The sequence below is a fragment of the Pollicipes pollicipes genome, unplaced genomic scaffold (genome assembly GCF_011947565.3).
Source record: "Pollicipes pollicipes isolate AB1234 unplaced genomic scaffold, Ppol_2.1 Scaffold_3087;HRSCAF=3621_pilon_pilon_pilon, whole genome shotgun sequence".
Lineage (NCBI taxonomy): Eukaryota > Metazoa > Arthropoda > Thecostraca > Pollicipedomorpha > Pollicipedidae > Pollicipes > Pollicipes pollicipes.
In genome coordinates this window covers 32,985,802-33,270,479 of record NW_023596225.1, presented here as the reverse complement: position 1 = coordinate 33,270,479, position 284,678 = coordinate 32,985,802, and the positions used below count along the sequence as shown (strand labels likewise).

Below are 284,678 nucleotides of genomic sequence, written 5' to 3'. Positions count from 1 at the left end.
TATATACGATCCCCGTTGGTAACTCTCGAAAGTTAAGCGCACATGTTGCAGACTTCGCTGATACGGTGTCTATTACTCACGAAGGCTCGAGGTGGCACTCAATTCAACAATCAGGCCCGCAAAAAAGAACATTGGTGCGCATAGTATCACTGCGTTTACTTTTTTAAAGCGAACGCAACGCCTGTCATCACGCCCGTTTTCGGAGCGCTAGCGACTATATTAACTATATTGGCTTTCGGGGCCATTGCACAACCAGGATTCGAACCCGGGCCCCCACGTCGCAATCCGTCGCGCTAACCACTCAGCCAACACGCTCCCAACTTGCCACGTGTGAGCACATTCCCGGCTCTGAGCCTCTCAGCAGTTGCTCACGACAAAATGAGTCAATCCGTTTGAAGCGCCCGCCGGCTGAGTCACACGCCACCGCGAGTCAGTCTGAGTCACGAGTCACGAGCCCAAAGCCACTGAGCTCCGGCTCAACGGCCACACCGCCACCGGGCCACCTGGTCCGGACGGGCCCTGTGGTTTGCTGAGCCTGTGCCCGTGGCGTGAGCTCCTGGTGCTCTTCCCCAGAGACGAGGACGGGGGTCTCCCGCGCGGGACGCGCGTACAGTCGCCGCGGCGTTCTCCCACACGTGGCGCCGCCACGCTGCTGACTCTGCTGACTCACTGCTGTGCGTGCAGGTCGTGATGGTGATGACCTGGCACGAATTGGAAGCCCAAACAGCGGCGCTGCGGACTGCGCCGGCAGGCCAGCCGAGGAAAGATTGAGTGTACAACTTGTGGTGCAGCATTTACATGCCTTCTTGCGGCGCGGTTTGTGCTTGGCATACAGCGCAGCGGGTCGGAACGAGCATTTCACAATTGTCCGGCATTGGGTAGGGTTGATATTTGATTTTTGGTGCCTTTGTCTTTTTGTTCCAAAGGCATTAAATGCAAATACTTCCAGTAGAGCCAATCCATAACTTAAATGGGGGCTGCCGAAAGAAGTTTCTAGTTACGAAGTATGTGGCACATTGAGGCATTTCCTTGCTTACGTGATCTCATTATTTTGTGTCAGCTGTTATTTTTCCTTCGCAGGTCGTTCAGAAAGTTTTGGCTTTTACACGGAACGAATACCGGTTAATGCAATTACTGTATCATTGGGCACAAACTTCCCACTCCCTAGCAGACAAACACTAGTTTTCAGACGAAATGCAACGGCAAGCATGGGTGCCACTCTGATCTGGTGATGTGATGATCTGATCTGATCTGGTGATGATCTGATCTGGTGCCACTTACATTTTTTAGATTGGAGGGAATGACGTTGGAGCGGTCAAGGAATTGGAAACTGACAGGACATCCTGACCGGAAAATTACATATTAAATGCAATAACGCAAACAACGGGCATCATATGGACAAAATTTGAGTGCGCGTATGTGTGTGTGTGGATGGGTGCAACGATATCCCATTGTTGGAAAATTGGGCACGACAGGTACCCTCAGTCCACCCAGTGGTTTTATCCATAACAGAAATAGCAAACAGCTGGTAAAATAAAAACCCTGAAAATTGTTTCTCCGCCAAGAGACTCTTTTCGCGGAATTACTGCTTTCGGAAGTTAAGAAAGACAGGTTCCTAAGAGCAGATACGAACGCGCCCGCCGCCAGACGCGTCACTTCCTATGCAGATGAGCGGCTGTGGTCTCCCGCAGTAATCCACCCAGACCCACACCCGCCGGCCTGCGGCTGAGATTCCCTCGGCTTTGACTGCGAGACAAGGAAGTCCGCCAAGAAATCCGCTTTGCAGGTGGGGCCGGTCACATACCGTTCACCCAGCCCCTCAGCTGACCATATTAGGCGATGGCAAACTCTTGAGATCAGGTCGCGCCTTATCTCCGTCGGCCTGGTAGTTGGGCAGTTGCGCCTTGACCCAGACCTGGTATTGCGATACGGACCACCAAATACGTGCTTGGTGATGGATATTTTATGTATCCATGTACGTTTTGAGAGCGAGTGCAGGCTCGCGCGCGCCAAAAAGACGTCAAAAAGCAATTTCTCCGTAATAACAGGTGCATTATGGCCACAGAGCGGTCGATCGGCATTTTACAGCACTCGTGATAAGTGTTGCGCGTGACATGATACAAGGATCGTCGGAACGGGAAACTGTGTGGCTCTTGCTAAAGACTTGTGCGTGACTGAAGACATGCAACAAAGGTGACTGTGGAGCCCACCTTTTCATGTAGAAAATTGCGCAACTCCTGATATAGGCATGAGCGTCATCTGAGAACGATGATGTTTCGGCAAATACAGTTTCTCCATTTTAGTAACAGCGGTTTGACTGAGGTGTGCTTTGCCGTAACTCGACGCAGTAAAGATGGGGCCTACGACGAAGTCTAAATGTGAACGCAGTTTCTCTTCCATTTCCAGGGGTATTTGTTTTCTATTCAGTTGGGGGCCATTAGGCCCCAGCTTTCAGGAAAAATGTGAGTAGAATGCAGGAATCAGCAATTTTTCAGCATTTTGAGGGAAGGTTTCATTTTCCTAGTTCCGCCTCGCCCTAACTCATTTCGCAGAACTACACTTCTGCCGGTTTTTTCTATGCATTGCCGCAGGGTCATTGTTGAATTCTGCTGAAAATGGAGAAACAGCCGTTGTTCAAGACACCCCATCATTGAATCTGCACCTCTTACTGCATTGCTTCCCTGCTACTGAGGAAGAACCAAGTTCATGAATTAAAAACCAATTTTTAGCGGGATAAGACTCACAATGCTATCTTATTTTCAGCACGGTCAGGATCCCAGTCAGAAGTCTTTCGAAGCCGGCAAATTGAAATGCCCTTCAGCGGAAGTGTCACAACTTTTGCCACAAGCGATTTCATGTCAATCTGAGCCATTAGAGCGTAAGTTCTGCAGAGGTCGGGCGAGGGAAAGGGATCCGAACATTAGGGAAGATGCTAAGCTGATGAGCTTATGCTGTAACTTGTCACTCGTTTATGTCAAAGCTTCTTTTTGGCAAGCGTTTAATATGCGCTCCCAGTTCGTGTATGATAAATAAATCATAATTCGGAGCTGGTTACGTATTGACAAATCTGGTGTCACAATGGAGAGAAGGGCATTCCGTATCTGCCACTTAAGGAGTCGTTGCTAAATGCGTGTTGCTGCGGGTAAACGATGATGGTTTTTTACCTTAAGGTAATGTAGTCATAAAGTCCATTTCGAACTATCGCATGCGACTTCGACGGCTCATCACAAACGCGCTATTTGTTTGACTCAAACGTTAAACTAAGCTAATCCAGTTGTCCGAGGTGCGACGTACGCTCTTCATCTTGACAACACTTCGTATCCCATTTCTTCGCCAATGAAACAATGTAAGTAAAGTTCCGTGCCGCAGCTCTTAAAAGCTCAGGCCCTTATACTTAAGCCTCATTATCGCTGTCTGAGTATTTCTGTCTGCTTAAGTTTGAGTATCGTTTGTTGAGCTACCACGCATAAAATGTAACACTTAAGTGCTGTAGCAACAGACACAAAGAACAGGCATTGGCAACGGCATATCTATATTAGTTTTAAATGCGGAGATGTGAGACCCCGTCAGAAGAACCACACTCCGTGGTATTTTTTTTTTCACGTGGCACACCTAGCTTAGCAGCCACCTCGCTGGTTCCCAGCCACCAAACCAGTGAAAGATTGTCAATTTAAGTCGATGCCATCAGTGCGCTGCACGGAAAAGCCACCTCGCACAAATTTTCCTCGTTATGTGATGGTAGGATTTCCAAGAGTGTCTCGAAGCTTCGCTTGTGACTGCGTGACTTCAAATGTCGCGCAATAAATGAATGACGCACTCCAAAAATCGACACGAACAATTCCACGAAGAAGACATGACGTACTTGACTGGAATTCACGCTCAGATAAGCCGCGTCATGCTTAGTAAGCGCACAGGTGGCGTGTGGTTTTCATGTTGACAGAAACGAGCGGCCGCTGTGTGACACCACGTGCGCTACCCGATATATTTGAAAACTACTCGTGTGATACCTGTCTTGCGCACATTTGAGCCCTTCAGCACAATAATCGGCAACGAAAGGGATGTGTGTGGGGCGAAGTGAGATAACAACTGCGTGAACGAAGAGGTGGGTTACGAACAATTGTGCGCATGACGAAATGCAGCATGAGGCAATGCTAATGTAAAGCAGCAAGACGCTGGGATTTGAGTTCACGAATAAGTGTCACAGAAATTGGTTTCAAGGATAACTCCATGCACAAGAGAACGCCTTTCGAAAAAATGGCATACGAAGACGCGCATACACGAAGAAGTACGATGCGAAGAACTGAATGTGTGCAGTTTTTAATGGTGTGCCCAGTATGACATATACGATAATTTGTGGCACGAAGATCGCTGGCATTTACGAGGATTTGCGCTTACGGAGATTCGTGAACGATGTAGTGATATGCAGAGATATGTGTTGCAAGGTTTGGCGTACAAAGAAAGGCGATACGAAGTTTTTGTCCTGGAATCGCTTTTCATATCCGCTTATTCGCATAAAGCGACAGAGAAGAGGTCACAGACTCCCGTTACCGGACGACCGGCATCAGCCCCACAACTGGGACGTGCGAAAATCTCTATGCTCCAGTGATTTGATTGGATGTGAAGAGGACGGCCGCGGACTCTCCGGTTTGGGCGTACACCATCTGGCAGACATTTGGCACCGAGCCGTCGCAAGCCCGATGAGTTCCGCCAGTCACGAGGACCCAGCGGCCCTCCTCCGCAGTGGCCCGGCGCCAGGAGGGCGCGGGACCGTCCCGGCCGGGCGTCAGCCGGGCGAGCGCCACCTCCGAGCAACACGTACCAATGCACCCTGCAGCATTGCAAAATGGCGGCTGACGCGGCGCGGCCGACCGGCTCCGCTTACTGCAGGGGATGGAGGCGGGGGGGGGGGGGGGGGGCTGGGGCCGTGCACGGGAAATCGTAGAGATGCTGTGGGACGCTGCTGCGCCCTAGTCGGTTCGGGTTGACTGGCCCTAGCTTAAGGCCCTAGCTTAAGCCCGTGGCGATCCAGCTAAATGGTCGTGGCGGTTTTCCTCATGTCGGCCACCGTAGATGTCGGGGGGGGGGGGGGCAGCGCAGCTTGGTCGCGATTCGCGAGGAGGGACGGGAGCCAGGCGCTTCTGATGAACTTCTGCTGTGCCCCCTGACAGTCTCTGGTATTAGGAACTCTGCTTGGACGCTTTTCGGGGTTGAAGCCCAGCGCAGTTTTGCAGGGACGCAAAAAGGTCCCAAAGAAAAGCAGGGCTACCTTTTTTGGAGCTGATGTTTCAACGCATCGCCGTGGGTTGTACGTCGGCACGCTTGGCTCACCAAGCCCGGTTTCATCGCAGAGGCTGACCTTAATCCATCAGCGGACATTTCTACTGATTCTGCTGCAACGCTGGTCTTACGACGATCTCTTGATCAATGGTTCTTGGACATGCTTAACGATCTGGTTTCAAACACGTCATGCAGGCGGGCACGAACGCATGGCTCGTGGTGGACGCGGTCACACATACCTAACCATCATGGCATCTGGTGCCTTGACACCTTATGGGCGACTGCTGGAAACCATGCCCCCTGGGACGACGCTTTCCTTTTGATCTCGTTCCTGCGATTGAAGCGGCTTTGCAAGAGGACCACGGAAAAGTCTGCGGCTGTCTTCATTTCAAACACAGTCGATACGTTACCCCTGAAGCCGCCAGTTTGAGGGATTAGGTCGCATCAAAACGTTGCTTAGCTTAATTTTTAAGAACGAAGAAACGGAATAACGTTTTCGGCGAAGTCGCTCATGGCACGCGCAGTGTCACGTGAAGGAACACGAAATGGGTGAAGGGGCTGATTTCACTGCCCGACCAGTGTTATGGTGCTAGTGATTTCCATATTCTTGATGAAATTCATTGCTGCCAAGTGCGTGAATACTGGCAATACTAGGGGCACCGTTGGGTTGTTTGAGCAATGTCGGTACAGATGACAATGATAACATGTTTTGGAACCGTTTGACAAAGACTCTAGAAAGATAACGTACTACAGATGAGAATCTCGTGATCAGGCATTCTTGCAAATGCCTGATCACAAAATTTTCACATTTGGTACCAAGTCAAACTTATCAGGCGGGGCAAAACATATTCCGCTATTCTTGCCATTTGATACAGCGGGGAAGCTTTCCATTATTCCTTGCCGTTTAGAATAACTGGCGACGGTTTTCCGCATATCAAGTACAACGTCGAGCTGTAGCCTGCGGGCCAGCTATTCTCTGTCGTATCGAAATGGGTTAGCCATCTGCAATGTATCGAAATGCCGTCCAGAACGACCAAGCTTAAACGACTGGCGTACCGAAATGATATGCTTCAACTGCTATGCTAAATATCAAAATGCTGATGAGCAGTTAGAACAGTTAGAACTGTTTGAACTGTTGCTCGAACTATGGAACTGCTGTTGTTGTAGCAGTTTGCAAGAAAAGAAAAGCTCCTCCGTCGTATGCGCAGTAATAACCTTTTTCAAAGACGTAATCCGTTGACTTATTATGATTACAGAATGTCATCACGTGTAAATGACACCATGTGCCTTCATTGACACCATCTTCGTTTGCACTTATGCCGTGACAATCATAAACCACATGTATTCACTCTTGAAAATTCCTCGCTGCCGGGGACGGCTACATCGTGGTATTGCGGCTCAATCTGTCGCGTTGCGGAAGCAGATTGCATGAATACATTTCCTGATCACTGATCGTCGCGATTCAGTCCCACCTGAAGTCGTCCAGAGACTACGGTTAAAAATGTTTGGCTCTTTTTAGCTGTTTATTCTTTCGACCGCATCACATTAACCCCGTATATCACCATCTGGGAGGCTACATTGAACACCGATGTTATCTTCGTTCCAGACGTTGCAGTTTGCATTCTGAGATTTAGGAACTTACCCCAAAATTGACATCACATGTCAAAATATGGGTTCCTACGTCATCTCAAGATGGACACGTAGTCAAGGGCACTGCTGCGAAGACCATAATTCATTTGCGGTAAGAGGTTTGCACCAGATACTGGCCGACTTGAGGGAATTCGCTTCAAATTCACAGACATTCTGACAAAAGTTGACCTTTGTGGCTTTTGCAATTTTACATTGATGCATGCAAATCCAGGAACAGCTTTAGAGAGGCATGCCAGAAGTGATCACTGTATGTTCGCGGCGAGTGCGGCGTCCACGGTTTTGTATCATATTTTCCCAATGCTTGACGGAAATGCGTTGCGATACGGTCCTTTGTATGAAGGCCACTCACATTTAGGTAATACGGGATTTATACGAACTACCAGGGGCGGATCCAGGAGCAGCAAGAAAGGTGCTTAGGAGCTTATCTGTCCACATGAACCAGGCTAAATGAAATATGAAAACAACGTAACCGCCAGTGGCTAACCGGAGACAAAAGGGAAAGGAGAGTACTTGCTGTCCAATGGGTCAGACTAAATGACGTATGAAAACAATATAATCTTACCAGTGGAGGTTATCAAAAGCTTGAAATCGTGAAATATTTGCTGTTATCTCATCACACGTACATAAATAGCAGAACTGCATGTGCAGAGGCGGCACCAAGAAAATAGATTAGGGGGGCCAAATAAAGCGGTAACCATTTTTAGCTCCAACGTTAAACAATCAAGTTGTGTCCTTTCTTTTCTGGGTACCGGGATCACGTTTGAACATCGAAAATGACACTATTTTAGAGGCCTCTATACATGGAATCACAAGGTCAATGGTGGTGTCGGGAAATACAAATGGGAGGAAGATACTACGATATCCCATTTTTGCCGCTATTCTAGTGTCTTCCATGGCCACCGTTCATCAACAAATTATTTTGTGCGCTGTGAAGACATTAATCGGCTAATGAAGGAAAGGTGATGTGTCGAATGCTTCAAGGAACCCGCCTCATAAATAACTTTATAAATCATCGTAGCCTTGCTAGCGTCGCCTTATAGGGAGCGTCTCTCTTTGGAGCATATTTCAGAAAACATACTAAAGTGAAACCGCAGTACTAGCTACGTCTGATGATAACCCTGGGTGGTGCCACTGCAACACCGTCAAAACGTAATGAGGGTCTCAACTTCAATTAATTTCGGGTCCAAATTACGCTGTCAACGCTTTGTAACAACACTACGCCTCTTCCCTGCAGTCGCGACCACCGCCATCATGACAACTACCATATGCATCTATGCTGGTGCAAAAAGAACAAACTGGTGCGAAACTGGTACGAACTGATGCAAACAAAAGGACGTCCGTGATTGGCTCAGCGAGCAAAAGCCTGTTACTGAGGAGCACCATGGTTCAAGCTTGAACCATTGTGTCACAAGGATCATGTGATGCTCCCATTCCCAAAGCCAAAGAGCGTATCGAAAAAATCTACAGTGGTTACCGCCATATGGGGGAGAAATCAAAGCCACAGTGTAATGTTTCATTGAATTTGCGGCATAATACGCTCATGATCGCATAGCTTTTTGTTTAAACAGTGTTTCAAGCTTTGGTAGTATTTTTTACACAGACAATTTGATGCAGTGGTGAGTAGCAAATATTACAAAACACACACGTTGTGAAAAGCAAGGCAAATCGGATGTATTACTGTCATAATAGCAAGCATGGAGTGGAATGTGATTTCTCCCGTAATGGCCTGCTACTTCAAATCGAAATTCTGACCTTCTCAAAAGGATTTCGAAAAACGGTATTACTCATCAAATCGTTGTAACAATAAGTGAAAAGTACAAAAGTGTGGGATACTCCTTTTAATAAGGCCAAGAAGCTTGCGATTTTGATCCCATACTCACAAAGCTTAGTCCGTCCTTGCCGTCATTGCTTTTCCGAAAAGCTGCATTCGTACATACTGCATTCAAGACTGCAATTGTACTCACAGCCATCTCAAAGAAGATTTAGTTGGGTGGTTTGAGAAGCGTCAATCGGAGATTGGTTTGAGAAGCGTCAATCGGAGATTGGTTTGAGAGGCGTCAGTCGGAGATTGGTTTGAGAAGCGCCAAGCGGAGATTTGTTTGAGAAGCGTCAATAGGAGATTGGTTTGAGAAACTTCAAGCGTTGCACTCCCATACTGTGTATTCCAGCACTTACCACATACACATACAGCTTAAGAGCATCATGTCAGGCTCCTTATTGGTACTCGAATCTATTGTTTTGGGTAACATGTCATTGCTAAAACTGGGCCCGCAGCCAAGCCAAGCTCCCAGAGGGTGCACCAATGACCCAACAAATAGGGGATCACGATGCAAACGCAATTCATAATTTTGTTGCTGGGACAACCATATTTTAGCTTAACTTTCCAATTTTTGGCAGACCACAACACAAAACTGGTTCCATTCAAGCTTTTTGAAAACAGCATAGTTCAAGCACAATATCTGCAAAGAGCGAGGCTGGAGCTACACCCTAGATCCCAGAGGATGCATGGGCACCCAGTGCACCCGCTTGACTACGAGCATGATTGGAACCCAGTTGTGATAGAAAATGTCACATCAGGATCCAGGAACCACGCCGCAAAACAAAATATGTTTTACCACACTTTTCACCTTGATTGCCAAAACGAAAAAATCGAACCTTTCATACGTCGAAACACGGGCAACACTCCAAAATTTTAGCTTTCAAAGGGCAAAATCAGCCAGGCAGATTTTGAAGTCTCGATGAGTTGACATTATCTTCCGTAAATAGTCCAAACGAAATAAATGGAAAAATGATTAAGTTTGCAGTTTATCACCACCAATCTGATTCGATGCATCTGCTACCCAAGCATTTCATGACGATGACAATGCTTACCGATAGCGTGGTTTCATACTAAGTCACCCAGTATGTTGATGCATTTTCTTTTGTAATCGGGACGGCGCTAGCAAATAAACCTCACCATCGGCACCTCATAGCTGTTATCCACCATTGCTCCCTTGACACATAAATCGGTTGCATGCCTTTGCCACTCAAAAGTGGCAAAAGCATGTAAGTGAATAAAATCATTGAAACGAATTTACATGGTTTAAATGAGCTCAAGTTTGAATTCATTTCAATTTAAGAGAATCTATGTTTACCGAATTAATTTTAAATTGATTTTAGCCTAATTAAAATGAGGCTTGGCTTAGTTGAATTTCATAAGAATAGAAGCATAGATTAATTGAAGTTTGAATGAATTGAAAATAACACATATTGAAGTATAAATGAATCGAAGTTAAAAATAGTTGAAGTTGAAATGAGCTAAAGTTTGGATGAATCAGAACTTAAATTATTTTCAGTTTGTCCTTTAAATCAATTCACCCGAATCTTACCTCACTTATACGCTGGCTTAATTTTGCGCCCATACTGAATGTAAATAGAATTATAATATTGCACTGAATACCAAGCAATGCAAGGGAAGATGTGTCGAAAAGTATTGATCATCATTTTTCAGCATTTTTATTTTGCTGGGTGCTTTGGCCGACAGTTTTGTCAACCTCTTGGTAAGCGTATGCTACCGTTTGGTCCCAACAGAACGCATGCCAGGTAACATCTGCCAGCTTCATCATCGCCAAAGTCGATTACCGGCACTCAGAAGAGGCGTGAAACTTTGGGTATGTTACAGTGATGTAGGCGCATGGAGCAAACGCACCGCGCAGCTGGTTTGCGGCTTGGACCCGCGCTAGAGGGACTTCCAGCACATGTTTAGCTGAGGTACCGTTTTCGCCGCAAAAGAAATGATGCTCCTCGCACACAGTGTCCCAAATTAGGTGAGCGAGGAATGCCCGATGTTGTCGCAACATCCATGCCATCATGGCATGCTGCTCTAATTAATTTAGTGGTTGTTAATTAACTCATCCCATCGCAACATCATAGTTACAGTTTGCAGGTGGCTGCGGGGAGGGTGCAATATGGAACATTGAGCACAAATCTCTTCTCATTTAGGAGCTCTAAAAAACAAGATTCATACGCTGTTCTGTCGAAACTCATTTCGTTGAAGCATCCAAACGTACATAAACATTTTTTGGCATAAGCACGTTACCCGGTGCATTTAGCTAGCTTATTTTCAGTCTACAACATGGATGACGTTGCGACATTCCAGGGCGCAGTGATCTTCTTTTTGCGGTGCATCGGCCAGTACCATTTTGTTTGCACAACGAGTGCGTTCCCGTGTCCAATGGTGTGTGCCTTTGGTCCCACCGACGTGCATTCGAGGTGCAGTTTTCAACACTAATATGCCCGGCTGGTTGCGTTCGTACGGAAGGAGTTGCTTCGAACTTCAGCATGATTTGTAGCCGAACTGGTTGCCACAGCATGAAACTAGACAGATCGTATTTCCACTGGTGTATCCAGGGGGCCTGACGCCCCTCACCCTTCTAAGCATATGCAAATTGTGGCACCCTCTCGTCTGATTAAGTTGCTTCTCTTACGAGGGGCGAAATATGGGGATCACAAAACCAAAGCAGAACGACGCCTCCACGGAAGGGCGGTTCTAAGCCTAGACGGAGGGGCGCCCTAAAGCCGTATCGAAGGCGCCCCAAGGGTGGGTAGATGGGCGCCGTCCAATGTCAGGTAAAGATACGCCGTGCGCTTGGATGGAGAAGACCCCACGGGCGACGAAACTACCCAGGTGTATGACAGGTCCCGGGTGGGGCGGTCCTGCAACCCGGGGACAGTGGTGCTCCCGGCTATTCTTCTGAAGGATCGCTCCAGCACCTGAGCAGAGGGCCGCCGCAGGCCGAAGTGGAGGGACGCCCAATGTCTATAGCCTATAGGAGGCCTCAGATCCAAGTGGAGGGACGCCAAACGCCTTTAGCCTATAGGAGTCCTCAGGCCCAAGTGGAGGGACGCCCAATGCCTATAGCCTATGCCTATATATATATATATATATATATATATATATATATATATATATATATATATATAGCCTAGGGAGGGGGCCTTAGGCAAAATACCAGCGGTGGCGTACGCCACAGTCTAAGTAGAGGGACGTCAACAAATGCGGATAGAGAAGATGCCAAAAAATGAAGGCGCCTGGATTGTTGATTGTTCCACTGATTACACTGGACTGAAATGGACCATAGATCAAACACGTGCTACGGATGAAACGCTTAAGTAACTGACCAACACAGACAAAATGAAACGGGTTAAAGACTGCCTAAGAATGCCATTCTAAAAAACATTCTTTCTGCGTATGCATCATGTGTATGTTACGTTGAGTTAGAACGAGATTTCATGAATTTCCTGGCTTCCACGTATGGTACGCTTCCCTGCAATAAGGCACACACAATGTATCTTATTGACATACGAAGACAATAGCGACAGTAAGAGCGTGATGTACCTACTGGTGAGACTATAGCCACATTTCCATCAATAAGGTAGGCACGAGTGTGCTATTGACGCACGAAGTCAACAGCCTCAGCAAAAGTATGTTATACCAGCTGGTGGGACTTGCCACGGGGTCGGACATTTAGCCGGTTTTCACTGAAGAAAGAATGATTTTAAGAGTGACGCTTAAAATGTTACGCGTTTTAGTATTTCCAGAGCAACAGCCAGATGTTCGTTCATGTGTTGACAGAAATCATATGCCCGACGTCATGGAATCCTTCGGAAGCCGAGTGGACGGCGTCATTCAACTGTTTGGATAGGAACATTAGATGCGTCGCGAGGGAATTGCATTTTTGCAGGAGAAGTCTTCGGTCCGGGTCCAATTCATGTTGGGACCTATTGTAAGCACATGCAACGGAAATTGCTTATCTTTATTATGGATATTGATCAGCTATGTTTAATCTTCACAACGGCATCCCATTCCATTTCATTCCAGTGATGTTCCATGCTCCATATGGCCCAATACCGTTTGCTGTTTTCACCAATGAACCTAACTAACTCCGGCTTAATATCAAAAGGTTCTTCGGATGTCACGGATAAGGCCACCAAAAAGACCGTCGATGGTTGCTGTAATAACGCAAAACAAATGATAAAATTTGATTATGACGTCAATGGCAAATATTTTGAATTCTCGCCATCATTGTGTGATTGCGTAATTATTTAACCGCCCAATTATTTCAAAAATGCTGCAACTATGCTGAGTAAGTTGTCAAAGGCTTTTGCATGCTTTAACTCCAGCTTTGGCGGGACAGCATTCCTCGGCCGCTTTGCAGCTTAGCGATATTGCTCGCTAGATGATAAAAACAGACCGATGCAAACAGAGAGATATATAACTAAAAAATAAAACCTTTGCTGACTGAAGCTGTTATGATGCCACATCGCAATAAGCCAGCGGTGTGGCCGCGCGCATCGAAGCCGTTACAAAACGCAACGCTGAGAATATGGAGACGTACAAAATGCCAGCGCAGATTACAGCATCATTTGAACGGCGGCCAAATGATTCATGCAGTTATCATCCAAAATAGATTCAAATGTTGGGATTAACCCTGCTGGAATCATCCCAATACGTGCACTGCATATCCACCTCACAACTGTCCAGTGTTTCAGTGCGAGAACACTTCTTGAAACCGTTCGACCGAAACCGTTGTTATCAGGCGTGCGTAAAACGCCTTCACTTGCGCAAGGCGACATAATACGCGTATGAATATACTATACCGCAATGCGTTTTATTTTGAGAACTAAATTCAAACTATCTAAGAATTTCAAAGCAGCTTGCGAATCCCTGTTTTCACGACTTCAAACCAGATCCGGTCCAACCCGGCACAGCAAAATGTTTTCCGGAATTATCCGCATCGGTTCGCCACATAGAAGCCCATTTCAACGCCGAAGTCAAAAGTGGTAGATTTAGGCCCATTGCTGTTTCAAAAGATGACAGTTAACTTCTCAATACGTTGCAATATATTTTGGCCTGGTGATTGTTAAATCAATCCAGTCTTAATCGTCATTAAATCCTTCATCATTCCAGACAACCCAGTCTCACTTATCATCTACGTTTTCTGATCTAGTTCAGTCCAATCTATTGATTCATCACAGAATAATATCAGTATCATTGATCCATACAACTCCTGAAGAGACTTTAAAAGTATTGAGGAGTCAACTCCCAAGTGGACAGAAGTCAGGTTGGGCATTAGCTAGAGCAAACAAGCATTTCCTCCACAGCTTTGGGCGTGTTTCTCAAACGAGGATTTAGCGCACCCATGATGGCAGAATGCCCAGTGTCGAAGTTGGATTACTTTTCATCACTTGATCGTCGTCTCCATACACACTGTTGTTGATTAAAGGGAAATAGCGGTAAAATGATTTCCCAGCCGTAATGCCTTTGTATCATTCTGTATGCCAAGACAGCCACCGTTGTATTTTTGTAGCGAAGCATTCCCGAGCGCACTCCGTGCTTTGAAAGCCGCAGGTAAGATTGATTAGAAGTGACACCAGTAACACTGTAAGCGGAATTGGCGTTTCAGGTTATAGTCAGGTCCTCACTCCTTCATCATACAAAGGCAAGTAAATGAGTTAACCGTGATGACCTTTCGAAAAAGTATGCGTCACAAAAATACCGGGCAATGTCCCCGATTCCTGATCTGCTTGCTACAAAAAGCAATTAACGCTTAGTTCTAGGTTTAAGGTTGTCAAGGTTTAAGGTTATGTTCCACGTTTGGAGACATCGAAGCAAGCATCAGGTATGATGAAATAAACGCGCTTATAATTATTGACATACTTTTATGTGAGAAAGACTGCTCTAGGCAGCACAGTTTCTCTGTGCAGTAAATATGCTCTCCACTACGGTATTCGTTGATAACGCCATTGTGTCTTGCACAATATTGGTTGTGAGCCAATTGACGGCTGTTATATCTGCAAATCGTGTTCACGAACGTCAGATATGAGCGACTTGACCATTCTCTTTCTCTTGGAGTTGATCACCGGATGGCAAATGGAATGCCAGGATTCAAATGACGTTGTTATGGCGTCATGGATGCCTGGGCAATATTGAAATAGTCTCCCCGAAATAGTCAGCACAGCTTCGCGAGTGCGAAGCTCACAAGCTACAGAGTTTAGGTCTCGAGAGGGGCAGGGCTGTGAACTGCACAGAATGATCTTCAAAATGGTTATATCTGTTCAAAACCCTATGCAACTGTGGAGCATGCTCTTAAATTGCAGAAAGAACTACAGACACCTTCGCCACTGACATACGTGGTTTTGGTAGAGCACCAATTGATACGCAGAAACCAAAATGGACGCCATCTCGAATCCATAACTGTTAATCGTTTTTAAGAGCTATGTAACAATAAAAGCCTTTTCTGTAGTCCGAAATCAGGCCTTCAGACCACTTCGCGTAGCTCTGAGCTGGACGAGTGGAACATTAATTGGGGGCCTGAGTGGGCCCCTTGGCGTTGCTCCCCGCCAAAATAGCCGGACCTGTCGCGATTCAACATGAATACGGAGTCAGTGTTTTTGTTGTCGGTATGGTTCAATGAATAAGTTGTCAATCTAAAAGATATAATGTGAGTTATCACTCATTTTCGAATGGAAATAATGGGCATCTTTACGAGGCTGCTTGCGCCAAATTATCCGAGACGAAATTCGCAGCCAGACAAAGGTTGAACTCGTATGTTTGTTCTGGCTTGCCATTCAAATTTTCTAAGCTCATATTGCCTTGCCTCACTGCATGCATACCTTGCCCGCTTTCTCCGGCCGTAAAATCGTACGTAACTGTGCGAAAGCACATGTCTGGAAATGGCCTACACGGTCTAGAAACGTAGCTCTAATCCGGCCGTTTTAGGCCATTTCAGGCCATGTCCATCATTTCCCCATCTGCCAAATTCCCCAGACAGTTGGCGCCTTCCCTGGACCAAACGTCCTTGCCCGGAGCTCTCCCCCCCCCCCCTCCCGCCCCCTTTGTACCGTCCCCTCCTTCCCTCCCCGTTGGCGGAACGGCTCAGTTTGGCCCAGATTGACGAAAGTGAACGGGGCCGGAGCGACCCGCGGAGTCGCCCGAGTTTTCCTTCCTGCGCGGCCTTCCGTCGTCATGGCAACCACGGTCCCACCGCTCCAGGGCAATGGGCGCTAGCGGTGGGTGTACACGCGGCTAGGACGGATGTCTCCACCCTCACAAACAGCAGCCGCAGCCTTCAAGCAATACTGCGGACGAGCGCCCCACTACCCCAGCCTCTCCGACGACGGAGACAACAGGCCTGCACCCGGGTGGGCGCTTGCCACTCCGAGCCGGAGGAAACCAGATCGAGCAGTCGGGCGGCTGGCGCGGCCGTGCGCAGCTCTAGATCACGGGCTGGCCGACACGGACGGCCTTGACCGGCGGCGGAGGCTGGTTGTAAGGTGGACGGTGTAAAAACAGGACGGCCGGAATGTCCAAACGGAGGTGGTCGGCAATCCCCGCCCGGTCGGCGAGGGGGCCCGGCCGCTAGGTCGGTGTAACCGGGCAGGAGCGAGCCGAGTGTCGCCGGTAGGTGGCGCCAGCGTGTGGGCCGGCGCCCCTCCCCTTCCCCTTCCCGATCGCACGATCTCCGCGCTAGCCAGCTTTGCGGTGAGGGAACAGTCGAACCTTGTAGATGTAGATAAATCTTCGGCGGGGGGGGGGGCTGTCCCGGGGGAACAGCGGCGGGAACGGAGAGCACCTTGGGCGAAGGGGCGTTAAAATTCCGTGCGCAGCGTGCAGTTATCTGGGAGGCTCGAGTCCAAGAAGCGCGGGTGACCGCGGTTTCCAGAAGAGCATATTGGCCGGACGGGGGGGGGGAGGGGGGGGGGGGGGCGGCGATGGCTGAGTTGACAGACCTCGCCACAGTCACGTGGCCAACTTCAGGCCACCCTACAGGTGCGGGGCTGAGCACGGCAAGTCTTCGAACTACAGGTAGTTACGTTCTTCAAAGCGCTTTATCGAATGTCAGGCTGTTCGTCGCATCATGCAAATGACAAGTAGGTATGTTTGTTAACGTTGCCAGCGTTAATTTCAACCACGGCCAGTAAAAGTTGCTGCGGCAGGAACTGAATTTCGGAACTATTAACCCGTAACCAGACCCAATCAGACCCAAAATCAGACCCAAAGGAGAAAATACACATCCTCGCTTTTATTCCATGAACGGTGTGCAGTGACGTTCAGACGTTATATATGAACAATATCACAAAAAACAGCCCAAACCAATAGCGGCTAGAACGAGATACAAGGAATGCAGGTAAATTTCATAGAAAGCTGAGGAGGGTTTATTATTTGTTTCATCGCAAGTCACAAGCGCCCGCAGTGCAGGCCTCCTGTCACCAAATTTATCAAGTATTTATCAAGTCACTAGGTGTCCATGGTATCGCGAAAGCACTTATACCATCATACACTATGCTCAAGTACGCAACCGGGAGAAAATTGGCCTCTTTCTCTGGGTCAACTTAAATACTTATATACCCCAAATGTTATTTTCCCCTTTTGAAATGTGCCTGACACTCTTTCGAGATTTGTTGTAATCGTTCCTCCTCTTGACAAATGGATTTGGGCCGCTTAACGTTTTCACTTGCGTGTCACTCAACTATAGGTGCATAATTTGTTTGTTTTTGACCGTGCCTCTCAGATTTTTCATGAGCTTGGTATTGAGCGTAACAAGGCTCTTTGTTAGGCTGGGAGGGCCAGTCTGCGAACTGGGAAGGAAGGGCGCTTGACCCCGCCCCAACTGAGTTCCATGCTACGCTGCTGCATATTCCTTTCCATTTTAGCCGTGTCTTTCCCCCTACCCGCTGGCCACGCGCTCGTGAGACATTCAAACCCCAGCAAGGGAAATACTTATCTGTAATATTCGCATCAATGTTTGTTGTGAGCGCCTTGCTCCATAAAAGCGGTTACACCATGACGTGATTAGTATTTACGGTGCATGGCAAACGCGCCCTTCAGCAAACGACGACCATGCTGAAAACAAAGTACCTCTTAAAGAGAATGCTTAACGTTTGCATGCCATTACGAACTGGAACCGCCAGATTGTGACACGCAAGGAGATAGTTCACAAAGTTAATTAACCTCATTAAGGCATAAGTCAGCTCCAGTTCCTGAGCATGAATGTCGTCAGCTTATTCCAAATCAGACTGTTTGCCCCGGTCGCGTGATCATGAACAACGGCACCGACAGCTGTCGACCGTCGCCGTCGGGCTCAGGAACGACGGCACCGACAGCTGTCGACCGTAGCCGTCGGACTTCCATGGGTCGAATGTAATGTCATGCGCATTATGACGTAGCGGGATAAAACATTTCAGCCTGCCAACGTATGATACCACCTTTTTTGTAATAACGTACGGCGAGGGCATTGGGTAAGTTGGGAGTATAGCCATGTCTCGTCGTTTTTTCGATAGCGCCAATAAGTAAGAGATTCAGTTTATGGGGTCCGGTCGTGCCAAAAAGGTTTCTAATTCTAATATTTTTGAACGGGAGCAAAAACATATTTGGTTTCAAGTAGCTCCGCAACCCCAAGAAATACCAAGCACCTAACGTACTATTTTCACCTCCATAAATTCGCTCTGGTGCTGTCCATGGCTTTCGTGACTCACATTTTGGTATTCTTAACTGCTCCTCCCCTTTTTACGCACTGCTTACGCTAGACAAATGGCCCCCTCACTTGGTTGCGCTAAGCTAAGCGTAACATCCAAACATAAAACAATCGTTTGGATCAGGCTTCCTTTCTTACGATGCGCACTGAAGGTAAGGCGAAGGTAAGGTCAAACCTTGTGAATTTTCATTGCCGACCTACTAGCATCATGTCGCTCTAAGACTTCAACATAATTTGCAACCGCGCCTGCGCGGCACGTTGCACTGACAAAAATATCTCCCTTGTTGAGATTAGGATAAGCCACATCGAAAACCCCTAACCTCCATGCGTACCGTAAGTTACAGCCGGTCCTCTACGCAGCAATTAGGGATGTAGTTTCCTATCCAATTGGGATGACTTCAGCCCCCAACTTTGATAAGAAATTGGGCCAAATCCGCGGAGAAACCCGCTTGTAAGCTATTTTGGAAGTGGATTACGTCATTTTCCTTGCTCAGCCCCAACCCGTTTCGCAAAACTACGCACCTGGCAGCACATTTTTTCATCGCATATTTTCTCAATTGCCTCCTTGCCATAGACATATTCATGGAATGTTGTGGTACAGCGCACAGCGTCGATTTTGCATTAAGACATGATCACGGCCTGCATTTCTTGGGATTAAACTGCTACTTTTGGAATCGAGAAGTTCTCCCCATTAGGCATCGCTGTGTTCTTCGAAATCATTGCAATGGAAAACATTACGGAGGGCTAAATCCTTCAGACCACCCAACTGTCGTCGGAGGTGCCTCCAAAATACAATTTCTTCACCCAATATTCCCATGCATATAGGCTTTCACTCACTCCCGTCCAAAAAAAGTTTTCATTTCAGGCTCATCTAAGGTTCCAAGTTCACATCCCAATCCTGATTTGTCCCTGCAATCTCCCAGAAATGGCCATCACACCCACGGCAGGGGTGCCTCCGCCGACCGGGTGCGTCCAGCCGCCGTCAGCGGCGTCACCGCTCTGACCGACCCAGTGCACGTGCCTGAGTGCGGCCCTGTCGAAACACGGCCTTCGGCGGGCGGTTGGCCAGCCTCCTCCGCGGAATGTGCGCAGCGTTGACGTCCACGCACAAGTATGCGCCGCGCGGCCGGCGGCCCGCATACCCGACCGTTCGTTGTGCAACCGGATGGGGCGCGAGGTCGCTTTCTCCGAAGCGGGCGCGACTCGCTTCTGCGTTCTTCTGCGCGCCGAGTGCAGGCGCTCGCGACTCGGTCCTGCGCTCTTCTGCGCGCCGAGTGCGGGCGCTCGCGGCTCGGTCTTGCGTTCTTCTGCGCGCCGAGTGCGGGCGCTCGCGACTCGGTCTTGCGATCTTCTGCGCGCCAAACGCAGGCACTCGCGACTCGGTCCTGCGCTCTTCTGCGTGTCGAGCGCGGGTGCTCGCGACGTGTTCGGCGTCGGCGCCGCGACGGTCGCCGCCGCCGCCTCGGGACGCAGGCGTTCGGGGCGAGGCGGGAGGGGTCTCGGTATGACCGGTTGCGGCGCCGCGTGTCGGTCACGTGCGGCCCATCACGTGCGCTGTGTCGCCACGGGCCGGAAGCGGCCATCCCCGGCGGCAGGAAATGCCGTGGGGTCTGAAATGAGGTCGTCTGCGCAAAAAGGAGCGCCGCGCGATTTATGACGGCTGCGATGAAGAAAAAGCCTTCAAACAGACGGGCCATCTCCGATCGAGAGAGCTTGCGCCGCCCAGGTGCTGATGATAACATCGCTGCGCCGCAAAAACCGGGACATCAACATTTTCTCTTCGGGCTGCGCACAAACGGCATTCCTGGACGGAGTTTTGCAGCGCACAAGCTCGGCAGTTTAAATAACGCGAGAGGAGTGACGAAAGTGCGCACTGCACAGCCGCTGCACCAGGGGGACCGCAGATGTTCCGCCATCTCCCGTCGAAGTTCAGCACTGACGCGTGGCAATACATGATTAGAGTTGACTTCTGGTTTGGGCCCGCCCACTTGTCGGACTTTACTACGCCCTTGATCATAAGCAAACTTCTGGTGGCTGTTCTTCGGCTGAATGTTGTCCGGCCATTTTTCGTGTACGCTTCAAACGTACAATCGTGCCATCTGTCTGGTCTCGGAGCCTTTCGACCACGAGGAAGGATAGTAGAGATCAACAAAGGAACTTTTGGAACACTTACGGCAACCAAATAGCGCGCACATTCCATTGACGTCATTGTGGGACAAGAGCGACGTGTTTAATGGGTGAGCAACACTTCAGCCGGTCCAGGATAGGCCGGATAAAAGATTACAAAACTTGAGCGGAGCACCACGGACGGGACGCCTCCACTTCAGTTCCAATATTTAACTACTGTAAAAAGTACTGTGAAAAATTACTATAAAAACCAACTCACCTTCTGTAACTACTTTACTACTTTGTTACTTAACTACTTTTACTACTATAAAAAAACTTTGACACTACTGTAAAATATCACCCCGCATTCGTGGGCACTCCGTGTCGCTTATTAATCTTCGAAGGCACCAGCCAGTTAGAGACTAAACTGAAAGTACTTGAGCAAGGATAGTTGAGCCATATAAGCACCACAGTTGAAACACGAATGATATTGGTACTCAATAAGAGTTGCTCGAGCGCATGAAACATGATGCAAACTTAAGACGCGCCCGGGTGGCCGGCTGGATACCTTTCGCCCCAGTGGAGAGGGGAGGGGGGTCGATTTGGCCCATCTGAGATCTCGGGAACTAAGAAAGCTAGACAAACCAAATTTACAGGGTGTTTTGATTTGCACGTGAACTCACTAGGTCAAATTTTGAAGTTCCTTGGTCATGACCTTCGGATCAAATAAGTTCAAACAACGTCAATGTCCAGGTTGGTCTCCAAAGTGCACCCAAAACCTAGATAACTGTTCCTAAGCAAAAAGGCATATGCTCATTTAAGGTAAGTGACCTTCTTTGACCTTTTGAAGGTTAAGGTAACCAGACTGCTTTGAGTTTTGCCCCTGAATAAGCGACAAAGAATACGCTAGGCAGCACGTTCCTAAAAACAACGTATTGACCTGGGTGATTTTAGGTCAATGACCTAAAAGCCGCACAAAATTTGGCCCGGCTACACTGCGCCGTTCGGAAACCATTCTGGAAAAACCTCGGGGGAGGGTCAATTTGATCCCCCCCCCAAGCGCCTGATAATTGTCGAACCATCCGACAAATGCAAAGGTTTTTTCTTTTAAACAAAGCAGACCATTCGGAAAAGTTCACGAAAATCACTCATGAGTACCAGAATCACTAATGAGTACGAGAATAGCCTGCTATGGCAGCTGAACATCTAAACTTTGAAACGTACGTTATCTTCAAAGAAGCCCTGAGCCCGAAGCTTCCAAAAGAAACTGTGGCTGCTTTTTCCTGCATTCATATCGCACGGCAGAGAGAGAGAGAGAGAGAGAGAGAGAGAGAGAGAGAGAGAGAGAGAGAGAGAGAGAGAGAGAGAGAGAGAGAGAGAGAGAGAGAGAGAGAGAGAGAGAGAGAGAGAGAGAGAGAGAGAGAGTCTTCCCAGAAATCAGTCTCTCTCTCTCTCTCACTTTCTCTCCCTCTCTCTCTCTTTCTCGTCAAAATCCTGGTTTCTGAACAAGAGGTTCGACCTCTAATCCCGGCTGACGTTTTTCACACCAAGTCGTGTCTAAAGAGAACAAAGGGCATGCTTCCGCCTGAGATCACCCAGGAAGTACGTCTTCACCATAAATGTAATAAATCTGTTTGTCAAAAATCCATTCAAAAGGTAAAGATTCGGTAATAAACAATTGCTGGAAACCTGGATAAGATATGCCTGGTTGCCATCAACGCGGTTCACTGTGCAAAAGTACTAACTCACGTACATATGACTGGCATGCTAACCTAGCACACTAGATGGTTGTTGAATATAGTTACCGATAACCTAGTGCGCGTCAGGAAATCCCGGCGCAAGCAAACGAAAGGCGTGGCGATCAGCAACCCGTGTGCATCATTTCAGGATCTAAGCGTGGATTTATCCAACATCAAACGGATGCAAGAATTAGAGTTTCATATACATGAATGCTCCAGTACTGCTGCTAGTCGGGACCAAACATCGGTGGTAGAAGCTAAGCCATAGTATTTAGAGAGGCAGTGGAAGGATAATGACAACGTATGTAAAGCTAAGACTATTTAGCGCCCTAATTTAAGACGCCCGCTAACAGCTGGTTCAGTCGTCAGACACGGACCGTTGGTCCTACGCACACGGTCATCGACACGGACAGGTGACATCGACAGGTCATCGACAGGTCATCGACAGGTCATCGACAGGACAGGTGACATCGACAGGTCATCGACAGGTCATCGACACGCACACGGTGATGGACAGGCACTCCTCGAAATGCGCTGAGCCGTCACGACACCAAGTAAAACAAAAATACCTAGCGATTGTTATATGTTTCAGTCCCGTTACCAGTTAGAGAGAAGTGACAAACATTGCAACATCGATAGTGACAATCTGCGGGTAAACGTAGCATTCATTTTCGTTAGTAATTGAATGTCACAGCACTTTTAGTACCCGGCCATAGACGGAGGAGCTACTTATCTGTCTCAAAGATACCAATGTTGCCGTTATCTCATCAAGGATGGTTTCGGAGAACGCTCGTCTCTCATGATATTTCCTACAATATATCTTATATCTTACTACAATGCGGTATATATGTTATCCTTGCTCTAGTAAAAGTACATCTGTACTCTGATAAAGTATGCATGTATATATACATAAAATCGAAATAAAATTATATTTACATGAGATCAACTCCCTCCAGCCCTAAACAAACAAATTCTTGCACAACCCTTGAACTATGATGTGGTGGGTGATGAGCACCATTGATGTGATGTAGCAATATGCACTGTGCATTTAACATACACATAAAATACAGTGCAATATGCACCGTGCACTGTATTTTATGAGTGTATTTCGTATGTATCAAAGTAAAAATAGGATTCTGTCTCACTAAAATTCTCCATGATTCATTTGTGTTCTCCGTACCAGAAGATGCCTTCCAATAGTAGTGCACAATCTTTATCATTTCAACCTCAAAACTTTTTCTTGCGCCATTCAGACTTCTCCAACGATGAGATGGGGTCTCAAAACGTAAGAATGTAAACAGCGATGAAAATATGAATGATTTTGAGCGAATCATCTTTAATCTTAACGATTATTCGCATCAAAAAGCTAGTCAATGCTGAGTCAGCAGTCATTTTTAATCAAACCTGTGTATATTTCTATACATTCCATACAATACCCAAAACAGGATGCAAAGTAAAGGAAAGTCATTGAAATAACATCACAGCAACCTTCTGGTAGTATTGAAGAGAGAATGACTAAATCGATATCACTGAAACCGGGGCACGCATTGAACCCGTATTCATCCACGATGAACCATGAAAGGAGCGTTTAAATGGAAACCAAATAGTCACGACGGCTGTACCTATAACACATTGGTGTAGCGGTACCCACAAACAAGTCCGGCAAAGGTCTGATCCCTGGGAAAGGCGCCCGACTTTTCGTGGCCGGGGGCAGGGGAGCAGACACTTCTGAGGGATATCGTGCGAGGCATGAAATAAATAGGCGTGAGGGGCATGAAGGCATGAGGGCAGGAGATGAGGTGTGGAGGACATGAGACATGCGGCGTAACTTTAGCATCGGGTGAGGTATAAGATATAGGGTATATATGAAATTTCCATAGGGATTCTAATTTCCTTTGTCCTTTCGCACAAAGGCCTCTTTTAAATGTCAACGCGAGGCCGTAAGTTTGCTTCGCTTCATTCTAGGTTAAAATAGCACGTTGCGCTTGGCAAAATAAAAATCAGAAATGGAGGAGGTAGTGCAAGGCACCTTAAGTCCAAATGGGGCGCCTTTTCTGACGAAACAGAAACAGTGTTGAATCCCGTTCAGCGAGGAAGGTAAAAACTGGTATTTTGTTACCAAAAATTACGAACGCCAATTCCTGACCGATTGTAGTTGAACTGACCGGTGCGTTGGTGCCAGAGCGTCCGGCCGCTTCGCTACAGCACGGCGCCAGGATAACCCCACCCTGACGCCGGGACATTTGTAGAATTGAACGCGACGTCTAATGGATGGAAATCCGCCGAAATTAAACTTTGACTCGCAGCTTAAAATGGAAAGGACCACCAAAAGACCTCTGTTTTCTCAAAGTTCTCATCAGTAACAAAAATCTTCAGGTTCGATGGCTTTGCTCTTTACACCTCCCCTTCTTTCATCTATCCATCTCTCTTCATCCTTAACCATGACATCCATATTTCATACTTTATAGCAGACATGTTCGTAGATTTCCAGGCGAGTTCCAGAAACTGGGACCCGGCCCCTAGCGATAAAAGATCTCACACCACTCAGAAACCACCTGAAAACTTTTTCACATATGACTGCTTTTCAGCAGACGTTTCGCAGCGCCTGAAGACGCTTCTCTACATCTCAACTTAAGGTTTTTCAATAACAGATGTGGGCACCAGGAGAATTGGCAGTCCTGACAGCTGGATGATGAGAAGTGGCGTGCTCCGCATCCTAAGTATGTCCATCTTATCCATCCTTTTTAAACCTAAGATCGTCATTTAGCGGTTCGCAGTTGACTAAGCCTTCGATCTTTATTCCCAAGTTTTTGGGCCGCTCTGAAATTAGGACTGTGAACGACCGCTTAAATTGTAAGATTAAGACACCTTTGTTTGGAAACCGCGTCTCGAGCTGCTGTCTGCCGTAAGTGTTTGAAGGGTCTCGCTCCTCTACCCAAGCCTCCCCTCTACTCAGGCCTGAATATTCCCGAGACACTTCAGTTGCCTGGCTTGGGCAACATCTTAACATCGGATGTGGACTCATTCTGCCTGGCTTAGCAGTTGGCGGTACCTTCTCTTTAGGCTTGGGGCTGAAGCCGCTTCTTTAATAAGCTTGAAATGCTCTCCTACCTGAAGTTGAGAGCAGTCTCCCCCCCCCTTCCCGGGATGGACATCGTGATGGATTTAGAGGCGCAATCAAATTTTAATTTTTCATCCTTACAGACTTGGTGGTAGCCACTTACCAAATCTTTTGGCACAGATGCCTTATAATCACACCCATCCATAAAGGGCCTAAGGTTCTCCCCACAGTTCAGACTTGAGAGCGCCTCTCAACCGGGACTTGGGGGGGGGGGAGGAGTTCCCTTAACCTGAACTGGGGACACCCAGCCTGGCGGGCTTTTAAGTTTGCCGGAATTTGAACTCGGCTGCCGCCCTCGCAAATTCGATGGCACGTTTTTGCCAGCACTTTAAAGGGCGATCATTTATACGGAAACAGAAGTTTATCAAGAGCTTTGGGGTCGTTTCTCTGCCTTTGCTTGACAGCGCTCCTTCACCTGGATTGGAAACTACCCCTCTACATTGATGCAGGTGTCCGTCTTCCTGGCATTTTTATTTTGATGGGAGCCAGAGCCCGGGCATGGCGTGCCACGGCCACGAGCTTGAGTGCACTTGTGCAGTAGCTCCTTCTATGTGCTCCTTCGCGGGCTAGGAGTTCGGGCCCCCAATCTTGGCCCAAAAGGGCTAAGCTCCACCGATCAACGCTAGAGCTTGTAGTTGGCCGGCAACAATGCTGATCTCCCAGTACCAAAACGGACGCGGCCAGCTTGCCAGGAGCTCCAATAAACCGGGCTGGATGAGAAGCGTCGATAGACGCAATCCGCCGGACCGCCAGGAGCGGCTCAGGATAGCCGCTTCGCCAGGTCTCCCTGGTCTTCGCGAGGGCCTCACGCCGCTCGCGGCGGGCGCCATCCGCCGGACCGCCAGGAGATGCTCAGGATAGCCGCTTCGCCAGGTCTCCCTCGTCTTTGCGAGGGCTTCGCCGCTCACGGCGGGCGCCATCCGCCGGACCGCCAGGAGATGCTCAGGATAGCCGCTTCGCCAGGTCTCCCTGGTCTTCGCGAGGGCCTCACGCCGCTCACGGCGGGCGCCATCCACCGGACCGCCAGGAGATGCTCAGGATAGCCGCTTCGCCAGGTCTCCCTGGTCTTCGCGAGGGCCTCACGCCGCTCGCGGCGGGCGCCATCCGCCGGACCGCCAGGAGCGGCTAAGGATGACCGCTTCGCCAGGTCTCCCTCGTCTTCGCGAGGACCTCACGCCGCCCGCGGCGGGCGCGCGGAGTGAACGGGCTGACCGCGGAACGCGGCGCGTCCGTCTGGGGTGGGTGTAGCCTCAGCACACGGATGGTGGCTGAACGCGTGACACGGTCGTGCCATGCGTTCAGCGCCTTCCACCGGGCAAATGCTTAAGGCACCAGCGGCCCATGAGACTCTAGCCTCCAGCCCGCAACGCACGACCAGCCTCTCCCGATTCCAAAAAGTACCCGTTGGCAGGGGCACGGGAAATAAGGGGCCAACATGCTGAGCTCTTCAAACAGCTTTCTTAACATTTCACATTGGCCCAGATACGCAGACCGAAAAAAAATCACCAACGGCCATCGACCCCCCCCCCCCCCCCCCCGGCACCTGTCAAGTTTTCCGTTCCCCTGGTCGTTGTATGTACAAGGAGGGACGTGGTCCGCAAAGAACACATTCGACAGCCCCTTCTCTTTCGAACGGCAAGCTGTATTCGCGTTGTTGTTCTGACCGGGACTATGGCTGTAGAGGCGTGCAGGCGAGAACTGGAAGACGTCGGCTGCGGCCGCGCAATGGGCACGTCCGCTCGCCTCCGCACAGCGGCGGCGCTGGCTGGAGCCGACCGAGCTGACGCCTGGACGCTGGGCGAGATGACCTGGACGTGACCGGCGGCTCGCGACACTCTGGGGACACGCTACGGGAGCCCACTAGCTGGCACGAGCCGAGGGCGTCCTCCCACCAGCCGCAGCTCTCGCCAGCGGTGGTTCGTGCCGACGGAGCACCTCCTCCACGTGCCGGCGGGGCACCTCCTCCTCCGCGAGCCAGCAGAACCATGTCGCGGCTGACCCTGGGACCTGCAGCTGGCTGCCGCTGGTGATACACCGGTGCGCAGAGTCCGGAGCAGGAGCCAGATGAAGGGCGCGTGCACGCGTCCAGTCAAGATGGCCACGTCGGCGACAGCCAGCGGCACGTGTCCACCGCTGGCGCCGCACGTGCAGACCCCGCAGACCGGGTCAGCGGACCGCTGGCACTGACGCTGACTCCCGCTTCAGGTCGTCATGGTCAGAGCCAGGAGATGACCAGCACCGGACCAACGCCAGCGCTTCGGGGTCAGCACCATCTCCTCCTCACCGCCAGCCCGTCACACATGCTCGTTTCGCCGGTCACACACTCTCCGTCCACCAGTGACGAATCCTCCGTCCACCACTCAAACGCCCTTGATCCACCACTCACACGCCCTACTTCCACCACGCAAGCGCCCTTCCTCCACCACTCACACGCCCTTCCTCCACCACGCAAGCGCCCTTGATCCACCACTCACTACGCCCTTCCTCCACCACGCAAACGCCCTTCCTCCACCACGCACACGCCCTTCCTCCACCACTCACACGCCCTTCCTCCACCACTCACACGCCGTCGGCCAGCGCTCGGCGGCCAGGCGACGGCTGCTGTTTACCAGCGGGCGCACGCAGGCGCGCTGCGTGCCGCCTGCAGCTCGACACCCTCCCACACGCACCGAATACGAGCCGACAGCTCCCGCGCGCAGCAGCACGCGCGGCTCCCTCGGCGCGGCGCGCGGCCGAGCGGCGCGCGTTAGCGCCTGCTCTCCTGTGACGAGGCGAGCTCAGGGGCGCGCGAGGGCCGGTGGAAGGCGCGTGCAGGCGGTTTTTCGGCGCGCTGTGATTGATTTCGGGCAGCGCGCGTCTTTGTTTAAAGCTGACGGCTGAATGCACGGCGATAGCCTGACGCGTGATTAATTTGCGAACGAAATGAAGGTAAAAAGCGTTGATGAATGGTAATGACGTGCGCCGCTACGCAGCGTCTTAATGGTGGCTCGTCGCGCATAGGCATAGGTGCTTGGCGAGCGCGCCACTGGCGCCCGCTGCGAGGCCACGATGAACTTACGGCATGGGCTGGGAGGATGGTCGAAGGAACTCTCAATGTTGCGACTAATGCACTTAAATTTCGTTATGTGCGGCCGGTGAGCTAACATTGGTTTTTGTTTTAGTTGGAATATCTTAAAGCTCCAAGTTACCCGCGCCAGTGCATTCACAGCCGTAGAAGCATACTTACGATAAAACATGCCTTAGAAGAGGCCTATGCAATGGAATAGGAAATTTCCTGTGTCACTCACGGTGTGGTAGTGCGTAAATGAACAGGGAATTTCACCTGGATACATCCCCTTTACCGAAAATAGCATGCTTAAACGTTTAAATTAAATTCACTGGAACGCCCATTGTTGCATTTGGCGCTGGGGCTGCCTCGCAATTTTCAAGGAAAACGGCTTTAGAGTCAGCTGGTCAGCCACATCACCCGGCCCGTTTTCTGTAGCGTTTATCAGTCCCGTTCTGATGCCCCAGCAAGCAGCGCGTCTCCGTGGATTCACTAACAAAACGAGTGCATGGTGTGTATGTACGTACGCCGCTCACCGTGACGGATACAGCGGACTGCTCAGAGCAGAGAGCTGGTGCAAAGTCTCACTGAATTTTCTATTAGATAAGTGTGGAGTCATGAAGAAGAGAGAATGTCTTGGAAAGGGGGGGAGTGTCAAGACTGATTTAAAAGAGGTTCTTTCCATGCGTCGCCAGAACGCTGCTGTAAAGGGAATGCTTTACATTTCAAGATATTGCAGCATCAGATATGACGAAACAAGCTCACTTATAACCATTGGTGTGCTTTTTAAGCGGAAAGGCTGCCCTAGGCATCACAATTCTCTGCTAAGTAAATATGTTCCTCAATGCGTCATGATTCGATTGCGTCATCGTACCTTGCACAGCCTTGATTGAGAGCCAATTGACTTCCGTTATATTTGGAACTCGTGATCACGAACGCCATATATGAACGCCCCGACATTAAAATTTCTCTAGGCCTTGATCGCCGCATGGCTTATGGAATGGCAGGATTTGAATGACGTTTACGTAATGACGTTAACGTCATGAATGGCAAGGTGACTTTAAAAACTTGCTGAAAACTTGAAGGTGCTCCCCGAAGTACTCTCCCCATTTTCGCGGGTGTATAGCTCAGAAAGTAGAGGGACTTAGGTGTTAAGAAGGGCGGGGTTGTGAACAACACCGACAGGTGTTCAAGTTATCTATTTTAGTTTAAAACCCCATATGAATGTGGAACACCCGCTTTCAGCATTCTCTGAAAGTGGGAGTACCACTGTATCCACCGTTGCACCATATTGCTCCATAGGATTCCCGTTCATGGAGTAAAAATTTACCTGTGTGTGAAAAAGCTTTAAGTGCTTTGAACAGTTACCAGGCTTTAGCGTAAATTTCTTGTCGTTTCTGGAAAACGAGCAGACATTTTCGCTGAAAAGATAACTAACCAGTCCTGACAAATCTGGAACAACTGGAATTTTGTGAAATTTGCGCTTTATTATCGATTAGAACGCTCTAGTCCAGAACATTGCAATCATTACCATGGAGAAAGGGTCCCGGTGGCTGGTAAAAGTGAATTAAATGGGTGACACAGAAGAACTTTGGTCTTTGGGACGTTCTTTCATCTCCAATCTCAATTAAGTATTTCCTAAAACGCTCCTTCATTGTAGAGTCCTTTTTCAAGCAGGAAAAAGGACTCTAGGAAACTAAAAAAAAAGAAAAGGGCCTGAAGACTCCTGCCGGAGTCTTCAGACGGGAAAAGCTAGCCAGACGACATTTCGGATAAAAAATGCTTGCTTTAGTTAAAAATCTTAATACTGGCACACAATTAGTGATAAATCGTTTTTAGTAGTCGCCACGGGTAATATAAGCCTATGGTTCTCTTATAAGCATAACAGTGATGCATTCCATGTCTATAAACTTATATGTGTTCGGTTGCGCTCTCAATGGTTCGTGTGTCGGACGCCACCGAGGAGCCAGGTGTGGTGATCCAGTTTACATCAATGCGGGATGCTGTGTACGATTTACATGTACTGACTCGTTTTGTGATATCTGACTCATTTTTTAGGTTCATGTTCTATGATGTTCACAATCTATTTCTCCCCCCCGCCTCTCTCTCTCTCTCTCTCTTCTCTCTCTCTCTCTCTCTCTCTCTCTCTCTCTCTCTCTCTCTCTCTCTCTCTCTCTCTCTCTCTCTCTCTCTCTCTCTCTCTCTCTCTCTCTCTCTCTCTCTCTCTCTCTCTCTCTCTCTCTCTCTCTCTCTCTCTCTCTCTCTTTCTTTCTCCCTTTTGCCACGTTCGCGCCACCCGAAATGAAAACAGGCTTGTTTTGTGTTGCAAACACGATTAGGTGAGATCTGGGGGAAAACGAAAGGACGCATTCCCAGGGACCTAGCTGGTTTACAAAGCCCTGCAGGTCATAACTTACCCCATTAAAATGATAAGGCCATCTGCGCATTATTAGCACCACGGTGCCTTTTTGCGTCTGACATCCGCGTCCATGCGTGAGAACGAAACATCTCCATTCTCTGAAGCACCAGTCGTTCGTTCACGAATCGTTAATGCATCGGACGAGCAAATTTTAGAGAGCGAAAATATGCACGAAAGAAAGCTTTGGTTATTCCTTATTTCAAAAGATGGCTTGTAGACTTGTATCTAATTCATAGCCCTGCATTTTGACAGGTTAGTCTACCTGGGCTGCAGGGAATTTATTTAAAAATAGAGTTAAGCCTCGCCATTTGCAACGAACATTGTCATTCCTTTCGTCATTCGCGGCCATCAGCGATTGCAACTGTCATTCCTGGATTCCTTACTGACACAGCTGGATTCAGATTCGAGCGAAGTTGATGCTAATTCAACTTATTCGAGCAACAAGAATCACATCAAATTTTATTCTGAACCGCATCAAATCTTGGGATTTAAAAATCAAGCCTTAATGCATGGAAAATTTGGTTGTTTCTGACGCGGCCCAAACTCCGAATCAAGTCAAGCGCAAGCACAGTTGTCATCCTGACTGTTCACACGTCAAAGCATTGAACATGCCTGTCACTCGTGTTCCGCCGACGCGACGCAGGGGCGGCGCAGACGGGGTTCACTCGCGGCGCGATCGCGGCATTGTTAGTGCGCCGCGGCGTTTTTCTGCTAGACGCGCAGGAGGCGGGGTGAGGGGGGGGGGGCGACGGCCTCCCCCTGCAGCCGACGTATTTACTACTCCCCACCGGAGCCCGGGGACGGCCGGACCTCTGCCGGTATGTGACCTTGATACGCGCCGAGGGTGAACGCCCTGGGAGCCCGCGGCGCGCGCGCGCGGGCCGGGCGGCGGCGTGGGGCAGGCAGGCGGGCGGCCGCCGCGCCGCCGCGCTAGCCCGGCCGTACCCGACGGAATGCCGCGCCAGCCCGGCCGCGGCATTCCGTCGGGTACGGCCGGTGCCCCAGGCCGCGCCATGTTGCTAGGAGAAGCGGCGCCGAATCGGGAGCCTGCTCGGCGGCGAACGCGCCGCGCGGCGACGGTTGGTCGCCTCTGGAGACGCACCTTGTCGACCCGCAAACCCGCCCATTCCTAAACCGATGGTGGCCCGCGGCCTCTTGGCGGGGTTATGGGTCACACTTGGCGGGCTTTTGCGGTTCTCAAATCGAAGCAAGCAAAATAATGTACTTCTGCGATTCCTTAATTCTGAGGGTGCCGCCAAACAAAACTATCATGACGTAAGCATTTCTATTTTCCTACAGCAAGAGCACTACTGGCAGAGAACTCATAACCGTTATGACACACCAGAAAACCAGGTTACACAAATTGAACAGCTTGAGAGGGAATGTTTCGCATTTGAAGATGTTGAAGCAGGCGTCCGATGTGACGAAACAGGCTCACTTCTACTATTGGTATGCTTTTCCAGTGTAAAAGGCTGCCCTAGACAGCACGATTCTCTGTTAAGTAAAGATGCTCCCTAATGAGTCACGTTTGAGCTTATGTACACTGCAATGCGTTGAAGAAACTTCACATAACTTGAAACATTTAATGCTTTTATACTACGTTAGTGCAAACCTACCAGTTGATGCACGCAATTTTGAAGAAATGGCCCGTGGTCTATTGAGAAGAGGTAGAAGGTAAACCTGTTGTACATTGTGGTGAAAGGCGAATTTAATTTTCACTCTCTTCCTTCTCATTTGTAGTTGAAAACCGCCATCACAGAGTTAAATATCTACTCTGATGCGTTATAAATTGGATCGTACAGGTAACTGGATAGCCGCTCGTTGAGCAACATCACTGATGAAAGCAAAACAGTGATGTATCAGATGACACTTACGTGCCATTTTATGCACACCAAGACTTAAGTCTAAAATCAAGGTGAAATGATACAACGCATATTTCAACATCTTAGTAATTACGGGTTAATTGGCAGGTCAGCATTATCGCACAAGGGTTTTTGCGGCTGGGTCACTAGCTGCGAACCTGGGCTGCGGGCCGATATTTCGCAGAAAGCTGCGTCTCTAGTCGCTACCTGTGACGGCTGACGGCACCGGTGTTTGCAGAGAGGGTGACCCCGCCGGGGTCAAAGGTCGCTGGCCCGGAACGCGTTGCTATCTTATCGCGGTGTGAGTATTGGCGGTAACTCACGGCTGCCGGTGGTCAAAGAGCACCGACACGGTGAACCGTATATACGGCGGTCGGTCACATTCCATTAACGCGCGTGGCGAGGCATTCGAGACTTCGCTGGGCCCTTGGCGTATGTCGCGCGAGTTCGCACCGGAGATATACACGTGCTTGCTTTGGAGGGCGGCAGGTGCAGTGGCGTGGACGACAGGGACGTCGTTCCTGAACGAGACAGGCGACAGGGTGACATGTGGAGCACTCAGCTGGGATTCAGGGCAAATGCCAGCACTACGGAGGACAAATGTCGCGTTCTTCTGACGGCAGGTGACGAGCATTGGTTGCCTGGATTACTCCCGAGTCGGGGCGCTGCCAGTGGTGTTACCGTTTGATAGCACGGGCGAGCAAAACAGAAGGAACTGCCAAGAGACGCCGGGCCGCGCCTGGGCCATCACTCTTCAGCAACAACACGCCGGAGTGCGAATGGGCTTTCTGTCCCAGCGCAAAGATATGGATGCCGTTTTCCTGCAGACACGTCAGCGCATTTTTATCTCTGAGTCGCCATCGGGCTGCAGTTGCCTCTCCCACAACATCCAGCCGACGGGCGGCGGCTCCATGACACCGATTTATACCGGCTTGAGCAGATGCACGTGACTGAAGCGCACACGGATATCGTTGTTTTGTGGTTCGTGTTCCTTGACTTTCTCATCTGTCGAGCGTGGATGATGGTTTCATTTTGGATTTTGAATTACATTGAAAACTAGCGATGCATAATGCCAACAGCAGTGATGATAGATGACGGACAGCCGCGGAACCCTAAATGTTTACTTACCAACGTTTACGATACTTCACAGAGCGGAAACCCAAACCACAAAAATGTCACGTTTTGAGATATGGAAGGTGTCGAGGTTTCCTGGAGATTAGCTATGGCGTAGTGTAGCAAACAGTAGGTGAAGAAGACCAAAATTGACACCTGACATCCGATCTGTGGAACATGACAATATTTTGAATGGGAAACAGTACAACAGACAAGAACAAAGCTGAGAACAGACTCCACCTCAGATGTTTTAGTGGGGCCCGAGCGCTTGGAACATAGCATGTGCTGTGCTGCATATAGTGGACTTAGTTGCACAATTATGCGTGACGTCCTATGTCATGACCGCACTTTTTTTAGTTTTCAATGGAAGTAATTTGGGACTGGAGGCATCCACGATATCACGTCGTTTTCGAGTCGAAATGTGTTTTTGAGCATTGAAGCCCATGCAGACGGCTATAAAAGACCAATCCATACCTGCAGGCCGGTGGCATACGGTAGTTCTCAGGCTCTAACACAAATATTAGTTATGAATTATCTCCACCATTAGGCCGGCGCAGCAGCCAAACAGACGTTTGAACGCTTACAAATGCTGAGATTGTACAATTTCGAACAACCTGGCTCGGACGCTGCCGGGTGTCTTACTTCCCGCAGGGAGGTAGGGGAGGGAGGAATGCCTGCGTTTATGCTTAATTTTCCCACGCCTACACACCTGCCATCGAGGGAGATGCGACCACGCCGCGACCGGAAGTGAACGGAATTCAAAAACGTCACCGCCGGCGCCGCCGCCGGAAGTCGTTCCGATCGCGTCCCACGGTCCGCCGGTACTGGCCACATCCGGCGTCGGCGGCCACCAATTAGTGGGAATGCTTCGCAGCTGCGTGGGGTTTGAACTGAGACAGACAGTTTGTCCATAAAAGGCATCTACACAGCCTAAACGGCTCACACAAAGATGTTCACGACAATGATCTTATTAAGGGGATCCCACCTTTTTGAACTTTTTACTTGTTGTTACATCAGACGCACACGATTTGATCAGTAATGCCAGTTTTCTCGAAATTCTTCTGAATAGCTCAAAAGTGTAATTTGAAATAGCCGACTGTGCGGGAGAAGTGTCATTTGACTCCCTGCCCACCACTATGAGAGAAGCACATTTCATTTCCCTTGCTTTTAGGAACGCGTGTGTTCTGAGGTGCTTGCAACACATAGTGGTGGGTATGGAGTCAATTGAGACTTCTCTCGCAGGGTCCGCTGCTTCGAATCGAAGTTCTGAGCTATTCAGGGTTTCGAGAAAACTGGTTTATTGAGCAATCTGCACGCGTCTGATGCACCAATAAGTGAAAAGTAGAGACGGTAGGATGCTTCCTTTAAGCCTTGCACATTCCCTTTACTCCCTCTTAGTGCCGCATGCTATTTCCTCTGACTAGCATAGCCTCTTAGGAAAATCTCATAGGAACTTACTCGTGCCCAGGGCGTTGGCTAGTTTGACGCGCGGTTTGTGTGCCGTCTCTGTACAGCATGGATACGTGCTCGTAAGCCATATCGCGCATGCCAGCGCTCGAGACATCGTTGTAAGGATCCAACAATTGCCTTCAAGTACGAGTGCCCCGAGTCATGACACGTTCCATGCATTTACTGGTGCTCACAGCCGCAGTAAAGGGATGTGTAGAACTATTCGCAGGCCAGTACGTATTCTGATTAGCGCCATGTCAATTGGTACATACCATCCACGCCCTAGTGTGGGCTGCTCAGTTAAGGAGAACGCGAATGAGTGTCCGCATTAAGGTATGTTTGCTTGCATTGCTAAATATTCTCACGAATTAGATGCCCGTTAGGTGAAGTGAGGAGGCCTGGGGGTCACGTCAGAACTTCAACCACCGGTGAAACTTTTGTTTCTGGACGATGTTTCGACATGCCATTATATCCAGCACCACCCAAAGATATAATCCAAAGAGTTGTATGTGTTCGCCCGGATGAACTGGGCCTGGATGACTCTCTTAGCCCCACTTCAAAACTTCAGGTTCAACTCTCACATGCTGAGTCATTCCTAAGGATTTTTTATTCCGGGTGTTACATATCTTACCATGGCCCGCTTGTTCCCTCACATTGCCATTGCCATGGCACGCCAAAGAAGACGGCTCGGTTTTTAAGTGTTAACGCGATTGGACTAGATGCGCAGCACAAATGACGCGATAATCTGCAAGGGAGCTTCCCTGATAGCTGCTGATCACTAAACCCTGTAAGTAATACATTTTCACATACAGGAGCTGTTTGAGGACTAAGACACGACACTCCAAAAGCGGCAAGTCTTTACACCTTGCCCTGCCTGTTTTAAAGAATGCTTGGTCGTGCTAAGGGGAATTGTCCCATCGTTTGCGATATGTTGGTGCACTTTCCATAAATATTTCCGAAGTGAAGCATCAGACCAAACTACGGTGTCTAACCATGGCATCTTAAAAGGACAGAGCATGTATAACTATTCTTAGCGAGGCGACTATAGAACCGGTCGTAGTTTACGCAGGGCGTAGAGTTGCCATGCAATTTTGAAGTAACTCATGGAATTTCTATAGTCAGCCTTGGTCTTCTTGATGTAAATGATAGACATAACATAAATTATAGATAAACGACAAACATAACTGAAAACGCACTGTCACCTTAGCTGTGTGAGGACCTAACGAGCCCCGCTCGTGACATGTGCGAAATGCTTAACCGTTTCTTATTTTGAGGACAGCAGGTGTAGTGCCGCCGCACCTGCCGTACTGTGCTCTTCAAGCATGCGCATTGCCCCGTATGAAAAGGTGCAAATAAACGAGGTGAACGGGGGCCATGCTTCCGTGCTCTTTGTGGGAGAAAAATTTTCTTGCGGGGCATGCGGCAGGGCCCACAAAGGGGTGACCCAGAGGGCCTGCCCCACCCTTAGAGAATGCGGGATCGCTGGACAGTGGGGAGGAGCACCAAACAGGAGTGCCTGAAGGGCCCGCGAGCTCAATTCGCTCCTCTCAAGACACCAAGTGTACCATCGCAAGATCAGGCAGCCCCAAAAAGGCAAGAAACATGGAAAAATTTGCACATCTGCTGTCCAGGATGAGGACTCCTGCCGGGCTCCAGCAGGAGGCCCTGACGCGGTGGGACAGGAGGATCTGCTGTCCGGGATGAGGACTCCTGCCGGGCTCCGGCAGGGGGCCCTGACGTGGTGGGACAGGAGGATCTGCTGTCCAGGCCGAGGGCTCCTGTCGGGCTCCAGCAGGAGGCCCTGACGTGGTGGGACAGGAGGATCTGCTGTCCAGGATGAGGACTTCTGCCGGGCTCCGGTAGGGGTCTCTGACGCGGTGGGACAGGAGGATCTGCTGTCCAGGATGAGGGCTCCTGTCGGCGCTCACTCGAAGCTGGAAACAGTCCTCACGCAAATTTTTCACGCAGCCCTGGACGCGTGCGATTAGAGTATGGTCCACATTTGAAAATATTGATGCAAGCATCAGATATATGCTCGCTATAGATATATGATGATATCCCTATAGATGGTGCATGCATCAGATATATAATTATGCTCACTTATAACTACTGGTATATCTTTAGGTTGAAAAGGCTGCTCTAAACAACACAACTTCTCTTTTAGAAAATATGCTGCTCAATACGTCATTGTTTGATTGCGTCCTCTTACCTTACACATCAATGATTGTGAGCCAGTTAACGGCCGTTACATCTAGAAATCGTGCTCACGTACACCACATATGAACGACTCGACCAATTTGATTATCGTCACATGGCCAATGGAATGACATAATTTTCATGATGTTATTATGACGTCATCGATGTCTCAGTGACCATGAAATAGCGTCCCGCAGAAGTCTGCACATCTTCACGGGCGTGTAGCCCAAAAACTAAGAGGGTTTATGTCTCGAGAAGGGTGGGACTGTGAACTGCTCCGAATGACCTCTGTTAGCAGCGATGATGGGTAGGGCCAACAACGAAATCAAGAGGATCCAGATATTTAGAGGAGGCCCATGACCCAGGAGAGAGCAGTCGGAACTGAGAGGAGGCGCTGTCGGTGATCGAAAGTCATTTGCTATAAGAATAAGTCGTGAGTTGGAATTATTGGGTACTGGCATTGTGTCATAGGACCACACGCGGATGATTGTGTTTTCACATTAATCTCCAAAAATGACGTTGGTTTACCTCGTGCCTTTGATAGGTGATCGACTAACTTCGCCACGGTGGGTACTCCTATCAGGGTCTAGTTTCTCACTCAATTTGAGGGAAGGGCTTCAGCCCCCTATCACTTAGGCCTGCCCCCACCATTGGAAAGTATGTGAGGGAAATCCGGGTGGAAACCTGCTTGTTGGCATATTTTGAAGGCAAGCTGGGCCATTTTCACTGCTCTGTCCCCCAACTGATTTTGCGAAACTATGCCCCTGAATCCTAGGAAATCCGCGTACCTGCGCATTTAGGCTTTGCATTATGAATCAGTGACGGGTACACTCCAACCCATAGGCCGAGATGCCCCATCCGGAGGAAGCCCCGTCACGGAGACTTCCATGCGAACGCTGACCTGCTCTTCTCTCCAAAAATTCGTACCCCACCCCTGTTTGAATGAGGCCTGACCATTCAGCCGCTTGGAAGACTATTTACCCTAACGCCGCACATCCGATGTTGAACGAAAGTGAGAACATGGATCTCAAACTCGAAACATGACTTTGCGATGTACCCTCGGCGGATGAGCGTCGGAACGGGGAAGGCAAGGGATGCAGGTCTACCTTTCCAGACCCACCCAGCTTCGAGAAAACCAAATATTGCGCCGCCGTAAGCGTGCAGTGAAACAGAAAAAAACACTCCTGACCCCACACAGCTGTGGCGGCCTCCTGCGCCGGCGCCTCAGCCCTACCTCCTCCCCCCCCCCTTCTCCCAAACTGTTCATGGTGGTGCGCGCGGCGGTGGGACGACTGCGGCGCGGGCTCCATCGTTCCCACCGTCGAGTCCGCCGGCGGTCGACGGACTAGGCGGGTCAACGCCCCGTCGCTGGAGGGTCGACGGCCGCGGCGGAGGCGCGCGCCGGCACGCAGCCCCCCAGCCCCTCCCCCCGCGCTCGACCACGTGTGAGCGAGCGGGCGACCGCGCGCCGCGCTGGAAGCAAGCGACGCCTCGTGCGCGCGAACGACCGCCCTGGCGCAGCAGAGCCATCTAGTTTTGGATGGCACAAGAAACATGTTCAAAGATGGCCGCCCCGGCCTCCCGAGAATTGATCAGTTTCCCAGAAGCGGAAGAGGGCACACTCGGCACCTCTCAACCTGGCGTTGTGTTGTTATCAAAGGCACTTTGCGATCGCTATGTTTGTGGAGGTAGATAGCAACGACGGCTGTTGGATACGCTATCGTAGTTTTGAACGAAAACCGTTGCGTATTTGCTGACCGGAAACCGTCATCACTTAAATCCGGGCATGTGCTGACATCTAGTGTCACATCTGTAGGCTATGATCGGTACTGATTTCCCGCTGGGCCTTAAGGGTTCGCAACTGTGCAGTATACTGCCATCTAGGAACAGAATATAAAAGCTGTAGGTGACGTTATCGCCTTACAGCCCAGAGCCGTGCTCCCGTCAGGTCTAAAGTTGCCGGTCAAACGTCACGAATGTGGTGGAATGGGATAATAAGAGCGTCTGGGGAGAACCTGGAAGGACCCTTCCGACAAAACCATATTCGATAAGAGGGAGCATGGGGCCCTGGGAGGGGGGGGGGAGAGAGAAGGGCTGCGGGATATTTTTTCTATAGGGGATCCCTGATACTGAAGTCATGCAGAAAATAGTCCTAAACTTTTCAGGATTCCAAGGACAGTCAGCAATTGGGTTCTTTTAAAAAGGAAAGGGGCGTAAATTTTTACAGATTTTCCTTCTTTCTTGTGGTTGTGTGACGATACCTAGGGACCCTTCTAGTGATCCACAGAGTCCACCACAAGGGGCGTTCTGAGGTAACCTGGAGTGGCCCCTACACACAATGTCTTGGTAATGAAGGGTCCCAGGCCCTCCTCCCTGGCGTCTGAGGGGTCATGTTTATGGAAAGGGTCTCTCGGGCAGACAATGTGACCAAACGCTGGAAATGGGAGCTCAAATAAAGCACAAAGTTGCAAAGTGGCACAAAGTCCCTTTTGCCACAGAGACTCCAGTATAGCTTCTAGGCAGCCTTTCTCAAGACAGGCTTCCGTCTGATTACGACTGATCAGGATCCACGTAAGTGTACCCAATAATTAGTCACTCGTGCTCATCGCGAACCTGGACCGGCCGCTGCCAGCTGACCACCAGCATCCCTGTCCGCAGTACACCTAGGGTATGTCCAAGCCTGTAACGATACGCAGGGGCGCAGCCAGAGATTTGGCAAGAGGGAGGCACATGGTTGATAAATGGTCCTCTGATGGCGAAAGCCCCCTCCCCCCAAAAAATATATATATTGCTGGATTGGCCCACTGCATTTCGAGGGGGACTATTGTGTTCGGTGAGGTTCTATTTTTAATTTCCTTAGTTGGAACAAAAGCCGGAAAAGCTATCAGAAGCTAATACAATGCTGATTGTATTTTTGAAGGCAGTTAACTGAAGGAAGCAAGTGCCAAGTGACCATTTGAAATGACAACCAGCGCTCTCAATTTTGCAATGGTTGAGAATTAACTCTCCATCCTCTTTGAAAGCCGATAGAACCCAGAGGCTTCGCCAAAATGTTTTCTGGGCTCTACAGATATATCGAGGACACCATGAACGATGACTGCATCAAAATGGGGCCAACAGTTTGTGTCAGCATGGCTAAACCGTGCTCATCTGGGAATTCCAGTCCTGGAACACAATCGATCAGTGAAGAAATAATGTAACACAATTTTCAACATGCGCACTCGCAAATCCTCCGACGCCAGGCGTTGCAGTCTCCGCAGGCCGCGCGTCGTCAGCTTTGCTGTCAATACTAGGTGGCCGCCAACCGGCGGACAAAAATGATGACGCATGTGAAAGAAGTACCTCTTAAACGCTTTAGAACATCAGTTCGGTCACCAAGCAAATAGCGACGGCGGATATTTTCCCTGTGCGATTTGAAGTCATGTCATGCATTTACTACGAAACGTTCCATAAGCATGGGTTAATGTTTTATTCAAGTCAATGAGTTACAAGTCATGCGATAAAGACGGAGATGCGGCGATAATGGAAACATGTCGAGAGCTTCAGAAGATCTACAGTAGTTGAACGAAGCTCTCTGAAGATTGATAATAAGAACGGTTTGGCATTTACAGCCAAACTAGTCTTGACAACTGGAGGTGGAGCTGAGAGAGCATTGAGGTGAACTAGGCCCCAAGATCTAATCTTTAAACGGTGCGAACAGCTCTCAAAAGACTTTCGGAATCATTATTTCGCGGTGGTCGTTCTCGCTCACCAGGCGCTAGGGCCTGGTGTTATGTGCAGCGGCCAGCGCCGTTCGGCTTTATAGAAGCTGCGGACCCGGCCATAGCTGTTCTTGCCCCTAAGATTGCTAGCGCGCAGGCACAAAACTTGTAATGCACTACGCTTCAAAAGTTGATTTTGTAAGGGACGGATGTTCCCAGGAAGATGTGAGCTGGCCTTGTTCATTTCTCACCTCATTTCAATCTACCCTATTGAACACTAATTTAATAAAATGAAATATATACAACATATAATAAAAAAGACCCTTTAAGTTTTACAGGCAGGGGGCCCCCTGTGTAGAACACGAGGGGCACATTATTGCCTCTGCTCAGGGGCCGAAGAGCCATTCCGTCCAAGCGTGGGGTGCCTACTGGCTGACATTCTGGGGACACGGGGGAGGGGAGGGATAATCTGTCTAACCAGGAGGTCATCGGAGGAATAGTCATACATTGATCCCCTCTCTGACGCGGGGAGCCCTCTGACCCGGGCATTTTGCCCCAGATCGATGCAGGAACCCTCATTAACGCAACAAGATCTCCTATCACCGCAGGTGGTCCAAAAATTGGCGCAGAAACTCAAGTTCAGCTTTGTGAGCGTTTAACTGAAATGGAATAGGGGGCCCCTATTGGGCACTGAAGACCCTGAATGACACAGATCCCTTTCATTGCCTCATTGTGCACTCTCATCATAAGTTCTCATACCTCCTTTTATTTTCAGGTCCCCGACCTACGCAAGAGACCCTTTGGCATTCTGTGTCCAGTCCGTGTCTATTTTCAGCAAAAGTTATCCTGGCCGACTCTAGACCTCTCGCCGATAAAGCACCCGCCGCCTCCCTCTCCCTCAGGCACTGTAGGTGCCTGAGTGACACCGGCCCCTTATTTTTACAACGGCCGGACCAATGCAGATCTTTGGCCCCGACCTCGTTCCTGCTCAGAAAATGGCCTCCCAGCGCACAGACCGACAAGGAGCCAACTGTTCGGTATTGGTAGTCTCTGGTCGAAACAGCGGCTCCTCAAGCCCCCCCCCCCCCCCCCCTCTCCTCAGTAACAGGTGCTTGACCCAGTCTCAAGCGGCGCGCGGGGAAAGGAGAGGGACAGTTACCAGAAAGAAGCGTGCCAGGAATGAGATAAATCACACTCGGGGGCCCTGTTTACTTCAGCTACATACACAGGGCAGGGACATTGGGGCGAGCGTGCTTCGCAAGGGAAACGAAGCGATGCTTGGCTGGATGTTCCATTCTAATAACCAAGCTGAATATCATAGGCGTCTCTGTCAGTTGAAGTAAATGGAGCCGGGAGGCGAAAGCGGAATAACCAAAATGAAGTACTCCTTCATCGGTCACAGGGCTTTCCATTAAATAAATTCATGCACAAGCGTATAGGAAAATCGACTGAGGACCAGTGATGTGCTGTCCTGACACAAAGACGAGGCGTCGTAAAAGTGTGACGCATGTGATATGCTTACAACACAAGCGAAAGCTACTGGTGCAGCATAACAACCGCAGCGGTGATGAGGTTTGCCGATCCGGTTCACCGAGAGCGCCAGGAACAAAAATAATCCACAGCGAATTTAGCGGTTCGTCAGGAAACCACAAGCTGCACGGTGTTCTGGAAGTGGGGGATGTCCTATGCGGATCTTGCAGGACTACGGTGCTGACTAGTGTCAGCTGCAGTCATCAATAAACCGCAAACTGCCCAATCTTCTGGAAAAGGGGGATGTCCTATGCACATTTTGCAGGACTGCGGTGCCAATGAGTACCATCTGCATTCGTTCAGATACCACAAGCTGTACGGTCTGCTAAAAGTGAGTAAAATCCCTCGGCATGCGTTGCAGGAAACTTGATACTGCGGAGTTCCATTGGTTTGGACGGCCACCAATGATGCTGCCAGATGACAGCCAGCCGTTGACCAGCTCGACACATGCAGCGCAATCTGGGCTAAAGTTGGGCTAAAGTAGAGAAGCACCAGCGACGCGTGCCAACCACTGTGCACTTTGTTCAACAGCTGAACACAGAGATAGCAAACCTGACCAAGCATCACTCGATTCTAACACGTAAAACGTTTACTCAGCAGGCTTGGAAGCATCTTTGAAGGAGGAAAAGCTGAATTTGTGGGGGTATTGCTTGGAAAATAAGTTGCTTTGGGGTCAAAACCCCCTGCAAGACTCCATTGGTATGCAAAGCTAACACCAGTGCATCTGTTCGTCGCGTGCAAGAAGATGAAAGACGCTGATGAAGTGGCGGTCCAGAGCGTTTCAGTGGTAATCAATTGCACGCGGCACAAGACCCAAACGGCATACACATTCCAAGTTGGCGACAACGCCAATCTTCGGACAGGATGACATCTTACTATGAGACATTCAGTACCTACTTCACTTGCGGATCAGGTACCCAACGGACAAATGAGTATAGCTTTCTGAACAGGTGCCTTCGCTGAAGCGAATTTCACTTTGACTGTACCTGGTACTTCTTCGCTACATTCCACGGCCGTTCTATAGCCTTTTGCGGTGGGTTAGGTGGAACAGCGTGGAGGCTCAACGCGCGAGTCAATCTTCGAGGGCCGACGGACAGCCTGATCATCACATCAGGAGCCTCATCACAACCAGGAGATCACAGCCTCAGGAGCCTGCCTGACTGATTCTCTGCCTCTGTGAATGCTTCGTAGGTTTTTCTCAGCAGTGGTGAAATAGTATCCCGGGGCGCATCTCGCGTTCGGTATAGTAGGGCGGCCGAAGCATTTACCGAAACATTTAAGCCGACTGCGATAATTCTACGTTTGGTTCCGACCTTGCCACATAGCAGGTAGCAGGACTGTGAACCAAAATGACCGAGTGTGAAACAACGGCTGACTCCCCGCCTTCCCTCGGCGCCACCTCAGACCGCGTCAGAAATCCGACGCTTTGGGGGGGTGGGGTGGGGTGGGGGGGGGGGGGGGGGCGTTTGGGGAGCAGCGTCTGACCGCAGCTCACCGGTGGAACGGTTGGGTGCTCGTTGGACGAGTCTACAGGGGAATAACCATTGCGCTTTTCGTTGAAGATGAGGAGAAATGTGTGCGCAATTGAAAGCATGCACTCAACATCTCAAGTCTTATCACTGGATTTAAATGTGTTTTTAACGCATCGGTGCATGAAATGTAGTCAGTCAGCACCTTTTCTTGAATAATTGGTCTGTGTTTAACAGCTGCCTAGGTGCCATCGTTTTAGAAGTACCTTTTTCAGAATGAAAAGTTTACAAAATTTGTAACTTCCAATGGTAGCTACAATAGGTGTAACTGCTTTTTGTGTTAAGGATAGATGATACCCTATGGGCAAAGTTTTTCTTAAGTACCACCGTGTCTAGTGTTATTGGTTGAGTTGGCAAAGAAATAAATTGTTTGTTGTTGAAAATTTGGAGTTCCTATTATTTCAAAAGAGTTGACAGCGATGGAGGACCAAGTCCCAAGGTGTGGGGTCCAGCCCCAACATTGAGGGCCATGGTCACCGTTTAGAGATACAAAGCTCCAGAGCGCGAGGACCGGCCCTAACAATGCAGGCCATGACCTCTGGTAAGAGGTCGCGACCTCTGCCAAGAGGTCGTGACCCGCACAACGTTCTACAGTACGGGGACCAGCCCTAACATTGAGTGTCAAGACCTCCGTTAGGAGATACAAAATTCCAGCGCTGCAGAACAATTGTCGAGATGCGTGGGACAGGCGCCGAGCAACCGAAGTGAAGAGACACGGTGCACGGTTTACGCTGTGAGGTGCTACCTGTTGAGACGTTCGCGCGTGTGCGTTCGGTGCGCCACTTTCAGGGACGTTGCAAGAGTCGTATCAGGTGCATTTAGCGTGATGTGTGAGATTTTTGTTTGTAACTCATCATTCACTCGATATTCATTCGCGACATCATTCGCTCGATGTTTCCGGGCCTACCTGTGTTTGTGATGAACTATCCCCACGCCATAAAAGTTGTGGGGGGGGGGAGGGAGGGGGGGGGCGTCCCCGCGTCGTCCACGGTGTCGCTGCCCCTGGTGATGACAATGTGTATAAAGACGATGAAGAACGTGTTAAGATCTCAATATACGTTTGTGTATTGCCAGATCCCTTTTTGCAAGATGCACCGGGATAACACAGCAGTTCTGTACCACAGGGTCGCACAGACCACCTGTTGCGCGGCCGCAGGGCACGAAAGGCCTACAACCGCGACCGGCCCAGTGCCCGGAATTCTCAGGGAGGGGGCCGAGGAGCTAGCTGTCCCGTCAGAAATACTATTGCAGATTTTCTTATCTCGGTAGCCTTCCCGCGATGCCAAAGTAAGCAACTATCATACCGGTACACAACAAGGGGTCCAAAAAGATTTCCTTTTAAGTACGTCCTTAAAAGCATTTATTAAAAACTTCAGGACGAAAGTCTGTTACAGGCTTGTGTGCCCGCCCTACCCTCATCCCAGGGGCGATTCTTTAAAAAACATACTTGCATCACAAGCCCTCACACCCACTTGAACACTGCTGGATATCCATCACAACAAAAACGCAAACAGGTGCAACCCGCACCGATCATTCTTCAGCATTTACCAGCGTCAATCACCTGCTGTCACACAAGCTCCCCATTTTTCCTAAATCGCCGGCTGCAGTTACATCTGGCTGGACTCTGCGCCTGCGCAATCGTTCACAACGATTGGTGCTACACGGGACACAGTCCAACTGGATTCCAGTGCAGTCTGGTGTCCCGGACGGCAGCGTCCTGGTAGTGCTGCTTTTGCCTGCTTTCTGGCCGATGTTTCCGACCATATTAAGGGTGAGTGCCTCATGCAAGTTGATGTGAAAATGAGTCGACAACACAGCGGATTATTTCACACTTCAGAGGCCTTGGATCGGCTCCGTGAATGACCCAAAACCAGGGGCTCGAAATCGAAGCCAGCTAAGAGCAAAGCCATTTTATGCACGCTCCGTACGTTACATGTTCACTTTGCATGTACGCTAGACAGTCACCGCTTGGATAGCTGCCAGTAAATTCGCGACTTCAGCGCAGTCCTGGACACCAGGCACTTCCGTTTATCACGTAGACGCTCAAGTCCAAAAGAACAAACTGGATTAAGGATTCTGAATTTGTTTTTCCATGCAAAGCGTGCAACTGCCATCGCAACCACATTAAGCGTAAGTCAACCACGAGGTTTCGCCGCATGCGTCCAACGCTCACTTGAAATCTTTGGTTAGGAATACTATGCTCTGCTTAGCTTGTGCCGTCAGCGTCGCCCGTTCCTTCGTGACAGACCGGCACCGCCGGCGGGGAGTCGGACACACACAGAGAAGCGATGTGAAGTACAACATGACGCGATCGGTTTCTTGTCAGGCAGTGGTTTTCGTGTCCTGCGCGCTGTTATCCCGCGCCGTAAAGGCTACCATGAACGATACGGAGAAGCGAGAGCGGGAGCATGGTCGCTCCCCCGGCGACAGGAACGACTCACATTGACCCTAGAGCGGCGGATGGCGCTACACTTTCGTGCAGTTGTCGCCCTGGCCACCCCGTTTGTACCGTGTTTCACATCGGTTCTCGACCAGCGCGGCAGCAGCGAGCGCGCGCACTCCAAGACTGCGCTCCATGCAGTCTCCACAGGTCGCGCGACGGCGGCCCCACATCTTACACTCGGCGGCGGCCAGTGCGTGGGGGACATTGATGATGCATACGAAAGGGATACATCTGAATCCTTTAGGACATAGATTCGGACCTTCAGGAGGCATTCCCCGGGACATTTCACTGGTGCGGTTTTTATATTGATCATAGGAACGCGATGGCAGTTGCAGCGCCGCGAACTTGAAGCTGGAATCTGGTGGTGGAGGTGGAGGAGTGTAAAGATGAAATATTTTCTCGATCTTATCTTTGAATGGTGTGAACTGATCTTGAAAGGATTTCGGACGCATCATTTTGTGACGGCCGTTTTCACTTAAACGCCGCTACCGCCTGGTGTTATCTGCAGAGGCCGACGTCGTTCAGTTTTAAGGAAGCTGCAGCCCCGGTCAAAGTTACAGAAACGGCACCCTATCAACCGCTGTTCTTACTCGTAGATTTGCTGGCGCACAAGCGCGAACATAATTGCTCTGCAAGTCGATTCTGCAGTTCTCACTTCGAACGCGCGTTCCGAAGATCCTGCCATCTGACTTCTCTGCGCTGACAAGTCCGTAGCACGGGCGTCAGTCCGGAGGGTAGCGCCATCTATAACCATTACAGCCGCGACCGCAGCGCTCCCTACCAAGGTAGGTACCAACCCACGGGGGAGGGGTGGCGTCCCTATCAGCCCTCTATCACACGGAGACCTACCGACGTGGTCCAGCGACGCGGATCCGTCGGAGGCGACCCGAGCGTCTCACACAGCCACTATTAAGGTCTGCTTACCACGAGTCCTCGGCAGTGCCGACACGCTGCGGGAGATGGCCGGTGGCCCGATGGGGATCAAGCTTCGCGCTGCCGCAGCTCCGACTCTCACTGCGGCCCGGCCTATCCCGTGCGCCTGGAGGACGGATATCAAATCCCAGCTTGGTGACATTCCGGCACGTGGCCCCACAGCACCGGTGGGTTACCCGGCCGAGCGGTGCCTTCCGTTTGGTGCCCGTCACAAAGCGTCCAGCCGGAGTTCGTCTGCTCGGACACCGGATTCGGCTCAACCGCTGTATGAAGCGGCCCGCCTACCCGGCCAGACTACACGACGCCGTGCCCAGCATCGCAGCCGTCATTCGCTGGCCGATGACGCCGGATTCAGCACTGGGACTCTTTCAGGCCTACATCGCCCAACCGGATGTAGCGATGCCAAGACCTGGTATGTTGTATCACGCCGCGGGGTCAGAGGAAGAAGACCCTGGGAGCGCTCATGAGACTCACTTCGCCGCGCGCCGAATACAATCCGTGCGATGGCGGAGCTCGCGGCGACATCACCGACACCGTCAACAGCATGTATGGCCTGACGTGCAACGCCACTTACCGGAACCATCTCGTGCATGTCATCGCCGTCGTACAGCGGGGTGTCGAACGCAGAAGCCGGCAGGCCAGGTTGAACTTAAGCGGGGTTGCAGTTTTGTCTGCCACGACTTTGTGCACGCGCCAGTTCATAAAACAGCTCTACGGGCAGTGGCATGTTGTGCGTATCTCAGCGGATGGAGGAGATGCGCGCTTGATTGCTCCCCCCCCCCCCCCCCCCAGACAGTGGCACTGCGAAACTCTCGCGCCACCTGTGTCGTTTTACTTGCAGTGATCGGCAGGTGCAGTCTTTAATATCGCCCACCTGCTTCTGCGCAACTAATACAGTCGTGCATATCCATCTGCGCTGCCGTTTGCGGATGTCCAGAAACTGGGAGTGGATCGCTTCTGAGCATTCTGATTTCCCTATCAATCCAAAGTCGTTTGTCAATCAACGGCGACAACTTGGATAGTGGGGGGTTCACTGGGGGGGGGGGGGGGGTGAGGGCAAGATGACCGGTTACCCCCAGCCACTTCCGCCCGCTGTCGCCGCTTGAAGACCGGCGGCACCCCAGTCATAAGCTCACCGCGCTCTCAGGGAGTGCCCGTGACCACTTGCGACAAGGCGATGCCAGGGTTCACCGTCGACCCTTCCACTGCGCCCAGACCAGCGTCCACAACACCGTCCTCGCAGCCCGAGCTGGCGCCAGAGCCTCCCAGAGTCGCTTCATGTCGGCGGCTTGCTCCTGGCTCCTTCAGCACCGACGCAGCACAAGCGTTCCACTGGAAGTGGCTTCCGTCGGTTTGACCGTCCCCCCCCCCTCCCCACACACACGAGCATCTCAGACCCTCCACTGCCGAGCCTGACCGACGGGCAAGTCTGGCGGCCGCCGGCGACTACCGCCAGGCGCCGCCTGCGGAGCGGAGGACGCCGCCGCAGCAGTCACACGGTTCTCTCAAACGGCAGCACAAGAGGCGGACGAGCTGATTAACGTATATATTGTTATGCTCAAAATATATATAGGGTGAGCGGCGCAGCGAAGATTTAAAACACGAATACTCGACGAAACAGTCACCTTTGTTAAGGCTATGACAAGACAATTCCTCGCGAAACAATGAGTGTTAAAGGGCTTAACGGCACAGCGTATCTGAAGACGCCATACGTTCACGCGGCTGGAAAACGTAGATTAGGCAGTTGATTCCACAAGACTTTCAGGCGGCTCTTTTTCAGCTTTTTTCTGCTTTTAACACGATAAAATCTACCCGCATCAATACCAAATAAGACAATGTCGCGACCACCCAATGGCACCGGCATTAAAACTCGCGTCATCAAGAAATTGAAGCATGCCCATCCTTCACCTTGCGCACACAGGCCAAGGGCTTCAGTGATCTCTGATGATAAAGAACGGAACGGACCAAAGAACGAACTTCCCGACATCACACATTCTATACAAATGCCTCCGCCCAGCTAAAACATGAAATACCAGCACTATCTTGTAGTCATTCTGTTCAGGTAATAGTGCACGAAGTGAACACCAGGAAGCTACATGAATCCTGTTATTTTTATCTACTGTGTGCTGCCCGGAGCGCGACTGCTTTGACGGCGGAGGGATGGGTTTTAAATCATGACCACAACGGACAGTCTCCCCAGCTCTCGCAGCTTCTTGGACACCCCTTTGTGCACCTACACTCTGTCCGTAAGCAAGACGTGCATGCTTCACGGCGCTCTCCCGTCTGGATCGTGGTGCGGCCGCCAGTGCAGGAGGGCGGGATGTCTCTCTGTACAGCGCCGACTTCGCACGGTCGCGCGTCACACGCTCCCGTCGCCCACCAGCCCCGAGTCGGCCGGCCGGGCCGGGGCCGAGCCGGCGCGCGGGGGGTCGCTCCTCTCCGGCGCCTCGCTGCCGTCCAGGCCCGAGTCACAGCTGCCCGCGGCGCCGAGGCCGGAGTCACAGCTGCCCGCGGCGCCGAGGCCCGAGTCGAGACTCCCCAGCCAGGCGACAGGGCCTTGACCGCGGCCGGGAGTGGCCGGCGAGCTGGCCCCGCCCGGCGGCGCCTCTGTCCCGTCCAGAGTGGGAGCGGCCGCGCCGAGAGTGCGCGGGTCCGCCGCCGCCGGCGCCGACCAGACAACGCAGGAGGCAGCCGCCTCCATGTCCGGCTCCACGGGCAGGGTGTCGGCTCGCTTCAGCACGTCCGAGCGTGCCAGCCCCCACTCCAGCGACTCCGCCGTGTCCGAGAAGGAGGGCGCCGCGTTCACCTCCTGCCAGACGTCGGACTCGGGCGCGGTGCCCGGCGTCGCCGCAGCTCGCGCCTGCGCCAGACCAGTCTCCGCCGTCTGCCGGACCACCCCGCCGTCTTCGTCACCTCCACACGGAGCCAACGCCTCCCGACACCGCCCGGCGCCCTCCGCCGCCGCGGACGCCGCGCCGCGTTCGCCGCCCGCCGCAGCCAGCCGCCGCCGACCGTCCGGCGTTGCCTCCTCCGGCACGGACGGCATGGCCTGCGCGGCCGGCTCGGAGCGCGTTCTGTCGTTCGCCGGCGGGGCGGCGCCGCCGCGATCCGTCCAGTCGACGCCGCGGTCGGCCAGGATGCGGCGCCGGCCCGTCGGCTTCAGAATGTGTTGGCCGAACTGCAACGGAGAAGCGCCGACGGCGGTCAGTCACGCGCCGGCTCCGGGGCAGCCGCACACAGACCGATACGTACCGGACAGCGACGGCGTCAAAACGGGGCTGCCGGAATGCGACAGACACAGAACGGAGGGTTAACACGCGCGAAGAGTGACAGGGTTAGAACTGGAGGGGGAGAGAGAGTCACAAAGAGGCTAAGCTGGCGAGACGCCATCGATGCGAACAGTTGAAACGAAAACACCCGGCATACAGGTCACGTGAGTTATTTCACAAGGCCAGAAGCTAGCTCACGTACGTTATTTGACAAGGACAGAGGCTTACACCAATTCAATCGTAAAAAAATGTGCAGGTGAGGATCGTGGCAGCAGGTTGCAAGACAGGGACCGACCAGGGGGCCCAACACGGTATCCCGGACACTTCACCTGCCCCACACTCGTGCTCATATTGGTGAACGGGCCGTTCTCCAGCGGCACTTCACCTGCCCACACTCGTGCTCATATTGGTGAGCGGGCCGCTCCCTGGCGGCACTTCACCTGCCCCACACCCACGCTCATGTCAGTGGGCGTGCCGCTCTTCGGCCGCGGCGGACCGACCCACCATCGGACCGCTCTTCGGCCCCGGTGGACCGACCCACCATCGGACCGCTCTTCGGCCGCGGTGGACTGACCCACCATCGGACCGCTCTCCGGCCGCGGCGGACCGATCCACCATTGGACCGCTCTTCGGCCGCGGCGGATCGACCCACCATCGGACCGCTCTTCGGCCGCGGCGGATCGACCCACCATCGGACCGCTCTCCGGCCGCGGCAGACCGACCCACAATCGGACCGTTCTTCGGCCACGGCGGACCGACCCACCATCGGATCCCTCTCCGACCGCGGTGGACCGACCCGCCATCGGGCCGCTCTTCGGCCGCGGCAGACTGACCCACCATCGGACCCCTCTCCGGCCGCGGTGGACCGACCCACCATCCGAGGTCTGGCGCGCAGGCGGGGCTCGTCACTGAAGCTGTCCGAGTCTGCGGAGGTGGCGGACGCGCCCTGGAAGGAGTGGGACGACACTGGACGCAGGCACGGACCGAGGAGCGATAGGAGGCGCCGCCTCACGGGAACGACAGGGGACGTGGGCGGCGCTTCGGACAGGCCGTATTTGGGGAATCCTTCAAACGCGTCAATATTTAAACGGAGACGGTAGGATGGTGTGAGGTGGAAGAAAAGTTATTGAGTCTGGAGCCAAGCAAGCAGCGCTGAGGCCGGTAACACTGTTGGAGCAGCAGTCCCCCGCCCCAGCAGTCGCTATCCCTCCTCTGCGTGCTGGTCAGCGTGATGGCATAAGGGCGATTGGGCCGTAATGAAGCCCACAAGAACCTACGTAAGAAGCAAGGACAGCACCCAGGGATATTGATGTCACGGGTCGGCTCCTCGTTATTTTATACATAACTAGTTTCCGCAGTTTGGCACCAAATGTGGTTCCGATGAAAAGTAAATAATACAGATAGACGGATAGGAGGCAATGGGCAACATCTGGACGAAATCATTGATGTGATACGTATGAAACGGCACATCAGCATTTCATGACATGTTGAAATGACACAAATGGCACAAACAGCACCTAATTATGTTCTCTGAGCTCTCAACAGCAGGACGGCCTAACCATGTCCTCTCAACTCTCACCAGCGTGGTATCCTGACCATGCTCTCTCAAATCTCACCAGCGGGGTGGCCTGACCATACCCTCTCGGTTCTCACCAGCGGGGTGGTCCAACCATCTCCTTTCAGCTCTCACCAGCGGGGTGACCTTGACCTTGCCCTTTCGGTTCTCACCAGCAGGGTACCCTGGCCACGCCCTCCCAGCTCTCACCACTGGGGTGACCTTGTCCTCTCAGTTCTCACCAGCGGGGTGGCCTGGCCGGGCCGGCCGGAGACTGGCGATGGCTCGTCACCCTCCTGGTCGGGGCTGTCCTGGATGTGCGCGAAGCGGCGACGCAGCGCGGCCGCCAGCAGCGTGGCCGGGTCCAGGGGGTCGGCCGGCCGCGGCGCCACGCGCAGCGGCGTGCCGCCCGGCGACCTGGCCGGACGAGGCGGGGCGGGTCAGGTCACGGGGTCAGCCCACCACCGAGGTTAATGTGAGTTACAGTGCTGTAGAGGTCGGGTCGGGTACCCACCCCGAGATCCCGAAGTGCCATGGTCGGGAGAGTTCAGTGAACGCTAGGACACTGACACCAGGAGCAGCCTCACGGGCAGCGAGCCGTCGAGGTTTCGTCGACAAAAACCGCGTCCAAAACCCTCCAACCCATTAAAATCACCTTCATCGTCTACCCAACTGTGCGACAGCCAAAAGGTTTTGCCGTCCAAAACGTCCACTTAAATATTACTACAATACCAAAGTTCACTTAGGTGGCAGCCAAAAGGCTACAATTCCACTTCATCGGCGACGAACAGAGCCCAACAGAAAACAGGAAGCCATCGATCAGCAGACTTCTGGCCTCGGGAACCTCTGCGCTCTCCTCGCCACGGACCGCCGCCCCGCAGCTGCGAGCGCTAACTGTCCCTCACCTGGCGACTCTCTTGAGCTGGACAGAGCCCATGCCGCGCAGCACGTCTGTCATGGAGGGCACCGAGAGCCGGCCGGCCGGCGCCGGGGTCCCGCCGGCCGCCGCTCGGTTCCGCGCGATCTGCTGACGCAGGCTCGCCGCCGCCGAGAAGCCCGCGCCCGGCAGCGGCGGCGGCGGCGGAGGGGGTGGTGGAGGGGGTGGTGGAGGCGGAGGCGGAGGCGGCGCTCCGGCGCCGGGAGCCGCCGGCGGCGTCGGCGGGCAGACGGCGCCCACACGGGTGGAAGACAGCAGCGGGCTCTCCAGCCGGGAGGCGCCCACACGGTTGAGGCCTGCGGCAGACGGCGGTGGTGCGGCACTCAGGGCGACGCCGGTGCCGTGTGGCTCGGGTTCACGGGTCGGCGCCAGGTCAGTTGTCAGTGCATAGTTACAGCTCACCGTCGAGCCGACCAAACTGGGCAAATTTACAGAACGCCTCTCAGACAGACGCCACGCACCGGCAGACCGTGCTTCTCGCAAATTCCGTGTCCGTAATGGGTCTGGCACCATCTGTGTCTGACCTGGTCGCATGCGTTCTGCCAGCGTAAGACGTGAGTGCGTCGCTCACCATCTGCACACTCCTCCTGGGCACCTGTGCCTGACCCGATACCAGACCCCAGTCTGTGTCGAGCACACGTCACTCACCGTCGGCACACTCGCGCTCCAGGACGATGGCAGCCACCTGCGCCCGCAGCCGAGCCAGCTCCTCCTCCAGGCTCTGCAGCTTGCTCACGTCCATCGGCGGCTGGCGGCGCGCGCACGGCCGTCGGGGAGGGGAGGCGACAGGCGGGAGTGGACCACATGGCGCACGAAGGAGCATCACATGGGGAGCAGGACAGCACACAGGGCACGAGGTGGGGCGTAGGGACAGAATTCCCGGAGCTCATCACTCACTCTTCCTTAATTGACGCAACGTCCCAGACTCGGTACAATGCAGTTAACAGCATGCCTTGAATTCCGGAACATTCCTAAAATGCCTGTCTAGCCGGTCACCAGGTCCCCTCACCCAAAAGCCGTGGGGCGTTCATATTATTTACTGGACATGAGGCGCTCCTCTGCCAGAACATTGCCCTACGGCCTCGATTTAAATAGACGAATCCGCTCTCCTGAACACAGCATTCCCCTTGGACATCTCTCGCCCGGCTCACGGCACCCCCTCTCGCACAAGATATGACGTCTCTGTACCTCTCCTTCCAAAACCGGCGAGACTCCAATCACGCCAGTGACGCCATTACGACCCTCCCACCTCCAGGAGCCAGCCCTCGACCCAGCCCTGCAGCGCTTCTGGCAGACCACTCTCCGCACTGCCGCCCCACCTGCTCCCCGGCCGGCGCCACCGACCTCCGCCCGCCGCGCCTCACCTCCGTCGCGTCGCCGAGCAGGCTGCGCCGGTCGAGCGGGCTGCTGGGCCGCGGCGACTCGCCGTCGCACAGCTCCGGCCGCGCCGACAGCGGCGGGCCCAGCGCCGCCTCCTCGACGCTGGCCAGGCTGGCCACGCTGGCGCAGCTGGTCATGCTCAGTTGGCTCTCGGAGCGCACCAGGCACACGTGCGGCCGCTGTACCGGCGGCAGCGGCAGCAGCCAGCCGACCGTGCGCACCAGCGAGCGGTGCCGGCCGCGCCGCCGCCACAGCAGCGCACGCAGCTGGGGGTACAGGCGCACAGTCACAGGCGGCCCTCGGACGCGGGGCGGAGACGGGGCGCCGCGCCGAACACGGGACGCCAGATTGGCGGCGTGGGTCATGGGTTTCAGTGCGCGTGCGGCTGTGCGCTTACAGTACAGTGGTGTGTATGAATGCAATGAATAGCGCCCGGCAGACAAGCATCATGCGTTTATCGCACTATTGAATGTGAACAAGTTGGAAATGCTGTGATTACCAAGAAGTGGTTCAATAATTAGATCAAGATGCTGTGGTAAAGCAAAGTGTGGATATCAGCATTGTGGTCAAGCGGAGACGACAGGTGGAAAGGGGAGGGGGACAAAGTGCTGTGGTCATGAGGAAACAGGATAGGAAAGTTAAAATAAAACACACACATACACACACAGCCATGGAGCTCCCCAACACAACCAACTTCCAGGCTCTGAACTGCACGCAACTTTACCTCAGTGACCAGAGCATGGAGTGTGGTCTCCAGTCCTGTCTGTGTCAGCACCAGCCACAGCACCTCCTCCAGGTCGGTGCGGAGCTCCTGCGCCACTCCCTGCACCAGTTCCAGAGCCCCAGCAGCAGCCATCACTGCGCTCGCACCACTGGTGGCTAAAAACAGGCAAAGGTTAGAGCTGCTGCTTGAAGTTCAGATGTGCTGTCATACAATTGTGCCCACCATTGTCTATACAACAGTATGCACACAACATTCACCACACCATTGTGTGCAGCCAGACTGATTTGATGGGTGCCCATAAAAATATTCTCAACAGCTTAACTTTTTGCTGGGGAGGGGTCCTACTTCTTACTGACATCTCCAACTATAATGATAGAAATGGAGAGCACAATTTTAAAAAATGTGCCTAGCAGTATTCTGCCACTTTGTGTGCTAATTTGTAAGCTTACCTTATGCCACTGACCTGAAATACTGATCCAACAAATTTCAGAACACCTCTGGTACAAGAAGCATCTGCTGGATGTCATGAATCAATTTCAAGCTAATCTAAACAAATCACAACATGTTAGCTAACACACTACATGTGGCAGAACACAGCTTCACAAAACATATCTGCCATGTTGGAAACCAAGTGAGCTAGAAGCATCCAAAAGCCTGGTGCACATTTATGTTGAACTTGGTGCTGCCCAAAACGCTCTAAATTTTCATGCATCCATCACATTTCAGTCAGATTTGCTTGTTTGCACCATTACAGCATAATTGCTCTGGTGTCTTGTCTCTCCAGTCTCCATGCAATGAAATCAGTGGTCACCTGTGCCATGCTGAAAAATATTTTCCTGACAAAATTTTCATAACCACTCTATAAAACACATTTTAAATGGTATGGTGGCACACAGATTATGCTCCCATGCATCTTTCAACTATGAAATTAAATGGGGCAGAAAAATATGTTTTACTCCACCTCTCCAACTGTTCACCAACTGCATACTTAACCGCAGGCTAAAAACATCTAGGCTCATAACGGGACACAAAGTTTCCCAATGAGCAGTGAGCACCACGTTTCATTGCAGGATTGAATCAACCCCGATACTATTGACACAAAAACAACTATACGCAGTTGGTTTCGAGGACAAATTTCATGTCCATCTTACCTTGTCAAAAGCGGACCATACGGGGTAAGGCGAGAATACCCAGACACAATTATTCACTCGAGACTCGCCTACAAAGAATGCATGTAATATCATCACTCATTCAAAACTCGCGGCGGCATATTGCAACGCGGGTCTCATTGTGGCGCGCAGACCTCCTGTTGCGGAGAGCTGCTGCTACCAAATTGTTCCGATATTACCGTCTTGGAGCTTATCATCATGTTGCGTATTTCACGGATGTTAGGCCATCTGGTTTTTTTGAGTGACATGAAGGGGGTAGTTTTGAAAAGTGGGTTGGGTGACTGCTGCACAGTAATGCAAATAGAGGGGGGGGGGCAGAGGGCATGTGCCCCCCTTAGGTTTCAAAAGGGTCCGAATGACCCGTCAGGACCTGCGACTAAGGGCCCGATTTGAGTTCCCGAAGGACCGGAAAGACTAGTCGGAGACCGTATTTAAGGGCAACGGTCCACAGGGCCGGGTACTTAAATAACAGTCAGTGGGCCCTGCGCGCTGATCAAGGCCCCTGAGTTGATAAGCGCCTAAATGTCGGCCAGACACCACTAGTAACGCACGGTCTACTTCGTGGCGGCATGGGCCTGGCGGTCCATATCTCAAGAAGGAACAAAGGCGGGGCCAGCGATTTACATTGGTCAGGGTCCTAACGTCTGTCAGGGCCCCACAGCGCCTAACTGGGGCCCTGTGCTGGCAAAGGCCCCGCGACGGCCCAAGACAGTGTTCGAGCAGGCCTGAAGAGCCTGGAGGGCACACAACGTTCGACGATCAAGGGCCAGATTACAGGGTCTAAGGGCACGAGGGGCTGGTCGGAGTCTTACTCAAGGGCCCTGACATGAGAAAAAAGACCTTCAAGTGATAGTCAGATGCCCTTTGCGTCGATCGGGACTACCTGAATCGATATGAGCCTAAATGTCGGGCAGGCACCGCCAGTGCCGTACAGTCGGCTCCGTGTCGGTATTGGCCTGCCGGCCCACTTCCGAATCAACTACAAAGCCGAGGCCAGTGATTTACACTGGTGGAGTCCCCCGGATCTGTCAGAGGCCCACAGCGTCTAACAGAGGGTCCTCTGCTCGCAAGGGCCCCGAGCCAACCAGGGGAAGTGTTCGCTCGGGCCCGAAAATGGGCCCGGGCGGCCCACTGGAAACGACGATCAAAGGCCCGGCTTGAGGGCATAAGGTCCCGAAGGACTGACTGTAGGTTACATAGATAAGCACAGATCGTAGGATCAAGACCTGAAATATCAGTCAGCGGTCTTATTGCACCGTTTAAGGAGCCCTTGAGGCGATGCGGGTGTCTAAGTCGACCGGAGACCACGAACACCGAGCAGTCGGCTCCATGTTCGTCTGAGCCCTCGAGACCCATTTCCCAAGGAGAAGCAAGGCTGCAGGACGCAGTTTGCATTGGTTTTGGTCCCTAAAAACATGGTTTCAGGGACAGAAACCCGAAACCCTGTGCCGGTCAGGGACAACAGTTCCTAACAAGAGTGATTTGTCGGCTGATGGCCCCCAGTCGGTCACGGGCTTTGTTCGAGGAGATCCGAAGAGGAACGAAAGATCAAAGGCCTGAATGACCTCGGTCCCGACCCCCTTCGTAATTTCCTGACCTGACATGCCAGTCAGAGGGCTCCTATCAGGGACCTTTTATTAGGGTTATATGCCCCTGTTATAAAAAGCCTCGGCACGGAACCAAACAGACCTAATCTAGCCTAACCTAACGTAACCTAACCTTACCTAACCTAACCTAAACTAACCTAACCTAACCTAGCCTAACCTAACCTAACCTAACCTAGCCTAGCTTAGTCTAAACTAACCTAACCTCATCTAATCTAACCTCACCTCACCTAAGCTAAGTTAACCTAACCTAACCTAACCTAGCCCAACCTAGCCCAACCTAACCTAACCTCACCTGGCCTAGCCCAAGACGGCTCTATGTCCGTTTGAACCCTTAAGACCCATTGTCCAAGCGGGAATCAGGCTGGTGCCCGCGATTTGCAATGTTCGTGGTTCCTGGCACAATGAACGGCTCCTGTGTCGGAAAGGGGCCACATTGCTTAACAGGGATCGTATGGCGGCAAGTGGCCCTGAGTCGGCCAGTGGCGATGTTTGGGAGGGCCCAGAAAGGGGCCAATGGGTCTCTCAAAACGAAAGATCAAGGGCCCCATTGGAAGGCTGAAGGGCCCGAAGGGCTGGCGGCCGGTCACATTTAAGACCCCGTCCGCAGGACCGGGATGTAAAATGTCTATAAGGGGGCCTCTTGCACCGACTGGGGACCCCTGGGACAGGGCATTACTCTAGTTGGCCAGAGACCACCAACACCTAACAGCGGGCTCTATGCTAGGTTGAGTTCTGGGGGCCCATTTTCCAAGCAGAGACAAGGGCGGCCCCGTGATTCACATCGATTGGAGCCCCTGCAACAATGCGGGGTTCCTGCATCGCTCGGAGGCCCACAGTGCCTAACAAGATTTAGCGGGGTCTTACAGGGGCCTACAGTGTCATTCTGTCAGCAGAGAGCTTCGAGACGGCCAGAGGAATATTTGCTTTAGAACGGCGGGGACGGGACCCCGAATAACAGACGATTTCGGGTGTTGGTCGGGCCCCCTGACAATAAAAGAACACATTAGGCGCCGAAAGAACACCGGGTCACCACCCAAAATATGCCAGCAAACAGGTTTCTCCCCGGATTTTACGTACACCCAAAACCTGGAGCGACTGAAGTCCAAGTTGAGAAGGAGGGGGGGGGGGGGGTTGAAGCCCCCTTCTCCCAACTGAATAGAAAACTATACCCCTGATTTACACACCAATGAGCAGTGATGCCGACCCACAAGCATGCAGCAAAGCAGTCATACGATCATTTACAGTGAGTCACGCGGGGACAACCGGGCCAGGGCATTAGCCGCCGACGGCGAATGGGATCTGGGAACATGGTCTGACAATTTTATCACATTGTTTCGGCAGTTGGCGGGCTGGACCGCTTTCCCCTTCTGAATAGGAAAATACACCCCTGGGTTCAGTATTGTTTGCGGCCACATCGTAGATGTGAGGACTGGAGTATTTTGCCCCAGGGCGAATTCAAAACACCATCTGAGGGGATTAACGCCGGCTTGTGAGCAAAAACGTCAAACGGCGTCCGGATTTATCACTACTTTTTCGTTATTCGTGGAATTTCGCTTCTCGAATGTTTGAGTGTTCAACGAATTTCAACGAATGTTCCAGAACAGCCGTTGGTAGAAGTTGCTACGCTTTCTTCGATGTTTAGGCGTGAAAGATAGCATTTCCTGCGGGACTTTGATCATCTTGGAGGCATGGCCCGGCTGCCCTCTCTCCCCTGGATTCGCCTTTGATTTCGTCTCATGGAAATTACGAGTTGCGAAACAACACGCCAAACACCAGAATCTCGATGTAGAGTCAAACGGTATGCAGCGGAAGTTGGCCCACATTCAACGCAGATTTAGCCCAGCTTAGATTTGGAAGATACAGAAATCATGCACAGGCGAGCCAGTACCTAAGGATTCCCTGTAATTGAAAGAAAACGGTGCAGAGGAAATCTGCCTTTTTTGTCTAGGGAAAAAGTTAAACGTGATCGAATGAACATGTCTATAGGACAGCCCCTACAACTCTCTTCAAAATTGTCTCATCGAACCATAAACCGCTGATCACCGATCTGGTTGAAGAAACACTATGAGTAATTGGTATCTAAGGTGTTAAAATCACAAAGGAAAAATAGATAACGGATTTTTGTTTTGCTTGCTGACCGGCAAAAATATGCCGAGTTGCACATCGTATGAAAGCGTTTGTCAACCAAAATACGGGAATGCAAATATGAATTGCCTGTCTGGTCTAGGGGGAGAATCAGACGCGATCCAAAAAATCATGCCGATGAGGCAACCCCCATGATTTTCTTCGAAATTGCCTCTGAGTAATTGCCAGAATTGTATGAGCTCAAGAATGACACTCTTATGCATAACCATCATATTGCCACAGAGCACTTTGCCTTGGCCCAGGGCATAAGCTACTTTTATTGACGCCTTCTGCAAAACATATGTTGCGCTTAAAATGAGAGTTTTAGTGCATAGTTTTGGACACATAATTCGAGAGCTTCACTGAGAACACGTTGTGCTATAATTCTAGCGCATAATGGGGTCGCAGTAGGCCATGTGAGAGCAGGCAAGGTCATATGAGGTCATACAAGGTCAATAATCTATGTTGCCAGTAGCGCAGAGGCTAGATAAACGAGTGCGACGCGTGTAACCACCTCCTTGTCGTGTTTGTGAAGCTGATAGCGCATTATTTCATAATCAACGTGCCTGTTTTCAGTTTGTTACATCTACATTGCCGAGTATCGAAGGGACTATGCATATAATTTAGACATGGGCTTTATGATCTCGAGTGCCCCTAGATGTACAGCGCACTTGTTTTGACCACAGAAAAGCATTGTACTGGACGCATAGACCCGGTTAACACCTAAAATTTGTTTTTGGCTTATTATAAATGTGGCCTAAGTTGAAATCAGGCGACCTCTAGATCAGCCTAAAATGGTATTTTTGTGTTTGGAATACTGTTGCTCCACAGCTGCACCTAATAAGACAAACTAAGAAGCATATTGCGAAGAAGTATCGTTCTTGTAGGGCACTGGTAGTCCAATTTTGAACGGTGACCTGATCTAACCTGACTCTTGTGGGAGATCATAAGGAGTCGGAATGGACTATCCACCGTCTTAACGCCTACTTCCATTCCATCAATACTCATCTTGACGCCTTGGCGTGGGTTTTAACTGTATCTATGGGAACGACCGTATTTGGCCTTTCGTAACCTCTGGTGACCTCACATTTGACCAATGGTCAACAATTTGGTGTCCGGCCGGGCACGGTTGTCTCAGACCCCCGGCCGGGCGCATGTTACACTGTTGAGAAAGCATGTGGGCTTGCATGTAAATATAGGTGGCATTTCAGGGAAAGGCCGCATTTAACCTCCGTCCTGTTTAAGGAGAAGTCGATGCGTCCCTCCTGTGTATTCCATTATCGCTGGCATGTACCTGCATGTCTAGCCTGAATTTACCCCCATATTATACAAGCACCGTTAAAGTAATTAGATCTATGCTTAATGATCCATCTTGAATGGTTGCAGCGTCCCAAAGTGAGCACAATTAGTCACAGACACAGTTCACGTCCCGCTAAAGCCAGAGAACGCAGCGCTCGAGAGGCCGATCTCGATAATCCGCACAGTGGCTGACTTGGGTGTGGCTGTTTACCCCCTTTACGCATGCGCATAACCCAGCTGGCGCAGATGGGGCTCCTGATGTGGCACTCCCTGTCGCCTGGCTAGCATTCCCGGCCGCCCGGCCGCCGGGCCTCGGCTCCAGCTCCGACGCACCCACAGGCAACGTGATCGTTGTCTGGGGCCAGGCATCCGACCTTACCCCCAATGGTGCCATGCCGCGCCACTCAGGTAAAACGTCGGCCAAGACCCGTCCCGCGATTCCGCACCGCGGGGCGACGCCCACACCGCGGCCGCGAAATATCTGACGCTTGTGCAGAGACGCGGCCGACATTTCACCAGGGCACACAACTCAAACAGGCTCACTGAAAACCATGTTAAGTGCGCCCGCAGATTCTCGCGTATCTAAAAACCATGCTGCACGCTCTCGATCTTCTCGTTTGCGGACGCACATGCTGTTTTAAACTTTTAACATTTTGTTTCGTGCGCATTAATACACGCCCTAAATTTGGTAGCTGGGGGGTGGGGGTGGGGGGGGGGGGGGGGGTACAGGTGCATATGCGGGTTACTACTCAAACCCAATGCTTATCTCGGAGTAGTGCCCGAATACGAATTTGATTGTTCATAGTTGTAAACGTTATTCCGCTGGCCCCCAAACTGAATCCACCAGGCTGCCGACCTCGGCGACGGGGAGGCCAGCCCCTTCAGGAGGTCGCGGGACAATGCCGGGTCAGACGGTCTGACATATGCCTCCTCTTTTCAGGGAGAAAAAGCGCTTTATCTTTGTGTATCTAGTTTTGAATGTAGCTCACTTCTGCTGACGCGCAAACAAAATCACTGGTGCAAAATGTGATATTAGAGTTACTGGAAGGGAAGAGCCATATGCATTGCTTGTTGATGCGTGTTTGCGAAGCCAGGGTTCAATGTGCTCTGGAATATGCGTCCTGGAATTCATGTTGGGCCTGTCTTTATCTGTTCACTGGAGAAGGGCAGTTCGAGAGATGTGTGTGATTACCGTGTGGTATGTGGTTTTGTTAGCATGGTGGTGAGGTCCAGCGGCATTTTTCTCATTCCAATCAGCATTTATTCGCGCGTTTCCGGCCTTGCGGCCGGTGGAGAGAAGTAGCCACTGCCGTTGTTTGCTCGTCTTGACCCAGCCTGACAAGATACCCCTGGTGGCCATACCCATCCTGCCTCACCGCTGGAGCCTGGAGATGAGGACGATGACTCTGTCTGTTTTATCGCTCCAGGCCGCTGGCAACGCTGGTGGAGCGGCGCGAGGTGCTTCTGGCGCCATGCCCAAGCTGCCGGCCGGCCACATCAGCCCCGCAGCTGCTGACCGTGGCGGAGACGCCGCACCACGCGAGCCAGCCGGGCGGCGGCGGCGATGCACCGGTGGTCAGGGGCCCGGGCACCTGGTAACCGACGGCACGGCGTGCGGCGCCGGGCGCCGATTGCCGCCGACCCCGCGCTTCGGATCGAGAAGCCGAGCCCACGCGGGCCTCGCCGGAACTGCATGGCGTGAAGGTCGTACTCGCCAGCCGACCCGTCCCCAATCATGTACTCCTCGTCCTGGACACTCGAGAACCACGGCTCGGCACAGGAGAAAGGTGTCAGCTGTCCCAAGCTGGTCAGCAGGGTTGGGCAACTTGCCCCCTGGGCTAGTGGTGATATCGCTGTCAAGACGGTCTTTTTTGCTCTCTGACCGCTAACGGTTGACATAACACCACTCACACATCAGTATAGCGCGAATGGGTCTCAACAGTCAAAGTGCTGTTAAAAATTTCAAATCTTCATCACTAGGTGAATATCATGCAAATACGTTGTGGAGCATTCGATAATCATAAAAAACGTAACAATCAAAAAGGAGTTAGAAACGGCACATTCAAACTTCGCTTATCACCAGGTGACAAATAATAATTGGTACTTCAGTATGAAAAGAAGACGCAGAGCGTGACGTGGTAAGACCAGACCCTTTACATTGCCCAGCGGCTCATAACAAGACAGCGCCCGGCGCCGTCCTCCCCACGCAGCTGGAGCGTCGCGCATACCGCCCATCTCCAGGCGGTCGGTGCGCCGCCGCCCGCCTTCTGCGGCATGGAGGTGTTGCTGGGCGAGTCGTCAGTCGGCGGCCCCAGCGTCACACGGTAGCCGCCGTCTTTGATCAACGCCACCACCTGGTCGTGGTGCATGCCCGCTATGGGCGTATCGTGCACGGCCAGCACGCGGTCGCCGACGGGGAGATGGCCGCAGCGGTCTGCCGGGCTGCCCTCCAGCGCGCGGCCGATGGTGGCGCCCGAGCGGCCGGCCGACGAGATGATGACGAAGCCGAAGCCGAGGCCCTCGCCCTGGCGGCGCGTGACGGCCATTTGGCGCGGGAAGGTGAGGTGGGCCGGCCCGGCGGCGACAGCAAACGACGCACGTTCAGCTGCCGACGGGGGAGGGGGCATTAGTTCAGCTGCCGACGGGGGAGGGGGCCTTAGTCAGTCGGAGGTGCTCAGGGAACTGAATGCGCACCTAGTAACAATGCATCTCACTTCGAAATATGATGATGGACATCAATAAACACATCGGTCTGAGGAACGCCAGGGGACTAAATGTACGCTAAGGAAACAGGCATCTCGCTACGAATATGATAATGTAAATTGATCAACTCTTATTAAAAGGTGATAGCCTAGGATATCAGGCACTAGTTCCATGAGGAGCCTGTGTGAGATATTTGTGCATCTCACAATCAGCCAGTGGCACCCACAGTCCACACGCATTGTCTGGAACAGGTGGCGGCGTGCTAAACACCGTGTCCATGAAAGCCCTGTGCTGAGGGCAGGTCCGCTCCGCTGGGGACACCGTGTCCATGGGGGCTCTGCGCTGAGGGCAGGCCCGCTCCCCTGGGGACGCCGTGTCCATGGGAGCCCTGCGCTGAGGGTAGGCCCGCTCCGCCGTCGACCGCTGACCTGGACCCGGCCGTTGCTGGCCGCCTGGTTGACCAGATGGACGGCGTGGTGGTGGGAAGAGCCGACCACTAGCTGGCCGTCCTCCGAGACGATCTCGTCGCCCGTCCGCGGCCGGCCGTCCAGGTCGGCCGCACCGCCCGGGAGTAGGCGACCAGATCTTAACGCACGGGGCTCATCATAGCCGTCCACTACTTCTAACTCACATACAATCATTGTTTGATATGTTCATTTACATGTGCCGAAAATGAAATTCAACCAAAAGGATCGTGTGGTGCTTTTGTAATGTAACACACACTTCGCACATCTGCGATTTGAAGATAACCCATTTTCACACTTGTTTCAAGTTCCAGATCATTCAGCGTTTCTGTATGGACTTACTTCAGTAATGTCATAAGAGTCCAAATCAGCGGCAACGAGTGTGGTCATTTGGCATTTGTGTGGTGCTGGGGCTAGCTGTGCTTACCAGAGGCACCGTTTTCTAGAAATAATTACCCACAGTCCAATCCGAAGTCCAAGGATGGGTCAGCTGTCCGTCCAAAATGCTCCCAAAAAATCAGAATGTCAAAAAATCATAATTTTTAAGGTACAATAACTACTCACCGCAGCCCGTAACATCTACTCACTACTCACCTCGCTGCACTCTCTCACACGAATTAAATAAAGCAAAACAAAATGTTCATGGGTAAGTAACGTGCATCGCAGGTCTCCGTGAAGACGTCCACAATTCGCATTGATGTCCGCTAAGTTCAGCTGTCAGTGGGGTCGACGGCGGCAGCTTACTCGGATGGTGAGTGACAACGAGTCGTAACTTGAAAAGTGATGAGCATCTCAGGCTCTCTTTACGGCAGCAACATCAATGTCATTTCTACTCATGCCATTCATCATGGAAACTGTACTTCCCGTGTTTCTGGGGGAGGTTTCTTCTAGGGTGCTCTACCCTGTTCATTTTCCAGAATGGAATCATTTTAAAGACGAGTGGTATCAAATAAGATGAAAGGTATAGGAATTTACGGCACAATATAAGCTGTCAGTAAAATTCAAAGATTTCTGCCCCGTCTGTCAAATTTCCAAACTGAGCTGAACATTGTTGGAATGTTGAAATCATGAAATTCAATCGACACGTTAAGTGCCGATCCCATTTTTAATAACCATACCTATGACTTTCAGAATCAACCTGCTGAGCAGCCCTGTACAACACATTTTAGGGCGATCGACATGCCCCTCAATACCAAACTGGCACGTTCCGCGCCTTTTAACTCGGAAGGCACGCACATCCAGCCTCAAAACCTATAACTTTCGGGATCTGCATGATGAAAAAGCCCTACACACCAACTGTTAAAGGAATCACGACGTCCCACGCCATCAAACTGGCATGTTTTATGTCTTACAATTTGCAAGCTCCGTAAAATCCTACCTCAGCATGCAGTGATTTTCGGTATCAGCTTGTCACGCACACCAAAATTCGAAGCGATCGATGTATGTGCGTGTGCGTATACGTAAACGTGTGTCTGTGTGCGTGTGTCAATGAGCTTTACATGCACTCAGCTGCTGAGGCTATATGGTATTGCCTGCCACCCTGGTAGGAAGAGCGGGCACTGCGGGGGACCCCCTACTTCTGGTTCCCAAGACGCGCAACGGTCAACGCAGACGCGTTAACCACACTCTCGAAACAATCTAGACGCTCCGCAATGTCCAGTTGCATTACACATGTATGTTCCCATGCATGTAACCAGCTGGGCCGAATTTGGGCCGAATATGGGCCAACTTTTGGTATATTCAATCACTGCCGTTTAAATGTAGCATTTCTAGAGATATTTCTTGTCACAAATTTCTCTAGAGTAGAGCCCGTTTTCGTCGTCAGCAAGTTTCGGTATGACCATTTCAGATACTCATACGGCGCCGTATTACACAGCATTGCACGTAGTAAACAGTTGATGGTTTGAGGGGGTTCGTCGTGGAAAGGTTTAGGAATAATACATTCGTTGTGGGTTAACATGTCTCGAGTGGTGCGCATTCGCAAGCCAACAAGGACTTGTTTTGTGCCAGATTGCACCAATTCGTTAGTGAGCACCCCACATAAGAGGTTTTTTGCTGTACCGCGCGACCTCGAGATTCGAAGGAGATGGGCCAGGGCCGCTAGGAGGTCAGATGCTGCAGATCTTACTTCTAGGGGTAGATGGCACTGCTGTGAAGACCATTTTAAGGTGGGTTGCCACAAAGCTGTTGGATTTCGTTAGTTGGGCTCCTGGGTAGTGCCAATACAGGCCTCACCAGAATTTCTGAATGCATTTAACACCTCCATGTTCTCCATGTGTCAAAGAACATCACTAAAGGACATTTGCCCTTACACCTCATACCTGCTTAGATCACAACAACCAACACAAATGTGGTAAGTGACTGTTAATGGTTTAAAGAGTGATTACTAGCCCCAGGCCTGCATCTTAACTCTGAGATGATAGTGGACCAGATCAATTGGGTAGCCTGTTCCTTCGAAATTTGTGAATAGGTTTTGTTATTTTTCACTGCTTGGGCACAAGGAGTGAAAGTGCTTCCCACCTCATTTTGTGAAACTATGCTGATGATAGATATGATGGACAAGATTATTACTTTGTCAATAGTTGCATCATTGGCTGCACAGCTGTGGGGATCAGACATCATAACATGGGACAATGAAGAATTGGTGACAACATGTTGCACAAGATGACCTAAAATAACCATTACATTCACAAGAGGCATTGTGTTATGGTGCAGGACATAAATAGATATGAAAATATCAGCCCCTGGTGACTATCTATCTGTTGCTGCACTGTAATTTGATTGTCATACATTCTGAAACTCCTGTAATGATCAGGCCTTTATATCCACATGGCATATGAGAAGGATGACTGCAAATATGTTAACATCATATTTCACATTTCAGGAAGAGGACTACTCAAATCTCATGATGATCCAGCTGATGGGACTGACTCAAAGGCTGAATCTCAAGAAAGGAGCCATCCCAAGCAAGTTTGAATGTCAGGACTCACAGCTGCAACAGCAACACTTGCCTCTGAGGAAACAACAAATACCCTTAGTGGAACATGCTGTTGAAGATCATGTGGGTCTAGTATGTTCCATTATCTCATGCTAGAATGGAAACATTGATCACCACCAACTGAAGTACCTACTGGCTACCACCCACTGCTTCTACTGATCCTTTTCATACTGATACTGTAGCTGACATTGGCTGCCTTACATGTGCAACCTACTTATCCTGACTAACAGTAAGAGGTGAAACCAATTTTGTACCCCCACATTATAAAACAGGGCTATTGGTATATTGTTGATATAATATTTTGACATGAAATTGTCACCATCAAACCATAAACACACAACAGGTCCTCTTGCCTCCTCTGCCTCTGGAAAGGTACTATGGATGCTTCCTGAACACTGGATGTACATTGTTAGAAAGTACACACAGAGGTTGAATTTGTTACCCATTTTGTGTTTTTCCAAGAGAAAGAAAAAATCAGTATGTATTCCATTGTGCCAATTCTGATGTATTGTTCATACTAGCATTTTTAATCTGAAAGTTTCCTGCATGCATATGTGTGGCATGTTGAGCAAGACATCTATAAAAGCAATCTTTTTCACAGATCATTAAAGCTGACAGTCCTACTGCTTCTACCCAAGCCAGCAATGAGGGTGCTGTGCCCATGGCATGGGACATCAAAGGCAGTGATAGACATGCTGATTTCTCTGATGAACATACTGACAACAATGAGCCAGCTGATGCTGATATGGATGATACAGGTGATGGGGGCTGTGGTGAGGGGTGGGCACTGCTAGTTCAGAGTGTTTGGGATGATGTCTGTTTCAAGACATTGTTAAGTGGACTGGACTTTTCCAGTCAGTGATGAAGTCTACCATCAGACCAACCACTTTGTCAGAGGCCTAAATGGCATTGATGTGTGTGTGCATGTGTGTGTTGTGCACACCTGGTGCATGTGTGGAGGTGTGCCAAAGTGAGCTCAGAATATTGTTACAAAGCTTCAAATGGGAATGTTTGCCCTGAATTATCATTGCAGCATCCAGCTTTAGTATTGAGACATATAGCTAGATGTGCTGACATTGTTGGCCTAATTTTACCATGTCATACATGCTCAGTGCAAGGCATGTCTTCAGCCTGGCATGCAAGTTGTGTGTGTGTATGTGCGTGCGTGCGTGCGTGCGTGCGTGCGTGCGTGCGTGCGTGCGTGCGTGCGTGCGTGCGTGTGTGTGTGATGCATGCAAGGGCAAGTCAGTTATGGTTACATATGTCGCTGCAATAATCCGGGTTGAGTGTGATGTGTTTTGCATTTACTTTTTTGGCTCTCTTACAACGCCGTTAAAATGTTCCCCTCTTTCAGTCTCATTCTCAGCTGAAGGCCATCCCAGACTGAAAACCGAATACTGCGAGTCGGTCTCCCAGGAACGTTTCGAGGATATGCCGGACTTCGTACTTCCTGGTCAGTTATTTCAAAGCCCAGCGAAAGACTTTTCTGCTCTTGAAATGTATCCTAACGTATAGTTTTGCACATTCCTGGTTACATTGCCTGGTGTGGACGAAACGTGCTTTGCCTCTCCATGTTATGTTGCCATGGAAATCTGCGGCACTTTTGCTTTGACCTGAACTATTTCTTCGAACTTTCGAGTGGAAAGGAAACCCGATGAGATCCACCTTTTCACCCATAAGTGTTCGCAGTGAATAATGTGGTGTGGCGTAAATGGGGGGGGGGGGGGGGGGAAGGGTTCGATGCGTTTGGAACATAATAGTGCTAAATGCATTTGTATTGTTGTGCATCTTTCTTTTGGACATTAAGAACTAAGTTTTAAAAGATTCGAAAAGGTGATACAGACGTAATTTAGTAAGAAATCTAGCTGATGTATGGGTGAGTATGCACCATGCGCAGCTTAAAGAACCACTGAAGGCTACAGGGCAAACCTAGTTTTGAAACCCAGTTTCAGAGCTCGAACGAAATCGTTACGACAGAGTACAGACGTGACGGGAATGGTTGATGAGAGTTGATTGAAATGCGGCGTTTTTTTCCTGCTTGACAAGTTTACCGCTCGTTTATCAGAGAAGCAGGTCGTCACTATCTCAGGTTGCGGGATACGTAGTGATCTTAATGCATTTGGAGATCGGGTGTGATTTTTCCATGTTTCTGTGCTGTGTTTTCATCGGCAAGCGACCGCGTGAAATGGCCGACAGGACCGCAGTCTGTGACCAGAGTAAATATGATCTGAATTTCAGATGACCCTCTCGCAATCAAATCTGAGCCCGCGGACCCATTGGCAACAGATTGGCCCGACCGCGATGTCGCCTCCGTCTCGGAGACTGCCGGTTAGTGTACTTTGCTGACATGTGCTTATGCCATATGCTTCCTCGTGCCGTTTACGACGTGACGTTGTGACGTTTACGACGATATCAGGTAATATTCGTCGTATTGAACGAAGGATATTGGGTGGGTTCCATGAGCATATCACGGCACGCGAAGAAACATCCAGAAAGAAACGGCAGAACGCTTTCTCCGCCCGGAATTCCCCAGATAGCATCGCGTGAAAGCGAGAGAGTGCTCAAGGTTGCGAACTTGTTGGGTGTTACGTGGTACTTAACGACGGCGCCGAACACTTCAAACCTTCTTTCGCCGTGCATTACAGATATGCTGGCTGCATTGCCTCCGATGCATTACTGCTGGCGTCTTGGGCTGTGTGTACGTTTCTGTTATGTTTTAATCGTTTTGATTTTAGTTTTAGCCGTTAACGTTTTCAGGGAATGGTGTCTTTTAAAAACTTAACCTCAGTAAAGTCTGCGTCGTCGTGTTTTTGTTGCAGGTGCGCTCCAAAATGACCCAGAACTAAAAGAAAACGTTAAGCGATGTGCGGTTCTTCGATTTTACTCCGATAGAGATCTTGCTGGAGCATTGCCGAATTGCTGGTCAGGGACTATTGCGGGCATTTGTGTACCATTGTTTGGAAAGTTTTTTGATCCAGTCGTTCTGTTTTGCATATTCGCCAGCTGCCTATCTGATAATCCAGTCTTTTACGCCCCATTTGCAGCGGTGTAGCGGTGTGAGACATGGAAACTGGCAGCTTCATTTCCGTAACCACTGTTTGATTCACAGAGGAACCAGCAAATATGAAGTGTGAATGGCCTGAGCCGTCTATATCGGTGAAAATTGAGCCGTCGGAGGATGAGGACTCTTGTGCGGAAGGTATGCTCGGTGAGGCCGCTGTTCTGCCCGCCAGTCATGTGGTATTTGGTTTGTTTTGTTGAGCTCTAAGTTGTCTCTTTTGTCGAGCGTTTGTTAAGCCCTGTTGCCAGCTCTAGGGTGGTCACTCGGGGGCTATATGGGAAGGAAATAGAATCACGTTCATTGTGGTGGCTCTTGTATCGGCCATGCCTGGTGTGTACCTATTTTGGGTAGGCGTTGCCCAGTCACATCTGCGCACGCCAGTGAGAAGCGTGTCTCCGGTGGATTACACTGTCGCTTACTGAGGCGATGGAGTTGGCACTGACGGGCAAAAGGGCTCGGAGGGCCCGCAAGCCACGACGCTGACTTGGGGTCTGTTTCAGGTGGTTTGACGTCGGACCGGGACCCCCTGGTCCACGCGAAATCCGAGCAAGCGCCGCTGGTGGACACCGTCAAACACGAACCCGCCTGTGTCGCTGAGGGCAAGACATTCGTGTGCATGTGGGACAAGACGTCCGTCATCCGTTCAGGGCACCCCTGTCCGCAGTGCTCGAACCAGAGCGAGCGGGGGCCGTTCACGTGCGGCGAGTGCGGCAGGGTGTTCCAGAGACGAGTTTGTCGGGACGTCCACGCCCTGATCCACCCGGGAAAGCCGAGCGAGACCGTTTGTGGACAGACGTTCAGCCGCGGGATCCACCGGGTGAAGCACGTGCGCGCCCACATGGCTGCCAGGGCTGCGAGCTGTGAGATGTGCCGCACCGATACGGGCACTGGCGCGGACTACTCCCACCAGTGCGAGTGCTGTGAGGAGTCGTTAAACATTCTGAGGGGTCCGATCGAGGGCGCCCCGGCTCTTCCGGATCCAAGCATGCGCTCGTTGAGCATCAAAGATATGGGTGATGAAGACAGCCTGAGATGTCCGATTCCAAAGCGGGCTGCAGGAGTGTACGGGGCATCGCACGCGTGCAATATATGCGGGATGAAACACTTCGACCGCAAACCGCTAGCCGCTCACATCCGGAGACACTACTGGGAGACGCCGTACGGCTGCGCGCCCTGCCTGTGGCTGTTCCCGACCCTCCAAGACCTGCGGCGGCACTTCGGCACACGCACCACCGTGAATAAGGCGCTGTGCGTCATCTGCGGGAAGAGGCTGGGGGACGTGGGCGCGCTGGAGCGCCACGTGCAGCAGCACCGTGACGCCCGGTTGGCCAGCGAGGCGTGCTCTCGCGAGGCGGGCTCCCTCGAGACGGGCCCCCGCGAGGCGAGCTCCCGCGCAGTCTGCTTGGCGTGCGGCGAGGAGTTCCCGCGGTCTGTTGGCCTGGACCGCCACGTGCGCGTGGCCAGCGGCGAGACGGCGTTCACGTGCGAGGGCTGCGGGCGGTCGTTCGCGGATCGAAGCGGCCTGTACGATCACTACTGGGCGCACCTGGGCCGCGCGCGGCTTCACTGCGGCGGGTGCGCGGCGTCGTTCGCGAGAGCCGGCGGGCTGACCGGCCACGTGCGACGCCACGTGCGCCAGACGCCCTTTACGTGCGTCAAGTGCGGGAAGGCGTGCGCCGACCAGCGCCAGCTGGCGCATCACGTGCTGATACACAGGGGCACCAAGCCGTTCGAGTGCTCGCTCTGCGGACTGGCGTTTAAGTTCCGCAGCAACATGGAAGCACACAGCTTGTCCCATGGCGACCAGAAGGTGCAGTGCGGCATCTGCGGCATGAGCTTCGCCGACGGGAAGAGGCTCGCCATGCACGTCCGCGCGCACAAGACTAGGCCGAAGCGCTGGGCGTGTGACAAGTGCGGCACCAAGTTCACCAGCAGCACGTTGCTGGACAGCCACCTGCAGCGGGCCGCCGCCAATGAGGCGCTGCACAAGTGCCGCAAGTGCGCAAGGCCGTTTTGCACTCGGCGGGCCTTGGCCGACCATGCCGAGGTCCACAGGGGCGGACGGGGGGAGTTCAAGTGTCAGGTGTGCGGACTGGTGTGCCGTGGGAAAGGGGGGCTTGCCAAGCACACACGGACCCATGAAGCGAACGCTTCGCTCGGAGGGAACGCCGATGGTAACGGGGGTCATCGGAACGTTCGCCACAGGAAGCGCGCGGTAGGCTTGTCATTAACGCATGTGTGATATCGCGGACTTGCGCCGGCGTATAGGAACGTGGGGCGGGTGGGCGATTTTTTTTCGTGCGCCTTTTTATTATCCAGACTACAGACTGATTCGATGTATGGCTCCTACGTTTGCCACCACTGATGTGTGATGTTCTTCTATTGGTGGATGTGCATCGTTGTTTCTGGCTTTAGTCATCGACGTGTCTTCGTTCTGTATCATCCATGTAAATGCATGCATTAACTTAATGAAAACAAATTAGGTCAATCCGACCAAGGGTAAAGAACGAAATGCCATGTTTCTGAAAACTACCCTGAATAGAATAAGGTGTATGAGTCTTTGTGCTTGAGATGATGTCTGAACAAAAAGTCGAAAAGGAAATAGTCGAACAATAAGTTGACAAGGATGAGGGTCAAATTGGAAGGAGTCGAAGGACAAGTTCAAAGAGATATAAGTCGACGATGAGAAAGCCGAATCAGGAAAGTCGAATTACAAGAAGCCGGCAGGACTAAAACTTGAATCGCAAAAAAGTTGAGTGGTACAAAAGCTGACGGATCGCAGATTGAGTCATTTGGCAGTGAAAACTGAAACACCTGTGGGAACCATGAACCTGGGGCCGGTGTTTGTAAAGCAACTGATGACTTGGGAACCAGGGTCTGGTGTTGTTGAAAGCCGGCGTGCATCCAATAACTCGGTTGTGGTGTTGGTGAGGGAGCCGGTGGGAGCTAGCAACCCATATTTGTACTTGCAAAAGAAACGGTGGGGACAGTGAGAACAGTACTGTGTTTGCCAAACAAGCGGTGCGATCCAGGAGCCAGGGGATGGTGTTTGTGAAATATCAGGCCGAGGCAATGGTCCAGGGTCATGTTTTTAGAACGGGTATATTCGAACCAGGAAGCAACAGTGGGAGCAGGGAGAGAACCAGGAAGCACGCGTCTGTCCAACACCAGGGTTACCGGAAAACTACTACCGACAGGGGCCGCCACGTGCGCCTCTTCGGGTGCTTGGGTTGTTCGCGAATGTCCAGACGATATTCCAGCGGAAATTTTTCTGAGCATCGGCGGGACACTCCCACCCATGGCAGATCGAGCACCTGATAGCCCTAGGGTGCGTTCCGTTCGGTCGCAAAGACTCGAATGCTGGCGTCCTGCCAGCAGCGTTCGCCGAACGAGCGCGGGCGGGCCCAAATTAAATGGATGCGACCCAAGCCCTGGAATGCGATGCAGTGAAGTCCACTGCATCCGTTAGTACATCCGAGTGCAGTCGGCAACATTCCCTTTCATGCAATCTCTCCTGTTCTTAATCCTGTCGACTGCCTGCTTGCTTGCTGTCATGAATCGACGTTTATCTCTGCCAGATTCACCTTCGTTAAATCATTTTGTTATTCGACATTTGTTCCTGCCGACTTTTATCGCTTGTCACGTTTCCAATTAGAACTTTACGTCTGTCGGCTGTCTGTCATTTGGTGGGTGTTTTAATATTTTATCACCACCGGTATTTATGCGTCGCGAATATTTTCTGATAACTATTATCCTTGCCAAATATAATTCCTGTTGCCTTTTCCACTTGATGGTTATCTCTGTCAATTTTTATCCGCTTCGACTTTCTGTCTTTCAATCTTTTTCCATTCGACTCCGACACCGTTCGACCATATGTACTTTCGACTTTTTCTGTCCGGCTTTTGCATTCGGCCTTTCATCTGGAAACCGCTGAAGACTACCGATTTCAATGTACCAGAAGGTGCTGGTTAAACGACGATATCAGTCCATGTTTGGGATGCAATAGGACAATGCTCAATGCTTCAAGACGGTGTTCACTGTCGTAACTGAATGAGTGTAGACAAACAACATTGTGCGAGATCCTCGAAGTGCGTGAGAGACTAGAGCTCCCGGGGGTGATGGGCGTGGGAATTTCTGCCAGGCCCACCCGTATGCGCCGTATTCGACATTTAGTCTCCAAATTCGCCACGCTGGGAGGGAGGGAAGCAGTTCATGCTGTCGGTCACCACGTCGCGCACCGAGCTGGCTACTGGGACAACCGCTAAGCAAGGCTGGTGGTGCCGCTTTTGCTAGCAAAGGCACACCCTTAGCGGGACTCGTGTTTACCAGTGCCTAGACTCGGGAGCACACTGCTGAACCCGAGACATAACCTGACGCTGCGTACACATCAATTGGCGATTGGGCGCACCGTGAGCGTTGGACGCGGCGCCCTGTGCTGTCTGCTGTGCCGTACAGTTGGCTGACGCCACCTGTACGCTGGGCCTGCTGGGCCACCAGGTGGTTGACGCCGCCCTCGTCGGTGGCCACAGGGCCGTCTCCGACCTGCCGCACAGCTGCCCCTGCGCGCGGGCGGCGTCCTCGCCGTGCCGACCGCTGCCGCGCGTCTGACGCCGCCTCTGCCGGTGGCGGGTCACCTGCCGGCAGGTCACCGCGCGCTGCACGACGCGCGCCGGCCGCTCGGGCAGCAGCCACCCCAGGCTGGTGCAGATCTCAGATGGTGCTGATGGTGCGATGGTGGTCCCATGTTTCCGAAATTCCTGCTCAATTCTAGACGATCTGTCGACTAGGTTGTCGCCAGGTTGTCGTGGTCCCCTTGCCATACCATACAGAAGAGACATCCCCGGTGAGGCATGTGCTGGACGGACCATCCAGCCGAATCGAGAGCTGAGCCAGCTGTACCGTGCTGGCGGACGCAGTCTAGCATTTCTCTCTGCTTCGGACAAGGTGCCTCGATTTACGCATTTGCCTTGCGCCTTCGTGACTTATGTTCACGTGTCATGGCATGCGTTGTTTAATAAACATGATGGCAATGAATATGATGCACGGGGGCGTACACAGAATTTCACTATGCGAGAAGAGGCGGGAGCGCAATAAAAAGTTATCTTCAAAAACCGAGTTTAGCGCGCTGCTTCTTGCGTGTCATAAGCGGAATCACGTGTTCGCGATCGTCTAATTTTTACGTGACCATCTGCATTTTTTAACTCAACGTTTAGCCTCGCGTGTGGTAATATATTCCATAGCTTTGATAAAGGGGCAGGGACACGTACCATTCGGCGTTGCTACGTGCGCACGTCCCTACGCATGGAACAGTTTACCAAGAAGGTTATTTGAATCCCACTGGTCTAAATAACAAAATGATGAATGTTTCCGCCCCACCCTTCTTCCACGCGCGTCAACAGAACTTCAAACTGCCAGTGTTTTAGGCGACCTAGATCCGTTGCAGACAGTGTTTTCCATGCCGGTTAGACATCAAATCCACGCATGCCTCCACAATTCACCCTAGTTCGTGCGGCGCGCCCGTAAACCACTGTCGCGTCGGCGTGGGGCCGCCGTGCCGCGTATGCGCCGCAGTCACCCGAGCCCCTGCGCCGCGTGGGTCGCAGCTGACCCGCTGACCTCCCACGGCCCCCGCCCCTCGGGCACGCGCTCTCGGCAGTCCGGCCTGCGGTTGCAAGGCTACAGGAAATGTGGCCGCCGTCCGCCGGAGCGTCTCGCCCGTCCGTCCCGTCTCGTCTCGTCCCGCCTGCCTGCAGTCGGGCGCCGGGTCGGAAGCGGGCGGTATCTCCGTTGCCGGCGGCGCGCGGCCGCCCAGTCACGTGGCTGGAGCGGCCACCGTCGGCGTCCGTCGGCGGCGGTGTCCACCTGTTCGACGCGCGTCGGGTCGCGCGTGCGCCGCCCGCGACGGCCGGCCGACGCGACGACGTCGACGCAGTGCAGGAGCAGCGTCGAGGAGGAGGGCGCACGCGACTGGCGCTGATCGGTGAGGAGTGGCGAGTAGCGGCGGCGCCGGGCATGGTATAACCAGATGATGTGAGAGTATAGGAAACGGGGAGATGTGAAGGAGGCATGTTGGCTGGGTGATGTGAAGCCGTTTTTGCTGAGCGCTCTGTGAGTGAGCACGGTTCGGTTTGTCGTGAGCATGTGTATGTGTAGTTGTGTTTGACGGGATTGGGCCTAACAAATATTTTGTTCTACCTAGTGTGGGCCTTGCGAAGACCTATTATCAGACTCCTTTGGTAGGTGTTTGTCTTTTTCCGGAGTTCCCTGTCTACACCGTAGCAATTCCGCACAGTTTTGGACATAGGTGGGTACTACGGAAAGCATGTGCGCGATTGTTCTACTCCGATCACGAGAGCGTTGTAGCTCATAGCGTTGCTGCCGAGGGCGACGCGGAAAACTCAGTACTTTGTCGGTTTAAATTTGCAGGCGCTCACAAACTTCTTTTCAGAATCATAGTTTTCAGTTTGTTCTGAAAAAGTCAAAGCGTTCTTCTGTTACTCCTAATGTCGATACTGGTGGATATCAGAGAGATCCCTGCATTGTGTCTAGCGCCCTACAATAATTTCATGTTGGCCTCAATGGTGAGCCGCATGATTCAATGTTCACTTCGTATTTCCCTGGTGCATGTTGCAGTGTGCATTTATACTACAATGCCGTTTTAAGTGTTAATTGAGTAGGTTGGGAAATTTTGGTCTCAGCATCAAACAAGAACGGCGTCTGCGCAGTCGCGCAGGCCTAGAATATGTGTTCAGGTGGCCCGAATGGAATATATATATATATATATATATATATATATATATATATATATATATATATATATATATTTAAATGGCAATGGTAATGGCAGGGTCCTTGCGTTTTTGGGGGCACCATTCAAAGATTCCTGTTTGGTTGCTTGTTGGCTACTCGCTAATCAAAACACCCCACTTACCTCCTCGAGCTACGGGAGGATTAAAGCTGGCTTGGACGATGAAAACAAAACAGATTTTGCCAATCAAGTCAACTAATTGCTTCAAAACCGCCCCCCCCCCGTTTTCATCGTGCACAGAATTGTAAACATGAGCGAGAACCAGGCATAATGATCTACATGCTCGGCGTAGTCATGGGTTATCGCCTCAGAGCACGCATTGCAGACAGCTTCAACGGTAAGTTCGCCGTTGCTGCCGACAGTAGGTCTCCTGTTCTTAAGCTGTTGGTGTTGACAGCATGATATCAAGTTACGAGCTGTATAGCATCGAGGCTGCATTGCCTTGATGTAACGCCGATCGTTGGCTCCTCTAAAGCTAAAATATTTGCGTCTGGCCTGGATGTTGACCGCATAAGTCCATCCATAGGAAAATATTTTCATATAATGATGCCGGATTTTAAAATAATGAATGCCGAAAATCAAAACCAGTTCAATACTACGTTTTTGTAAACACTAATCCGCCTACGCTCCGACCCTTTCGCAATATTAAATCCCGCCCAATTCGATTCAGGACGTCAATAATGTTTTAAATAATCGTTTTCAGTTGCCTGCATTTCGTCCGAATTCTGCCCATAGCAAATGAAGCATGCATGAACAGCTTTCCGTTCTTAAATTGGCATTGTTAGACGTCTTTCTGTTCGTTGGAAATCGTTCGAGCGGACTCATTTCTCAAAGTTTCATAACTTTCCTTCCATAAGGTCTCGTTTGAAATAGTTCAGTCTGGACAATTTCTTAATGCTTCTTTGTTCTTCATTGCACGAAGTCCTCATTCACAACAGCAGAACAGAAAAGGCCGCTATCCGCTCATTCGTACGATTACACAGAGATCTATAATAAACACCCATATAATAAACACCCACCCATGGCCCAACACGGCCACGTGGCTTGTCGCCGTGTTGGGCCATTCTAAGCAGCAATTATCCGCTAATAGAGACGTCTTGTTGCTGACACACACGACCGCTGTGCATGTCGAGTCCATGTATTTCCAAACATAAACACTCCGATGTCCGCTTATTTTGCTTCGGGTACCCAACCCGTTAAATCGATACTCCTTTTCCCCTGGTTGGAGGGCTCCGATGTTTCGGCCCTCCACGGCAATTTTCCTAAAGCTTAATGAGGAAATACACTTCTCTGCGTTCTTCCTACGAGCGGAGCTCCCCTCTACATGGGCTGAATACTTCATCCTTTCCTTCTTACCTCTACACCATCCTCTTGGTCACTGCTTTACCCGCCTGTTCTTCGCTACTCACTCCTCTCTTCAACTTTTTTGCTTCAAAGGGTCCCTTCGCCTGATCTTTGGGGCATCCCTCCATCTACCGTTAAGCCGTGGGGCGTTCCGGTCACATTTGTTAATAGATATTGTGACATTCGTTTATCAAATAACCAAATGATCAGGCTTGAGCGCCACTCAACGGGCTTAAAAGGGCTCCGCTGGCTGAGCTTGGGATGCCTCTTTTACCTGCCTTGGATCGCTCTTCTGTGTTTATGTTTTGTTTGTGGACTGCACCTCTACCCAGACCTGGGGCACCGCCTACACGAAGTTTACCAGTGCCCCTTCCCATGCTGCTGTCGTGCCTAATCTTAACCTTGACCTTGCCGCTCACGTTGAAGCGCCTCTGTATTTGAATTCGGTGAGACCCTATGCACTGCCGTGGGGCTTCCTATCTGTTTGAGGACCACGAAGGCTTACCAGGTTTAGTGTAACCGTTAACATGCATGGTCTTTAATCCCATTCGCCTGGGCTTGATGGTACCTTTACTTGCTCTCCACCTGGGTTTGTTGGCGTTTGCCCGCTTTGAACAGTGGACGCGCTTCTCATGACGTCTGGGGTGCTCCTCTGTCTTCCTTTCCGGGCGTCGATCTACCGGGATTCGGGTGTGCCACTTTTGTGGGGCTTGGGGTACCTGCAGTTGAGCTTGGGGTATCCCATTTGCCTGCAGACTTGGCGCACGACTCTACTTTGGATTGCGGTGCTCCTCCACGTGCGCTTCCGGGTGCCCTTCTACCTAAATTTAGAGGCGCCCGTCTTTTAAGGCTAGGTGCATGTACTCTCCACAAAAATCACGCACACAACCAAAGCTCGGTCAACGACAGTTAGATCCATAACGACGCTAACCCCCAGACGCCGGACGCAACGCCAGAACCACACCGAGCTGTACGTATTTGCAACGAGCCTGTCATCGGCAGCGACATTGTGAACTTGCCTTTTTCTACTTTCGAGACCCGTGCCCATGACATTATTGAAAGTACCTGACATTTTTAACCTTTTGTCTATGTCCCTTCGCGCCGTGTTATGCTTGCACCTCGTGATTGCCGATATACCTGTTAACGAAGGTCCGGAAATAGCCCAATAATGCGGAATGACCTTATGAAGTGCAGCACAATATAATACATCAATTGGCCGGGCAACGACCAATGCCTCGTCTCTCGAAAACAATGTCGAGTATAACACACTGGTGCCAAATCGAACAAGATGAGGTTATGCGAATGGATGCATAGGAAAAGCTCAACTCACAGCGACCAATGCCAACCCAAAATATTTGTGTAAGTCCTAACATCTTCCTCGCAATGTTGAACAGGACGAATGCTTACAAAACATTAGTATACCAGCTCCAAATAAACTAAAACTGAAAATAAACTGCTTAAAGGCCACAAAAATGATTTGGGAGTAATCAAGCACAACATTATTAGACTACTGGCTATGAAGTACCCCCGAACTAGAGGATGACTAAACCCTGTTCCGGTCGGGTTCCTCGCCATCCTCAATCCGGGCGACGGAGGGGGTGGGGTGGGGGTGGGGGGGAGGGCCTTCCGCCTTCTCCTGAGATGTCAGGCACTGTTAGGACGATTTTGAGATAAACCCGCACGTCATCTCTTGACGAGATCCACGTTTGTAAAAAACCTACTATCCAAAGATTTCTAGTAAGGGCCGACAGATGTGCAAAAATAAGTTTTAGGCATTTTCTGTCCGATAGTTTTCACGCCTATCAACCAATTGTGACCCACCCGATGCCGGTTCGTTGGTAACAATTTCTTGATTGAACTTGAATATTCATGGAACTTGAATGTTCATGGACGTATCCAGGAGACGTAAGCATGGTGGTAACACAAATTGTCTTAATTGCTTTTCAATGAGTGTGTCACAGCAAATGGCATCACATTTTGCTTTTATAAAAAAAACAAGTAAAACCCAAAGCTGGGGCATAGGCGATTTATTTTGGAGCGATTTAAAGGGAAGGCTGAGTGATAAGGAAATCTTTTTGTCAGCCACAATGCTGTTATGTGTTGTAAATTAAGTACTGCGCCCACATATTATGCATGAATAGGTATCAGAGTCGTGTTCAGTTTTCCAAACAGTGCGGGAGGGACACGTGATTGGTCACGTTGCCGTAGCCGTCAGCTGCCGGCCTGCTGCTGGTGGCCGCCATCTTCGTGTGCTGCAATGCCACTGTTCCCTTTTATCCTTCCTGGGTTCGCCCCTGTCGTCACTTTTGAAGATGTTTTGAGTGCAGACATGAAAGGCGGATGAGTTCATGACATTCTAGGCCATCACGTTCCAGATGACATGAGCTAGCCCACATTTTTCAAAACGTTGGGGGAAGCGCTGCCCCCCCCCCCCCCTAGTTTAATAGGAAACTACACTCCGGGATATGAGCCCAGTTACTTTTATTTCTGGATGTGAATCCGCTTTATTCAGCTGTATTGTCTTCCTCAAACTTCATGCAGAAGAATATTTCGCTACGTCATACATTACATTTAATCATACATACATATACATTCATATCACCGTGGCGTTGGCACAGGTCCTGATTTCAAGTTATATTCCTTTGGTTTTGAAAGCATGTTCTCTCGCACCGTCTTTCGCAAAACCCAAATGGGCCTTCATCACCGTCCACGCAGATCTTTGTGTAATTATTTTGTGAATTGTAAAGCCTCGCATCCATAAACCAAACAACATTACCCGCATATCTGCATTGACAACCTGTGGTTCACCTCGTATCGCTTGGAAACTCCCCATTTTTTTAGTCACGAAATCGCCTCTGCCCTTCTACGTCTACCATATTTAAAAACAACTGTATATTTAAATCTTTTCAGAATGCCTTTTTCACGGGAAGCATCAGCTTCCTCTGTGAACCCAAGGCAGAGCATATAATCTGGGGAGATCGTCATGCTGCCATTATCGCCAAATTTCACTGGAGGTCCCCTCCACTACCGGCTTCTAGAACCAACTCTGCGCATGCGATGTACCGCAGTCTTCGACGCAATATGCAAAACACATTTAGAAAAATCCACAAAATTTCCACAAGCTGCGGCATACCGTTTCGGAAAGGCCAGCCAAAATCCGGGGGGGGGGGTGATATCCGCCTCCTCCCACGCCGGGAAACAGTAAAAATTTAACGCAGGAAGCGATTTAGCAAAGGAGCGATTCTGGCTCCATTAGAGAAATTATCGCATGCCATTCTCTGATAACGTTTGCTTTCCTTGGTGATTCTTGTGCACGTTTTTGAATAAAGCTAGATAGATTCAAATTAGCAGTCATATTTCTTAAGGCGCAGCACTTCATGTATCAATATACTTAACGTATACCCAAAAACATAGAAATATAAAATAAATGCACATAAACGTGATGGTGTGCATGGTTTAGTAATCATTGATAGCTGTGTTAATTATCTTTGGAATTGAGGAGGAGAAAGAAATTCATGATACAATTTTGCTCTCAAGTTGTGAAGCACTGGCGAGGATAACTTATTGACAAAGTATGGTGTATCACCTACATTTGCCAAATGCTTCATGTTCGACGCAGTTGCGACAAAATTAAGTGCAAATAAACATTCGTCGGCAAGGTCAAGGGCCGGGTAGTCTAATCCCGTGTCATCACGGCTGCGTCATAGTTGATTGTGAAGTCATAGGAGCTTAAAAAAACGAGAAACACAGGTCCTGGTCACAAGCAATGCCTAGAAAAGTGGGTCTGGGAGCCGCGAATTTTTCAGTCAACCTTATTCGGCCCATAAAGGAACCTCAAGCGGGTAAGGAAAGCCTACACTACCCGTCATATGTTTCTCCGGGAACGGATCCAGGACGCCGCCTTAGGGAGGGGGCAATGCCGGCTTGGGATTGCAACACTGGCTGGGGGTTGCAATGCTGGCTTGGAGGGCATGGGCTCACTTAGAAAAGACGCCATGATTTTCCAGAACTCGTCGAATTCTGCCTTCTTTTACCACAAGGAGTAGTACAAACTTCCGTTAGTAAAAGGCATAAGTTTTCTTCGAAGTCCACAAATATGTCATTTTTCGCGCATATTTGTCAATCTTTGGGAGGGGGCTGGCGTCATTGGATCCTTGAATGGTTTCATGGATCCCGCCGTCTGTCTTTCCGCCTCTTGTTGTCAATGCATGCCACTACAACTAGGTGCTGTCTGGCGGAAAAACCGGACTAAGACTGTCCACACATTGTGAGCATCAGCTGACAACGGGGTTGTTGCTGGGAGGGGGGGGGGCGGGGCGTGGGGGCCATAGGTCCATACAGGCTTGCTTGATTCCCAACGATAGCGATGACCTCACTATTTTAATGGTTTGGACCGTTAAATCCTCCAAGCCCCCCCCCCCCCCTCTTCTCCCACAGATGATTGGTTGAAGCCATGGACGCAACCACGCTGCTGCAATCCATTTCTGTCTTTGTGTCATTGTATGTGGTCAAAACACAATAATCAAATATGGTCAAAAGTTAACCGCGGACCTCACGGGCCCGAGCCCCATCCCATTAGTGGTTAAGCCCATGGTATGTACGTGGGCTCGGTTACAGAGGAGGGGAGAACGTCCCCCCCCCCCCCTAAACATACTGCATCTGGTGAGCATGGCGCTGCATGGGAAAAGCTGTCTTCGAAAAATCGCAATGTCCTCCCTCAACGTTTGACCGGCATCGAAGCCAATACAGGGGCTCCAACAGATGGTGACGGGAATGGAGCACTCGCCCCAACTTTTCCACCGTTAAGTGTCGCCCCCCATAGCGTTGCGCGGAAAGAACTGCACGAGGCCTCCGACGTCTCCCTCTTCCTTCCAACCTTTGACCCGATGTGAAGCCAATGCCTACTCATGATGTGACAAAGCCTAGTGAGTGTCCAGAAATGTGCCAAATCTTGATGACGCCTCTGGCTGAGGATGGCATGTGGCAAGCCCTGGCGTTGAGAGTAACATCTTAGAACCGTTCCACAGCATATGATCGGCAAGCAAGCCTCAAATATGGCGTCACGATGTCACCGAATGTCTGGAAAACCTTCGACTTTGACCATTGACCGTTCAAAATGTAAATCTGCGTGTTTCGGATGTGTAAGGCCACGGTGTCGAATTTGGGGGTCATTAAACTTATCAGGGTCAAACTTTTCGGGGGTCATCCATTGCAACCCCGTATTGTACCGGCGTCTTAAAGCATGCCACATTATCGGAGGGTAGTGGTAGTAGTAGTTGGGTTTATGAATGCGTCAACTGGAGCGTTTATTTGACCCATTAACATAATGGATTACAGCTATAAGTCACAAGGTTTAGGAAACCGTAGGGAACGCGAGTGATGTGTTTGTCTAATCCTATAAATTCCCTTTTGACCTCGAGATTGTGTGCCCACTTAAAATTGTAGACAAAGAAACTGTCTCAAATACTTGAATTTGCGTATAAACTGCTGCTCATCTTATTTTACATTCACCTAAGCAGCTGAGCTGGGGTATGTTTCTGTTGCATTTTGTCGCGATGGTCAAGGACGTTGGTCCTGTAAGGTTTGACAAAGTACTTTATACAAACGCTGGCCGAATGGTACACGACATAGACATCACATGCAACCATCTGCCCATCTGAGCATCATGAACAAATAAAATATAAAGTATGATTGTATCCTGAAGAATCTGAGCTGTATTGAAGAGGTACTACATTATTCCATTTCAACGATGCTCAGCTTGTGCGAATCAAGAGTTGCGTTCCCATACAACAAACACTTCCATCCCTTTAAAGTGTTAGTATCATCCCTATGTTTAAAGTTAACATAATACGTCATTCAGCTATTCCTTTAGCTTCATGCAACGTCAGATGCCGGACGTTGAATTCTAACCCGAGCAGGGACCACTGGCCGGTCCAATTAAATGAACGGGACAATGACTTCCCCAAGCCGTCGAAGAGCAACCATTTTCTCTATGGGATGTGCCGCTGCACCTGCAACGTCCCGTTGCCTTTTCATCCGTGATGTTTGACCTGCATTAGCACGGAATTCAGCCTTGTTCCCCCGTCCCCGAGATTCGATGATGGATCAACGTCAGGTCAGGTCAGGTATACCCAGGTCAGGGCGCAGCTACCCCTGACATCCTGATCAGGGGCGTAGCCGAGGGAATGACCGGGGCCTTACATCCCCCCCCCCCCCTCTCTCCGCTGAGCCAAGATGTAATACTAGGTACTGATCGGTTTCGCGGACTTTCGGTCCAAATTCACATAATTGGGAGAAATGCGACATTTGGCCTCCGCTGAAAATTTTGGCCAGCTGCCTCATCTTGATCTACTGCCCGCAGCTCCCGTAATTATCTTGTACTTGAGTTGCGATCTGCCTCTCTGCGCAGCCCGGCGCGCTTGCCATTGTTATGCAGAATTCGTTCCGAGTAGCAAGGATCTCGGGATGATTAGCAAGTTTGAGAAGAGTGAGCGTGCTGCTGTGCCGCGCGATGTATTTCCACCTCTTTGAGTCCCTGTGTGTCCAGTTCTTTGTTTCCGGAGGTGTCTTCAAGGTGTGTGATGCAGTTTTAAATAATGCGCCTCACCGTGACCCTGCGCGCTCTTTGAAGCTGGGAAGTTCGAAGCAAAGCAAATTGTCACCATGGTTATGTCTGCCAAACGCTTCAAGCCCCGAAAGACTCGTGGACTCGCTCTTCTCTGACGGGAGATTTCTTGTTACTGCCAATGCACACGTCAAAATTGCCTATGCCTTTTCCCCATTTCCATTTGTGCTTTTGTACTTGGCCGTCCGCCAAAGAGACTGCCGCCACGGGTGCCTGACTCCATTCTCAACAGAGCACCAGCCCACGGTCAAGTCACGACCGCGTCTCTTTGGCTGGCAGCCGTCAGCCATGGTGGCTCGGAAAAGCGTCCTGGCTAATGTTTTAATCGATACCTTCCGAGGAAGCGAGTCCATTAGGATTGGAAGGTGCCTCTGGCCATAACGGCTGCGGCTGGGTGACGGATGGTAATGCCATCTGGTTCTTTTGTGCCGCCACGACAAAGAAATACGTACTAATGCCGTCATTGTTATTTTCGCTACCGCATGAAAAGCGAGCATAGGCCGGCTATCATCGCCTCTGTTATGCTTGGGTTATGTCCGCTGTGACGCGTGTTGTATGTTCTCTCCATTGCTCCAGTTTTGTGCGCTGAGTGTTCGTACCTGCGCTGCTGCATCGCCGATAAACTTTTTCGCCGCCACAGAACACTCCTCGCCATTCAGGAGTGTTTTGAGTCGCCGTGGCTTCGCGCTCGCACAGCGTTCGGACTGCTGCAGCTGCAGCTTCGAACACGGGACTCTGATCGCCCCGGCGGCGCCCGAGGCGGGGCGGGGCGGCGTGCGCGGGCGGCACCACAGCGTGCGCTCGGCGACGCGACGGCCGCCGATCGGGACCTCGGGTCGGCGCCCGGTGCCGGTTCCGGCTCGTGTTCTGGACCGGCAGGCCACAGTGTGGCTTGTGGCTGGCAGGACCTGGACCACTATTATGCAACGAAATGTCACCACTAACGTCATTCTCCCCATCGATTTAAGAGCGTTTTGCGCGATAAACGACACGCTAGACGAATGTACTCTAGGATATTTAGAGATTATACCCTATCCTTGTGATTTAGGGCGATGAACTACGGTGTATCGTTTGAAAACAAGACAGACAGCGGCGTTTTGTTAGGTGCCATGCTGTATCGCGCTGCATCGTGCTGCCTTGGGCTGCTATGGCAGCATGCTGCAAGCGCCAATTAGCTGCGCTACATGCGGACAGGTGCGATGAATACCCGTAGCCTTCCTTCTATTTCTGTTAACTGACTCACATCGCTGTAGCAATCGGTTTAATGACACTGGATAACTCTGATGCATTTTGTTGTACATTTTTTCTTGAAGAGAATTGACATGTAACAGTGGACTGAGCCAGTCTTTTTGGCATTATGAGTTCAAAGGTCTTACGCTCATATTTATCGACATTCTTCATATGAGGAGGTACTTGTCAAACGACGTTGTCAGGCAAAGATTGGTGATATTGTCAAACTCAATGTTTCAAGTTATGCTTATGATCACGGGTTAACAAGGTGACCAAACAAAAAGTTGCATTTAACCAAGATGTGAATACAGACAATTTTGCGAATCTGTGCAGACACTGCCACTTAAGATGTGTGAAAATAATGCATCATTCGAGCTCCCACATCCGGTAGGTGGTCCTACACTAAGGACGGCACGAGACGCAGGCGGTCAAGCCGGAATGTTACGATGACCCATACCAAGCATTGGGTCAGAAACTTACCACGAACAGCAGGCTCCACGAACATGGCACGAACCTCACAAACTGTTGGCGTAATAACCGTGAAGTCATCATGCCGGAAAACTAGGAGCTCAAGCTCTTTCTAGTTAAAGTATTTTCTAAGTTGAACACGTAGGTCTTTTCGATCATTCTAAAACCAAGCCGTTGCAAAAATGAGTAGTTTGAAGCAACATCAGTTTTTTTTTCAAACGGCATCAGGCGGCAAACAACATCAATTTTTTCTTAGAGCGATGCATGATTTGGATTCCGAGGAGCATTTTCAACCCGAACAAACACATCAAAAGTAATATCACTTTCTCTCTTTTTGCTTCGTCATAATGGCTAAGAACAGGTCTGCCAATCGTAAACATGGGGAGCACAGATAGCATAAAATGCAGCAGATTCGCATCAAAATCAACAAAAGGTGAAGCAAGCACACTTGGATTCAAAGTATCACCAAAAACAGCTACAAGACTGCGAAAGACGAGATGCCTGCTTATCAGGGATCAGTGACCAGAAAGTTACGCGCGATCCCAGCGGCACGACATCACATGCCTTAGACACCAACCACTTATCTCTTAAGATGCGGCATGTCTGACCGCATCAGCTCTGGAGACAGCTGGTTGGAGTTGCGTAATATGTGTGCGAGTCACCTTTTGCCCGAGCTGGATTTTGATCGCAAGCGTATGGTAAAGCAGGCGAAAGCGTATTTACCCTCACGGTAATTCTGGTAAGTGGCCGCTACATGCCTTCCAACGTTTTATATTACACCAGGGGTTCCGAGATTGGCAAACACATATATAGCAATCATACCGGAATTACCTCATTAGGAATTGATACATTGCTTGATGGAATTCGAAAGCATACTTTCGGGTGACGATTTTTAGTAACATATGGGATGTCATGACAACGCATCGTAACAGGTATTGCAGTGCTGCTCCGGAATGTATTACTATGACGGGTGGCGCTGAAGAGCTGCCACCCGTCACAACGCACCCGTGCCAGTTGACGCCATCCCACTCAAGTTGCTGTAGATGTCACCCACGGACGTCTTCCCCACGAACGGGACCACAAGGCATCTATCCGCCAGGCTGACGTGCGTGATGTGCTCCGGGTCGGGTGGCGGGACCCCGAGCCACCTAACCGCGGCGTGCCCCGGGTCGGGTGGCGGGACCTCGGGCCACCTAACCGCGGCGTGCTCCGGGTCAGGTGGCGGGACCCCGGGCCGCCTAACGGCGAGGGGTGCGAGCCGAGTCTTTGTCGCCGGAAACACGGAGCGACTCGAGCTGTGACGTCTGGGACCGGACCTGACCTGACCTGACCTGACCTGACCTGTTTCAGGCGGCTCCATGGACGCGGCCGGGATGTGACCACAGCTGAGCCACCCGGACTATGAGGCAAATCGACCTCTCATTCGGTGAGTCAGTGCTTCAGTAGCGGTCTGGTGGATCCCTGCGGCTCTTGAACGACGCGTGGTCTGCTCGGTTAGCGGCGCGTCACACTCCTCCTTCCCAATTGTGGCAGGAGACCGGAACGCGGCTGGTAGTACCCAACTTGTACACCCTTCAAGCCAGTACGCCGAATCAAGGCGCTGGTGGACGGTTTCGAGGGGATGCATCAGCTGTTTGTAAGTTTGTGTGACGTGGGTGGTAAACATGCGACTTCATGGGGCTCCCACATGGTCCAAGTGCATACTTTCAGTGCCAGTACCGGGGTTTTAGCTCCAGTGGTGTTGAATTGCGTACTGTGGGCGAGGAAACTCCGTCGCCCGGTCGCGGTTCTTATGCTTTTCATGGAGACAGATGTGGGCAGCTGCCGCTAATCGCGTCGGTTTCACCTGTCGGATCATACCGCCGGCTTTTTCTCACACTTGCCCGCATGCCCTCGCGGAACTTGGAAGAGGTCGGGAGGGAAGCAAAGTGGCACATCTGCCCGACAGCGTTTCAAACTGTAGGCTGACACTATTCATCACTGCTGTCATTATGCACGTCACATTTTCCGCTCAGGGGTCTTCAACGCGCGTGAAATAAATCGTTGGCACCATTCATCTTGATGACGTTCCGCACGCCCCAACATTGGGCTCACGGCTGGGCAGAAGTCAGCATCGCTCGCAGATCGCTCGCAAGGAAAACAGGGAGGCTTGGCGTGCCCACGTAAGCCGATAGCATTAAGCGGCCGCCGTTTCCCGCGTTGCCGGCGCCAATACGAGGCGGCCAGCTGCAGGCGCCGCCGACCTGCCACGTGGCAGCGGTCGCGCAGAGGAGAGCGAGACGGCTCGAGCGACGGCGAACCTCAGGGCGCTGGACCCGCGCCTCGGATCAATCTCCGATCGGCAGCGGCGGCCAGACGGCATCGATTTCGCGGCGGCGCTCGCGGCCAGCGGCTTCGCGGCGGAGTTCGGTCACCCCCCCCCCCCCTTCCCCGTCCCCTGCCGGCGAGGGATCTGCGGGCTGGGCGGGGCACGGCGCTGTCCTGAGGGTCGGGGCGGGACGAGACGGGGACTGCGGCAGGCGGGAGGCCCGGCTGGCTCGGATGCGCCGCCCGCAGTCCTCGCGCGTCTGAGATTCTGAGATCGGAGGATTGCGCCAGCGGCTGGGACCCGTCCCAACTGCTGATGAATCTACAGTGGAGCGCTGGCGGAGGGAGGGAGCAGTGAGATCAAACTCGAGGCGTGTATTTCGATGGAACCTCGCTGCCTTCATTTGTCGACTTGCCATGACCACCGCCGCCACATTTTTATATTTGCTTTGGAAACGGCCATCAGGGAAATGGACTGCTCTCGTGACAGGAACGCCACTTGGCCAGACGTTAAAAACGTCATTGCATTAACGTTATTATGACGGCGTGAGTCGCAACAAACGCTGCTATTTTAGGACAAATTTTGCCACTTTGTAAAACGAGCATGTCTGCAGTCTCCGCGCGATGCCAATGAAATATGATTCATCGTAATTAAACATCATCATGCTCTGGTAATGTGTTGTTATTGTCGGTAGGCGTCTTATAACATCTTGTCTCAATGCATGACTTATCTCATGCACGCCTGCCTTTAGCAATGCGACATACTAGAGAAAAAAACACACATTTGACTCTTGAAATTAGTGTCCGGTCATTACATGCTATGATACCGCGCTCTATCATCCTCTCCGATTTACCCCTAAGTCTGCCGACGTTGTTTGCCTCAGCCGCGTCCAACGTAGAGCGGTCATCGGACGCTCAGTTTGCGCCTGGAAGCTCCCACAGGCCTCCTCACTGCGTCAGCGGAACAGCTGGGCGGCGTCGGTGGCAGCTCCCACAGACCTCCCCACTGCGTCAGCGGAACAGCTGGGCGGCGTCGGTGGCAGCTCCCACAGACCTCCTCACTGCGTCAGCGGAACAGCTGGGCGACGTCGGTGGCAGCTCCCACAGACCTCCTCACTGCGTCAGCGGAACAGCTGGGCGTCGTTAGCAGCTCCTACAGGCCTTCTCACTGCGTCAGCGGAACAGTTGGACGGCGTCGGTGACAGCTCCCACAGATCCCCTCACTGCGTCAGAGGAACAGCTGGGCGGCGTCGGCGGCAGCTCCACGGGCCCCCTCACCTCCTCAGCGAAACAGTCTAGCGACCTCTGTCTGCCACGCCGGCGCCTCTGTCTCGCGGCGGCGCCTCTGTCTGCCAAGACGGCGCCTCTTCCACGCCCGGCCGCCGCCGTCTGTCGCCGCGCTGGCACGCGCCACGGCCGCCCGCTGCCCAGTTGGCTGGCGGCGCGTCGGCACCGACAGTCCGGCGTCGATTCCGACGGGGCAGGGGAAGGGCGGACGCAGTGTCGCTGGTACCTGCGGGACAGCGTTGGGCTATGGTTGGGCCGGGCCGCCAGGATGAGCGATAATAGCCTACGAACTTCTTGTGAGCACATGAATACGGCGTAGACTAGCATTAACGGTGGGGAACGGTTCGCGTGTACATGGGAATGGATGCGATATGAAAGCTTGCTTAAGTGCAGGGCTGATACCATAGATGGAACTTGGCTGTCGTGCTCGGGGTTAAGGAATGTCCCACATTTGCATGGGGGTCTTGCACTGAAATAGCCATCGTGAATATCATTCAGTGCGGTTCACAGCCCTGCCCTTCTTAAGGCACTAATCCCCTTTAGTTTCTGAGGTACACACCCGCGAAGATATGCAGCCTATTTCGGGGAGGCTATTTTAAGGTCACCCAGGCATCCATGACGCCATAATAACGTCATTGCATTCCTGCCATTCCATCAGCCATGCGGCGATGAAGGCAAACAATATATTGTCGAATTGTTCGTATCTGGTGTTCGTGAGTACGATTTCCAGATGTAATGGCCGTCAATTGGCTTTCAACCAATGTTGGTCAAGGTACGGTGACGTAATCGATCCACGCTCAAGTATACCAACAGTCATAAGCGAACTTATTTCAATATGTCAGATGCCGGCTTCAGTGTCTTAGCATGAAACACTCCATTTAACGATCGCCAAATGAAACATAGCAGAAGTACGGAATAGAGGCTCATCACGAACATTGAATGACGTTACGATAAACACCATGGGAGCTTGCCAATAATTAAGGACCTGTCAGGTGCAGCTGAACGTATATTGCAAGATAGCACGCCATATTTGTGACCGTAACTTGAGCGGCACAGCCCTGAAAAGTTGTCCGTGAATGCCGGCTCATTGCAGCCGTCAGTGGTGATTCATCACGTCGTCGGCAGACGCCCGAGACGCGGTCAGCTGTGGGACTCTGCACGACTGACACGTGTTATCTGGCGTTGGCGAAAGGCTGTCAAGCCGTACGCTACCGACACGGCAGTGATTTGTGGCAGACGCCTGCAGGAAAGCCATGTTGTCCACCGCGGCAGGCTGTTTAGCATTTGGACCACTTCTGCTGCCTATGCCGTCCACCTCTGTTACGCCGACCACCGCTGCAGACCGCAAAGCCATTCTGTCCCCTGCGACAGAAAATGCTGTCCGCCGCACCACGCCGGGTGGCTTCAGCAGTCCATGTACTGACAAGCGACACCCTGCTGACGTCCGTTCTCCACTCGTAAAAGCGGAGCCCACCACGAGGCGCCCGGCGGTTCCCGAGGTATCGCTCCATTTGGCGCCGAGGAACAATCAATGCCGGGCCTGATATGGACACGGAGCCCGGTGGCTGAGGCCGCCACCTTCGCCGAACACCACCGAGGTCAATACGGGTAACACGGCGGCAGCGTGCCGTGCAGGACGGCCCGCGCCGAGCATTGCGGCACGTGAAACTTTCGCCACCAAATTCTGCCGTTGACCTGGAATGTCCCGGTCAGTTGGAAGGAGTCGGTGCTCACACAACAAGCACTGCTAGCGTGAGCTCTCGTTGCAGAAGCTTTCCATAAAACGTTCAGGCTGAATCTTTAAAAAGCGTGTGGATTTAGCACAGCTCCTCAAAGAAGGGCTGTTTATGGGCTACAATGCATAATTCTTTATGGGGAGAATGACATGGTCTCGTATGTATGTCTTAGTATGCGGCATGCAGCATGACATATCATGTACAACCCACCGCCATATCCGCATAACATATATCCCGCATAGACCGCAGTACAGCATCGCACTTTGTTTGGCAAGAGAAGGGTGGGCTTCAGCCAGCATGCCACCACCGTCTCATGACGCAAACAGGCCGAAGTCCTCCACGCTCTCGCGAAATTTTGTCTCGGTTCAGGTGGCTGTCAGCCTCCTGTCGGCCGATCGCTCGACGAGCGGACGGACCGGCCGCCGAGCCGTGCGCGGTCTGCTGGCGGCGCCTGCCCGCTGCCGGTGGGTTCGGGAGCAGCGCCGCGTCTCTCGGCGACGGCGACCGAAGCCTTCCGCAGGCGCGGTCGGACGTGCGGAGCGGCCGCGCCGGACCCCGTGACGTCATCCTTGACCCCAGAGTCGCCATCGTTCGCCAGCTTATCGGGAGTGGCCGGCGTACGTCGCGATTAGCCCAGGACTGCCGCCAGTCTGGCTGATAGCGCGTCGAGCGGTGTCTTATCGGCGATAGGAGCCGGGGGGGGGGGGGGGGGGGGGCACCTGCGTCCGTCTAGGAAGGTTATCGGAACCGCTCTCCGCTCAGCAGTGCACGTGTGGGCGGCGGTGGCGCCGCCGACGATGTCAGCGACGCTGGTGACACCCGCAGCACCAGCACGTGCCAAAAGTAGGTGCAGTGCTCTGGCGCCCACTTCTGTGCAGTGGGGCGGAGGCGGGAGGTCGGTGTGAGCCCTGGAGGCCGTTTGTGACGCAGTGCGGCTGACGCGGTCCCCGGCGCCACCGACTGCGGGGTTTACGAGACGTACACGCCACGGCAGTGCGACTGACTTGGCCCCGGCGCCACCACCGACTGCTGGGTTTGCGAGATGTGCACGCCACGACAGTGCGACTGACGTGGCCCCGGCGCCACCACCGACTGCTGGGTTTGCGAGATGTGCACGCCACGACAGTGCGACAGACGTGGCCTCGGCGCCGCCAACCGTGGGTTTGTGAGGCGTACACGCCACGGCAGTGCTACTGGCGCGGGCCCGGCGCCGCCGACTGCTGGGTTTGCGAGACGTACACGCCACGACAGTGTGATTGACGTGGCCTCGGCGCCGCCAACCGTGGGTTTGCGAGACGTACACGCGACGACAGTGCGACTGACGTGGCTGCGGCGCCACCAACCGCTGGGTTTGTGAGGCGTACACGCCACGACAGTGCGACTGACGTGGCTGCGGCGCCACCAACCGCTGGGATTGCGAGACGCGCATGCCACGACAGGGCGGCCGCGGCTTGGGCAGGGGCTGGGGTCTAGGGCAGCTACGCCTTATTATGTAAGAAGTGGCGTCGTGCGTTGCTTAAAGTTGTCTGCGCGACCGCGGCGTTCGGCGGTTGTTTTTCCGCTGTCGGTGGCTGGTGGCGCTTGTTTTCTTTCCTCCGCTACTTTTTGAGCCATTAGCACGCACATCTTTTGGAGTTTCCGTTTAAACTGTGGTGTATTCTAGCTATGCTGATGAGATCAAACTAGCTGTTTCCAATTGCTCATAGAGCTTTTTGTGGAGGAGCGGGGGGGGGGGGGGAGCAGCTCTTGCCGATAAATTTTGCACTCAAAGTATCGAGGTCATCAACCATGCGGAAGTGCCGCTGAAAGCACCTGCGCCGCTCCTGCATGCGTACGCGTGGTAGTATATACGCCGCTTCAGTCGACTGTTGCAGTCATTTGGGTGCTCCTAGCTGGACAGTTATTTCTCCTCAGCAATGGTTGACTTCGACTCTGTCGGGTGTGAACTGCTGCCCTGTCGTGTGCTTTGGGGATAAAGTAAGACATTTCGCTTTAATCAATTGCTAGTTCTACCAAATGATATGCGTGACTGCCCCCGTGATGACGCTAATAGGCCACTAATCAATAATCGGAACACTGACGGCACATCATCGTCAGAACTTCGTAATCCGTTGGGACAGGAATTTTAGACGTGTGTTTTGTCGTTGTCTGGGCAACCATTTCGTTGGAGGAACGGAGCAGGTCATTAACGTCTAGTTATTTCTAATAACAGCTCCCACTTCCTTCTGCTTCGGTTGCCTGCTACCACAAGTCCTCGCAGGTGCTCGTTGCTTTTGCAGAAGTTGTTAACCATATGCTGGTGTTTCGTGCAGCACGTGCTATTTTCTTCCCGTTACACAATCAGCTTTCACGTGTAGGCGGCTGGACTAATCGAAGTGTGGCAGAATGACAGCCGCCAGGCTACATGATTCGGAATTGGAAACTAAGTTCCGCGTCAAAACAGGTTGATAAGGGCGCGTCTCAAATGTCCTCCGACAAGCTTTTACGGTGCCAGCTTGTTGAAGGGTATGACGTATTTTACAATGATCTGAAGTGGAGTTTCCGTAGACGTAACCCTTGCTCCACTTGCGCTCACTTATCTTGGGTGCATCATGCTCTTCGACGCCGCGTCGGCGACTCTATCCGATGTCGACTCGACGCGATCATACGGCAGGTATCACAGTCGGGATGTTTCTCCAGGACGTGAACTCAAAAACGCTGGCTGGGTTCGTGCTCAAAAGGATCTGCGAGGCAGTGTGTCTGTAATGACCCACATAATGACCCTGGTATCTGCTCACTTAGGCATTCCACTCCAGGGAGATTCCGAATTCGGAGACCGTCCTTTGTAACGGTCTTTAACGGTCATTTAACATTAATTAACATTAACGGTAACGGTAACGGTCAATTAACATTAACGGTAACGGTCATTATTACGTCCCTTGCATAGCACGCGTAACCCTCCCTTTCGGAGAGATGCTGGTGACAGAGACCTATCCATGATAGAAAAACAAGACGCGTGCGAATTATTGCTTAGAGGACCACATAAGCTATCTAGCTGCCGCCGTTCAACTAGATCATTTGTGGTGGTATGACAATGTGTGCAAGTTCATAACCCTCCGCAGTCTTTGCAAATATATTCACTCTCATATGTGTTGTTCTTAATACGTAATGCAATAGCGTGACTGACATTGGGCATCACGGCAAATCGATGTGTTAGATCAAATGAAAAGCAGGGCATTAAACCGATTGATGCGATTGGAGTCCCATTTGTTTAATAGATTGTTTTTTATTGATAGCTGCACCTGAAGCACATATTAACGTACATAAATTTCCTGCACAGCTGTGCTTGGTTCTCTGTACTTGAAATGCGCCATTTCCTCACGTCCTTGTCACGCGAGCAATATTTCATGAGGTCATCTGGTGGGGGCCGGAAGTCTTGGACCTTCGTCTTTCCTGTCCCCACGGCGAGGACGTAATCATCCAAACGGCCCGCGGCAATGGGTAAGAAGTCACGTCCACGCAACGGCATCAGCACATCGGCGTGTTTGGCTGGCTTGTGGGCTGTTCACCGTGCGGCCTGTTTTCATTAGTTGGCCGCCGGTCATGTAGCGTCTGGCGGAGCGGTCGCACGCCACCACCGCGGCGGTACCCGCGTATTGACTCCTGCCGGCCGTGCCCTGGGTCGGCGTGGTGCTTACCACACCGCTGAGTAACGCAGGCCAGTCCTGGAGCCGGTGCGGGACTTGTGCGGTGCGTTTTGTGAGGCGTGGTCTGCTCCGCGGGCTTCGTCGCGACCGCTCGCGCTCGGGTTGCCGGGCTGGGGGATCGCGTCTGGAGCTCATTACGGCGCCCGGGCAGCCGCCTTCGGGCTTGGCTGATCTCCTGATGGAAGCAGGCTCGGCGGACGCCACTGGTGGTGCCAGCAATCCCCTGTTCAGTGCCAGGGGCACAGGAGCGCCTTGAAATGGGCGAGTCGAAACCCTTTTTTCTTGGAAGTTCTTGCCATGAGTTACCGTAAATGGGCGTTAATTGTTACGAAAAACGCGCGGGCTCCAGACCCAGCAGCCCACTCCCTCGCGCTCTGTTCTTACGCTGGTGAAGTGCACGGGCGGGGTTCCGTGGATACAGTGCTGAGCTACTTAAGACAAAATCAGCTTGCTTCTCTCATCAGCTTTTGATGTAAGGCTGCGTAAGGGAGCGTGACAGCAGGCGTCGGACCAGGCTCGGCCGGCCCATGAGACCGCCGGCCGTGGACAGCGACACCAGCTCGGTGACCCGCCGACCCGCGGCCGTTAACCCTGCCGCCGGCTCACCTCCCCGTGCTGCCGCGGCGGGACGGCTGCCCTGCGGGCGGCGCCGCTCCCCACCGCGACGGCCGGCTGGCCTGCGCTGCTGCGCTGACCCGACAGCCCCCGGGGTAGACTCCGGGCCGCCGCCGCCCGCCGGCCGTGCACTGGTCGGGTCAGCGCGGGCGGCTTATCACGGCGTGCGCTATTTGTGTCACGGTGTGTGCTATCTCGGGCAGCTGGTCACGCTTGGTGTGGCTTCTGCATTGCTGACGGAAAAATGCGCACAGCCACACAAAACCGGAGAATCGGCAGTGACGCCCGTGATTCCCCGCAAGCTATGCGTATAAGAGGGTTACTCACAATTCCTAATGGAGAACATTCTCGCTCGCATGTCTCACGTCATGGCTATCTGCGATATGTATCACTTAGCACGGCGGCGGCTTAGTGAGATAGGACGCCAATGACGTTCGCATCTTGATGCACCGTTGAGCGATTAGAGTACTTCAGATGACGCACCGTTGAGCGTGAGCGTGATGACGTTGAGCGTGATGATGACGCACCGTTGAGCGATGACGCACCGTTGAGTGCTTCAGAACCATATCGTGTAATTGAGTTACCTAAGATAAGACTAATGTTACCTTAGTCTAAGGTCACGCCCAGGGTCGCATGTGCTCAGGTGCGTCCCGACATCCTAGCCGACTCGGAGGTGATACCGCCCCTGTCGAACTCGGCTCAGTTCCGCTCGGCCTCTCGTCTCCCCCCCCCCCTCCCCACACTTCTCTCGCTTCCCCCAGTTTCACTCAACTCAGCCGGGCTCCACTGGGCTCCGTTTGGTTTCGCTCAGCTCCGCTCAGCTCATCTGAGCCATTCTAAATTTCGTTCGCGCTCAGCTGATTTAGGCTCCCGTCAGCTCCTCAAGCTCCTCTCGGCTCCTTTTAGCTCATCTTAGCTTCTGTCAGCTTCTCTTGGTACCTGTCGGTTTTCTTGGTTCCTGATAGGTCCTGTCAGCTCCTCTCAGTCCCCCTCAGCTCCGTTTTGATCCGATTTTATCGTGATTTGAAAGACATCACAGAGCACTCTCCTGCGCGCAGATAAAAACTCACATGTGCGCGAACCCACGCGCGAAACAGGTGGCTTCTGTGTGCTGATTGGCCGTAGACGGGTGAGCGGCGCCCTCGCACACTGCTCACTGCAGGGCGCCGGTGGCGTGTGGCTCGGACACTACCGTGGCACCGGTGACGTGTAGCTCGGACACTACCGTGGCGCCGGTGGCGTGTGGCTCGCGACACTGCTGTGGCACAGGTGGCGTGTAGCTCGCGACACTACCGCGGCGCCGGTGGCGTGTGGCTCGGACACTACCGTGGCGCCGGTGGCGTGTAGCTCGGACACTACCGTGGCACCGGTGGCGTGTAGCTCAGACACTACTGTGACACCGGCGGCGTGTAGCTCGCGGCACACTACCGTGGCGCCGGTGGCGTGTAGCTCAGACACTACTGTGACACCGGCGGCGTGTAGCTCGCGACACTGCCCTGGCGCCAGTGGCGTGCAGCTCGGATACTACCGTGGCACCAGTGGCGTGTAGCTCGCGGCACACTACCGTAGCGCCGGTGGCGTGTAGCTCGGACACTACCTGCGGCACCGGTGGCGTGTAGCTCGGACACTACTGCGGCACCAGTGGCGTGTAGCCCGGACACTACCGTGGCGCCGGTGACGTGTGGCTCGGACGCTACCGTGACACCGGTGACGTGTAGCTCGGACACTACCGTGACGCCGGTGGCGTGTGGCTCGCGACACACTACCGTGATGGCGGTGACGCTTGGCTCGGACGCTACGGTAGCGCCTTGGACGCGTAGCGCCGCCGGTGACACCACCGCGCAACTGACCCGCGGTCAAGGTCACGGGCCGCTCAGTATGCACCGCGCCCTCGGCGGTGCGGACGCGCGTCTGAGCGATGTTCGCGATGGCCTGGGCCGTCTGCGGCAGGACATGACGGCGGGAAAGCTAGGCGTCGGTACAGGTGAGCAGGGGCCGACGCTCGGTGACGGGCTGGTGCTGCGTCTGGCTCGGTCGTCACGCGGGCGCTGCTCCAATTCCTGACCACAGAGAAGGGAGGCTTTAGGTCATCGACTGTCTGCGTCACGGGATGCCGGGTTGTCTTGGATCGCGTCCAGTGTGCTCTAATTACATTTTTATTGCCGCCGTTGTCATAATATCATCCAGGTAATGACGGATGGGGAGTGCTCGTGGCTGCTGGAGTGTTGAAAGCCTCAACCTCGTTGGCAAGCGACGGCGACCTTGGATCTCTTATGATAACAACTAAAGACGAGTGAACCACAGATGTTTGCCGATGCCACGCACGGTGACAGTGTAATAAATACCAAGTATACATATATATATATATATATATATATATATATATATATATATATATATATATATATATAGACATAAATAGACAGATCGCCGCGCGACTCGACGTGCAGCACGGAGTTCCCTGGCCGTACTCGCCAATCCCGCCGCGCTGCTCGCCGTCGGCCGTGAGAGGGGAAGGGGGCGGGGCGACATGCGGGGCTCGGGTTACAGCGAGCCTGTCGGGCTCCGTGAGCCGCCCGGTCACAGCGCACCGGGCCCCGTAAGCCGAAACGGCCCGGGCGGAGCTGGCCGCCGCCGGTGCCGCCCATAGCCGCTCGGTGACACGCAGACCCGCGCCGGGCCGCCCAGTGCTGCTCGGCCACCAGCCAGTGCGATTTTGTGCCGTTCAGCGCCGCGTGCTACGACCAGGCGGGGGCCTGGTTTTGAAAAATGAGCTGGTTGGGCGGAGGTGGCAGTTAAAAAGCTTGCTAACTTCCCCAAAAAACCAACGATCGGGTTTTCCCAAAATGTAGCCCACCTTCTCCCCAACTGAAAAGGAAACTACACCCCTGCACCCAGTGCAACCTGACAATGCCTGTGCTCAGAATCTATCCTCGGCGCCACTCGACGCAAGACGGCACCGTTGCATTATTTTGAGTTGATCAGTCGTCGCATGTCCTTTTCAGGCCTACAACTAGGCCTACGTCCAGCGCGGACCAACACCTGGGCAACCGTCGTCGGCACTGAACTATAGTTATATGAACCTCGATGACACGTCCGATTGCTGAGCGTGTGTCGCGCATGTGTCTCATCCTGGCAGGAGGGGTGTACACCGCGGGGAATCGAACCCCGTGCCTCTGGCTTCCCAGACACACCGTGCAGCCAATGGTCTTGAACCCCCACCGACAGCCGCATCCGTCAGGTGCGAGCGACAGTCGGTGCCGATCAGCTGCGGCCAGCGGCGGAGCATTCACGAGCGCCCTCTGTCTGTCTCGAACTGGTACAGGTCCGGGTCGGTCTGGTATGGGTCCGAGCGGGTGGCTCGCGCGGCACGCACTCGTGGTGACGTCACATCCGATCGGCTCGCACTCGTGGTGACGTCTCGTCCGATCGGCTCGCACTCGTGGTGACGTCACATCCGATCGGAAGCCCGTCAGGCGGACCCGGCGGTCTGGCAGCCAACGCAGGCACCTGTGGCTGGCTGTCAGCCTGTTGAGCTGTGCCGGGAGTGAGCTGCGCCGGCGATCAATGTCCCGTTTAATTGTCCGGTCCGATAGCGCTTGGCCGTCGTTAACAATGCAGCTCGCGTGCACTGCAGTGAAGTGCGCTGCAGTCAATTGCTGTGGGTGCGCTGAATTTAAGGCAGCACTGCCTTGAAAATCGTTCCCGTTGGATGTGGTTGATGTCGAAAGGGAAGGAATGATTCGGCCCCCACATGCCACTGGGTTGTCCCTGGTAGAGACGGGTTTTCAGTGTCATCAGGGGCTATGTTAATGGCATGTCCCTGCTGGTGTGCATAGCAACGATGGCTTCTTGCAATAGGCAGAACATCAAATAGCATGAGCGTGTTGGCGGAGGTGGGTTGCGCCTTGCTCTTCAAATTCTTAAGAAGAGTTTGCTCATGACCTTTTCGGGTCGCCTTCCTAGCACAGGCGAGCTTTGTGTGGCAACGCTGAATACGTCAAAATCAAATATCAAAAACGTTTTAACACCTTACAGCACGTTATCTCCCACGTTCCCGTCGCGCCGCACGAGCGACAAAAATCGAGGAGATCTGCACCAAGGAGTGTCGTCGTGGGCGGAGCTCAAAGGCCAGAAGCAGACGTGGTTTCACACGGAGATGTGGCGCCGGTCCCCGTGGCGACAGACGTCCGGGCACGTGTCGGCCCGCTCCGCACGTGACACGTGCTGACACGCGCCCCGTGTTTGCAGTGTGGCTGGTCAACAAGACGCTGGTGCTGACTCTCTGCGTGGGCATCACCTTCGGCTTCAGCTTCGCCTACATGGTCCTCAGCCTGGCTCAGTATGGACCGCAGGAGAGCTACTACTCCCGCCTGCTGGACACGTGAGTGACGGCCCACTGAGCGCACCACTGACAGCTTCAATCGGTCTCGGTCGACATCACGTGTTCACATGACACGCTGGGCGTCCACGGACATGATAATGATGTCCGTTGCGTGTTCGGCAGCAGGTGACCCCCTGGCTTTTCAATGTGCCGCGGGCTTAAATTGCGAGTCGTCTGGTAGCACGACTTTGATTCGGTGTGTTCTGTTTGCTTGAATGGTGAACAGACCCTTAAACATCGGCCTGTGAACACACGCAAGGTTGTTTGAGAGCGCATTTGAAATCCATTCCGGGCGTTTAAGAACGTAAGGTCGATTCCAGCTATTCTCCCATAGTCAGGCGGCTCACTGCCAAGTCTGGCAAAGTCGGTGGGTGGTACCGCTAGCCCCTGCCTCTGCCCCGGTTTAATGCCGCTGGCCCCTGCCTCTGCCCCGGTTTAATGCCGCTGGCCCCTGCCTCTGCCCCGGTTTAATACAGCTGGTCCCGGACTCTACCCGGTTCATGGGCGCAAGCTCTGGGCAGACGTCAGCTGTGCCGTACCCTTGACTGTACTGACGCACCAGCTGTGCCGACCGGCCGCTGAGACATGGTATCTGTCCACCTAATAGCCAGCTGTCCGACCGGCCACTGACCCTTGGTATCTGTCCACCTAACCAGCCATCCGACCGGCCACTGAGACGCGGTGTCTGTCCACCCAACCAGCCGTCCGACCGGCCACTGACTCTTGGTATCTGTCCACCTAACCAGCCGACCGAACGGCCACTGACTCTTGGTATCTGTCCACCTATCGAGCCGTCGGAATGGCCACTGACTCTTGGTATCTGTCCACCTAACGAGCCGTCCGAACGGCCACTGACCCTTGGTATCTGTCCACCTAACCAGCCGTCCGACCGGCCACTGACTTTTGGTGTCTGTCCACCTAACGAGCCGTCCGAACGGCCACTGACCCTTGGTATCTGTCCACCTAACCAGCCGTCCGACCGGCCACTGACTCTTGGTATCTGTTCACCTAACCAACCGTCCGACCGGCCACTGACTCTTGGTATCTGTCCACCCAACAAGCCGTCCGACCGGCCACTGACTCTTGGTATCTGTTCACCTAACCAGCCGTCCGACCGGCCACTGACTCTTGGTATCTGTTCACCTAACCAGCCGTCCGACCGGCCACTGACTCTTGGTTTCTGTCCACCTAACCAGCCGTCCGACCGGCCGCTGACCCGCGCTATCTGTCCACCTAATCAGCCGTCCACGAGGACGTGCCAGGGAATGGGCGGGGGGGGGGGGGGGTACGTCCCGGTAATGTTGGAATGAAGCACCACGCGTTTGCCGTTACCTTAAATAAACAAGCGGACCTTGAGCATGCCGAGTCCTCCATGCTGGGTATAGTCCATATGTCAGCCGACGGTGACGGCATTGCAATTGGGGCCGGCATCGAACCGTGGCTTAGCGCAGAGTGGCGGACTCAGGTATGCGTGGTCGACCGGCCGTGTCGCGTCTAGCATCGACCAAAAGGCCTGCTGAGGCTGAAAACGCCCACGTGCCTGCCACCCTGTCCCCGAACATCGGAGCAGCTGGAGACTCGAGTGGGCCTCAGTTGTGGTATGGGGCGCGGCCGGCGAGTGTCACAGCCATGCCCTGGCCTGATGGTCTTTGTTCGTCGTCACGACATTAATACTACGACAACGACTCCTACAGTCAGGAGTTCTATGTCATGGCTTGTATGCGGCATCGTTACTGCTACAGAAGCTAAACAGACTTTACTTATTCTTGACACTGCTTCCGTTGCAAATACTTAGACACGACACGAGTGCTTACCCGACAAAACTTGTTCTGCAAAAAGCTCTACATGGCGTGGCTACTACAGCAAAAACTTATGCGGTCTACCTAAATGGGATATTACGTTACTTCTATGACAAAGAATTAAAGGTGAGTTATAGGTGAGTTTTAGAGAGTTATTATGAATGGGTTCTGGTGCAAAGAGCTGTATGTGACATTCATGCCAAGAACTTTTGCCTGAAAAGCTTATGCTTAAAAAGATGGTACCCATCATTATGTCCACTGCAAAAACGTTTTAAGTCTTTAATTTGAGCGGTATTACCTCCAATGCCCCTAACGATATGTGGCATCTGCGCCATGCGACACAGGCCACACTCCAGAAATTATACCCGTCAGTACGCATACTCAGGTTAAGCATCACTACTGAACGGAGGGGGCAAACGTATGGTAGCACCTGGACGGGGTGAATCAGACCAGTGTTGTCCACTCCATGGTATCGATATATTACCGCGGCTCAAACATTCCGATCGTCGGAGTCCCACGGCAGCGGTGCTACGCGACGTTGCCGTTACTGAAAAACGTATTGTGCAAAGTCGTAGTGTTGCAAAGCAAAGTCGGGAGGTAAGCGTGGCAAAATGGCCAAACTCCTAAAAAAGAGATAAACGTCTGGTCTGCCCCAAATGATGCGATCACAGATGAGTGGATGGAGGCTTCGGCTGAAAATTAAGTACATCCCTGGTCTGGTGTTCATCAAACTGGGACATTCCCTCTTCTGCACTCGGCTTTAGCGCTAAATGATAAAACTTTTCAAAAAAACTATGCCGTCATTGAGAATATTCTACCAAAACAACAGCCTTTGCTCATGCGCCATGCACAGTAAATGGACAAAAATGCAACCTAATGAATAGCCGATTTGTTTTACCCGCATCTCGAAATTTTAATGGCGGTGTGGCCCAGCTCCAAACCGGCAAACTTCTCCGCCGTGTCCCCGAACATATTTGCAGTATCGCTCATTTAAGGTTTCCTCCAGACTTCCATGTTGTTCCCACATCCCCGCTAGGTGCCCGCGTCTTTTGCACTCCACAGCTAAGTTTTGGCGGTAGAAGTAATGTCGCGTTGACATATAGACTGGGTAAGTGCTGCAGTGGAAGTTATGGCGGGCATAAGTTTTTGAAGCACACTTTTGTCGTGTGACACTAATGTCGCGCAGAAGTCATTGCAGCAGAAGAAATGTCGTAGATTAGTAATAATTGCATACGTTTTGCAGCATGAGTTATGTCGGAAAATTGTTGATGCATAATCTTTGTTACATAGCACCAATGCTGCGTACCAGTCTTTGCAGCAGAAGTAATGTCATATAAGAAATGACTATAACTGTTTGCAGTAAAATAATGACTGCTATGAATTTTGAAGCATAAGTTTTGTCGCGTGGCTCAAATATTACGCATAAGTATGGGCAGCAGAATTAATGCCATAGCACTGTTGTCGGTATGCTGCAACGCCGATGTGGAACCCCCTCGTTCTGCCCTTGGATTAAGGAGCTGCCAGTACTGCAGCCAAGTAGGGGAGGGGGTGGGGGAAGCGTGCTCCAGGCACGAGCTGCCGAGCTTCGTGCACGTCGTGTTGTCCCTCTTGTGATTGGGGTGCCATTAAACTAATCCAGGTTTATGGCTTGAAGTTCTGTTGTCTTATGACTGCGAGAGACAACATATGCTCGGAGAGTGGAGACTTACGTAACGTAACACGCGCTCCTTCTGGAGACTGGTTCGAGTCTGCCTGTGCAGTAGATACCATTGGAAACTACCAATGTTTTTGGCACTGGTGCACATTAATATTTCAACGTTGACACGCAGGCCACTTTTTAATCCAAGACTGTTATTACTAGAAGGGCCCATGCCGGCCATAAGGGCGCCGGGAGCGCTAGAATGATGTTTGTGCGCCAGTGTTGGGCGCCTTGGAAGTTGCGCAGTTTTTTTTTGGTCGTTTTCCTCATGTAATTTTCCATTCATACGACATAAGGTGAGTGGCCAGAATGATTGGCTACTGCATAGTGTATAGCCTTAGCACAGGAAGCAGCAACAGCTGCCGTTCGTTTAGCTCTGTTATGGTGTCGAACAGTTGCTCATAACACGTGGCCGACGGCGGGTTAATAACCCAAAATTAGCGATTATGTGACTCATCTTATAGAAGCCCCCAGGGGCGGGGCCAAGGATTTTGAGCCAGGGGAAATTTTCCAGTAGACCTCTAAGACAAAATGGGGCCTCCTCACGGGTGTCTTCCCGAGCAAAACCTGTCAATGGGTATCCTTGGTTAAGACAGGGAGAGGGCGAGTGGGCCCACAGCAACCTTCTCCTAATCTGGAAAACTATATTTACCGTGCATCACCAACTTGGAGAAAATCAAGCTTGTCCCTCTCAGAGTTACTTTGAAGTCCAGGGTAGCGAAGGAAGACACAGTTTTCGGATCCCGAAGAATAATGGGAAGATTTCTCAAGGACTGACTTGATACAAATGCCACCAACGGTTGAATCTTTACCCTATTTAATAATCCTTTTCGTTTATTAAACACGCTTGCATTTTGAGAAACAGCAGGGTTGCTTTTTTGAAGTGCTTTAGGTTGTAAATAGTCGCTGAGTAGCCGGACGTTAGTTACCTATGAGTAAAGGTACTGGGCGCTTAACCCACCTGGTCCACACCAGACACGTCTCTTACAGAGGGAGGAGCCCGTAAGTACGCCGGCTTACATCCGCACTGCGTAACGGGCATAACGCGATGCTAAATATATCATCAAGAAAAAACACGGCGCGGCTGTGCCTTGGATACAGAAGAAATTATGCTAATCAAACTCAAGTTCCCATGAAAATTCAAGCAGCTTATGCCAGTCTGGCGGGCATCATTCTAGGATCCGAACCCCAAACGGTTACAATTCAATTTTGTGTGGCGTGGTCGCCTGCGCCCAACTGATAGGGCATGCGGAGGAAGGGAGAGGGAACCTTTGCATCACAGCGCATCGCTGAAACGATCTGTCAGGGCTGCTGATCATACCAAAAGTGGAGCGGTCGGGAGGTTCTTTGTGTGTTATGGGACCTCCCAATCCAGCAAAAGAACCCCATTATCCGAAAACAGGGCCTCCTGATCTGGGACCACCCTCCTCGTCCCCGCTCTCCCTTCCGACCCTTCTTTCTGTCTGCAGACATCCTCCCAGACACATAGGTCACCCTGGAAGCCCTTTGTTCCCCTCACACGTTCCGTTCCCGTTATATTTCCGCTATAGACCCTCCTTTCCGGCATCAAGTCTGGCTTTCTGTGCAGAATCCATTTCCTTCCCAGATCCCGCTCTCCCTGGTACCCTCCATTGCTCCCATTGCCTACCCACGGCTCCCTGGAGGGAGCATAGCTACTTACCCACTGTTCCCTGCTCCCTAGGAGAGCAGTGGAACGGCAGAGACCTAGGTCTACAGAGCACAGTTTGCACCGTTTGCGGATCCTTCCCAGCTCCCGCTCGATGCTTCGTCCCCTCTCCGAGGCTTTCTGTTGAGTCAGCGGACTCTTTGAGTCATCTGCAGACCCTCCGCGGACCCTGTGTTCCCTCTCGAGGTTCTTCATCCCCTCGGCAGACGCCCTGCCCTCCGCAGACTCTCCGTCCCCCCCCCCCCCTCCCCCCGCCTCGCCTCCTTAGCCGTGGCCCGTGAGGCCGGCCACGCCTGGGCGGGAGCATGCTGCGCCGCCGCACGCCTATCCGGCGGGCTGGCGGGCGTCGCAGGCGGCGGCGGCGGCGGCGGCGGCGCGCCGGCCGCCTCAGGTCCGCGCGCCATCGAGCGGAGGCGCGGTAATGGGACGTCGAGAAGGGGGACCTTTCGTGGGCCATCGGTGACCTTCAGGCCTCCTTAGTGGACACTAAGTGCGCTATCGACGCTTCGGGCAGGCTCGGACAGTGGTCGCGTGCTGCATGGACGTGCCATCGTGAGCTTAAATCTGGTCTTCCTTGTGCGCCGCAAGCCATGTGAGAGACCGTGAAGCTTTCAGTTGAATAATACGGTGACTATTTGACAATATGAGTTTCAGCAGGGGTTCATAGTTAAAGGTGATCTAATTCCTTTTGTTAATGTAACCCACGTGATTTCCCGAGTACTGGCAAACCATACTTTACCACGACAAGCAGTGTCCTGGGTAAGTTCTGAGTGATCCAGCACTGACGGATATGTCTGCCTCTGCGGCCCTCGCCGGTGGCAGTCCACACAGAGGAGGCTGCGTCTCGGGGACGGGACCGAATCTTGCCGGAGCCCAAGCCCGAGCCCGAGCCCGAGCCCGAGCTCAAGCCCGAGCCCGAGCCCGAGCCCGAGCCCGAGTCCGAGACCGAGACCGAGACCGAGACCGAGACCGAGACCGAGCCCGAGCCCGAGCCCGAGCCCGAGACCGAGACCGAGCCCGAGACCGAGACCGAGACCGAGCCCGAGCCCGAGCCCGAGACCGAGACCGAGCCCGAGCCCAAGCCCAAGCCCGAGCCCGAACCCGAGCCGAGCCCGAGACCGAGACCGAGACCGAGACCGAGACCGAGACCGAGCCCGAGCCCGAGCCCAAGCCCGAGCCCGAGCCCGAGCCCGAGCCCGAGACCGAGACCGAGACCGAGACCGAGCCCGAGCCCGAGACCGAGACCGAGACCGAGACCGAGCCCGAGCCCGAGGTCGGCCGTCCGCTCGGCCGCTGCTCCCGCGCGGGTCGATGGCACTGGCGGCGGCCGGCGCCGCGGGCTGCCGAGCCGTCGACACCACATCGGCGCTCCGGTGAGCGCCGGTGTGGGAGGTGGCGTCGCCGCCGGCCGCGCCTCAGGTCCGGTCCAATCCAGTCCAGTCCAGCCCAGCTCAGCTGCAGCCGCCGGCCGGCGCCTGTCCTCTGTCGCTGCCGGCCACGGAGGCGGCCTCGGCAGGAATTCCATGCAATGCCTGCCTAGCGTGGCGGCGCTGTGCCGGTGTCAGGGGACGGGCCGCGTGCGCCACTCGTGAGGCTCTGTCCGCTCGGGTGTCTGGTCCAGTCCCGCGTGGGTGGCGTCCCGCACCGTTCTCTGCTTTCGTGCCCCGCCTGGTCGCCTCCCACCGGCTCGGGGTATCAGGGTGTGCACGTGTGACCCCGCGATGGTGCGGTGCGCTATAGCTGACCGCGACGCCATGTCCGGGACCCGTCGACAGTGTGAATGTGCGGCCAGCCTGGCAGTCATTCATCCCCATGCTATTTGTGGCCGGCCAGGCCGACCTCGCTGCCGGTGACGGAAATGGAGTGGCTCGTGCCACGGTCAATACGGGTGCCTCGGTCAAGGTAGCTGCGTCAGAGGCGCGCTAACTCATAAAGTGCGCGGGCCGGGTGCACTCGCTTCGTAATAGTCGGCGAGGGGCCGCCCTAAATGGTGTGGCACTCACGCGTCATAGCCGGCATGCACTTGCGTGTCATAGCCTACAGGCGTAGCCGCATGCACTTACGGTATGATCAGCGCGGCGAAATTTGTTCGGTGCCACTGGCGGGCTCGATTTAGCAGCTGACAAACGACGCTCGTGGCACGCAAGCTCCCGGCAAAGCTTTTTCATTTGGCGTTGGACTTTCATTCACCTGTGCGGACTTCACAGACCACGTGACGCGCATGCCGCGTTCACGGGGTGCGATTCCGCACGCCGCTTGGGAGTCCGCGAACAGACCCCCGCGCCTTGCTGGCTAAGTGACTGATGATCGCAGCAGCCGGCGTGCACTGTTGCGACGCCAACGACACTGACAGAACGGTCACATGCCTCGTTGGACAGCCTGAGACCATGACCACCCGTTGAAACTCTGGAGCGTGGGGCGCCGGCCGCCCGTCTCCGGGGTGAGCGCGCCGCCGCTGTTTCAGAGCCATGCTGGACACGGTGCTGCAGTCGAGCCCGCATGGCCTGTCCCAGCCCACCAATCGGCACCAGCTGGACGGCGTGCTGCAGGGCCACCGGCCCGACGAGCCGGCGCACCTCGGTGAGTACGCAGGGAACGGGCCGACCGGGCCCGATCCGATTCGGGCCGAGCCGAGCCGAGCCGAGCCGAGCCGAGCCGAGCCGAGCCGAGCCGAGCCGAGCCGAGCCGAGCCGAGCCGAGCCGAGCCGAGCCGAGCCGAGCCGAGCCGAGCCGAACCGAGCCGAGCCGAACCGAGCCGAGCCGACCCGACTCGACCCGACTCAACCTGACCTGACCTGACCTGACCTTGGTCAGGCTGGGTTTGATGGCGCTTGGTGGGGGGGGGGGGGGTCTTCTGTGGCGCTGTTAGTCAGTTGTTCGTTGTTCGTCGTTCGTTGTTCATTGTTCGTTGTTTGTTGTTCATTGTTCTGTCGGTATGACGGTCGGCTTGCATGCCGTGCTGTTAGCTTGTCGGCGTTGGCTCGGTGACGCTGGGGGTATTATTCAGCCGGCTGGCCGGACCGTTCTGTCTGGTTTGACCGCTCCCGTAACGGCTGTCGGGTCGTTCTCCGACGGCCCGCCCAAAGCCACTGGGCCCGCCTCAGTCGGTGCTGTCCGCCCACCTGTCGGCGTTACCGTCTGAAAGGCTGACCCGCCCGCCGGTGCTGGTCTGTGTGTACAGTCAGACCTGTTTGTCTGCACTTATGTCGCCGCATGCTCGTAGTTCGTCGCATTGCAACTGCAGGACAGCCACGCTGGTGAATTGCAGACCGCGCCGCGAAACATGTCACGTGCCCTGAATGTCCCGGAATAGGCCGGGCAGTGTGCGTCCTAGGCCAGGTCCCAGATCGCCTATTTGCCAGCCGCGTGCGTACTTCTAGCAGCCACCTCGTGCGGTGCCCCTGCTCGAATGCCGCCCAGGCTTAGCCACACGCCACTTCAAAACACGCCGCCTCCATTAGCGCTGACTGTCTTGGCGGTGGTCGGCTCCAGGAAAGCGGCCTCGTTGCCGAGGCGCCGCCCGGTGTTGGACCGCCGTCCGCGCGTGACACGACACGGAGCCGCCGCGGAGCCGCGCGCCCCGTCCCCGGCCCCGGCCCCGGCCCCGGCCCCGGCCCCGGCCCCGGCCCCGGCCCCGGCCCCGGCCCCGGCCCCGGCCCCGGCCCCGGCCCGGCCCGGCCCCGGCCCCGGCCCCGGCCCCAGCCCTGGCCCCGGCCCCGGCCCAGGCCCCGGCCCCGGCCCCGGCCCGGCCCCGGCCCCATCCCCGGCCCCGGCCCCGGCCCCGGCCCCGGCCCGGCTCCGGCCCCGGCCCCGGCCCCGGCCCCGGCCCACGGCCCCGGCCCCCGGCCCCGGCCCGGCTCCGGCCCCGGCCCCCGGCCCCGGCCCCGGCCCCAGTTCGGACCTGCCCCTCCCCCGTCCCCGGCCCCGGTCCGGACCCGCCGCCGGTGTGGGTCGCCTGACCTGGCGTCGTAGCTCCCGCGACACGCGCCGTGCCGCGCCTCCCCCTGTTGCCGCTGCACTTCACGCCGTGCCGCGGCTGAATAGGTCGGGCAGAGGGGGCTCAAACGAAGCCGACACGGCGCGCGGTGGACAATTAGAAGTTTGGCAGCCGAGCCAGTGAGGCGTGCTGAAAAGGCTTGTTGACGAATGGGGCTATTGATGTGGCCTGGGGCGGCGACGTCTGTGCTGAGAACTGTGTCATGGAACATGTTTGCTGTGCAGGCCGGCGGGCTCGTGCGGCAGAATGGCCCTGTGGGCGACCTTTTTGAACAGGAATCTGGCTGCATTGCCAGGCTTTGTGGTTTTAACAGCTTTGAGCTGTGTCCAGATTTGGACACTCGGTTAAGTGTGAAGGCATTGTAAGCCGCTTTAGAGCCTTTTATTGCCACCGTTATTTTTCACAAAAGGAACGCAGCGCTCGCCGTCGGGCACCACTCTATAGAGCGGCAGCGACTGCAGAGGTCATATTAGCGCTCATGGGCTTCGAAGCTGTCCCGGTCGCCCCGCGAGGACGCCCCGAGCCCGCCTCGGCCGCCCGGTGGGGCACCTCGAGCCCGCCCCGGCCGCCCGGCGGGGACGCCTCGAGCCCGCCCCGGCCGCCCGGCGGGGACGCCTCGAGCCCGCCCCGGCCGCCCGGTGGGGACACCTCGAGCCCGCCCCGGCCGCCCGGCGGGGACGTCTCGGCCCCGCCGCGGCTGCCCGGTGAGGACACCCCGACCCCGCCCCGGCCGCCCAGTGGGGACACCTCGAGCCCGCCCCGGCCGTCCGGCGGGGCGCCTCGAGCCCGCCCCGGCCGCCCGGTGGGGACGTCTCGGCCCCGCCGCGGCTACCCGGTAGGGACACCCCGGCCCCGCCCCGGCCGCCCGGCGGGGACGCCCCGACCCCGCCCCGGCCGCCCGCCGGGGACACCTCGACCCCGCCCCGGCCGCGGCCGCCGGTTACGCGATAAGGGCGGGACCCGATCGCCGTCTTGGCCAAGTGTAATTGGGGGCTATCGCGGCCGAACGGGACGGCCGGGCCGACCCGGTTACGAGTAAGGGGAGGGATTGCGTGCCGCGCCCGTGTTAGCCTGCGGCGAGGAGCGGCGCGCGGCGCGGCCGGTGCGCCGAACGGACGGCCCCTTGTGCAGTTTGGTCAATTTTGACGACCGCTGTCAACTGCCGAGGGCGGTCCTGTGATGGGAAATGATGCAGTTCGTCGAATCCCGTTGTCGCGCTGTCGAGCGCGTCATGAGGATTCTGGATTAAGGTCGTATGATGGATAAATACAATGGTTAGGCCTGATTAGTGCCAGGCTGTGTAACGCGAGATATTTTATTTATTTCCTGCGCACGCCTGCAAACACAAACATGAAAGAAAGGATCGCTTCATCCAAGGTATCAGATGCGCCTTCCTTTTTATTTATGATCATTTCCCTTCACTGGCGGTTCGTGTAACGTCCTGGAAAGACTTCTCTGTTGCACAGGTGGTGACAGGGAAGCTCTGGAGCTGTCGAAACGGGTGCGCGTGCTCTGCTGGGTTATGACCCAACCGGCCAACCACGAAAAGAAGGCCAGACACGTCAAGGCCACCTGGGGGCATCGCTGCAACAAACTGATCTTCATGAGCTCCAAAACCGGTGAGGCTCTTGACAAGGTGTGTGTTGCGTTTAACACAGCACGGCCTGGCGCAGTATTTTCTCCTGCCTAGCTCGCCCTTCTCGCTCTTCTCGCCCTTCTAGCTCGCTCTCTTTCTCTCTCTCTCTCTCTTTCTCTCTCTCTCTCTCTCTTTCTCTCTCTCTCTTTCTCTCTCTCTCTTTCTCTCTCTCTCTTTCTCTCTCTCTCTTCCTCTCTCTCCCTCCCTCCCTCCCACGTCATCTTCTTACCTCTACGTTCCAATTTTCGATCACGTGCTGTTTCCTCCCGGCCTGTACATCTGTCTCAACGTCATCCGCCTGTTTCCTCGTCCCGCGCTTCTCTCTTTCAAGGACCTAGTATGACTGAAGCCCTGGTCCTGTCGTCGTGCCCTCGCCGCGCCTGTGTGGACCTAGTACGACCGACGCCCTGGTCCTGTCGTCGTGCCCTCGCCGCGCCTGTGTGGACCTAGTATGACTGACGCCCTGGTCCTGTCGTCGTGCCCTCGCCGCGCCTGTGCGCTCTGGCCAGATCCAGTGTCGCCTCCGCTCCTGATCCCCCTGGCGCGCGAGCCGCGCGGGCGCGCCCCGCCGGGCCACCCAATGCTGGCCAATCTCCCCCATTAGCCCCAGCCGGCGCCAGTCACGTGACCCCCGACGCCGGCACGTGACACGGATCGGGTCGTTATCGGCCCTCCGGTGGCGCTCCCCCGCGGGAGGCGGTGGCGACGGTGCCGCTGTTGGTGACCCGCTGACCCGCCCCGGGCGGTGGCGGTCAGCGGTTACCTGGGCGGTGGCCGGCGAGCCACGTCGCCATGGCAACGGCGTATCGACTGGGCCGGCAGCCGACACTCATCTGCCCCGCTTCGCCATCTCGCTGGCGGGGGAGCCGTGGTGCGGCGCAAGGGCGGAGCGGCCGGGTGAGAAGGGACCCAGGCGGTGCGCTGGCTGCCGCAGGGAACTACACGCAAGCGCAGGCGAACTCACAAACACCTGTGTAGTGGACGTGATTCACGGGTGACGCGCCTGCTTCGCACCCGCCCACTGCGGGATTATCTGTGTCGATGACAGCGGCATGCGTTTCGCCACAGCTGTGAACGGCGGCGCAAATGATCCGACCACCGATTTGGGCCGCCGTAGGCGCTGTCCCCAGCCCCGGTCTGCGGTGTTTGCCGGGCGCCGGCCCGCGCCGCGCCCGCCGCAGCCCACCGCCGACGCGCCAGCCTGCTGACCGGGCGGTGTTGTGGCTCGGCCGGGCGCCGTGTCGGTGTCACGCGATAGGTCACGTTGCGCTATCGCCGCGCATAAAATAGAAATCAGCCGCAGCATGGCGTACCACACCGGTCAGCCATAACACGGAGGCGGCCTTGTCACGTGGTGAACGGGCGAAAGAGGCGGGCAGCGGTCAGGGGTGTTTCACTCCGGAATGAGCTGCTGTCTGCGGAACGACGCGTGTTCTGTCACCTGACATGTGGCCTAGTGGCTGGCGCTCTGCTGTAACCTCTGGCTTATTTGCATTGGATTGGATTGTGATCAGAGATTTGTTTCATCAGATGACGTTTGTTGGCATGCGATGACATGTGAGCTGACGTGACCTCTCGGGTGATCATCATTTGGCTGGCCTACGACGTGACCTGCGACCTGATGGAACCTCAGCGATGATCTGACCCGTGGCATAGCATTTGACCTGACCTTTGACATGGAATTGGATCTGACTTGGGGCTTGACATTTGGTCTGACCTGCGAGCCGCTCTTGGTCAGACCTATAAAACAAACTGCGCCCTTACCTGCGGCCTTGCATAACTTAGCCTGTGTCATTATCTGTGCTGTGACCTTCATCCTGATCTATGCCTTGAACTGCGCCCTGACCTTACCCGGTCTGTGACCTGACCTACGCCCTGACCTACCCACTGGCTCGTGTGTTGACCTGAGGTCGCCTGCCCCCAGACACGACACTGCCGACGGTGGCGCTGAACGTGCAGGAGGGGCGCAACTTCCTCTGGGCCAAGACCAAGGAGGCGTTCCGCTATGTGTACGAACACCACCGGGACGAGGCCGACTGGTTCTACAAGGCCGACGACGACACGTGAGTGTGCGATGTCACGTGACGTGACGTCACCGTGACCGACGGTGAGGAGGGGAAGGAATCTCGTTCAGGGAGTCGCCCTCCGTTGGCCGATCAGAGTAAAGGCACGATACCGGCGAACATGTTCAAACAATGTCGTGGTGGAAGTGCTGCCAGAGGCGAATATAAATCGCCGATCGGACGACATGGCCTTTTTCCGTTTGGGCAGTGCACTGCCGACTGTGGCCAGACCCGGCCGGTAGCGTGTTGGCCAGAATAGGGTGGCCTTGTAAAATTACTTTGGGCGCACGCAAGGCCAACCACTGTGTCTTTTCATTAGCATTGTTTTGCAGATATCAGGTGCCAGTGTCACGGCTTTGTTTGATGACGTCATTGATATTTCCCCGTCGATGTTCCAACGGCGTATTCACTCAGTGCGGCGAGCAGGCTAATTCTAAGGTTACGGAAGGCAATATAACATATTCTCATGCATGTGCGGCGGGTGCAACCACGCCCAAACAATGTTATGAGGCAACTATCAGAAGCCAGTATAAATCGCCGATCGGATGACATGGCACATGAGCATGAGGCATCGCGGCCGGAACTGACTGTGCCGGCTCTGGCTCCAATGTCGGTGGCTTCTTTATTTTATACAGCCTTACAGGTAGATGACACACTAATATGTGACGTACATCAGCAGTGGCACTTGGTCAGAGATAGCTGATGGTTGCATAAATGCGATCGCACGGGTTTGCGGGCCGCATTTATAGACTCATTTGTGTTGTGGTCCGATAGATCAACGTCTTCTGGTCCGTGGATCCCTCCTGCCTGATTTTCTTTCGTCCCCCTTCTTTTCTCTCTCTTAGTTGTTTGTACTTGATTGCCGGTTTTGCTCTGCTTGCCTGTACTTTGAATCCGCGACACGTTTTGCGCAATGTCTGTAGGTTTAACAGCCAGTTCTGCAGGCATGGTCGACTTGGTTAGATGGCGAGGGCGGGTTGACATCTTGAAATCCAGAAATACGCTGTCGGAAAGAAATACGCTGCTCCTTGTTGTTCCTAAAATCCTATTTCATGACTTACTTTGCCACCTGCTAGTGAAAAATGACGACCTTTACATGTCGGGAACATGGACGAACATGTGTCTAATCCCAACCGGCTGCTCCCCCTAGGTACTCGGACGAAACATTCGGTTAGAGCTAATTGCTATGCATCACACAGCTCTGTATAAATACATTTCAACTGCAACATCGCCCAAATCTTGCCGGTAATTAAGCTCATGAAGATGGACACGGGCAGGCTGGTGCGTGACACGAAGGTGCGCGAGAGGCGACGTTTCAAAATGTGTTGGGCTCAAATAAGACTGTAGTAATGGCCTTATTCCTCAGAGAAAAACCAGGATAGTGGAAATATAGAGATGTACATGTATACCATATGTATTATTTTCATATTTTTTCTCCCCGAGGAATAAGGCTATTGCTAATGTCTTTATCTATGTGAACGATGTACCTCGCAGATGCACTAAACAACTTATGTGTTGAACTTGCCCAAACTGGAGGCCGCCAGTGTTTTCAATATCTTAACCTACAATTTCTTATCAGCTAAAAAACGGGCTAGGTAACTGTTTGTAGCTACCAAGATCCGCTAAGACAGGTCGGCTAATTAGTAGAGCACATGTCCAGGATATTTTAGATCATGCGTATTTTGCACCACCTGCTGTGGAAAACCCTTGCAAAAGTATGGAATATATAATATAATTATTCAATAGAAGAAATGAATTCCGCCTGGAGGTTATTTTCCTCTGACACGTGACAGCAGTTACGTCCTCGGACACCTGCTGACAGTTTCGACGGCAGGTGTGGTGGCTCATAATCCGTCGGATTTGGAAGCACTTCGGTCGCTTCGTCGCAAAACACATCACGTTACGCGATGTAGCGCCCAGCTGGTTCATTCCCATTTATGAGCCGTCCGCTGCGAACGGACTATCTTTTATGCACCATTTGTTTTCGTGTGGGCTGGCAGGATTGATGTTCGCTGGTCCGCCCTCTTCCACGTTCCTGCACGGTGAGCCGTTGCGAGCCCTTCGATCGTAATATGTCGACTGAATGTGTGTCAATTATGGGTGAGTCAGTTTCCGCGCATAGCTGAAACACATCGTCGATAAGGCTGAGGGCCGTCGGCTTCGGCCCAGCGAGCTCCGATGCGACGGCGAGCCATTCAGCCGTGGCAGCGTCCTCTCGCGTTCCACCCAACGACGGCCCACTGACAGACGGGCGAGCTGACGACCGGCATCCCATCGGCTACGCAGTCGGGCGACAGCGCTGTCTGGGAAGGCCGCTCACGCTGGGGTGCGTCTGCTCGATCAGGGCTGGCATTGATCTAAGCCGCGTCGCGCGTCAGCTGTCCCCGAGCGCGTCTCGCCGGGCTCGGGGCGCGTCACAGGGGACGCTCGACGGCGGTCTGTTTGTGGTCTGTTTGCGGCGGTCCTCCCGGCAGTGGCCCGTGCTGTCGTCCGCTCCGTCGGCCGTCCGTTCGGCCACCTGGTCGTGCTCCGGCGGTCTTCCGTTCCACCTGTCGTTCGCTCGGCGGCGTCCGTGGTCGCCGCCGTCGCTGTTGTTGGCCGTTGTCAGCGTCCGCTCCTTCGGTCATCCGTCCCTCGGCGGTGTTCCGTCCGTCCGTTCGGCCGGCCGTTCGGTGGCGGTGCTCCGTCCATTTGGCCGGCCGTCCCCCGGCGGTGTTCCGTCCGTTCGGCCGGCCGTCCTCCGGCGGTGTTCTGTCCGTTCGGCTGGCCGTCCCCCGGCGGTGTTCCGTCCGTTCGGCCGGCCGCCCTCCGGTGGTGTTCCGTCCGTTCGGCCGGCCGTTCGGTGGCCCTGCTGTCCGGCCGTTCTCGCTGGTCGGGGCGGCGCCCGCTATTGATCGGCGTCGCCGCCGCGCCCTTAAACGACCGGCCGTCTCCGCTAGCTCAGCACGCGCGCACGTGGCGGCGGGGCGGCCGGCCCGTCCCTCGTCGCCGGGCTCGTCGCGGCCCGTCAGCGGGGCGCGTCGCGTCGGGCGGCCGCCGACGCCGACGCCGCCGACGGTCGGTGGCGCCTCCTCCACGGCGGCGCCGGTCGGTCGGTCGGTTGGCCGGTCGGTCGGTCGGTCGCGCTATTGACCGCCTCGATCACTCCGCACGGCCGGCGGTGTGGCGGCGAGCTGGTGTTGACACGGCCCGTGCTGTGCTGAGCTGCCTGGCGAACGCTGTCACTAGCTGGCGAGGTGCGGCTCACGGTCGCTGGCGGTGAGCTAGTGTTGGCACAGCCCGTGCTGTACTGAGCTGAGCTGGCCGGCCAGCGCTGCCAGCAGCTGGCGAGGCGTGGCTCACGGTCGCTGGCGGCGCTGCCGCGGGGAGGCCGAGCAGAGCTGGGATGGGGGTGGGGGAGAGACAGCCGGTAGTGGTGTCGGTTTCGGAGCACCACGCGAAAGGCAGCCGGGAGTTGGGCGCAGAGATGGCGACTGGAAGCCGGCGGTGGGCGGACCACGATCCCGACTGGGAGGCACTTGATGGCCTGGCCTGGGTGCGGTGCCGAACGCGGACAAGACACCGCGGACTAGCCACGCACCTCCCCTGTCTGTCCACATTATTGCTATGTCGAATGGTTCTTTGTAAAGCATCGTGAATGATTCCACTGGCCAAACAAGTGTGACCTCAACTATGAGGAGGTTTCGACCTGAACGGCCTGGACCGGCCGTCACGCGTCCGTAAGCTTTCACGTACGGGTAAACCAATGCCTTGAAAAGTAAGACGCTATTCAGGAATCATTGGATATGCCAAAACCTAAGCTGGTGGCGGTCGCTAGAAAAGGTTCGAAGTACCATATTTGTCTACTTGTCCGCATGTGTATCTAAGCTTGTCGTTGTTATCACTGGGATTTAACGACGCACTCAGTGGCGGAGATAACATGGCATCTCCTGCCTTTGATCCTGGCAGCAAGGGCGGGCACCGTCAGGAATTAAGCTCCGTAACTCTGGCTTCCCAGACGCGCAGCTTCACTGCATCTGAGCTTCCGAGCGTCTGAGCGTGCCGACGGGACGCGACTCGAGTGGCGCCATCTGGTGGTGCTCCCGCTCCGTAGACGGGCTCTGGTGCCCGGCTCGAACAGATCAGTGGCGCGTGGCACGTGCCGTGTGCCGTCAGTCGGACCTCCGCAGAACCCGCGTATCGGGGGCTCAGGTCAAACGGAGGGTGTGCCGGTGACCTCAGGCCGGGTGGCAGCATGCCGGGTGCAGCTCCATTACCGGGTGCGCACTCTGGTAGTCGGCAGCCGTGTGCGGTCAACAACGTGAACGACATTTGACAGCTGCACTCGGGGTTCTATAAGCGCCGCAGGCGGCGAGCGAGCCGACTGAACTTCGGTGGGAGGTCAGACTGACATCAGGGCTATCGAACAATAGTTCTCAGCTCTGGGCGCTCGATGCCACGTTGCCGGCGCGCCGTGCGTGCTCAGCGCTTGCACCCAGTTTTCATGTGACCCAAATTGCAGGGGTTCGGATGATGTGGCGATGGGGGTGGTGCCAGATGATGATGTGGCGATGGGAGTGGTGCCAGATGTGTGGCTGAGTGATCGGCTTCGATTGGATCGCGCCGATAAGGGGCTGCACCTTGTACGTGAGGCGACGCCAAACTTGGCATCGGTGCCGATAATCCCGGAACTAATTCGCAGTACCCGGATCCCGGATTTTGATAAGCTCAATCTGTTCCATTACACATATGGCGAGAATTTAGGAGTTTCATGCCATCTCTCGCACTCATTCTGGCTAGGATGGCATCCAGGTCGCGGTCCGTTTTAGACAGGTAGCACCAATTCAGGGTACTAATCCCTTTCAGAGGCTGTGCCGTAGGCGTGGAACTCTCAACCTGACCTTCACTGGACTCTTCCTGAGGTGTTGGGAGCGGAGAGGTATCTGGACTCTTCCTTAGGTGTCTCCCGGGAGCGGATGGTCCAGCAACACTCACACGACCATGCTTACTCTTGTGGAGGGGCGTAGAGTCTTTTCGTGCAATCTCCGGATATTTCCAATACCTTTTTGACTGCTCCAGCGCTTTCCCTGTGCTGTCATCGTGACTTCTTAGAAAATTTCGACACTGCGATTCCTTTCAATTCCATAAACTCGGGTATATTTAGGTGCGTTGGCTTCCCAAACAAAGCACATCAGTCACCGAGGATGTCTCAGGACTCCTGGCCAGCCTCATGGGTCATCAGCCACGAGGCACTAGTAGTAACGGCTCCTCAGGACACGCTCGCTCACAAACGCGACCCCGGCCTGCTCCGATGCGAAGGTCGGCATCGCATGCCCTCAGGTACGGTGACCCGTTGCGCTGCGTGCGTGACGAGAGGGCGCGCGAGAGACGAGCTCGAGCTCGGAGTCGTGACACCGTGTGAAACGATGCCGAGCTTAGTTCATACTCGCAGAACGCGGCTGGCTTTTACAAGAATTCACAAGATGCAATCATTTTTTTGTATAAAACCGCGTATCTTTTCCATTTATACGCACCAAACATGGTTTCCTTCTTTTCCGCGTTCCATATATTACCAGCGACACTTTTTAAACACTGTTTTGTATGGGAAAACACAATAGGGATCCCGGAATCGCGAGAGCTTTTTGATTCCGGGATCCGGAATTAATACACTCCCGGGATACATGGCCCGGGATTATCCGTCCTATTTAGCACCTCTCTGCCAATATCGCTAACCTGCAACAGGCAAGATGGTAGGATTGGTAGGCAAGGTCGCGTTATAGCATGTCAGTCAATGAACAGCTGTTGTGTGACCCGATGGTTTTAACCTACGGTGCACGGGAGGCTCGCACATACTGCCGCGTCACGTCCCTCGAGTTGCGGCTCTCTACTATGGGGTTTCTGGCTGCGTGCCCCAAGTGTTACGAATATCTTTTAACTCCGATGCTGCCTACACACAAGATTAAGGTGCTCATTGCCAAGGTGTGGCCTTGCGCGCGTGCCACATGTTGGACTGGGGTCCTCGAGACACCATTACCCAGAGACAAGATTTTGGGGGACAAAGAGATTGTCGCACGACTTTTCCAATTGCGCCCGTTCGACTCTCTAAGTGTGAAAGGTGCACGTTCGGTGCACGCGACTGTCTTTATAGTCGTCTCTCAGAGATTGATGGCGGTACTATCATGGATCACCTATCTGATCCTACCTAAATCCCAATGCAATGCTTTTTCACAAGTCCTGATCAAATACATCAACTGCTACCTATTGTACTATCTTGCACGAGTTTTTTTTAAGCCGCATTCCAGGGTCATTTAAGCTTCGCGTCACATGGTCGCCCTTCTTTAGCACTACTTGTCAGTTCTTTCTTGGTGAACGTGAATGCCGGAATGTATTTCCAAACCATTGGTTCATCATTGCAAATTGTCCATACCGTCGTTCGTAGGTACCTTGACTCTATGCATATTTCCTCGCCCAAGCCCTTTGAGCTTCCGAAGCTGTAAGTAGTTGTCAATAACTGTACCTCGGTTCAGGCACTGAGAGACTTAGACATTAGTTGGCTGGCATATTCCCGAAGTTTTATCCATTTTTAGATTCAAGAATTGCTTTGGCGAATTCTTGCTCAGCACATACCTTCTTTAAACATAAGGATACCAGGGGGAACACGAGTGCCCAAATGTTGTCAATCAACTGCAGCTTACGGTTCCGAATTCTGTTGCGTCTCCTATGGGGCATCATTCAAAGATTACACGCTTCGGAACTTGCAAAGTCGCGTTCAGCAGCATCTAGGCGGATCCGTCTGGACGGGATGATTTATCGCTGAAGGTGGGCTGGCTGCGGTGCAGGTGGCGTGGGTGTGCCGCAGCTCTGACCTGCGGCCCGGACTAGGGCGTCGGGTGGAGCGCGGTCCACCCGCGGTCTCCCGTCCACCCGCTCCCAGCTGCCCGTCTCCGCGGGTGATCCGCGCGGCGCCCGACGCGCCGCGGGCCTCCGCGTGGTGGGATCGAGGAGGCTCCCCTCCCCTGGTGCATTGTCTGGTCGGCTGCGCTGGCCTGGTCGTTATTGCCCCAGCTGGTCATACCACTGCTGGGTGCTCCCTGTTACGCTAGAATTCGTCTGCGGTAGACCTCGGGCCTAAAGAGACTGGTCATTCCGAGCAGGTGGACATACCAGAAGCGGAGCATGCAGAAACCACACGCTATTTCTACGCGTGAAGATGAAGCCTTTCCTCGCGCGTTCTTTCGTTAACCTTCCACGGTCCCCGACCGCCACTGCCCTTGAACAGTCAAGACCCTGTTCTCAAGTCACGCCGACCCGTCAGTAATGCGCGCGTGCCCTGGGGGGCGTTCCCCATTACCAACAGCCGTCCACAAGCTGCAACCTATAATGTCAGAGGTAAGTGCGTCGCAACAGCTCCTGCGGCTTGGAGGTTGGTCGCTTATACATGGCGTAGGTACTTGCGACGTCATAGGTAGCAACTCAAGTAGGTACTTTGCCAATGCGCACGTGACCTGGTGTTGGCAGGTACGCCATCATGGAGAACATGCGCTTCATGCTGGAGCCGTACTCGCCCAACGACGCGCTGTACTTCGGGTGCAAGTTTAAGCCGTTCACCAAACAGGGATACATGAGCGGCGGTGCAGGTTGGTCTCCCCCTCCTCCTCCCCCCCCCCCCCCCCCCCCCCCGGCGGCCGGCGATCCTTATGTCCGATGTCTGTTGTCCAGTGTGCGCTTCTTCATGTCCGAAATCCGACGGGAGGGGTTTGATGCCCGGACTCGGTATCCGATGTTTGTCTTCGGCGTTCCAGACCTGATGTCCCACGTCCGACATCCGAAGTCCGATGCGCGATGTCGCACGCGCTCATGTCCGATGTCCCTCCGCCGATGTCGAATAACGTCCCGGAGCGGCGGCGGTCGCACACCGCCCGACGACGAACCTCCGTTTTCGCCAGTTTATCGGCTGTCTGCACGCCTGGCGCGGATGTGACGGGTGATGTGATGTGCCTTGACAGGATGTAACGGAGACGTGACGCGTGCCGTCCCTCCTTTAACCGCCGCCGGGCCGCGTGCTGCTCTGTGCTTTCCTGCACGCTATCAGCTGGTTATCCTGCAGCGGGCCTCCGCCGCCGGTAGCTGTGGACACCCGTTCCTGCATGCTTTGAATGTACTGTCCGATCCGACAGTTGAGGATCGACGTACCGGTCGCAAGGTTCGTTGAAAACGAACAAAATACTTAGAGTATACCACCTGCAAGTTCAAGTATACGGACTAAACAAGACAGCATGGCTTGGGAAACTTCTGATTTATTGCCTTATGATTGTGGTCCCCTTCATCGCTTGCGTGGGAAACAGGGATCAGGTTCGTGCGGTGATCATCCGGTTCTTCTAAGGTAAATCGATTAAGTCCGAGGGCTCGGTAACTGTTATTGGAAGTTGGTGTAGCCGAGTTGGGAAGGCTTTCACACCAGAGCTGAGAGGATTTCAGTTTCCGATAGTCTCAGGTGGCCAACCTATGAGGCTCGTTCTCAGGGGACCGCACTGCGAAGAGACGGGAAGTGGGCTGCCCGCTGGGCTGTACCATAGATTTTCGGTGCTGATAAAGTTCAGCTTAATCCAGTCAGAACTTGAGCATCGCTGAGAACAATGTCACCGGCCTTCCGCACATTTCGCAAGCGTGCGCCGGGTCGCGCGTCGAACGGCGAGCTGTGGTGGCCGCGCCGGGCTGCGCGTCGAGCGGCGAACGGTGGTGGCCGCGCCGGGCAGCGCGTCGAGCGGCGAGCTGTGGTGGCCGCGCCGGGCAGCGCGTCGAGCGGCGAGCTGTGGTGGCCGCGCCGGGCCGCGCGTCGAGCGGCGAGCGGTGGTGGCCGCGCCACGCCGCGCGTCGAGCGGCGAGCTGTGGTGGCCGCGCCGCGCCACGCGTCGAGCGGCGAGCGGGGGTGGCCGCGCCACGCCGCGCGTCGAGCGACGAGCGGGGGTGGCCGCGCCGCGCCGCGCATCGAGCGGCGAGCGGTGGTGGCCGCGCCGCGCCGCGCCGCGCGCCGGCCAAGGTCAGGTCCGCCGCTCTGTTGACGCGGGAGGCGGTCCGGTCCGCCCGCAGCAGCCGCACGCCGTTGGCTTATCGACAGGCCGGGCCAGAGCGACGCTGCGCGGCTCAGGCCGTCGGCGGGGGTACGTCAGCCCGCGTTACGCTCCGCAGCTCGGCCGTGTTCCGTGACGGTTGGCTGCAGCGTCGGCGCCGCTCCAGTCCGACGCTGCGCGACCCCGGCCGTCGGTGGGGTGGCACGTCAGTCCGCGTCACGCCCCTCAGCGCGGCCGCGTTCCGTGACGGTGGGCTGCAGCGTCGGCACCGCTCCAGTCCGACGATAGCGGCCCGCTCATCTCGCCGCCCGCAGCCGCTCCGTGTGGCCGCCTCTGCCCCGCCCCCCCCCCCCCTCTCTCACCCCTGACCGCTTCCTATGACTGCTCTGCGCGATTTGTCTTTGCAGCCGTTCTTTATGACCGTCCATGTCACCAAACCCTGCTATCGACGCTGTCTCGATTTGACACTCCTCGTGGGCGCTATCTATTGCAATTGCTTCCTGTGACTGCCCCTGTGGTCGTCGCCCGGTGACCGCCTCCCGTGACTGCTCCCCGTAACAATCTCCGTGACCGCTCTCCGTGGCCGCCCGCCTTGAACGCTTCTCGAAACCACACCCGCGGCCGCTCGACCGGCCGTGACCACCCCGTGAGCGCTCCCCGTAACCACCCCGTGACACTGTCACCGCTCCCCGTAACCACCCCGTGACACTGTCACCGCTCCCCGTAACCACCCCGTGACACTGTCACCGCTCCCCGTAACCACCCCGTGACCGGTCCCCGTAACCATCCCGCGACCGCTCCCCGTGACTTCCCTCCTCCTCGCAACCGGCCTCCATAACGCCCCGCGACCGCCCCCCGTAACCGTCCCCATAACCACCCCGTGACGGATCCTCATAACCACCTCGTGACGGGTCCCCAACCACCCCGTGACGGGTCCCCATAACCACCCCGTGACGGATCCCCACAACCACCTCGTGACGGGTCCCCATAACCACCCCATGACGGGTCCCCGTAACACCCCGTGACGGGTCCCCATAACCACCCCGTGACGGATCCCCATAACCACCTCGTGACGGGTCCCCATAACCACCCCATGACGGGTCCCCATAACCACCCCGTGACCGGTCCCCATAACCACCCCGTGACGGGTCCCCATAACCACCTCGTGACGGGTCCCCATAACCACCCCGTGACGGGTCCCCATAACCACCCCGTGACGGATCCCCATAACCACCTCGTGACGGGTCCCCATAACCACCCCATGACGGGTCCCCGTAACCACCCCGTGACGGGTCCCCATAACCACCCCGTGACGGGTCCCCATAACCACCCCGTGACCGGTCCCCATAACCACCCCGTGACGGGTCCCCATAACCACCCCGTGACGGGTCCCCATAACCACCCCGTGACGGGTCCCCGTAACCACCCTGTGACCGGTCCCCATAACCACCCCGTGACGGGTCCCCATAACCACCCCGTGACGGGTCCCCGTAACCACCCCGTGACGGGTCCCCGTAACCATCCCTGCGACCGCTCCCCGTGACTTCCCTCCTCCTCGTGACCGCCGCCGGTGACGGCACCCCGTGACCGCCGCCCGTGACGACACCCCGTGACCGCCGCCCGTGACGGCACCCCGTGACCGCTGCCCGTGACGGCACCCCGTGACCGCAGGGTACGTGCTGAGCCGGGAGGCGCTGCGGCGCTTCGTCACGATTGGCCTGAATGACCCGACCAAGTGCAAGAAAGAGCACGGCGGTGCCGAGGACGTGGAAATGGGTGAGCTGGAGAACGGACTGCTGTGGGCAGAGGGAGGGGCGCCGGCTGATGGCTACTCCGTACTTTTGCAAAAGCAAGGCGTTCAGCCCCCAGCTTTGTCGCCTTTTGACTGCTGCAAAAGTCGTATTGGTACTTGTTGAATTGCGTGTTGAAGAAGACAACATTGCGTGTTGTGTGAGAGAACTTCTAAAAGTCGCTGTTCTTTTTTATCTTGGGAGATGCGTTCCTCCGCTATTGAGAGCAAAATCTGTGGGGCGCGGGGGTGCTGGCTCAACGAAGACGGGCTGCTTTGTATCCAACGACCGTCATCACCTCATCCCCTCTCACGTGTATTTCAACTTGTTTTCCTATTCGACGGGCTTACCTTGACTCGCCTGTATAAAGACACTTGTTTCACGCCATATGTTGCCAAGCATTTTGAACTAACGCTGAAAGAGCTCTTCAGCACAGGTACCTGCATGCGCCGTCGGCTTCAAGTGTTTTCGTTTTCACGGCGGCAGTGAAATGAAATGAAATGATCGTGTGCGAGAAATGTAATCCAACCTGTCGCCAGGGATAAACGCTGATTTCAACACGGCCCGCCGGCTGTTGATGTCATGCACTTGAAATAGGCTTAAAAAGGCGCCAAGGTGAAGACCGATGTATCATTCAAGCGATAGATCATAAACCGTTATCGCCCCTTGACTGGCGCGTTCTGTTGTGACCTTTCCTTTTTGACCTTTTGATGACCTTTTTGTCGTGACGTCACGGTCGTGCGGCCCGGCAGGCAAGTGTATGGAGCGTCTGAACGTGACGGCCGCCGACAGCCGAGACAACGAGGGCCGCTACCGCTTCTTCCCCTTCACGCCCGAGAGCCACCTGGTGGCCGAGAAGTTCCCCAAGAGCTTTTGGTACTGGAAGTACATCTACTACCCACAGAAGAAGGTGAGCGGGTGCAGCGGAAGAGCGAAGGGGGGGGGGGGTGAAGTTATGCCACGTATCCTGCCTGTTGGGTCTGGGCGTCGTCCCCGTTTGCAGAGGCGTCACGTCTGATTGTGAATTGAAGCGCGTGCGGTATGTCCTGTTACGGACGTCGTGACATTTGAGCTGTCATCTGTTGATACATCTCTTAACATGTGAAGCGTCAGTTGTTAGTGTGAGTTGCGCACTGTGGGGCCTGCACGGAGATGACGCTGTTTGTATTGAAGGGACCTTACGTCCGTTACAATACCTATCAACCGAAGTAATAGGATAACGTTCTTTCGGCAACGTGCGCGGGTCATGGATCCATCCATGTTAGGGCGTTTTTAACGACTAATATCGAATACAAACTATCAGGGCAGCTAGAGACATGAAACAGGTTGTACGGCTGAGGCCAATGGCGCCGTCAACAAATTACTGAGTGGTCTCAACGCTGACGATCGCCAAGCGCGCAATGGCAGACCGGCGCGGTCAATGCTACCTCACAAACTACCAATGCTACCAGTGACGGCGCGGTCAATGCTGCCTCTTCGGGAGCTGGCCACAGAAACAACACCTTGTGACATGGACCGAATTCCATTGGGTCGTAAACAGGCTTGTAGGTCGGTTAGTGTCAACATTAGCCGTCTGAAACATAAACGTTTCCCAATAAATTCGTCAAAGTCACTTGAAGCGTAAACTGTCCAAGTTTAATGACCTCGTCGTTTAAATTTGTCAGGTCTTGGTAGACTCAAAACCTGCCAATGGCTACGTCACCTTACCTTGACCAGCAATGCCGTTTTACAGTCCGTGAATCCGCGCAAATTTGTGTTAATTGTGAATCTGTACACAAACGCTAAACACCGGTTTATTGGTCACGACCGAACGCTAAACAAACCAGTTAAACGTCGCGGAACGCTACTAAACTGTGCGACGTTTGGCGCAGTGTGCACATATGTCGGCTGAGTTCATGAAAAAGTATCTTTCCAGTGTATTGACAAATCCCATTCGTATTGGCTCCCAAGAGCCAACCGACTGCATTCGGTGGCGTGGCAGACGAAGGAGCGGGGGGGGGGGGGGGGGGAGGAGGGGCAAGAGCACGTCTATTATCACCTCGCTTGTCGCTCGCTCCAAACGACTCACTGGCGTTGTGCCTGTGCCGCTGGTCTGCGTGTTGAGCTAAATTTGTTTTGACCGTCTACTTGCTGTGGATAGGGTCCACTTATTGCGGTTTGGGGACGCGGGAGAGTGCTAAACAGCTTTATGGCCACTAATTATGCCCACTTCGTGTTATCGGCGCTTTATGACGCTATAATTAGGCGCACGCAGTCCCTGTGCAAGGTTTTTCCATCAAAGTCTGGTTGGACGCTGTCAGCGAATGTGCAATTCGTATAGGACGGGACTGGCACAGAATGAAATCCGTCTACGACCAAGATTCTGTAATAACACAGTACTGATAGCCTTAGATAGAATTCTACGTATCATGACCAGGAGAGTGGAACGATCCATGCATTGATATTTCGGCTTTTCCAGCTATCTTTCCATGCTCCTGGCTATTATATGAGGAATAAGGCTATTAGGACGGTCTTATCCCATGTGTTCCTCGCAAATGCACTTCACAGCTTACGCAAGACTCTGTGACGGCGTGTTTTGAATCGGACGCGACGGCTTGCGGAAGTGAGCGGCAGTTTCCTAAACGCGTACCTTACGGCACCGATCGGCTCGGGAGCTTGACCGAAGCCGGTAGCCGACGACAGCGCGCAGAGAAGCGCGACGGATGCTCATCCGTTCACCCGCGGCTCGAGCTGCCCGATAGCTTGTGTACGGTGCGAGGCCCCTGTGCCATGGTACCCACCCGATCGGCCCACCATGCAGGGCCTCTGGTCGGCCGGGCTCGGGACAGGTGCCCAGCAGTCATCAGCGGCAGGCAGGCGGCGCTGTCAGCGGTGTCTCCGCCGCCAGCGGACTCAGAGAACATCCCGACACCAACGCCCTGCCCACGTAGCGGAGGTTTCCGTCCGCCTGCTTACGCATTAGGCTCGGCTTTGTTTCACTACCGTGCGCGATGTTAGCGCCCTCTGCGTTAGGAGCCTGCGTGGCTCGTGACTGGTTTGCGTGACCAGGCCGGACAGTGGCGCGGGGTTCAGACGCCTGGTGGTGGGATGGTGAGGTGAGCAGATGGTGAGGTGGGCAGATGATGTGGTAAACAGATGTTGAGATGAACAGATAGTGAGGTGAGCAAACGGTGACGTGGGCAGATGGTGAGGCGATCAGATGGTGAAGTGGGCAGAAGGTGAGATGGGCAGGTGGTCAGGAGAGCAGATAATGAGGTTGGTAGGTGGTGAGGTAAACAGATGCTGAGATGAACAGATAGTGAGGTGAGCAAATGGTGAGGTGATCAGATGTTGAGGTGACCAGATAGTGAGGTGAACAGATGGTGAGGTAAGCAGATGTTCAGGTGAGCAAACGCTGCGCTGGTTGAGTGGCCTGGTGGTCAACACAGAGGAGTTGGCAGGTCCGTCCTGGTGGGACGTTCCGGCAATACACATCCGACGGCGGGCCACCGTGGCGGGGCGCGCGATCTGAAAATACTTCACGCATATATGCGTGTAGACAGATCAACGAGCGAGCAGATCTATCCACACGTGTTTCTCCTGCACACCATGTATAGAACATGTTAAGAAGTAGCTTGTACGCGTCCGTGTAACAGCACTCTTCTGAACTCCACCTGTATCGTTCCAGGGCATGGGGTGCTGCTCCGACTCGGCCATCAGCTTCCACTACGTGCCGCCCAACCTGATGTACACCATCGAATACCTGGTGTACCACCTGAAGCCGTACGGCGTGCGAACGCAGCTGGTACCCGGCCCGCCGCCTGACCGCGCCGTCATCCCCGCCGGCGCCAACTTCTCACAGCAGGCGCTGGCGGCGCTGCCGACCGACACGCCGTCTGGCGGCCGGACGCCGGCGCTGACCGCGCCCGCCGCCTCGACGCGGAGACTGGCGACGTCGCCAGTGAGGCGCGCCACGGCGCGGGCCGGTGCGGCCACGCCGGCGACGCGGGCCAAGCGGTCGGTGGGCCCGTCCGCGGCCGGTGCGTCGGTCCCGGCGGCGCAGCCCGGCGCCGCCCCGTCCGACGGCGCCCGCTCCCCAGCTGCGAGTCGGCGCCGGGCGGCCGGCGAGGCGACCTCGGCAGCGGCCCGCACCGCGCCGAACGGAGCCTGTCTCTCCGCCCCGGCCGGCGCCAGCGGAGGCGCCCGCCGCCACCGCGCGGCCCGTGGGGAGAAGGTGGACACCCAGCGGCGCGCCAGACGCGGCGCGAACTCCCCGGTCGCGAGCGCCGACCCGGGCCTCGGGGCGGCCTCCTCGAAGCGGGACGCCCGAGATCCCCCGCAGTGCACCGGCGGCGACTCACACCGCTCGTGCATCACTGTCTAATCATACTGAGTCAGGGCGGCGGCCCGCACAAGTAGCGCAGTTTGGTCAGAGCAAGTCAGGGCCGCTGTCCGGTCGGACGGAGCCAGTGTCATTGTCTCGTCAGACCAAGACTTCGCCACTCGCAAGTCAGACCAGGTCAGGGCAGGTGTCTGGTCAGACCAAGTCAGGGACGCCGTTTGGTCAGACCGAATCAGGGTCGCCGTCTAGTCGGAAGCAGCCTGCGACGCCGGCGCAGATGGGTGTCCAGGCCGAGTCTGGGCAGACGTCTGGCCAGCCGGAGACGAGGCGAAGGCCTACAAAGCGCGCTTGAGTGGCGCGTGGTCCTACCGCTCGCTACGCCGGTGGTAGACGCGGTCCCTCTCCGAAATGGTTTCATCGGGGGCGCTCCTGGACGCGTAGGTCGCAGTAGGTCGTCATAGGTGGAGCGGCAGACGGTAGCGAAAGTGCGGGTGTGGTATTCACATGGACCGGAGTCGGAGATGAAGGTGGTGGCGGTCACCGATGTGGCGTCATGGCGTAACTGGGAAGTCATTATGCCGCCGACGCCGGCGGCAGTGGTCGCAACCGGCGACCCGCTTTTCACCCAGGGAGCTCTTCACGGTGAGTCACGCGCACACGTGCAATGAGGTGGAGCACCGTTTTCGTGATGCTGAGTGCTGTGTTTGTCTAGTTACCCTCAACATTCCAGCGTGACGGTCGTGTTAACATCACCAGTGTTCTGGTGTTTCCGTTGTGTTCTAGCTTGCGTTGTTTGCGTGAAGAGACGCGCTGTTTCACCTGGCGAGAACGGCTCGTGGTGTGTTCTGCCCTGCTCGCTCGGGCGGGGGGTGTTACAAATAATCTGTGCCAATGATGCGCCGGTCGTTGCGCGCGCCCGTGTGCCGTGTGTGACGTGAGCCCGGCGAGCTGTGCCGGCGCCGCCCGCTCGGTGCGTCGCAACGCTTAACAGCCGGCTGGGCCCCGCCGGCGCGTGCGGCGGGCGGTAGGCTCGGCGACCGCCAGCCGGGTACCTGGCGAGGCCGGCAGAGGCGTCGGTGACGGCGGCGGCGTGGTGTGACGGGCGCCGGGCGGCATCAGGGTGGGCCAGGCGATCGGGCCTGGCGCCACTGAGGCCCCGAAACTCGGCCCAGGCAGCAGGCCGCTCTGGCTATGGCTGTGGCCCCGTGCTTGTGCGGCGTTGAAATGTGACTTGTCCACATATCAATAAATTGACGGTTTGTAGCCTGTTCTTTTCGCTGCTCCCGTTAGGTTCAACAAGGGGGAGCTCACTGGCCGTGGAACTGAAACACGGCTCGAGCTGTTCCGTTGGTTTAACTCGCGACCTCGAGTCAGGAGTCCCCATGCCCCGCGGACGCGGATCATGTGCCCGTGCCCACGCCCGTGAATCAGCGCTTTACATCAAAGCCAGGCGGGCGTCTTCATGCATCCTTTCTGGCCCTCGGCGTTATTCCCTCCGCTGTTGGTCGCATCCACGCGGACCAAGTCAGCACACGGCGGTCTACTGTCTCCGCCCACGCGGACCGGGTCAGCACATGATGGTCTACTGTCTCCGCCCACGCGGACCGGGTCAGCACACGGCGGTCTACTGTCTCCGCCCACGCGGACCGGGTCAGCACACGGCGGTCTACTGTCTCCGCCCACGCGGCCTGGGGTCAGCACATGATGGTCTACTGTCTCCGCCCACGCGGGCCGGGGGTCGGCACATGATGGTCTACTGTCCCCGTCCATGCGGGCCGGGGGTCAGCACACGGCGGTCTACTGTCTCCGCCCACGCGGCCTGGGGTCAGCACATGATGGTCTACTGTCCCCGTCCATGCGGGCCGGGTCAGCACACAGCGGTCTACTGTCTCCGCCCACGCGGCCTGGGGTCAGCACATGATGGTCTACTGTCTCCGTCCATGCGGGCCGGGTCAGCACACAGCGGTCTACTGTCTCCGCCCACGCGGCCTGGGGTCAGCACATGATGGTCTACTGCCTCCGTCCATGCGGGCCGGGTCAGCACACAGCGGTCTACTGTCTCCGCCCACGCGGCCTGGGGTCAGCACATGATGGTCTACTGTCCCCGTCCATGCGGGCCGGGCCAGCACACAGCGGTCTACTGTCTCCGTCCACGCGGCCTGGGGTCAGCACATGATGGTCTACTGCCTCCGTCCACGTGGCCTGGGGTCAGCACACGGCGGTCTGCTGTCTCCGGAGCGGGTCTCGGAGCGTACCAGGCGCAGTCGGAGCTGAATCAGGGGGCACCGATCCTATCCTGCCCAGAGCTGTCCCGCGACCCCAGCCCCGGCGAGGGGAGGAGGTCAGCTCCGCGACCCCAGCCCCGGCGAAGGGAGGGGGCCAGCTTCGCGACCCCAGCCCCGGCGAAGGGAGGCCAGCTCCGCGACCCCAGCCCCGGCGAAGGGAGGGGGCCAGCTTCGCGACCCCAGCCCCGGCGAAGGGAGGGGGCCAGCTCCGCGACCCCAGCCCCGGCGAAGGGAGGCCAGCTCCTCGTCACGGGCTCCAGGCGGTGGGGAGGAGGCCAGCCCCGCGTCACGGGCTCCAGGCGGCGGGGAGGGGGCCAGCTCCTCGTCACGGCTCCAGGCGGCGGGGAGGGGGCCAGTCCCGCGTCACGGGCTCCGGTTGGCGGGGAGGGGGCCGGCCCCGTGTCACGGCTCCAGGCGGCGGGGAGGGGGCCAGCTCCTCGTCACGGCTCCAGGCGGCGGGGAGGGGGCCGGCCCCGTGTCACGGCTCCAGGCGGCGGGGAGGGGGCCAGCCCCGCGTCACGGCTCCAGGCGGCGGGGAGGGGGCCAGCTCCTCGTCACGGCTCCAGGCGGCGGGGAGGGGGCCGGCCCCGTGTCACGGCTCCAGGCGGTGGGGAGGGGGCCAGCCCCGCGTCACGGCCTCCAGGCGGCGGGGAGGGGGCCAGCTCCTCGTCACGGCTCCAGGCGGCGGGGAGGGGGCCGGCCCCGTGTCACGGCTCCAGGCGGCGGGGAGGGGCCAGCTCCTCGTCACGGGCTCCAGGCGGCGGGGAGGGGGCCGGCCCCGTGTCACGGCTCCAGGCGGCGGGGAGGGGGCCGGCCCCGCGTCACGGCTCCAGGCGGCGGAGAGGGGGCCAGCCCCGCGCCACGGCTCCAAGCAGCGGGGATGGGGCCAGTCCCGCGTCACGGGCTGCGGTTGGCGGGCGGGGACCAGCTCCACGTCACGGACCCCGAGCCGCGAAACCCAGAGAACGCGGCCGGCACCGGCGAGCGTGACGGCGCATCGAGCTGGCTATCAGACGTGGTGACATCGCCCGCCGGCGAGGAGAGACAGCATCGACGTCAGCTTCGACGTGGCTCGGTGGCGTGGACGCCGACGTCTGCAGCAGCATGGCGTCCCGCCACCACGGACCGACGACCGACGACACGAGTCCGTCAGTGATGCTCGCATCAGCCTTACCAGCGGCTACGAGATCGCCCCAATACAAGACACGGGCAGAACGCAGGCGCAGATGTGGGAGCTGTCGACCTTGGAGGTGCTGTGCGACAGGCGGCGCCGCGCACGCGCCCAGCGACTGGGCCATCGAGCGAGTGATTAGTCCAGCTACACCTCGGTGCCCGGACGACGGCTTGCAGGAGACTTGCCAGGACTTTTTTCTAAGTACGAATGTCTAAGAACAAAGGCAGAAGGGCAACGGCCGCTGAACCCTCACTAGTTTGTTCAGGTTCATAATGCGATGGCATGAAATGATGAACACATCAATCAGTACGTGCTTATTCCTATTCATCCATTGGTGACGATTCTCGCATGCTTGGCACCGGACAGATGTTTTCATTTTTGAGAAACGTAGGATTCACAGCCATTTACACACCACGGTAAACACTTAGCTGTTATGGGCGCAAAATGGCCCTAGAAGTCGACGTGCCCTAAAACCCCAATCATCATCATCATCATCATCATCATCCTATTTACCATTCGAGGCTTGAACAAAGACATCGCACCCTTGTTCTTGGCTTAAGCACTGCGGCCGGCTGGCTTTAGATCCACGTATGCTTTTGCATGATCAAGGGTTTACACGGTGGGAAGCAGGTCCAGCACTGACACCCACAGCAGGGGGCGGTGTCTGCGCTTACTGCGCTCGCATCAAAGGACTGTTCCCAAGAGCTGCCTCGGCTGCTTCGCTGGGCTTCAGGCAGACGCTCAGTCCGGAGTAGCGGGGAACAAGCTGGAGAAGCCAGGCTTGGTGCTGGCGCGTTAGTGGTCAGGTATGCCTCCGGCACTCGAGAGAGAAGCCGCGCTTCGCTGCGCACCCAAGAATGGCTGCAAGGCTGTACCGGTCTGGGCAGTGGTGTCCTGCATTAGATCGGTGACGCCCCGGAAACCCCTGTAGAAGCACACGGCTCAACTGTATCGAATGACTGATGTATTTCCCGCGGCTGGGGAGTAAACACACACACATACCATCGCGAGCACCACAGCGACGTGCGAGCACGTAACACAAATACGAATATGTCCAGCCGGCGGCGGCGCGGGAGACATGCCACCCCGCCCCACCGGACGCCCCACCGGGGCGACCTGTGCGTCGGCGGCGCGAGTGACGCCCTCGCCGCGTCCGACGCACACCCGCGGTGAGTGCGACCACCGCCCGGAGGGTATGGCTCGCTAAGAACGCGGCGCGTGCCCGCCTGCGTGGTCTGACGGCGCCGATCTCAGACCCCAACCTGCTGGCGAGAGCGGCGGCGCACAGCTGTGCGGTACACGATACGTACGAGCAATAAATATCTGTGGTAAGCGGTGGACACGCACAACTTGAGCCCAGGGCTATAATACAATAACGCGCATTTGGCTGAACTTCAGCGGGACGAGGAGAGGAGACCGAAGAGGCGATGGTACATGCAGAGAAAGACATCGGGACGAAAGCTCGCGAGCCTTTGATAGCGGTAAGCTACGTGATTACCGTGGCCCGCGGGGCACGAAAGTGAACAGGAGGTACCGCACAGCTCACGACACGTGAACTGTGTAGTGAGAAAAACATCACCGCGTCGGTGTATCGCGAGCACATCCCTTCATTCTTACAGGGAACACCGACTTCAATCCTGCACGAACATTTTGCCGAGGACGGCGTTGTTTCAGGGACTATAAAATACACGGAACATCGAATTCCAACTTTGGACTGAATTACTTGCAACGCAACACAATGTAGAAGTACACCTTTGTTACCGAAGCAAAACAAAATAAAGCCCAAAAGTTACAATGAAAGACAGCCACTGTGCGCGACTCACTCCAATCCCTGGTCAGCGTTCCCTCTCTACGTTGTTGTCCAACACCTAAACGCCAGCGAGCTTTCGTCCCAGCGGCACAGAAAATCGTGTTAGTGGTGCGTCCCGACCTGCATAGCGTTACCCTCGGCCTCGCCGCCCGCAGCGCGGTCGGCACCGCCGGACCCGCCCGGCGCGCCCCGTCTCGGCGCCTCATGGAATGGCCCGGCAAGCCCCCTGGCCTCCCGGGCTCGGCTTCGGGCCGCACGCACCTCCACGCCACACCACCTCACGGCCCTCACGCACTGATATACCCACACACCCGGAGAACAGCTGAACGGGGTAAAGCGTACGTTAGCGTTGCGTCGGGATTCGCGGCGGGCGGCGGCCGACCCTGGGCGCCACCGCCAGTGGGCGCGACCCGCGCGCGGCGGCGGACGGCCGCCGAGCGCCCTCCTGCGTCCAGCGAGCTCCACGGCCCGGCGCAGTCCAGCAAACGGCTCTCGCCGCAGGTCGCAGCGAGTTGTGCGCACCGGCCGCCGGCGGCGCCACCGTCGGCGCGGGGGGGACCGGGGCGCGGCCGCGCCGCCGGCCTACTAGCGGCCGCCCGACTTGGACTTGGCAATCAGCCACTGCAGCGTGATGTCGATGTTGTCCTTCTCCTTGCAGGAGATGGAGTAGCAGCAGATCTCGCGGTCCTGGATGGCGGAGAGGTTCCTGAAGGAGTGGGATACGCGTCAGCGCTGCGATCGCATGCAGCGCTCGATGCCGGGCGGCGTTGTAGAGCACGCTCACTGGTCACGCGGGACTTCGCACCCATTTCCGCACGGCCACACGAACAAAGGTGTGCATGCTCTGGCAACGCATACTGGTAAACATGGAATTACGAGCACACGATAAACAGCCAGGAATTTACATGTTGTCAGTTCTCAGCCAGGAGTTCAGGTTCAACACTTTTTCAGCCAACGGAAAGTCCCATCAATGAACTTAGGAGTTTGCTGCCGGGCCGTATAGCGAATATCACCGACTAAATATATTAAAAATATGTAATCCGCCCCGATGACTCGTTGGCTAGTGCGCCTGCTTCCCAACCCATCCACCCGTGGTGGGAAGGGTATGAGTCGTTTTAGGCGCTCGCTATTTGCCCTTGACAGATATGGCCTGCGGCCAGTGGCAACGATCGCGCTTAAGGTCATGTGAGGTCAGGGGAAAGGACAGACTATCCAGAGCACAATCCGCAATCAGCGCCAAGTATTATGGCACGTGAAAATTTCGCCACCAAATTCTGTCATTGACCTGGGAGTGCGCGATCTAATCGCTGGGGTAAGGGCTTACACCGCAAGCACTGCTTAGCATGAGCTCTGATGACAAATCTATCCATTTAAGAGGTTCAGATAACATCCTTATAAAAACATGGGCACATGGGGATCCAATCATTTTAACTCCAAGTCATAATTGTAACACGAACAAGCACTCAACGCCACAACCTAAATCACTAACGCTTGCCTCCAAAGCAGGTCAAACTGTGTGGATGTGGTCATGTAATCTAACCACACACAGCACATTTTACCGCTTGGAGCTCTAAGCCCATTATTCGTGAAAACATTTTAGCTTTATTATGGGAATGGTTCAGTGAGACACATCGGCCAACACCACCCCCCCCCCCCCCTAAAAACGCACGCATGCCATCCTACACAGCCCGGGCGACGCGGGGTCAACTTCAGACCTACTAATGATCGGCCCCGAGATCCGCGTATCCCAGCTCCCCTCCGACCCCGAGGCTCACATGCGCTCGATGAGACCCTTCTCGTCCAGCGCGTTGGGCAGGTCTCGCTTGTTGCCCAGTACCAGCACCGGGATGCCGACCAGCTGCGGCTTGTCCAGCAGGTTGTGCAGTTCGTTCCGCGACGCCTCCAGCTTCTCGTGGTCCGCCGCGTCCACCATGTACCTGCGCGAACACGGCGGGACGGTCAGCGAGGTCCACGCGCCTCGCGTTCAACTGTGCCCCGCCCTCAGGAGGTAGCTAAGGTCCAACAGTTCACCATGAACATGACCATTCACTAGTGGGTCGTGCTTTGAGCAAATACACAAAACGACTCACTGATCTTAGGTTTTTTACATTCTTAAAGAGTAGATCGCAATGAGCGCTGCATTTGAGAGGTCACGTTATCCCTAATAAGGGCCGAAGCACAACCAGGCAGGGTAATCGAAACCTTTCACGAGGCACTGCTGCTGACCACAGCAATGCTTCACAGTGAGGACTGATCACTCGCTCCTGGAACACGACACCACACATGCAAGCCGTCGATCTACCCGACCACTGACAAACACACCTGCCACCTATCGACCCGCCAACACGACCCAGACACGCCCCATTCCCGAGCGTCCGACCACCGCTGCCCGGGCCACCAGCTGACCGGAGCTGCACCGGGCACGGCCGGGGCTGTCTCTCCGAGCGCGGCCGGAGCTGTCTCCGAGTACGGTCAGAGATGTCTCCGGGCACGGCCGGAGCTGTATTCGAGCACGGCCGGAGCTGTCGCTCCGAACATGGCCGGAGCTGTCTCTCCGAGCGCGGCCGGAACTGTCTCTCCGAGCGCGGCCCGAGCTGTCTCTCCGAACATGGCCGGAGCTGTCTCCGAGCACGGCCGGAGCTGTCTCCGAGCACGACCGGAGCCGTCTCTGAGCATGACCGGAGCTGTCTCCGAACGATGGCGGAGCTGCCTCCGAGCACAGCCGGAGCTGTCTCTCCGAGCGCGGCCGGAGCTGTCCTCTCCGAGCGCGGCAGGAGCTGTCTCCGGGCATGGCCGGAGCTGTCTCTCCGAACATGCATGGCCGGAGCTGTCTCTGAGCACAGCCGGAGCCTGTCTCCGAGCACGGCCGGAGCTGTCTCTGGGAACGGCCGAAGCTATCTCCAGGCGAAGCGGAAGCTGTCTCCGGCAAGGTCGGCCGGGCGCCGGAGCAACTCACACGATAGCGTTGACGCCGCGGCAGTAGCGCTCCCACATAGAGCGGAAGCGGGGCTGGCCGCCGATGTCCCACAGCTTGATGGTGACGTTGCCCTTGGACACCTTGCGCATGTTGAAGCCCACTGTCGGGATCATGTCCTCGCTGAACTGGCCAGACTGCGGGCGGGAAGGTGGCGGCATGGTGAGATGGGACAAATGACTTTCATTGTTCCATCAATGGCAGGTTACAGCATCTGCTCTCATAGGCAGCTGAACACTTGAGAACTGAGTCATTTCAGACATTTCAAGCTGAAAAGAACTGCTATGTAAAGTGCCTGTCAATGAAATCTGAGAGATGAAAAGTGAGGTGAACTGCTGACAAGTGTTGAAGCTGGCTGGCATAATCTACTGGCACAATGTGAAAATTAAGGTGATTTGCTGTTAAGTGGGTAAAAAGTAGGAAAACAGACAGATCTCCCCAGCAATACATATTTGTTTCTTTAGATGTGTTTCATCCTTAAAACACAATGACTGTGTCATGTGGTGTCAAAGAAATTGTAAACTGATAAGGTAATGCACAAAAAAATATGGATGAGGGATGTCAGATTAGGGGTATAGCCACATATAGCTGTGCACATGGCTTCTTGTGCATTCTAACATCACACCCAATACTCAGCAAGATCACCGAGGAGGCTATTCAGCCATCAGGATAATCCATTTTGAATTTTAACTCATCCTGCTAGATGGCTGATATTGGGGATTGCTCTGACATCGATAACACTTTTTGCACAGTAGATCACAAAATCTTTAAGTCTTATTTAGGCCCACAATAGTGTGTGTATAGATACATATATATATATATATATATATATATATATATATATATATTATGTATATATGTACATCATGTACCAAGTGGCTACAAACCCTGCATAAAGCCACATAGTATGGCTTTGCTGACATTTAATATCAACCTGTGCTGAACAACAGCTTTTGCTCTATTTTCTAACTGATCTTTACTCAGATGTTCCCATGTGTACACCCAAGCACCTAACTAAAGTTTTTTTGTGGAATTATATGCCATTTTGAGTTCTGAATGATGCAAGGTAGCTCACCATACTTCAAGCCTGCAACATTGCTTGGTGCAAACTTTTAGGGCAATCCTGACTTTCAAGGTACTAAGTGCCAACACAAGATCACTTGGAAGATTTGTGGGATGCACTAGCTCAAAAGGTAACTTGTGTGACCACATACCTGCTTCCAGGCCATTTTCACCAGCTTACTTGATACTGCATGATTTTGAAATGAAGCACAAACAGTCACCCCAATATTGTTGCATATTTCACCACTTCCAATACTTAATTTGACACTCCATGACATTTTTATTCAGAAAAATGATGAGAAGAAATAAAAATAACAACTACACTCTTTCAACATTTTTCTATGCACTGATCAGTGGTAAACTACCCTTAAATGGAACATCCCAGTAACCATTGCTATCAAGTTGAGCAACAGCCCAGAGTGATGAGCTGTCCACATCCACTCCAGAAAGAAATATAAAAAGCATCCAAATGCAAGCACCTCACATTCTCACCTCCTATAATGCCCATGCCAAAGCCAGAACTTTACAATATGATTACAGCCCAAACAGAACACTGATGACAACCAAATGTTAATGAAAGGATAAGGGGAGTGCACTGCAAACTCACAGTCTCTTACCAAGCACTATGTTTGAGAATGCCATTCCTTCAAGATCCTACTTAAGTCTGAGGACATTTCTTGTTTGTTTATAAGCCAACATCAGAAATATATAATTAAGTGACACCAACTTAGCACATATTAAAGCTGAAAGAATACATGTCACTCACAATACATGCATATTCCACTAAAATACCTGCATCTGAACCTTACCTACCCATTACAAACATGTATACTCACAGCAATAACATTGACAAAGGTGGTCTTTCCAGAATATTGCAGTCCCACCAATGTGAGCTCCATTTCTTCTTTCCAGAACAGGCTCTTTATCCACTCCAGGAACCTATTCACAAGGGCCATCATCTTGACAGATCAGCTCGACAAGACAAGTGCAAGCGCAAAGCAGGACAGTGGCCACCAGAATGATCGGCCTCGGTCGATCAACAGCACAGGGGCTGCTCTGCTCGCTGTGTCTTCACTGGAAGCAGATGCCTTGCTGACGCGGCACGCGAGACACAGCACCGTCCGTGCGCAGCGTCCCCACAAGATGACCCGAATGCCACAATTTCAGATACACTGTCACAAGCTATGAGTCATCAGTTCCCGAGAGTCAACGCCCCGAGGTCAACAGTCCTGCCCTGTTTGTTTGCCCTGTCGCTGCGCTCCTCGGCCTAAATATTGGCAGCGTTATCGATAATGAAGACACTATTGGCGCGGGTTTGACAATACTGACGTATACGCTAAGAAAATTGATGACTAATTACAGAATACCCACATCCAGCATTCAAGCACGACGGGATCCATGCAATGAATACAAAATAACGTGATACGTTACAGGTAGGAAATTCTCTTGTGCTATGGCACCTGATTTTATATCGTGAGCTGGTATACATGACAAGCGAGTCAAAAACAAATGTTCGCGAGGAAAATGTTCGTAGTGCGTACTTAGGGGCCATGTGTGCACATGAGTGTAATAACAATGTGCAGTGACACGTATTTTTAGTTGTGGGGGACAGCAAGGGGTTAGCCATTGATGGCGTAGGTTAGAACCGTACTCCAGAGCTTCTCATCTTAGTCCTCCAAACTTCTGCATGCCTGACAGCTTCCAAGTGCGAAGTTCCCAAGGTGAATGGGGGGGATGAAGCACGACAAATTATGCAACGTGCACAGAACAATTTGTTTACAAACGGGTTTCTCCCGTTTCCAGTTGGGGTGGGGGGGGGGGGGGGGGGAGGGCCTGAAGCCCTCTCCCATCTGAAAAGGGAAATACACTCGTGATGGTTACAGTTTCTTGCTTCATCTATCATCTTAACTTTTGAGATTTTTAGTTGGGGGCGAGGTATCGGTGGAGTGTTTTAGTTTTGATCAACGCATTGTCGTTTACGACGAACAGGAGCGGCGATATTCCGTAAGGGACGTCGAGAGAACGTCCCCCACAACCTCAGAAGCCCAAATCATCGAACACATGTATGTACATGCGTTCTGGTGAAGTGAGTCAAAACATGGGATCTCACACAACGTGAAACGTACTTGACATGTTGAATTACAACGCCATTGAAGTAGCAAACCGTACCAGTGACGGATCCTGAGTTTCGCCAAGTGATGGGACGAGCCTCACTGTGATGCCCCCGAAACTTGGTGACTGCCCCCCCCCCCCCCCACAAAAAGGTCCTCGGATTTCTGCCACTTTATTTTCAGATCCTTATTTTTCGACGGAAAATTGTCTCGGTAGGTATGTACCTTGTGCACGTTGATTTCCAGAGATCGATGGATCTTACCATTCTTAGCTAAAAGAGTGAGAAAAGATATGACCAAACTATATGGCGAAAACGGCGGCTTAGAAATATATCTCTTCAGTGGTATACCATCGAAGTCAGGCACGACAATATGACACGAATGACAAGCCGTCGTTGACTTACGTGCGAGGAAACCAGCAGAAAGCCGCATTTTGTAGGTCGATGATCTTACAAGGAATGGTTTAAAGCAAAAGCCGTATCTCGTACCTTCATTCTTAATCGAATAGCTGAAGCAACACCGCGCAACGCAAAGGTGCAATTTTTATGGTTGTAGCGGAAAGCGGCGAAGTCAGTAGACTTTTATCGCAATATAATATCGGCAGTAAAACATTTGGCCAGCTTTCTGAAATCATGTATCAGTTCTGCGTCGTTAACATAAAAGCAAGTATATCTTTTGTTACATGTTTTGACGTTCATGAAGGGCTGAGGAAATTGTTATAATTCGATCAAAGGAGTGTGCCTCCATAATGCGCAGATTCAACATTCGAGGGGTATCAGATATACTGCGCCGCCGGAACGTACCATTATGCTGCATTCGTAAGAGAAGTTCATCGGAATACGCGACTGCTGTTATCTGCGGCGCAGCCTACAAAGGCAAATTGCCAAGTCGTATATCTTGATTTGTGTTTGTTTAGTCACGCCGGTACCCAGGAAGGTCACCGCCGTCCGTCAGTTATGCTAATCTCCTTTCATGTTCGTGACGCATGTGCTCCAGAGGCTCCCCGTCGCATTGTCAAACGTCGTGAGAGTGTCATGTTACGCCAATGTAGGGTATGAAACGAAGTTTGCAGCCTTCGAGATCTCATTTGAATTGATCCTCCACATTGGTACATGCTGGCAGAACATAATGGTCCAACCATGCATCAAGAAGCTCGGTAATGCAGAGTCAACGGCCATCCTTTATCAAGCATGTATAAAGGAAAATGTTCTGTGCAGATACACTGATATATATATATATATATATATATATATATATAATATATATATATATATATATATATATATATGTGTGTGTGTGTGTGTGTGTGTGTGTAAGTGTGTGTGTGTGTGTAGTGTGTGTGTGTGGTTGTGTGTGTGTGTGTGTGTGTGTGTGTGTGTGTGTGTGTGTGTGTGTGTGTGTGTGTGTGTGTGTGTGTGTGTGTGTGTGTGTGTGTGGTGTGTGTGTGTGTGTGTGTGTGTGTGTGTGTGTGTGTGTGTGTGTATGTGTGTGTTGTAGCAGTGAGTAACACACAGTAAACATTAGCAATTAGCATAATATCAGCGTCGTCCGGTCATATGATACCACTGCTGGCGAAAATATTAGGGGCAATTATCATTTGTACGTCTATCAGCCTCTGGCCTTAAATGCTTTGCAAATTCACGGGGCACCATGTAGCTCCGGAAAATAAACGTAACTGGGCCTCCTTCGATAATTTCAATCCGAGCATAACCTTGCTGAGGATACATACAATATCCTTGAGAGACTAGAATAGTTCACCACTTGGATGGATACATGGATGCTTATATCGAATGGGTAACGGGCTGGGTTGGATGCATATTTAGGCAAATACGGGTATGGGCACATGTGTGAGTGATATGCACTCGGAGTGTGGGGTTATACTTGAGAAAACTTGCACCATGATGCTGCTTGCGCTTCTTTTAGTCATAACATTCACACCAGGTTATCAATTATCAACGCAAAAGAGTACGTTTAGGGATATGCTTTACTGAAGCTGTTCAGTCCAGCGGGTTGACAACGGATAGGTGCAACTGATCGGGAACTGGCAGTGGGTAGGTATGAGCACGGCCCCACGGGAAGCTGGAGCACGGCCCCACGGGAAGCTGGTGCGCGGAGCAAAGGAAGTCTTACCTGTGAAGTCCTTTACTTAAAACTCCGTCGCCGGGAATTTGGCTGCTGAAACAGGGTCGATGTGTCCATCACAACGTCACATATTGCACTGCGTTTTGTACGCGCTGGAAAAAGCTCCGCGCCTGCGTGAGCACCTTGCATGTGTGAGCGTGCCTGCCCGTGGCCGTTGATGCCTTTGTCCGGCGGCGCCGGCGCGACCAGGGACCGTCCGCACACCGCATGCTGCGGCTCGGGCTGTTCCAGTCCACATGGCTAAAGGCTCACCGGCCTCGACATGCGGAAAGGGTTCGAGAAGAGAGCCCTGGGCCTTTTTAAGAGGGCTTCTTTCCGTGAAACGCTGTAAGAATGATGATGAATTTTGGAAAGGAGAGGGCGGCAATTGTCTCTTCCTTTCGCAGTGTCATGCGGTGGAGCATGCGGCCCAAGCTTGATCCAAAGTAAAGTTTACCTGCTTCCATATACCAGTCATCATGGACGCGTTGTCAATGCTATCATAAATGCACCCCAGATGCATTTATGGCAAAAGGTGCAGAATTGGAACCAGCATTTCGGCAAGGTGAAAAACGTTGCAGCGTTGCACTTTCCGGTGCGTTGCTACCGGATGGGGCTCAGGAGGGTTTGTTCCCCCTCCCCCCTCCAATTTTATTATATTCTCGACGTTAAGTAACAAACATTATACCCTGGAAAATGGCGAATAGTTTTATCTTTTTCATGCATACTGGACACGCCCAAGTTCCTGGTGACACTAAACCTTAGGACGGTTATCAGTGTTGCCGGGGTCCATATGGTCATCTCGCTGGGCCCCAGCATAGGTCCCAAATGGTCGCACCATAATGTCCATGGCTCCGCCCCTCGAGCCGGCTCTGGCAAGACACAGTGTACTGGAACGAGATCTACTTTCGAGTGACTCGATCAGTACCGAGGGAGTTCTCCTAGGATTAGCGGGCTCAGAGATAGTTTGAGGGCTTTCTCTCCATGCACCGCCGCAAGCCTAGCGGTAAATTTTCCGAATGTTGGGGCTCACGCCGAAGCCCCAAAGCCCCTCTCTCATACCGACCTTCCAGTCTGGGCTGGGTAAGCCTGGGAGGGAAAACGACAGTCTCGGTAGTTCTCCGTTTTTTGCCGTTGTTTTTTGTCGGTTCTATGAAGCGGTGGTGGCAGTCAGCGACACCCATGCTCGATCGCGTCATGAACCTGACTTCAGTGTCGAATGCTAATGTATCTAGGATGACATTTCGGTCTGGAGAGCCCAACGCTGCAAGGCAGGGGACGTGCGGATCTCAGCTGAGCTGGATGTTGCCAGGCAGAGGGAAGTCAAATAATTCACCTTGTGTTGAGTAATGTAACGGCACGTGTTTGTGCAGTGCTCTGTCACAGCTGATAAATCGAGCTGTCATCGTGCGCCCGAAAACAATCGGGTAACTCACACTAACACACAAATATACCCCAACGTGAGTGCCTTCATCGCTGCTTGTGTACATTGTACGGTAAGGCAGTCAGTCATGTCTACCGCATCACGCATGTTAACGAGGACATGGCGATGGTATCCGACTGACAAACAGGTGGGGCAGCGTATCGTGAGAGTCCCAAACAACAGCGAGGTACTTCTCGTCGCGGTGCCGGGGCGGCAGGGCACCCCACCCCGCGCTTCCGCTAGCCCTCCGCGACGAGCGCGTATCGCACGCGTGACACACACGCCGAGATTGCCGCCGTACGTCACGTGCTCGGCGTCGCCACGTCTCGAGACGCCTGCTGTGTGGGGGCGGAGTTCGCCCGGGGCGCCGTCACCGCCACCTACCGGCGCGCCGCAGAACCCGCCGCGGTGCGGGCACGCGCCTCCAGTGACCGCAGAGTCAGCGAGGTGGGAGCGCTGAGCGATACTGACGTGCGCCGCGGACGCGCGGACGAGTGGTGTGAGATGACCGAGTGCGGCGAGGGCAGCTCTGGCGACGGTGGTGGCGCGACCCAGGCCGCGATGCCGGCCGCCGAGACGCCGAGACGCGAAGTGGGGGTGCAAGTGGCGGACGCGGCGACGGCGGCGGCCGAGAAGCGCGAGTCGCCGGCCGGCGTCGCGGCGGGTGAGCCCCGTGACGCGACGGACGCGCAGCGGGCCCACGAGGTGGCGAGCGGCGAGCCGCCCGAGCGCGGCGCTCCTCGCAAGGACGCCGGGGACGCCTCCGACGCGCCGGTGGGCAGCGATCCGACACAGATGCGCGCGCACCATGACCGACGGGCCAGCTGAGAGCGCGGCCGTCGGCGGCGCGGCGGCGCACGAGTGGGCGGCTCGCGTGCCATCTCAGCGTCAGAAGCGTCGCTTCACGGTGACACGGCTCGACGAGATGCCAGGCCTGCCAGCGACGGCGGCGGCGGCGGCAGGCCAGTCCGACCAGCGAGCAGCCACCGGCCGGCCGCGACGACTTCTGGGACTACGGGCCCGAGCCGGTCGACAGCTCGCCGGATGTGCCGCTGCTGGTGGCGCCTCCCGTCGCTGGGCGCGCGGCGCCTCACCAGCCGCCGCTGGGTGCGACCCTTCAGCCGGGCGGCAGCGGGCCGCTGCTGGCCATCCAGCGGCCTTACCAGCCAGCGCTGGGCGCCGGCTATGCGATGACTGTGCAGCCGGGCGGCAGCGGGCCGCTGCTGGCCGTGCAGGGGCCGTCCCAGCCAGCGCTGGGCGCCGGCCACGCGATGACTGTGCAGCCGGGTGGCAGCGGGCCGCTGCTGGCGGCGCGGCTGGGCCGGCTGGGCGCCACGAGCACCCTCCAGCCGGGCCTTGGCAGCCCACTGTACCGCGCCCTCACGGCGCCAGGCTACAACAACGCGCACACCATCTCGTACGGACACTCGGACGGCCGGAGCCTGACCGTGCGGCGCATGCTGGACTGGGAGGTGCCCGACCTCCACACCGTCCGTAAGTATTCAAGGTAAACAATGAGCGCCGCCCGCCGACCGAGGGGTCACGTGACCGGCCGCGCGCCGTGGCAGTGCAGGTGACGCGGCGCCTTTGACCGCGGCGGAAGACGTCGGCCATGGTCGGTTCGAGTCGGTCTATTAGGGAATGCGGGGGGGGGAGGGGTCAGGCGACATCCGTTGGTAGAGCGAGATGCTGACTGACGTGGTCATTACGCCTGCCAGCGTGCAGTCAAGCAGGGTGTTTTATTTCGATGACGAGCTGTGGAAAACCCGGGGCATTTATTTGCGATTACAGAGCCGGTATGTCGCGACGAATACAGGCTGCAGAGCCAGCAAGTAAGCCAGATACAGTAACCAGAGCGGGTCTCGGCAGGATACCGACTTGATCATGCCTGATGACCGCTCCCTTATTACGGGATTTCTGTAACGTGAACCATGGCGCACCACTGCCAGAAGTCGCGGACAGTTTTCATGCTCTCTGCTGATAAAGTGACGCATATCACCAACGGCTGGGATTTTCCAGATGTCAATGCCGTGCCCTCCCCACCAGGCCGCTGACATCATTCTGATGCGATGGAGGCCATGGCTGACCAAGAGCGGCTGACATGGGCTGCCTTCCACACCCACTTCCACGCTTCGTGCACATCGGTCCACCTAAAACTAGGTCCGGCTCCGCAGGCGCTACCGCATGCCACCCCTGCGAATCCACTTGTCTGGACGTCATTCTGAGACCGGTTTCCTTTTTTCAATTGTCTCACGGTGAGGGACCTGACAACCTCGAAAAAAAATCACGCGATATCTCTACTGCGGATTCTAGGAATAATGGGAGCATTACACCGGCAGCAAAAGTATCACGGCATCCATTCCGGATGACGAGCATGGCTCCTTGCCATGTATGCTTCTAAACGATGTGTGCGCGCTGGTGTCATTCGTTCGACTTACAAGGTGACTCTGTAAACAAAAACAAAATGTATTGACGTGACCTAGTCACGGGTTATTTACGCCTACCTTAGAGGTAATATTTCATATTTGAAGATTTTCAAGTGAGCATCAGATTTGATGAAACAAGCCCGCTTGTAACTTTCAGTATACTTTTAAGCAGAACAGCCTGCTCCAGACGGCACAATTTCCCTGTTTAGTAAATATGATCCTCGATGCGTCATTGTGTGATTACGTCATCGTACGTTGCACAACACTGATTATGAGCCAATTGACGGCCGTTGTATTTGGAAATCTTGCTCATGAACGCCAGATATGAACGACTCGACCATTACATTTTTTTTGCGTTCATCACCGCGTGGCGTATGGAATGACTGGATTTGAGTGACGTTATTATGAAGTCATGAATGCCAAGGTGACCTTAAAATACTCTCCCCAAAGTATTCGCGGACGGGTAGCTCAGCAACTAGAGGGGTTTGGGTCTTATGGAAGGCAGAGCTGTGAACTGCACCAAAATATATTCAAAATTCCGTTTTTAGTTATGAACTCATAGAGTGGAACACTCCCTTTAACACATGACCACGAAAAGGTTGGATCCGTCAATGCCCATCCACAAGCGCTGCCTCCACTTCCACCATGGCTAACAGAACGGTCAGCCGGTGGGACTAGAGAGGACGACCCCATCGTGTCCCCTCGAGGTCTGGCGTTCAGGTCAGCACCCGGTCAGTGGCTGGCCAGCTCGAAGGACAAGTGTGTTCGTTTCGCCTCTATTGGCGTGACTCAGGCATGGGCTGGACCCGAGTCGTTCTCGTACCCGCCTTGCAAATGCGACTGTTGGCACTGAGCGGTGAAGTGGCCTGGGTGTGCCACGCCAAAATGGTTGGTGACGTCGTACTGGCTGTCTTGCAGTCTCCTTGTTCGGTAAAGAAGGGTCCGGGATCCAGTCCTCTGGCGGAGTTCTGGCACTGGCACTGGCACTGGCACTGGCAATGGCACCAGTCCGCAGTATTTCTGTATGAATATACTGTCTTTCTATCCATAAACATTTGTAAAGCCCATTCGTCATGGTTGTAATTTCGTCTGGATCCCAAGGGTGAGTTCATAATCCCATCAGGTTCCATATTTCCGCGATTCCAAGGGTGAATCCAGAATCCCATCAGGTTTCATGCTTCTTGGATCCTGGGGTGAGATTCCAGGACCTTTGGGGGGGGGGGGCTCCGAACACATGTTTATCTGCAAACTCCCTGCAACGCTGTTTGGGGCACGTTGGGCTCCTACAAACCGCATGACGGACGGGTTTTACCGAGCTATTTTGAAGCATCGTGAGCTTAAGCTGAGTGATAGCATCACATTACACACAGGTACCATCACACGGCCCATGTGTGGAGTCACTGGTGCTGAAGTCATCCAGGGTCGGAGGTACACAAAGGTGCGGCTTCTCTTATGGGAACAGGCGAATCATTGTTGTGCTACGCTACGCTTTTACGTTGAATTGTCAGCACGTCATACTGAACTAAGGACTTGGCTCTCGGCAATATTACGGATAGCTGGGAGTCTTGTGGGTTTCGTCATGTTGTCATCTTTCAGAATCTTTTCCGATTCCTCTCAGGCGTGACTCACTTCCGGCCGGTTAAGTTTGCACGCAGGCATCCCAGTGTAGGGTAATTTATCTCGGTCGGCCCCATCATTACCCGCGCGACATGGACAGCGTCATTGCCCGCCTCCGCGACATTTGTGTTGCGTGACAACGTCGCCTATTGATGATCTCTGCGGCTCCAAAGACCATCACGCACGACCACGAAATAGTCCACGTGGGAAAGTGATAAGCTTGTTAACGCGTGACAGGCGGGGCAAATGTGGGAGGGACCACACTAAATCAAGTCCTGTCACCGATCTGAGTGCAGATTAAAGTGGCCGAAAGCTTGACCGAGCTCAGGCTTGTCAGACGTAAACTGAACCTAGATCTGATAGCTGTGTCACGGTGTTTGTACCGCCGGTTAGCCCGGGAACAAAGGCGTGCGCGTTGGACCGCGCACAAACTGTGACAAATGCGAGAGACACTTACAGGCCCCTCGTTTATGCGAGCACATGCTGTGCGGCTTTGTCATAATGGTGCGTTTTTTCAATGGTTTTTGTGTGCGCATTAATGAGTGACACTGGCTGTTGCAGAAGAATAGCATGTTTTCAAATATGTAGGTAGACGTCACATGGATTGTGACACAACTCGGGGGATAGATTTCTCGCTCAAGCAGTTTCAAAGTTGGAGTTTTTTTGTTTTGTTTTTTGTTGCCCGTTATCCTTGGTTCAGACCACCCACCACGTTGACACGGGAAGCTAACACACGTGCGGACAGATATGATTAACGCAAGATAAGTATTCTGACTTCGAACTTTGTCTAGCGCTCAGCTGTTCTTATGCCACTCGCCCGGTTCGGCTTTCTTATGAGATGCTCCGCATCTGTCGGCAAGACCAACGGGCCAGCAAGCACTAAATGCAGTTGTTTTGCCGATTAATTCGGCACCCTCTTCTTTCGCTTGTTTGATACGACATTTTGGAATACATCGGTCGGCACCGCCGCCCTCCGACTATCCCCGCCGATACTGAGCGAATCATCCACTGACGACGGACACAGCAGCTGCCCGTGACTCCACGTGCTGCGCTACTGGTCAAGATCTGCCCGCGCGATGAAATCCGCCAGTGCCCCCGCATCCGGCTACGCTTCGGCTTGCGGGTGCAGAAGCGGCGTGCCACGCGGACCTCCTCGCCGCCCGGGCGTTGACCGAGCTCTCCACTCCGCCCCCTCCCTCTTCCGGCGTCGACGGACGGTCCCCCCCCCCCCCTCGTCAGTACCCCGCCAGCCGCGGGTGCCACCTCGGCCGGGACCGGACCGGACCGGCCGACTCAGGCTGTCGCTGCCCTGGCCACGCGGTGCCGTCGTCAAGCATGCGGACTCGCGTCGCCGCGAATGTCGCCTCTCTGTGGACGCGGTGACATCGAACAGAAGCGTGGCGTTTTGGTTCACCAGATCATGATCAGTACCATCAACGAACAGGCCGCGCGTGCAATGGCTCTGGCAGCAGTTTGGTTTACAAACCGGCCGGCGCCTGCCGCTGGTTGCCGTCGCGCGGCGCCGCAGCTCGGACCGGCGCCTGCTAGAGTATTGCAGTGCCGTCGTGGACCGGACTTATGCGGCTGTTTGTGCTGGCCGCCCACCTCCTCCGTCTGGCGGACAGGACAGACGTCACGGCTCAGCTAGTAAACAGCGCACACCAAGAGGCTGGCTGGTGTCAGCTGACAAATGACATCAACACCGGGTGCTGCCTGGCGCCGAGCTGGCGACAGCGACCGGTCTGGACCGCTGGCCGAGCCGGGCCCAGCCAGAGCCGACAGTCTGAGGGCGGCAGGCTTAGCAGCGATGGTCTGTGGAACACGGATTTGGTGTTCTGTACAGTTGAAGAGCTCCGGACGCTGATTCTGAGAGGGAAGTGTGCCAGATGCCAGGAAAAATCCACGTCTCGTGGGGGGGGGGGGGGGGGGGGGGCACCGACCACGGACCTTTCCTCTGAACTTTATAGAGCTACGCTGGGTGGGGCGTGGGCCTGGCAGGCAGGCGTAGCCTGCCTGGCCGGCCCACTCAATGACAGTGACGGGGTCACAGAGACCCCGGACAGAGCTGCTGTGACGCTCAGAGGGGCGCGCGTCAGCGACCGCGATCCTGAGCTCAGACAGAGCTGGGCCGGGCGCGGATCCCGCGGAGACGGCGCCACAGACAGCCGGCTATCGGGTCCGGCGCCGACAGCCGAAACCTCGCTACATCCGGCGGCGCCCGCTCCCGTGTCGTGTTCTCAGAGATACCGCAGCGGACCGCAGACGGTTCAGGCCCAGCACCGAGATCGAATGGGCACTTCAGCAGGGGACCGGCGCTGGCCGGCATCGATGAGCGTGCTGTTTCTTCCAGGGTGCACTGGCAGCGCACCAATGATATTATATGCTACGGGACGTGAAGTAGAGTCTTTGCCGGATGTGTTTACAGCGTAGCACGCTATTTTGCTTTCTTTGTACTTCGTTACACTCTTGAGAATAGCTGCTCATGTGAAGCGACATTTTTGTTTGAATGAGCTTCGCAAGTGCCTTAGATATGGGAACTACAGATTTGGTCGCTTTTTAGCGTACGCTTCTCCTTTCTTGCACCTGCCATCAGTTGTGGACTCGCAAACTGACTTGTGTTTTAATGAGCCTGATGCGCCATGTACATAAAGCTTCGATGCAGTAACGAAAACATTATGCGCGTCCGGCAAACATTCTACGTAATGTCACGTCGTAAAAACCCTTGTCGTACGGGTCACTGCCAACAGCAAAATGCGCAGCACCTTTCGGGCTGGCGTCATGAATTACGTTTACGGCGTATTCTATTTATCATTCGGGTCGCTGCGAACATACCTGCAGTGAAAAGACTGGGCTAGCTTCACTGCTGGAATCAAAACGTGCGGGCTGCCAGCTCTGAAAAAGATGGAAAATTCCACCTGATCCGACGCATGCCCAACGTATCCGTGGTAGAGTGTCGTTGCGGGCGGCCACCTGCCGGTGTATAGAGCGTGACGCGCGCGCCCAGATCTATGCATTGTCACGCAGTCGTGTCTGGAATTAATCGGGTGCGGCGAATGTCTCCTGCCGCCTGCCCCGCCAGCTGCCGCGCCGAGACTCAGCTAGCTGCGTGGGGTAGGTCGAAGGTGGCCAGATTAGCAAGGGCGGCACCGTGTCGTGCGTGGTGCTGGGGCTCAATTCGCGTCGGTGCTGCTGTATTAGTTTAGAACACAGATATACAATGCCCGTTTCTTAACCCCAAAACCATTGCCAGATTACCGGAGTGCCCGACCCCGCGGGCCCCGGTACTGCCTACACCTCTGGCGATCCTGATGAACATGTGGCAGCCATTATACACGCGATGTCACGGTGGGCCCGACAGCGGTGTCGTGGCCAGCGGAGACCGAACCCTTCCCGAAGCTCCGTAATTGATATCGTATACACTCGGATCTAACATAATCCAGCCACCCTCTTTGACAAGACACATGCAGCTGCTGGGGCGCAGTGAACTGCTTCCAGCGGGTATATGATATATGGCGGGAGTGGATATCCCCAAAATGACACCGTGTATATTTGTTCTTTTGCTCTGACATTTCGCAATGTGAGACACGTGAACAGATAAATGATGGAACCGTTTTTGCCGTCGCCCCAAATTGCAGCATAGCACTGAACGCTCAGTATGGCTGTTGCTAAGCAACGTCGCCATTGCATGGATACCAACCGCACAAGGGATGTTATAGGTCTTCTTTCATGAGAGGCGTTCATGTTTCATTCGGACGATCCATAATTCAGCCGAACTAGTAAATGTAAGTCATCCCCAGTGTTACGAAGACTGGCCGATTCTAGAAACAATGTTTATAGTGGACGTATGATTGTTTGATTGATGCATCAATCAGCGGGCACCAGCGGTAGATTGTTGAACTCAGGTGACGTCACTGTTCCCCGATGGGGTGACGTAGACGAACACTGCTGCCGGAAGCGAGGCTGAAGGCTGCGGTGTTCTTTGAGGTCACCTCAGATCGCTTGCAGTGGCGTTATGAAGATCAACAATCTACTGCTGTCTGCCGCTCATCGATGCATCATTCATATATATATATATATATATATATATATATATATATATATATATATATATATATAAGGTAGTGGGCACTTGGTTTCTGCAGTGGTTCGGCGACCGGAGAGACCTGTATCCACTTGCTCTCTGGATGTGTCCTTTTATCCTTTTGTCAGTTGTACATGGGTGTACGTCATTCAGCGTAAGTCTTCTCGCTTGCAAATGGTGCATAAATGTTGACGTTGCTCCCCTGACAGCTTTTTTGGCAGTTGAATAACAACCGCTTATGATTTCATTTAGTTCATGATTTTGTCATATGTAACATATGACCATTTCTGCAGTATTAAAAATGTGTTGTGTTCCGTCACCACAATAGATGAAAGGCATTAAAGCTACTTACAGCACAGCCTACAGTTATTCCATTTCCGAAAGCTGGCCCGTGCTTTGGGTCCGCAAATGGTAGCAAGACTTGATAAGCATGGCAGTTAAATAAACACGCCACATGTGAAAGCTGCTCAGACAACAGTGGTAGAATATTACCCGCTATTTAGGATGCGATCGGACAAACAGCAGCATGTTGCCTGCATAATATGTCGACATCATACACCACGCACCCATACACCGTGGACGACAGCCTCCGTGCGTGCGACTCCGACCGTTGTGTGCCCGTTCCAGTGACAGCGACTTCAGTTCGACGTACTCCGTGGTGCCCACGCACCGCACCACGCACAAGAGGACGACGTGGACGAACAAGGTGGAGTTCGTGCTGGCCTGCCTCGGCTACGCGGTCGGTCTCGGCAACCTGTGGCGGTTCCCGTACCTCTGCTACAAGTCCGGTGGAGGTGGGTACCCGAGATGCCGTGGTCACGCACCGAACCAACTCGGGTTCGGGACCACTGTGGTGACTTGGCTGACAGTTGCAGAGTCGTCTTGTGAAAGGGGGACGAAGGGGGCCTCGTTGTAACATCAGCATTGGTTTGCTGGGACTGAGAGAGAAACTTCATGATGTATTTTGGATGTTCATGTGAGCAGAGCATCGTCAGCAATCCCTTTCCAACGTTCAGTCAAAATATGAATGAAGGCTAATGATGTAGATTTAAAAGGAAGTTTTAGAGGGGACTTAATGGGCTTCTCATAAAACTTGCTTAGTTCCAGGAACAGGAAGATTGACGTCGTAAAAGTCAAATAGCAACAACACTTTTTTCTGGAAATGGCTCCATCCACCCGAAATAACGTTACAAAAAGTAAAGTAATGCCAATGCGTGCCTTGTGCATAGTTATTGGTGCCTTTCTGTCCATCTCCAACCTTCCAGCACACATCGCTTCATTTAGCGCATTTGTCGTAAGCTGTAGCCTTGGTTAATTACCCATTTTCTTCCATCAGTATTAATTTATATATAATAATAATTTCTTCCATCAGTATTTTCTTCCATCAGCCTGCGTTCTGACACTTATAGTTGCCAGGATAGCGGATTTCGTGAACAGTGGTGTAGCTCTAATAGCGCTCTGACTGATCTGCAGCTTAAATAGATGTATAAGCTTGCATACCATTCTGGGAAGGAAGCACGAAAGAGTTTTTAACCTGTTTTTGATTGGCTACTCACTCGCTTTTCTGCACTGAAGGAATGGAATATTTGCAGCTCGTGTTTGGACACAAGCCGATTAAAACTTTTATCCGTGGGGTAATAATTCAGGCATCTGTGGGATAAGAGCAGTAATCTCGAGTGCACGTGTCTTTTATTCGCTGCAACATTATTAGGGCATCACGTGAAGGATGCGGAGTGAACTGGCGTGAAGGATGCGGAGTGAACTGGCGTGAAGGATGCGGAGTGAACTGGCGTGAAGGATGCGGAGTGAGCTGGCGTGAATGATGCGGAGTGAGCTGGCGTGGAGGATACGGAGTGAACTGGCGTGAAGGATGCGGAGTGAACTGGCGTGAATGATGCGGAGTGAACTGGCGTGAATGATGCGGAGTGAACTGGCGTGAATGATGCGGAGTGAACTGGCGTGAAGGATGCGGAGTGAGCTGGCGTGAGTGATGCGGAGTGAACTGGCGTGAATGATGCGGAGTGAGCTGGCGTGAAGGGTGCGGAGTGAACTGGCGTGGAGGATACGGAGTGAGCTGGCGTGAATGATGCGGAGTGAGCTGGCGTGAAGGATGCGGAGTGAACTGGCGTGAATGGTGCGGAGTGAACTGGCGTGAAGGATGCGGAATGAACTGGCGTGAATGATGCGGAGTGAGCTGGCGTGAAGGATGCGGAGTGAACTGGCGTGGAGGATGCGGAGTGAACTGGCGTGAAGGATGCGGAGTGAACTGGCGTGAATGATGCGGAGTGAACTGGCGTGAAGGATGCGGAGTGAGCTGGCGTGAAGGATGCGGAATGAACTGGCGTGGAGGATGAGGAGTGAACTGGCGTACTTCGCTGCTGTTAGTCACATCATCACTTCTGATCACTTTCTCCTCAAAACAGAGACGTTTAGTTTCGTGAAATGAGTTTGGGCGAGGAACAGTTAAACAGTGAACAGCGTAAAATGACAAAACGTAAAACAAAATATGGTCAAAACGGGCTTCTCCTTGAATCTTGACCCCTTTCTTCACAAAGTCGGGGCCGGAGTCCAAAGTGGGGAAAGGGGGACGGGAGTAGCTGCACCCCGCCCCAACTGAATAGGAAACTACATACCTGCCTCCAACTAAAAAAGCCTTTCGTCCTGCAGAGGGGACATATGTCCAGAACCTGACGACCTTCCACAGAGGTCGCTGCGTCCCGTCGTGGTCCGCAGGTCCGTCGACTGTTCCCATCGTCTTTCGCACGCAGCGAACAGCCGCTGCAGCTCGCTTGTGTCGCGCGCCGCTGACTGTGACCTGCCTCCGTTTCAGGGGCGTTTTTAATCCCGTACCTGATCATGATGTTCCTGTGCAGCGTGCCGCTGATGCTGATGGAGCTCACTATCGGACAGTTCACCAGACAGGGCCCGGTGGGGGCCATGGGCCGGCTCTGTCCCCTGCTTAAAGGTCGGTGAGCGTCGGACAGTGCACCAGAGAGGGAGCAGCGACTGGTGGCTGGCTTGGTCTCCTCCTTAATTTAGTGCGGCCCATTGTGTGTTAGTGGTTCAGAGTGCGCGCTTTGGGCGCCATCGGTTCACTCTGCTCCTTGGTATGCTCTTAGGGCATGTCTGGAGTTCCTTGCTGCCTGCTGAAGGTAGAGCCCGTTACTTACTTTGTTGCTTTGTACAGGCGCACGTCTCACCCATTCGACACCTGTCAGCCCTTCGTGAAGACCTTTCGCGGATGCATGTGCTTGCCTGGCAATCACAACAAATTTTGGGCGCCATCCCAGGGTTTCACTGTTAGCGTGTATGGCGTCCCTCGTCGCAACTTTGAAAGTGCCTCCGGGAATACCTAACCATGGGCGGACCCAGGGTAATGGACAGAACCCACGTGGGACGTCAAACGCAGAAACATCCCCAACCGATCTGCCAGAATGATTCACCTCTTTCGATTGGTCACCACCGCATGCAATTTCGACCATCGTCGTGGTCTTCAAGGTTGTTTGTTTCGTGTTGGTGACCCGAGGCAGCCCGACTCCCGCCTTGCTTCGGTGACCATCACCAGCCATGCTAGTAAAGCAAGCGCGCTACAAACGGCGCCGCGGCACGAACGGCACGTGGTCGGCGCCTCGGCGCGCTACGGCTGGCGATATGGACGCTATTTGACCTTGTGGTCGAGGCGTCCCAAATCCCGAATACCGAACCAACGCCCGTGGATGAAACATAATAGCTCGAATAACACCACTGTTGGCATGCTTATTGTTGTCGTCATCGTCTCAGCGGTTAGCCGTTGCTCCGTTACCTGTGGCGTAGGCAGAAACTGACCGAAGAGAGACCCAAGCAGAGCCAACTTTTCCGGTGACGTCTTACTCCTAACATGGAGCAAACACCCGTTTTTTGTGGAAAATGAACGGTTTTCATAAACGGAACGCCAAAATCTCCCGTTCATTTATCCTCAAATGTCGTGTTACGCGTGACTGCTAGGAGACGGTCCTGTCAAATAACTTTTCATTAGCTACCTTTCTGAAGTGCAGGGGCCCGTGTCGTCTTCTGTTGCCATTTCCGATCCGGCCCGACGCATACTAAACACCTTAGATCCGCTCGATCCGAAAGGCGGAGAGCCGCTGTGTGAATGTACCCAAACAGCGCGTCAGTAAAGGTGGTCACAGATGAAGACGCTCTTGGATGCCTGAAAGTATGGGAGAGTACGACGCTTCCAAAAACGTAAAAGGCAGATATGAGGGCTGAAATCACATCTTAAAGTAATGCGAAGGAGAGGAATGATGAATGATATACTTAACGGCAATGACATTTACAACAATGGCCTTTTATGCTAAATGAGTCTTGAAAACGAGCGGCAGATACCCGTCTGCCATTGGCCAGTCTAATCTCATTTCGGAAAGTCACTGTGGAGCGGATGTTCCGTCCAATAATCGATTCGGCGTCAGGCAGATTTTCTAGTGATGCTTCTCAGACCGATCAGCAATTAACGTGATATGTTAGGCAAGGACGCCAAGGGCACAAGTTTCATATACCTCCGAGGTAGGGGAGTGTTTACTGTATGGTTCTTGCCTTCATATTTTGGCATCCCCGATGACCAGTGTTGAGTGCTGACCTCAAGACCCCTTTCCAGCCCATGGAAGGCGGAATGCAAAGCGATTAAACACGGTACCATTATATTTGAACTCAGCATACCAAGGTCCGCCCGGCCGTGTCCAAAATCAAAGTTTGGACGAAGTAAGGAGTTGGTGTTGCCCTTATGTGCCCGCCCAATTTGTATACTTCCGCGTTGATGTTAACGTAATTTTATGCTTGATTTAAATCCCAAACAGGTTTCTCTCCGACTTGTGGCATACTGAGTTCTGCGAACCCTGAATCACGTGTCTTGGACATGCAGAGACAACCCTCATGATTCATAAATGCCCCATAGCCATGATTAAATAGGTCATAATTCAACGTGTCGTGTCTCAGGAGCATTCTTAAGCTTGTCGACAGTAATGGTGATTGGTGGCTGATTACATTACGCAGCTGATAACATAGCTGACATAAATAAGACCGGCTAGATCGCCGGGCCAGTTCAGTTTAATTCCAACTTAAACGGATGGCGGTGATGTAAGTCAACTGCCCATGCAATTTGCCTGCCCTGGTTCAAGCCATCTTCTCGGTGTAGCCCCATCTACTCAGTGTCCAAACATGAACACGAATCAAGACTGACCCGCTTTGCGAAAAAATGAACAGGCGGCCACCGGGCTGCCCGCCAGAACAGGCTGCCCCGAGCTAGATATTTTGTATTGACTCCCTACCGGCGGCGTTCTTTTTGATGGCTAAAAAAAGCGCGGAAGCTTGTGCCGGTGCAATCACGACCAATGTGCACGAGTCAGTGCTGTTTTTGACGGGTATTGCATCAACACTGCCAGTTCAGGAAACCATTGTCAGTGCTTCGAGGATGTCACGAATGGAAGTTACCTACTGATGACAAAAGCCCATTCTGCACAAAATTTGTCCGCTATTGCGCTTAAAACAGCTGGCATTTTTAGGCATTTAGGCATTTTAGGCATTTTAGGCATTTTAGGCATTTTAGGCATAGGCATAAGGCATTTTTAAAACAGTGTTGCCATGAAACAGCGTGCTCTGCAAGCATGGTGTCTAAAGTATGTCGTATGGCTGAGCTCAATTCTTCTTTTTTTTGTTTGACTTAGGAAAGGCCGCTTTTGACATCTTTTTCTATCATACGTCACCGACTACAAGCTCGTCATGTGTGTAGACAATGTGCAGTTTATGCATACGTGCCACCCGAGCGCTCGTCATGTGTGTAGACAATGTGCAGTTTATGTATACGTGCCACCCGAGCGCTCGTCATGTGTGTAGACAATGTGCAGTTTATGTATACGTGCCACCCGAGCGCTCGTCATGTGTGTAGACAATGTGCAGTTTATGTATACGTGCCACCCGAGCGCTCGTCATGTGTGTAGACAATGTGCAGTTTATGTATACGTGCCACCCGAGCGCTCGTCATGTGTGTAGACAATGTGCAGTTTATGTATACGTGCCACCCGAGCGCTCGTCATGTGTGTAGACAATGTGCAGTTTATGTATACGTGCCACCCGAGCGCTTCAATTCGCTCTAAAGATGACATCGAGGAAGCCTTGGCGGTAAATGACTCCTGGTTCGCGCAACAGTGTATAAACCTAAATTCGACAAAAAACATTTTATCCTCGTGCACATCATTCGACAAAACAGCTTATTTTATCCTTTTATCGCGTCAGTAATGCTCAGGTGGTGCGTTTCCCAATGAATTCGGATCTTCCGTTGTTATCCAGCCTGTCAAAATGTTTGGTGTTGTGAACGCATGTAGTCACCTGCGCCAGCAGTAGGTCAAGCGCTGTCATGTATGCATCCACGGCATTTCAAATAAGATGACGGAGGATGTTAAAAAGCGGCTAATCAAGGCTCTGGTCTTTCCCCACTTAAAATATTGCCCGACTGTGTGGGGGAAGCTGCTGCTATGCTCCGCGGCTCCGCGTTCAAAAAGTAAGCAATCACTGCACGCGTATCGTGAGGGGCATTCACCGCTCACCGCTTCGATTATGTTCTCTCACCTTAGCCAGGTTAAAGTGGCACAAATTTGACCAGCTTTTAATTTAACGTGGCCTGGCGGCAATGCATAGAATCCTACCAACGTCTCGCTCACCGATGTCTCTGAAAGAGCGTGCGCTGTACCGCGATACGGTGTCAGCCCGTGTCACGCATGGAGCCGCCGATAGCCTTTGAGCTGCCGAGGACGCGCACGAAATAGCCGGCCTCAGCCTCGCCTTCCGGACCGCTTCCACATGAAACAGGTCCCCCCCCCCCCCCCCGACGACATGGGAATCGGCGGGGCCGGGAACGTGCACCCGGCGAGCTTGGTGACCGCTCCAACACATTGACGGGTGACAGCGCATCATGCGCTTTAGTGTTTTGTTGTCATGACTCATGTATGTGTGTGGGCATTTGCAGGTGTGCATGTGTGCGCGTGCTCCTGTAAAACTTGACGCGCAGCTAGAAGAACCAAATTGTGGAGGTTACAAGAATACATGATTGATCGATTTGCTTCTTTTCATATCATCGTTATGGGTATCTCGTTAATCAGCCCCGAATCCAGGATTTCACAACACTGGGGAGGAGTAGACTTAGGTCGTTAAAAATAATGGTGTCCTTCGGTTGGCTTGCAAAAGGAATTTCCTTAAATTGTGTCTTCAGAAGTGCGTGTGCTGGGGGGGGGGGGGGGGGGACGCTGTTGTCCCGGGTCTTTTTTCACAATCGCGGGGTCGTTTTCGTGCATTGGAGGTGTCTTTTAAAATCCCAGCGTAGCCCTCAGTCTTATTTCACGTGGATGAGACATTACCCACGCCATATCGTGGCAACACATGTGAAGAGGCCTTTATCGACGCTTTTTTGTCCGATGGGGTCGCCTTTGACGCCCATGGAGACCCTCTCCCTGAATACGCCACTGACCGTTACCACTTATAATGGTCGGTCGTCTTCGCTAGTCGTCACTGCTAGTAGTCATCGTTACCCTCTGCTGAAACTTTGATGCTGACCTCTGCCTCATGCCGCAGGTGCCGGCCTGGCTCCAGTCGTCATCTCCTTCATGTTCTGCACCTACTACAACGTGGTGATCGCCTGGGCGCTGTACTACCTGTTCTCGTCCTTCAGTAGCGAGATCCCCTGGAAGTATTGTAACAATAGCTGGAATCGGCCGACGTGCGAGGACTCAGTACGGCATGAACGACACCCTCTCGGCCAACGCCACCACCCCGGCAGAGGAATACTTCAAGTGAGTTCAGGCAGCATCTTCACGGACATCAGACCGTCATTCAAGCCGAGGATTCCGAACGTTTTTTATATTTAGAATCCTAGGGGAGGTGGAATTTGAGTATGGGTTCGGATTGGGGACCAAATAGATTCGAATAAAGTCAAGTACTTGTATTGAAAACTCGAACCAATTCAATGCAATACAAGGGAGCACGGATGATTCAGTCCCAATGCAGAACCGACGCGTGCATGTTCATTGAATACATCTGAACGAAAGGTAAACCCGGAAAACATTTCATACGTTTAAGTGCGTATTTAGACCAGGCTTTCAGAACTCCGCGTGGTTATTATGATACAAATCCTAGTTTTTACGGTTTGGATCCTGGGATCCTAGGATTCGAAGCTCGTCAAATTCGAACTTATTCAAATCACGTGAGTCCTAATCCTCCGCTCTATTCAGCACGCCGTCGACGTGCCTGAGCTGACCCGTCATCATCCATAATCTTCCGCTCTATTCAGCATGCCGTCGACGCGCCTAAGCGTTCCGTCATCATCACTAGTCCAGCTCGCTCGGAAGGCAGTCCGATCAAGACAGTAGGTCGGCGACAGGCCGCTGCTAAATCGCGTTCAGTGCAAGTGCACTAACTATATAAGGTAACCGAAGTAAATGTGCAGAACAGTCGAGTGAAAAACTCCGTCACGCAAGTCGGTTCAGTCAATGCCTTTGTGTGGCTCTTGTACAGGAAGTGAAATACTTCGGTTCCGAGAAAAGTGAGGTAGCGGCAGCTAGTGCTGGGCTTTGCAATATCGATACATTACGGGTGGCGTCGGCCGATAGCTATGGAGTGTCAACACGCCAAATTACTCGGTTGCCGTTATCAGATGCCTATCGTGTCGATCTTAAAACCGGTGTGGTCTGCAATATTTACTGTGGACAGTTACGAGGCGTGTGTTGATGCACCACCCATATTTGTTCATGCGACTCCAGCCAGCACGCTGGGGCGTTTAGCAGTGCATCCAAATAGCGAACATTGGCGCCCGCGGACACTGAACATTCGTTTGTCTTTGCCGTTGCTGTCAGCCGCTTATCTCACAATCTTCAGCAACCACCTCACATTTTATCGGAACGCTTGACGCCGTCGCTCAGGGGCCAGTCGCCAGTTCTGGGAAATCGTGGCATGTTGGCATTGTTGGGGCATACTAGATGTTCCTTGGGGCACTCGGTGACCCCCATGCCGTGTAACACCCATGCGGTTTTAGGTACCGTTCAAGGCAAATGTTCTGTCCTGCCGGTAAAGATCTTTAATTACATCTAACAGTAACCATAGAAGTGGCCACGGTCACGCAAGCCCATACTCCCGCATATGAACGCTTGTCGCTCTGTTGGATGGCCTGTGCACCTTAACGCAGACCCGCCCCTGTTTGGAGCACTGTCGTGTCTCAGCTCCGCAGCACTGCCGCACTCCACGCAGCGCGCACACCTCCGCGCGACGCGTGAAATCCCGGGCCGCCGGGCAGAAAACCGCCAGACCTCACGGTACAGCACGGAGACAGCTGTTTATCGTTGCCGGGGCCCCGCTGACCCGTGGCCGGGTGACCTTGAACTGACCGCACTCAGCACCGGCCCGCCAAGCTTGTTGCCGAACGAAGCGCGGCCCGGGCGCCCTCGGCGGGCGACAGCAGCATGGAACTATGCATTCGCATCGGTCGCTGGCTCCAACTGGTTATGGGATTACGAGCGATCGAGCAGCGGCGTTTTTATTTCTCTTAAAGGCCGCCAGTTTTACCGCGAATGCCTGAGGAGGTTGTGGAGAACGAAGGAAGGCCAAATGCTCGGTCTGATACCGGCTGCCATGATGTGATTTGCAACTGAGAATGCGATAGGGCTGTTCTGGTGGGGCCTCTCAAATGGAGAGACAAGAGGCTATTTCCTCTCTTTGGGACCCTACATCGCCCCGTGGTCTTAGCGATGATTCTCTTTTGTTTCTAGCATGCGTGATCAAATCATTAGATTGCCTCCAAGAGCAACGGTACAGCTCCCCTTCTAGTTCCAGCCCTCACCCCCCCCCCCCCCCCCCACCCCCGACTATCGGGCTTCCCCCAGGCGTCAAACGCTGACGAAGCCCCTAGCGGCTGTTGATAGGCGGATTATGCACAAAGATCACATTCAGATTCCAGTTAGCAATGCTCTTAACATTTCATTAGGCTTACTTGATGTGAGATAAACGTATGTATTTGCAAGTGCAAGCGGATGTTTTCGCACGCGAATGTCAGTTAAGGGAGTGACGAGGCTGGAGAATCTCGTCGAGGAACACGGAGCTGCTATTTGGATATCCGCAAATGTGATGTGAAGCAGTCTGAATGCTTTTCACATCACCAGATTCAGTGATAAACCTAGTATGTCTTTTTCCCTCGCTGGCAGCGCATGTGTCACGGTTTCAGCCCGCGCCCATGAGTCAGACACATCTATTCTATATCATTCCTCTGTGTCAGCCAATGACCGAGGGCTGAACTCTAAAGAACTGAAGCACGACGGTAGTCACAGTCTCGACGATCCATTCCGTTGAGGTGATCTCTCTTAACACCATCCACGACGTTAGCCGATAGCTGCCAGTTCCTCCCTGTATCCTCCCACCAACGGCCGCGTAGATGAGAGGCTGGTCACTCAACGCGCGCAACCCGCGTGTAAACTTCTCTTTGGAATCTGGCGGAAAACTGACAAGTACACCAGGTGAATGCGACGCTGCTGCTAGCCGCCTGTTCTGTCAGTCGTGTCCCGCTGACTGACGTTGATGGTATGTGGCCGTTCTCACATGTGTCGACGGCCTTGCCCATGGTTAAGTGGTGTTGGGTCCACAACCTTTCATTCTCATGACTGGAAGGTTAAGGACCTGAAAAGCAAACGTAGCCCACCGTCCGGGCTTCCGTTCCAAAGCCCACCGTTCCTTCCAAAGCCCGCCGTTCTGGGCTTCCCCGTTGTTGTTAATGTGGAAAACTGCGATTTTACGGGCTAAGTTTGCGTGTGCCATTTCTATACATTTGATACTTTAACATGCCGAACAATATTGTGTATACCTCGCCATCATAACAAACGTCAGTTCTGGTCCAGGAATCTCCCATCACGCCTTTCTTGACTGGAAAAGGAAACAAGTTCACACTGTCATGAAGTGCGCGACAGCTGACCGGACGCCCATCGTTTCAGCCACCGTGTGTTAAACATCACGGGCGGGGTAGAGCAAGTGGGCTCCGTGCGCATCCCGCTGCTGCTCACGCTGTTGCTGGCCTGGGTGCTCGTCTACTTCTCCATCTGGAAGTCCATCAGGTCCTCGGGCAAGGTCAGGCTGTGGACCCCAGCCGTGCTGTCGGTTCTCTCCGCGTGGCCGTCGGTGATGCTGCCGCGCTTCTGTGTGATACGGAAGGGGCAGCGGGTGTTGCGGTGAAGGTTGTTGCGAGCATTCGCTGCCATTTCGTTATGCTTCATTCCTGTATTTTTATGGTACTTTGCGAAATGTGTTTGACACTGGCCGCGAGCGTCGGGACCATGGATGCTTATTTTGCTGGACATTATGCGCTAATTGGTACACATCAAAGGCTTTGATGACACTCAATTTTCCTGTGATCATTTTCTTGTTGACGAGTGGTAGGTCTTTATCTCGTTGTTTGTTGCTGAAATGAGTGTGTGTGTTATATAAATATGTGATATATATATATATATATATAAATGTGTGTTATAGGTCAGTGGGTGAGTTGCGGGAGGGTTGATCCATCTGGATCACGACTCTCCTCTGATAATGAAATGTCTCCCTTGTCTAGGTGTCCCGCCGCTATACAGATACCGTGTGTCTCAGGTCATATGTCCTCATAACCGGGTAGCCCTATCGCGTAAACGTTGCATGGGATACCATATAAGTGTTGGATGCGATCAACACAGCCTTTCGCCATAGCGAGCCTCGCGTACGTTGAGACCTGCGAACGTTGGGCCTCACCAATAGGACGCCTTTTAAACATTGAATCTGCCACTATTGTCTTCACAACTATCTGTTCTTCATCCCTCCGCACTCTCTCCTGTTCACAGGTGGTGTACTTCACTGTGATCGCTCCCTACCTGCTGCTGGCGGCCTTCCTGTGGCGCGCGCTGACGCTGGACGGCGCCTCGACCGGCATCCGCTACCTGTTCGATCCGCAGTGGGAGCTGCTCAAGGACGCAACGGTCAGCCCGGTGGACCAATCAGTGGCGGCGCCTCCGGGCCGCGGTCTTCCATCGGTTGGGGATGCCTGCGGATGGCTTTTGGTCTCGTGGGCTGAGAGCTGCTGGAACCTGCTCAGACCATTCTGGGGCTAACGGATGGAAGAGAAGGGTAGCAAGCTGGATGGTAGTGCGGCCGGTCTGCCTTAACCAGCGAATGCAGCCGTGTCCTGACACGGATGACGCCGTCTCAGAGCCTGGGCTCTGCGGGTGCGGTGCTGTGGCGAAGCCGCGATCTGGGCCGTTCTCGGGACCAAACTCTGTCGAATGGCGGGGTTTGGCTGCTGAGAGACACCGACGCGGCGGGTCTCGCGAGGAAAGGGAATGTTGGACGAATCGAATGGCTGGGTGCCAGCAGGCACTCAGGTGACGTGACGTGGGTGTCGCATGACGCAAATGAATGGGAACGGGAATATCGTGAGTCGATCTGCGGGCTTTTTATGAAAGAAGAGACAGATTCAGGGCTATTTGGACGCACTGTTGAGACGACTTGCAATGGCTGTATTCCGGTAGGGTCGCGAGAATGTTTTACGTGAGAAAGTATCGATGTGATTTGTTGTTCACACCGCGTGTTCGTCGAGACCCAGCCGTCTAGTTTGACAAGCTACAGCATGCTATCTTACCAAAAGTAATAAGGACCATGCCGAACGCCAACCTGCTCTCGTTGACGGGTTTGGCGCCAGCATCCACCGTCTTCAACCTCCAACGTCCTCTGCCATTCGCTCACCGCAGGTGTGGGTGAACGCGGCTGCGCAGAACTTCAATTCAGTGGGTATCGGGTTCGGCTCAATGATCACCTTCGCCAGCTACAACAAGTTCGAGAACCGCAACATCCTCATGGACACCATCATTATCTGCTCCGTGAACGTGATTACCAGCGTGTTTGCCGGCATCATCGTCTTCGCCACCCTGGGCAACATCTCCATGGAGCTTAAGCGGCCCATCGACAAGGTGGTGATAGACGGTACGTGTTCGCTGGCGCTGGGCCTGAATGCTGTTTCACCTCGAAAGCATCAACAGCTTCAGATTTCCAATCGCATCCAATTAATAAATAGCCATCGTTATGCGATGGGCTATCTTTGCCGCATGATATTTTGAAATGTACATTGTGAGACCCCGTTAAGGCCATGCAGTTGATCATTTTGCCACAGGTGGGCTGAATTGAACTGCAAACTATTAACGTTTAAAAGTCGCGTCATACGATAAAAAGATTGATTCGCAAGTAATATTTATTGCTGGAACATTATTTGTGACCTCATATATGTGCAATACTGTTTTTCGAATGGAAAAAAGCCTACGCGCTGCTAGATTAATTGCTCGTAAAAACATTGTTATATTTTGGCAAATTAAACGTGTTGATATGCTTAGAAAAGAAAATTGGGCCTATTCTGAGCGCAAATATTTCCCAGTTTTTGGTTTTACATCTCAGCATGCAGTTCTTTGAGCTGTGTCGACCAATAAAAGTAGCTTCATGTCCAAGAAATGGCATATTGACCTTTTTCATTTTGAGTGCAGATTGTACACCTGCGTGTATACGATGTAATGTTTAATTCAATAATTATATGATGGCACAGTGCTTGTGCAGTGTAAGGCATGGCAACTATTGGATTTTTGACTCTGTGAGCAAGATCCGTGACCACAAATTCATCAAAATTTCAACTTCCTCAACGAATATGACGTGTATAATTATCGCGACGTCATCTTAATTCCTTTTTAATGCATTTTTTTACGCATGTAAGCCCAAACGAAACGGTCGTTGACAACGGAAAATTGTCTCCGATTTGATTATCACGTTTCACCCCGCCATGGGCTGTTTTAAGCATTATTTCCGTGGTGTTGGAGGCGGGAGGTGAGCTCCTGACATCAGCGCATCTGTTTCAGGGCCGGGCCTGGTGTACGTGGTGTACCCCAAGGCCCTAGCCGGCATGCCCGTGCCACAGCTGTGGGCTGTTCTGTTCTTCCTCATGCTGCTCTGCCTGGGACTGGACAGCCAGGTACGTCGCAATGTGTACCGTGATCACAAGCACGCCTTCCCAGCGCGTGACACGTCAGCATGCTACGAATGTATGCCGGCCGAGACGGCAGAGCAGCTGGTAGCATTCGGATGGCGCGCGTTTGTGTTTGAAGCGGCCGGCTTTATGTACCCTGATCGAGTGGCACACATAGCGCAACTTGCTGACAAGGCACAACACAGCGACAGCGGCCAGCCGTGAGATACGCCCCCTTCCCTCCCCCCCCCCCCCACACACACGCTGGTGCTGGGCAGCGAGCGGCCATCTGGCGGCACGGGTGGATCGGGGCGCGTTGGTCACGTGTGTCGGTCACGTGGACGGGCGGCGGTGCACCTGCGCCCGTTCGTGGAAGCCGGCTGGGCGTGCTTGTAGCATCCAATCAGTGTCACCTTGAGTGGCTGCTGTCGTCGAATCAGCTCCGGTATCATCTCGAGTGGTGTGTAGACACCAGTTGGGCGCTTCAAAAACGACGCGGGAGCGTTAACAAGATGGGACTTCTATCTGCACTTCGCGGCTGCCATGCCAAAGCGCTTCACGTATTGGATAATTATATGTATCGAGGAGTCGTTCAGAGGATGAATTTGGCTAGATTGGAAAACTTTTAAAAGCACGGATAGGTTTTGGAGTGCATTTAAATCGGCCAGCCGAAATGGACGAGGGCAACTTGAAGAACCCCAAGTCAATTAGGAGTGTGATGGCTATTCAAGTTCTCCTTTTCTATTCTTGTCAAGAAATAATGAAACATGCTGAGCTTGTGCGATATGCGGATTGTGAAGGTTTTTCCTCAGGCTAAACCGGATGGGGCCTGAATTCGTGGAAGCTGTGGATAGTCGGTTACATCAGCTTAAAAACTGGGCGATTAGATTGGACGGAATCCCGCTTATTGAAATGTTTGATAGCCCTAACACGTACGTGTGCCACTCAGGCGATGTTGTTACGAGCGAGGCCGCAGACCAGCCGGTCTCGCTGGTACTCTGAAGTAGTTCTCAAGCTAGGGCTCAACCCGTCCGACCGTGTTGGTAGTCTAGTATAGTGTTCAGAAATGACACGAATATGACATAACACATTTTCAGATAAACGCAGTTTCGTACAGTGTAGTCCATTTCTGTGAAACTTGTGCAGTAAATGTGCTAAGGTGTTACATGCAAGCTGAGTCGGTTAAAGTGTTTGCTTTCCGATCCACGCACCCGTGGCGGGGTGGGTTCGATTCGCTTCAGGTGCTCGCTATTTGACCTTGACAGGTATGGGCTGGGGCCGGTGGCAGTGGTCGTGGTAAAAGTCAGGTGGAGTCAGAAGGCAAGATAGACGGTGTCGAGCATTGCGGCATGTTAGACTTCCGTCACCAAATTCTGCGATTGACCTGGAATTGCACAATCGGTGGTAGGTGTCAGGGCTTGCACAACAAGCACTGCTTAGCGTGAGCTCTCATGCCAGAAATCCATCCAGGCTCGGATTAGATCTTTAAAAATAAAAACTGTTTCATAAGGGTGTTTTCCCATACATGTATTCCTTTTTTCCTTTGTTGTATTCCAATATGTTTCCCTATTTTTCTTTTTCTTTCAGCACTGTAATTTGCGGCAAAACTAACGCTACGTTTGCGGTTGACATGGCGCACGTAAATGCGCTAATCGCAAAAACGAGGCACAACGTAGGTCGCAACTTAACGTAGACCTCAACGTCCGGGCGTCGCAGTGAGACGAGACCTGCACAGTTTGACGAAGGAGAGAGCGAACAACCGTAATCGCAAAACAGAGATCCGCTACGCGCAGTTAGTCACGTGCTTTCGAATAAAAACCATGTAACAGCCCGGTTTGGGGCGTTTTCCAGTCGGATCTCGAAAACCGAAACAGGTAGACATGAAACCAGTTGAATGTTGTGGGCAAACGTGCCGTCCGCACACCATTAACCTCAAAACCGTACGACCCGTATATGCGGCAGTTGTGGGCTACGGAAGGCCGCCGTCACTTTCGCCGATACTGATCTGGAAAAGAGTACGCGGCGATGTAAAAACAGCAGGTTGGGCCACAAAGGGAGAGGCTGGGTCACGCAAACGGCTCGGACGTGCAGCTTGGTTCATTGAAACCAATATTCATCCGACGTGCTTGCGTTTCTCACAGTACTTTGATACGACCGCCGAAACGGTAGATCTCTACAAAGTCGTTGATGTCGTCGACTAAAATTACAGGCATGGCTAGGGCCACAGCCGGACAGTTTTCAAGCAACGTTAATAGGTTTGAAACTAGCACGCAAAGGCTACATTGGACCTTTTTATGTCAAATTCTCACGAAAAGAATTCTTCTCTCCAACACATTGCTCGAACCCGTCGGCATTGGTTCCCAAACGTACCTGACTTAATTGGCTTAGGCTTCGGCGTCATCTACGTGATGTCCATAGATACATCTCATGTTTGTATTAAATCGCTCGCCAACGCCGTACAAGGCGTCGCACTAGCCATAAAGAAAGGTAAACATGGTGTTGGAGCGATTTGTCGATAGGCCAAAATCGGCGCTGTGCAGGTTCGGCGGGCGATTAACGTGCATGTTCACCTGAGCGATCCACTTTGCAACTGACCAAGGGCGCAGTCGAGGGAGGGGCCCGCCCCCCCCCCCCCCCCAGGTCCGGATTTTCCGTTGATTCACCAGAGAGGGTTCCAACAGAAAGCAAGACATTGGCGTGATGCCTGTGCACCAAGCTCCGGTCCTCGCCCTAAGGAAAAAATCGGCTGCGCTCCTACAACTGAGCATTCACGTTGTCCTGAAATACGATCAAGAGCGTGGATGCTGACAACTTACTTGATATGGCAGTGCCAGATATTGTTCCGATACATCCCGGTCGGACCCACGCACAGGTTTCGGTGTTCTAATGCGCTTCATGTCCACAGGTTAAGAGCTGCTTGTCTGGTTGTCGGTGCCTTCTGATTGCTTAGGCGTGATGTTGAAACTTGCTAGAACTGTGAGGCAGGCGCTGGCAGAAAAAAGCTCCCTTTTGTTGCAACACGTCTCAGCCTATTCGGCACTCCCGTACAACCCTTGCGTACAACCCCTGGCGAGGCGGCTATTACAGCGGCGCCGCGTGCCATCTGTCGCCAGTTTGCCACCCTGGAGGTGGTTATCACCACCATGCAAGACGCCTACGCGAAGCTGGTAACGCATTACCTCAAGCGCCACGAGCTGCTCGTTCTGGCAATCTGCATCGTCTCTTTCGGCCTGGGCATCCCCCACGTCACCCAGGTGAGAAGTGACGGTGAGAGGCGGTCGGACAGGTCTTCACCTACGTCCCCAGGTGATCACCAGATGTGGAGTGGATGTGGGGGGGGGGGGGGGGGAGAGCAGCTGGCAGGTAGTCATTATGCAGGTGGGAGCTGATGGTAAGAGGCGGCCAGGCGGGTCTGCACCTGCGTCCCCAAGCGGTCACCAGATGTGAGGTGAATGTGGGTGAGCTGCTGACAGGCAGTCATTGCACAGGTGAAACGTGACGGAGAGAGGCAGCAACGCGGGTGGGAGATGGTCACACAAGAATGAAAGTTAAGGGTAGGCGATATAGGTGAAGGGCAGTTTCATGGGCGAGGGGTGAAGGAGAAAGGCAGTCGCAAAGGTCGAAAGTGAGAGTAAAAGGTAAGAATGAAAGGGTTCGCACAGGTGAAGGATGAGAGCGACAGGTTGCCACTACAGGATGCAACGCGACATTGAGCATTTGGACACATGGGTCGTCCTTTCCAACTAGGCTTGTTGAGGTTACCAATGCTACCAGTGTGAAAATAAATCACATTTCTTCGGACATCGTCGACAAGTGTGAGTGTCTACCAAAATCGGGAATCATGTTACATGCTGTCTGTTTGATGGGCCGTTCCCTCCGCCAGGGCGGCATGTACTTCTTCCAGCTGATGGACTACAACGTGGGAAACATCTCGTTGATGCTGCTGGCCTTCTTCGAGGTGATCGCCGTGGCCTGGTTCTACGGCACGAAGCGACTGAGTCAGGACTTCCTGGCCATGACCGGAAAGCGACCGTCCATCTACTTTCGCGTCTGCTGGAAGCTGCTGGCACCATTCTTGATTCTGGTATGTGACGGCTTGTGGTCGGGGAGGAGTTGGTTTTGTTTGAAAGCGAGATCCTGTTTTGATGCCTTTGCGGTGAGCCTGTATTACTACCGAGGTTCCGGTTACGTTTTGTCAACTAGAACTTGTTTTAAGCTCTTCGTATAATTGCATTATTTTGCGTTGTTTTGTGAAGTGGTGCGATGTGGCACAGTGCAAGCAGCACAGCAGCGTTGTGCCATAAGCCCTGCATTGCACCATAAGTCCTCCTGTTTTACCGTAATTCTTCTTGCGCCTTATTGCTATGGTGATGTGTGGTAAATGTTGACAAAGCTGACGTGGCAAAGCTTTGAGGACTTGTTTTCAATGGCAAATTACAAAGTTGTGCTAATTTACTGAGAGGTGGTATGACTGCTGCCAAAATTGCCATACTTCTCTATCCTCTCGCGGCTATGGTGAACACTGACCGTTTTCAGAGCGTACGGGACGCATTCTCCAGTCCTATTCTTAAGTGTCCAGAATTTAACGAGTGAATGTTCTACATTCCTTAGAACTCAGGATCGCTCTATCACGGCAGCACGCACGGTACACGCACACGCGTATGAATTAATTCCGTCGTCAGATTTGCAAGTCATACTGCTAGATCGCATTACTTCGCTCTCCGTTCACACGCACATTTCGAACCCAGCAGCGTTCACATTCAGGCGCGGCGGCCGCACCAGCAAACTGGCGCAGATCTTGGCGCCGCCCGGTCTCTCCGTGACGCTCCCCGCCTTCTCGGCCAGGCCATCTGGGTCTTCAGCATGATTGACCACGAGCGGGCCACCTACGGCGTGTACCGGTACCCGGAGTGGGCGTCCTGGTTCGGCTGGGTGCTGGGCGCCGTGCCCGTGCTGCCCATCCCCGTGTGCGCGGTGCTGGCCCTCTGGCGGGCGCCAGGAAACACTCTGCTTGAGGTGAGGGCGCCACTGTGACCGTGCGGCCGACGGCCAGCGACCGCACCCGTGGATCGGTAGGTAGAGGGGCGTAATGGAATGTTTCTGGCGCACTGGCCTGAAAGTTTCAAGGCACTCGGACAGAGTACTGGCTGTAGTGGTCGAGGGGTGCGCGCGTGTGATCTTGTGACGGTATTTTTGCACGTACCTGCACTCAATGCAGTCCACTGACGTGAAATGTTGTTCCCGACCGTATTGTTGAAATAGCTACCCGGATTTGCGGTCATGCTAACCCAGGAACGCAAGAAATCCGTACGTTGACTCGCGCGTCCAAACAGCGGCCAACGGTCAGGTGTTGTAGCCGCTGCTTATCATTTTTGGAATGGCTGCCTCTGTTGCCAGCGGCTGAAGGCGTCGATCCAGCCAGACCGGCGAGTGCGCACGGAGCTCGGCTACGAGCCGACCGTCGACGGGCCGGACGAGTTCAACACGAGTGGGCTCCACTACGAGCTGCAGCCGATCACCGTCCACACGCCCTGCCTGAAGCACGGCACGAACGGAGTCTAGCGCCGCCCCGCGGCGGCGGCGGGCACGGCGGCCAGACACGGCGCTGCTGCGGCCGCGGCCAGCGCCGATTGGCGGCGACTGGGCGAGGCTCGCAGGGAGACGTGCTAACATATCGCGTGGTGGGTTTGGCAGGTTCCCTTAGCCTTGAACTGCAACCCAACCCGAGCGCAGAAGTGAGAGAGCAACAAGGTGCACCGCTCGGCTGAAAAGTGCGCCAGTGGGACGTCCCACCAGCTGAAGGCCTTAGTGAGCAACTGTAATGCCCGCTTTGATCGCGCATGAGCACAGTTCTCAGCGGTCTCTGCTACAGGGTAACGTCATTGCTCCAAGCGTCGAATCGGATTTAAGGCGCGTGATGTCGTGTCTGGACATTATTTGAGCTCGTGAGTCGGAAAACATCGACCCATTTTCCTGCCGAACGTCGTTCATTTCTGCCCTGCTACGCCCACATGTGCCAACCAGGCTGCTTAATGAGCACTTAGCATCGCTAGTGACTTGCTCAAGAAGCAAACAGTGTCGATATGTGTAATTTTAGTTTTATTATGCTCATCGGGCATGTGTAGTGTTGACGAAGAACATCACTCCAGAATGCTCTCTGCTGTCTCGTGCACTGCGTAATATGCCACCAACAGAGCATTCTTAGTGCGCACCAGCCTTCGATTCTTTGTCGCGATTTTTCTGTTGATGTAGGAAAAATAGCTGACAACCTTCGGCCAAGACGCCGATGTTATTTTATTTCATCACGGTGTTTTACGTCTGACCCTCGCGGCAAGCTGTGTTTCATGGCCTGCAGAATAAATACCAGCTGGTCCGGTCTGTTGGCATTCTGGCTCCCTCAGAGAGATAGACTGGTCGTTGGAGGCGAACAACGCAATTTTGCTACCATTGTACGAAATAACGTAGCATGAGCAAACAGTTGGCTAATCCTGTTGTTGTTTAAAGGTTGCTCGCGCTGATAACCAGGCTAGACAGTTTGCACCGCAGTCCGTCAAAATGGTCGCACGTGCGAAGCTATGCTGTGAAGTGTGCTAAGAATATCACCGGATTTCATCTCCGACACAGGAGCTTTAAGACCCCGGAGGGCTTTCTTGGGGGGGAGGGAGGGGGGGGGGGTTCGAGTTATTTCGCTGACCGAGCGTCCAGGCGGAACAACCGGGCTCATATAACTATTACGGGTGTGATGACCCGGGGGACGGAGGCATAATGAGCGCATCATTGCCTGTTGTAGTCGCATATCCGAGCCCACAGCGATTGGTGAACTAGCTGTGGGTTATCACGTGCAAGTAAAAGCGCATACATAATAATAAGGCATGACAACTTGCGTGCGGACGCAGCCACGTAAGTGTGAGATGAGGGAGTACGGAAGGTGGAAATGCGAGGAAAGTGAACATATGTAATGACTGCGAAAAAGTGCCAGGTTTCGAAAGGAGCGTGTGTCCCAAAATCGCTTCAGCGCACGGGGATACTCGAGAGGACGCAAGGTAGCCTGTAAGACCCGACATCCATTGGATCCGGATGTAATTGAAGGAACCGAGATAACTACAATCAATGTCTTTGGACCGTCAGCTACATCGAACCGACCAAGGAACCCCAGTACAGCATAAAGGCCCGGAGGAGACCGGGGTCCCCTTTCCACACATTCTCTGATTTTATTCTTATCATGCTGAGACAATGTTAACAGCTATCGAGTATGCGATGTTACCAAAAGTGCTTCGAAATGCGTGATTCGCATCTTATGATGTCCAGAACGTCCCGTATTCTCCACAGTCAGATTGCAAGCGTACATATACAGAAATAGACATGCTCCAAAACGCAGGACTCGGCAACTCCAAATTTAGTTTCCTGTTCATTGATTCATTCCAAAAAGTTTGCATCTTAACTGGACAATGACAACCGAGCTCTTTTGTTACATTTAGGATTGGCTGCCTGTTTGGATGGTTGCTGGCCCTTTCGACCAGCAATGATCATTCCAGGGCTGGGGGACGAAGAAGAATGGCTAATGTTGGGACAGGTTTGCCTGCACCTGGGGGGCCAACATCCGGGCTTTAACCCGCGCATGCGCTGGGTACCCGGTCGGGTCCCGTTTCCCATGGGGCTCTCAGCCCACTCGCGACTGACTCATGCAGCTTGCCCCGGACTAGCGGGTTGTCGTGAGGGTGCAGGCTGAAGCAATATAAAGAATGGGAGGGTCGGATGTACATTTAGGAGGGCTGCATACAGGATCGGGCCAATAAAAGGTGCTGGTGGAAAATCGAACGCGATCTGAGGGCTTCTGAGAGAGATCAGCACCTGGAACCAGCAAGCCAGATCACGATGCAGACCCCATCAAGGTCAAGTCTTCCGCCGTCGTTCAGGAAAACTAGTCAGGAAGCTGGGAAGCTGCGGGACGCTCAGGGTGACGCCCTGAAAGCTAGGGGTCCCCAGCGCTCGGGAGGCTTCTGACAAGGCCACGGACCCCGAGAGAACCAAGATGTCATAAGGCAGCTGCGGACCGGGACTTTAACCACAGAAAAAGTGGAAAGGACTGGGGCTGGAAACATCGATGTAATCGCGCGGCGTTTTTTCATGCCAAGCCGTAGCTGCTATGTTACAGTTCATTAACGTTCGGGGACTTGTTTCCTCCAACCTCACTCACCCTCCCAGTGGCCGATCCTGCCGAAGTTGGGGGGGGGGGCGGGGGGCGGGAGGCATGGCCCCGACCTCTCCCCTTGACTGTCAGGGGAAGGCTCAGGAGCTGTCAAGGGTTCTCAGGTGAGTAAACAAGAAGAGGGCAGATGTCGTTCGGTTTTCGTCATAGTTGTTTTCAGTGTACGTATCTGATTACCGTAGATGTATATGTTTTGTTATCGAAATGATGAGCCCGAACCGTGCGTCAATCCAATCCAACCTGACCTTTTTAGGGCAACCCCAACTAAATCCTTTGAGCCAAGGATCTAAGCAAGTAGCATAGCTCATAAACGAAACCACCACTGATAACGGTGCAAGGTCCGGAGCCCGTAACTTCCAGTTGGATTTAACTATTTTTGCGTTTTGGCCACATGAAATGACACCAAACAGAAATGGACCCCATCACTTAAAGCGTAGTTACGTCCACGCCACAGGTGTTATCAGGCAGTGACGTTAAATCCTGGGGAGGCAGCTGTCTTGCCCCCTGTCAAACGGAGATTTCAACATCAGCTCCAGTAAATACGTCGAAAGTGACATCGGGTGGTAAGAAATCCCGTTTCTGCCTTAACGAATTTTGGGAACGCTCACTGTCCCGATTCCTGTAACTTTCGGGGTGTCCAAGTGGCACAAATGGACACTGAATGCGATAAAATGAGGGCCAGAAGGCCAGAAGACCGAAAATAGCAACTACTCTGCGTTCACCGCAGGTGTGGTTGCAACCACAGGCACCACTGAGATCGGTGGGGCTCGAACTTCACACACTTTGAAGCAGACTGACCTATTTTCGCGCTTCGTTCGCATCAAATGTCCACAAAACAGAACTAGACCCCAGCAATTCAGGCATGGTGCCGCTCATTACCGCAGGAGAGATGGAACGCGCAATGGACAGACAGAGGAAGGCAAAAGGAGTACGTGCATCCCTTAGGTTTCGAGGGACCCGAAGGCCTGTGGGGACCGACGATGCCCCATTGGAAGGACTGAAGGACCCAAAAGGCCGGCCGGAGGTCATATTCAGGGGCCGGCCCGTGGGGCCGGGCACAATAATGACAGCCAGGGGACCCTTTGCGCCAATTGGGGGCCTGGCTGCCCGAAAGGCTGGCTGTAGATCACATGAAGGATTCCTACCCGTAAGGCTGTGACCTGAAATACCAGTCGGAGAGCCTCTTGCACCGACCGATGAGCCCCTAAGACAATGTGGGTGTCTATGTCGGCCAGAGACCACCAACACCGAACAGTTGGCTCCGTGTCGGTCCGAAACCTGCGGGCCTATCTTCCAAGCAAGAGCAAGGCCGAAGCCCGCGATGTGTATTGGTCTGGGTCTCTGAAACAATGACCGGGGCCCCTATGTCGGTCACGGGCCCACAGCGCCCAACAGGAGGTTTTGTGCCGGCAAGTCACCCCGAGTCTGTCACAAGCTTTGATTGAGGAGGGCTGAAGAGGGACCGACGGAACCTTCGGAACCAAGGATCAAGGAATGATTGGAATTGGAATGCCGAAGGGGCCGAATGGCCTGAAGGACTGTTCATAGGACACCATGAGGATATCCTCCCCGTCGGTAGGGTCGTGACCTCAAATGTCAGTCAGAGACTTTCTTGCATCGATTGGGGACGCCCTGGGTCAATGCGGAAATCTGTTTCCGACTCTAGTACCACCAACACCTGAAGCAGTCGGCTTCGTGTCAGTCTGAGCCCTGGGGTCCATTTCTCAAGTAAGTTTGGAGGCCCCGTGATTTGTATTGGTGGGGATCCCTGAAAAAATGGAGGTGTCGGGCAGGAAGCCCCCAGTGCCTTACAAGGGATTGATTCTGTGCCGGCAGGGGTATCCGAGTCACCAGGAGCCGTGTTTGGTGGGTGGGGGGGGGGGGGGGCAAAAGAAGGCTCTCGAAAGGGCCCCTCCTCGGTGGTCAAATTGACCCCCCGAAGGGTCTCACGAGACCAAAGATCAAGGGCCTGATGGGAAAGCTGAAGGGCCCAAAGGGCTGTATGTAGGTCACATTAAGGTCCCCCACCCGTAGAGACATGATTTCAAATGGCAGTTAAAGGGCTTATCGCACCGATTAGGGACCCATAAGACAGCGAGTTCCCTTTTTCGGCCAGAGATCACAACACTGAACAGTCTGCTCCGTATCCGTCTGAGCTTTGGAGACATTTTCCAGACAGGAACAAGACCAGGGCCGCGATTTGCATTGGTCGGAGCCCCCTGTAACAATACTGTGCTCCAGTGCAGGCCAGGTCCATAGTGCCCTAACAGAGTCCTGTGTCGACAAGAGGTCTCGGACCGGCCAGGGTAACATTTGCTGCACATAGGCAGGGACGGAACCTCGAATGCTAGAGGGTCTCTTGCGTTGGTCGGGCCTTCTGACAATGAACTGAAACCTAGAACTTATGATGAGAGTTCGCATTGAGAGAATAGCATATTGAGGCAATGGCAGGGCCTCGTGTCAGTCAGGGCCTCAGCACCGACCGGTGGGCCCTCCAACTCAATGCCAGCCACGGGCCCGTTAAGCCGAACTGGAGTTAATGTGCCAATTATTGAATCACCTGAGGTGATCAAGTATCTCGTTGCTCAGGGAGGGTTCCTGCTTCGATCCGGGGCCAACTGCGCGGGTCAGAAGGTCTCACGTGTAAGGGAGGGTACCAATGTGATATCACGCATCCCTCTAAGGGACACCGGGTCGACGTGGGGATCCTGCCCCCCTGTGCCGGAATGGCGGCCGGAAGACACCGCGCGGTGGGACGGAATGACCCCACATCTTACGACGGGGGCGATAATGCGCCCCCTAATGTTTTACTCGAGGAGACCCCTTTACCGAGAAGGAAAAGGCGTCTCATTAGTGTTGAATAGACTGGGTCTAAATGAGGTAAAAGAAAAACGAGCAGGGCCACTGTCCTCCTGCCACCCCTGTTTGGTTAAGGAAGGCCATTTTTTTGCGGAATCGGCTGGAGAAACAACTTACACCAACCAATTTTGAAGCTGTGTGCTCGCAATATCAGGAGCAAGGACAGCGATGGCGTCGGTTAGTTTTCATGAAACCGAACGGCGTTGACCACTGCAAGCAACACCATGCTGCGGGTGCCGTACTCGCGTATCGACCGTCGTGAAATCATTCTGCCGAGTCATTCAAAATAAGTCTGCACCGTTCAAAGATTAGGCTGGTGCGAATCTTTTTGATAACTTTGAACTTATCCGTTGGGGGGATTAGTGTCTGCAACACATAACATCGAGACGTTTCCATTACTCTTCCAGTTTCTCCACAGGATTTTCGCTTCTCCGTTGGCCGCGGGACCGACGCCGAGCAGTCCACGTAGGCTGCAACGCAGGGCATCGAGGTCTTGGCTCGGATTTGCGAGCGTGTATGCTTAAAACTACGCTACATTATTTTTCCGGCTAATCGATTCCGACAGAATGTTGAAAATTCTAGGCAAACATGACTTGGCCAGTCTAATACAGAATTTAGACCCACTGTGATCTATAATTCATCGGAATTCTATTGGTTTACGTGAAGCTCAATAAACCATTGTAAAACGAAGAGCGCCGACGGTTTATTCACGCAATCGCTTAACGCCTGTCCTTCGGTTTATTGGCGTCAAAGTTCAAACAGAATTGATTTTGCAGTGACTCCTGGTTCCTCTTCCAATGTTAGGTGGTAAGCATAGAAATAAAACAAAAAAGTTCCCTTATTAACAAGTGGGCCATATCCAACAATGCTTTTCGGGGGGGGGGGGGGGAGATGCCTTCTCAACCCCATGGGGCCTTCTTTTGATCCTGTGCCCGCCATCCCCCGGCCTTGCCAAGACTCTGGCTGCGCTCCTGGGTAAGGAGCAGACGGTCTTGCCCTCTATCATTTCGATATTCAACGTCCTGCTTATCGTGATGGATGGCCAACATGGATTTAAACTCACTGCCGTCCCCGCAGTCACCACCGCTCCTGGACGACACGACCACAACTTCTTGGAATTCTGCAGTGTTTACCCCTCTCATCGCTCTTTCATAAAACTAAAAGAAGCTTTTGCTAACTTGATGTATTCTTGTATGAATAAAGCACACATCAACTTTAGTTTTATCAGTCGAACCAGCCAAAAATAATCTTAGGCATATCCTTTCTCGTCTGTCATTCTCGATTGCCGTAATGGTTGTTGAATACAACGTATTTAGTAGCGGAGATCTATCTCCGAAAAACAATGGTGAGGAAAGATGGCGGCCAGCGACGATAACCCTATGCAGCTGTACGAAGTTTTTCAGAACTGCTTCAATAATATAGCAAACAAGCAAAAAGGTGAGTTGAAAATGTGAATCTGTATCTGTTCCCCTTAGCTATGGAATAGCATTTTCAAGTTATGTGGAACGAGACGTGAACCGAACCTGAAAACTAAGTGCGTCGTAAACGTCTGGGGATTGTTAACGCTATGGAAGGCCATATAACTAGCGGTCTGCTTGTTTTTATTTCAAGTTATGTTGTAGTTGAAATATGCAGAATTCTAGATATTAGCTGGCAAGTTTTTTCGTCACTGAATTTTGCGACATGGTAATTGCCATTAATTAGTTTTGTTCCAGAATCTGGAGATGAAACATTGGATGCTTGGTGTCAGTGTAGGCTATAGCTTGCACATTATTTCATAGTGGCTTAAGATACTGCATGCATGTCATACACTGTCATCATATATTTTTCTGTGTTGGGCATCTCTAGGAGTGGATTGTGGAACTGTGGGGGTCTGGCATCAGGGTTTTGCGGCATGCAGCATGCATTGTAAATGTTGTCTGCTGATTGGTTCTGAATCATGGTGAATAAGGGAAAATTTGGTAGGAATGTGAAATTTGGACTGTGACGAAACTGATCAAAGCATTTTGTGTTTGAATAGGATATATGTGCCTTGAATTTATGCAGATAGTTCCAGTGTTTTTGCAATCTGCACTGTTCTGCACAGCATATGATACCTTATCTTCCCAGATCTCCAGTTGCTATATTTTGCCATTATGCTGTGTACTATTGAAAAAATAATGATCTTTGTGCTGTCCAGTTCTGCACAAATTGATTTACCAGGCACAGTGATACTGATGCTGTGGGAGTTGCTGTTGATGGTGCATGTGATGATCACAAGTTAGTTTGCATAGACTGCATCTGCTTAGAACAAATTTCAATAACAAATGGCACCATTAACTTATGGGGCTAGCCTCATATTTGGGTTGCATGCTTTCCAGGCTTTGGTCCTTATAGGAGCTTCTTGCTTGCCCAGCTGACTTGTTTGATCAATCAGCTTGATAATCACTCATCAGTGCACTTTTTTGCCACTCTAACATACTGGGAATGCAGTCTATGCTGTTAGATTGTCATCATCTCATTGTCTCAAGTCTCAGTTGTCTGAGTATCAATTGAAATTGTATCAATTGTTTCTTATTATTGTTAGCATTAGGCAGTCAAAGAAAGCAATCTTATGTGGCCATTTTTTATAACCATTTAGCTCTCAAATAGTGCTCAAAGCCAGGCTGCAAGGCCAGATTTTATTGTTAAAAATGTTTAATATCCATTTAACAGCCAAAAGTAAATGTGTACTATAGCATCAAATCCTTTTTTTTGCTCAAACTTCCTTTGTTACAAATTTGCAACAGCAACCTTGTTCCCTTCTGGCTCATGTTTGACATGCCAAACTGGTTAGTGTGGGTACCATATGAGGATTGTAGTAAGTGTACCCAATAACCCAAATAGTCATTACTGGAATATGCCTAGTTAGTGTCCAAAATCATGAGAAGCACCCTGGTTTGATGTAATGAGCTTTTTGTATCAAATGTTTGACTGGGCAGACATGCATTTGGCTTGGCACTCTGGAGTATGATTTTATCCTCACAGACCTGTGCCTGGTTCAACTCTAGCAGAGCTTACTCTAAATCTCTTCCATAGGAAATAAGATTTCCAGAAGACTGTTCTTGCTGTACACATGTTTTAATTGCTATGTATATAACCTGTGTTAATAGTAGTCTGGTTTGTTGGTCACATTGCTGTTTTTGTTTTCCAATCATTGATTTTGGCTGGAACCATTAACTGAACTGACTGATGCCCATTGTTTCTCAAATGACTCCATCCTGTTGTGGCTGAGGAAGACTTAGTTAAGCCCTAAGGTATTGCCAAAATTACCAGTCAGGCATGGTATATCTTCAGTTCAGAAGTCATAATGACATGTTAAATCCCTGGCAAAACTAATTGTGTGAAATTGACCAAGTTAAGCTTATATAATGCTACCTACCTTCTGCTGGTCAAATAGTTCTCATCTTTTGTGAAAACAATTGTGCACACTAAAAGTGTGGATCTTATTAGGGTTGGTAGTAGCGGGCCCAAAACAGTATGAGTAGGAGTATGATATACAAGCAGATAGGCACCATATCAGCATTGCAGTCAATGCACGCCAAAGCCCTGATCATGATATGTGAGAGGAGATCAGCCCTGACAGTGTGTAGACTAGAGAACTCATGGCACAATGTGTAAATTATTTAGAACTCCAGCAGATTTTTGCATGCCATACTTGCCTAAATGTCTCATGTGACAACATGACTAGCATTCTGTTATTGTGTTCATCAATACATTCAAGTACCAACCTGGTGTGGTAGCCAAGTAGCCATGCTGCATATTTTTATTAGTGATGTAGTCATCTACCTACAATGGTTATTTGTTATTCTTCACTGGTTAAGTTGTGCCTTGGGGCTCCTGATATTTTCATGGAATAGTCATAAACTATTAGGAGCATGCTGCTAAATTTTTTAGATAATTTGTTTTCAGTATTTTAGCATTTTGAGAAACTTGTGCATTTCACATTCCATAGGCACAAGCATTACCTCTTTCAGGGTTATACAAGTTGCAAAAGATTGCCAAATTTGTTTCACTTCTTTGCAGTTTGCAGCACAAAAGTTGGAGTAAATTTCAATCCAAACAAAGCAGCGGAAGCCTAAATAAAGCTGAAAGGTCATAGGCATAAAAACACTACCTTTCTTTAAGTATAGCTTCTACCATACATGTAGATATATCAATATGAAGACCAGAATCCAATGTATATATATATATGTATATATATATATATATATATATATATAATATGAAAGCCTGAAGCCAATTACCATGTGTAGATGTCTCATGGCAAGACATTGGTCAAATTTAGCACCCCTGAAGGCTGACAGTCTCCATATGTGCTGAGCTGAAGCAAGTCACCATGTTTTGTATAACATGTTTGGAGCAACATATTCTTCCCAGAGCAGGTTTGAGGCCCTCATACATTTTTTGACAAGCATATGTTGCAAAGCCTTCTGCTTTAAAGGTTGTGCTGTGTCTGCACAACACCAGAAGAAGTCTGGTTAATTTTAATAATCGTGAGCAAGCGATTCATCCCGATGGTGAATCCTAATGACGTCATCCTAATAGTGAGCACATGATTATAAGACATGTGCCTGTTTCAAATGGGGAACCACAATAACTGTCTTGAAGGAAGTTGAGAAAGCTGGCTTTGATATGCCTCTATTGGATTGAACATGTTTTCTAGATTGGGCATATCTTATATGTAAGATAAATTAAAACTCAGAAATTGATATTAATAAGTAAAAAGTCCAATGTACTGCGTCAACATGTGCACAGAAGGCCATGCAGACTGGTGGTAATATTCGGTGGGCGCTTTTCGGTTCTGGTGACATGACCCACCCCTTCGATGCTTGCAAGCCTTTGGCCGCGCCCTGGGCTGTCAGGCCCAGCGGTACCCGGGTGACAGCATCAGTCAGCAGCAGCCGGGCGGGGATGAACGGCACGGACCGCACGGGCCGGCGGAGGTGACAGGGGTGATCTCACACGTTCTGAGGTAGTGCGGGCAGCTGAATCAAACATCCCGGGCGCGGAAAGCTGTCAGGGATCTGTTGATACTTTTCATGGCGTGGTCTTTCGCAGCCTTCGGAACACATCCGTGATATTTCTAGGGTAAGTGGTAGAGGTCAATTTGATATCAGCCAGCGTGTTGCCACCAGAATCGGGACCATGGGTATGGGAAATCAAGCCAGGTTTGCGGGAGTGGGAGCCGAAGTCGACCCAAAATTGCGCGTTGCAGTTGGGTCAGTTACGGGCGCCGATTCTGCTTGGGGGGCATTAAGCGCGAATCTGGCCCTTAGCCGATGGACGTCCTCGGTGCGGAGCGGGTAGACGCTTCAACAATTGTGATGTAAGCCAAGAAAGTCGCCGTAAGGAAGCGGGGTAGACAGGAACACTTTGTGAACCTTGTTGAACCCACTTCGTGCCATTTAACGCCATTGAATGGAGGGCCGTGGTCCTCTCCAGCGCCTTTGGGCTTCCGTGCCCTGGGGAAAGAACGTGAAAAGTCTCTGTCCCAGAGATCCACGGAAAACCCTGGCAATCATGTGCGGCACCTCATGCGCGGGTGGTCGCGGGTATGGTGAAACATTCCGTGCGTCCAGATTCGAGCTCAGAGCCCCACGGCTACAAAACCAGGGGGTTGCTAGCTGCTGAGAACGAGGAGGCCTCCCGAAGCTGTGGTTTCCTAAAGGCCTTCCCTCCCCCTTACCTCCGGAGAGCTGCGTCCGGTGCTCATCTGTGAATTGTTTCGAAATGAAGCGTACAGGTTTTTTACCGTTGGAGCTTACTTCAGATCAAAGTTCAAAACAGCTAAGCTCAAAATCGCTAGGGCAGGTGAAATGACCCGCCATGCTATGTGGCGAGGGATCGGTGCACCGCCTGTTTTCCTATGTTTGAGGTGCCAGGCTGCAACAGGTGCCAGTAGCTTGTATTGCCTTTTGACATCGTGGTTTCACTAGTATGCCTACGCGCATCGACACGCATGCCTGCATGGACATTTGCTGCTTTGCAATTGTGATAAAAATCTCTGTCTTTTTTGTGGGTAAATGTATTTGTGGTGATGTGGTCGCAGAGCAGACTATGTTTGGGATTTGAACGGCATGGTCGCCGAACGAGTTATGATGCTTTTTTTGCAGTGACCCGTGGTACTGACTGCAGTTAACAGCTGTATGCATAATCTGTCAATGTACCGTGCGGATTGTGTACGTTTCATTTGCTCGGAGCATGTGTCTATTGACTCAAGGAAGTGCTTATTTGTTGGTAGAGGGGACTTTTGGCTGGCAGTTAAATAAGCAGACCAATTGGAGGTGGCCAATTCCACTCACTGGGCCAGCGCACCCTCTTGCGGTATCAGTAAATGGGTAGTGGGCCTTGCCATTGAGCCTTGACCGCCCTGTTCAAGCAACGAGGTATGTCCGGAGCTGTGAACAGCCATGGAACCTTCATTGTCCATTTTCTGCGGTTGGCTGAAATACCCGGGCTGATTGTCATTGACGGAAACGTCAAATTACCCTTTGCTCAGAGCAGAAGAACGGCAAAATATCCTGATAGCCGCATGTTCCTCCCTCGCATGCCACTTGACCGGTACCTGAACTTCCGACCGCTAGTTCATAAGCATCTTAAAAAACAGCATTTCCCTGCGCACGGGAGTTGCGCGCAAGTGCCGCCGGTTCGACTACGCCCGTGCCTGCTGCGTCAGAGTTCGGACGACGCAGCGGTGCTGCGACGCGGCGGCCGCCGGCGCGCGACCGCGTCGCGTGCTGCCGATAGGCGGCATTCTCCCACGGCCGTGCGCTGAGGCCCCCTCTCACACACCGTCCGGCTTTGTTGCAGATAAGCACGGCCAGCCGGTAGCTGCATATGGCGACGCCCAGGTAAGAGACGCCACCGCGGCGCTATCTGCCTGTGTCCACACGGCTGTGGAAGATTTCGGCGAGGCTCTCGCGCTGGTATCGGGTCGCCGGCTGCTGACGCGGATGGGCTTGCCTCCGGGTACACAACCGTTCCTATAAACGTATCTGATGCGGATATGTGGACACTCATGACGCCTTTGCGTGCAAGGATGTACCTGCCTCCCCGAAACGGACCCCAACATCCGGCTTCCTGGGGTCTGGGACTTGGTTCCTGTCATCGCAGGGACGTGAGGGTTCGGAAACCTTCCATTGGATCCGCGAACTGGTATGCTTGCATGTAGGCAACCGTGATTTCCCAACATTTGTGGTCCCGAGGAAGTGCATGGGAGACGAGCTGAAAGTTGCCAGCGCATTGATTCGGCGTAGAACTCACAGTACAGGGAGCTTGTCACATAGCCGTCAAAGTGGTGGCCGGCTGATTTTCCCAGCGATTAAGGTCACTTTTAGACTGCGCTAACCACTGCGCGTCTAGGAAACCAAAGGTACGGGGTTCAATTCCCCGTGGGGCCCGCTCTTCCTGCCAGGATGAGAGACAGCCGACGCCATGGCCCTAGCAGCAAAGCTCCAATGATAATGGCAATGACAAGTTCACCTCTCGAAGGTTCTCTGGTTGTAAGGCATGTTCTGAAAGACGTGGTCGCAGTGACCAAACGGTCACTTTATGTTGGTTTATTTGGCGATGCTCTTACACGATTGTGTAGAGAAATCGGTCGGTTGGGCAGTGCCGCTGCAGGTGTGCAAATGAGGAAGTCGGAAAGATCATTATCGTTCCTACGTCTTCGTCAGCATGCATTTATACATGTTTGCATCGAGTTTCACACACGAGTCAGTGAATAGGATTCTACAGTCATGACGGTCATTGCGAGTGGTAAGCGAGCGTTGTCAGATCACACATCAGAACCCAGCGTCTGGCGAACGGATCTCTCATGGCGACATTTGTCCCGTAATGCCGGGCTAATATGGGCGGCCTCATGAACAATTCAACGGTTCGCGACTTTTCCGCGGGCTCATTATTCATGAGCATGCGTCTGCATGGCTGATCTTGGGCAGCTGATGTCGAAAAGTGCGGTGCAGAGGAGGGCGGGATCTTATTGATCGAACGCAAACGTGTTTTCCCCCTTTGCGGCCCGTTGGTAAGTAGGCCTGCGTGATGGTTTACGAATATGGTAATCAGGCATCTCACGATACGTGTGATGACTTATCGCACGAACTAGTTGAATTCTTTATCTTAGCCCAGGGAACAGGAGGGAGGGGCTAGAGGAACACTGGCGTCGCCTCTTTTGTGGAAATGTGTAATTCCCTTGTTGATGCATGCAGTGAATCGGGTTGTGATGGCTTGCTTTTCAGTTGGAGGGGGGAGGGGGTTCTCTAGCCGCCGACATTGAGGCTAAAGTGTGTCGGATTTGGTTTGTAGCCCATATTTGATGCATTTTGAGGGTCGGTTTAGCCTTTTGCTCTAGTCAGTCCTTACTGAATTTGCGAACCTATGAAAGAAATCGAAATAAAATTTGAAATCGAAAAGAAATCGATAAAAATAAATCGAAAAAACTTCTGCCCCCCTCCCACGCACACACAAACACACACTCCGACGTTTCGGCTCATTTTTTAGTTAAACTCTCGGCCATCGGCCCCTCATTTTGGCCCTCAGCTAACGTCAGTGGTGCCAACCTACACATCGATCCATTTAGCTTCATTTCATTTATCCGCTGACATATGGGTCGTGATGCAGCAAGTGACACGTGCCGATACGAAGCCGACAGGCGTCCAAGCTGCCATTTCATGATTAATCACCTCTGTCCTCCCGCACATAACATAAACAACATCACCCCGTCCCCCCTTGGCGGCATCTGAGTGTCGAGGCGGTGCACGGGCAGCGCGAGGAGCGGAGAAAGCGCGCTGGCAGCCGGGGGGCGCCGCGTCAGGTCGCGGCGTCTCGTGCTAAGCCGGCCGGTAATCGTCTGATGGGGGCGGGCGCCCCTGACGGGATGAGACAGGTGCGCAGCGGCCGGCCGGCCGCCGGTGATTCGGGCCCGGCGATGGTCATCTCGCGCCGGACGGCCCGGCTGTCAGGCGGCGCTTTTTCTGGCCGGGGTCTCAGCCGCCCACCCCCGGGTCCGGCGGTGATAAGGCCGGCCTGGCGCCTGGCGGAGGGGTGCAGGCGGCGAGCACGCGGCCACTCAGGCATGTTTCGAGGTGGGGCTTCAAAGCGCGTGGAGGGAATGGGCCGGAGGAGGGGGTTGATGCTGCATTGATGCTGCGTTGATGCACTGTGCGCATTCGTATTAAGCACTAAGGCTGCGAAGAGTCAAAGACAAACGCCGCATAATTTACCGTTAACTAACCTAAGATAAAAAACAGGACCTATGATATAGACGGCGCCAATTGCGTCGTTGACATGACCGACAAAATCCTTTTCTCCGGCACGCATTTAGGGGGGTAAGGTAATAAGTCTTGTCCCGAAGGTCTGATTCGTGGAATATGTTAGGCTAACTCAGGCTCGTACCCGGATGACACGTTACAAAGCTTGAAATCTGACTTCCTTCCTCATGCTGGGTCCTTGGCGGGCGCAGCAATCGAGCGGGTGCCCGGTGGGCGGCGGTGCCCCTCCGCCAGTCGGCTGGCCAGTCGGCCTATGGAGCTGTTTGTCGCGCTGAGCGGCCGCTGCATTATGGATAGCCGCGGTCAGCGCGGCACTTCTCGGCCGTCGCCATCGACCCCGGCCGGCCGGGTCACCCCGGTAACCAATCAACAGCCGCTAACTATTACGCCGCCGCGGCGCGCGGGCAGCTGACGGCGCGGGATCGCGGTCCGGCCCCAACGCATGATTGAGCCAGAGGGCCACAGCGCCGGGCGCGGTCCAGACCGGCCGCGGGCGACATGTCTGTAGCCAGAGGGCCACAGCGCCGGGCGCGGTCCGGCCCGACTACGGGCGTCCCGGCCCGACCACGGGCGTCCCGGCCGGACCAGAGGGCCGCAGCGCCGGTCCGTGGCTAGAGGGCAACAGCGCCGGGTGTGGTCCGGCTCGACCGCGGGCGTCCCGGCCGGGGTCCGGGGTGCCGCAGCACCGGTCCGTAGCCAGAAAGCCGTAGCGCCGGGTGCGGTCCGGCTCGACCGCGGGCGTCCCGGCCGGACCAGAGGGCCGCAGCGCCGGTCCGTGGCTAGAGGGCCACAGCGCCGGTCCGTGGCTAGAGGGCCGCAGCGCCGGGTGCGGTCCGGCCCAACCGCGGGCGTCCCGGCCGGACCAGAGGGCCGCAGCGCCGGTCCGTGGCCAGAGGGCCACAGCGTCGGGTGCGGTCCGGCTCGACCGCGGGTGTCCCGGCCGGGGCCCGGGGTGCCGCAGCGCCGGTCCGTAGCCAGAGGGCGGCAGCGCCGGGTGCGGTCCGGCTCGACCGCGGGCGGCCCTGCCGTGACCAGTGGGCTGCAGTGTCGGGCGCAGTCCGGCTCGACCGCGCTAGTCCGGGCCGTGACCAGAGGGCCGCAGCGCCGAGTGCGGTCTGGCCCGACCGTGGGCGTCCCGACCGTGACCAAAGGGCCCCAGCGCCGGGCGCAGCGGGCCGCGGCGCCGATTAATTAGGGACGGTGGCGGGCGGCGACGGCGCTGCCAATTAGGCGGCGGGCCGGCCGACCTGAGCCGTGTTTGCGACGGCGCCGACAAAACAGGCGGCCGCCGGAACAGGTGGTGCCGCGGGGCGGCGCGGGGGGCCGGCGGCGCGGCGCGCGAGGGGGCGGCGTGAACAGGACGGCCTGTGACGCGGCGTAATGGTGCCGGTCACGCACCGGACAGACTTATCTGCGGCTGCTGGTGTGGCGGTTATGCGCCTCGCGTGTGGCGAGATTGATGCTTCGACAGGCTCATGAATCCGTCCCGTAATTAGTGCTGAGGACGTTTGGCCCGGTAAGAGTTTGAGGGGGCGGAGCGCAGGCCGGGGCGGAGTGCTATATGTTTGGTTTCTTTCTTTGCATTAACAGTGAGCCAATGTACAATGTCGCAGAGTTGAGGAGTGGTCGCTCCTCGCCCACCTTAATTCGCCGCTCTCGCCCATGGCAGAAGGTTGACGGTCTGCAACAGCGCCCGTCCGATTTCGGAGCGTTCCGTCCTGTTGGATTTCCAGTATCAGTCGCGGAAGCTCGCGATGGCTCAGTTTTTTCCCAGTTGAGTCACAATGCGTCTTTTGTATAGAATGCGTTCATATGATAGCTTTTATCGCGCGGTGAATATTTAAGTTGCTTCGCGACCGTCATCTTGTCATAATGTCTCAAGTCACGCCATTGTGAGGCCTTATCTTTTGCCTAAATGCGTCGTTAGCATCTTATTAGCGTAACAGTTATTTATCGTCGGCGAGCCGCCAACAACTACCATGACGAAGAGACCCAAAGTCCGGCACAAAGCTGCTTCAGTCTCAGTCTTGGCCATAACGACTGCACATTGCAGTCGTTTTTTGTAGGGGCCAGTCTGGAAACGTGTTGGGTCACAGGTTTTGCACCAGCGCACTTTCTGTACAATGATTACCGTCACCACTGTGGGCCGCATTAGTTGTGACATGTAGGGATGCCCGTCTGACGGTTGTCAGGCGGATGGGTGGGGAAGTTGCTGGAAGCATTCAGGAGCCGCCTCCGGGGGCGTGGAAACTCCCTGGCAAGTCGCATGGCGGTGCGGACGCCCAAGACGGTTTTCGTGGAAGCCAGCCTGTTAAAAATCATGTAGTTTCGGGTCTAAATGCAGGAAGTTCCTGTGTTGATGTTCACATACTGTTCAGAGCTTTTGGGAAAATTCTGTCTGTAAGGCAAATATCAACAGGAACGCTGTTCATGCCTCATTTCTTGACGTTGGTATCCGACATTAAACTTCCAACCTGATGTATTTTGCAATGCAGCTGAACTATAATGCGTGGCAAACCCCGTAATGCTGAGTTGTGGGCGGCACGTGGCTCTGGCCGCACCACGTGGGTGAGAGCCAGCGCGCGGAGTAACCGAACTTCCATCGGAACATGCTCTAGAACTTCAGAGTTAACCGACTACTCCGCGCTCTTTGTCGGGTCTGACAGCCTGTGATGTGGTCCTTGCATGCCGTTACGGGACCCGCAATATGTAGATATGCGGAGAGCTCTGAGCTGTGGTGCGTGACGCAGATACTCGTGTCCTCCTATTTCGTCTCTCTACTGGCCGCCGGATCGCTCGTTCCGCCGACTCTCGTGTCCTATGGCGTCTCTCCACGGGCCGCCGGATCGCTCGTTCCGCCGACTCTCGTGGCCTCCTATTTCGTCTCTCCACTGGCCGCCGGATCGCTCGTTCCGCCGACTCTCGTGTGCTCTGGCGTCTCTCCGCTGGCCGCCGGATCGCTCGTTCCGCCGACTCTCGTGTGCTCTGGCATCTCTCCGCTGGCCGCCGGATCGCTCATTCTGCCGACTCTCGTGTGCTCTGGCGCCTCTCCGCTGGCCGCCGGATCGCTCGTTCCACCGACACTCGTGTCCTCCTATGGCGTCTCTCCACTGGTCGCCAGATCGCTCGTTCCGCCGACACTCGTGTCCTCCTATTTCGTCTCTCTACTGGCCGCCGGATCGCTCGTTCCGCCGACTCTCGTGTCCTATGGCGTCTCTCCACTGGCCTCCGGATCGCTCGTTCCGCCCACTCGTGGCCTCCTATGGCGTCTCTCCACTGGCCGCCGGATCGCTCGTTCCGCCGGAGCTCATCTGTAAGCGATGGCCCCAATGTGTGGCGAATACCACTGTAAAGGCAGCACGAAACGATGAAAGATAGTGGGATGACCACGGGAAAGGCAGGTTTGAACTAAGGAAATCATGACGTGATCGGGGCGTGTTGGCTGCCATTGCCCGTCGGGTCGTTAGAACGCAACACTCCCCTGGCAGGGGGACTCAGCGACAAGACCACCCGGTTCTGACGTCTTCGGCCTCGGCCGCAGCGGATCCCCAGATCAGCATGCAGCTGCCGTGCGGCGAGATGGCCGACTTTGCCTTCTGATCACCGCCTCGGGCGACGCGGACATCATCCTGATGAGCTGTTGTGGGCCGGTGTGGCGCGGTAACGCCTGGAGAATGGTGCGGTAGGAACGTGGTAAGCCACTGCAAGCTTGCACAGTGGGCCAGACATGAAGTCGGGGACCACGTGAATCTATCATAGATAATCGGATTGCGTTGAATTTCTGTGTGGATTTGGGTGACTGGAGAAAGCCTGACCATCGCCAAATGCGCGAAGTGGAGGACTTCGATGCGGGGAGCGGGAGGTCGCCATGCCCGGCGGCCTTTTGGATATCGCCGGTCCGTAAGGGGGGTGTACAAACGTATGTGACGGGAAATGTTTGGTAGAAAGCAAAGAAGCTTTAGTGTACTAAAACACCTGTTCCGTTGCGTGCAAGTGTTACCACTGCATAGTTTGGTTGGCGAAAGTTGGAAAAATGTTTCGGTTACGAGGCTTTACTTAATTCTAACAGCAACGTTCCTCTGCGTTATTGCAACAAAGCTGTTGATTGATAAAAATTGTACAATGAGGGCGCGAAGTTGACTGGTCTGAGCAGACAGAATTATGTATGTCGTTGTCAGTATGCGTTGTCGCTGCATCGCTGTTTGTTTTTGGACACAACACATTCTTGAAATGCCCGCTTTGAGCGATATCTTTGTTTATTGAGGGTTTCGGGCGCGCCGACTGCAGTGGTCATTTGGCGCCCAGCTTTCAGCGAGACCAGATTCTGCTGTGGGTCGGTTTGCACCAACACGTTGTAGAGACCCCAACGGGTGGTTTAAGCTTTGGAGATTCAGCGGTGCGCATGGCCGTCGCACGTGTAAAGCTTGGTGTCAGGTTGCAGGGCCAGCAGCCAAGGACAACTCACACGGCTTATCTGCCCAAATCATGTTTATGGGATCGTTACGCAGTTAACCCAACGTAAATTATTTGCTAGAAAGGGCGTCGGCTTATACACTAGCGACGCATGACATCGTTTCAAGACCGGCTGCAACCAGTCGCTTAACCAGTCGCTTGCGCTTGTGTTCGGTTGCTTAAGTTTTACTGTTGCGTAGGTCCCATCGTGATTGAGGTTTGCCGTTGTGAGCCCTGCGAGGGGAAAATGAACGAAAATATTTTTTTGTAATGATAAGCCGCGTCCGCTGCGTTGGGAGTATAGAGTTCCCCCTCCGTGTTTTAGATAGCGTCGAAATCGTTAGGCATTCTGAAAGTTTTTCTCGATCTTAGCTCAGGTTATTTAGTTCTGACGATCACGGAAGGCTTCCAAGTCGATTTATTCCCTTTACATGCAGAAGCCTGCAGTTTTCTTTCCTGTTTGAGGCTGCTTGGAAGCAATTTACTCGCTGGTGCGACTTTGTATCAGGTAGTGTTAGTCGGGTGCTACGAGGTTAAACTAGGCATCAGTGCGAAGTGGACTTATAAATGTGAACCAAATAACTTGTTACGTTCGTTTGTAATGTATAGATCGCTATGACAGGCACGTTTCCAACCCAATGAGCTGCAAGTGCGCATGTCATGTGAAGTGGAAGATCGGAGAAGGCATGCCAAATGACGTGACCTCAGCTTGAACAGGCATAGTATGTTCATTAGTATCACCGGACCCCGACTCTTGACCTAAGTAACATCATGACATGATTCTGAAGCGCAGTAGCATACTGTCGTTTTGACTCTGATTTCGATTTCAAGTTTCCCCGACGAGCACGACCCGAGCCAGGGGCACTCATCGTCGGCTGAAAATGAAGCAGTTAAAGAAAGTGAAAAAGATGCCTCCCCATTATTTTTGCGATTTTGTTTGTTAGATATTTTGCGTGACCTGTGACGTTAGTTGCGCGGTAGACGTCATCTCGACGGCTCCTAGACCACATTGACCGGGGCTACCAGAGACGTTGTTACTTGCCGATCTGTCTGACCCTGAAATGGGAGGGGAGGGTGCCTTTGGCCCAGGCGGCAGTGGCGGCGAAATTCCTCAGGCGCTTTAACAATGGGCGGCAACAGATGAATAGGAATGCGGTGACGCACCCATGATAGGCAGATTAGGATCCCGTTGCCTCCTGTGGGCGTGATCAGATATCCGACGGATTCACGTGGTGCCCGTGTACGGCGCAAAATCGTAGATGATTGAATAGATGCGCGGATATAAGACCCTGTGGCACACAACTTAACGAAGCGCGGGAGTTGCCCTACGGCCGCGTGCACGATTGCGCCGATGTTGCGTGTAGCGTGAGTAGGTGCTCGGGTATTACCTGCCAACCATGCCCTCAGGATTGCATGCTGTGGTTATGTGCGATTTTTTACCGCTGTCATTGAGTTTTAAGGGAAATCAGCAGTCTGAACGATTACCAATCTTGATTGTTATGCTAAGCTGGATGAGCGAAGGTTTTATTTTTTTACCTTCTAAGTATCTGTTACCAAGCAGATCAATGTTAGTAAGGTAATAGGGTCGAGCAAATTCTGCGGATCTGCCCCGGATGCATTGCTAAACCGTACGCGTAGGCTTTTTTTAATGCCGTTCAGTTTTTTCATTCGAGCATTAAACCGCCTGTTCTGTTAACTGGCTGTCAATTTATTTCGTTTCATCGCTACTTTCCGTAGTTGGGGATGAAAATACTGGGCGCAAATAACTAATGCAGTTGACGCACCCTTAAAACTCGATAACTCACAGATTAACGGGGATGAAACACATGCCGCCTGGGGATGAAAACAGTGCGCAAATAACTAATGCAGTTGACGCGCCCTGAAAATTCAATAACTAGCAAACTAACGGGGATAAGGCGCATACGATCTTTTGAAAATTCTTGGGTACCCCTGAGTTACATCATTAAATACCAAATATCAAACATATCGATTTGGACCATACCAAACGGCTGGAAGACGCAATCATTGCGTCAAGCTGAAGGCGCACTCTTTTTACATTTTCTTGTTCCGTGGTTTCAGTTTAATGAGCACATCATAAATGTGACACGTGATTTAAAGCAATGTCTCTTCCTGAATGTCGAACAATTGTATTGCCAGCTTAAGATCGTTTAATGACATTTCGGAGACAGATGGCAGTCCGTCGGCTCTTATCCTCATCCTACGCCCCATCCCTCATCCTCGTGCCATGTTTTATCGCATCCTCAATCTGAGAGGCCGTGCGCACCATTTCACGACGATTGGGAAAGAATAGCCGCATGTTTGTGGATATAATGAGTGGCGGTGCAACACAACACAATATAAAGTGACGTTCATAGGCTAACGCGACCCTTTGACAGCACTTTTGCAGCGTCGTTGGAGACCATGGAACGTGCGTAAACCGCAGGACAACAGGGCTGCTATTGGGCCGCGGCAGCGCCGTTTGTGGCTGCTCGAAGGCGAAAACTTGAGTCTGCACCCGCGCTGAGACGTTGACCCAACTTAAAATATCACCAGTCGCATCAATGTGATTCTTCGGTAGCAATCCATGGCTTCTGGTGCGAAAGCAAACACCCTACGTGGCTGACAGTGCGAAATATGTGACATGTGCACAAAGATGAATGAAGCGGAATAGGCGGCTGCATGTGTTCAAAATCTTAATCCACGTGGCGCGTAAGCATCTGCTCCAGGTTTCCGAATTTGAAATGAATACTTTCGCTGCACATGAGTAAGCTGGAACTACGAGAGGTACCGGGCCCGATGCCCGCGGTGCCTGCCCTTCCCGCCAGGGTGAGAGGCAGCCGACGCCATGGAGGCTCGTGACTGAGCGCGTCGTAAAACCCTAGTGACGACGAGTGACCGGGAAGTTATGGGCGAGCGAGATTTTACAATAGGCTCCTTCGCTTAGGTATTGATCGGACTTGAAAATCACAAATGCCACCATTGTGCGGTGGCACAGTCATGCTCTGGGCACGTTGAGATATGCGTTGCTTGGCGCCCGTGACAGCTGAAGTAAGCTTTGCTCCGCGCACGTGATGGTTGACGAAGTGATGTCGTGCTGGATCATCGCTGGCGGATTTGAGCTGAGGGGATGAGGCAAGAGGACAACATTGGGCAGGTACTCCACTCGCAGACATATTCCGACCGACACTCAATAACGCTAGTCTTGTCAGCTGCATTGTCTACACTCGTATAGCACAATTTGAAGATGACTTAGTCCAGGGCAATGCGCAAATTGCATTAAGCACTGCAACCTTCGAAGCTGCACTTACCCGGATGTTTGGCGTGAATGGCTATGAGATCAGAGCCCGCCCGGCAAAGCTTGTTGTCAAGGCGTTAACCCGCTTGCTGTCGGGGAGCGACTGTAATGTGGCGGATAATTTTGCTGGAGGAGTTCACGAGTCGTTGTCACGACGTGCCACGCGACGTCGGGACACGGCCGCGTCCGCGCCAGCTGGCCCTCCTTGCCAGTTGGTAACGCGCCCCCATAGACGCGCCACATAACCCTGATTTCGAGATCTAATTACGCGTGCATTGCACACCTTGGGCCGTGCCTGACGGACCGCGAGTAAAACTGCGTGGACGACGTGGGCTGAGATGTACACATAAGTCCGAAACAAGAGCAAAACCATCTGCTGAAATTTTAATGGTGTTCCAACAGATGATTGCGAGCTTACTGCCCAAAGCACTTACCACCCGTACTGGCGGGCCTTGTGGAGACACTGAGTGGGATCTGGCCGTACTGGAGCGGAAGACTCTGATGTTACGGTGGCTCCACGGAGGCGGTGGCAGCGCTGCGATCAATGGTCACTAATGCGGCTATTCTGGGGCTACTCTGGTGTGGAAGTTAGCCGCTCGTTGCAAGATTCGAGGCGTGACACTGGTGGACACTTGTCAGCTGTATTGGCTTCGAAATGGTCTAGCTAAGCGGGCTTGAGGCGTAATGCACTTTCCTGTGAGGATTGCGCATGACTGGTTGGGCGAGAGGTCGTTGAAATGTACACGGCACGTAACTTGTCCCCGTGCTTGGCTGAAGGGACGAGACTAATAATGCCTTGTGTGATGTTATCAAATGGAGTTTTTGCTGGATGGCACCTTACTACCCACAGTGAGACACGACGGCGTTGGTGAGACCAATCACGCGCGTACGTATCGTTCATTGTGCAGGAGTTTCCCATTCCTTCGTCGCTGGAACGCTCACTTTGAAAATGACGTTCACGACGTTCTTGTGCTTGTGGACATGATGGTTTCATCACATGACTGATTCATGCATCGTCCTTGGGTGTCGGTTTGCAATCTGCAGAAAACAACACCGACGGTGTTGTCTGAGGAGCTTGAGCGGCACGGCTGCGGGGGATGACGGGCCCTTACGTCATTTGCGGTCGGGCCGAGTCTTGCCCTGTCACAACGGGTCTGTGTCGGCCGGCTCCATCGTACCGAGACATTAGCGGGCGGACTCATCTCCATCCCGAACCGAGCCGAGATCGGCGGCCGATTACGGCCGGGCAGCTTCGCAGTGCCGCCTACCGGAGCCGCGGATCCGGCCGGCGTGACGTCACGCTGACGTCACCCGAGCGCCGCCGTGACGCAGCGGCGGCGTCGCGCGGCGCCGATCGAGGGCCGACCGGAAGGCGCACGCATTCCCAGCTGGATTGACGCCGCTGTTGATGGCCGGGCTCGATAAGCCGGCGCCGTTGGAGAGGCGCGTGGGCTCGCGCCGGCCTGATATGCAGCCGCTATTGGTATGCGCCGCATGGTGCGGTGTGCAAGGCTGGCGGGTGGCGGCGCGTGGTGTTGGCCGTCAGAATACAGGAGCGGTGAAGACTGATGTTCGGTCTGGCGGCGTTCTGTAACGGCGCGCTGTGTTCTCCGCTGGTTATACTTGCTTGTTGCATGAATCATAAGACGAGCGAAATTTAGCGTGGCCAGGGATCGAAACTACGTGGTCAGGTCGGTGATAGCCAGAACGGGGGACGGCTTTTGAACGTAATGAAGCTGCCATGCATGCGATATCCATGTGAGCATGAATATATACACAGTCGTGATGGAACAATACGGAAACGAATCGATCATGTCGTGCCTGCCGGCTGCTTTTAACCCGGCAGTGTGTGGGTAACTTAGCATCATGGTCATTCGGGCAAAGCATGAACCCAGGGGGACTCTCGCGTCATTGGGCTTAATGCGAATTATAAAGCTGCCTTTCCAAGTGCCACCTGCAGCCTAGTTGTGGTAACTTAAGTCAGATTTGAAGTCAGGGCTCAGGGTCAAGACGTGCCATGGTCTTCCTATGTGAGCTGTCAAGGCAGGTGATCCGTGTGACCCATGGACAGGTGGGTCAGTTGCGATGTTCCGCGTTACCCGCGGTCGCCGCGGAAGCAATTGTTGTAGATTGCTTTAGTGAGTCGCCCTTTGTATCGGATGTTACGTAGGTAGTAATTTCCACGCGCCGTGATATTGTACGGAAGTCTGATATCATTCTGTGGGAGTCTACTGGGCGTAACGGATCTCAGAATAGAGCAGCTACACCCGGTCTGTCTCACAGGCCGTCGTTTTTTTTTCAGGACGCCTACGCACCGGCGCCCGGACAGCCTGCTGCCGCCGCGCCATCTGTGGGCAACCCGTACGGTCCCAGTTCACCATATTTCCCGTTTGGTGGGGCGTCGTCCGCGCAGGGTCCAAGTGCATCCGGCTCGGCCGGCAAACGGCCAGTGCTACCGTCAGTAGGTGAGTACAAAGGCGATGGTGGTGGTGTGAGTTGGTTTAAGGTTAATTTTTTTATCTGAGATGTGTTTGCATGGCTGTGGCTCGTCGCTTGCCGTCCCGGCGGATTTTAACGCTATTTAATTGTCTGTGTCGATAAGCCCTATGTTACATCTCGCCCGCGTGTGAACCAGATTCATCAAAGATGCTTTACTCATATGTCCTCACGCGTCTGTTTTGCCTTGCTGACACCAATTTGCCTCGTTTCAGGGAGTTTGAAGAAGCGAGAAGAGGTAAGCTGATTTTGTCATCTGCATGCGTTCGGTCGGTCGTTCGTTCAGTCTTTCCAGTTACGAGCCCCGTGTAATCGTGACGACAGCTCAATGTCAACGACCGTGGCATCGGCCGCTCGGCGCTGGTCGGGGGTGAGCTCGGTCCCAGCCGGTCAGTGACGTCCGGCGGCGCCGCTCCTCCGCCTGACGCCGCTCGCCCGTGTCTTGCAGGGCATGGACGGCGGCGGCAAGCCCGGCATCGGACCACACCAGCAATGGGTGAGTGGGTTGGCCGGCTGGCGTCGGCGGCCGGCGTCGGCGGCCTGGCGCCGAGGACCGCTCGGGCCGACCGACGCCCGTCGCCGGACAGGACAGCGGTTCAAGGCTGCTGGGACAAGGAGAGACGTCGCCGACGGTTTAACGGTCGGCCATGGCGGGCCGGGTGCGGCCGCCGCGCTTTACGGGCGCGCCGCCGTCGCGTTTGACGAGCGGTGGGGGCCGGCCGGCCGTGTGACGATGCCCGTAATGAGCGCGCCGAGGCCGGCGGCGATTTACGAGCTCCCGACCGGCGGGCGCCCCGCCGCCGCCGCCGCTTGCCCCTTTCATTCGCGCTGCGCCGCACTCTTTGTTCGCGCCGGGATCAGTCTGCCGAGCGGCGACTCAACAGGCGACCGGCCTCCCCTGCCCATCCCCAGTGGCATCGCCCGCGCCTCGCAAAGCGGTGGGTAGGAGGCCGCGCGGAGACGGATCAATGCACCGCTGGCCGCTGTGGAGGCAGGTAGCGGTCAGCTGTCGTAGGTCTGGGGTTATACGCAGCTCTGCGGGGTCTGCACACGCGGGCATCGGTTGAAACGTGGCCTTTTGAGACAGTCATTTTTGGTAACAGTCGTAGATTTGCCGTTTTTGGGCCTGCAGGTCCTTAAAACGCTGGTGAAAAAGTTCGCTGGGATTTTCGCGGGTATTTGCGGCAAGGTGGAGGAACTTTACAAGCGGGTTTCTGTTGCCTTTTAAACCACTTAATCCACAGAATTAGCATTTTTGTGGTCGTAAAGTTTTAAACAGTGTTTTTACATGATACATCTGAAGGGAAAATTTCACCAAGCATTATCTACATTTTTTTGTGTGTAATAATGCCTTGATGGGGTAAGAAAACCGAACATTTTCTTCAGAGTAGCAGTAGTCGTGCCAAAATCATCACCATTCCTATCTTATCTCCAAGTGAAGTTTTAGTTTATGTTTAAGTTTTAGACTTAAGTCCTCTTTCCTCTCGTGCACATTTGATGATACGGAAGCATCAATTATGTTGCAGTTAGCTTGTATAGCTATTGTTACACTTTCAAGTGAGAACGACTGCTCTAGACAACATAACTTTTTCGGGAAACATGCCTCTCAATACGTCATTGTTTGATTGCGTCATCGTACCTTGGAATAACATTGCTTGAGAGCCAATTGACGGGCGTTAATATCTAGAAATCGTGCTCTCAAACGCCAGATATAAACGACCGACAGTTACTTTTTGGTCCTTGACCGCTGCATGGCTGATGGGGTTGCGGAAATGAAATATTTGATGAAAAAATGATCAGAATTCGATGTCTGGGTGACCTTGAAATAATCACCCCGAACTAGTGCGCGCACCCTCGCGGTTGTGTAGCTCAGAAACTAGAGTGGTTTAGATCTTGGTTTAGGTCTCCAGGCTCAGGTAGGGCTGTGATTTTCACTGAATGATCTTTGCAATGGCCAGCTCAGTTCAAAACCTAATACAAATGGGGGGCGCAATCCCTTTTGAATGGTATGCACTCTTAGTGACACTTATGTCTTCCACAACACACAAAAACACGGCGAGTGGCAAACCATATTTATGCGCCATGGGCATGTGTTCCTAGCAAAAATTTGAAAACTTGTTGACAAATTATCTCTCTGTGCCACGCTGATTGCTTCGATCGTACATATGAGGAATTATCGTACTTAACCATGAAATGAACTTGAAGATCGCGTGATCTAAAGGCATTTGCTTTGGATCAATTTCAATCATTTGATATTGTTCTACGGCTGAAATAATACATGCCTTTTTGAATGGCCTACAAATGTCAGCACATTAACCTCGACCCACAGCTTTGAATTTCATGCTTCATTGTCGTGAGTATTCCTTCGCCACTCCCAATTTTCCCCTGCACATTCTTGCAAACTTATGCCACCAGGCTTGCTAGCAGCAATCATCGCCCAGGCCATGTCTGCCTAATGACACCGGCTTCACTGCGATTTACAAAACGGTTTCGCTTTGAAACCCATCGCGGATCATCGGCCCCGTGCCGACTCGGAAAAAAGTGCATGATGGTGATGACTTCGCAGAAGTGGCCCTCATTTCAACGTATAACCATTTTGAGGCGTCTCATACACGAGACCACAAACTGCGGCTCTGTGATGATGTAGGCAGAGTTCAGTGGGTGTAGGATGTGGTCTCAGGCGTCAGCATTAAGCCCGCAGTAATTTTCTACATCAGTACTGATTGATTGCTTACCTAGATACGTACCTACGTCACGCTTTAAGAACCTGATCCATGCGTGGAAGTGAGGCTCATTGTTGGAGCAAGGTATTGGCCTGTCTCATAGAATATACTTATGGTATGGAGGTAATGAAGCTATTCAACTAAACAAGAAACTGTCAACTCATGTCATGCATTTCTGGTTTGGATCAACGTGAAGCTTTTGTGTCTGAGCCAAAGATTGACTTCACTCGTAGAATGTTTCTGGTATGAATGAGTCATGGTAAGGTACTTTTCTGGCTATTCCTATTGTTTTGAAGATACGATTATACATTATGCATTAGTTTGTGCATGCTTTAAAAGCTAGGTGTATTGAAAAATGAAGCACGAGGTGAAAGGAAGCATCTTGCGTGTTGAGACTTTTACGGAAAATTTTGTTTGGGTTGCGGCGGGTTTTCAACTTCGGACTGCAGGGTGAGGCGGGTTCCTAGAATCCAAAAGTGACATCTCCAGTTCACTGACGAACGCGAATGCCTCCTTCCATGGTCATCCGCCCGTCCTCACTGACCCCACCGATACTGAGCTCACTGCGCTCGCTCTCGCCGGCTTGGTTTGTCGGCCTGTGTCGGTTTTGTGTCGGTATACGCTTAGGCGTCGCGGGGAGGCCCGCTGACCTGGCGGTCCGCTCCAGCCCACTGCACGGTGTCGCCGAGGGCCGACTGTGATCAGCGGATGATGTTCCGGGCCCGCGCCGCCACCATGGCCGGGCGCCGGTGCCGGCGGGCGGGGCTCTGTGGTCCGGACGGCGCGGCGGCCGCTGCTCTGTGGTCCGGACGGCGCGGCGGCCGCTGCTCTGTTTGTACCCCGCCGCCAGCGAGGCCCCCAGCGCGCCCCGGGGGCCTGTGTAACGACCACACACGGGCGCCCCGCGCTGCCGACTGCGTCACAAATCAGGAATTAGTGTCATCCCGCCACTAAATGGCCGCAGTTGCCCGGCGTAACGTAAGCAAACTGCAGCGATCAGCGGCTGCACTCAGCCTTGATTTTTCGGCCAGATAGCGCGCTTGGACGGGTTTTTCGGAACCGCCGCGGCGAAGGCCATGGCGATGACGGGATCATTTGTGCATATTAGGCCGAATCCTGGTAGTAGCACGCAATAGGGCTCGCGGTTTTTTCTCCGTGGGCTGATAGGCCTCATGCTTTGCTTTGGGAGGCTGATTCTGGCGAATGTGACGGCGTTAGGGGGAGGGGGCGGGGACGTTTGCTGTGAAGTTCGTGACTGCCCGATCTTCTGTGGACGCCCGCTGTGCCTGTGGTCTCTGCACGGAGCCTTGTTATATAATGCGGCAGTGAGTCAGGTGAATTTGCATGTCAGATTAGCAACTGGCTGCTGGATTTGCATGTCAAGATTTTGTCAGAATATTTTAGTTTTAGATAGTCCAGCATTCCCTAGTGGGATAGGATGAGCTGTTGATTTCAATTGCTGTTCACTCGGCTCATATTGAAATCGTGGAAAAATTCGTGCTGAGAGTCCGGCAGGCAGGCATAAATGGTTCCATGCTTGGCAGGGAAATAGGGCTTAAAGCTTCTGTTTATGGAAAAAAAACCAGGACAAATAGCACGAGCCGCCAGATTTTATCAAGATTGTCGTGTGTGGACCACCATGCAGTGGAAGTAAGCAGTACTTCTAGGCCTTCCTCATCGATTCACAGAAGGCAAGGGTTTTCCATAAATGGGTGGGCTGTCTGATTTTACGATCATATCTTTTCTTTGCTAATGGTCTCGAGGGCCTATAAAGCTGTGAAAACCTCGCAAAAAGCCTCGCTGTTAAACGCCCGGTACTATCAAAGGCGGTAGTTTGGTCCAGTCGCCTGTCAGCATGCTCTTGATTCTTCTTATGCTTTAGCCTAGCTTCGTTGCTCGTTCAAGGGAATGTTCCACATTTGAAGATTTTGAAGCAAGCATCAGATGTGGTGAAATAACCTCGCTTGTAGCTGTTGGTATACTTTTGATTGGAAGAGGCTGCGCTAGACAAAGCAATCTGTGTTTAGTGAATATGCCCCTCAAATGCCATTCGTTGATTGCGCTATCGCCCTTTGCACAGCAAGGGAGTTGCTGAACACTCCCTTTGAAGGGAGTGTTCCACAGTTGTATGGGGTTTTAACTGAAATAGTGATCTGAGTATCATTCGGTGCAGTTCACAGCCTTGCCCTTTAAACCTGAAAGCCTGTAGTATCGGAGCTACACACCCGCAAAGATGCGCAGACTATTTCGGCGATAATATTTCAGGGCCACCCAGGTATCCATGATACCATAATAACGCCATTCAAATCCTGCCATTCCACTAGCTGTGCGGCGATCGAAGTCAATAAAAATGTAATCATCTAGGCGTTCATGTATGGCGTTCGCGAGGACAGTTTCCAGGTGTGACGGCCGGCACCTGGCTCTCAATCTATGTTGTGTAAGTTACGATGACGTAATCAAACAATGGCGAATTGCGAAGCACATTTAATAAACAGAGAAATTATGCTGATTTGCATGCGTTGACATGCAGGAGGCCAAAGTGTGGGAATATCTATTGCTGTGCGAGCTCGCCGAGTGAGCATTTTCCACATGTGACAAGAACATTTCTTGACAGAGGATGGGTTTTGCGCTCGTTTCTGTCACGTTGTGTGGCAAAGTGGGAAACGTTCCTCGTGTCGGGTTTGAGAACTGAGAACTGGGTCGTTAGGGCCGACACCATTACTTGACGCATTTTGGGGCCAAACGGATTATGGGGGACGGCACTCTCTGTCATGGGCCAGACATTTTGTACGGAGGACAGCGGTCAACCTCAGGAGATGTAGTATCCTGTTGTGGGGAACCGCCGCCATGAAAATCACCATGGGAAACACATGGGGAACACATGGCACATGGGGAACACAGCACTGGCCCCCAAGGTCCATCGTTCCGACGCTGTGTTTGTGGATGGCGGGGCGGAGTGGGGGGGGGGGGGGGGGGAGCAGGAGGAGGGAGGTGGCCATCAGCTGATGACTTGGGAGAGGTTGCTAGGCTTTGCGTCCTTTGTTCATGGAATGCTACTATGTTCGGCGTAACGTGGAACTTCAATTACCGCAGAGGAAGAATTGAAAAGTAAATTGAACACGGAGGGGCCGTGGTGTCGTCTCCGATGGTACACCTCGAATCTGGCCCTCCGTGGCGAGGCTCCGATTCCAACGCGACAAGCGCAGCCAAGCCGTGGCGTGGGCCCGGCGCGCTCTCTCTGCGCGCGCCGGCGCCCGGTCTCGCTGGGTCGCTCGTACCCTGCCGCTCAGCTGCCGCCGCGCCGGCGCTGCCAATGAATGGCCGCCGCCGGCCGCCGCGGCCCGCCTCCCAGTCTGAACACGGCGGCCACCGGGCGGGCGCACGCGGCACGTGGCGGAGACGAGTCGGCCGTGCCTGTTCGCAGGGCTGCGTCGCGTTTGCGGCTCTGAATACGTCCCCGCTCGCGCTGACGCCCAGTCTCCGGGCAGCTGTCCGCTCTGGCTTTGGACTCGTACCGGTGCTACGTCGGCTTCCTGGCGGACAGAGAGCCGCTGGGACGAGGCTGTCCGCGGGCCGCGCGTGCGGTGATGCGCCTGTGACTGTCGGTATCGACGCCCCAAGCACGCGCGTGCCGCCATGTCCGAGCTGTACTCTCCCAACGGCTATCAGCCGCCCCAGGTAGGACTCGGCCCAGACTGCCAAGCGGGCGATCGGGGTCAATGCTGGTGCGTCTGTGACTGGCGTGGTGTGGGGCGGGGAAGGGGGATCACCATCAGCTGATGTTGGGGAGAGGCTGCTGACTTTCCGTCATTTCTGTTCGTAAAATGCTTTTGCGTTGTTGGGTGTAGCGAGAAACTTGAGGCATTTGGAAGCGTCTTTCCTCCCCGCTGGCAATGTCCTTTACTGTGGTTCTTTGGCGTTCGCAATGGGACGTAAATGTCGTGAGTTTTTGTCTGCTTGCCGAGCTGAAGGCTGTCTGGAGTTTGACTTCCGGTGTGTTCGGTCTTCCAAAGGAAGAATGATAAAGGCGGGCTGTTTTCCGTGGAGATGTCTTTCTCTTCTCAGAGCAGGACTGCAAAGAATGGTCCCGATGGCTTTGTGGTTGAAATGTCCAGTGCGCACTCGGGCCTAAGCTGCTTCTTCTACTATCGAAAACCTCTGGGCCCCGATATCCACGTGGTATCTCCAGCCATGACCCACAAATCAGGACGATCTCGACTATCGGGACACACTCACCAGGGAATGGTTGCCCGGATGGTTTGCAGAAACAGCTGTGGGATTGGAGTCCTTGCTAAGTACGACTGGGCAAGAGGGTTGCGTGATCCCACCACTCCGATACGTCCGGGTCAACGGAGTTTTTCTCGACATAACACGCTACTAAGCCATGTGATGTTGCGACGCGGCCTCCCCATGCCGCTCTGGCTGTCTCGGCCAGTTGCCTTGGCCGAGTTGGCCGTCGAAGACAATTACAAAGTGCGGTTGCTGGGACTCGAACCCAGACACCTGCCGCGCTGAACAGTTGTGTTACATCCCCTGACGGAGTTGGCGCTTGCCATTTGACCGATGACGTAAGCATCGCAAGCTAATTCTTCGCCATTGATCTTAGCGCTGATATCCGTGACTCCGATACTCTCGCGGCTCATCTCCGGCCGTCCACGTGTAATGGTCCGCCGTCGCGCGCGCTGGCGGGCCGGTGGTCGCCCCGTCCGCCGGCGGGCGCCACGTGGCAGGGCACCCCTGCGCCGGCGTCCCCGGCATCTGCACATGGCGCGGCGGCGAGCGCCACTGACCCACTGACACGGCGCCGGCGGACGCGGGGTCTCGGCGCCGGGAGCGAGGTGCCGGACGGGCGCGACGCTCCGCCGGCTGTACAGGGATCGGCGACGTTCAGCCGGCCGGCGGCGATCGGCGGCGGCCCGTCGTCGGCGATCGAGTCGTGTTTGGTCGCCGGATCAAGTTCGGCTGGGGAAGTTCCGGCCATTCCACCGGCATGTGGAAGGGAGGGCGGGAGGGGGTACAGAGGGGGACGCGTTGTGTACACCGCCTGCTGCCGGAGCGTGTCCTCACTGGGGGAGTTTTATCGCTGAATGAGGGATGAGGGATGGGGTAGGGGACTGTCTGTACCGAAGTCTGCTTCTACCCCCCCCCCCCTCGACCCCGACCGCGACCCTTCCGCTGTCACAGACCCGTGGCCAGATCTGTCTCCAGCATGTCTGAATATAGTCAGTCAAATCCGCAGAGTGCTCAGTTTTGGGTCCAGTTTTCTGGATGCGTTTCGCCATGTTACGCTCGCTCGACTGTCCCGTCCTTTCCTAGTCAATCTCACCCATCGTATACCAAAGTCACACTAGTGCATTGGTTTGATTTGGGCGCGCATTTTTTCATTTTGTCATGCACATTGTGCTGATTTAGGTCTTTTGTCATACACGCCTCGCAGCGTGTGTATAATTATTCTGGGCGGGAGCGGCCCTGTCCGAGCGCCATCTGAGAGCCAACTGGCCTCGGCTCTTGTCAACCGGCGAACGAATGGCGAAACAAAAGGCGGACTGGGTCTGAACAGGAACACGGGGCTCCGCAGACGTGGTCCCCGCCCACCAGTTTGTGTGATGGATGGGCCCTGCGCACGCCTAACACACCATCAGATTCAATCTGTCGCTAAGATTGGGGCCCGATATGCGTATATCAATCACCCAGCTGGATCCTGATAGTGTTTTTATGATTACTTTTTTGTTGTCCGCTTCATTGTTCCACAGAGTGTATATAATTGGAGCAGACAGTCAGCCGTCATCGGCGCGAGTCTGCGGGACCGTTGATTGCCCGCGGTAGCGCCTAGCTTCGTGTCACAGGTGCTGAACGGAAGGTTTGGTATTGGTGTTCAAGGAGAGGGCTAGGTGTTGGCGAAGATTTCCCCGCGTGCTCTGTCATATGGATGATTTGCTTCTTCTTTTTTTTTGCTCGATTCGTACTCAAAACCCAGTTTTAATGAATCTGCAAAGAAGAATGAACATATTTTGGGGGGTTTATTTCGGAGAGCCTCGTAGAGTGCCTCCATCAGACGCCTTGCTCATCACCTTAACACGCGTTCCGGTGGGGGGGGGGGGGCAAATTGCCCCCCCCCCCCACCCGAGCGAAGGGTATCTATCTAGCCGGCCACCCGGGCGCGTGTGAACGGATTCTTTTTGGGCTGAGATTGGCCTTGGTCTGACAGGCAAGCTGGTTACCTCACCTAGCTAGCCGGCCGTGGGGAAAGGGAGATCACTGTAATGTTCAAAAGTCTTGCCCAATGTTTCAAACCGCGGTTTTGGGACGCATGTACCCACTGTTATCCGTTCTAAGGTAACTTCGCTGGGTGCCATATGACCATTGTAGCTGGCGCACCCAAAGCCGAAATCATTACCATCATCGTAACATGACTCCACCAGGCTTGAACAATCGATATATCGTACAAAGCATGCAACCAGTACGTTGGCAGTAAATTCATGCATTCAGTCATAATTAACATCATATTCTGGATTGGCTGGAATATTGGGCGCTGTGTGACCACGCAGTCGAAAGGGCCTTATGCTACTCTTGGATGAACAACGGCAAAGAAATACGCATGAATTGAAGAACGCTCCGCCCACTGCTGGTCGAACATGATGCGCAGAGTCTGGCGGACCTTGGGAATTGTAATTGTACCAGGATCCTGGGAAATCGGCTGGAATCTAAGGATAAATATTAATAGTACTAAATTGTAAACATGGTGGGTGTATGTTACATCTCACACCCACGACAAGAATGGGTTCTGAGCCAAGCATAAGTCGTTGGCCAAAATTAGTCGTTTGCTATCGGGGCTGGGTTTCATGAAAGAAATTTAGGAATCTTAGCACTTTGATTGTGTCGCGTAGAGGCTACGAGCCGGAGACAAACCGACTTAATTGGTCTTTCTATGCATCGGCATTGAAAGATAGAAAGTGTCGATTGCAGTGAGCCGTCGTCAGTCTCTTGGCTCCCGCGGCGCATGGGGCCGCATGGGACCTGGGCCGACGACGCACCCTGAAGTTCCATTCATCACCAAAACAGCGTGCGTAGTACTTTCGCGTTATGGAACTGGGCTCCGGTCACGGATTCGGCTAGCTGGCTAGCCGCCCTTACCGGGCCTGACCAACTGCTGACTGGAGAACTGGCTAGCCGCGGGCAGCCTTGTCTCAACAAAATATACGCTAATTTAAGCAAGCCGCGGCTAACTAAGGCGCGCGGTGGGCTTTGTGGTAAACCTGTCATGGTAGTACATGGTACGATACCTGGGAATGGAGCATTTCAATCAAAGGGTGTTCTCCAGATCATTACGATCCCACCGATCTGCTACGATTGGGGCGTATAATTTTGAATTCCGGTTCCGACAGCGCCACCACAACGTGCAGCGCATTTCGGCGAATTCATTAGGGCCTGTTCTCTTCTGTGACGGGCTGTTGGCAGGCACACCAATGGTGGTGGCCATGGTTGAAATGAGGTGGTGCTGTGTACAGCATCGGGCGCTTTTTTACTTGAAATGTTATTCAAATGAGTTGTTTTCGAGCTCCTCGTGTCCAAGGCCCACGCTTCAGCGGCTGTAAAATGTAACGGTTCCCACGCATTTCTTACTGATCTCTTTTGAAGCCTTCATCACTCTTCCTTTACGCCTTCGAGAAAAATTCGGATCTCAGAGCCCTTTTGTGGTTTATTGTTGGTTAGTGTTAAAGTACATTATTGACCATTTTATGGCCAACTTCAAACCAATTTCAAGGACCAGTTGTTCTTTCCACATGACAATGTTTGCCTTTGGATGCTTTTCACCAATCAACGAATGGTTTATGCTTGGTTAGGGGGACGGTCGTCTTGAGAGGGAACTAAATGGTGTGCTCTGAATCGCTATTTTTCCACGTCCTGGTCTGTCGCAATGCTTTCGTGGTTTTCTGGGGACGCTTTTAAGTGGTATGTGGCGTCGATGATCACCGGAAGCCGATTTCTAATGCATGGATGTGGGTAATGTAAAACAAGTGCGTAAAGCCGTACTTGGCGGAAGCTGATTTGACACCGCCTGCGGTTCACTTGCCATAATCTCGGGAATATCACACACGGGGTTGTTTGACTTGGGAATCGTGTTTGATATTTGTGAAACAATGTCGGATGCGAACTTAATTAGATGCCTTCGATATGGTTAACCACAACACAGTCCTACCCGGTCGCCTGCTGGTGTTGCTGGAACGTGCGTCGAACTCCCCGCGCTAGGCTCCGTCATACTCAGGAGGAAGACGAACGCGGCCGCCCTGGAGCGGCGGGTGCCGGCTCTCACGACATCTAGCGGCGGCACTCGTCATGGTTCATACCGGAGCCGTCTGTCGGTACGCGGCACGGCAATCGGCACCGGTTTCAATGCTGGGAGGGTCACGTGCTGGCCCCTGTCACTGGGCCGGCTAGGGGCAGACCCCTCCGGTCCGGTCCCATGACCCCGGCCGGCCCATCGGCGGGCTCGGGACCCAGCGGCGGACCGTGGGCCCCGTCGTCGAGCGTGTATCATCTCAGCGGAGCCGGCCGATTACGCCGAACCCGGCTGACGTGGCGACGGCGGCGGCGGCGGCCAGCGCGCATGACGCGTGACTAGGGCAAGCGGCGGCTGATGCGGCGCGGCAGGCTGCCGGTCCGCATCAGCCGCACAGCCGGGAACAGGCGCACGCAGTCCGCGCTCCCCGCCGGAGCTCGCGGCCGCCGGGGGCCGCCGTGGGGGCTGGGACTGCGGTGCGGAGGTGGCGGGGCAGAGGCCCCCGTAGGTAACGGATGCGGCGGTGAGATCATGCGGCGCCTGGCTGACTGCGGCCGCCGCTTACTGAGATCAGACCGGGATTACGGCACCAAGGCAGGCCTCTCTCGCGCCGTATTTGCCGAGGTCCATTGGCCGCAGGGTTTTCCGTCTCTGGTCCCGCACGCTCTCTCTCTCTCTCTCTCCTCTCTCTTCTCTCTCCTCCTCGATCATCATCTCTCTCTCTCTCTCTTCTCATCTCTCTCTCTCTCATCTCTCTCCCCTCTCTCTCATCCGCCTCTCGTCTCCGACTCTCCTCGTCTCTCTCTCTCTCTCCCTCTACTCGCTCTCTCTCTCTCTCTCCTCTCTCTCTCTCCTCTGTCTCTGTCTCTGTCCCTCGTCCTGTCTCTGTCCCTCTGTCTCTCTCCGTCTCTGGTCTCTGTCTTGTCTCTGTCTCTGTCTCTTGGGTCTCTGTCGCTGTCTCTGTCTCTGTCTCTGTCTCGGTCTCTGTCTCTTCTCTGTCTCTGCTCTGTCTCTGTCTCTGTCTCTGTCTCTGTCTCTGTCTTCTTCCTCTGTCTCTGTCTCTGTCTCTGTCTCTGTCTCTGTCTCTGTCTCTGTCTCTGTCTCTGTCTCTGTCTCTGTCTCTGTCTCTGTCTCTGTCTCTCTCGCTCTCTCCGGACATACTCAGACTCTGGGGTCTGGACCAGTCCTCTCGCGGTAGCGTGCGTTCATCGGCCAGTCGGCGGCCGTGGACCTGGCCGGCTCCGAACCGGGCCGCGGCGGCGAGCGATCGGATCCTCGCCACGCCGTCGCGACCCTCTGAGCAGGCCGCCTCCGCGCGGCGTGGGCGCGCGGAGGTGGCCTCCGTCAGCGCCATCCGGCCGCCTCCCTGCGGCGCCCGCCGGCCGCACCGACCACAGCTCCGCCGCATCTCGGCCGCCGCCGCGCTCATGAACCCGTCCAGCGGCCGCCGCCGGCGACGCCGCACGCGCGCAAACACTTGTTACCATAGCAACAAGTGGGGCCGTTGGGCGGCCGCGCGGTCGGCGGCGGAGGGGGGGGGGGGGACGGCGCGTGCACCTGGCGCCGCGGGGCATGCCGCCGCCGCCCCGCACCTGCCGCTGCCGGCCCGCGCGGCGCCCCTCCCCCCACCCCTCCTCCCGCTCATGGCCCCCGGCGGAGCGGCGGCGCCAGGAGCGGAGGTCACCGCGTGGGCCGCGAGGGTCACGGCGGCGGCCAGCTGCTGCTCTGCGGCCGTCGCTCCAGGCAGCGGCGCGGCACGCGGCGCGCCCCCGGCTCGGCGCGCGGTGCCCCGAGCCAGGCGCGGCAGCGGCTCTGGCAGCGCCCGAGGGGACAGCTGGCGGGGAGTGCTGGGTGGAATGTGGGGGCGGAGCGCGCCGACGCCGGCAGAGTTCAGGCTCCGAGGCATCCCTGAGGTCGGAGCTGGGGGCGGGACGGTACGGATGGGCGTGCGCTGGTCGTTTGCCGGCTCTCGGGAGCGAGGTCGGCAGGGTGGCCATTTCTCATCGGTGGTGGTGCATAGAATATGAATTATCCGCGGATTGTGGCATGCCGTGGTGAAAGCGACTCTCCTATTTTTATTCACGTTATCTATGTAAATCCATGCAGGTTTCCTCCGTAGCATGACGCCGGGACGCTTGGTCTTGCCATCCACTACCGGCAGCTGACCCCAGACATTTCCTGTCACCGTTCTGATGACTCTAGATAAGTCCGTTGTCATAGAGACGGCTTCAGCTGCTGCATGTGGGATCCGGGAGCACGTTGTCTCGTTGCAGCCGGACCGCCGGTTTCGGAGCCCCGAAGATGTCGGCAGGCTATCACTGACCGCAAGCGGCGTTCAGCCATGCTCTAGCCTTCTTGCGGCCGGTTTAAGTGGAAAAACTTTTATTACGCACTATGTTCCAGTTTCGAGAAAGCAGCTATGAATTATTGATAATCACTGACGCCGTGGCAAGTACGACTGAGCGACGGGGAGTTGCGTTAGGGTTCACGACCCCTAGGCAACGCGTGTTCAGCTGATTGGCAACCCGTGACCCATCATTAAGACATTTTGTGGCACATTCTGAGTCCTCTTCTTATCGCAGCTATGGGGTCTTTGTTTCGCAACGCCTCAGTCCTCGGCGCATTTCCACAAGTCCCGTGGCGCCTGAAACCAAAATGACCGTCATCATCAGCTGAGCGTTGTGGTTCGCCCTGCCCGTTGTAATGGCGCCGGAGCACGGAGAGAGGGAAGTGAGCGCCAGCCCTGCGGCGCCGCGGGATGAACTGAAAACGTTTCGCCCCTGCCCCTTAACACGCGTTTATTGTGGTAGGCCGTTGTTTGCGAGGCGGCGGGCAAGGGTCAAGGGTCAAGTCTCCGCCGCTGCCCGTGACGGGGTCGACCGGACGTCTCGGGGCGCGTCACCAGCGCCATCTTGTGGGCCCCGGCCGTGATGGACGAGCCGCCCTGGTCGCCGCGCCTGCTCACCCCGCGCCGTCCCCTCCCGGCGACCCCTCGACGCCGCAGATGCGGGGTCAGCCGTCCGCCGCGCCGCACGCGTGCGTGGGCGGGTGTGATGTTGGCGGACGCCGGGACCTGTTGCCGGCCCGGCGGCCGCTGCGGGCAGCCGCTACAGATGGCACGCTCCCACCGTCACGTGCTCTCGACCCCCCCCCCCCCCCCCTCCATCCGCGTACACACACTGCCGGCGCGCCGCGCCCGCGCAGGGTTGGCCGCCGGTGCGCTGTTTTTGTCGCCGCCGCTGCCGCCGCCAAGGTCCACCCGCCGACACTGGGTTAATGGCGCGGCGGCGGCGTTTTTTGCCGCGTCGTGCGCGACGCCGGCGTGGCGGCGGCGGCGGCGCCGGCGCACTCGCCGCCGGCCGGCAGCCGCCCCCGCTCGGCGCCCGCAAACTTCCCGCGAGTTGTCGACAGAAGTTGGCCCGCTGGCGCCCCGTTAGCCGTCGCCTCTGATCAGCGCCGCCGAGCGGCGGAGCAGGTACGCGCCCAGCTCCGCCGGGCGGGGCAGGGGTGAGCGAACCGTCCGACCGGACGGCGGCACCGCCGCGCTTGGACCGACCGACCCTCCGTGGCTCGCGCCCCTCTCCCGACCGCTCCCACCCCCGCCGGCGCGCTGAGCGCGCCCCTGTCGGCCCGCCGTCGTTTTTCGGGGTGCCGGAAGCTGAGTCAGCGCGCCGCTCGGAAGCGCTTGCGCAACCAGCGCGGCCCGATGGCCGCCGGGGTGCGTCGGAAGCGGCGGCCGTGTGCGCGCGCGCGCGCTCTCGACTCGCTTCCGCGTCTTTGTGCCGGCCGGCCGGCAAGGCCGCCGTCGGCTGTCTGCTGATCGGCTGATCGGGGAGCATCGCCGCCGGCGATCGGCCTGGGTCGGCGCCGGCGGCGAGAGTGAGTCACCGGGGCGGCGGTATCCAGCCGAGCGGCGCGCGCGCGCGCGCGAGGTCGTGAACAGCGCCGCTCCCTGTTTCTGTTCCGGTCGGCGGGCGCGGTCGTGCCAGCGACGGCGTGCTTGCTCATTGGGGAGCAGCGAAGCGGCGCACCCGGTCTTGCCCGGGCAAGGCTTGGGATCGGCGGAGCCGTACTTCCAGGCCGGCGGTACCACAGATGCCATATGGTCACCTGCCGCTCCACGCGCTGAAGCGATGTCCGCGCCCGGACCGCCCGGCGACTAACCCCATTTCGCATGTCACTCGCCGTATGGTGTGACAGATATTTTTATGTTGTATACAGTGAGAATTTCTGGGAAGCTGTGCTCGAGTCTGTTTGTTTGAACGAGCGGGACGGGCCGGAATAATTCACCCGTGTCGGCCGTGCCCGATCATGGCAGCTGCCGCGCGTTTTTTAGGCCCTTAATGGCTTAACGGTTTTGTGTCGTCATCTCGGGTCCCGTTATCGTTTTTTGAAGCGGTAAAGTTATTGCACGCATCATGGCCGAATTAGCTGCCGTTGGTGATCTTGATTGCATGGCTCAGTCACGATCGGAGCTACCTGGGCGCTCGTGCCGGCGGCTGCTGCTGATTCCGCGGTCACGAGCGCCGCGCCGCCGGCAGTGCTCTGTCATGGACAGGCGTAGTGCAATCGTGAAGTCATGGTGGGTCAGGCAGTGGCCCGGCGGATTTTGTGTTGCTGCTCCGCGGCAGGAGCTGTGTTGATACCTTCGGCAAGTCATTGGAGGGGATTATGTGTGTTATCAGGTATGCGAGCCGTGAGGTCGGGTGGGGGAGGGGAGGGGGGAGACTTTCGCCGGTTGCATCCTGCGTGCATAATGCACGCTGAGCAGCCCTGACCGGGCTAACTGGCTCACCGATCACGCTCGCAATAGCTGTTTAGATACCCTCTGATCGCCAAGCTAAGCCCACGCCGGTCACCTCTGTCGATATTGCCGCTGCCACCGTTCCGACATCTTCACTGCACACGGTCCATTCTCCACCGCACCAGCCTCTAAGGCCCCGCCCGGACGATCTGCTGCCCACCGGAGAGCCGGGATCACCGCCCCAATGTGGTCGGCCCCGGTCCACCGCCAGTCGGTCAACGTACAGGATTTTGGGTGGTAAGGACACATTTTACGGGCGATTTTGGGCTCTCAGTGTTGAACGCCTTTTGTAATTTCGGTCTCCTGTTATTAGATAGATACATGACGTCAACGCTCCTGCAAGTGCCACTTTGGCGGTAATGAAACAATGCGATACTAATCCATGATTCCCTTCATATGTTCTATAGCGGAAAGGAGTACCGAGGCTCTTAATAATCATCCTTATTTCCGGCAAGAGGTCACAGAAAAGATATCCACCAGGAACCGGCTTCAAATGTTGGACTTCATAAATCGCCATAGCATGCGAAGGTTGTTTTCTATCGCAGCCTCCCGAAACGAAGGGAGACGGGAGACCGAAATGGTACCCAAGCTTTTGACTCAAGTGGCTAGGGGGGTGGTTACCGCGCCAGGAATTGATGTGCACTTGGTTTCATTATTTTCAATTGTTTAAGACCGACTTTCAGACATTCAATTCGGTACTTTTGTTGCAGCACTTGTTGTAATACTTCATCACCAGCCGAGAGTCACCTCCCGAGGACTCCCGGAAGGGAGATCTCGGGAGCCCGAAATGGCGCCCTACGTTTCTAGCTCGTCATGGATGTGGAAAGCGTCAGTGCAGACTTGAAGAGGCTCAGTGTGACGCATCAGTCACTTGCATTGCCCTGAGCGGGTTTTGGAGGTGTTGTTCGCCAAACACTCGGAATATAGACAGCATTCTTGTAATTCGTTCGTCATCATGACCTCGTTAAGGACACTGAAATAACATCCGAAGTGTGCTAGTTCGCAATGTTCTGTCAAATGGGAATCAAAACTTGGTGATTTCTAGATTTCAGAAGAAAGTGCGTGCCGTAAGTATGAACGGTACTGCAGTACTCATCAGGATATTAAGCATAAAAGTGGTATATGAGACTGCAATACTAGAGAATAATAAGAAAAGGTTTTAGTATGTCTGTTCCCAGCGTGTAAACAGGGAGTATTGTGATTGGAAAATGCTGCCTTTTGTGAGCGATTTCAGGCTCTTGGTTTTAGATTTTCCGCAAATTGAGTTTTTCATTCACGAATATATTACATTTTTTTGCTGACTTCGGTCTCCATTGGAGTTTTTGTGGCGACATTTCGGTCTCTATGACGCCTTTTACTGAGACAGTTTTCACACACTGTCCGCCTCCCCGGCGCGTGCAGCCGCCGGCGGCTACTGTCCGTGCGGCGCGCGTGCAGCGCCCGGCCGGCCGGCGCCGCGTGCGGCGGCCAGGCCAGGCCAGGTGAGACGGCCGCCGGTTTGTGTGTCGCGGCTTTTTGCCGGCGCGGCCGGCTGACGCCCGCCGCCGTTCCGCTCCAGTTGGCGCTCAAATGACGCCACCACATCTCGCCGCGTGATCTAGTGGCGGCGCCGGCGACGCGCCGACATTGTGTCGTGCCCGGCCGAGTGACATCTGGCCCGGCCGCCCTGATGAAGACCGCTGATTCAGACCCCCGGGGAGGGGGCGGGGAACGCTCGTCACCTGTGGCGGGCGCCCCCGAGGCCGTGCTCGGACGCTTCCCCCCCCCCCCCCCTCCCTCCGCGGACAGGTGTCGGCGCCGGCGGCGGGGTGCGGCGGCGGCGGTGGGCACGCTCCCGTCAGTCGCCCTCGCCGGGCTGCGTACGCTCGGCGGTCCGCGCCAGCCGGCGGCCGCGGAGGCGAACGGCGCCGGACGGACCGGGCGGCGTCAGGCTGCCGACGCCCGTCGGCTGCTGTTGACGCCGGCGGACGGCGAGCCGGCGCCGCGGGCGATAGCGCCGCGGCGACCCGACGCCGACGGTGACAGTATCGGCGCCGGGTCGCGTCGCGGTCGATGCCGGGCCGGGTCTTTCCCAGGGTCACCGGGCGCCGAGCGGCGGCCACCGACGGACGGCACATCGGCTGAGGGCTGGCGGAGCTGTCTGTGATGTTGATGGGCCGACCGCGGTGAATTCGCCGCCCTGCGGTACGGGATGACCTCACGCATCCCACCTGGCCTCGTGTAAAAAGAGGCGTGACGCCACGCTACGGGGAAAAGGACATGCGTAGGACGCGCCGAGGGCTGGCGCCAAACCGGTCCAGGACGGCAAATCTGTGGAGAGGGGAGGGCAGGGCGGTGACGGTGACGGTGCGCCGCCGCCTCCGCGGCGTCCATTCATCGGCGCGCCGGCGGGGCGTCGGGTCGGCCGCCGCCCCTGTCAGAGGCTGACGCCCGCCCGCGGCGATGGCGTCAGCACCACCGCTGCTGCCACCGCCGCCGCCGCCGCCGCCGCTGCCGCCGCCGCCGCCGTCGCCGTCGCCGTCGCCGTCGCCGGCCCAGGACCGCGCCCTCCGCCGGCACCGAGTCGGCGGCGCTCCGGGGCCGGCCGCCGCCACGTCCGGCGCGGGCGACGGGCGCTCGGCGGGAGATAGACCTGTTTACTCGACGGGGTGTTGAATATACACGGGTCCTGGATGGTATGTGGGCTCGGCCCTTGTCGCCGCGCGCCGAGGCGAGGCGTTTCGCGCGCCGGCAGAGCGCTGGCGACGGAGAGAGGGGCGTCGCAGTCGGCGCGCGGCTCTCGCCGACGCGCTGCGACCCCTCTCTCCGGCTTCGGCGGTGGCGTTTCCAGTATTTCCGCCGACATTGTGAGTCATAACTTCACCGGAGCTTCCAATTAATGCCGTGGTCGGGTCGTAAATTTTTCCGCTGCAACATGGAGAACGTCGTAAAGATTGTCGTAAATACTGTCCGATTGGCCGTAATTTCTTGTCGATCTGACGTGGTCTGAGTGGGTCAGCGGATGAATGGGGGGCGTAATCTGTTTGTTACGGCCGCGCCGCTCCGTCGAGAGCGGCGCTGGCGAGGCCGGCCGTAATTACGACCGATCTGCAGGCGGCGGGACCGACTGAGTGGTCACCCGACCCGCGCACGCCGCGACGGCCCCGCGGCGACCTCCGGCGGCGGCGGCGGCGCCCCCCGCGCGGTCGCCGCGCCCACCGCCGCTCGACTAGGCCCGGCCGTGCACGCTCTGCAGCGTCGCCCCTCTGTTTACCGGCCACTTCCGCCGGCGGCGGCGAGCGCGGTAACCGGATCCCCGCCTCCTCAGCACCGAGCCTCCTCCCGCTGCCGGCCGGCCGACGGACGGCCCAGCGCCGCGATCGCCGGCCGCCCGGCTCCAGGCGGGAGTTACACACCCCGACGCCGTCGAGCCACGCTGGCGGCGGCGGGGGCCGGCTCCCCGCTGCCAGCCGCCGCCGGCTCCTCTCCAGACGGCCGTATTATTGGCCGGAATTTGGCGGCAGTCATCGGGAAATTCCGCCGCCGGCGCCGGCGCCGCCGCAAACTTTTCCGCCTCGTAAAGGGAAGTTAATTTGCGCGCGCTCGAGCCGGCGCGGCGGCGCTCCATCAGGGCACGCCGCTCGTCGGCCGCGCCAGACGGCCGCGTCTGACGGACGGCGACCGCGCGCCCCGCTAACGGCTGCATCGCTCAGGCGGGCGGCGGCGGCGGCGGCGGCAAGCGGCGGCCTGCAGCGACCGCCGCCGCAGCGGACACTTTCGCCGCCGCCGCCGCCGCCGCCGCCGCCGCCGCCGCCGCGTGCGCACCTGTCGTCCTGCCGAACCGGTCAGCGGCAGCTGCTGACCGACCGACCGGCCGCTGCCGCCGCCGTCGTGTCAAGGACGCAGCTGGACGACGCCGGTGCCGCCGGTGCCTCCTCCGGCGGTGGCGCCGCTCACTGGCCGCCGCGTGCGCTGCTCGTGGCGCGGCAAGGCTGACAGCGGCATGGGAGCGGGTCTCTGGGGACGAGTCGCTGAGGACCTGGACTCCGGGTGCGTGGGTGTCCGTCACCTCTCGGCGCGGCTGGCAGCGGTCTTGATGGTCAGTCGACGGCTGGAAGGCAGCTCCCGTCATTGATGTTGAGTTGAGCTTCGGCGAAGGGGGGGGGGGGTAGGGGATACGTCATTAAAGCGTGTGTAGAGCAGGGCACTGTTCGCGGACATTCGGTCTAGAGCGGCCGTGTGGGCCTTGGCTTCTCCGTCCGTCTCGGCGTGCTTCTCTGGGGCGGGACTCGGTGGCCCGCCGAGAGCGTGACGGGCTGCTCGTCAGCGGCCGCTGCCGCCGCGCAGACTGCGGCCGGCCCTCTGCAGAGGCAGCGCCGCCGCGGCCGGCTCGGAGCGCGCCCCAGCTCTGCTCTGAATGCGAGGGCTGCGAGCTGAGTGATGGTCGCCCGGGCCGAACGGGGAGCCCGCAGTGGGAACGGTGCGGCGGGGCGGGTCGGGGTTGGGGTGGCGCGGTCAGCTGGGCTTGCTCGGGGGTGCTGAGGCGCGTCCAGAACGCGCCTCTCTCCCAGTGGTGCGCGCCACGTCTGCGATCACGGCCGAGACGGGGCCACTGGACGAGACGGCCGGCGGGGCAGCCCGCGCCGCAGTGCCGCCGGCGTCGGCCGCGCTCCTCCGGCGTGCCGCCGCTGACCGGCGGCGCCACTTTCTGGAAACGGCCCGGCCGGCCGCGGCGACCGACCGACGTAGGCGGCCGCGCTCTGTTTACACGATCGGCCCATTAATGAAGTGGTCTATAAACAGACAGTAACTGGGGGAGGCGCCGCGGCCGGCGCGTGCTTGCGACACGCGGCTCGGCGGCGCGTGTGCGTGCGTCGCCCGTTGCGTCAGCGCTGGCGGCCGGCGCTGCTGAGTGGAGGCGATGCGCCAGGCGGCGGGACGCGGCGCCAGCCGCTGGCCATTGCAGCGCCAGCAAGCGGACGTCTGCGCGCCGGCGCCGTTTTTGTGGCGGCGGTTGTAGCCGAGCAGTCTGGGACGCAGCTGCATGCGCTCTGCCGGTCGCCTCATGGCCGCAGCCCTGCGCCAGCGGACCGACCCCTGGGCCGGTGAGCAGGGCGCAGGTGCCGGGGGACGGCCACCGGCCAGCGCCACCCAGCGACGAGCGGAACTCGGCGACACTGGCGTGCCGGAGCCGACGAGAGCGGGGAGGGAACAAAGAGCGGCAGAGGCCGGGCCGTGGACAGAGAAGCGATACGAGCGCCGGACAGAGTGCGGCGGGCGAGCGCGACGACCCGTGGCGGACGGGCCCCGGGCGGGCCGCCGGCCGTGTTTATTTGAAGACGTCGCACTCCGTGGCCCATTTGTCAGCGTAATTCTGTCGGCGTTCGGGCCGCGGGAGAATGGCCTCGGGCGGTATTTTCTCAGCGTCCGCCGGCGCGCCCCTCGCTGATGTCATAATTGGCGGCGCCCTGTAAACAGCGCCCGCCCGCACGCACGCACACGCTGGCGCCGCCCGCTCCGCGCGCGGAGGCGGCGGTCACGCCCGCCGCCCGGCCATTGGTGACGGGCCGCCCGTGACGTGCTCTCGGCTTTCTCTGCCGGCCGCTGGCGTCCGATCCGGTCCGATCCGGTCCGGTCACCCGGGATGGCGGTGGCCCCTCGCTGGGAGGGAGACTCGTCGGCGGCAGCCGCCCTGAGCACGTCGAGACCGCTTCGCTAGCGCGAGCGCCCTGCTCGACCGTGTCAGCTTGTTTCACGCCCGCGCCGCCCGCGCGGCTCTTCGCGCTCGGCGGTGGGCGCGGTGCCGCCGTCCCCCGCGGGCGTGCTCCGCCCGTCCCGGCCGGCCGGCTGCCGTCGTCTCCCAGCCGGCGCGACCGGCCGGCCGGCCGGGCACAGGTGCCGACCGGCGCACGTGCGGCCGCCGCCGGCGCCCGGTCAGCGGCGGGTCGGCGCGACAGGTGCCGCCGGCCTCACGCTCGGGCTGCGCTCCGCCGCCGCCCGCACACCTGGCCATGGTCATGGCCACGGCCGGCGCGTCGAGTGGCGCCGCCGCCGGCGTCCGTGACGCCGCGCCGCCGACGGGCGCCGGCGTGACGTGGACGCCCGCCGGATCTCGCATGTTGACGGCGCCGTCCCGCCCGCCTTCCGAAGCGATGCGATATGCAGTCGTTGCTTATTCCCCGCTTGTTCCTGCGTTCCCGTGCGCGCTCTCTCTCTCTCTGTCTGTTCGATGTGTAGCGACGGACAGCGGGCTGTCCGCGGGCGGTCGTTCCCAACGATGCGCAGCTCTCCATCCGCTCCCGGTGTCCGGTCTGGGCTCTGCTGACTTGTAGGCCGACCAGACGCCGACACAACACCTGGGCTAAATCGATAACAGTCGTCGGCTGGCCGGCGGCGGTGCCGCTCCCTCCCCCCTCCCCTGCGCCTCCCCGGCGGCCGCGTGTGCTGAAGCGGGGGGGGGGGGGGGGCTCGTCCCCCCCCCCGGCCCCGTGCAGCAGGACGCTCGGCTTGTTTAGCAGCGACTGTGTTATGCCGCGTTTCGTTTTGTTTATTTGTTTGGCGGCGTTGGATTTCCCGGCTCGGGAGACGTTTCCGTGATGGCTGTGGCTTTAGCGGGCCGGAGCGGCAGAGCCTCGGCGACGGCGGCCGGCGTCGCCGTCTTCAGACACGCCGGCCGGCGCCGCAGCGGGCCAGCGTGGCGCAGTAGCGGCGACCTGCAGCGTTTTCGCTGACGGCGGGTCGCTCAGCGGACTGCGGCGTTGCGGCCGGGTGGGACCGGAACGGCGGGCCGCCCGGCCGTCACCAGAGAGGAGAGAGACGGCGGCGGCGGCGGCGGCGGCGGCGGCGGGACAGGCCGATGGACGGCTGGGGACGGACGCCCGGAGTGACCGACACCGGCTGGGCCGGCGCCTCGTCCGACCTCCCGGGAGGTGGTGGGTGGGGCGTGACGCTGCCTCGTCACACCGTACAGATCTCTCATGGCTAGGGTGTCTGTAGATTGCCGTGTTTATGGCATCGTTGTATATTTTGTATTATCTGGGACGCCATAGACCAGTGACCAGTCGTGCGCTCCCAGTGGCCGTCCCGGCTCCCAGCTCCCGCTGGCCGATAGTGCCGTGTCCCGCGCGGTGACCAGACTCGTCCTGCGTTCTGAGCGGCCACTGGCCATCAAAGCCGTCGGCTGCCGGCGGGTGGCAGAGCAGCCGCCGCCGCCGTCGTCGCCGCGGCGCGCCGCCCGCGGCGCCGACGGCTCTGATTCACAGCCCGTGCCGCTTGATGCATCGCGCTTGCGCTGGCGGCCGGGCCGGGCGGCGCGCTCCGCTCATTAACGGCTGCCGGCTGTGCGGCCGGCGCGGTGACGCGCCTCGCCTCGGCCGGGGACTCGCTTCGCCTCGCCCGGGGTCGCCGGCCAGTCATCGGCCGCAGCCGTCGGCCGGTCGTCGGCCGGCGGTCGGAGATGAGTGATGTGGGTGACGCGGCGTGGTTCATTGGCGTGCGGACGGCTGGTTGCCGGCGCTGGCGTGCGGTGACTCATGTGTTCTCCCCCTCTGTTTCAGGTAAGCCTCTGTCCGGGCGCCAGGCACGCCACGCTCGGAGTCACCGGCAGTCCGGTGAGCGGGCCGGTCCCAGGCCCTCTGTGTGTGGTTGTGTGCCGGGGGCCAGAGCCTCTGTCCCTCCTCGCTGCCAGGACGTCAGCGCGGCGGAAGAAGCCCGCCGCCGGACGGCCCGGCCGCCACGGCGCCCGGTCCCACCTGCGCCATGCGCACACGTGGCGGCGGCGGCGGTGCGCCGGTCACGGTCGGGCGGTCTGCAGCGGCGCGGAACACGGCCAGGGCCGCTGCCGCCGCTGCCGCCGCGCCGCTGCACCGGCGGCGTCCTCCGCTCGGGCCGCCCTCGCCCCCTCCACCGCGGCCGACCCCGGCGCCGGGCGGCGGTGCAGCCGACCGGGCACCGGCGGCGCGGCTTGCGTCAGGGTCGGCCCGGGCGGAGTCGGTGTGCTGCAGACGGCTCGGCACTGCACGCGGTGACCGGTCGGGCTCCTGCAGCCGCCGCGCCGCCCTGCCACACTCAGTTGGGGAGAGCGGCCGTGCGTCCGCGGCAGCCGCGGCCGGTGGAGGGGGGGATGTCGTGGGACGGATAGTAGGATTGAGATCGTGCGGAAACAGAACGGCAGCGCTGATGGTGCAGCCGCTGGCACAGTCAGCGGTACAACCGAAGACTCAGCCCCGGTGCCGTCCGGCGCACGCACGCAGATAGTCGCGCACGGCATCAGACAGTGACGCATCTCCCAGTGACGTCACAGCGCTCTTCCTGCTGCGCGCCGGCGGCGGCGGCGGCGGCGGCCGGCGCCCTCTCGCCCGCCCGCCCGCCTCCCGTGCCGGCTACCTGTTGTGTCGGCGCGTGGCCGGCGGCGGTGCGACAGATGGTCGCGCTCCCAGGAGGCGCGGCCCGGGGTCCATGCGCCGCGCGCCGGCCGCCCGCCGCCCGCCGCCCGCCCGGCGCCGGAGGAGGGAAGCACCGCTCCGGCCGCCGCGCTGCCCCGGCGCCGACACGAGGCCATGCGCTCAAGTGGAGGGACAGCGCGTGCCGCACGTTCCCAGCGCGGTTAATGCCTCTCTGTCGCAGTTTTTGGCGTAGGTTCGTAGGTGGAGATTCCGACAGCTTGGAGAGTTTAAGCGGTCAAGTTGCCGTGCTGATGCTCCGAGATTGCGCCTGCTGTAAGTGACATCGTGAGCTGCCGTCTGCCGGCCTCTTTTTCGCCGAGTGACATCCTTTGTTCGCTCTTGTTTCTCGCCCGCCGTGACCCACCTATCGCGGCGCCGACAGACGCCCGCGCAGTCCGCCGGCAGGGCGGGGGGGGGGAACCGTCTCAGAGAGGGCGTGCGCGCGGTCGACTCCGCCCTCGGGCGCCCCCCCCCCCCACGCGGCCCGCAGGTGCCCCTGCACGGGTCGCCCCCGGAAAAATAAGATACACATCGGAGCATATTCATCTTATCCGGAGCGGCGGGCGCCGATTGGCCGGCGCCACCCCACCTGCTGGTGACGTCACGGCAGCTGCCGCGGCGGCGCCCATTACCGGCTGTGCAGTTGTCGGTTTGACCGGATTCAAACGGCGACGGTGGCGGCGGCGGCGGCACCGGCGGCGAGGCCGCGCCGCGCGCGCGCGCGTGCCGCCCCGGCTCGCTCGCGGAGACGCGCGTCAGCTGACGGCCGGCCGCCGCGACACCTGGCGGCGGCCGTCGGCGGCTGCGATCGATGACCGGCGGGCCGGCCGCGAACGGACGCGGCCGGCGCGCGCGCGGCGTGGGGTGGCCGCGTCGACGGTCGCAGCGCGGCCGGGGTCGGGATGTTGTGCCGAACTGTGCGTTCAGCTGCGCAGGCATCGTGAGCTGCCGTCTGCCGGCGGTGTGGGAGCAACGGTGGGGGTTTCGTCCGCGGGCTGTCTTACAGAGTCACGGCTCCGGCTGACCCCCTCTCGCACTTGGGCTCCCACTCGGAGACAACTTGCTCCGCCGCGCGCTAACTTCCGGCTAACTTACCGCCACCCCCACCCGGGTCGCCGCCCCGGTGCCGGCCCGGGTCAGCCTGGCGGGGCACGCCGCGTCGCCGGTGTCCACCGCCGGGCGCGGCGCGTCGACGACGGTCGGTCGGTCGGGCGGCGACACGGCGGCCGCGGCCGCAGCGTCGGCGTCGACGGCGCCTGACGCGGCGCAGCCTCCCCGTCGCCGATCGATGGCGCGCCTTATTGAATAACGGATCTGATTTATCACTCGAGAATTGCCTATTATCTTTGCAGGACGGCGAGTAATTGGAAACTTATGGGTCAGTAACTCCGATATAAAATAGAAGGGATGAGCGGGCATATTGATGCGGGCGCGGGCGGCGCGCCGCTCCGATCGGCGCGGGCGCCGGCGTCGGCTTGATGGCGTCCCGAATGGCCGGGCTTCAAACGAATCCGCCGCCAAATTACCGGCGCTCGAGTGCGCAATAAGCCGGGCCGGGGCGGGGGCGGCGCGGGCCGGCGCGGAGAGGCGCCGAGGGCTCCGGCGCGTGCGGCCGAGGACGGGGCCGGCGGCGCGCGCTCATGGGGTGAGGAGGAGCGACGCGGGATTGATCTGGTTAGGGCGAGAGGATTAGGGGAGGGGGCTGCTTTGTTGGGGCTTGTGCTGCTGCGGAGGGTTGTTGATGGTGCGCTCGCGTGGCGGCGTTGGGACCCGTGCCGTGCGCTGGTGATTACGCGCAGGAGATTGCCGACGAGTGCGTCGCACCGCTGCCGGCGCGTGGTAGTGAACTTTACCCGCCACCAGCCGCCTCGCCGTCCAGCAGCGTACTGACAGTCAGCCGCACCATTCCCGGCCACGGCGACAGTCTCCGTCTTCAGAGAACTGCCCTTTCTCTCTGTCTGTGCGCGGTGCCGCCGTCTCGCCAGCTGCCACTGCATCGCGCCCCGTGCCCTTCGGCGAACGGTGGGGCCGGGCGACGGCCGCGCTCGCGGGCCGCGGGCGGCGACAAAGCGGCGACGTTCCCGGAGACGGCCGCTCGGCTCGGCTCGGCTCGGCTCGGCTGGCCTGCACAGACCGCCACGAGCCGCGGCCAGGGGCCGGAGGCGGCTTTGCAGTGTCGCGGTGAGACAGGGAGCGCTAGGAGCGCCGAGCCCGACAGCACTGGTGCATCACCGGCGCTGGCACGTCCGGCGCTGCGCGGTCCAGAGCTCTCCCGGCCGCCGTCCCTGCGACCGAGGCGGCCGGCGGCAGCGCGCGGGACGCGCTGTTTTCCTCTGGGCGCGTCGCCGGTGCGAGGGGAGCGAGCGTCGGCAGACCGGCCGGCGGCCGGTGGTCGGCGGACGGGCGGGCCGGCGCGTCGCCGGCGTCGACTGGTGATTTAGCTCCCCTCGATCGGCACCCCCTCCGCGCTCGCTCGACGAGCGCGACCGGCGGCCGCTTTTGTTTCGCCGGCGTCGGCGGCGGATTTTGAATGTCTTCAGTTCATTTTAAAGGGTCGCTTTTTGTGCGCCGCTCCCCGAGGAATGCTGTAATCGGAGCCGGCGCGGCACGGGACATTTTTCAGAGTGGCCGGCACGCCGCCGCGCGACCGGCGGCACAGCCGGCCGCGACAGGCTCCGATGTCGTCTGGGGGAGGGGGAAGTTTTTGCCGGCGACACAGGAAGCGGCGCGGCCGACGCCGCACAAAGGCCGTGCTCTCGCGGCCGGCCGGCTGACCGGCCGCCGCCGCCGCCGGCGCGGGTAGCGTGCCGGCCGGCTGCGATGCGGCGCAGTGGGGCCGCCGCGGCGGAGCTGCCGCCGCCGCGCCGGCCCGTTAATCGTCGCGGAGGGGAGATTGCCATCGGGCCGGGCCGTCTGCCGCGATGGCCTGTTATTACGGCCCATTTGGTGACGTCACTGCGCCGCGCACGCCGCCGTCGCGCCGGCGACACGTCCGCGGCGGCCATTTTTCATAGATGGCACGCGCCCAGCAGCTCCCGGCGCCCCCGCTTTACGATCGCGATAAATTGAACTAATTGTCGTCATTATGTGTATAATTGCATCATCCGTTAGTCCGAATTATTGCACACTGGAAGGATTTTTAGGCAGCCCTTTGTTTTCGCATCAGCGCTGGTGCGGGCTTGGCGTGGGCGGGGGCTGGCTGCTTGGGGGCGGAGAGCGGCCGGGTCGCCGGGTCTGCGGCGCCGGCCGGGCTGTGCCGCCGTCAGACAAAGGTACGCCCGCTCCGGCTGGCGGGCCATCCCGAGCCGAGATGGATCGTCCGTCGCGGCCAGCCCGGCCGGCGGCGGGGGACGCCGGTGACCAGCCAGCACGAGCCGCCGGCTCCCTCGGCCCGGCCGTCCCCGCCTGCCACCTGCCGTCCCCCCCCCCCTCCCGCTCTGCCGCGCCGGCGGCGGCGGCGCGGGGCGCGCGCGTGGAGCGGGGGGACGCGGCCGAGATTGGGAGCGGCCACCGGCTGCCGGTCGCTCCAGCCGGCTGGTCGGCCGGCAGCCGGTGACTAGCCTTTAAACAGCACCGGTCAGGTGGCGGCGGCCGGGCCCACTTGTTGCCGGTCGGGAGCGGGGCGCCGGCTGCTGGCGGCCCGGCCCGGCTCGCTCGACGGCCGGCCGGAGCGGTCGCCGCCGGCGCCAGCCCGGCACCGCCGCCGGCACGGCCGCCGCTGACGCTCCAGCGGCCGCCGGCCGGCTACTGGGACTTGTTTTGGTCGGCGCCAAAGCGATTCGGCCGCAGCAGATGCCGTGTCTAACGATTGAGGCAGCATTTGAATGTTTACTTGTGCTGGGAGACGCAATTTGTAGCTGTGGAAACGGTGAATCGCCGTCATGTGTCTTCATGACAACCATGGGCTGCTTGAGTTCTCAGAGGACTCCGTTTGACGCGGTCATGCGGCGCCTTCCGATGGTTTCGGCGGTCCAGCTATCTAATGTCGTCGCTCGGACGGCGAGGTAGTGCAGAACAGCCAAATGCACCCGGTGTTTTCAGCCAGTCGGCATCAGCTGTTGAGATGAACAGCACGGTGGGTGGTTGCAATAGAAGCTACCAAAATGCGTGCTGCCATTTGCCAGGCGCGATGTTTTTAATACGGTTGTCGGCTTTGCACTGCTTTGAGTCGTTGCTGATGTAATTACCGAGCACGCATTAGCTAGGGATGTTTGCGGGTTGTGAAGCTCTTTTGAAGTTGTGCCCGTACATGCGATCCAAGAAATGTTTATCAATGCCGTGATGTACGGTCGGACTCTGACCGGAGCCGGACCGAGACGGTGATGGCACATACATCGCACAGGGTGCGCCATCGCGGAATCGTGTTTGCGCATGCACCGCTGTCGAATAACATCAGGCGTCAAGATGTAACGGCCCAGCCGTGTCCCAAGTGTAAACACGCTTCACGCCGGCCACTGCGATCCTCGGCATGCAGGGCCGACGCTGCTGGACGGCGGCTTCCGTGTGCGGCGCGTGGGAGGCGGCGCGACCTTCGGCCCGCCCCGGGCTCCAGGGGGCGGCCCGTGGAAGATGCGCCGTGCGTCTTGCCGCAGCGCTGTCGGCGGCCGAGGCTGGCGCGTGGCTGGCGGAGTCGGGCCGGGGTTTCCGGTCGGCTCGGCCCGGCGTCGGCCAGCGCGGTCTGCGGGCCGCCGCGCCGCGCCGCCGCTTCCCCATCCGGTGCGCGTGCGCGTGCGGCCGCGCGGCCCCGCTCACGCACTGGGCTTCCGCGGTGGCGCACAGAGCGAGCGGGCGGATGTGGCGCATCCGTCGGGCGCCGGCGGCGCGCCGTCAGATCCCCGGCCGGTGAGGCCGGGTCACGCCGGGCCGACCCGATGCCACCCACCGAAAACCAGGCGAACGCGAGTTGGTCGGCGGGATGCGCGGTAACCCCCGCGTCGGCCGGCGGGCGCCGCTATCCGGGGCGGCCCGGGGAGCGGGGCGCGTCGCTCGCGGGCGAGCACGCCGTAATCGGCCGCATTAGGTCCCGACGTTGATAAAAGACTGCGCGGCGGCCGCCGGCCGACAGATGGCCGCGCTCCTGGCCGCCGCTCACTCATTGGAATTCATTTCGGCCGGCTCCATTTTTAATTCGTCCGGCGGTAATAATGGCTGGCTTAGCGGGGCGGCCGTCATGCATCAGGGCGGCCAGCGCACGATCGCCGCGCGCCACGGCCGTCGCACCCACGTCAGCGGTCGCCGCCGGCCGCGTTTTTCCCCCCTGCGCGCCGTGTTGTTTTTTGCCGGCCCGGCGGACAAACAGGGAGGCAGCGCCGCGGAGGATCGGCGCTTTTTGTGCGCGGCTCCCCGCTAATGGAGCGGCGCTAGGGGTGGGGGCGCCGCCGGCGCCAACGCCAATGCCGTAATCGCGCGAGCCACTCGCCGGCTGACCCGCGCCGGCGAGCGTCGACCCCGGCCGCGCTTTGTTGTCGCGGGCGGCGGCGTCCGCGGCGCCCCCCCCCCCCCCCCCCGCCTCGTGCGCGCTCTGCCGGGCCGCGGGGAGCGGCGCCGCACCGCGTCAGATCGGCATCGGCGCCGCCATGCACGGAGGATCCGGCTGGCCGCCGCACTTTTGCGCCGGGACCGGCCGGGCCCGCCCCGCCGTCGCTGGGGTGCGCGCGCGCGCGCACCCCAGCGACGTTGTGAAACGGTGCTGGCCGAGGGGAGGGGGCGGCTGCACGGCGCTCGTCGGCCGCCTCAATGGACGGGGGCGGGGCGGGGCGGGCGCGTCGGGCGGGGCGCCAGCGCCGCCGTCAGATACCGATCAGCTGCAGCGGCGACGCACACGCCAGGCCTTGGGCCGGCTACCGTGCGTCTTCGCTCCGGACGCCCGCGGGTTGGTCGGGGCGCGGTGCTGCCATCTGTGAAGGGGTGGGCAGGGCACACTTGAGTCGTCTTCCGCTAGGGGTCGGAGCGGGTCTGACGCCGTCGGGCCGTCGTCGGCACGTGTGGGCTCGGCCTGTTGCCGGGCGTTGCGGAGATGCCAGTCTGTTGCTAAGCGGTTCGGGGTATGCGGACTGCTCCGCTGTCATGACGCCAGTCCGCCCTCGCCAACCGCGCCGGATCACGGCCTCCGTGCTCGATATGCCCGCTCGCGCGACTGATGGCCAATCGGCGCCTCCGCCCGGCAGATGGCGCGATCTCGTTTCAGGTGAGCGCGGTCGGCTATCTCGCGGGCGGCGTCCGGAGCGCTCAGCGCGCGGTAAGTCCTGCCCGTAATCCGGTCGGAAAGTCCGCCGGCGCTATCGTGCGAGCGGGGCGAGCGGGCCAGCGGGTCGGCGCCGGACGCGGGCCGGATCCGCCGCGCGCGCGCCGCTTCGACGCGCCGTAATGGCCGCGTCCGGCGGCGGCGGCGGCACGCGACCGGCGCCCGGGTCCTGTCTGGAGCGCGCCGGCCGTGGCGGCGCGGCACGGCACGACCGGCGCCGGCGAGCCTGGAAGGCGACCGGGCCGGCCCGCGAGGCGGCCGAGCGTGCTGGGCCCGCCGCCGTCGGCGCCGGGTGTTGCGGTTTCGCTGATGGGCGATTAGGGAGGGGCGGCGTGGGCCGCTGTATCGGCGATCGGCCGGCCGGGCGGAGCGGCGCTCATTACCGGCCGCCGATCCGACACGGCCGTGCCACGCGAGGCGCCGCGGCGGGCCGGCCGCCGGCGGCGCTGCTGCGCGGCCGACCACCCGGTGGCGAGCACTGCTCTGGCGTGTCCTGGTCTGGTCTGGTTCTGGTCTGGTCTGGTCTGGTCTGATGCTGAGGACCGCCGGGCGCGCTGGAACGCCGGCGGCGCTGCTGCGTGGCCGCCATCCGGTGGCGAGCGCTGCTCTGGCGTGTCCTGGTCTGGCTGGTCTGGTCTGGTCTGCTCTGCTCTGCTGCTCTGCTCTGCTCTGCTCTGCTCTGGTCTGGTCTGGTCTGAGACTGAGTGGCGCCGGGCGAGCGGGAGAGCGTCGAGAGTTATGCCTGGGCAGTGAGGTGGCTTCGGCAGCAAATGCTGCTGCTGGCGTTTTGCCGCCTGAAGCGCCGGCAAATCTGCGCGGCGCTCATATCGCTGGCGTGAACCGTAGCCTTGCCACTGAGCTCCCATTGTTCCTTCTGCATTCCGTCGCGATTGAGGTAAGGCGTCTGATAAGGCTTGCACGAAGCAAGGGCGTATGGTCACGCCGTTGACGTCCGCATTTTACTGTCAAATTAGTTGACTCGGGGGTGAGGCTACTTTTGCTTCAAAGCCACGGTATGTAATGCTATGCCTGTGTCTGTGATCGGTTTTAATGCGCTGCCGTTGCGATGTCGCCGCCTGCCCATTCAGCGAGCGGGGCAGGCGCGGCGGGGCGCGGCCGTGTCAGCGCTGCGACGGACTGACTCTGACGAGCGCCGCGCCCCCTGTCGCCTGCCGAGGCTGGGCGCCCGCCGGCAGCGGTGCCGACCGGACAGGTGGCCGCCGCCGGGGCCCCGTCCCCGGACGGCGGGTCGTGCGGGCCGCCGCGGCCGCCCCGTCCAGCCGCCGGCCTCGGCGCGGCGGCTTGTGTCGCACGCCCGGACTACACCGGCGGTTATCGGGCGCGGGACGGACAGGATGCGCCGGCGCGCCTGTGGCCCGGCGCGAGGGACGGGCGGAGACGGCGGCGGCGCGGGTTCGGCGGCCGCGGCACGCGCGCATGGTACGGCCGCGCCGGAACGGCGGCGCCGTACCGGCCCGGTCGCCGGCGCAGGGTTGCCGGCGGCGGTGCGTGATCTCACGGGCGCCGCGATAGCCGGGCCGGCGCAGGAAGCGGCCCGGCCGCGGTCAGGCCGGTTGACACCGCGTCGCTGTCCTGCCGCCGGGCCGGCCTGGGCCGCACGGGGAGGTGGGCGGGTGTGAAAACGCAGCTCATGAAACAGACGTTAGGGTTGAAGAGGGAGTTTTGTGGCAGGTGCTTGCAGACGTGACCGGTGTGCAAGGCTCGTTTGACTGCAGGGGAACACGCTTGCGGTTGTAAAACGACTGTATGCCGGGGTGGCGCCGTGGCGCCGGACCGGCCAGCGGTGGCCCCCCTCAGTAGCCGTCCTGCCCCGCCGAATCGGGCCGGCGGTGACGGCTGTCGCGTGTGCATGCCCCAGGACGCACCGCACGCGATCGGTTTCCGCCGGCCGGACTCGTTTCGCCGTACAAGTGGGCAGCCGGCGCGCCGCCGGCCGGCACCCGCGGCCCTGGCGTGGGCGGTGAGGGCGGCACGGCCGCGGTGCCGAACAGTCGGTGCCAGCCGGCCGGCTGCCGGCCGCCGCTGGAGCAGACATGCGTGCTGGCCGCGCGGGTGTGATCGCGGGTTTCACCGGACACCTCGCCTCGGGCAGCTGGCCGTCGTCTGGCGGCCACTAACGACGGGCCTGCTGCGGCCGTGCCGCTGACCGGGCTTCTAGGCAGGGGGATTGGGCGGCCCGCTGGCGCCATCGCTGTCGCGTTTGTTTGCGATTTCCGGGGCCCGTCGGCGCGTCCAGCCCGTCGTTGCCAGGCCGGTGCTGACGCACCGGCGGCGTCGCTCTCTCGCTCGCCGCGACTTGCGGCGGGCCGGCGGCGCTTCGGGGAGCGGATCCGGTGCCGGCCCGGCGGGCGCTGAGCCTCATCGGCACGCGGCCGGAGAGGAGGCTGGGCTCAGAGCTGGAGCGGCGCCGCGCCGCGCTGCTGCCGAAGCAGCGGCGGCGTGAGGCTCGTGGGCGGGCGGTACGCGCGGGACATTCCTGCCCGCGGTAAAAACGGCCCCGGGCGCCGGCGACAGCGGCGGCGGTATCTGATGCCGCGGCCGCCGCGCCGGTTTGTGTGTTTTTTCTTCTGTGTGTTGTGGTAAGAGGATCTGTTGAGACATGCCATCACCGAGCGTGATGAGGGCAAGTGGTAAGCCATCTAGGGAGAACGTGATCCATGATGACAGCAGAGTTAACCTGAGTACTACTGAAGCTTCTTACAGGGCTTTGCGCTGTCGCTTATGCTTGATTCCCACCTGTTGCTGAGCCCGATGTTTTTTTTTTGTTGCTGGGCATAATTTTGTTCCTTGCTCAGGCTTTGCATTAATGCTCTCCTATCGCGTCATACCAGGGGGTTTGACGAAAGGGCTTTCTTTTGGTTCGGTGGGCACAGCCCGTACAGTGTGCGTTTCTTTGTTTCTGTGCGGCATGCAGCGGACCGTTGCATTCGGAGTCGATACCCATCGATGCTGTTGAACAAATTTTCCGTTTTGTGCAGTCCATCAGCCGCGAGTTACCGCTGGTATGTAACGGCGAACGGTCCCATCTAAGCCCTCCCCCAAACCAGTTTAATACATCGTTCGGTTGGATATTTGCTCATGTTGTCAGTTAAGTTCGAACGAGGCTGTCACGGTTGACAGAGTGCTGTCATGTTAGATCTGCCCACCTCCGCCAGAACGGTCCACTCGCCATGTAATCCCACCAGTTGTTGCTCCAACCGCACGCCGTCGCAGAGCACTTTCATGTTTTTTGACGCCGCGTGATGTGTTGACAAATTACCTGGTGGGCTCGGATTTCGGTCGCGTCCACGGGCCGCCAGCTGTCATCCGGGTAGGTGCTGGACGTGCCTGTGAACTTCAAGCGCCACCTGCCCTTCGCTCTCCGACGCAGATCGCTGCTGGCCAATGTCGTCGCATGCGATTTGCACCTCAGCATTGAACGTGATCTGCTTCGAGCATCGAACACGCTGCGCTTAGCGTTGAACGCAACCTGCCCCTCAGCGCACAACGCGGCCACGGGTTAGCGCGTCTAGCGCTATCCCGCGTGCCGCTATCCAACGCCATCCGCCCTGCAGCGTCTAACGCTATCCTGCGCGCCGCCATCCAGCGCCGTCCGCCCTTCAGCGTCTAACGCTATCCTGCGTGCCGCTATTCTGCGCGCCGCCCATCCAACGCCGTCTACCCTTCAGCGTCTAACGCTATCCTGCGTGCCGCCATTCAACGCCGTCTGCCCTTCAGCGTCTAACGCTATCATGCGTGCCGCTATTCAACGCCGTCTGCCCTTCAGCGTCTAACGCTATCATGCGTGCCGCTATTCTGCGCGCCGCCCATCCAAGTGCAGTCCGCCCTTCAGCGTCTAACGCTATCCTGCGCGCCGCCATCCAACTCCGTCTGCCCTTCACGTCTAACGCTATCCTGCGCGCCGCCATTCAGCGCGATCCGCCCTTCAGCGGCCGAACGCGATCGGGCGCGCTGACACGGCTCACGCCGCCGTAATCGTTTATGCAGATGTGCGGGCCGATCGGACGGCGGTCGGCGTCGACGCTGCGGCGGACTCGGCGCGCGCCGGCGGATGGGTCTCGCGCCCGCCGGCTAACGGGCCGCGCCGTGAGAAGCGGGCGCGGCCCGTCGCCCGAGTCGCGGGAGCGTTCGGTGAGGGGGAAGGGGGGGGGGGCGGTGTCGCGTCGAGTCTGCCGCGCGGACATGTCGCGCTGGCGCGGGACGACGCAGCGACACGGCGGTCGTGATGGGCGGATGGCGGGCGGGCGGGCGGCGCGCGCCGGCACGGTGGGGCGCTGGCCGGGCGCCGGCGCGAGCACGGACGGCGAGGTCCGTGTGTGAGCACCGGTGACGTGGTGCGGCGCGGTTTTCCTGTGTGGTTTGATGTCGGACGGTTGATGTGTTTCAGCCCGCTGGGGCTGAATTTCCTTGTGCGGCACATCAACAAAGGGCGTTTTTGTCATGCTTGCTCGTTGCTCGCTAAACGAGCTGTGCATGGCGGTGGATGGCAGTGGCGCTGTTCGCCGCTGCCGGCAGTCAGCGCGGATTGCTGGACGCGGTCTGCAGCGTTCCTTTCCCGGCCTCAGGTGGTGGCTTCGGCTCGCTGGACCGATCGCCCGCCCCCGGGCTTCTCCTGTTCGGAAGGTGTGAGACGGCGGCCCACACATCCGTGTTGTTGTTCCGTGCCCAGCCAACTCGGGCGGAAAGTTCCCGGGCGAGTGAGGCGGTCAGATAGGGTGGCCAGGTGCCGGGGGCCGGCGCTATGAGGCGGTGCGGTCGGTCCTGTTCCGAGTAGAGGCCCCTGCCGGCCGGCTGGGAAGGGACCGGCTGATCCGGTCAGCTCCAGGTGGCGCGGCCTCCAGCGCCACCCGGAGGTGGCCCCGGGGTGCCGCGGTGTCGGCCCGTGTCACCCCCGCCGGAGGGCCGTCGGACGCACGGCCGGCCGGCGGTACGCGAGTTGCGGTTTCCGTGGCGTTTCTTGGTATATCCGGCATCAGAAGCTCGTCCGGTCTGTCCATATGCGGCACTGTGTTGCCTTCCTATGGTATGCGCCGTTTGACGGTGGTGGTGTGCTGGCCGGCGCGGGCTGCTGCGGACGGGCGGCCCTGCTGTTACCACGCGCCGGTGACCGGACTGAGCCGAGCCGGCAGGGCGAGAGGTGCTGCTGCTCCGGCGGTCAGCGACCGGGGCCGGAACGGCGAGCCGCGCCGGCGGAGCTCGAGTCGCCCTCCTCGCCGGGGACACGCGCGCTGACAGGCGGCCGAGGCGTCGCGTCTGACGGACCGACAGCCTGAGGAACGATCCGGACCCCGGGCGCTCGATGTGCTACCACCGAGTCCCTGAGCCCGTGAGCGACGCCCGAGCCGGGAGCGGCCGCGGCCCCGGACCAGGTCACACCGCCGGCGGCGGGCGGGGGCCTGGGGCCTGGGACCATGGGAGGTGCCATCGCTGCACTGCGCCGCGTTCGTGGAACGGCGCTGCAGGCCCTGTGAGTCAGCCGGCAGGCATCCCCGACGGCCGGCAGCCAACAAAGCCGCGGCCCGACTCGCCCGGGCCACCGGGAATCGCGCCCGAAGGACCCTCCACCGCCGCCGCCGCTGTAAGAGGCTCATGAATATCCGCGCTGCGGACGAGATCGCATTTTCGACGAACCCCGTACCGGGCATGTCAGTCGCTGTCAGTCAGTATTGCGGCCCGGCAGGTCACGCCATCCGGCTCGGCCGCCGCGGCCTGCCCTACCCTACTACGGGTCGGCCGCCCGGATCTGGGGCGGACCGGACCTGGACGGCGGCGCGCACCGGTCCGACGCTGCCCGGCGCCTGCCCGGCCCGGCCCGGCTCGGCCCTGGCCGGCGCTGCCCGACTCAGGCCTCTGTCCTTCGCGTGTAACGGTCCGCTCGCTGCTCGCTGAACTCCTTCTCGTCCCGGTTACACGGCTGGCGACCGACACCCGTTGTTCCATTGTGAGCGCTCCCCTCGCCGCCGTCCCTGTTCTCGCGCTCTGCCACGCGGCGCCGCGCGGCCCCGTCGTCGCCCGTCCCGCTGCTGTCGCCGGGATGAGGTGAGCGGCGCGAGACAGGTTTCGACGGCTTCGTCGCGTCGTGTCTCACCGCGGCCGGCGCCGGGCCGGATGGACGGTTCCGGCGGTTGCCAGCGGCGGCGGCGCGGCTGTGTCCGGCGCGTCTTCCGCCGCCGGCCGCGGGCAGGTCGGCCGCCCGTCGCCGGGCCGCGGCGGCGCGCGGCGTCGGCCGGCCGGCCGACCGGCCGGCCGCCCCGCCCGCCCGCCCGCCCGCCTGGCCTTGGCGGCCCGGCCGGGGGCGCGGCAGACAGCCCGGCGCCGGCCCGGACCGGCCGGGTGACGTGGTCCTGCCCGCCCGCGGCCCGGCCGCCCGCCGGCCAGCCCGCCGACCGGCCTGCAGTGCCGACCGCGAGGCCGCGCCGCGCGACGTCCGTCGCTCCGCCGCCCGCGCTCTCTCCCCAGGCCAGGTTAGGTCAGGTCGGTCAGCCTCCCGGGGTCGGGTCGGGTCAGGTCGGGCCGACGCGTGGTCTCCGCGCCGCGCAGTGCCAGCCGCGCCTCGTCTAAATGTTAATCGCGCGACGCGCGGGTCATTAGAATCATCGTTGGCTGGCCGCCGGCGCCGGCGCCCACCGAGGCCGGCTTGGGGCGCGCCGTTCCACCGGCCGCCGCGCCGTCTGCCGCGCACCGTCGGTGTGGACGAGCGGCGCCGTCGGCCGCAGGTGCTGATGGACGCCGCACACGTGATCGGCTCGCTCGAAGAGTCGGCCCGCGTGCCTGTGATTCACGGCTGTCCGCGAGTAATCGGAGTGGCTCTGTGGAGGCGGGCAGCGGTGTTTGCGCGGTGACCGAGTCGACACGCGACGCCTCGGCCGAGCGGCTGCTGCCTGGCGCGGTGTCGGACAGCCTGGCGTCTTCCCGTGCCGGGAGTGGCGACCGGTGCTCCTCTGTAAGGCCCGGCGGGCCAGCTCGTCCCGCGGACCGACCTGACGTGACCTGACCGAGCCCCTGTCGTGTCGAACAGCGAGTGAACGGCAAGTGCACTGTCAAGCGCCTCGCCGCGCGTGTCGTACGCGCCTGCTCAGCGGAGTCGGCGCAGCCGCGCCAGTGCCCTCCGCGCGCCCCGAGCGCTGCGCCATGACGGCGCCGCCGAACGTGAACGCGCTGGACCTGCCAGGCTTCGGCCGGGGCCCGGCGCCGCCGCCCAGCCCCGGCCTACCGGGCCCGTTCAGCCCGAACGTGCCCAGTCCGCGGCCGCAGGACGCCGCCAGTATGGTGATCATGGCGCGGCGCAACCCGCACCTGCGCCGCCGGCTCAGCCAGGTCAGTCCTCGTGCGGGCGCGGTGAGCTCGGCTGGCCGCCGGACGGGCGCTGCCCGCGCGGGGATGAGGCGCGATGGAGGTGGACGTCAGGGCGAAGCGGGCCCTGGCTTTGCGGAGGAGTGCACCTGGTGTTCGCGGGCCATGAACTTCGCCAGCATAAAGGCTGTCCCACATCGGCCTCTTTTCGTTGTAGATCATTGCGATGCAACGCGATGTGGGACGGAACCGAACCCAACCCAACCCAACCCAACCCAACCCAACCCGATCCAACCCAACCGAACTGAACTGAACTGAACTGAACTGAACTGAACTGAACTGAACTGAACTGAACCGAACCGAACCGAACCGAACCGAACCGAACTGTATAGGAGCATAGCGAACAAAGTCATGCGCACTTAAAGATTATAGGCCGCCGGCAACAGGCCGTATCTAATCAAGATGGCAGTCAACGGTGTGTTCCACGGCGATTTCTTGCGAGAAGCGGAGATAGTATTAGCGAGCAGCGGACTGAAATTCAAGTTTTCGTCTGCCAAGAGGCAGACGAAAACAAGCGCTCCCTCCCGCCTTGTACGTGGGCTGCGGTGTGGGACGCGTTGCAGAATCTCATTGGTTCCAACGCTGTGCTACTTTTCAGTTCCGTTCCGCCCGGAATCGTATCGCAGCGCCGCGCAACGAGAAGTGGCCGGTGCGGGACGGCCTCGGCGGGAGCCAGCGAGTCTGGAGTGGGTCGTCTATTCCGACGTCTGCCGGCGTTCCCGGGCCGGGCCTCCGTCTGGTCGGCAGTAACCTGTCGGCGCCGTGTTGGTTTTGGCCGGCGGCGAATGATACTAGCGCCGGGCGCGGCGGGAGGCCTGGCGTCGGAGTCGGCGCGGGCGGCAGTCCGGCGGCCGCCGGGAAGCCGAGTCCGGCGGCGGCGCGGCGGCGATGGGACGCTGGGCCGTCGTCGCCGGGCGCGACCGGCCGGCTTCCGTTCGTGGCGGTCTCGTCGCGGCTGGCGTGACAGCCGCGGCTCGCTCTGTGACCTAAGTGTCTGATAGCGGGCTTGCGCTTTGTCCTCGGCGTGCTTAGAGCAAACAGTGCTGAGTAACCGGGGTATTACTGTGGAGGGATACCGACATGGCGGTTTATCGTTACATGGGTCCATGGAGAGGAAAGCGGATCGCCGAGTTCTGTGTGCTGTGAGACAAGTGGTAATTGATCTAGAGATTAATAACGGCGGAGCTTGCCCCGGGCGGGGTACTGATAGCACATCAGCGGTGTCCTTGTCGGACGCGCCTTAGGCCTTCCCTCTCCGTAGTCGTCATGTCTTCCCTGGGGCGGAGCGTCGCCGCGGTTTGTGTCTTTGCGTTGGCCGCAATGCTCGAAGCGTCCACTTCGGTCAGCTGGCGCTTGTCATCACCCCTGGACTGGAGGCGTGTCTGCCCAGCCCCAGCAGCAATCGTCCAGCGTGCGCGAAAGCCGTCTCTGCGCCGCGCAGGCTGTGCTCAGAGACCCGGGATGGTCTGTGTGGTGCGCAGGGACCGGACCGCGGTCTGCGGCTGGGCCGTGGAGCGGCCGACCGCCGAGCGTGGTCGGTTTCGCGGGCGGCGACCCGACCGCCAGGGTCGAGCTTAAAGCTTGACAGCGCGAACGCTGCTCCCTGAGTGAGAGCCCCGTCTGTGTCAGTGTACAGCAGGCGGCGGGGGCGCTGGTTCGGTCCCGTCCGGTCCGGTCCGGTCCGGTCCGCTCCGCCCCGCCCCGGCCCAGTGTCGGGTAACAGGCGGACGTGCCGGCGGCCCGGCCGCGCCAGGGGTCACATTCTCGGCTCTGGCGTCCCGCCTCGGGCGCCGATCGCTAAAAACGGCCGCCGCCGCCGCCCCGCGGAATGCGGCGGCCCAGACGGCCTGCCGCCGCGGCCGGGCGCGCGCACTCGGCCGCCGGCCGGCCGCCCGCCCATGTATGCCCAGCCGCCGATAACCAATCAGCCGGTCGGGTTGGCCGTCCGGGCGTCGACGGCGTCGGGGCGCGACTTCGACCGGGCGACGCCGCGTGTCGGCGTGCCCGGCGACCTGAGGTCGCGCCGGCGTCGGCGGGGCGAGGGCGGCCTCGACCGGTCGGCGCGGGGTCAGTGGCCGGCGCCGGGCCTGCCCCGCACCGGCGCTCGGAAGATTCGACCGCGATCGGTCGCCCGGCTGTCCGACGGCGACCCTTGGCGGCCGTCGCCGCCGTGCTGATGCGCACAAAAACATGCTCAAGCGTACTGCCACTACCATCTTGGTTCAAGGGTCGTTGTGGGGTGTTTTTCTGTAGTGGTCGATGGCTCGTCGCACACGCTGGGAGGAGCGGCTGCAACCGACGTCTTCTTGCTTGATCGGCCCACCGTCGTCCGTTAAGTGAAGCGGCGTTATGCATTAGTGTTTTAGTCGAGTCGCTTTCTATCGGTCCCTCGGACCACTTTGCCATTATTTTCCCATTTGGGTGCGATCCGCAGGGATCTCTAAATGTTTTTCGTTCGCAGCAGCTGTGGACGGCACCCTTCGTAGGCTGATTTCCTGCTTTTCGCGGCACAAGTGTGACGAATGGGCTGGCCCGGACAAATATCGCTGATTTATGCGCCGCGAATGGCGGCCGGAAAGACAAACGCCTTGTTTGCGGGCCGCTGATTGGCGCAAGTTGCCTGTTTACATTTTTAATCACCAGTTGGCGATCCCGGAGCGGCGCCGCGCCGCAATCGAGCCGATTTTAATGGCGGCTGATGGACGCTGCGCCCGTCAGCGCCGTCCCGATCGCTGCTGAGCGTTTCATGGCCGGCGGCTGCGGCCCGGCCGGGCGTCTGGCTCCGCGCCGCGCCGCGCCGCGCCGCGCCGCCGACTCGGACCGCGGGGGCGATGCCGAGTCATTACGTCCGCGTCGAGTCATTAGCGGAACCCGTGGCAGCCGTCAGCGGCCGAGCTCTGGGAAGCGGCGCTGGTCGGCGACTCGCGCGCGTCAGCGGCGAAATCTGCCGGCGTTTAAAAGCCGCTCTGTCGGCGTTTGGCACGATTAGGACCAGACCGGGGAGGCGTGCCTCGTGACAAATGCGGCGCAGCGGCTGCCGGGCGCCGATGAGCCGTGAAACAACTACCTGCGCGCGCCTGGGAACGCGGTCCGCGCGCCACAAACGTCGGCAGATGTCGCTCCGCCGGCGCCGGGAGCTGGCCGGCGCTGCGTGGCGCCCCGCCGACCGGCCGGCCGCTATCGCGCTCCGGAAATAGCACCAGCCGCCGACGACATGGGCACGCCGTCAACGAACGCCCCCCCCCCCCCCTCCCAGCTCGGGCTGCCCCCCTCCCCGCTCCGATTGAACGGCCATCCATTGGTGGGCGTCGTAAACTCCTTAGCCGGCGTCGTAAATAGAGGCAGCGCGCGCTTTATTGGCGCGATCCTTCGCGACGGAACGGTGGCCGGCGCCGCCCCGCGGGTTTATCTAACGGCTCCCGCGCGAGTTTATTAAACGGTCCCGCGCGAGTTTATTAAACTCGGGCGGGCCCGCGGGACCTCGGCCGTGTTAACGAGGCGGCCGACGGCGGCCGGCCAGCGCGGCGGCCGTGTCCTGGCGGGTACGCCTCTCAATGAGCCTGCAGCGGCGGCCGACGCCGTCGCGGCCGGATCACCTTGACGCCGGCACAGGCTGGCCTTGGAGCCGTGGTCAGCGGCCGCCGGCCGCCCCTGGCCGCTCGCTGGGTTGCAGGCGCGGGCGCGCGCGCGCCCCGGCCGCCTGCACAACCAACAGACCGAGCGGCCGGCCGGCGGCGGCGCGTGGTCGCGCGCGCCCAGGGCGTAATGAATCGCCAGTATTTATGCGACGGCGGCTTAATTAATTCTGTCGGCCGTGTGTAGTTTACGGTCGGCGCGGTCTCTCGGCGGCGACCGTAAACAGGGCTGGCGGGGACGTGTGGGCCGCCGGACGGCGTCCCGCGACGCGGGACGGCAATTTACCGCCACCACGCGCTGACCACTGACTCTCTCCCCCTCTCTCTGTTCCCGGCAGTATGTGGGCGACGACTACAGCCAGGATTCGCCCGGACGCTACAGCTCCTACTTCCTCGACGGCGGCGCCCCTGCCGGCGATCCGTGGAACTCGCAGTACTCCAGCTACTCGCCAGGCGGCATGATGGGGCCGGTGCCGCAGGCGTCGCCGCATTACGGCATGCCCGACGGCATGGTAAGTTCGGCGAAGCGGCGGCGCCCCGTGCCGCGGTCGGTCGTGCGTCATTGAGTGTCGATATGGCTCGTAGCCAATGGCGTGATGGGGCCGTAAAACCGCCCTTGCCGGCCGCTAACGATGATCTTTATGGCCGGTTTGTCGCAACTTTATGTCGTGGACGACCGATATATGCCGTGGTACCTGCCTGAGCCCTCACACGGTCAGATAGGCTGCAACTGTTGCCACGAATTGCCGCACCTCTTCTCGGTCGGCCGCCCGACGCTGCGGGGCACTCGTTGTGCACAAAGTTGCTTACGGCGGATGTCTATGCGGTATTAATTACGCTGTAGTGGGTGTCTGCGGTATTGTTATGCTGCAGCGGATGTCTGCAGTATTAATTATGATGTAGTGGATGTCTGCAGTGTTAATTATGCTGCAGTGGTTGTCTGCGGCATTCATTATGCTGTGGTGGATGCCTTCACGGTATTATGGTGTTTGCAGTTTGTGTGCATATTTTTGGTCATCATTCGGCTCACAGGCTCGGTTCTCGGCGTGAATTTTGCGCTCAGAACATCCACATTACTGGAAATCGCTATCCCATCCTGTTCCATTTTTTGGATGGCTGCCAAGATCGGCGTGGGATTGGCGTGACGTGCGCACAACAAGCTTAACGCCACTGGCCTCCGTAGCTCATTAACCAGTCGCCGGCAATGACGTCTGCGAGGTCTTACATGGTATTATGAACAGCGCGGTACAATCCGAATTCAAGGAAAGTTAAATTCCAGCTGTGCCGGATCTGCATGTGGACCAGCCGCAGATCTTGGTCGGCTCCCGGGTGTGTCGCTGACGGCGATGCTCTTGTCCCGAGGCCGGTTTGAAGCACACGCGTCGTCGACGCGGCGTCAGACCGACATCGGCAGAACCCATCCTGGGCCCCCGACGAAGCGCGCCACGTCCCTACTGAATAAAAAACAAAACAAATTACCCCCTACTCCGACCTGCCCTCCGCTTTTGTTTGCGCAAACCAGGCGTGATTTGATCTGGCCCTACCAAAGCCAACCGATATTCAAAAGATAATTATATTCATATATTATTTTGTAGTAATTCAGGTGTAACTAAGCAGAGATTCAGATGTCATTTTGACGTGGATGACGTGTAGATTCAGACATGTGGATTTTCGATGTGTCAACATTCAGGTACAAATGCCCTAATTCGGAGAAAGACACATAAGGGCAACGCCTGTGACAGCGGGCGGACATCCTTGCGGCAGGTGTACGGGGCCGACCTGTCTTCCAACCTGCCGTCGATGTCGTCGTTCCGCGCGCCGCCGTCGTCGACGCCGGCCGTGTCGCCGCACCTGTCGGCCGGCTCGCCCATGTACAGCGCCGGCAGCGGCCACCCGGCGCCGCCGCCGCCGCCGCAGGCCAACACCGGAGACACGCTGGGCAAGGCGCTGGCCTCGGTACGGACCCGGCCCGCCACGGCGGACGGCGCCACGGGCTCACGGACGCCTCTGGTGCCGACCGCTTTCGCTCGCGGTGCCGCGCTGTAGGAGAGGATGACGGAGGTGTTTGTTCGCGCTGGCTCGTCGGTGGGTGGGGTTATAGTTGGTTTTTGCGAGTGCTTTGTTTTGCCCCGGCTCGTGGATGCATTTTCGTTTCGCCGTTAAATGCGTCATAGGTTGGCAATGTTCATCGAATTATTTCGCGTCTCGCCTGTGCTGCCTTGTACGCGAGCTGCGCCATAAGCCGTGTGAGCGGCTGGTGACGCTGTCGTGTCGGCCGTTTCAGATCTACTCGCCGGACCACGCAGCGAGCGGCTACGGCGGCGGCGCCGTTCCAAACACGCCGGTACGTGCCGGCCTCGGCCGCCGTCTTGGCTCGCTGCACCGTCGCATGTCGCCGTCACCGCCGTAACTGTGCCGCGCTCCGCCGTAACAGAGCCTCTCACCGTTAGTGCAGCAGACCGGCACTAGTGCATGCCACCCTAGCTCGGCGCGGAGGCGCTCTCTCACCGCACCCGGCGCTGACCGGTCGGCGCGCCACCTCTCGGCGGCCGTGAGCACTTCAGTTTGCCGTGACACCGCACAGGCGGCGCACCAGCCTCATTCGACCTCGGTTTGATGTTTGTGTCGTTGTTTCGTTTGTTTGGCAGAATCCACGAATGCCTGATGAGCATTTGGATGACGCTATTGGACTTCTAAGAGACCACGCTCAGGTAAGGTGGCAATCACTGAGCAGTGTTAAAACGTAAATAGCGTCGATGTGTGACCTATCTGTACACTGACCTGCGACTCCGTCACATGGCGCCGTACGTTCTCAGGCATGCAGCCCTGCTAAGTGTTTCATCACCCCTCTTTGCTCTAATGTTTGATGCACGATTGTTGACACCAACGAAGCGCTCTTGCCATTGTCTTGCTCTTCTAACATTAGTAGTTTGCTATTGTTGTCATTGGAGGAAAACTGATGAGAATGTCTGCGGTATTGCCACACCACACAATCATTTGATCCTAGCTGACGTGACCCAGGCTCAGTTGGCTTGGCATGGCCTGCCCTGCCCTGCCCTGCCCTGCCCTGCCCTGCCCTGCCCTGCCCTGCCCTGCCCTGCCCTGCCCTGCCCTGCCTGCTCTGCCCTGCTCTGGTGCTTTGCCCTTTCCTTCCCTGCCATGCCGTGCCCTTGTGCCCTGCCCTACCCTGGTGCCCTTCCCTGCCCTGATCCCCTGCCCTGCCCCGCCCCTGCGTGACGTGGTGGGCCGGTCGGCAGGGCGGCCGGATCGAGGAGCGCCTGGACGACGCGTTGATGGTGATGCGCAGCCACGCCGAGCCGCCGGCGCCGCCCATGCTGCCGCTGCACCCGGCGGCCGGCGGCGCTCACGCCAACGGCCTCCTCTACATGGAGCAGCACGTGGCCGGCCTGCGGGCGGCCGCCGGCTCGGCGCCGCCCTACGGCCAGCTGGTGTCGCCCGAGCAGCCCGACCGCGCCACCGCTTCCAGTGAGTGGCCGCCGCGCACGGCACCACGCGGCAGGGCAGCGACGGCTGCTGGCGTCGGCTGAGAGCGCTGTCTGAACTCGGCGCTTTGTGGTGATTGTGTCGCGCTGTGTGCGTTTGGACAGTGCCGCGCCGCCCCCCCGCTGACGGCCCGCTGACGGCCCGCTCCTCCCCGCCGCAGAGAAGCGGAAAGAGGCGCCGGACAGCACGGAGCTGGGCTCGAACCTGTCGGCCAGCTCCGTGGCCGCCTCCACCACCTCCACCTCGTCCACGTCGTCCAAGGCGAAGCGGTCGCGACGATAGTGAGTGTGGCTCGGCGGTGGCGGCCGGTGCACGGCCGGTGGGCGTCTGACGGGGGTCACGCTCTGGTTCGCGGCCGCAGCCCTCTGCCACGGCCTGTCAGCGAAGCTGTGAACAGATGTTTCTTCTTTCGGTTTGCATGCGGTCTGACTGTTTGGAAGCCTGCGGTAATACGACGGATGCGTGTTGGTGGTATTATAGCGTCGATTCTTTGTAGAGTACTAAGACTTAATCAGTTGCAGTCTGGGGTCTGAGCCGTCAAAGCAAGCCATACCTCACGAGTCATATTTCCCGTCGTTTTTCACGAGTCCCGTGACGTGCTGTCATTAAATGCAAACCCACTACCTGCGGCGCTCATGAGCCAGTCAAGCCAGCCTATTGGCGACACAATCTTTTCAGTCCGTCAGACGGGCGCTCGCCACTCCCCGCCGTTGCCTGTTGTCGTCCCTGTAGCGGTGTGAGGCGGGGGTGTGCGCGGCGCGCGCGCGCGCCGGCGGGCCGCACGCGCCGCCGGCGGCGCGCGCGCTGGCGGCGCCCCCGTGTGTGCGTGCTCTGTGGCGGACCGTGCGCCGTTACGAGACCGGGGATGCTCTGCCCAAACAGCGCCGGACAACAGCCCGCTGTCGATTGTTGCAGCGAAGAGGAGTCCGATCTGGACCCGGGCGTCAAGCTCGTGCGCGAGAAGGAGCGACGTAGTGCAAATAACCAGCGGGAACGGTACGTGGGCCGCCACCGGCCGGTCGGCGCCCGGCGCGCGGGAAGAGGGGAAGGGGAGCGTGCCGCCTCGCCGCGGCGCCGGCTGCCCTTTGGAATTTGGCTTCGAAGGCCTTGCTAGCCTCCAGCCTTGACCAACTATCATGCTCACGAAGTGAACGGCCGGATTTCGGCGAAGTCTCGTGCCTCTTTCCGAGCACGGCAGCACAAACAGGCCAGCTCTGCTCGACTTATGTTTTTGATCATTGAATGAAACACGCCACGGAGCTGGCCGACAGGCCGCGCCGTCAGTGGCCCGGCGCTTGCTATGTCGGGTGACGCGCGCCGCGGCCGGTAAATCTGGCCACCCGGGCTCGCGTTCGGGCTCGCTCCCCGACGCTGGACGCGGGGCGGTGCGGCGCGGCATGGCACGTGATGCCGGGCTGCACACGGCCGGCTCGGACGGCCCTGGCGCGCGTCGCCCGGCATACCGCGGTTTGGCCGGCATGCCGAGGCCGGCACGCTCAGCCTCGGCCGACGGCGCCGGCCCGCTCCGCCGTAGAGGGAGCGGGCCGGCGCCGAGGGGAGGGGGGTCCTGCACGCTGCATGCCCTCCGGGGGAGCCCGTCCGCCTGCCCGCCGGCCGCTGTCCGGTCCTGTCCGGGAGTCAGGAACCGGACAGGAGGCGACGACGGGCGGCCGCTGCCCGGCGGGCGCCGATGGGTCGGCGCCTCGACGGGCCGGCTGGAGGCTGTGGATATTTGTGTTGTAGGACGGCGCCCCGCCTGTGCGCTGAGCTGGTCACCAGCAGTAAAAGGGCTCACTGGACGGGCGTGGCTGGGTGGGTGCTGCGGGTTTTTTGTTTACGTAGAACGTCAACTTGCGTTTGCATCCGGTTGCAGTTAACGTTCGGTCGGTTTCTTTTTGTCGCGTTTTGATCGCTTGGTGTCAGCGGCCGTGGAGAAAGCGGGCGGGGAGCATTGTGCCGTTTATTTCTGGATTTGTCGGTGAATGAACCTCTTGAGTTACCTGTTGTTCGGTGTTGCCGCACTGTTCAGTTGACATTTCTTGTGGCTTGAGTCGGATCAGCTTGCGGTACGACTGCCTGCACGTCCCCCCCGCACTGGTACACGCACCGCCACACCCACACGTACCCGCCGCGGCCGGCCGCGTCTCTTCCGCGCCCCTCCCACTCTCTGTCCTTCCGTGTCGTCTGTCGGCGGGTGCGTGTGGGCGCCGCTCGCCAGCCTTACCCCGTGTGGCGGCCGCGGGCGGGCGCGACGCCGCGCCTGGCTCGGCTAGTCACGGCCGCCTCCGGCTGCTCCCGCAGGATTCGCGTCAAAGATATAAATGAGGCGTTCAAAGAGCTGGGTCGCATGGTGACGGTGCACATGACGAGTGACAAGGCGCAGACCAAGCTGGGCATCCTGCACCACGCGGTCGAGGTGATCAGCCAACTGGAGACCCAGGTCCGAGGTACGTACCGCTGACACCGACCGCGCGCCCCGCAGGGTGCGCATTCGCGACATCAACGAGGCGCTCAAGGAGCTGGGCCGCATGTGCATGACGCACATGAAGCAGGACAAGCCGCAGACCAAGCTGGGCGTGCTCAACCTGGCCGTCGATGTGATCATGACGCTGGAGCAGCAAGTTCGAGGTTAGGCCGCGCCGCCGCCGGCGCGCACGGCCGCGCGCGCGTTTGTGGTGCTGTGTGTGGCGTCCAGTCTGCTTTCGGTGTTGCCTGCTTTCAGCGCCGCCGCCGACGGTGCGCCGGCTGGGCGTGGCATGGGTGTGGCGGCGGTTTTCGGTGTTTGCGTGCGTGTCGGCGCCGTTTGCGGTGGCCTGCCTGCGGATGCCGTTCACTGGATTGGGCTCGGCTGGCGGGAGGGCACGCGTTCGGTGTTGGCGGCGGGTCCCCGCCGCGGCGGAGCCTTCGGCTGGGTTCGGCAGGCCTGCCGGAGAGGGTGGTCTGGTTCGCCGGTGTTCGCCGGCGGGCTGGCCGGCGCTCCGCGATAGAGAGGAGCGGCACTGAACCTTGGTCGGACGAGCACCGCCGCGTTACGGTCTTCCCGGGATTAAGTCGGGTTGTGGCGTCCTCGCCGCCTGAGCGCCGGAGCCGTGAAGGTGTGGGTCATCCCGCCGGCTTGCTAAGCTGTTGGCTTGCTGTCTTTCTCCTTAGTGTAAGCTGTTTTTGTTTTGTGGTTGGTTTCGCTCGCGTTATGTTGCTAACATTTGTTTTTTTTCTGATTGAGATAGCATGTGCGTGGCTGTTTCATTCAGTGCCGACATTCGGTCTAATGGCTGAAGAGTGGCTTGACTGGCGCGCTGAGTGTGGCTGGACAGAAACATTCTACCCGGTTAGATGGGGCTTTCAAACGTGATCACCAGACGGAATTTCGAGGGCATACTTACAAAACCGTTATGATCTCCATTTGCGGAGGTTGGGAATCCTTGTCTGGATGCAGCAACTTAGTCGAAACGGATGCCGGCTAGACGAACCTCTGTAAAAGTTCAAAACGGACACTCCCACACGCCAATCTGATCGCTTTCATTACAAGGTGCATGCATTGAGTTTGAACATCAACCGTCCCGACATATACGGATCGTCGCGATTGAACGGAATCCGTCGGTTGAGTTCAATCCCAGACCCGAGTGGTGTCCAGTTGACTTCACCCAGCCACGATTTTGAGACGCTTCCTTTTCTGAGGAGCTTTGTTTGCATGAAATCGTACATCTTGTTTCACTGTTCTAAATTATGTTTCAGTTGGCTTCATGGTTCTCCCTAGTTTAAATGTGTTTATCGTTGTTGTGTTGACTTTTGTTTTGCTGGTAACATTGAGCTACGCTGCTTTGAAACACGTTCATTTTCGATTGGTGTGTATTGTGCCTTGCAATTTCTGTTTACTTTGATCGCAATATGTCGGATGTCATGTGTTTTGTGTCATGCTCTTTATTTTCAACCACATCTGCATGCCTGACTTTATACGTCATGTTTGGTAACGGATGTGAAGAAACAGCTTGCGTACCATAAAAATCTGACACCCTCTGAAACTCAACCGAAATCCAAAACCCTACTCAGCTTCCCGCCCTGTGCATGATCCACGGAATGAGTCGAGAGTGATTTGATCGCGCTCAACTATCCTTGCCTGCATTTTTCATTGGCAGGTCGCCGTGTTGACCGGCTAGAGTCTGGCTGTAATCGGACTCCGTTGTGTGTTAGGGAGTGCCTCCTACCGGTGGCCGCCCGGGACCGGGCTGGGATCGGCCAGCCGCCGGCGCCGCCGCCGCTGACGTGTCGGGCCCCTCCGCAGAGCGCAACCTCAACCCCAAGGCCGCCTGCCTGAAGCGGCGGGAGGAGGAGAAGAACGACGACATACCTCATCACATGCACCCCAGCGCCGCCGGCATCCCCTTCAACATGAACGTCAGCAACGTCAGTCATTCCGTACGTGGCGGCACCTGGGCGCCGGACGCGGCATTGATGCCTCTGCAGAAGGACTGGCCCAGAATGGACATGTGACTACGTGCAACAGCTCTGTTCTATTTTTGGAGGCAAATGAGTCAGCACCTGTGGTGGGAGAGTATTTCGGCTACGTCACGAAGTGCTTCCCGTTTTGGTGCAGCAATGTTGGTCTCAAGGGCGTATTAAGATTGACCCCGCCAAAACATGTCCACTGTGCAGCTGAAAAATTCCGCCAAGCCTTGGCATTCGCCGTCTTTTGTTTCCTTGTTCCAGAGGGGGCGTCTTGTCCCTCCCGTAGCTCCTATTGAGGTGCACCGAGGTGCACTTCAGCACCAGAATATTGCATATTGAGACTGCCTTCTGACCTGCCCCAGAACATGGCCTTATAAGTCACGCACACCATCTTGCGTTTGAGATCCCGGCGAGACCTGGCTTTTGTGTTTTGCGGCGCGGGCTAACTATTGGGCTTTTGTTTTAGGGTGCGGTGCCCTCGCACTCTCTACAGCACCAACAGTAGCGGCACCTACCGACGGCTGATGACAGCTTCACTTCGGAGTCGGCCGTGCGCAGCGCTGACGGCGTCCGGGCGAACGCGGAAGGCAGCGCCGCGCAGCGTCACATGTGATACATATTGACTCGAGTCTTGCCCGCCGGATGGCGGTAGTGTGTACATAGTGGGCTGCGTCGGAGCGCCGCGGCGGCGGAGGACCGGTAGGCTAGGCGGGCGGGCGCGCTCCGGCCGCCGTGCAGACCAATTTACAAAGGCCGCACACAAGTGTTCTGTGTACAAAGTTGTTATTTTATGACCGCGGAGCGAGCGTGCTGCGTCGCGCGGCGGCCGTGGCGGTCGACCCCCATTCGTGCATGATATTCCATAAGTGCATTACGTATTTTACTCGTGAGTTGTGTCATTTGGGGGCCGGCGCGCCGCCTCTCCCCTTCTCGTCTCCATGACGTGCGCCCGCTCGGCGCCCGAGCCCGGCCCGGCCCTCGGACGGCCGCCAGCTGGCGACGCAACGTCAGTATTACGTTCATTCCGGCCTCGGCATCTGTCGCCCGCTTGTGGCGCCGGCGGCGCCGCCCCGTCTGTACATATGCGGCGCGAGGGCGATCGGCCAGTGGCGCGCGGCGCGGCGCGGCCGGGCGCCGCCAGATCTCCGGGCGTCGCCCGCGGACCCCGCCCCCTGCTCATTCTGGCATTACCGGCCCCGTGCGGAGGCCCGCGCGCCCCGCGCGAGAGACAGCGAGTGAGCGAGAGACAGAGAGTGCGCGTGGGTGGGTGGGTGTGCTGGTGGCGCCGCCCCTGCTGCTATTTTTGTGGTGATGAGCTTTTGCAGAGGCTGCCTGCCTCGCCTGGCGGCGTGCCGCGGAGGCACGGTTCATTCAATCGGCACTTCATATCTCCGCGCGCGCGCCCCCGCTCATGCCGCGAAATCAACCATTGGGAGGACGTTGTTTTTAGTGTGGCCTGCATGGAGGATATATTGTTTTCTTTGTTGAGTGGGTGTCACCCGACGCAGTCTCCGTGTTGTCTGTACTTCAAATCGCATTATACCTGAGTACGATAGTCGATTGTAGAAACATATATATCCATGTGCCATTTATGCCGAGTTTCGCTTTGCCGGAAATCAGCTCAACAGAACCTACGATATGCTGGGACATTTGAACAGACTTCGTTTCCAGCAAGACAAACGACCATATTTGCTGCCATGTCCTTATTGCGGTCTACCCCGTCGGAACAGATCGAGTTTGATAGAAGCTGTCGTTTGCCCTTGTTCCCCGTGCATTTTGGAAGAAGCACTCGGCTGGGGACTTTGTTTCCCTTCTGGCAAAAACCTGAGGTTCCCCTAATTCTCATCTGCACGACAGCTCTATGTATTTTAAGGCATGCCTTGGTCCCGCGAGTAATCAGGGTACGCGAACAGGGACGCTTCGGCTCGGCCGCGTGCGGCGCCGCGCCGGGTCGCTGGCCGTGTTGGGAGACGATCGATACTGACGACCGGGAGACAACCGATGCTAGCTACCAGGAGACAACGGATATTGACGGCCGGGAGACCACCGATATTGACGGTCGGGAGGCAACCGATATTAATGGCCGGAGTTTTGGTTTGTCGTCGCGAAAGCCGACATGGAAACGGCGGTTGCCTGTGACGGCGAGCATGGCGATCGAGGAATAAAACGGACAGCAAAAACTCACTATTTAAGCGGGGCCACGGGATAAGATAGTGCGCATCGGACAGTTTAGCTACGTAGACCTCACGTCTTCGAGAGCTTGCCTGCCGTGAAGCATACGGCCAGCTGGGGTCGGCGGTAGGTCACTGGGCAAGGAGGCGTCAGCTGTTCGATGTCCAGACCGTCAAGCCATCTGAAAACTTGCTTTTATCACCCAAGAAAGGCAGTTGTTGCAGTGAACCTGCCTGACCAGGCAATGAGACGGTCCGAGACATTGACAGCGGGAGACGGCCAAGGTCGACACGATTTGTACGTTCGCGCCAACTGCTCTGAGCCACTGTGTTTGCAATCCGCACGTTGCACATATATCGGACTACGCAGATCAGTTCAGTGCAAACTTAACAACGTGATCCCGCGAGCATGCCCGTCTGGAACGGACAAACGTAGCCAAGGCTCAGCACATCCGCAGCGGTCGTTTGCCATTCGCCAGGTACCGCTTCCAACCCCCAATCCGAACACAAGCGCGGACGACGGTGAGAGGCGTGTATTGCACGAGCGGACCGAGACGTGGCCGCCGAGCGAGCCAGAGCAGCGGACGTGACGGACAGTGCGCGCGGGCCGGCCCGGTCCCGACACGCTCGGGTCTCGCCCGACCAAGACACGGCTGCGGGACTCTGATGAGTCAGTGCACAGAACGGGTGACGTGGTGACAGTGTTTTAAAGACAGATACACAGAGTGGATCCGAACAATGGCTGGTGGATCCGAACAATGGCCGAACAACAGTGGATCCTGACCTCACGCGAAGCTCAGAAAATGGCACGTACAACCTGGAAGATGCCGCAAACTGCTAAGCACTCGTGGGTACCGGATCCCCAAGTCACGGATCCCGTTCCGTACGGGATCCCGGGTTTCAGAAGCGTCTTGGAGCTTGCGTCTAACCGTGGAGAGACGTGTTGACTGTCCACAGGACCTAGTACTACAGCGCGGGTCTATTCTTCGGATCCCGGCACACGCACGTTGCCTTGCACGCGTGTCCATTGACGGTGCAGCAGAGAGCGCAGCAGGCAGGGGCCATCGGACCACGTGCTCCAGACTTGACGGCAACGTGGTGCTACTTCGGCCCACTCCACCGGCCAGCCAACACCAGCTGGTGGAGTCATGACTGACACTTACGCGTGTAAACATTTCAAAACATCGATGACAATGAACGGCGGGACGGCGAGCAGCGGCCGGAGACTGACTGAGTTAGCTGGCTCCTCCAGCAGCACCGCTCCCTTGACCAGCCTCTTTCGACTCCGTGGCCGCGCCCTCAGACTCCTCCCCTGCTCCTGCCGCCGCATCCGGCCTCTCCCCCGCGCCTTTCGGAACAGCGGACGTCTCGCCCCCCTCCGCCGGCACAGCGGTCTTCTCACCGCCCTCTGACGTCACAGCGGTCTTCTCGCCACCCTGTGACGTCGCAGCGGTCTTCTCACCGCCCTCTGACGTCACAGCGAGCGCCTCGCCCGCCTCGCGCGCCTTCCGCTCCTGCTCGGCCACACGCTCGCGAAGTGCCGCGCAGAACCGCTTGTGCGTGAACCAGTGGGCGCGCTGGCAGGCGCGGTCGCAGTACTGGACGGCGCGGCAGGCGGCGCATCGCTTGGCGGCGCCCTCCTCGCCGCACGCCCAGCACTGCTTCTCGTCCTGGAAGGCGCGCTGGCCGTTAAGCGCGGCGCTTAGCAGGCCCAGCGCCGTCGTCTCGGCGGCGGCCGGCGGCGCGCGCGCCAGGTTCGCCACCAGCTGCTGGAAGAGCGGCGTCTCGCGGCACGGGAAGCTCTTGATGCACTCGCGCACGTAGTTTTCCTGGTACTCCTCCACCATGTTGGCGTTGCAGCGCAGCCAGGCGCGCGCGTGCAGTTCGCCGACGCGTGCGGCGAGCTGCGCCGCGTCGCCGCCGCCGTCCGGCTGCTTGGCCAGCTCGGCCTGCCGCGTCTCCTCCAGCGAGCGCAGCACGCACGCCAGGTAATGCGCCTTCACGGCCAGCACCTCGTTGCCGCCGCCCGGGAGTCGCACCTCGCGCTCGCAGATCAGATCCAGTACGCGCGCCACGCGCGGCAGGCCGGCGAACATGGCGGCCGACTGGCGCAGCACGGAGAGGATGTGCACGGGGTGTAGGTTCACCTGGCGGCGGGAGGCGAGGTCAGGTGGCGGTGCTGCGTGCCGGGGCGGCCACGCGGACGCGACGTTAGCGTGGGCGCCTACCGATAGTTGCTGGGACTTAAGAGGTTTGCGACGCATTAAAGACCTTGGTCGATTTGTGTGGCAATCCCTCATAGCGAGTGAGCCGCGATCAAGCTGGCAAGCACGGAACGCTGCTATTACAGAAGCTGACGTCACATCGTCACCCGTTGTTCGCATCAGGAGGCCGTCCGACCTATTACCAGCATCGGGAGGCCCCCGGCCTATTACCAGCACCAGGAAGCCCCCGACCTGTTACCCGCATCAGGAGGCCACCCGGCCTGTTATCCGCATCAGGAGGCCGCCCGGCCTGTTATCCACATCAGGAGGCCACCCGGACTGTTACCCGCACCAGGAGGTCACCCGGCCTGTTATCCACATCAGGAGGCCACCCGGCCTGTTACCCGCACATGAAGGCGCCCCCGCCCCGCCGGTTACCTGCATCAGGAGGTGGTGTGTGGGCGCGGCCAGGGCCGGCGGCAGTTTGGGCTCCGTCTCCAGACCCCGCGGAGCCGTGTAGTAGTCCACCAGCGAGCGGGGCACGTAGTTGTTGATCAGGGCCACCACCCGGTGGTTGCCTGCCGAACATACACCGAGCCCGAGACTGAGTAGATGACACAGGACAGCAGCACCGCCTGAACATACAATTACTGCCGGAAAATCTGAACATGACTCCGGTCCGAGGACATAGCGCGGTGTTGTCACCAATGTGAAGAATGCATTCTTTTCACGTAAAGGCCGCCTTCCAAAGTTCCGCAACCATACGTATTGCCAGAAATAGGTTTAATGATCCAAGCTTTAGAAATTGCAAACATGGTTAGGTTCTTGAAGGGAATTAACGCCAGCAATCCTTTGTGAAATCTGAAGGTGAAAGGCGTGCAGGACGGAGAACTTACAAGGCAGAGACAATCAATCGCCAGTGAACCGCGATCTGTACCGGGACGCGAGCAAGACCAGGGGCTCAATAATATGCGACATGGCTAACATGGTTCGTACCACGTCGTCACAGGAAAAGCTCAGATCTAACCCCACAACCAAAACCGAACCACCCGTGGAGCATACGGCGAAGAAGGAAGTGGTCACAAAAGCAGTTCGCAGCACCTAACTGTTAAGTTGTACTTTTGGATACAACATTTGTACCACAGGCAGAGGAGCGTCTCATCAAGTCTGGTACCAGAATCAATTTTGGAGTCGACTTTTTCATACGGCGCCAGAGGGATAACGTTCACTACTATCGGAAAATGGGAGTTCCATGTCGCCCATGCCCCTCGCCCCCCCCCCCCCCCCCAGACCCAACATCTGCACTGCAGGTGTAGGGCCTGGGGGGGCATGATATCATGTTTGATATCATATCAAATACACCATACGAGATCATACAAATGAAGCGTTACACTGCCCCACTGCCGCCTGCCGCAGTTTGGCGCTGCACCAGCCGCCAGGCCGTGCGGCACCACGTGACCCGGCCGCGGCCCGGGCCGCACCGGTACCGGGCCAACCGCTCGATGGTCTGCCGCGACCCCCGGCGGATTACCGGCCGGGCACCGCTCTCCGGGGCAATCAGCGCCCGGGGCGGGGCCGGCGCCCCGTCGATCGGCGCCAGGACAATCCCGGCCGGCGGCGGCGGCGGCCACCTGAGCGCGGTCGATCGTGACACGGGCCGGCGGGGACGCGGGGCTGCGCAGGCCGCGGCCGCAGCGGCGGCGGACGCGGCCAGGGCAGCGGCGGCGGCCGCCGCGCGCCGGCTGCCCGGCTACGTGTCGTGTGACGGTGTCAGGACAATTCTGGTAGGCTTTTGGTTGGATGTCTGTATTAGCCGATGACGCGTGCAAGAAATCCGAGCATCCTATGTGACTTCGGTGGATAAATTTGTGGAGATGAGGTTATATGCGGCCGATGAAGGCGGAAACAGGCTATTCAAAAGGTCACGGAGGATGTTTTTTTCTGGAAAGGCCTGTTGGACGTCATTGCATGACAGCATCCAATCACTTAAGGCTATGTAAGGATCTCCAGACCGCAAACAAGCGTTTAGATAACAAGATTTCGCGTGTTGGACTTCTGCAGCGATAGTCTGATACATTAAAGTTATGCTTATTATGGTAAGATAGTCCATGAAGAACCCCAAACGACGACATGACGACCAATCAATGCTTACTTACGGACTATAAGCCATCTGTTTGATCTCGTGGAACATCACAGCGTGCTAAACATGTCTATTCGCCAGATGTACCCCGACACCATGTTTTTGGGTTGACCCAAGGAACCGCTCATATTTCACCATGCACACACTATTTAAAGTCTGCCTACCAATTTTGCCGGAATTGGTACTCGGAAGGCCTGATCGGAGGTTTTTGGGACAGTCGTGGGAGGTCGATTCAAACCTTTGACGCAGCGTGTGGGTCCAGTGAAGACCAGCCATAAATACGCTTAACTCGCACGACATCATCAACCTCGAGATCTTGTCGTTTCACTTATCAGGCGGCGATATTTGGCCCCCAAGATTTAGAAGGGTTGATTCCGCGATTCCCACAGCGCTTGGGGCCATAAATACCGTCCACCAGAGTGGCAGATCCGTTGCAACCCGTGTTCTGCACGCATTCCGCGCTATGTGTACCACCGTCCTATCTAAACCCACAGACCCGTCACCTCTCCACCCACAGGTCCACCCATAAACTCAACTATCCCACCTAAGCCCACAGACCCATCACCTGTCCACCCACAGGTCCGCCCATAGACTCAACTGCCTCATCTCAACCCACAGACCCATCACCTGCCCACTCACAGGTCCACCCATAGACTCAACTGTCCGGCCTGAACCCACAGGCACGTCTCTCCACGCGTCTCTCGCGCGAGCCCATACGACACTGGCGATCCTTCACCCCCTCAGCACGTACTCAAACGTAGCCATGACCCCCTACACGCACCCACGGGGACAGCTAAACACTGCTGCCTGCCTCCTCGTCCCATGCGCCCTCGAGACATACACACACAATGTGAATGAGGGCGAGTCCTTATGCACACTCTTTGTGCATGGATGAAAAACCACAAATGGTGTGACATAAACACCCATAAACGAAGTTCTAGCCAAGTTGTTCTGCACTAAAATTACCCCACGCAAGGTATTTTTTTTGGGGGGGGGGGAGGGGCTTTACGACGCACTCAGCTGCTGAGGCTATATGGCCGCAAAGTATATTTTTTGCGTTCGACATGACTTACATTGGATGTGGAGCCGCAGCAACTTTTGTAAGCTAGTTTTCTTCAACGGAGGGCATTTCCCCGTAAGCACAGATAGTTGCACGGGACGTAGTGTTGCAGTAACTTTTGTAAGCCAGTTTTTATGGAGCGCGTTTATCGTCAGCAAAGACAGTAACTGATCGCGTGAATGTTTAGAATATGTTCCGGTGTTTTAATAATGTCGAAAATACGTATACGTCTTGCTACCAACTTTACGCGTTCACGCTCCAACAATATGCCGGAGAGAGTGCGACCTTAGGAGAGGATCCCCACACCCTGCCAATGCTCCACCGACAAAGTGGATGGTGGGAACGCCGTCGACCGCCGGCGTCGTCATTTCTAGTTACATGCCTTTTCCCTGATTTTTGCATTCCCTTTTGGCATAGTCCAGCAGGGCACTGCATGTTCCAGTTCAGGAGCTGGATCTGTCGCCGCGTCACGTACCGACAAACGCAGCCATCTGGGCGGGAGTGCGCTTGACCGAGTTGGTGCGGTCGGTGCGCGCGCCGGCCGCCAGCAGCGCGCGAACGGTCAGCTCGCTGCCGGAGAGGGCGGCGAAGTGGAGCGCCGTGTAGCCGTGCTCGTGGCCGTCCCAGTCCACGTCCGCACCCTGCGTGCGCACCGCACACGTGAACACTGCGCACCGCCCACCACACGCGTGTGCACACGTGCACCCCGTGGCATTGGACGCCTCGCTCGTGTAGGAGCGACTGTGCAGACACTGCGGTCGTGGACAGCTCTTGGAAAGGATTGGAAGGGAATGTAGGGAAATCAAGGGTTCGAGCCTTACGATATCCAGAGCACCATGCAAAGAACAACGAAGAGACAAAGGTCAGACAGGTATACGGAAATATGAGAAGTGCAGTGATCTAAACCTGCATGAAACGCATTGCACAAAACTACATGAGCGACGAGAACGCACGTTGCATGCCTAAATCTGGAATCACGGCATAACATGGTAATACTCAACCCTACAGCGTAAGTCTACCCGTAAACATAACTGCAAACGGATTTACCACCCGTTGCGGGCTCCCCAACAGCACCCCTGCACCCAAGAACTCAAACCTGCGTAGCATTCCACCCAGTAACCATCCAGTACCTGATCCAACAGCATCTGGCAGATCTTGTGCCGTCCTTTGTAGCTGGCGTGCTGCAGGGCTGTCATGCCGTGATCATCGCAGTCATTGACCTTAACTGAACCACTGGAGAGCTGCTCCTTGGCTGCTTCCACGTCATCAGCACTGATGTGATCAAACAGCTTTTGGAGCAACATTGTCCTGAAACAGAGCAACGACGGGTCACCATGTATAAAAGGCTGCAAGTTGCTGGGGCTCCGGAATATAGAGACGTCTATGTTTTACGAGTGCCTGTTATGCAATAACAAAACAAGAGCCAATGACATATTTTGGGTCAAAACATCGCTTGCATGTTTTTACATAAACAGTCACAAGAAACAACAGCCCCGCGTAATACTATCTAAAAGTGGGAGAAATGCCTCCGCAACTAGTGTCGCAGCAAAAGAGGACTGCAGAAGACGCTGCATCGCGAGTAGCAGCTGCGCCGCTACCCCCCCCCCCCCCCCCCCCCAACTGCTCGAGGCTGATAATTCGGTGTAAATGTGTGTAAATGTCCGATGTAAATGCGAGTAATTAACCGCCGTTAACACAGTGAACCCGCAAGCTGTGTCGCCGTGAACTGGCAGTTTCCAGTTCGTACTGGCAGTTCACGACGATACCATGTTAACGTAAGTTGTTCAGTGCATTAGCGAGGAACATCATTCACATACATAAGACAGTAGTATTAGCCTTATTCCTCGGATAAAAAAAACAGGAGAATGGAATGGAATAGAATGGAATTCACTTCTGCTATTGTTTTGATAAAGGCATGTTACCGAAATATCAACCCAACTACATCTCCATCCTCTTGTTTTTTTCTCCGAGGAATAAGACTAATAATACTATTGTCTTATCTAAGATACAATGTTGCAGCACCGGATATGCTGATTGCGCTCATTTAAGCGGCATAAATCAAAATTATTGCGCAGCGATGAATCACCTTCGTTGACCTCATCTGTAAAACCGGAGCAACCGCATACTTAAAATAACTCTCCTCCATGTCCAGCTTGTCGATTGAGATGGACATAGGCACCCGGAATACTGCCCAAACAGAGCGAAAGTGGCGGCAGAAGAGTCGCATGAGTTACAAGTCACCTTGCATGAATCGCCTCAGACATAGGCTCCAGCCGACACGATCCTAGCACAACCAAACCTGAACCTGATTCAACCGCCATTCAGGAAGCGCTGAAGAGCTTGAGAAAAGCTTCAATATGCGCAAATAATTAAACGAATCGGAAACTTTTTTTCGTGGTTACGACACTGCGTCCCAGCAGCTTCGGCACGTATATACAGCATCAAAATGTGACGCCCATGGTTGTTTTTCGATAGGTCACAGATCTGATCTACAGATATAATCGATTACGGAGCTTGTGACGGTGAGCGCGAGTTATGCGTAACGCCCACTCGTCAACTATGCTCTAGGGAACAGGGAGCTCTTGGGCTTCAACAAATAATTTTGGTGAATGATGCTGGTAATAATTTTGATGTTTGAAGCACATTATAAGGACGTATGAATTAGTGCTCAATGAATATGACTGACCTGTGACTTTTTGTCAAATGCTTACCTAAGGGTAGTGAGCATGACAAGATGTCAGTTCATGTCAAGAGACAAGGTAATCAAGGCCACAGTTTCAGTTATCTGAGGAAAAACCATGAGTTTCCAAGATTGTGAATGCCATTGATTTTTTGGAAAGTCATGCTTTTATCATGCAGGGCATATATACACACACACTCACACACAATATATATATATATATATATATATATATATATATATATATCATTGGGGCATAGGTCAGTGCAATATTCACCCTTTTGTAGCCCATTGACCCCACAAAGGTGCAGACTCCATGAGCTGGTCTTGAGATGTTAATCTGGACTTGCAAATGACTTGGACCAAATTATGAGCACTCACATGCCCTGCCCTCTTTGAATTAACTGCACACATATCACAGAACTGACTCACACTTTTCATTTCTATGTCATCAATGTTTAGTTTAAAAGTTAAGGAACAGCAGCTTATACCAAAGTTAGCATACAACAGCAGCTTGTGCCAAAGACATCAGTGTCCTTTTTGCTTCATGACAGCATCATGCAGTCAGGCATCTGTGTCTGCACACTATCTTACTATAGCACAGGCAGCTGACAAAGATGAAAAGATCTAAGTCATCTTTTGTGCAACTGGTTGGTGCTGAGTGAATGAACATGCTAGAACTTCTAGGCTAATGGCAAGCATACATGGTCTACTTGAAGTATCTTGAAGCCATCACTATGTAGCATCATCATTGCCCAAATTATATTGCTTGTTTGCCAAGCACAGTTTATGATTGATGTGTTGATGTCCAGTCACCTTTCCCTTTATACTTAATGTGTTAAAGTCACATGAAGGGTTAATCAAAACATAGCACTTAACAAAACATCAGTATGTTTCAGCCACTCAATTCTACACAAACTGAAGCATTATTCAGTGTTAAAATCCTTAATGTCTCCCCATCTTCAACCCATTTTAAAGGAAGATCACATGCAATTTCTGGATGTTGTTTCATACAGCTGCTTTCAAACAATTTTAAACCAGACATATCAAAAGGGAAACCAAAAACATTTAAGACTCAAGACTGATGTTACAGGTATGAAAATGGTTCAAATTAAGCAGATACAGTTTCAATGTTGTGAGAAAATGACAAACCTGCATTTTGCATGAGCTAATGGCAAGTTGCACCACTAGAAAATGTGAATGAAAATTTTAAGTGGAAGAAGAAATCATTTGCTGGTGGCAGTGTCAGCAAAAAATGGCACGCACTCATGAGACTCAGACTGGTCTGCCAGTCAGAGTACCAGTCTGCAAAACATGCTCACATGCTGTTATAGATCTGAACCTGCAGCACCTGTGCAGCAAAGTCAGGCAAGGCCAATTCACATTTAATTTTCATATAATTTTTGTTTGAAAAAATCTGGGAAGATGTTTTGTTTGAAATAAACTTAGCAGCATCACACTTCCTTGAAAACATAGACTTCATATATTCTTAAATTGATGGTTGCAATGAACCAGACTCAAACTTTTGGACTTCAGCTGTGTATGCTCCCAAATTGTTGCAATGATGTTGCTGCTATGCCAGAAGTGTTCAACAAAATACTTTTTTTAGTCTGACTAGAGTATGCCCACCATTTTGAATATAACAGAAATGGGGCGGAGAGATAGCGGCTTTTAGTGGTGCAAGCCATCAGCAATAAGGTATGACCAGTAAGGTCAACAAGTCATTACATGGTCCAGTCATAGATGGTGATGCTTGGCCAGGGGTGCTCAACAATAGTTTTCCGATACAACAGTGATATTCACATAAGTTTCCAAATGCACTCACGAGCAACATTATTCACATAGATAAGTGGTAATAGCCTAATTCCTTGAATACATACAAAGAGAATGAAGATAAATGTAGTAGCAACTCAGCAACATGCCTTCAGCAGAAGTTTGCTTTTTCTTTTACTGCTATTTGTTTCAATCAACATGTATTGCCAAACTATCAACATCTATATGTTCATTCTCCTGGTTTTTCTTCATGCAAAAGGCTATTACTACCATCTCATTCAATAATCATGTTTCATGTAGCTAACAAGCAAACAAAAAAGAGGCATCACACACTGGAATCAGTTTCTGGATATGTTCTTGGGCTCACACCGAAACTAAAGAGGGGGGGGGGGGGGGGTGTAATGACTCCTCATCCTTGACGGTACGCGCACCTACTTGGTACTCGCCTACGATGTCCGCGTTCGCTGATAATGGGCTTTTAATTGGACTCTTAACTCAGTGGAATGCAGCCCAAGAGGCAACCCTACAGCCACCCGAAACAACTCGGCCGGCAACCGTGCCCACGCCCAATGTCTGTGCTGCGCCCTTAGATCTATATGTTCCGCCGTGTTTGCTGGATTCGTTTTATCATTCAACCCTGCGCAGTAGACGGGCTGCGCATTTGTATCCATACCGCTATTTATGTAGATGAAACTAACAGCTGGCTAGTGCAGCGTAAAAGTTTGTTTCTGGTAATTTTAAAATACTTAGAGGGCTGCTGTTAGGTTGGTTCATTCGGTGAGATTAACTAAATTACTTCGCTAATTTTATCATGTTGAACTGCTATGAATATCATACGAAAATAGCTAAGCGTCACTAGGTTTAATAGTGCGAAAGTGACGCAGGCCACACACACACGCATACGCTGGGACGGCGATTTTCGTACCGTATGTGGGTTAATTTCTGTGAGACACTGCTCTGTTATTTTTACTTTTTGATTCGGGGAAGATTATTACTTCCACCTTGATAGCGTTTGTTTAGCAGGTAAGATTAAATGGGTAGCATTGCGTGAATGAAATTGATAAGCACGATGTGGCAAAGCACATCGTGACAACGAAACGCCGGATCCCTTGTTGATGGTCGTTGTTTTCCTTCAGTGTATCGTACATGACTGGAGGTCTCTGAACTTCTGTAGGTTTCTTTACGATTTAAAGTGTTTCAGAATGCGAACATGCAGCTTATGGATATCATTGCAGAGAAATTTACTTAATTAGTGTTCCACCCCAGTTGATAATCACCCTCACCCAATTCCATCAATCCTCTGGAACCTCACCGGGGCTTGTGTTGCTCATTTTAAGCTGTGGCACTTTTTTGGCTGCTTGGGGTGGTTAAAGGTGCCAAAGCAGTACACCTGCCTAATAGCATTGTGCTTAGAATGTGAATATTGTGGAATCATTATCATTATAATTATCATTATATTCATATGCTGCTTGTGTCAACCAAAGATTGTCATGTGGTGAACAGCAAATAGGTTTGTAGGAACATAGCAGAGATGCTCACAATATCAGAGACTTCATGATATCTCAATGTAATGTTGCTCAACTGGTACACATTTGGTATTAGTGAACATGTCTGTTTTCCCATTGCTTAGTTTAGATTGACCAAAGCACATATAATGTCATTATTATGAACAATTCACCTTTTATGTTATTGGATGATGGTCATACTAAAAAATTCTAAGCAATGTCACCTGCTGTGTACAGCTTTTCAAGTTAATTATATTCAACTTATGATCCAGTATGGTTGCAGCAATAGCCCATTTCGTTGTAGAATAACTGGGAGAATCAAGAGATAGATGGGTGAATATCTTGGCTACTTGTTTGTATAAAAACAAATATTGGTGCATTTCAGTCACAGACACTCTGCCCCATTGCACCCCAGACACATATCATAAAATGCAGATTGCAGTGTTGGATGCATATCACCATAAGGTAGTGTGAAAATAGATTCATTGATAACCATTTAAAAAGCAATTGGCAAACAACTGATATTAGTTTCATAAAAGTCATATGGCCAAAATATCAGTCCATCTATCTCTCAGTTCTGCTGGCTATTCTATGAGGGACAAGAACATTAGCACTGCCTTTTATATATATTGGACAATGGTAAAAAGAGCATATTTCTGAAGGCAACACAGTTAAAGCACTGCACAGTGCACACAGTCACAGAAACTGTGTTCTGCTGCACTCCTGACAAAGTATTGCTAAATGTGCTTTGTAGTGTTGGATGTCTGCCATAATAATGTAGTACCATTGAAAAAGAAAATGAATATCAATACAAAGCCTACCCTTACCTTAGCATGACACACTTTGTATTAGACAATCACTGGCCATTTGTTTGGAGTGGTTTCAGTATGCAAGAGGCATTGTGCTTAGGTGTGCATAATAATCTTATAATGCTTATGAGGCAAGAACTTGCCAGATCAGGTTTGTTGTACACATTACATTAAGGCTCTTCTTCATGTGAGATACTTAAGACTATTCTAAAATCTACATTTTCAATTTGTGTGTAACTGTTCTTACTTTGAATGGTGGGTTGCATTGTTTTACCTTACCTGATATATAGCATATAACAAATGGAGCAATACATACCTTTGCATGCTTTGCATTTTGGTATTTGTTGCTTGGTGCCATTTCTGTTTTTCATCTTAGGAATATTTTTGACTGCATGAGATAGGACATCCACATGCTTTGGATTGTTCACCAGCTGCAAGCAGGCACCATATGATTATTGTGATTTGCAGCCTTGGGACCAGGTGTGTGAGTGGTATTAACTTTTCTGACACAAGCTGTGTAAATGCTGGGACATCTGTTGGACTGGGTGGATCAGTTAATAAACCAGCCAAAACACAGGGGCTCATGAAATCAAGAGAGAAATGTCAAACAACATTAATACAATCTATTCCAGTGGTGAAGATGATTGGCCACCAGGGAGCAAAACATCAAGGTTGCAGAAGTGTTATCTGTATAAGCTTTCCTGCTTTAGACCACAGGCTCAACAGCTTGTCATAATAAATCATTGAACATCATTCAGCTATGTGTTAAATGTGTTGATAAGATAAAGAAATCATTAAGCTCAATGTCATGTCATAAGATCAACATGTCATGAGAAGTATTTTTTTGTTTGTGATTTAAAATGAGGAGCAATTTGGATGTGCAGTCCCATGTAATGTGTGACATTTTCCAGATAATCCCCTATATTACAAAATAATTGGATTTCCCAGTGTAAATTTAAGTTATGTAATCAATAACTATGAAGTGTTCCACTAAACAAGGTACACATTATATGTATTTTATTTAATTTTATGTTGTGCACTTTCAAAACAACTATGACTTATTTGAGGAAGTGTGGAATCATTGAATATTTGAAGGTGTTGTTCTTGCTTCAGCTGTAAAAAGGTTGTTTCTTTGCTAAACTCTCACTTCACAGCATCATGTTGAGTGTGTATGAATACAATTTTCTGCCTTTAAGCTGCTGTTTATGTTAGTTTTCATCTCATTGTGGAACCAAAAGACCAAACATGATGAAATGTGAGCCAACAGCAGGACATTTTGGGGTAAAGTGGTTTTCAGCACTCAATGAATCATACAGAGGTCTTATGTTCCACATCCCACCATAACTATGCAATACAATGCAAGTCTTTGGCCAATTTCTTATTATATGTGGTCTTAGTATGTAGCCCTATGACCTTGCACAGCTTTGTTCAAGTCAGTAGGTCATTTCACAACAGTTTATCAAGTCTTGTTTACAGGGAGAAAAATGTATGATGAGAAAGGGTCCATGTTTCAAGGAGATGTTATTGAAAGATCAGTCAATAGCAGGTAAAATGTTGGCTGTGCTTCTGTTTAATCAAGGGCATAATACAGCTCCACCTCTGTGAGGGAACAAACACATCTACCTTGCCCTTGAGGTCTGCTTGCAACAGTGATAGCATATCCAGGTGTGGTAAATAATTGGCTCATGATAATTTGTATGTAAAATCTCATCAGTAAGCATTCAGCTAGATTTTAAGAAATAAACAGGTTTCTGATCTGGACCAGAAGTCTGCCTCTGAGAGTGCAACTCAATCTGATCAACTCAGTCTGTAGGACCACAGCTGGTGCATGGACCACCACTGTCACTGCTGCTCTGCTGCACTCAACATGGGTGTGTGCATTATGGCTTGCTGTGATGTTGCACCCATCATCGTCGGACGATGGCGCTGCATGACAAACAAGCACACACAAGAGTATGTGTAGATGTGTGCTAAGCTGTGAGTGCTATGGCTTTCATCAACTCCTCCACCACCACCTGGGTTTTTCGCCACTTTCTTATCGCCTCAAAGCCAGTGGCTTAGTTTGACAAAACTCAGCGAATCTTGAACTTGTCTTGAAGCTCATAAACACTGGCTGCCTTTGTTATGTGTCTGTCCCCAATTTCGACTGAAGCTTAATGTGATGGTGCATTTCACTGCAAATACAGCTTGGTTGGTGGTGGTGGTGGTGCGGGGGGGGGGGCGGAGGGGCGGAGAGAAAGACCTTACCCTAGGATTGAGTCTGGCAAATTTTGCCTCAAGCACTGAATGTCTCATTGAGAAAGCTCAAATAAAAACATGGCTCTGTAGGGTTTGGCTTTTCCTCATCCATGAAATCTATGAACAACAAAACGTTTCGGTGTCAACTGACGGCACATTCACAACCTTTTGTCTTGTTTGGTGTCGAACGCTGCGTCATCTGCAGCCTGCTTGCTCTCCGTCCCCTGCGGCGTCCCACCGCCGGCCTGGGCCGCGCTCGCCCCGACGTCGCCGATGCGGCGCATCCGCGCGCGCCGCCGGGTAACCGCACCCCGCGGCGCGCCGGCCCCGCCGTGTGCTGGCGTCCTGTTACGGCGCGCCCGACCGACACCGGGCGCTGGACGCCGGACGCCGGAGACAGGCCGCTGCCGCGGGCGGTCCCGTGCAGCGGTGTGGAGTGTCGAGCGACGACCTGTCGGTACAGTCACGACATTGCCTCCCATCCCCGGGACACGGCGGCTCGGGCCGGCGCCGGCTCGTGCCGTGTTGACGCTCGGCTCGTGGGAGCGGGCTCCGACTTTCTCATGGCCTCGACAGGGCCGTGCTGGTGGCTGTCGGGCGGCGGACGTCCGGAAAATGTCGTCGTGTGTAGTCCAGAGGCGTGACGCGATGTGACTGCGCCATCGACAGGCCCTGTCGGGAGTCGTGTGGACTGGGCGTCAGGGCGTGCCCGGCGACTTTCAGGCTGACTCAGACTGCAAACTGCAGCGCGCTGCGGATTGCAGTGTGGCGCGGGAAATACTGTAGACATTGGACAGATTAGGGTTCCACTGTCAACTGACCTTGAGGCTGTGGGCCGTAACAGCGGCTTTTGTCCTGTCTGCCGCGTCTTTATCTGATGCAGTGGGCACGTATGAATAAAGGGCACGCCATGGCCGTGTGTAGGAGGTCGGAGTTAGCTTGTCCGAGCCTGGGAATTATTCATCCGTAGACCGGTCAGTCATTCGATCGTGCATGCTGTATTGGGTGTTAAATACGTGCGCGGTCCGATTCGTTTGACGACGGAGTGTTGGGGATAGTGCACCGCGGCTCCCGCACCTGAGCGAGAGCTGGCGATTTGCCTGCGCGGGGCGGGAAATAGTCTGATTGTGTGGCTGTATCCACCCCCGTGATCATGCCAATGGAGATGTGTTTTCGACGTCCGTGATTGTAGTTTCTTGGAAAAGGGGTGGGGTCATCAGGTTGCTGTGGTAAGGATCCACGCCGTAGAGACTTGGCTCCTTCAAGGCAGCTTCACCCATCCCCCGCCCCCATTGAAGCGGTGCTTCTCGTGCCTCCATGGATGTTGAAGGGCCTTCCAAATCCACGGAGTTGGTTGTGTCGCGCCGGTAGTTGCAGGCTACAGACCGTCACGGCACGTTTGCGATGCAATCCTTGATAATGTTTAGTGTCGGTTTGTCGCGAACTGCGTCGGGCGCCGACGCATATGGAACGGAATCGCAGCAGCCAGGAGTTTACCAAGCGCCAAAAGAATCGCCGAAGGTCGCTACGGACAGGAAATTTGATCTGAAGCTTGAGAGTACTCATATGTTAGGTTATCTATCGCGATAAGTGCGACAGGCATTGCAAACGAAATGCCGCCTCGCTTGCGTACTATTTTCTGCCGCTCGCGTCTCGTTTGCTGCGAGCAGTGTGATGGTCTGTCCTCACTGGAACCACACAGGAGCGGACCCTCCCCCCCCCGTCTTTAATTAAGACCTTCAAACGTAGGGCAACCCCCCAGGCCCCTTGCTATATGCCTTTGGTGGGTGTCTGACTTAACACTGCTGATTGCTCTAATGTGTGGTTCTGTCCGAGCCTGACCCGACCTGACCTACCATAGAACAGCATTGCATGAGCTTTCGCAACCCACGTTTAGTTACGCATTGACCGACAAGGCTCGTACGAAGCTGACGAGGCGTTCACCCCTAAAACCTCGGACAGGGCTCGTACGAAGCTGACGAGGCCTTACCCCCAAAACCTCGTGGCCGCCGTCCCGCGTGCGCACAGGCCCCGAGTTCTGTGCGGACCTGACTCCGAACCTCCCCCTTCCCCACCCCATCACCCGTGGGGCTAATGTTATGTATCGACCGGTGTCAGTCTGTGGGCTTGAGCTGACTGATTCCAACCGTCTCACTCGCGTCATGTTCCCGCCCAATGGCCGCCTACTGAACTTGACTTCGGGCCTGAGCTGACCAGCCTGCATCCCCAGGTGGCCGTTCGGCGCCTGCCCGCCTGATCTGACCTGGCCTGGCCCGACCTGACCTGACCTGACTCGACGGCTCGGCTCGCCCCTCATCATGGACGTGGCGCTGCGCAACATCCGGGGGAATATCGAGCGGCTCTTCGACAAGAACCTCACCGACCTGGTACGCGGTATCCGCAACAACAAGGACAACGAGGTACGTGGCCGCGCCGCTGCACACGGCGCGCGAGGTGGACCATTGGACGCGGAGAAGCAAACTGCGCGAACTGACTGTACCTTTCGCAGGCATGTGCAAGATGCGTCACTCATGTACCTTTCGCAGGCATTTGTGAGATGTGTGGCTCAAGCACTGCACCGGAATGGTGCGTAGTATCGATAGACGGTTTTGTGTTTTGGAGTGCTGGACGAAGGAAGAGCCGGTGTAATGCTCACGGCAGTGGGCCACAGACTACTCGAAAGGATGGAGGGCGTGGATTTCGGAAGGAAAAGATGGGCGGCACGAAGCTGTTCCTCTAACAATCCTTTTGGAGAGATCCATTTTGATCATACGTTTCACGACACCGGCCGAAACTCGGACACTTGTGGTCCAACAGTGTTTGCAGCGTCGTTTTGACGACGGGCCGGTCCGCCGCCGGCCCCGCCCCATATCAGATACCGCTAACTCCCGTGTTGTACCGCGCTCCGGCTCGGCCGTACGGGGGCCCGTATCGGGACGGGCCCGACCGTTATCCGTTATGGCCCCATCGTGGGCGGGACAGGCTCCTACAGTCTCCGTCGAGCGATCCCCAGACGGCGACGGCGCGGGCCGGCCGGCCGGTCGAGCTGCCCCGCCCGGCGCGCCCTGTTTACGTTAGCGCGTCCCCGTCGCTGTTATTGTAACCGCGTGTCCTCGAGTGGCCGTCCGATGTCCCCAGTGTACAGAGCGGCACGTGCCCGCCGCCTGAGGGCCCCGGGAGGGGATCGGCTGCTCCCTGAGCCGATGGTAGATGCGACGGGTTTGAGGGGGGGGGGGGACTCGGCCAGCCCCCGGCCCGGCTCCGGCTCCGGCTCCGGCTCCGGCTCCGGCTCCGGCTCCGGCTCCGGCTCCGGCTCCGGCTCCGGATCCGGATCCGGCTCCGGCTCCGGCCCCGGCCCCGGCCCCGGCCCCGGCCCCGGCCCCGGCTCCGGCTCCGGCTCCGGCTCCGGCTCCGGCTCCGGCTCCGGCTCCAACTCCCGAGGGCTCCCGTCTGTGGGCGGTGTCGATCGTGTGACGTCACTCGAGTGGGCTGTTGACCGCCGAGAGCAGAGCTTACTCCAGGGACGAGAGCGTTAGAATGGGATAGATCTTGCAGCCGAATCGATACAGCTATGGAGCAGAGCGGCGGTGTGTTTGTTCGCGGTCAATTGAGTCCAAGCTAGCTGTGGAAGGTAATGCTCTATTGGAGCACATTGAAGCAGGCGTCAAATATGATGAAATAAGCTCCCTTATAACCATTGTACTTTTAAAGGTGGAAGGCGACTCTGGACAACACAATTTCTCTTTCGTAAATGTGCTGCTCAATAGGTCATTGTTTGGTTGCCCTACTGCACCTTGCACACTATTAATTGAGTCAATTAACGGCCGATGTATCCGGAAATTCTGCTCACGAACGCCAGATAGGAACGACTCGACAATTATACTTTTGTTGGCCTTGTCGCTGCTCGGCTAATGAAATATAAGGATTTAGATAACGTCGTAATCTAGTCATGTACGCTTGAGTGACCTCAAAATATCCTCCCTGAAAAAGTATGCCCATCTTCGCGGGCGTGTATTTCAGGAACTAGAGGGCTTTAAGTCTCAATAAGGGCAGGACTGTGAATTGCACCGGATGATCTCCAAGATGGCCATTTCAGTTCAGACCCCCACGCAAATGTGGAGCACTCCTTCAATCACCTCCGCGGTGCATCTTGTATCGCCTGTCCTTCGCTCGTAACCGTGCTTGATGTGAGCGTCGTCCCGTTTTATGTTTGGGCTATCTCCACGTCGCCAGAACCGTTATTTGTGTTCTTTTTTCTTCAGTTTCCTTTCACGCCAGACATCTGCCCATTGGGTGATTGACATATGAGCCTGTCTCCCGGAAATTCCTGTTTATGTGGTTCGACTTTGATATCTGTAAAACACCCGCCAAAATTATGTATATATATATATATATATATATATATATATATATATATATATATAATGTACCTTTGTATAGTAGAATAAGAACGTGTGAAATTCCTGGGGTGGCCATCAACAAAAAGCCACCCAATCAACTGATGGGGAACATTTTTAGTGAGGTTTTTGCGGCGCACGGGTCGTTTTTAATGGACTCGAACTGCTGCCGGAAGCCCTGGTGTCATTTTCATCTCACGTTGTCAGTCTCACTATATTCCTGTGAGCATGTTTCATCTCACACGTCATCTGTCTGACATCTGTGATCGGTCCCACCGTCGAGCCTTGGCGATGTGACGGGGCCGTCACCCTGTCCGCTGACCTCACTCGCCGCTGCTCCCGCAGGCCAAGTACATTGCGCAATGCATCGAGGAGATCAAGCAAGAGCTGCGGCAGGACAACATCGCCGTCAAGGTCAACGCCGTCCAGAAGCTGACCTACGTGAGTGGCTTCGACGGCAGCCGTGTCCCGACACGGCAGCGGCCGGCGCCGTGTGTCGCCTGTAGCGGGCGCCGGAGGGCGCTGGTGTAGCTGTGTCCCGACACGACAGCGGCCGGCGCCGCGGGTCGGCTGCGGCCGGCGCTGGAGGGCGCCGATGATGTCTGCTCCGCTGAGTCCGGCTCCCATTCTTTCGCCACATCGCCACAGCATTCTCTGTCTAGACGATGTGTACGGCGTAGTTAACAGCTCTGGTTAGTACATTGATGCACCCCTGCAGCGTGGACGTGCTGACGCTGTCGTCGCCGCCCTCAGATCCAGATGCTGGGCTACGACATCAGCTGGGCGAGCTTTAACATCGTGGAGGTGATGAGCTCGCCCAAGTTCACCTATAAGCGCATCGGCTACCTGGCCGCCTCGCAGTCGTTCCACCCGGACACGGAGGTGAGCGGCCGGCCGCTCCGGCGCGGTCATGGTCACGAGGTCTGCAGCTGTCCGGCTAGTGTCCCCGACTGCGTGTCGTTCAGAGCGTTGGTGAGCGCCGCCGAGTGTCGTCCGCCCGGTTATTGCCAGGGTGCAGCAGTGATGGCCCGTCGTGTTCGTTGCGTCTGCGTGGGCCCTGTGAGAGCGGGATGTAGCTGCAGCTTCACAGATGCCGCGCTCCCCTGGGCGCGTTCAGCCCCGTCGGGGCACACCGCAGTGCCTGTTGTGTTGCCCGATCGGTGTGGCGGCGCCCGGGGTGGACCGGCGCCGCGCGACAGCACCGGCTCCGGCGGCGGGCCGTCTCACGACTCACGACGTCCGCCAGGTGCTGATGCTCACCACCAACATGATCCGTAAGGACCTGAACAGCCAGACCCAGTACGACTCGGCCGTGGCGCTCACCAGCCTCTCGTGCTTCATCTCCACCGACCTGGCGCGCGACCTCGCCAACGACGTCATGACCCTGGTCAGAGCCGCGCCGGGTCTGAGCGGGGGGGGGGGGGGGGGTGAGGGGTCCTGTCGTGGGGAGGCCCGTCGGCGTCACAGGCGGACGGCGGTGGAGCCGCGAGCTCCGGCGGCGATCTGCGGTTACGCTTGTGGTCGTCTCCGCGACGCTGTGGGGGTGGGGGGAGGGGGGGGAGGGGGGGGGGGGGGGACGGCTGGGTGGTGCGCGGTCCGGCACCCACCTGTTGGTAATCCGTGCGTTACCGGGCGTCACTGAGCTCTGCTTCTGTTTGCTGGGAACGATTGTCAACGCATTCAGGGGCTTCCCGGCCGCCCGGCTGACGGCCACACAGGTATTGCACGACTCCCGCCTGTGTCGCGCCTTTGGTATGGGCTTGAGCCGCGGACCCGACCTGGTCTGACCTGGCCCGACCTGAGCACCTGACTCGACCTGACGTGACCTGACCTGGCCCGTGGCTGTGCACCCAGCTCTCTTCCACCAAACCGTACCTGCGGAAGAAGGCGGTGCTGCTCATGTACAAGATTTTCCTCAAGTTCCCCGAGGCGCTGCGTCCCGCGTTCCCCCGGCTCAAGGACAAGCTGGATGACCCGGACCCGGGTGAGGGCATCGCGTGATGCTGCACCTGGCGTTTGGTCGTGCCGGAGCATCGGCGGTTCGCAGCAGTGACGATCTGTGGATGTTGAGGCTCCTTTCCTGCCGCGGGATTCAGGCGTAATCATGTTTTAAGACACGAGCGACATTATCACCGTGTTGAACATGCTCGGCCGCCGCTGGGCATCCGCAGTGTGTGTGGCATGATCCGGTTATCGGTAACTATGTCGCCGATCAGCTTGTGCGTGCGGTGGATGCGTACGCTGGCTGACGGCTGCGCCGCTCTGCAGGTGTCCAGAGCGCGGCCGTCAACGTCATCTGTGAGCTGGCCAGAAAGAACCCGCAGAACTACCTGGGCCTGGCTCCCGTGTTCTTCAAGCTGATGACGTCATCCACCAACAACTGGATGCTTATCAAGATCATTAAGCTGGTAAGCGTCTAAAGAAATCCGCCTGATCGGACAGAAAGTAGCGATGAATAATCTTACGATCAGCATGTTCCAGCACATCGTGTCATGCATACAATAACGCGCGCACACACACACACATATGCAAACCCAATTTCAAGTGAATGCTTCACGTTCGTATCAGGTGTGCACTAAGACAGGTGAACTGTGGCTTTGAGATGTGTGGGCTGCACCGTACTACACGAGTTGTGTCACCGCCATGTTTAGCAGATAGTTGAAACCCATTGAGAATGGAGGGATCCTTCATATTGCAGTTCTTGCCACTGCTCACGTTTTTCTAGCCCTGCCTACCCCACTTTTCTTCAGTCGATGATTACACTGACAGCGCTTCAGCTATTACACTCTGAGCAGTTCTTGTCATGTATCAGTCAAGATGCGCGAGGGATCTTTTTGATGACAAGGAAAACAATTCCGGTCGCATTTTGGCACGGTGCTGTGCGAGCAACAAAGTGGTGCCACGATGTGGCAAAATCTTATACCCATCAACAGCTTATCTGTCTGAACTACATATCTATATATAGTTGAGTATATAGTATCTATATGTAATCTATAACTATTTCATCGGAACAGTCCAGCAGCGGGAGTGAGCGAGCAGTGGCAGTGGGGCAGTGAGACACCTCGGGTCCGACGCGGGCCTGCCGCTCACCGGCCGCCGACGGGTGGGGCCGCCGGTCTGACCCGTCCGTTCGCCCGCAGTTCGGCGCGCTGACGACGCTGGAGCCGCGGCTGGGCAAGAAGCTGATTGAGCCGCTCACCAACCTCATCCACAGGTGAGCGCGCCGCACCGAGCCTGACCACCAGCGGGCCACATGACAGCCCCGTGCGCCGGCTGGTCATGCACCAGACCTGTGCCCGGCCCAGCTGCTGCGCGTCTGGTGCACCGTGTGTGCGGAGGGGTAGTGGATGTGCCCCAGTCTCGTACTCACCAGACTGAAACAGATCGCGTGCCAGGTGCGTCACTTCGACCGCGTGCAATAAGTCCGTTAACAGCTATGCACACGGAAATTGACCTGCGCAACAGGCTTGTGCACAGTGAACGGTCCACCAGCATGTCATGCACGTTGGCCGGTGTTCGCCATGCACGCGGGCTGTTGCCCACCTAGCGGACGGTGCGTTCGTCAGTCGGGTGCTCTGACGGGTGTGGCGGGGCGGGAGTTTGGCTGACGGTGGCTGCCTTTGTTCGTGCGTCTTCCGGCGAGCAGAAGCAAGGCGGGGCCCTGTCAGCCACCGAGCCGGCCGGCCGGGGCGGGGCCCGGTCAGAGCGCCGAGTGGGGGCGGCGCCGCCGAACCAACCGGCCGCCCTGCTGACCCTGCGTCCTCTGTTGCAGCACGTCGGCCATGTCGCTGCTGTACGAGTGCATCAACACCGTGATCGCAGGTGGGCCTGCTGTGTGAAAGGGGAATGCTCTACTGGTGAATTATCGAGGCGTATATAAGCTCACTTATACCTTTCGGTGTACTTTTAAGTGGAAAAATGCTCTAGACAACGTGATTACTCTGTTTGGTAAATATGCTTCTCAGTACGCCACTGTTTCATGACAGTCATGGTACCTTGCGCTACATTGATTGAGAGCCAATTGACCAGTATGTCTGGAAATCGCCACGAACGAACGCCAGATATGGACGACTCGACCACTATATTGTTCTTGGCCTTGATAGCCGCGTGACAAATGGAATGGCAGGATTTGAATGATGCTATTATGGCATCATGGATGCCTAGGTGACCTTGAAATGGTCTCTCCTAAATAGTTGCATATCTTCGCGGGTGTGTAGCGTAGCAACTAGAGGGGTTTAGGTTCTGAAGCGGGTACGCATGTGAAATGCATCGAATGATCTTCAAAATAGCTATTTCAGCCCCATACAAATGTGGAACACGTCATTTAAACGGGCGTGGGTCACGGCCTTTCTACGAACAAGGGAAGGGGAATGGGGGTCTTGCCACGAGCCCACTGTTGCTGTGCATGGCCGTGTTGCGACCTGGTCACGAACACTGGCCACGGCCACGAACCCAACTCCTAGTCAAAACCCTGTCACGAACTCGGACCGATTATAGGTGTACCGTCAAGGGCTTGGGCCCTGTCCCGGTACTGACGCGAGGTCGCGTCAGGGGCTCGTGCGCCATGCAAGCCCCAGTACTCAGCAGTTGCTCAGCTACAGCTGCTCCGCGGTGTATTGGGGTCTGCGACGGGGCGCGTGTCTTAACCGTGACCTGGAGCGAGTCCCTCGCATTAGGTTTAGCTTCCCTTTGGGGTTAGCGTCTCATGCTGGACGTGATGTCTGGACGGGTTTCCCCTCTATCTGGGGGCTTGAGTCAGCGCGCGTCACGGGCCATGATCGTATTCAAACCCTGATCCGATTTCCTATTTTCCTGAGCTGTGCGTGGGTGCTCACTCTCACCTTGGCCTGATGCTGTTAACCAGAGCTAAAGTCTCCTCCCAGAAGGATTGAAACCAAAGGCTGCCACGTCGGCTCTATAGCGTGATTGGCCGTCAGTCCGCGGTCCGGCCGAGCGCCCGCTGACCGATGTCGACCTCCGCTGCCGGCAGTGCTCATCTCCATCTCGTCCGGCATGCCCAGCCACAACGCCTCGATCCAGCTGTGCGTGCAGAAGCTGCGCATCCTGATCGAGGACTCGGACCAGAACCTGAAGTACCTGGGCCTGCTGGCCATGGGCAAGATCCTGCAGAGTCACCCCAAGTCAGTAACGGTGCACAAGGACCTGATCATGCAGTGCCTGGACGACAAGGACGAGTCGATCCGACTGCGCGCGCTCGACCTCCTCTACGGCATGGTGTCCAAGAAGAACCTGATGGAGATCGTGAAGAAGCTGATGGTGCACATGGATCGCGCCGAGGGCACCACGTACCGCGATGAGCTGCTCTCCAAGCTTGTCTTCATCTGCAGTCAGAACAACTACCAGTTTGTCACCAACTTCGAGTGGTGAGTGTCGATGGCGTACTGCCAGTGCCTTTGCGTCATCGGTCACGTGTGGTATTCAAGGACACGGCGAGAGTATTGCCGCTTCGTCGGATAGCGTGCTTGATAAGCTGTTCTGTTGAGTTATGACTATGCCCTGGAATTGGCTCTCTGGCTGGCGTTCTTGCCTCTGAAGGCTCATTTTCCACGCGTTCTTCACAGCCGTCGGCGCTGATGGCTGCGCCCCCCCCCCCCCCCTCCTTCGGAATTTGTACCCGTTGCGTCGCGCATTGTCGTGCTCCCCAGACACCGGACACCGCCTCACCTCTTGCTCCTGCTGGCCTTCAGGTACCTGAGCGTGCTGGTGGAGCTGACCCGGATCGAGGGCTCGCAGCACGGCCCGCTGGTGGCGGCGCAGATGATGGACGTCACCGTGCGCGTGCAGGCCATCCGACACTTCGCCGTGGCCCAGATGGCGCTGCTGCTGGAGAACGCGCACGTGCTGGCCACCGCCGCGCACCGCAACACCATGCTGGAGGTGACCGTCCGCGCCCCTCTTGGGTGGGGTGGGGGGAGGAGGAGCTGGAAACGTGGAGACACCTGTGGGCCCGGCGGCGCTGGAGGCGATGCGTTTAGCGGTATATGGGTGTAGTTGGGCGGGGTGTATTGTATTTGGTATGCGGGTGGCAAGACAGCCGACGGTTGTCGCGATGCATCGCCCGCGGGAGTGTTTTGGGCATTGCGCCAGGGTGCAGCGGCTTCATTAGCGGCACACGTGACTCGCCGGTCGTCGGCGCTTCCCGCACCTCCCGCCATCGGCAGACGCCGTCCGGCCCAGCTCTGCCCGTTGGTTTGTTGTTGGACGTTCGAACTTGTATGGCTAATGGTGTCGTGACGCCGGACCCTGGCCGTCGCCTTGAGCCCGCGAAATGTTCACGCTGCTGTGGGGATGCGAACCTGGGTCCGTTGCCTTAAAGCTTGGCGCGTTGTTGGGTACGCCTCCGAGCCCGACGCCCCTTCCCTCCCCGTGGCTACCACCATCTTCCATGGCTGCTCGCAACAAGGGCCCCATCGTCCCGCACCCAGTTCTGGTCATTGCGGACCATCGACCCGGCAGCGGTAGCAGCAGTAGACCCCGCAGGCCTTGATACTGCAACAGCAGCAGACCCGAAGACCCCCGCAGGCCGTAACCCTGTGACAGCAGACGACGGCAGCCGCAGCAGCAGCCGCAGCGGCAGCGTCACCGCACTGACCGGGCACTGACCGGCGCCGCCGCCCCGCTGCAGGTGCTGTACGCGGCCGCCTGGATCTGCGGAGAGTTCTCCGAGTACCTGCCCAACATCCGCTCCACGGTCGAGTCGATGCTGCGCACGCGCCCGGCCAGCCTGCCGCCCCACATCCTGGCCGTGTACGTGCAGAACGTGCTGAAGCTGTACGGTCGCATGCTGGGCCGCGCCGAACAGAGCGAGCAGCCGGAGGACGTGGACGGCGCCATGGTGGAGGTCAACCAGGTGGGTCACGCGGCGGGGCTCGGCACGCGGCGCCGCGGCGTGGTGCTGGACTGAGGTGGGGCGCGCCGTGGGTTGGATTGATTGTGCACGAGGGAGGGGCCAAGCGGTGTGCCGTTGCAGAGTTGTACTGAGCATTGGTGTGTCATTGTAGGTCAGTCATGTGCTGTGTGAAACAGCCAGGTGGTGGCGGGGGTGTCAGGTTGTTTGTGGTCTCTGTCAGACGTGCTGACATGTGTCACCCGCGGGTGCACTGCGGACAACCCAGGGACGCTAGCCTTCGGTACGCCCGCATTGGGGCTGAGACCGTGACTAACCGTGACCGACCGCGGCTGACGGTGACTGACGCTGTCGGGCTGTGGTGGCATCAGTGAGCGTGACTGGAGCCGCGGGCTGGCCGCCAGGTGGCTGAGCTGATCGTGGAGACGCTGCCGGCGTTCGCGTCGTCGGCGGACCTGGAGGTGCAGGAGCGCGCCACCTCGGCGCTGCAGCTGATGAAGACGGTACAGAAGCTGCAGCAGCGCGGCGAACGGCTCGGTCAGGAGCTGCAGGAGCTCTTCAGCGGAGAGCTGAACCCGGTGGCGCCCAAGGCGCAGCGTAAGGTACGCCTCGCGGGGTGTGGGGCCGGGCAGTGGACACAGCGCCGCACTCCCAGGTGGCATGGCAGAGCCGAGCACACACACCATGTCAAGCCATGTTAAGGCATATTGCGTGGGGGTAGAATCAGAGTGAGCGACATGGTGGGTGACGCCGCGGGTTGTCGATGATCTGTGGTGCTACCGGGGCTCATGTTCGGCATGGTAAAATGCGCCCACAGTTTCATCCTTGGTGGCCTATTTTGCCTCCATGGAGTTGTCTGCTGCCATATGCTAGCCTCAGGGCTGTTTGTCAAAGACCAGGCAATGCCCTATCCGTCCTCAAATATGAACGGGGTCGTCTCGAGTACCGTGCTTATTACGTCAGTGCTGATCCCTCTGCAGACCGAGGAGGTAAACCAGGCCACAGATAACCAGTCTCTCCCGCCGCTGCCGGCTGGTGTGTTGCTGTCCCCCGCCCCCTGTCGGCTGACCGCCTGCCAGATGACCTCAGCTGGCCCCTGACCTCGTCTGACGTCGTCCTCCGCCAGGTGCCGGTGCCGGAGGGCCTGCGGCTGGACGAGTGGATCAACGAGCCGTCGGACGAGTCCGGCGACGAGCCGGACGCCGGCGTCGACTACGGTGTCGAGGTGTTCGTGCGGGCCGAGAGCCGAGCGGCCGGGCCGGCGGCGGCCGAGCGGCGCTACCAGCCCACCGCCGAGGAGCTGCAGAAGGTGGGGCGGCCGGCGGACGGGCAGAGGTGTCCAGTGGAGCCATCTCTGTCGAGAAAACGGCCCTTGAGCCGGGATTCCGGGATTTCCCGCGGGACTTGCCGACAATCGCTGCCAGCTAGTGTTTTTTGTTTTGGACGATTACCATGCTATGCGATTGCAAAGGAGGTCTTTGTTTGTGCTCGTTCCCTGGAAGCAGTCGTCGGGGCGTGTAGTTTTTGTCAGCACACTCATCGGCCACGAGGCCGGCGGGAGCTTGCCACGAGGGCTTCCCAGGTGGTGACGCGCCGGGCGGGGCGTGACTGACGCGCTCACCCCGCTGACGTCCACAGAGCCGGGAGGCGCGCGTGCACGAGCAGACGCACAACCCGCACTACCTGAAGGGCACCGTCCAGTCGTCCAGCAACAACTACAGCAGCATGGCCGGCGAGCTGGCTGACACACCCGTCCAGCAGCTGGACCTGGACGTGCCCCTTCGGATAGGCGGTGAGTGGCGAACCGAGCAGGGGGAGGGGGAGGGGGCTGGGAGACCGTGCCGGGACTGGGAGGGAGAGTGGTGGGCGTGGGCCTGGAAACACTGGAACTCGATGTATTTGGCGTGATGTTTTTTGGAAGGCTCTCGCGTCGGACTTTCGCCTTGAAGCCTTGATGAGCCTGGGACTGCTGATGCTAGGTTATTACGTCTATTGCCAGCTGGGAAGAAAGGCGCCTTAGTTGTCATGTGCAGATGTGTAGTAAGTTCACGGTGTTTTTCGGATTTCGCAGATAACGGCAGTTGGGTTTGCAGATAACGGCAGTTGGATTTTAATACATCAACCAAATAACTGAGGGTCGTGGCGATAAGTGTTATGCCTGCCACCCTGAGATAGTCCCTGATACCGCCTCGAGGACTGGGGCGTGGGTCTGTTCGCGAACAACACGACTAACGAAGTGTGGGTTGTGCTGGATCTGTACCGACGCGTGCCGGTTTGCCGCAGGGTTCGCCAATTCAGACGACTATCTGAAAATGCAGAACAGATCCTACAAAGCCAGTAAAAAGAACAAGAAGAAGCGATCCAAGAAGAAGCGTACGTATCGCCGCTGTAGCCAGCCGGTTTCATGGACCAGCTTCATGGGCGTGTTGACTGGTTGAACCGAACACAGTCAAGCTGGAGCCAACTGAACATGACACGTCGCTGTCGCTCACGCAATGTGCCATGATGTCGTGCCTTCTTGTCGGTCCGGTAACACTGGTGTTTGTCACGTGCCTCAGTTTCACTTGCACATATAACCAAGACTGTAGCACGCCTCCGTTGAGCTGGGCGGCAGTGGCGGCGCGCCGTCTGACCGTGCTCCGCGCCGGCAGACGGAGCACAGAAGTCGTCCTCGGAGGACGAGGCGCCGCCGGTGGTGCACGAGGTGAGCGTGGGCGGCGAGATGCCGGAGGGGGCGCGCTCCTCCGAGGACGAGAAGGACGCCCGGCCGGCCGACGATCCGCACCGCGCGCTCGACATCAACCTGGACGAGTGAGTGGCGTCGGCCGCAGCCCGCGGCGGCTGTGATGCTGTAGTGTGTCGTGAGCAGGGCCGGTGGTCAGCAAAGCTTCCCGCGCTGCTTGAAGTCGTGATCGCTGTAATGCGAGTCCACAGAAGGTAAATCTATTGACGGTATTGGTGTTCTGCGTGACGCTGATTTGGCGCTCACATTATTTTTGGAAGGTTTTGTGATGCGAGATGTGACATCTGTTGTCTCGATATGATGAGACGGCAGGTGTCGCCTCATCAAGCCCCGGCCAACGTCACTGGCTGCAGTCGACGCCGGGCTGCCGCGCGCGGTCAGCTGTGCCACCTGTGCGCTGTCTGGCCCGCAGTCTCTGACGAGTGACGTAGCATGTGAACATCTCGAATCTGAACCCCCTACGTGGCACGTCCGGGTTCACTACCTGGCTGAAGCGCTCGCCTCCGGTCACTAACACGACCGCGTTGATCGCCGGCGCGCCGCCGAACGGTGACGCGGTGACCCGCGCCGCATATACTTCACCACAATAACACACCGATTAAAAGCGCGGCCCCTGACGCGGCGGCGTCTGTCTGGGCGGCAGGCCGCTGGCTCCAGACGAGGTACTGCCGGTGCGTGCCCACCGGCAGCCGGGCCGCGCGCCGCCCGCCGCGGCCGCGCCGGCCACCACCGATGCCCGCGACCGCCACAAGAAGAAAAAGAAGAAGGACGACAAGAAGCGCAAGTCCAAGAAGGAGAAGCGCGCGCCGGAGGAGGAGCGGGCCGAGCCGGCGCCGCCGGCCGCTGCCGCCGAGGAGAACGGCAGGAAGCCGGAGGTGAGGCGGCGGGCAGGCTCTCGGGGTGCGGCAGGGCCTCAGATGTGGTGGGAGCGTGGTCGGGGTGTTCCCGCGCCATCTGTGGGGCTTTCGTCGATGTTTCCGTTCCGTTGCCGCTCCGTGGCTGAGACGGAACCTGCTGCACGCAGACCTACACGGAAGGTCTACTCGGTCGTGCGTTCTCTTGCTGTAAGAAACGGAAGTTCGAGTATTCGGTATCGTTCTAGCTCGGCTGTTTAAAACGTACAGCAAAAGCCCAATGTTTGATCCACGCCGTGGTGATTTTTATGTTATTGTCCTGGATATCATCGGCCGCGTTCAACGGCTCACTGTTACGATGCGCAACAGGTCCCGTTACGCATCGTAACGGGACATGTAGCGGCGGGATGCACCACAGCCAAATCCCACAGCTGACACGACAAACCTAACAACAAAGCTGCCGGCGTAACGAACGTGGCTTCCTCCTCAGGACGACATTGAGTTTTGGCTGAGCGACATGCCGGCGACGGCGACGCCGGCGGCTGCCGCCAACCCGGCGGGCACCGCTGGCCCGGCCGACGGCGCGGGGCCGGCCGGCACCGCCGAGCCGGTGCCGCCGCCGAAGGAGAACGGCGAGCCCGTCTCCAACGGCGCCACCAAGCAGAAGAAGCACAAGTCGTCCAAGAAGAGTAAGAAGAATAAGAAGGTGAGCGCGTGGGCCGTGGTGGGCTTGAAATGGATGAAATGAGTGGATCATGAAGTGTAAAAGTCGTAGGACAAAGTGTTCGGTTTGCTGTAGGATCGCATCGTGCTTGGAGTGTTGGCAGATCATCTGGAGCCATTCTTGGCAGGAACTGAAGACACTGGGCTCTGCCAATGTATGTTCGCACGGTGTGTCGTTGGGTAATGGGATAAGGTTATTGTGAACACACTTGACGTTCATGTCTTGCAAAAACTCGTTGAATTTCCGTACTTCGATGCGCTATTTCGTCCTCAGGTTATTTTCATAAAAGGTGTGGCTTCTCAGTTGCTCTGTGTGTGGGGGCACCACACGTTGAAGTATGCTTTGCTTGTCAGCGCAGCGTATGAGCTGTGCCGGCGCCCAGGCCGTGCCCGTAACGCCCAGCCGAGCACCTGCTGTGACCATGTCCCCCGGCGGCAGGAGAAGTCTGGCCGTCTGCTCGGCTACGAGGAGGCCGTGGGCATATCGACTCCGAGTCACGAGGTGGTGGCGCCAGGGCTGTCCGACCTGCCCGACTCCCGTCTGCAGCCGCTGGCCGAGAACGACCGACTGAAGCTGGTGAGTGGGCCACCCCTGGCGGGTGGCCACCGCCAGTGACCGCGCTGGATGACTGGGGCTTCATGGATTTATCAGGGCGGCGTTTTTGACGCAGAGATATTGATTTGTGTGACAGGACACCTCCCATGCTGCTAGCTGGATGTAGCTGAGGTGTGGCGAAAGAAAATCTTTATTTCATTATCCGAAGCGATGAGCGCGTCCTCGCGTGCCGTACCGACTTCACGGCTGTCTGTGGCGGTTACCGCAGTGAGCAGACGGAGGGGCGATGTCTGGGGTCAGTGGGTGGTGTCAGGCGCAGTGGTGACGTTGGTGACATGATGCCGTCACGGCCGCTACAGACACCAGCTCAGCTGATCCTGTGGCTGCCGATCCCGCCACGCCCCGCCCCTGCCCGCCCCGGCCCGTCTCGGCCCGTCTCGGCCCGCCCCGGCCCGCCTCGGCCCGCCTCGGTCCGCCCCGGCCCGCCTCAGCCTTGCCTCTCTCCGCCCTGCTCCGCTCCGCCCTGCCCTGCCCTGCCCTGCCCTGCCTTGCCCTGATCTGACCTGTCCTGCCCTGCCCTGCCCTGCCCTGCCCTGCCCTGCCCTGCCCTGCCCTGCCCTGCCCTGCCCCGCCCCGGTCATCGCCGCGCCCCGGTCGGCTGCCGTGTGTGACCGCCGCCGCCCGGCAGCTGTACGAGCCGAGGGCGAGTCCGACGGACGACGACCGAGTGACCGTGGCCGTGCTGGTCACCAACAAGAGCCCCGAGCCGCTGGCCGACATACAGCTGCAGCTGGCCGCCAGCGACGCCGCCGAGCTGCTGGAGCAGGTACGGCGCGCCGCCTGCTGCCGACGCGGACGGAGGCCGGCGCGGCCAGGCGGGAGCTGGGGGGCGTGTTACACCGTGACGGCTACGGCCATGGTGATGCGGGGTGTGCTGACTTGAGAGTGGAAGGAAGGCCGTGAAGATGACAGCGGAGCAAAACACGCAGTCGATGTTCACGCAGGCATGGCCTTGATGCGGTCTATCTCCCGATGAACTGACCGAAGAGTGTTCCCGTGCGACCCTGACCCGATCTGCTGCACTGTCGTCTGGCCGCCGGCCTGCGTGACCCCGTCATCTGGGGCGCGGCTGTGCGTCCGTCGGCCGGCTGTCAGCAGCGCGCCGTGCCGTGTCTCCGCCAGGTGGAGCCGTTCTCGCTGGAGGCGGGCGCCAGCCGGGAGCTGCTGCTGCCGCTCCGCGTGCGCGAGGTCACGGCGCCGCTCAAGCTGGCTGCCAGTGTGACGTCACACACCGAGGTCAGCGCCCGGTCACTGGCAGGGGGAGGCTCCAGCTGTGTATCGCTGCCGGGCTTGCCGGGAGGCGTGGGCGGCGGAGGGGATGGGCGAGACGCTGCGACGTGAGCGGCTGCAGGGCTGGCTCGTCGGCCGGGTCGCGTCCGCATCGACAGGTCACCTGTTTGTGTGGAGCGGACTGTGCCGCGAGTCGGGCAAATCCCGATATGTTGGGGGGGGGGGGAATCTTGTGCTCTGCCGGCGGTCTGTGACCCCTCCCCGTGCCGCTACCGATACGACCGTAACTCTGTCCCCGGCTAAATGCATGACTGGTCCGGACTGACCGCAACCCGGGGCTCACCTGACTGGGTGATAATAATCCGTATCTAGGCATAATGCGGTGGACATGTACCCCGACCACCGGCTGCTCCCTGCTACCAGTCGGGGGGGGGGGGGGGGGGGGATCCGACCCTGGTTTATTTCTTAGTAATTGGCGCCTCGTTCTGACTGCAACTTGACCCTGGCCTGACCCAAGCCCGGTCTGGGTCTCGGCCCTAGCATTCGTCTTAACCATGACCGGGACCTTAAACCTGACCCAGCCTTGGAGTCCTACCCAGATCTTGACCTCAACCCGGACCCTGACTTGACCTAATCCTGCCCCTGGCCTTGGCCGTGATCCCGGTCCTGGCTCTGGCTTTGGCCCTAGCCCTAGCTATGGCTCTGGCTCTGGCCCTGGCTCTGGCTCTGGCCCTGGCTCTGGCTCTGGCTGTGTCTGTGCTCCTGCCCCTGCTCATGCCCCTGATTCTGCCCCTGCCCCTTCCCGCGCCCCTGGCCCTGCCTCTGCCCCTGGCTCTGACCCTAACCCTGGCCTCTCCCCTGCTTCTGGCCCTTTCCCTGTCCCTGGCTCTTCCACTGACCCTGGCCCTTGCCTAGACCCTGTCTTGATCTGGCCCTAACCCTGACCCTGACCCTGACCCTGACCTCACCCGTGACCGCTGCCTACCGCCTCGTCAGTCGGGCGGCGACACGCTGTCGTTCAAGCTGCGGCTTCCCTGCACCGCCCTGCTGGTGGGTCAGCTGGACGACAAGCAGCTGTTCTCAGACCTACTGGCCGGCGACCGGCTGACGGCCCGCGCCACCTGCCTCGTCTCCGAGGTCACCGACGACTTCAACCAGGTCAGGCAGGGGCGGGGACAGGTCACGGGGAGGTGGTGCTGGAGCAGGAAGGGCTATGGGCGAGGAGAGGGGGGACAGGTCAGGGGGTGGAGATATGACAGTGAACAGCAGAGGTCGGTCACGAGTCACGTGCGATGGAGACAACTCAAGGGAGGTACATGGTCGGGGTCAACTAGTGTCTGCTCAGGGACCAGTGAGTAACAGGTAACGCCTTCGACCACATCAGAAACTTCGCGAAGCGCAATTCAGGCATGGCTGGAAGAAGGTCGATGACGCTTTGACCTTATCGCCGGCCCATTACCAGATGAAGCGGGGCGGAACTCCGTTTCCATCATGTTTTGTTGCATGACTGGCGAGCCGACATTTCGTCGCGTCACAGTCCCGCGCGTCAGTCGGCGCCGGCGCTAGTTTCACGTGTCGCTGCTACTCCGCCAGCCATTGCCTTGACTGTGCGTCTGTCTGTGCGTACTCCTGCCGGGCGTGGTGTGCCGCAGCACCGCTCCCGTCCCCGGCCGACTGTTGACAGCCGCGCCGCGTCTCACCCGCCAGGTGCTGCGGCGGGTGGCCTTCTGGGGCCGACACACAGTCGTCGAGCAGATCGACACGACGGCCAGCCTCTACAGCCGCTCCATCTGCGGCGACCACGTCTGCGTGCTCGTCAAGCAGCTGGTCAGTGCGTCGGCCGCGGTGTGGGGGGCTCCCTGCGGGCCCTGTGTGGTGTTCGGCCGCGGTGGGGGGGGGGGGGGGGCTCTGTGTGGTGTTCGGCCTTGTGTGGGTGTTTGGTTGCCTGCGCCGCGCGGACCTTCCCTCGCTGCGTCAGCCGGCGTGAGGTGCGGTGCTCGTCCGCCGGCGGTAGTGCGGACCGCCGTCCCCTTTCACGTTCTCGTGGCGCTCGGTCTTCACATTGCCACTCCTCGGCCGTTCTCGCTCGTGCTGCGACCATCCGCGGGACGGCACGTGCCCTGTCGGGAGGCGGGGAGTGGTGACCCGTGCCGCACGTGCGGCTCGCGCGCCGGCGTCGCCGACCGGCACGTGGCGCCGGCGACTTCCCTGCCGCCTGCTGGGCTTTACGCTGCCGCCGGCCGACGTAAAGTCCGCCTCTCGGCCGGACGGTGCGTCCATGGCACCCCGCCGCGCTGTGCGGAGCCGGTGCACTCGGTTCGGGCCCAGCGTATGCAAGGGTCCGGCCGGGGTCTCGGGAGCCAGCACAGGGTCGCGGGCTCACCTCAGCTGTGCGTGCGTCACCGGTGGCGCCCCGCGGAACCGCGCACTGCCCGTACTGGGTTCGCTGCGGCCGGGCCGGGAGAGCAGGGATGCGGTGAAAACTGGGCCAGGGGCGGCGGCGGCGGGCGGGACGACCGCTGATGGGAGAGCCGATAGTTGTGGTCGGGTGGGTGAGAGACCGTTGCTTTGCGCGGAATAGAACGGTGGTCTCATGCAGCGGATGAAAAGGTTGAATGCGGTTCGGTTGCGTCACAGCTGCTGCAAAAGTCCGTCACGGATCCATGTTGATCACGTTACCGGCTGCTCCTCGGTGTGAGCCGTCCGTGCTGATCTGACCTGACCTGACCTGACCTGGCGTGACTTGACCCTGTATGTACAGGCGGCCGGCCGGCTCGGCATCGACGGCAAGGGCACCAACCAACAGCTGCTCTCCAACGTGGTGGACGAACTGCGCGCCATCGTCGCCTCCTAACTGAGCCGTGTGACGTCACACCCCGAGTCCGATGACGTCACGGGCGTCCGAGGGGCGCCGCGGGGCGAGGACGCCGTCCGTGCCAGGCGGCGGGCGTCGCCACACGGCACGTCGCCGGGCGTGGCGCGCGCGCAGCGCGCGCCCGGGGCCGAGCGACGCCGCGACAGATCTGCCGCGGGCCGAGTGTGCTTCGGGAGGGCCGGGTGTGACCCGCCGCCCGTTCTCCTCTCTCTATCTCTGTGTGTGCGCGTGCGGTGGGGCGGGCGCGGCGGGCGGCCCGGGCCGCCGTCCGGCCGAGACTCACGGCGTCGCGGACCGCCGGCGGGCGGGTCACGTGGCCCGGCTCGGCGGCGGCCGCCACGCGCGCCCGCATTCCAATCTTGTTATCGGCCGACTGACTGTACATAGGGGAGCTTTTATATTTAGCCGTGCGCTGGCATGGGATGGTTGTGGGACCGCGCCGTGGGTGAGCCCCCCGGCCGCCGTGGCGCGCTGTCGTCCGGTGACGCTGTTTATTTGTGCTGTTGCGAAGGCGTGTGGCGGACCGCTATTTTTCGGGAGGGGACGGTTAGAGCATAGCGAATGATCTATTTTGTTCCCGCCTTTGTAAAGTCTATTGTGTACCAGGTATATCATTAATCGGAAATAAACTATTCTCACTAGTGGGACGGCTTTGGGTGGAGGCGTGGTGCGGCACCGGATGAGAATGGTGTCGCCCCAGCCGAGGTGACGCTGGGTCTCGAACAATCGGCAACAGGCACAGGGCACTTCTCAGTCGGACGTCCAGAGAAAGCTCGCCACAGTCCGGATTGACACTTATTTCGTGTCGGCACGCTGGCTGACGTAGAGTGGGGGCAGAGTGCGGGATGAAGACTGGCTGTGTACCGGCGTGACCTCGAGAGTTCTGCGCAGATGTCGCCACGGACGCCGGGCGCGCGCCTAGCGAGCACGAGTGCCGCCGTGATGGTACGGTTTTATTTGGCACGCACTTTTAAACGAAAAGCCTGGTATTGTCTGCCCTGAGGGGCATCCGACTGCTTCTCTTGTGCGCAGGTGTTTCTGCTCAATAAAATACAGGGCCCAAAAGGTATCGAAATTGAAAGCACGTAAGCATTACCGCTTAAATGTGTCACGCGCCAGCTAAACACGCCCTTAAATCCGCTCCAGCATGCTGCGCGCCTTTTCACACCCGACAAGTCCGATATTCGCTGGC

At 55.8% G+C, this 284,678-nt stretch overlaps 6 protein-coding genes and 1 pseudogene across 10 annotated transcripts; 5 read left to right on the top strand and 2 right to left on the bottom strand.

Moving 5' to 3' along the window:
* Positions 1 to 66,756: 66,756 nt before the first annotated feature.
* Positions 66,757 to 73,465, top strand: LOC119090541 (oocyte zinc finger protein XlCOF6). 5 transcript variants are annotated; one of them, XM_037213362.1, is made up of 7 exons: positions 66,757 to 67,029; positions 67,746 to 67,827; positions 68,461 to 68,617; positions 69,214 to 69,312; positions 70,098 to 70,187; positions 70,969 to 71,058; positions 71,421 to 73,465. In XM_037213362.1, exons 3-7 carry the CDS (start codon positions 68,521 to 68,523, stop codon positions 73,160 to 73,162), a joined length of 2,118 nt encoding a protein of 705 aa, XP_037069257.1. In that variant the 5' UTR covers positions 66,757 to 67,029; positions 67,746 to 67,827; positions 68,461 to 68,520; the 3' UTR covers positions 73,163 to 73,465. The 5 variants fall into 5 exon arrangements, with proteins under 5 accessions (XP_037069257.1, XP_037069254.1, XP_037069253.1 ...); XM_037213359.1 differs by having other exon boundaries at positions 67,746 to 67,922; XM_037213358.1 differs by having other exon boundaries at positions 67,746 to 67,931.
* A 3,366-nt stretch (positions 73,466 to 76,831) lies between these two features.
* LOC119090058 (glycoprotein-N-acetylgalactosamine 3-beta-galactosyltransferase 1) lies at positions 76,832 to 133,666 on the top strand. Its single transcript, XM_037212852.1, has 11 exons — positions 76,832 to 76,900; positions 88,746 to 88,821; positions 101,278 to 101,410; positions 109,060 to 109,175; positions 112,059 to 112,211; positions 114,153 to 114,291; positions 121,789 to 121,907; positions 125,013 to 125,117; positions 125,884 to 126,041; positions 128,799 to 128,992; positions 133,645 to 133,666. Exons 2-11 carry the CDS (start codon positions 88,797 to 88,799, stop codon positions 133,664 to 133,666), a joined length of 1,164 nt encoding a protein of 387 aa, XP_037068747.1. The 5' UTR covers positions 76,832 to 76,900; positions 88,746 to 88,796.
* A 191-nt stretch (positions 133,667 to 133,857) lies between these two features.
* Positions 133,858 to 140,011, bottom strand: LOC119090390 (ADP-ribosylation factor-like protein 8B-A). Its single transcript, XM_037213186.1, has 4 exons — positions 139,594 to 140,011; positions 137,678 to 137,832; positions 136,497 to 136,658; positions 133,858 to 135,427 (listed from the first exon to the last, which is right to left on the bottom strand). The coding sequence occupies exons 1-4, from the start codon at positions 139,714 to 139,716 to the stop codon at positions 135,307 to 135,309; spliced, it is 561 nt and encodes a 186-aa protein (XP_037069081.1). The 5' UTR covers positions 139,717 to 140,011; the 3' UTR covers positions 133,858 to 135,306.
* Positions 140,012 to 145,785: 5,774 nt separating this feature from the next.
* Positions 145,786 to 172,943, top strand: LOC119114845 (sodium- and chloride-dependent GABA transporter ine-like; annotated as a pseudogene).
* A 6,043-nt stretch (positions 172,944 to 178,986) lies between these two features.
* da (transcription factor daughterless) lies at positions 178,987 to 248,192 on the top strand. The gene is made up of 15 exons (XM_037213554.1): positions 178,987 to 179,070; positions 184,465 to 184,505; positions 196,973 to 197,135; positions 197,382 to 197,404; positions 197,615 to 197,662; positions 238,989 to 239,162; positions 240,415 to 240,606; positions 240,935 to 240,994; positions 241,299 to 241,361; positions 241,908 to 242,136; positions 242,315 to 242,435; positions 243,037 to 243,150; positions 244,637 to 244,782; positions 246,437 to 246,570; positions 247,067 to 248,192. The coding sequence occupies exons 1-15, from the start codon at positions 178,989 to 178,991 to the stop codon at positions 247,103 to 247,105; spliced, it is 1,629 nt and encodes a 542-aa protein (XP_037069449.1). The 5' UTR covers positions 178,987 to 178,988; the 3' UTR covers positions 247,106 to 248,192.
* A 1,103-nt stretch (positions 248,193 to 249,295) lies between these two features.
* On the bottom strand, positions 249,296 to 259,234 carry LOC119089546 (ankyrin repeat and MYND domain-containing protein 2). Its single transcript, XM_037212282.1, has 5 exons — positions 259,064 to 259,234; positions 255,306 to 255,483; positions 254,651 to 254,816; positions 251,414 to 251,553; positions 249,296 to 250,918 (listed from the first exon to the last, which is right to left on the bottom strand). The coding sequence occupies exons 2-5, from the start codon at positions 255,477 to 255,479 to the stop codon at positions 250,007 to 250,009; spliced, it is 1,392 nt and encodes a 463-aa protein (XP_037068177.1). The 5' UTR covers positions 255,480 to 255,483; positions 259,064 to 259,234; the 3' UTR covers positions 249,296 to 250,006.
* Positions 259,235 to 259,532: 298 nt separating this feature from the next.
* On the top strand, positions 259,533 to 283,531 carry LOC119090332 (AP-3 complex subunit delta-1). Its single transcript, XM_037213122.1, has 25 exons — positions 259,533 to 259,651; positions 265,411 to 265,600; positions 267,923 to 268,018; positions 268,331 to 268,459; positions 268,824 to 268,964; positions 269,432 to 269,561; positions 269,846 to 269,985; positions 270,718 to 270,791; positions 271,350 to 271,399; positions 272,568 to 272,961; positions 273,286 to 273,475; positions 274,224 to 274,448; positions 274,850 to 275,047; positions 275,572 to 275,754; positions 276,084 to 276,237; positions 276,729 to 276,818; positions 277,097 to 277,256; positions 277,832 to 278,063; positions 278,533 to 278,748; positions 279,205 to 279,342; positions 280,010 to 280,147; positions 280,504 to 280,617; positions 281,608 to 281,769; positions 282,319 to 282,438; positions 283,373 to 283,531. The coding sequence occupies exons 2-25, from the start codon at positions 265,499 to 265,501 to the stop codon at positions 283,463 to 283,465; spliced, it is 3,669 nt and encodes a 1,222-aa protein (XP_037069017.1). The 5' UTR covers positions 259,533 to 259,651; positions 265,411 to 265,498; the 3' UTR covers positions 283,466 to 283,531.
* The last annotated feature ends 1,147 nt before the right edge of the window (positions 283,532 to 284,678 follow it).

Bases quoted from the DNA above. Each gene is read 5' to 3' on its own strand.
- LOC119090541 (XM_037213358.1), top strand. From the start codon at position 66,820: ATGTCTCGAGTGGTGCGCATTCGCAAGCCAACAAGGACTTGTTTTGTG. The intron at 67,030-67,745 runs GTGGGTTGCCAC...TTCACATTTCAG, and splicing joins GCTGTGAAGACCATTTTAAG to GAAGAGGACTACTCAAATCT. The intron at 69,313-70,097 runs GTCAGTTATTTC...TCTGAATTTCAG, and splicing joins GCCGGACTTCGTACTTCCTG to ATGACCCTCTCGCAATCAAA.
- LOC119090058 (XM_037212852.1), top strand. From the start codon at position 88,797: ATGAGGCAAATCGACCTCTCATTCG. The intron at 109,176-112,058 runs GTGAGTACGCAG...TCTGTTGCACAG, and splicing joins CGACGAGCCGGCGCACCTCG to GTGGTGACAGGGAAGCTCTG. The intron at 114,292-121,788 runs GTGAGTGTGCGA...TGGTGTTGGCAG, and splicing joins TACAAGGCCGACGACGACAC to GTACGCCATCATGGAGAACA.
- LOC119090390 (XM_037213186.1), bottom strand. From the start codon at position 139,716: ATGATGGCCCTTGTGAATAGGTTCCTGGAGTGGATAAAGAGCCTGTTC. The intron at 137,833-139,593 runs GTGAGTATACAT...TCCCGCCCGCAG, and splicing joins CCTTTGTCAATGTTATTGCT to TCTGGCCAGTTCAGCGAGGA. The intron at 135,428-136,496 runs GTGAGCCTCGGG...CCACTCCTTCAG, and splicing joins AAGGGTCTCATCGAGCGCAT to GAACCTCTCCGCCATCCAGG.
- da (XM_037213554.1), top strand. From the start codon at position 178,989: ATGGCGGCCAGCGACGATAACCCTATGCAGCTGTACGAAGTTTTTCAG. The intron at 197,405-197,614 runs GTAAGCTGATTT...CGTGTCTTGCAG, and splicing joins GTTTGAAGAAGCGAGAAGAG to GGCATGGACGGCGGCGGCAA. The intron at 242,137-242,314 runs GTGAGTGGCCGC...TCCCCGCCGCAG, and splicing joins CGACCGCGCCACCGCTTCCA to AGAAGCGGAAAGAGGCGCCG.
- LOC119089546 (XM_037212282.1), bottom strand. From the start codon at position 255,479: ATGTTGCTCCAAAAGCTGTTTGATCACATCAGTGCTGATGACGTGGAA. The intron at 251,554-254,650 runs GTACGTGACGCG...TATGTTCGGCAG, and splicing joins CCAGATGGCTGCGTTTGTCG to GCAACCACCGGGTGGTGGCC. The intron at 250,919-251,413 runs GTAACCGGCGGG...TCCCGCCGCCAG, and splicing joins CACACCACCTCCTGATGCAG to GTGAACCTACACCCCGTGCA.
- LOC119090332 (XM_037213122.1), top strand. From the start codon at position 265,499: ATGGACGTGGCGCTGCGCAACATCCGGGGGAATATCGAGCGGCTCTTC. The intron at 268,460-268,823 runs GTGAGCGGCCGG...GACGTCCGCCAG, and splicing joins CGTTCCACCCGGACACGGAG to GTGCTGATGCTCACCACCAA. The intron at 278,749-279,204 runs GTGAGCGCGTGG...CCCCGGCGGCAG, and splicing joins AGAGTAAGAAGAATAAGAAG to GAGAAGTCTGGCCGTCTGCT.